We start from the raw sequence: 288358 nt of genomic DNA, 5'->3' as shown, positions 1-288358 counted from the left end.
TTGAATAAAACACAATTAAACTCAGCCAGAGAACTCTCATTGCCAAGCACTCTCCTTTTTGGACAAAACACTACATAACCTGAAGGAATTCAGAAAGAAATTATTTTCTTCTGAATTCCTTCAGGTGCCACAAATAAAATCCAATCATCATGAATCTTGATGATTTGGGGAATGTAGAAAAATGGATTACAGATCGATTGCACATAACCATTCACAGAAAAGATCAACTGTATAAATATTTCATCGAATGTAAAAACAAAATGGGTCATTTATCTTAAAATCAGAAAAATGCTGTGTGGTTATACAGCTTTATATCCGACAACATATGTAACCATCAAAAACGAGTCCAGGACATGATACTACATGGCAAGAAAAAAACTGATGTTACTCTACTTGATGGAGATGTACTAATTAATTTTCTCAATCTGCAAGTTATGTCACTTGTCACTCAGGGGTGAATGTGAGTGGCTCTTCACCGACTCCTTTTCATTTTCATTTCATTTAGCTCGAGGGCAGCAACTTTCCTTTCAACTCCAAGTAATAAAGCCTTTCTCACTCAGGTCCAACTTTGGAGTAATTAAATGGGTTTTCTGGAAGTTTGACAGACAGTTCTCACAATGCAAACCCCGCAGCACCCCAAGCAAAGCCAGTCAGTGGGAAACTTAGTCTCTCATCTCTGTTTAACATCAGTGGCAAAGTTTTCATGTAATATTTGTTGCCATGTACTTTGATAACCCCCGATTGCATGCATTACTGGCCAGAATGAACAAACTCAGCTTGAAATCCATCCCACTATGCACATGAGCTTTCATGATTTCTCATTCTCCAGCTCGCCTCTGCTCTCTCTACGTCTGTGGCTGCTATATGCGTGATGCTGTTGGCCCTATGGGCTTTTATATGGATGGATATTCAGCTCTGTAAGTGGTGCCATCTCCCAGAGAACCAGGAATGACTCTGAATTATGCCGCTGACCTTCCATACAGAACTTCTCCTCCTCTCGTCTCCACGAACTCTAAAAGAAGGGGCCGAGGCCCTAATCAAGTACAAGCACTTTATATTGATTTCCTAAAAGTTCTCTTATTCTTTTATTGCAGAGGAGTTTCAGTTAGAGAGAGTTTGGTTGGTGTCTTGTCATTTGCCTTTATTGGTCTTCCAGCGCAGTCACAGCCGAGGGGTCTGTGATAGAGCGATTGCTCTAGTTAGATTTCATCACACAAAGTTCTATACAGTCTTGTAAATTAAGAAAGTGTCAGACTTTCTCTGCAGGGATGAGAGGGACAAATGAGAGACAAGACAATTTAACACTGTCTTGGCCACATTATTTTTAGTTATGTCGTGGGGTGCCAATACATGACAAGCATATGAGTAAAAGTCATTTTCCACTCACTTCAGAAGGAGACTTAATCAAATCAACAATCAAGACCAATTAGTCTGAGCTATGTGAAGCAAGCTACACATTTGCAAGATTGAAAAACATAAATGCTCTTCAATGAAATTGTTCTATACACAGGAGATGTTGCACTATAGTGTCTGATTAAATCAAGCTTGTGTTAATTTTTCTCTGTGGAAATAGAAATGTTCGAGAAGTGTTCGCAGTTTACTTAATGAAATGTAGATTTCATTTGTTTAGCGCTATTGACAAATGTTTTAAGTGTCTTATGTGCTAATGAGTAATAAATGGTTGGTTGATTAAGGCATTATAACATGATTTAATGAGATGTAGGCATTAGCTTTCAGTTAGAGGGGTACAGACCAGCTAGCAAAGCAACTGATCTAAGCAAAGGAAAAATATTTAATTCATTAGAAAAATTCTTAAAACTTACACCAAATTTGCTTCCACAAATTTTGTTACCGCCTTAACAACATACGCCATTACATTCCCCACCATCTGATATTTAAGTAAGCTAAAACAAGTAGCTTTATTTTTGTTCCAGGTGTGGAGTGGTATCGGACAGCTGAGAACAGAATCTCTCTGCCTGGATAAGTCATAAGGCAGCAAAGCAATTAAAAGAATTTGAGTCCCTCATCACCCAAGGTTACATCAGTCTGTGGTGTGTTTACCATTGAGTAAACACTCAGCATCAGTGTGGTGAATGCTGAACAATTTCAGCCCAGTATAAAATACCTTTTTTTTTCACAAACTAGTTTAGCCACAGTAAAATACCATCATCTATCACCCTAAAAAAGCCAAAAGAAAAACACTTGAAAAAGAGTGGCGTGACTTCAGAATTGGACTGTGCTGTGCCATCACATACTTCTTAATCCGTTCAGTCACACAGGACATATTCTTTGTTGCAGTGACAGATAACGTTCTGTGAAATCTTGGGCCTTGTATTGCATACATCACACAGAAGAAATAGTGTAATTACTATGGAAGTGTATAATTATCATCAATAACGCTATGCTTGTCTTAAAAATCAAATCAAATCAAAATCACTTTCCAATTTCAAGTTTACTTGTGAGGTAGAGATTTAGTTATGTAAATGTATTTGGAGATACACATAATTCTGCAAATAAGAACTATATTTTATATATGTACCCACTTTTGCTAAATTCTAAACTGGCACTTAAAGCACAAAGTGACTCAGGTGAAGCACCAAAGTACCACACTGCTCCAGCTAGCAGTAAAAGCTAAAGTTAACACGTCTTACATCCAAACTTTCACCTGTGTATTTCACCTAGCTAAACCTAATGCTCTCTAATTCAGTTCAGAAAGGATTATTAGACTTCATGGTCATTTTAAAATGTAGTGTTACACTAGGAGGAGATAGGACAAGAGGCTGTTTTATTATATTTTTCCAACTCATTTATATCAATTTGGGTAGACTGAACACTGGAAAATCTCTCATTTTTACACAGTACAATTCAATCGTACCACAAACTACAGCCTCCAAAATGACGATAAGATTTAATCAAGACGTCACTAAAACTGTTGAAGATTGAATTGAAGATGGTAACCTCCATGTTGCATCTTAAGCTTTGTTCTGTGCCAATGTATGTGTTCAAGTGTGAGTCCTGCTGGTCCATCTTGACCCACAGTCATGCAATCATCAAAAGTGGTCCTCAAGCATCTTAGCATGGTTGTCAGGTTTCTAAGGACAGAGCAGGGAGGATGTTGGCTCCTGGTGGCTCTGCAGGATCCCTCTACCCCATTAACATTAGCTGCCTAATCCTCCGACTGGCTGCAACCAGAAGGATCTGGCAGAGGAGTTTTGCCTCTGTCTCCAGTGTCTGAAAGCTGCCCTTTGCTGAAGGTGAGGGTGAGATTTGTCCCCCAGACTTTTTAATCTCAGAAGCCCTGTCAGGGAGGCAGTTTAATTATGACTGATACAGCTGTGTGTGTCTGTGTGAGATTGTGTGTCTACAGAACATCCGTGTCAGTGTGGCAGTGTACATGCTGCTGCCAGTGTGTGTGGGGGGGGGGCAGTGGTGGGGACCCAGCTTTTCAATTAAAAAGCCAGTCTGATGGACATGAACTGAGCCCTGTGCTAGACTACACTCATCTATTCAATATAAAAAATCGTGTTTATCTGTAAGGCTAGACTTAATCTGACTGTAAAACCACTCCATGGGTGATTAGCCAACACATACTTAGTGTCAACAACCAATCGCCTTGTTTCTGCTGATGTTTAATTGCATTTGAGGCTGTGCATGTGTTTGTGTGGATGCATATGAGTAAGTTTTTGGAAACACATGTAACGCTTCCCCTTGACCTTTTGTAAGAGAGGACTGCCAAACTTTCTAAAACCCTGATTTTCCTCCTCTTCTTTGTCTGTACTCTTTCCTTTATCAAGTGCTTTGTCAAACCGTGTTAGACAGCCAAGTTGTCTTTTCTGAAAGACTAAACTCAAAGGCGGGCCAAGAATCTGTCTGTCAAAGATAAGGATTATGAGCAGCAAGTAGTTATAAGTCAGATTGTGGCAGAAAGAAAGAAAGAAAGAAAAAGAAAGAAAACATAGTGGAGCCTGTGATACAACTGCACTGTCCTTGCTGGAGCTTGTGTTGCTGTCATACACAAAGTAATTTATTATTGTTGACTAAATGCTATTGAGTGATACAACAAGTGAACTTCTGGTGGCAAACTCAATATTTCTGCATGTCCTGTGTGTGCAACAGCTGCTTCACAGTGAAAGTCTTTCAGCACATGTTTCAGGAGCTTAACTGTGAAGCAGGTGCAGACGTGCAACATACACAGAAGAAAAGACTTCCTCTCCAAACGCCTGAGGTCTAAGTTGACTCAAGATTCAGTCTAATCGATTAATTTTACCAACAAATGCTTGCTGCAATGCATACTTTTCTACAGGAATTCTTCTTTTTTTCAATCTTTGTAATTAAGTGTGAGAATAAGAACTGATGAACCTGGTTTTAACATACATGTAATTTGGTTACATACGTGTACAAATGGGTCCGAATTAACACAGAAAGAGGAAAACTAAATTCAAATACTCGTATAAAGTGGTTCTTTTTACAGCGTTGTTAGGTTGTGGCAGCAAACTTTCTCATCATCTTTTTTTAAAGGTATATGTCTAGCAGAGAGAAATGAGTGTTACACTTACTGTGACACTGCTGTCAGCATTCATCATCATCATACCATCACATTACTGACAGCAGTATGCTCTTGATAATGTATAAGATGTTGAGGGGTGACGGTTGATGTGTGTAGGATTGGATCTGTGCAGTTACGCAGAATCCCTCCTCTTCCTTTCCCATTTTGCCAAGCTCTGAAAGTTCACTAAGGTGCAAACGTCATTTACTACAAAGTGAATCTACACACAAAACGTAGCAGAAGCTTTGTGAACACAAGTGGTAGACACGAGGACTGGGGCATGAGAGGTTAATGTGAAAATGAGCGTATAGCAACAGCTGCATTTTGTCTGGGGAAATATGGCCAAGGTTCTTTAGGATTAGCCAAAGTGGATTTAACTGGAGAGCAAACAATAAGGGAAGGAGCAATTAAAACTGCTTCATTAGAGAAATGCCTCTCGACGTAAACATATTATTAGCCAGGGAAATGGCAAGCATTTCCTTTTTCTTTTCTTTTTTCTTTCCCCTCATAAGTTGACTGTTAGCAAGTTTCATTGGTCAGGACCTCGAGAGGTCAGACAGCTGTTAAAATTTACACAGCTTTTCTGGTGATACTGCTGCCTTTTTGGTCTTAAATTGACTTTCTTGGTGCTTGCTGAGGTCAGGGCGCCATAATAAGTGGGGAAGAGGTTGATCCCTGTTGCTAATTACACGCCACATGGCATTGTTATTCCTTGCTAATTGCATGCTGCGAGTTGCTGAAGGCGCCTTGCCTTAGAGATTTCTTAATCTATGTATTAAGCCCATGAATTTGGCATCAACACTGGCAGTTCACTGGCAATAAAGTAGGCCCCACCATAACCATATAATAAATCCTCTGATGGGGGTACTTAGTTCACTTTCACTAATCACTGAAACAAAGTCTAGTTCTTGGAAGCAAAAAGCACACATGCACACACACACACGCACACACACATGCACACATGCACACACACGCACGCACGCACACACACACAGGCCTGGAAAACTTACACATAATGTAAGCATACTGTGATGGAATACCTTCATGGATTCAAAGCAGATGCATGTTGTCATTTTTGTGTATACCAGTGTGTTTTTATAGTAACTCCATACATTAGTACGTCGCTAATTTTAATGAGGGTTGCATGGTTAAGTTTGTGGAACAAAAGCAACAATGCTGACCATCAGTTTCACATGTGAAACAAACTTGCGTGGACTCCATTTACTACTTCACCTCACTTCCTTCCTTGTTCCTGTCATAATTACTACAATCAACAGAGGTCGCCTAATGAAAAAGCAGAACTGTCTCCATAAGACAGTGCTCATTATACACATTTATTTTTCTGCTACTGTCTATCATTACTCAACTCAAGGAAAGTCACAGGGAGGTAATGTGTGTTTTGGAGACAAGGGTCTGCAAATGACTTGTTTTTCTCTGCCTCTGAACAAATTGTGATTTAGTCAAGAAAAAAAAAAAGACAGTCAATGAAAAGTACATCAGTGTCAGAAAAGCACTGACAGACATATCTTTGAGAAGCAAGTCCATGAAATCAGCTTTGATAGCTACAATTTGGACTGCCAAAAAAAAAGCACATTTTGTAGCATGTTGACAGCTAAGAGGCTTGTTGTTTTTGAAGGGCAAGTGTTTCCCTCCTGTCAAGTACTTTCTCAACCCAGCTGCTTAACAGAGACTCAAGTTTTGAATTTTCCATAGGAAATACTACTTAATTGTCTACGAGGCTGTTCTAGCATCAGTTGTGGCAGAGCAGTGATTTACAGGCTGCAGTTTCCTGGGCCCAAGGTCTTCTGTGGGGAGAGGGGTGCAAATTACACACACACACACACACACACACACACACACACACACACACACACACACACGTACGCACTTAATAAGATGGAGCTGTGTGTGAGGAAAATGTCTAGATTTATGGGAATATGTCAAACAAGTCAGCAGAATCAGTGGAAGATGAGAAAGGTGTCAACTGTAATACTGTTCATCCCTCAGAGACAGTGTGGATACCACAGCTATGGCAATTAAAAGATCTTCTTGCCATATTTTGAGGTCCTGGACCAAAAATTCAACAAGCTAGAGAATGTACAGACAAGCTAGCGGTTCTGTGAGGTTGCACCACTCGCTGCTGTTCATTAATTTAATTGCGTTGGGAGAACAGTAATAATCTATGGTGACTTAGATGAGTGTATTCAACATTTTTTAGCAACTCAGATTCTTGTCTCGTGTGGATCATGGCAACAGGACAGTAAGAGAGCAATGTTGAGAGAAACTTTCGCAGACTAAGAAAAATCAGCCTCGTGGCATTGGAGGAAAAGTCTGGAGATCACCTGAGTCAGTGGGATTCAGCCTCTGTGGACCATGAATGTCTGTTTAACGTTTCAGTGCAGTACATGTCAAAATATTCTAAATCTAATTAATTCATTAAATCTAAAGTGATTTTCACACTATTGAGAACATATCAAGAACTGGTATCTATATAACTGATACTGATATTACATTCTGTACATTTTAAACATGTATAAGAGCTCACTCCAAATCCTTTGCTCAGCTCAGTCCGTGTTTCATACCAGTGAAGTGCTGCCAACTGGCTCCAGTCTCCAGACACCATCTTCACCTTCAGCATGTTTCTCTCTAACCTGCTTCTGTCTTCCTATGAGGTGACAACTACTGCCTAATGAATTCCCCTTCATTACAAACACACTGTCACAGGACCAACTAGCTGTAGAGCTTGTGGTGTGTGTTCTGTGTTTTTGTGTGTGTCTGTGTCCTTTCGCTGTCACCACTGTTGACTTAGCCGAGAAAAAGCTGGATTTTACCTCAGTACCTCCGATTAATCTGGATGGTGCATGTATGCGTGACTGCATCTATTTCGATATGTGCCATAATGTGTCTCCGCGTACATGTGCAGTCATGTCAAAGAGGGATTTCTTTTGAATGCTGAGATAGGTCAAAGAGATCTGAATGTGTATGTGCGTGCGTGCGTGCAGCGCAAACAAGAATTAAATTTCAAGTCACGTTTCAATACTAACAAGAATGACATTTTTCTGTTCTCATCATGACATTTTATCACAGTCATTTCTTTGACCTGAGGGCCTCTGGAGAGAGGATCCACAGAATGGCCAACAGGGAACAAGCGGAGGAGGCAACGTATTTTGCAAGCCGCAGAAATAAAGCCTATCTAATTGGGATCTTATGTATTGTCTGTCAATGAGTCTTTTTCCAGAGGCAGTTTCTGATACCGGCGTTAATAACATTTTTCTTTTTTCCAGTTCAAGATCATTTCCATGCCGGGAGTGTTCTTGTCAAACTATTTCTGCTATTTCTCATTTTAACAAACAAGTTTCCTGTTGAAAACTCATCTGTTCAGTGTTTTTGAATACGAATACTAATGAGTTCATTACCATGCCCTTTTTGGATTGTTTATATTTTCCAGCTCTACACAAAGTTACTGGATAAATTATTAGCAAATGTACACACAGTAATGATAACTGCAGAGGATAACTGTATCAAGAGGAGACTGATATTGTTTAATTACTGTGATCAATAGTTATTTGGTCGAAACCATTGTTGGGATAAATGCTTCGTGCTAATGATTCAATCGTTAATTCCTCAGTGGCATTCATGATGTAACATAAATAGAAAATTACTTGTGAGATATATAATAATGCTATTGATGCTGTTGCATGGGCAATATTTCAACTTCCACCCACTCAACAGCTTGGATCAGAGCCTATTTAAACAGCTGTTGTTTCAAAATATAACTGACTACAAGGGACAACGTAAGCACAGGAATGTTTTTTTTTTCAGTTGCTGATCCACAATATTCCTAATCCCATTTTCCCCAAAGATCCTCCGTTAAACGATGACTGATCTTAATTTTACAGCTTGAGAAAGGACAGTATGGTTTGTTTGACTTAGAGCTACAAGGAAATTGCTCCCTCTTAGACAGAAACCACCTCCTGACCCTTTCAATCCCCCCTTGGGTCAACACGTGTCATTCAATTTTACCTGAGAAGATTTAGGTTGGCAGAATCCACCAAGCCACTGCTAAAGGCTTTATGCCCTGGACTGTGGTCTTTTAAGCTCTCTTTATCTATTGTTAATTTAACAGATAATTTCATGTTTTTCTCATTGTAATTGCGATGAGATGGGCGAACACTCCAGCAGGTCAGAGTACAGAGAGTCCTTGGTTTATTATTCATTTCATTACTCATTTGTCGTGGTATTCACCCCATTGTGAATCAATTAAAATCAGTTAGAACTGTTTATCACAAAAATGAAAAGAAGTTATGCAGCAGGTTAAATGCTGGTAACAGAGGTGAGAACACCACACGACTCTATATTTGAATTAAGACTTATGAAATTTAATTGTAATGAAAAAAAAAGTACAGTTCTGCATAACATACAGTATTTAGTTCCTGTGTTTGTGCATGTACTGTACAACTGACTCTGCAGAGACGTCACCTTCCAGCTGCAACCCCATAATTTTTGTTACACCTGGCTGGGGACAACTGTTTTCAAATGTGCGACTGTTTTGGCTTTAATGCAGACTATAGCAGTAAAACTTTGGTACCAAAGAATATAAATTCTCAAAATTAGCCCCTTGTGTTTTTATATTGTATGCGAAATAGTCTAATAAAGTTGTTATTTCCTTCTTTTGTTATTTTCCATTTGCTCCTTCATACATGGGTGGTAATTTCCTTCTTGAGAATCCTGAACACTGTTAAATGAGTTCTGAGGAAACACCACAAGCTGTCAGAAAGTGGTTGGGTTCTGCTTGCTTTGAATGGTCTATATCTCAAGTAAGAAACCTGTCTCCAACTCCCATGTCTGTAGTTTCACTAGGAAAAAATTAGGTTTAAATTAGAAAATAAACATAGAGTTGATGGTGTGATGACAAGATAAGCTTTCCATTAATTTCATGCTTGATGTCTTCAAATTTTCTTACTGATCTGAGTTAACCACATCCTAACTTGAGCATCTGAAAACTACTGAACAAACACACCATATGAAAGGTAGACCGATGGAATGGGTTTGATTTTGTACTTAAAAAAAAAAAATTCTAATCACAACATTGGTAAAGACACAATAAAGGTTATTCCTGTTGTGTGAGCCTGCTGTGTGTGTGGCAGGTACATGGGCTCATATATCTTCTTTAGGGGCTTCATAATCATTTGCCAGCAGGACTTTCAATTGTCAGAAATTAAAAAGGTGAGAATCAGTTGTGCCAACTATGCCTTTGTTCTTAGACCCCTTAATACGCTTCCTGTTTAAAGTTTAACAAAACCTTGACAGATTCAAGCAGGGTTGTCGCTTTAATTTTATACCCAAAGAGAGACAGAGCTGAATAAAAAACAGCTTCTCCTTTCAGTTTGGTGGCATTTGTGTTTCTGTTTTCATGTGAACTCTGAGTTACATAACTTGAATCTCCCACTTCCCCATTGTGTGACATTAAAAGAAACCTGTGCTCTTCTGTCTCTCAGGCCAATGCCATTAAAAGCACTGTGGCCACCTGGCAACCAACAGTTGTGAGCAGTGTATACCGAGAGCACCCACACATGCTGCAGTGAGTAATCATTCCCTTCGAGATGCGGTCGTCATTTCTCTGATTACGACAGCAATTGTGCACAGCCTTTAATGCAGCCCGACCCACACTGGCTCATGATTTTCCTGAAGCCACTCTATGAAATGAGCTCAAGTATGATAGGGCTGATGAATCCCTTCAGCGTCTGTTGATATAGCTGGTCATGGTGTTTAGGGGCCCATTTTAGATATTATAATCAAGTCACATCAGATCCCTGAGTTTTCAGCATTGTCTTCAGGCCTGTTCATTTAATGCCGCCATGGGCTTTTAATGAGGGGCACATTGTAGAGAAAGGCAAGTAGTGATGTGATTTTAATAGGCTCACTATGGTCCACTGGCAAGGGAAAACAGTCATTGCATTAGTTCTCTCAGAGCGCATAATTTAAGTAAGCGAGGGAAGCCGGGATGTTGTCTGCTTGTTGGAGTTCAGTCTTATAGAGGGGCTGTGTCGACGAGATGACATGTCGTCTTTCAATGTAGATAAGGTGTTTGGAATACATTAACCTTTTCCTCATTTGTTTTGTGTGTATACCCTTTTTGTTCCACCGTGAAATGAGAAGTCTTTACTGCTACGGGGCAAATCGGAGCTCACATGGGGCTCACGAGGCAGAGGCATGTGGCACCTGAACATTAGCCTTCAATTGAAATGAGAAAAGATGAGGGGAGAGGAGAGAGGGGGGAAAAAAAGACAAGAGGTGGAGGAGAGGAGGGGGGCTGGGGCAGCAGCAGCGGTCTGTTCAGGATTTAGGTAACAGCTATTTCTTGTCTCCCTCGATCATTCTATCTTTCTTTTCATTCTCTCGCTCTCCGTCTCTGGCCGTTAGAGCTCGGTACCTCAGGCACTGCAATTATTGGTACGGTAAAGATGAAAGGTCACAACTGTTAGCGGAGGAGAAGGAAGTGACAAAATGAGGAAGGAGGACATTCCAACTTTCTAAAGCTCTAAGTGGCCAGGCAAAGAGGAGGAAAATAATGTAATAATGGCTGTCAAAAGTCTCGCTTATTGACTATGTAAAGCGATGGTTCCTGACCTTTTTCTTTATTGCTGCCCAAAAATTTCTAACCATTTTGTGAAAGGTGTGTTTTTTTCTCTACTGGAGACTGCTAAAGCAGCAGCGACAAAGATAGTAATGTTGTTTTCTTTCAACCAAACACTCTGAATGAGCCCCTAACCGGTGACAGTGGCCTGTAGCTGACAAACAGCTCACGACTAAACTATCAAGAAGCACAGGTCCATTCATGGCTGTATTAAGAGAGCTGGATTCAGCAGGAACAGCCTTGGTGCCAATTTGCCCCTGTGGTCAACCACAGTACTGTAGAAAAAAAAAAAAAAAAAAAATCCCCTGCAGCCCAAAAACCATTTCCCACAGATCAGCCTATATTGTAAAAGCGACATTTTAAAAGCAGAACATTTTGAACTGCAAAAAAGATGAATTAGTCTATTATGAATTTTTAAACCATGAAGGTTTTATGTTTGCAGAACTTTACCCAGAGTTTACAAAAACAATTTTAAAGTTTGCGACTGAGCAACAGGGCTGGGGAGACAATAAAGTAAAGTATATCTCGTTCTGCTCTATGTTTGCTTAACAAAGCCTAATGTAGATTTCTGTTAGATAAAACCATTGCTCTGGTAAGTTTACAGTGAGCAGACAATAAAGTGTGAGGGTCTTTTGTTCAGTTACCACCTTCATATTTGCTTGTGCTTTTTTTTAAATCAAATCACCATGAGGAGTCAGTGACAGAAGTCAAATTAGCTACTGACACCGTAACACACTCTGGAATTCAAATGACTGATGTTATATTTCATTGAGAAGTTCAGCTGTCTTCTCCAACAACTTGCATGGACATTACAATATTTTTGGACGGAGCCACTAGATGGCATTACAGAAAATGTGTTTTTTGCCACTTTCCCCTTGGCTTCAATATCCAGCTCTTAGCTGCTTTGTGAAGAGGCAACACTGTATACGGCATTGTGATGCAAAGTACTGTAATTATGGCCATTATTATGGTCATTTGCTTTTTTGGCATGAGAATGAGGCTCATTAGCCTTTATGACTGAAATATCTTGTGGAGCTGGTCACTGCACTCCATTGCTGAACAGCTGAAAAAAAGCGTGTGTGTCTGTGTGTGTGTGTCTGTGTGTGTCTGTGTGTGTATGCCTATGCATATCTGTGTGTGTTGGGATAGGCTGGGGCAGGAAATGATTAGTTCTCTGGTATTGATCAATGACGCTATCAAACCCTGAAGATATATTACAGTAACAATTTTGTATTCTTTTAGCTGCTGCTTTATTCCCCACTGAGAGTTATGCAGCATCCCTTGATAATCCTGAGAGTCCCTGTTGAGAGCAAAGACACGGGAGAAGGACAAGGTGAAAGCATGAGTGAATGAGGAGATGGGAGGAGAAAGGGATGGATTTGGGCTGTGACTGCCCAGGCAATTGGGTTGTAAGGGGAAGATGAAAGACAGGAATTACAGGCCAAGAAATAAGCAGAAACACCATCAGTGTATAAGAGACAGCAAATGAGGAAATTGGAGAGAAAGTAAAATTAAACAGAGAGAAGCTGAGAGGGGAAGAAAAAGGCAAAAAGGCAGCCGGGGAGATCTATATGCCAGGGGAAGAGTGCTGTATTTCAGGCCCAGTGCCTTTGTGCCATTTGAATCACTGCAGGTTTCTCATGCCCTAGGCTCTTCTATATAAAGCTCAGACAGCTGCTGGATTTTCCACATTACTGCCATGGAATTGGATTAATACAATGCCCGTCCATGTTTTCACCGTCATCAGCCAGCATCCGGAGGGACCTGCTCTCACAGGTCGCTGGCCACCTGTCTCCTTCTGCTCATTGTTATGGGGGCCATTAGCTGGTATGGGCAATGTATGGCACACTGCATGCAGAACAGCATGTCATTAGGAAACAAGTTTGTCATTCAGTGTTGTGTTCTGCCAAAGGCTGAAGGCCAAATCCATAGTTATCACTGCTGAAACACTGTTACCACACTGCTGTTTTTGTCCACACTGCAAGAGGAATGTAGGTTGCTCTTTTTTTTTTTTTTTGGTGGAATATGTGCTGGTAGTGTAAGCGAGAGCATGGGTTTTGAATTGATGCTTGGGCCGCAGAGCTGGGATTAAACAGATATATCAGTGAACAAAATCTATACACGGCACGGCTAAAAGTATGTAGACACCCAAACAATACACCTTTGTGATTGATGGACCCTTCATTTCAAAACCATGGGCCATATTATGCGGTTTTAACAGCCTCCACTCCTCTGGGAAGACTGAGCACAAAATTTTGGAACCTGGCTGCAGGGATTTGCTCCCATTCAGCCACAAGAGCATTGCTGAGGTGGGCCGCTGATGTTGGACGATAAGGCCTGGCTCACAGTCGGTATTCCAATTTCATCCCCAAGGTGTTGGCTGGGATTGAGGTCAGGGCTCTGTGCAGGCTGGTCAAGTTCTTCCACATTAGACTCGTAAAACTATTTCTTTATGGACCTGCTTCTGTGCATAGGGGCATTGCCATCTTAAAACGGGAAAAGAGCCATCCCCTCACTACTGCCACAAAGCACTGCATGGCAACATTTCAGCAGACCTGGAAAAACAAGACACACATTTGTGGACAGGGTGTCTACTTATTTTTTTTTTTTTTTGTTATAAAATGTATTTTCTTTACACATGAAAAATGCTCAATAATTGTATTTACTGTTTCAAAAGCAGACAGTCTTTAACTTTGTACAGGCCTACGGGAGGTAAAAGCAGTTGAAATCTGGAAATAGATACGTTTCATTTCAACTCGTAATTATTGGTACAGTGAAAATAAATGTATTTTTGTAAATTTTCTTGGGCAGTGTTAACCAGTATTACTGTGAAACTATCCTACCATCCTACCACTATCCTACTATCCTACTATCCTACTACCCATGCAAGATTTGCAAAGGTCTTTTATGAATCAAACGTTATAAAAGAAGTAGTCCATAAAAAGCCCTCTTTTTTTTTTTTTTTTTTTAAACTAATAGTTCAGGCGGTGTGATGTATCAAGCTTTCTGACCAGGGTCACATCATACAGCTCACATCAAGGCAGCCTTGAGCTTCTGCGAAACACTTAAGTTACCACATTTCCATCATATCTTTCCTCGTATGTACTGTCTCGCACCAGCTGGAGTGTCTCCAGTACACTTTTATGAATTGTTAGGTCTTGATGGAAGCACTCCTTATAAAACACTAACAGGGAACTGGCAGAAACTCATAAACATCTAATCAGTGTGGGATATCTTTTATGATGACAGTGTTGATGTGCATACACACTGGTACACACAAGCTTGGTACACAGAAGGCACACAACATAAATCCACATTTGCACTTTTTACAGGATGCATATTCTCCCTTTCCCTTTTTCAACCTCACACGTCTCAGCACGTCTTAAGTTCTACTAAAAATTCTGGACCACAGGCACGACATCTTCTGAACTCCAGAGAGACCACCAATATCATTTTCATGCTTCCTCTCTATCCCTCTTGGGGATCGCAAACCAGGGTAGACAGCAGTATGAGGCAAAGGAAAGCATTATGGCTTTTTTGTCAATCTGGCAATTTCTACTGCTTTCACTGTATCCCTGGGTGTTTGCATAGCTTTCAGACATCTTTCAGCCTTGTGGTTTATCGGGTCCAGGAGGTATTTCTTAAAAAACGGTGGGAAAAAAAAAGAAGAAAAAAAAACCTTGGCACTTCAATTTACCCCATCTACTCCTGGGTGCTAGAGAGTTGTGAGAGCTGATAGGAAAGCATTCTTGACATTCTGTTATGGCTTTCTCAGAAGACCTGGTCATTTCTTTTGGACAAACAAAATCTCAAATAACCTCAGCCCTATCACTGGAAGCCAGATGATCACCACAGAAACCAGTACTCTCAGCTGAGCATAACCGGAAAAGATTCCCCATGTGGGTTCATATCACTGACGAATACAGGGCCGAGTTAAGGCACATTCTCATGTGCATAAAGTTGAGTTTTGGGATTAAAATAATATACATAGTACTACACCATACAAAATGTTCCTAATAAATGTTACTTTCAAATTTTAAAATTACAATGAGACACTGATAACAAGTAATGCAGATAATCTTTTCTGTGTTTTGCTTTATCATAAATGGACCCCTCTGTTTCACCAAAAACAGAAACAGGAGTGACACCAACAGGCTGTGAAGTTCCAGTTAGCTTTAGCTTACTGAAAACATATTGAATAATGTGTAAATATGTGGAAAGAATTCAAAGGATAACGGAGAGGTAAAAAAAAATGAGCAGCAGACTATACCAACAGCCTTGGGCCCACAAGGGGCTCAGGCCTAAATAATGCAAGCTAGGTTGGGCTCGGGACACAATCAGGTCTGTCCTGTTCTCTACTGCCACCTAATACATTCTCAGTCTCTCATTACAAAAAAGCTAGAGCATTTTCCCTCTGTATTCATGAGGCAGTAAATATTGCTGACCTGAAATACTGCTGCTCCAAATTCACAAAAAGTTCATATGAAGGATCAGATGTACCGTGGTGATTGTGCTCAACAGATGTTCGTCGTTTATAACATTATAGATCATATTACTGAATATATTTAAATAGCTAAAAATACCTATAAAAACATTCAAAATCATCAACTCTACTTGGAACCAATTGCCTTAAAGCTGATGAAGTGAAACAGCAGACAATGAGTACAAAATACTTCCTCCTTTTTCCACAAATATAGTTCCCGTTCAAATTGCTTACATGTAAAAGTAAAAGCCTGAGACTTGAACATAACCGGTCTCGGCCCTGACACAGGTTAGGTCTTTGACATCACATTGCTGCTACGGTGGCAGTGTTTCAGCCACAGGTCTGACTACGAGAAAAGGTCAGATAATTATGTGTCCTGGCCAGTGTCATGTCCTGTGCAAATAAAGGTCTCACACAATTAGATGTTCTAACATTCCACGCAGCTTTAGGTTGTGACTGGCTGTCGTGTCATATTACTTCTTAATGTGCATTTGACACAAGCAAACTTTTATTACAAGAGGCACCATTATTTCTACATCTGGGGAAAATTAAGCCTTAAAAGTACTTCGGGGTGTTAAACAAGGTAGTGTGCTGTTACTTGGTTTATTGCTTGCGGTCCACTCAGCTCAATAGTCAGCAAAGGTGTGAAATTAAACAGAATAGGGCACTCCAAGGCATGATGATGGCAAAAAAGAGAGAACAACACAACACCCTCTTAAAATCTATAACACGGGTTTTGGATTATTTCCCTATGAGCTTCTAATTCATTTCTCGCTCACTGTAACACGTCTGTCTTATTATCTCCCATTGATTATACTAGTTCATTTTACACTCTGCCAATACAAAGTTCAACTTCTCTAGCGTATCATTGATTTAGTCATTACACATTTTATCATTACACAAGTGCGGGAGCTCAATACAACGCCATTTTTAAAACCCCATTGAACAAAAGCCTACATGAGTAATTTTAGTCAATGAGAGATTTTATAACTTTAATGTGTTCGTCTGTTGGTCTAAAATCGAATAAGCTCACCTTCAGATTCTAGATTATATTTATTCAACACGTCCAAAGTTGAAAACTCTAGAGTAGATATTTAAACTAATAGGTGATTAAATTGCACAAATACTGTGCGTTCATAATTCCATGTGTGCTGGTAAAAGTCTAAATAATAGAGAAAAAAAATCAGTTTTTGTTTGTCATTTCTGGTTGAGGATTTCCTACCTCAGTGGATCATGGCTGAACCATAGCAGAACCAATAGTGTTTTTGTTTTCTTTAAATATGATGAAAGAGGCATTGCCGGCTGCCAGTGGATCTGTGGGCTGTTTTGGGGATGCTTGCCATGTTCAGAGTCAGTAGGACATTGTGAAAATCCAGTCTACTCAAACTTTCCCTTGTGCCCGCATATGCTCTGTTCACCTACTCATTTCGACTGGGGATGGAAACTATCCCAAAATACTTGGGGTAGAAGTCAAGCACACACCAAGGACAGGGCAGCAGCTCGTCTTTCGGGAGAGAAAGACACGCACATATATAAAGGCAATTCAGTGATTCATCTGACTTACTGGACTTGGTGCTGGTGGGACAAAACCTACACAAACACAGGGCGAATATTAAAGTGTCCACACAGAAACAAGAAGTGAACCTTGTTGCTGTGAAATGACAGTGCTTATCACTGAGCCACCATGCCACCTACATACTGGTGGTAAGGATGTGAGCACTTGGCAAGGAATCTGTCACGTTCAGACTGAAAGGGTAAATGTTTTTCAGGCAAGCAGAGCCATCTGGTGTGTGGTGGAGACACCAGCTGGAGGGAGGTAGGAAGACGGGTTCAATGGGCCTGCGAGAAAATGGCAGGAGGGAGAGGGTGAGTGCTCTGAATCAGGTGATGTTTCACGAACAGGGCTAGAAGCCCGGTGATTCACTGCTGTAGCGGACTGCACTTATTCAGTGCCAATGATCCAGTCTCCTGTTGGGAGGAGAATGACAGCAAACACAAATGTAACTTAACTTGTAAAAATCAGACTTTTTTGTTCTTCAGTACGTCTCTCCACAAGTATCAGGCCCTAGATTTCATTATTATATGATAAAGAGGGATCTGTGGAAACTTTTACTATAGATACTATATCTAATTTATATTTTAAGTTAAATTCGGGAAACGCACAACAATTTAAAGTCAAGGATATCTTTACTTTGAAAAGAAGAAAGAATACATATGAGAGTGAAGCGTTAAGATGACTTAATAAGCAATGAAACTCACCGTTGCTCAATTCAATGCCCTTGTGGTTTTTATTCTGCTACTGCAGCTTAGTCTGGTGTGACCAGTACCTACATAATATTACTGGCCAATGTTGGTTAATGTTAGCTAATTTAAAAAAAATAAATATATTGTAGAATAACTGCCATTACCGCGTGAGCCTGGAGACTCTGAGTATTCTCTATTTGTGTATTGTAACATGCTGAACCTCTAAATACTTCAATGATTTATCAGAGTAGTGCATCATATACCACCAAGAGACATGTTCACTGTCTCCGGTTTCAAGTCTGCCAGGTTACCACATGAAGTCATGCTTAACTGACTCATAGATAAACAAGACAAATCAAATATGCTCTTATCTTGTAATTGCTACTTGCGGCTACTCTTTGGTGACTGTTATATAATCTCGCTTTAAAAGAAAAAAAAAACAACAAGTCATTATTACAGTCCAACTTATTCTTTCAAAGTCCAGCCACAGTTCTGTAAGATCTGTACAGTGTGTCTTTTGAAAACAAAATATTAATTGAATATTAATTTTACAGCTCAGACACCGGAGAGCAGGACCGTACAGTTCACAGACTTAAATTACAACCAATCAGGATTCTAGTTAATTTAGGCTGAATGTGACTAAATGTATTCTATTATTACTTACATAGAGAGGATTGCATGGAGGAGTATAACATAATGAGAACTGCTAATAGCATAATGTAGAATGGAAGTGCACTTACATGCTCTGGCAGAATGTAATGCAATCAAAATATGCTGTGCGGCTCTTTTGAGGAGCAGATTTTTTTGTGACTAAACATTCATTACAAAATGGCAATTACATCAAGAAGTAAATGTTGTTTTACAGTGGTTATCTGATTGTTTCATCGTATTTAATACTCCAATGCTTCATCTTTGCCTTTCCCTCCCTCCTCCTCTGTTCCTCTCTCTGTTTCAGAGCAACAGATCCACAATTATCCTCACAGCAGAGTTCTTGTCAATGTGAAATTGAGATGTGGGGAACTTTTCCTCGCCCGGGGCTATCGACTCATCCAATAAGGAGGCTCCTACATAGACGCATTCAGTGGCTTGTTGCTGAGACCAAGTGTTTTGGCGTAAGCTGCTGGGAGCTGCCACTGAAGATTTATCCAGCCAAAACCCAGAATGCATCCCCACTAGCCCATACCCATGCCCTCCATCACTGCCACCGGTTGACACATGCTCACTGTGACATCTTCACTGATTGCCTCATTGGCAATGAAGCAGAGGGCCATGACTGATGTGCTGCATTCGCTGTCTAGCTGGGTCTCTATGAAACAGATGACATGTTGGAAACACTGCAGATTTATTTTGCTTTACAGTTTATTGAGTTTGTCAGATTGGTAAAAAGAATTAACAATTCGTAGACACATTTCTAAAGACTCAGGAAGGTTATACCTTCATGCAGCTTGCTCCTTCCACCTTACCACCAAAGTCTCAATACAATGCCCACCATACATTGAAGGCAAACTGGAAGGTGGGGTCAAAGGCCACAAGCAACACCAGTCTCGAGGTCGCTACATCAATACACAGCAGAGAACCTAGCCAGAGGCAGCAAAGGATCCTGGGAGGGGGAGGTGAAGTTAGCCGTCATTTATCAGCTTGAGGTAACAGCACCAGTGACTGGGACACCGATGCATCAATAACCAACCGGCACACACGCATACTGAAACCCACATGCACAGTGATACTAATGAGGTACAATAGAAAAGGTCACTCAGCTCAGCTCAAGAGTGTGAAGTAGGTGCACAACCATGTGGTGGATGCCGGATTCCCAGTCGCATGTGATTCACCCCTTGATGATTCCCTCTGTTTTCAATCTGTATGATAAAGAGCTCTAGAGTAAGCACAGTGAATGAGGGATTCTGGCAAGAGATAAAGGGCACCCAGAGTAGAAAACAGCAGGGAAGAAAAGCAGCCAAACTCCTCCAGAAAACCAGCTGAGGGAATTTTCATCCACCCTGCAAATATTGATTTTTGTCTTTGCTGCTCTCTCCATCAATGCGTCAAACTAACCCCCCCCCCCCCCCCCCCCACTCCCCACCAATCCCCAACTACCACCACCACCTCTCCGTGCCCCCCTCTGGCACAGGGCCGACAGTGTCCTGGGTGGTTTTATAAAAGTAGCACACCAAAGTCATGATGTGGTTCACTCACTCTTAACTACAATCTCCAGTGACTTCTGCATTCTACTGTAGCCTCTCATCACTTGAAAAGGTTTTTCTATCAAAGTCAAACTCTGAGGCAGAAGAGGATTGTTTAGCTCTGGGCTGCACAAATTATCCGGAGTGGTGCACATTGTATTGTATTTGATTATTGTGCGTATCAAAGGACTTGTAGAGTCAATTTAAGATCGCTTGTGCAAAACTAAACATCCTTCCCACTGAACATGTGCACTGTGTAGTGGTTTCAGCACTGAAGAGGGGAACATGCATTTTGTCGAACAGGATCTGTGGGTGGATAAATCTATAATACCAGCTTCTATTATAAAAACTATGCTCCTATCTAGGATATTCTTCCAAATGCTAATATCTGTAGGCTATGCTGTGTGCACAGTACAAATATATATCTCTGGAAAAAAGTAGAGATATAACATACTTTTTGTGATACAAGTAGCTCAGGTGTTACTACTACAAATTTACTCATTTGGTTAATTGGTGACAACAACAACAAAACCATCCGCTCTTTCAGGTGTCATGACTAACTGAAAACCATCTCAGGCTTTTTGTACTGCATTTCTATTTTAGCATTGCAGTGTGTAAAATTGTTTTACCAAAAATAATCAAACAATAACTTGACAAGAACAATCTAACCTGTGGCCAAATTATAATTGGTTGATTTAAAAGCAACTCTCGCTTAGATTCTAAAGCTTAAAGATCGCTGACAGGATATCACTTGTGTGTCTGTGGATGAAGACCATGAGATGGAGTCCAAAGTTCCAGGGGGTAAAAGAAAAGCTAGAAAGTGGACCTTAAGTGTATATATACATATATTAAATTAAGAGTAAATATATTTTAAACTGTGTTAAAATTAAGGAAAAGATTAGGTATAAATTAAGGTATGATCTATAGAAGATGTATAATAATCGATATATTCTTAATATCTGTCGCAGCCAGACTGTAAAAGTAGCAGGAGCTATTGACTCAGCCTCTTTCTGCTATCACGACAGAGCAATGGAATTTAGTTTCCTCTCTGTTCTGTCTGTTTTATTCAATCATGTCACACCTCGAGTTTCCTACGTTACTCATTCATCCACACATTCTATGAGACTGCTCCATCTGGCACCCACAGCACCGCCATGATAGCTGCCTCAGTCTCTGTAGACTGAGACTATCCCTTGGTCACGGATTTGGAGCAGAGGCACTGTGGGCTGTGAATGCTGTCTGTCCACCCAGATGTCATAATTCTCCAGCTGAGGACGATTTCTGTTGAACTGTTGTGATGTTGGCCCATATTTGTCAGCCCTGTCACTTCAGTCACCCCATTATGCGGCGCACAACTTCATTACGCCTCTGAGAGGAGTTTTGCATCACAGGTGTTCGGGGGAGGGACACCTCAGCGGGATAGTTCTCAATGTGCAACCCAGAGTGAGTTCTTTGGTGAGAGATTGACTGATCTCACAAAACGTTACTGCTGGATTTTAGAGGACACGACAGGTAGAATATACTTTTCTCCAAAAGCTGAGCTTTAAAGACCCAAAATCCTATAATCCAAATTCATGTTTCATCAAAGTAGTTTTACTTAACGTGATTATATCCTAACATCTTAGCACTCAACACTTTTGCCCAAACAAGACCCTAAAACACATAAATGACAGAGAAAATAAAAGTGATATTGTGGTTACTGTTGAAATGCTGCTATCTGTCCTCTCAGGCTGATGAAGACATCTCAAAGTCACACTACGATCACAGCATTCATAGTTTTAACCTGTGCAATACTCATGGGATCCCACTCGCTGCTGTCATAAATGCACCACAAATACGTGTAAAGTTACACTGGTGCCTGTGGCAATATCACTACACTATAATGCTTTGTGGCATTTAGGTCTGTGTCAGTGCCAATTCTTCTAGACGAGATATTAAAATCTGGAGTTACTTGCCAGCTCTGTCACTGCATGACAAACATTAGAGGCTGAAAACAGAATCTGAACTTTGCTCTTTAAGGTTCTCACTCTCCTACTGTAATTTTTTTTTTTTTACCAACAATATGCTGCAGATTATGGTCAATAGGAAATGCACTGAATTTCTGAGGGAACATAGAAAACACTGCATCTAGTTGCATAAAAACAGGTCATTTTTGGAACACTTTCTTCAGTTTCAAAAAAACAAACATAAGAATATTCATATGCAATAATGACAGCTCTTGTCAGATTGCAGCTCAAGGTGTTCTTGAATGTACAGACAACTCAGAAAATACTGCAGACAAACAGCAGTTAAGAGCAAATTATTGGAAAAGGCACATGTCATATGAATGTGTATTTTTGTACATGGGGCAGCGGGCACAGGACTGAGAGGTGCTCTGGAGTAAATACCAGCACAACTTGAGAAAAGGCCAAAAAGCTGTAAATCAGCAATATCTGCCTGTACATACGGTGTTACAGAACTTATATAAAGAAAACAGCTGTCAGCTGTTAAATGCATGTGGTAAAGAATGACACTGCAAAAACTGAAGGGTGCAGACACTCCCTGAAATATTGCTAACACTTCTAACATGTCAGCTTTTAACAAGGGACTGGACAGACGTACATCTCATCTTTGTTTGCTAAACGTGAGTCTACAACTAGAATTGGTGACTATGGTAATAGTGACAGCTGTTTCTTCTTCTGTGTCATTGAAGCCTTTGTAAATTCTGTTTCTGTGTGGACAAGGGCCGACCGTGCTCCTCCATCTCCATGCATTTGTTTAGCAGTGGAATATTTCCTCCTCCCTCCATCTCTGCCAACTGCTAGGTGTCATGAAACACTTAAAATAGAGGCAGAGTAACAATGAGACAGATGCTGGAGGCTACAGATTTTGTGAAAGCTTCTGCAATCTAAGTTGAAAGCTTGCAAGAGTCAGGCAAACACTGTCGCTGACGCTGCTGCATTATGGATGGAAACAAAATAGGCATGGCTGTCTTATCATTAGCTCCCCTGTGTGAATGTGAGATCAATGCAATCTGTGATCTTACCTGGAGACAGAGCTTTATCACGGACAGTCTGAACTTTCAAACTTCATTAGAGTACAGCGGTTGGTGGCGATGGCTCAGTAGATGGCTTTGTTGCAATATTGATAGCACAAAACGCAGCACTATGTATTACCAGAGTGTTTACATTGACAGAGAGTTTTAGAGAAGTTAGAACTGGCACTGGAAGCAGAGGTTTGCACAACAGAGAACTCTCCATAATGCACTGAATGTTTTTTTGTTTTTTTTCTCCTAGAAAGAGACATAATGTCATTTTGCAGGACGATGACAACATGGCTGAAGAGACCCACAACCACAGCTGGACCACAACCAAATCAGTGGTCAAAGCTGCACAATAAGTGCAAACTGAAACTGTAAAGTCTGACATTTAAAAAGGATTTCTGAAACATAAGTTCATGACACTGAGGATTTGCCTTTTCAAATATATTCAAATTTATTTCTACTTTCATGGTTTAAAAAAAAAGAAGAAGAAGATGATGAAGTAAAAGGAGGCACTAAATGGTTGACATCCAAATCAATTTACAGGAGAGGGGGAGATTCTAAGGTTTGTTGGAGGACAGTCGCTGAAAAAGTTGAGTCATGCTGGTGAAGCCCCAGGGCTTGACGGAGAAGTTAAAACCTCTCCCAAATTTAATGTCCCGTGTGCTGTGGAGAGAACTTTCGCTATTTTCACCCCAAACACGTCTCATGTGGCTTCTTCCTTCACACCACTTACATTTGATTAATTCACAGCTGCATAATAAATAGATTCAATTCCAGCTGAGGCTTCAAAGGCATTAAATTACCTGTAATTAAGCCATTGATTGAATGTTCTGATCTAGGTAATTGATTTTATTGTCCATTAATTTAAACCAAAATCTTCAGTGAGGGGCTGAGATTCAATGGCGGCTGCCATCCTACAGACAGAGCTATTCTTCTTGCAGTATCTGATATGAAACATCTTTATTGTGGGTGCAGTAATGTCAGCTGACTTATCACTTAGTATCTAGATGTCTCAGCATTGGAAATACCACCCTGCATAATGTCCAGGATGAGTAAAAGTTAAAAAAAAAAAAAAAAAAAAGACAATTGCAAAGTGGATGTCTGTCTGTCCATGTGGATATTTCCACAAGTAAAAACCTGATTTTGATAATATTGAAGGTTAAACTGAACAACACAGTAACCATGTTACAAAAGAGGACGACGTAGCCTTTGGCCTGGAACTCCCAGTTTTTATTAGCTGTTTTAATAATTTCAGTTTGAGATTTTTGGTGGTCAAAATAATTCAGATAACCTCCAGATATTATGTTTTCAGTGATTCCACAATTCTCTTTTCTGTTTTTTCTTTTTAACCTTCTACCTCTTACATACAGTTTAGGTCCCATTATGGAAATATTGCTGCTCAGTTATGCATGCAGCCTCCCTGTTTTCAACAAACTACATGACATTCCTTCATGAAAACACTAGAGCTGAATAATTAAAGGGAACTATTTTCTGTTAATGCATTTAATTATAATGTTGTCATGATGAAATAAATAATTCATAATGATTTTTTTTTTTTTGCTTTATCCAAAGTATCTACAATTCAAATGTAGTCCTTTACTTTGTTTTTTGTTTTCAGTTCCTACTTTAGGTTTATGGAGAGTTTTTTGTGACCAAGGGGAAACGGTTCTTTAATGACTTCAGGCACCTGATGCACTTGCAAGATCTTCCTCAAAGTCTCATTAGGTTTTTCCTAGAAGTTACAGTAAAAGCATCCATGTTTATTTGATTGCTTATATGGACTCCTAAGAGTGAAAAGAAAAGGAAGCCCTGGTTCATTTTGAGGCTGTTACATAATGTAGCTTCCTTGTTCCCACACCAACAGCCGGACCCAGAGCATATAAATGTTTTAAGTACGCCATGAAATAACCATTTTTCCTTGCTAATTAGAAAGCCACCTCTGTTCCACTACCCTCGCCTTTTTGTCTTCAGCTGCAAATTTCTATCCCGCAATCCGGTCAGTGATGAGAGAGACAAGTTGTGATTGGTCCACTTTAAAGATCAAAGCCCAATTAATTGGCTGGATATAGAATAATTTGTCAGATTTGTTCCCCTTGGAAAATTCATCATGCATAGACAACTGATAACATTCAGAAGGAACAAATGAACGAATGAGTAAATCAATAAATAAGCATTGGTGGAGCTCTGCAAGTTACATGAGGGCGCAACATGACAGCAACAGACTTCAGCTTATTCACATAACCTACAGCGTGGGTGGCCCATTCTTAGCTGATAATTAATCCACTGACATTTTAGAATTGCGCAGCTAAAATATTTACAGTGTTTGACAGTTGAATTGTAAAATCATGTTGATTTTACTTCGCACTGGTGTGAAAAAACAAAAATTAAAGGACTGTTAAAGTGGACTGAATACCAGTTTGTTTGTTGCACACTCAAGTTGTATTGTAGCTTAATTGTATAACTTTCTTTTTTCTATGTCTTTTCCTGTCTGAAGTCCCCATTTAGGAGCATCTACTGCAAACTAGCTTAGGCTATAAATGCTGTGATGTGTGGCATTGGTCCATGCTCTGTGCTTATCCCTATAAAACTGATTGAAAATATTAATCAAAACATAAATAAATAAGTAAATGAACCATGACATCTAACATATGTTCAGTGTTTAGTAAGTCATTTACAGCCTACCGTTTGTGACATCTGAAAGAAAACGGCATGAGCAAGAGAGGGAGAGGAATGGAATAAGAAAACTTGTGTGCTGGATTTACAAGCTTCAACTGTGAATGGCAAACATAGATTTCCATTTAAATAGCATTCCAGACCTAGTTATTAGAATGCATTGTTTTCTGTAAAACTTTTAGACACAGTGTAAAGTCCTACGTATTGTAGATTAAAGACACAAACAGCAAAATTGACTTCTTAACATAGTAGAGAAACACAAACAGTAAGCTGGTGATTACCAGGCAAGGAAAGTGTTTTGATGGAGGGTAGACTGAAGAAGGATCCTCTGGACACATCTTTGCAATGACCACTAACAAGGTGTCAAGAAAGAGTTCACTACAGCATGTTGTGCAGTACATCAGGGTGATGAAGAATTTTTACAAGTGATAATATATAAAATCAAGTCAACACATAAGCTTGAAAACCCGACCTTACGGTCTTATTTGCAAATTTGCTGCTGAAGCAACTCAGATCATTGAATGCGGTTAAAATAACTCGCTTGCAGAAAAACAAAAGTTTAACTTAAATCCTGCTCCAGCGTGGAATTTGTTACTTCAGATGACAATAACTTGAATGGATATGTCAAGCCGAAGACAAAAGCTGAAGAGTTGTGAAAATTTAATGATACACTTCCTTTGAGAGGCTGCTAATGTAGCAGAGGACTGTGTGTTAGTACTCGGCACAGTGCTGCAGAAGCTACGACTTCTTTTAATAATGTCATGCTTGCCATTTGCTAATCTCCATTGCACCAGCAGCAATGTCATGAAGTCATAGCATGAGGTTTACATGCTCTTGCTGTACCAATGAGCCCTGGAGAACTCTGTTTAGCCAAACCTCAGGAAGTTAAGGACAGCTTAATTGGTCTATGAAATATTCCAAGATGAACCCCACACTAAACTGTTTACTGAAGTGCTTCTAATTGCATGTATCAGCATGGGAATTCTGACTAATGGAACTAACAAAATGTCTAATTGTGCACAAATAATTGCTCTTATTACTATTATTACCACATAAGCATTCATAGTGTGTAGATAGAACACTTAAAAAATGCACACACACACCCCATCGTCTCCGACTCTGACAAAAATATAAATGTTCACATGCACACAGCCACTCTCACACGTTAATGCTTTTGTCCGTTTTCTCTACACAGACTTGAGAGAAACCGATAGGAACTTGCTATATTTCAGGCTTTTCTCTTATATTTCAGCCGACTACTCTCTGCCTGCCTGCCTGCCTGCCTGCCTGCAGTAGCTTAGGTGAGAACTTCGTCTGTACTTCCACCTTCAGCATTTCCTCAAAGACCCAATCCAAATCCCAACCAGGATAATCTCATCCCTCCACTCTGATGTACTTCCATTTATCCCAGCCTTGTACTTCTGCCAGCTCAGTCCCGTGTTAGGGAAAAGGAGAAAGAGGATTTCTTCTGCTTTCCCCTTGCTTGGGCACTTCACTGAGGTTGTAAGTCCGTATCGCCTGTGGAGCTCCACAGAATCTGCTCAATGTCACCCCTGCAGCGCCTCAGGACACAATGGCCACTTGCTCGTTATCATGCCACTTCCAGCCGTGGGTTCATCTGAATGACTTAAAGACCAGAAATAAATTCCTGTACAACATTAGCAACCAGAAAATATGTGCAGTACAATAGTGTTACAATGGTAGCCATCATCAAAGGCCCACTACATATCAGTGCGGAAATGGCAGATTAAAGTGTGAGGAGAAAAACCACATTCAGTTTCCAAGAAGCCAATATTACAAGGAAACAACTATGTGAATGGGTTGCGTGTAAGATTACAGTAATGTTTAAATCCCTGAGGCCAATACACAATATCACACACAACATTACTCTCTACTAGAGACCCACAGGCAACCCTAACACTATCAACACACACACAAAAAAAAAAATGCAACAACCATAAGGGAAATATACAACATTCAAACATAAGTATTCATCCTTCATGTCTACACAAAAGCAACAAAATGCACGTCCAGCAACAACCAAAACAATTCAAACAAGAAAAAAATAAGCTCAACAACATCAAATTGATTCAACATTAAAGCCACTGCACATACCACACAAATATGACAGCAGCAGAAAATAGCACCCGGAGAACAAGCACAAAACAAAGCATTAAAAGCAAGCAAAGCAGTGTAGTCAGAGCTGTTGTCAAGCACACAAACTCAGTAAGGCCAAGACATCGTCTCACAGTATGCATTTTCTTAAAAGCAGCAAATGGGCACTTACCTTGGTGAAGCAGAGCGCTGATACCCAAGTAAACTGTTTAGTAGTAGTTGCTGCACTTCCGAGTAGCAGACATCACACACACTGGTAACACCAGCTGACAGCTAACATTTTAAATGGCTGACAACTCTTATTCCACAAAGCCGTCGTGAAGGAACATTTTCAGACTGCTGGGAGGCGGAATTTTAAAAGAATATGAACATGACAACCCACACTGTGTGCGTGTCAAAAGCCATGGTGAGTTTCCTATGAAGTCAATATTACACCACTACATAAATCAGAAGCATAAACACCTGAGTGAGACAATGGTTAAAATAGTGCCAAAATTAAACAGCACTGCATACAATGCACACTGATGACAGCAGAAGACAGCCGCCAACAGAAAAGCAGAAAGCAGCAAAGCAGGCCCAGTCTGTGAAGCCCAACTGAGCAACGCCAAGGTGAGGATCAGCATTGCTGACACACTGTAAGCTTAGTGATAATGAGAGGAAAAAAAACAAAACACAATACAGCAAGCGATTTTCTTTCAGTTGAATATTTCTAATGCTTAGTTCAGTACGAAGTATGTAGAGAAACCGTGACTGTGACAGACTACCTTATGTGTGTCAAAAGCCACCTTCACTTTCTCATAAAGAACTGTACAGAGGAATAACAATGTGAATGGGAAAACTACATGTTTACAGCCCTAAAGCCAATATAAAATATTATTCTCTACAAGACACCAACAGGCAACCACTGAGCTAACTGACAATATCTTACACCTCCACCTGCCAAAAAATAAAAATAATAAAAATAATAAATACAAAACACACACACACTACATCCACAACAGAAATATGTATTCACACTTCCCCACTACATACATCAATAGCAAACAAGAGAAAAATAAGATGACAGCAGCTGCATAAATTAGCTGCCAGCAGGAAAGCACAAAACAGGCATTCAAAAGCAAAGCAGTGTCAGCAGCCATATTGCCAAGCACACAAACAGTGAACGAACAAAGCCAAGACATCAACTTATGATACGCGTGTTAGCAAAAGCAGTAAATAGGCGCTTACCTTTGGTGAAGAGGGGCATGGATGAACTCTTTGGGAAGAGATGCTGAGGTCTCAAGCTGCAGACGTCACAGGCTGAACATTCGGCTTGAAGCAGAATTTGAGGCCTACGAATGGAGTCAGAAACGGCTGGTTATGATTTCACCATAAAGACATCTTAACTCAACAACTGTCGTGTTACTGTTGGCAATATTAACACTTTCATGCATGAATTATGAAAACCTCAGTCATGATTTTTTGAGTGTTTTTATCCCTTAGGCATGAAAAAAACAATGTAATTGAAATTTTGTTTATGAACCTGTTTTTCATGGAGTTACAAACGTCAATTCTGTGTGAAAAAAAACATGAAAAAAAAACATTTTAAATGCTACTAATCTGTTTTCTCACAACATTGTGTGTGGGTGTACAAATGTTCTTTCTCCTCACTGATTTGATATCGTCCTCTCACAAAATCATGTCCTGCTCATCCCCACTTCCCATCCATCTTGTATGGCGAGTCAGACCACAATGCAAACAGTGGCAAATACTTATGAATGCACATTTTACACATACGCGACATCAACAGATATTAGCCACCAGCAGAGAAGCATAAAACACTAAGGCAGGAGTGGTCGCCAATTTTTTTTCAAATACGCAGAGAGGGACTGACAAGAGAAAAGTTGACCATCACAACACAGATATAGAGTAAGCTTAAGACTGACAATAAAAGAGCATTAAAATAAGCTGTTGCATTAGTCCCAGTGACTTTGTTGTTGTTTTAACATCTATATTGAATGGTGGACTATGAAGTTGTGAGTAAATGTAAATGTGACAACAAAAATCTTCTTGCAATTCCATGAAGAGACTGCATTTCCATTACAAGGAAATAATCATGTCAGTGTGTTGTGTGCAACAATACAGGCATGTTTACTTCCCTGAAGCCAAAATACAATATTACTCTCCAATAAGCCAATAAGCAACCACTCAGCCAAAACAAAACCCTCATCACCATGATACAGAGAAAAAAAAAACAACCACAAGGGAAATAAGTAACATTCAAACATGTGTATTCATGAAAGCAGCTGAATGCAAGTCTAAGTGTAGAAACAACCAAAACAATTCAAACTGCAACCACATTAGCTCAATAACAATAAATTAAGTCACAGTTCATGCTATTGCTGCACATGGATGACAGCAGCTGAAATTAGCAACCAGCAAACAAGCATAAAGTATCAAAGCAGTGTCAGCAGCCATTTTGTGAAACACACAAACATAAACTAAACAAAGCCAAGACATGCATGTTAGTGAAAGGAAGCAAATGAAATGGACACTTACCTTCACCCTAAGCTGCAGATGGCTCACTCTGGAAATTCCAGCTTCCAGCTCAAAGAAGATTTAAAGCCAACAGGTGTCAAATTCTCCTCCTAAAAGCCACATCTTCAGACTGTTGGACGGCTGAATGTGAAATATAAAAAAAAAAAAAATTCACTGACAATCTGCCTCTGCATACCAATGATGGTTACAACCATGCAAATGTAGAAAATAACACTCAGAAACAGAATTATTCATATTTCAATACTACAAAAGTCAGCAGCATAAAAGCATCATAATGCAAGTTGCAACTGTGTGAAAAAGGCTGGACGACCATTAATACATGGATGTAAATGTAAGAGTTACAATGCCAATATCAATACATAAGCAGCTGAATAAATGCATTGCTTTGAGTGAAAAGCAATGCATTTATTCTAAGCTGAATATGAAACGTGTGGACAAAGTATGAAGATGACGATCTATCTTGTATGTGTGTCAAAAGCCACACTGAGACTCCATGAAAGCACTATTACACTGAAGTAATTATGTGAAGGCAAGCCAATAAACTTCTCTACCAGAGCCCAGCAGGCAACAGTACCCCCTCCAAAAACAAACAATGGCAACAACCTTGAGGGAAATATAGTGCAAAACAATTTAGCCAGTACCATCCATACAAATCAAACAGGAGTACTGTTAAATAGACATGCAACTCAGAAAGCAACAGCCAGCAGACAAGCACAAAACAGGCATAAATCAGTGTTCCCGTATTGTTAAGCACACAAACATTGCATGAACAAATCCAAATGCCCATCAGTACATGGATGTGAGCTTAAAAGTGAGATTGCAAGAACAAGCTTAGCCCACTTCTCTATGAGAAATATTTCAAATGTTTGGCTAACTAGCTATGCTGTATGTGTGAAGAACGTGTGCATTATTTTATCACTGCTAAATCAACAGCATGTAAAGTATACAAGTACAATTACCAATAGAAAGAAGCTCACCCACTACAACTGATTGATTCACAATTAATACTTGAAATCACTGCATTTAGATGGCAGAGGCAGACGCTGGTGGCCAGAAGTCAAACACAAACAAGGAGGAAAACACTAAAGCAGCACTGGCAGCCATTTTGTCAAGCACTCAAACATTGCCTAGACCAAGGCCTGGAGTGGACATAACTCACAACATGCAAATAAGCAACAAACAGCAACAAATATGCATTTACCTTCATGGAGAGAAGCACAGCCAGTGACAATTTTGTACTGTTGGCAGGCAGGCAGGCTAGCTTAAAAAAACACACACAAAATGCTACATGAGCAGCAGCAGGTGTTTTCAGCAGTGTCACAGCAGAGGAAGAGTGGGCGGAGCATTGACTCTTTTTGAAAAGACTGTTTAGCAAATGGTACATTTGAAAGGTCATACACTCACCAACCTTCAGTCCTTCGTGCCATGGATTCCACAAGATATTGGAAACGTTCCTTTGAGATTATGCTCCATGTTGACATGGATTGCATAACATCATTTCTGCACATTTGTCACCCCCACATTCATCCCGTGAATCTCCCATTCAACCACATCCCAAAGGTGTTCTATTGGATTCAGATCTGATGACAGGGGAGGGCCATTGAAGTACACTGAAGCCAGTCATACTGGCCATATATGGATGCACAGGGTCAGATAGGCTGTGGTATTCAAATGAGGGTTTTGGCTCATAATTTATTGTTTTGCATAATTCACTCTACTAAGGCAGAACACATAGTCCCAGGACACAGATGAGAAATAAACTATGTACAGTGTCCTTTCACAACCTTGTGTTGCTGATGTACAAGACTTATTAAATCCTGTATTGCCATAGATTTATATGAGGTTGTCTTTGTATACTAACCCAACTAACCCTAACCTGAATATGAGGTCTAGCACAAACATTACACATCTCATATGGTCTAGTTTTGGTATTTTGACACAGTACATAGCAAGATTACAGTACAGTACATGCTGACTTTACTAACATAATATGTGGACGGCTCTGTGCTCTTTACAGCAGACAAATACCTATCTGCTGTTTCTCTCTGAAATTCAATATGTCATATGAGCTAGTTGTCACAGACCAGTAGATTTGTGGTATGTCATGAAATGCTTTGGAAATGCAACAAGTGCCACATACAGTATAAATTCACCTCTAATCAGTCATTTTACTGGTTTCAAGTATATTGCTTTATTCACAAAGAGTTGAAATACATTTAGGATATCTTGACATTGTGACAATGAGCTTTCCACTGCGCACACATCATGAATTGTTAATAAATGGTAAACCCATTTACTGCCTTCAGAGCATGAAGTTTATTTGAAGCGATAGAGAGGACAGGAAAACACTGCTACAGTAAATTCAGAGGCAGTTTTATTTTCTTGTTTTTTTTTTTTTTCAGTTTAAAGAGGTCTGATTCTGACTTTAATGGACTGATTCAAATCAGTCAAACACATTGCTCTGTTCACTAACTTATCTTACAGGCTCCAAATTCAGTCTTTGACATTGATGCAGGCGTCCACTCAGTGTTAGAGTCTGATTTTTGGCTTGATCAAAATGAATTTCTTTTGTGATGTGAAATTAGCCATTTGAAGGCTCCTATAAAGTGTAATCTGAACCCTTTCTCACTTGTCAATGATAAGTAATGAATAAAGAAATAATTTCTGGTATTCAGTAAGCAGTTTTTCATAAACTGAATGAGGAAAATGATGAATAGCTCTGTGGTGCACCGATTGCAGGGTATTAAAGGAAAACTCTACTGTAAATTGCTTTTAAAAAATACATTTTTTTTTCTGTTACATCAAGATATTTCCAGCATGGCAACAGTTAAGTTCCATGGAATGTGTTTAGCAACATAAAAGGTCAATGGTAAACATCAGGTTGTGGTGTGAGCGCTTTAGAATTGAAATGAAAGCAATGATCTCTCATTTTGTACCAACAATCAACATTTGTACAGAAAGAAACCCTTTAAAGAAGATGAATACATTTTCCACTTTGGAAAATATGGTTGTGCTGAAGAAGATGTTTTCAGAGAAGGTTAAAATGGTTAAAATGGCTTCTGGAGTGTTGTCAATGAGTACATTTTCCATAGAGTTAGTGGTGCGTGTGTATTGACATCAGTGACGGCACAAGCTGTCAGTGACTCAACCCACCAATGTCATGCACATACAGCAGCACCAGCTGACACAAGGGGCCCCAGGCCAATGTACTGTATGCCATACAGTGTAGACATGTATGGGCACGATGTTGGTCAAGCTGCATCGTATATGAGGTGGAAAACCCATGTGCAGAAATTTTTTTTGAATATATGTTTTTTATATATTGCATCCTCATTTGACCCTTGCTTGGGTAGGAAAATGATAGTTATGCCAAAAAAGTGCTCTATCAACTGTGGTCATCTTGACCTCTCAAAGCAGACACTAAGAGATAAACAGAGTCCTTAGTTTGTGCATTAAAACAGTGTGTTCTTACTGCATGTTTTCTCTCAATAAAACCTTAAATAAAGGAGTGTATTTTTGGCTCTGGCTCAGTTGCGCTCCAGACCAGCTCGGGTCTTTCTTACTTTTAATAAAGGTCTTCATTCTTCTGATTAATTTCTGCCTCTGAGAGCTTGTTTGCTTCAACATATACATGCACTGTACTGTCATGGAGCCACTGTCGTGTTAATACTGGGTCTGAAAATCTTATGGTAGACACACACAGTGTATTTTGTCAAACAATGATTTAAGCACTCAAAGTGGCTCATTTTCTACTCTCAGTGTCTTTATGTTCAATTTCAGTGTAATTCAAAGCTAAGAAAATTGCCCCCAGTTTTTCTACAATGCACAAACCAATAATCTCAAGAGAGTGAATCCAAAAATAGATTTCCCTGTTTCCTTCTTGATTATTTTATCTCATTTCAAGACATGAGTCAAGGTGATTTTCGGCTTAGCTGCGTTTGGACAAAGTATAAGATAGTTCCCTACTGAACAGACAGCTGTTATGCTGCCATGTCATTTTTCATATCCTGATTTTTAACATTTTTTTCAATTTAACTTTCTTCAGGCTAATGTAATCTGTTCTCACACACTGTACCATGGTAGTTTGGAGCAATGAGGACCCAAGTGCAGAGACACAGGCAGGTGAATGAACAAACAGGCAGGCAGCTAGACAGACAGGCATGTGCAGAAAACAGGCAACTACACACAGGAAGTAGGCATAAAGGAAAACACACGGGACCATAGCCAGATGATCCGAGAAGGAACAAAGGAAGTGATCTGGTATGAGGCAAGATGCTACAGGCAAAAACATTATTTTGTCTTGCACTGGTCAGTTTTGAGATTTTGGACATAACATGTCATCTTTCAGACTTTATTTTACTACACTACACTACACTACACGTCTGTAGATTTCAGCTGCAATACATATCTCAATTTTTTTTTCTCATACATCGGTATTCCCATCTAAATTGTAAATGTTTTTTTGGTTTTTTTTTTTTTTTTTTTTTTAAGGAGGGTTTTGTTGATATATTGTTCATATAGTCCGATTTAACATTTTATTACAAAAAATATGTCAGATTTATTTATTTATTTATTTTTCATGGCTGTTGACAGTATTTTCTGATTTGAGTGATAAAACGCATATATACATATGTCCCCAAGATGGAACAGGAAATTTTATCCAATGTTAAGATTTCTGCTATAGAAATTAAAATTAGCGCATGTCTAATTAGATATAAGATAGATATCTATTAGTTAAGTTTTTAACCTATTCACCTGTAGTCTTGTAGCAAGGCTGATTTGGGAATGAATTGCAGGTGGTGAGAGCTCAGGTGATTACAGGGCTGCTAAGAAGTGGGAACAGGTGCGTGGACGGGTGGGGCAGTCAGGTGATGAGAGTAGGAGGGAAAGTCTGAGTACATGTGGTGGACAGCTGGAGAAAGTCAGGTCTGGGGAGGCGAAGGAAAGAAAATGGCATGGGAGAAGTGAGTAGGTGCTGGAGACAGAGGCCAAGGGGAACTGGGAACCAGACTGTACCATTACCGCTCATAATAGTAAACTCTAATGTCAGCTGCATTGTAAACTGGTATTATTTCTCTTACCTAATTATTGTTGGGGTTTGGGTAAGTTTAAGTGGGTTGTCAAGCCAGTGTTGTATTAAAATGAGGTATGTTTAATGGTTTCAGTGCTAATGGCGCAGAATAAGATCTGTGTACTTGTTTAGGCTAAGTGGCTTTGAAAAGATTATTGTGGGCCTATATCCAGAGGCCATGGAATAAGGAGCAGGCGGGTCCAGAGCATGAAAGCAAATCAGAGCACATAAAATAAAATGCATCTAAAAAAAAAAAAACTTGCTCTTGTTGCTCTAAAAAACATCAGAGGCCACAGAAAAAAATTCACTGTAGACAAACAAAAGAAAATATTGGCATCCTTAGAGGAATTAGTTTATTCGGGCCTGAAGATATACAAAGATATCAGACCAGGGCAAAGTCAGCCAAACCTCATCTGAGTACATTCGACCCTTGGATGAAGATGTAAGCTTGACCACCTAGCACATTTCAGCAGTCCTCCCGGATTTTGTTTTCCCTCCCTGGGTTTGAATATACTGTAGCACTGAAAAGATAAAGAAAAGTTTGCACCAAAATGTGCAGTTCTAAACCCAGAAAACTGTTTTTTTTTCTTTTAAATGCCATGTTAGTCCATAAGATCATAAAATAAAACATAATCTACCCACTTTTACTTTGATTCACCCCCCATTTGCTTCCAGTATTATTAATGTTATGCTTACATCTCAGCAACTTGGTCAAGTTTCAGTTGTTAGGGAAAGTAAACAAACAAAAAAAAGCTTGTTTACAGGAAAGGGTATAATTTTTTATGACATTTTGGTGTCAAAGAGCACAATGTATGTAACTTGGAGCCCTCTGACTATACTTCTGTATCTCTGTCATAGGAATATATCAGCATAAATCCATGTTGTGGGCTCGTTAGTCAAGCACACCCCATATTGTTTTGCTGCTCATTGTCAGTTCGTTTTTTCTATTATTAATTACCTCAGCTTAATATGAGAGGATTTCTCATTTTAGGCGGTCATTAGAAACACATTACTGCACCGCTGATGCAACGTGACTTATTTACTCCACAACAATTTCCTCTCTCGTGTTGCTTCAAAGGCTCTGAAATGAGCCTGGGAAAGAAGGGACAAGCCCAGGTTACACTGGAGAGAAAACACACACACAAGATTTTGTGTCATCGCAAACAAGGCACGTCAGTGCTGTTGTGTGCAGCTTGAGCAGCAAGAAATGGATTTCTGAGTTTGCCTTTGCAGCCCTCAGCAGGGCACTAATGTTATATTATTGGCTGTTAGCAGCTCTCAAGTTTTTCTATTACCTTGGTCCGTGACTTGACATCACTGTTAAATAGCAGCACAACATGTGCCTTCCAGCTTGTTCAATTGTTCTGACCCCCATGAACCCTCAGGACTGAGGGAAATGGAGCTACAGAAAGGAGGGGAAGGTGGAGAGGTCGGTGCCAAGGTGAGTGGCCTTTGAAGAGGAAAGTGTGTCTGTGCCTGTACATGTTTGTACAGTAATGTGTCTGTACAGTGTTGTTTCTATTTAACACACATGAAAGTCTGTACTCCTGCCGTGGATGTTGAGACAATCCAGTCCTCTGTGTTAGTGAAAGTACATTGATAGTTGCTCAGCCTTTTCTGTTTGATGAATGACTGTGAGCTGTGAGGACAGATGAAACAAATTGCTCTCCCTGCTCTAACTATGGTCTGCTGTATGATGGAGCTTCAATAGCGAAGTGCCTTTAGCCCCTTTCAACCCAAACAACAGCAAAGTATTCTGCTCTTTTGGAGGCGCAGCACACAAACTTATCTTGCTTTCCAATTATTCATTTTTCAGAGAGCAGGGAGATTTTAAGAAGAGGTTCACTAAAGTACCAAGGGAACAATGAACAATGTCTAACCCTTAGCAGCACTTGCCCTGTGCCTGGCTGCGACCGAGATCTCTCTGCACTATGTGACGTGTCTCGAGTATGAGATTTTTGCAACATCCTTGATAAAATTGTAACTCTACATTCTGCAGTATTGTTCGTGTTAAATTTATGTAGAACTAATGGGTCTGTAATCTGCAGGCGAGACAGAAGAGATCATCTCTGAACCTCTGTGAGAGAGCACTGAAGCCTTTGGAGTGGTCATGGTTGGGAATAGTAAGAGCACAGATGTGGTTGACTCAAACATTTCAATGCCCTGGACATCTGCTGTACCTGTGAAAATCCCATTCAATGGATTTACAGTCACAGCCTCTTAAATTGCAAGGTACACGACATTTTACTGCATCATGCAGCAACCTGCGTCACGCGATAACACAGGCACCAAACAGGCTGTTTTACTACTGCGACTGTCTCATTGTTCGAATCAATGAAACTTCTGTAATATCCAACACCAAATACAGCTCTGCGTCACACAGTGCCAACCAGCTTACATGGAGTGTCAAGGTGCGGAAATATTTATATGTTTTAGTGTGTAACAGATCAATAAGCTGTAGGCTGTAGATGCAGGTCACCTCTGACTTCACTATTATCAAACTGCCAAAGGTTTGACCTGATGATTCTTTCCAATTTCTAAATCCACACAAATCCACACAAATCCACCTGCCCACACATGCATAAGAACTTCAGTCTGTCTCACCAACTGAGCCACTACACAAACTGTTACATTTACTACACAAAAATAGAAGCAATCCTATAACTTTATATTAAATTATACAAAAAGTTGACAATACTCCTGTAAGCCCAAACACAACCTGCAGCTGAACGAAGGCTGCAGGACATGTAGTATTTAAGTCAACACATGCATTAGTCCTGCAGGTGGAAGCACACCATGAGACAAGGCTCTCAAACTTTTAGATCCATACCTCATAAATATAAAACTTGAATTGTTAACAACTTTTCTCCAACTATATGACAAATATCCTCTCTTACCCTTATGGACATTCATTTTTTGAATTATCCAACTGGTCTCAAAGAGTTTTATCATCTTAAAAGTTTTAAAATGGTCTCATCCCGTATAGAATGACGTGGCCCTTTAACAGGACTTAAAGCATTAGTAGCATCAAGGTCAGTTACTGTGAACAAATTAAGCACCTTCAAAAAAAAGTGAATTTTGACAATTTTGCAATGGGTAACCCCACTCAGTTATCAAATATCATTTTCTGTTCACAAGGGCAAAACAAATCTTGTCAAAATTGTGCTGATTGTGTCCTTTAGATGTTATCTGTTGTCTTGTAATTTGGATGGCATAATGGTTGTCCATGCTTTTTTTGTGTTTTGAATTTAGTGATCCAACAGGCTGAATGCCCTATTATCCACTAATGAAAGGACAGTGAAAATAGGTTCTGGGAGCTCTCACTTTGTTGGTTACATAATCTGTGTGTACAAGAGAAAGAGCGCAGAGGGATGAAAAAAAAAAACATCAGACGCTGTAGAGAAAGTGTGACAGCTGACACAAACGAAGTGATTTAGGACAAAGTAATGGCTGATGTAAGGTGGCTGTTTGTAGGTACATTCAGTACCTGCAGTGTACCACTGGTTTGCCAAAAAGGGAAAAAAAAACATCTTGTGTCATCTTACAAAGGGAGGGTTGATCTCAAATCAGTCTCTTGTCCTTTTTCACATTCTGGGGAATGAGATTACCAGGAACATTCTGCAGTTTCAATCAGCAGTGACAGTTGGTGAGTAGGCGTGTACCATCAGGACAATGGCCAAAGACTGTGGCCGTTTAGTATGTCCTTTTATTTTTATCTGGATATGAGGGACCTCTGTACTCCCTCGGAGCGTGATTACCTTCCAAAGAGGTTCGTGCCATTTTGTCTTCTCAGTGGCCAGGGACGGGAATGGGGAGAGGTAGTTTCATCTGTTTCAGCACACTAAATAACTGCAGGACCTACTACGGAAATCCCACTGAATGGATTTGTATTTCAGATTTTTTTCTGTATTGTGCAGCACCCTGCTTCAAGAGATAACAAAAGAAACCAATAAAACCAACAAATCTGTTGTGCTGCTTGAATGACAAAGGCTCCTCTGAAATCCTAAATATAATGGTTGCCGTACAACGCAATGTAAATTTACTTTGTCTTGAAATGAATTGTCTTAAGTCTGAAATTCCACATGAGCATGAAATCAGAATATGTTACCTCTAAATTAAAAATCCAAACTGTCAGTCACCTTCTGCGACGAGAGCACCGAGGGCTTTCCTTCACAACCTCAGGCAAGGATGCTGCATGTGTACAACCTTAATACATGCGCTCCAAAGTGAGTAGCCCACTCCCTGCTCTGGGATGTAGGTATAATGTCTCGTTCCATTGGTTTGATGCTGCTGAAGGGTGCACTTAAAAAGCCTCCTTTTAGTTCTGTTTGGTGTCCTAACAGCTGACTACAGACGCTGCACTTTACATGTCAGAGCAGCCTGGGTTGATTCCAATCTGTGAGCCACTCATGAGATATTAATAACTTACCTGTGCATGTTTGTGTCTGTGTGTGGCCGTGTGTGTATGTATGTCTGTGTATGTGTGTGTGTGTGTGTGTTTGTGAGTGTCTATGTTTATGTGTTGTCAAAGAGAGAGAGAGAGGAAGTCTGAAGCTGGATATTAAACACCCACAGCTCCCTCTAGCTTCTTCATTGTGAACAACCAACCGGTCCAGATGCAGAGGGGGTGGAGCAGTTTGTGTGTTGTGGACGTCTGTGTGTATTTGTCCATGCATCACGCTTCAACCAGGGTCCCCTTGCAAGCTCATTTGTCATGATTTAAAACAGGGGTGGTGATCTGGACGGGAGTAGGGCCAGAATCAAGGGCCAATTTGCCATACAGGTTAGACTTGTTTTTCAGTGATATCTCTTGAAACAAACTAATAACGATACAAATCACCAAACACCTAACTATCATATTTAGGTGGCAGCAGTGTTCAGACAATTACAACCATGGATCAGCATATTTTCCCTCAGAACCTGCTTTTGTTCAGTCTATAAAGTCTCACTTTCTTTTTTCACACCGCTGGCAGTAAGAGAGCCACTGGTACTGCTGAAGAAATAACAATGTGAAATATTCTGGGAGACAGGCTATCAGAGACTCAGCCAATCAGCTGATAGAAGGAAGCAATGAGACTGAGTCAGAGCCACTAAAGAACAAATGAGACAAGAGTGAAAGAGAAAAGTTTAGACAAGGAGCTTCACTGATGGATTTACTGAGAAGAAAAGTCCAAGAGAGCAAAGAGACAAACTGATAAACACTCCGCAGAGATAGTTGCTCTTGTTGAACAGAACAAACAATTACAATCACAGACAAATACGTTTCATTTAAAGGTCAAATTTTCATCATTACTGCAGGTTCTGCACAAGAAGCTTGTGCAGAACCTGCACTATATCCTCAGACATTTGCTATTTTTGCTATTCAACACAAAAATGCAAAACATTTTTATTTTTTTAACATCATCTCAACAGTGGGGCTAAAATAGAGAGTTATTTACAACAAAAATACAGTAAGAGGCAATGCTTTTGCAGCTTAAAACAGCTGTTTTCTGCCAGCTGTGCATTCAGAAGATTTGTGATGATAATCCCCCAGAAGATTAGTTCTACCAGTTTTTGAGGGTCACATTCATATTGCAAACAAATATGTATGCTGTGGATGCTGGAAAGGGGTGGAGCATCTCAAAGTATCATGTTATGAAACCTACAGAAAAGTATTTTGTCACCGTTCTAACAAAAAAGTCCAAAAAGATATGACACAGCTGGTTATGACTGAATAGAGATGAAAAGGTTATCTTATATTTATGAATCAGGTCTTGAGTCCCAGAACCAGAGCTGCATTATGTCTCGGCTGCTAATGGGGTTCATGATGAGCTGAGAAGAACAGATGAAATTTATTGATCCTAGTGGGGGAGTTGGGTGGAAAATTGATAGTTAGGAAACAGTATAAGCTTGTGTACACAAGGTAATATAATTTTACGGCAGACATATTTTGTTGAACCTCAATTTCACCCCAAACACTGGCCTAAATAATCTGCAAACACCTCCTGGAACACAATGTGTTTACCCAGTGTTTCTCTTATTTTTATTATTAATGTTATTATTATCATTTTTGGGGTTTTTTTTTTTTTTTGGGTAAGTGAATCTGAAAGTTTTTGGAAATTTTTAGTGTCATGTTCATGAACTTTCTTTTCATCAGAGCTTGTAAACACATGCTCCTTCCGCCATTAAAGGACCATGTGTATTTTTAATACCGTGCATGGAGCTATTTTTTCCATCCACTTTTTACTCTGAGAGAATCAGTTATAAGACTCTCAGTTTAAGTGCAGATTAATCTGAAAAGTATGCACTAGATAACCTCACAACAATTATATAACTCTCTCTATAAAAAAAAAAAAAAGAATTTAAAGCATTAGCTGCTTAAAAGGTATAATGGCATAAACACTACATCAGGTTTCACAAAATTGTCCGAATAAATGATTTGTGTTAAACAGGCAACACCATGTTATACCATGTTCTGCATGGTCATTGAACAAAGACTTATAGAGGGCTTCCTGCACTCAAGCAAACATCTGGACTTTAGGAGTAATTACTGATGAAAAATGACTTGCTAATGCCCTACAGTGGCTCTTTAAGCTTTATAATTGATGCCAGTTTAAATCCCGCAAAGACCATTCCTTTTCACAAAAACTACCACCAAAGTGCCCTTGATTGCAATGCAGGTAGTTAACCCGCACTAAAGAAACTAGTAAAAACTTCTGGTGGCGCAGGGCGCCCCAGAATTTGAAATGCATGAATGTGAGCGAGGACACTGTTGAAAAGTGCCTGTGTGAAAACCTGAATAAATTCAACCTGGAATAAGATCTTTTCCTCCAGAGCCACTGACACCGTGACCTGCAAAGCCTGGAGTTTGACTCCAACCTGCGTGTGCATCATCACACTCCACAGCCATATAGAGGGGAATGTGCCTGCCTGCTCGGTGTGTCTAAAGCCTGGTCCTCTGGGATTAGTGTTACTCGATGTTGAGTAATGTCATTTTCACCACCACAATTCCATTATTTTAGTCCAAGCAGAACACTGTTACTTGTGATTATCGCTGGGCATTAAAAACATCAGGTGAATAACCTGATGTCTGGGTTCTGGTTTCTGGTTTCTAAAGCTCTTAAAGTCATAGTTTAAGTTATAACAGTTCTTTTGCCATTTGTGATGGTTCATCAGCAGGAGTAACAATTTGAGCATGCTTTTTGAATTCAGTTATACCAGTCTTTCAGACATGTATGCATACAAGGTCAACTCGTTATATGTAAGTATATGTGTTTACAGATGGTTTGCTTCTGAGTGCCAAACGGGTACAAAGATGCTTGCTTTTAACCTCACACATTGGGCTCGCTGCTGCTTCACAGAAGCTGAGGTGCAAAGCTAGTGAGATGTGTGCCTTCTGGCATTTGGTGGTATTCTGTCAGTGCAGTATAGGAAATAGTCAGGACCATCATACACATTATTAAAGCAAAGCTCAAAAAGTTAATCAGAACATGATCACGTGTCTCTTAAAATGATCAGATGAACATCTTGTCAAAGAAAAATGTCTTACATGTTGTGTTAGCCCAGCTAAATGTATGCATTTATGTAAGTTTCTGCACATGTAGCACTAAAATGTCTCATGGATACAGACTACATTCCAATACACATACTGTATATACAGTACTTATACATACATATGTATGAGTGTGTATTGTATACATTTATATGCACATACATAATGAGGTGTGATTTCATTGATCAAAACCTAATTTAAATTAAATAATGTATATTTCTGGATATATATATCATATGTAGAGTATCTGTAAGTGTATACTGTATATGTACACATGTAACCCAAAGCTGATTCAACAGAGTCAGAATTTAATGAGCATCACAATGATCGAACCTTTGACCCCATCAAAACTCAATGGGCCTCTGACTGCTTGAGCCATCTGAGAGGTGTTTCTTAGACCTTCTGTATCCATCCTTTGGAAGTCGGACATCGAAATTCAATACCTTACCTGAGAATTGAACCCACAACCTCAAAATTTCAAAAACAATCCTCTAACACCCCGTGTTTATGTAGCTGTATATCTTAAAGCCTTTGAGTCTTCAGTCTGGGTGTTGGGCTTCAAAATTCACTGAGCAGAATAAAAACTGAACCTCAGAGCTTCCAAGCAGTCCTCTAACACACTGCACTATTTAGTTAAAGACTGTTTCATTGTTTTCCTCAGAGCTTTTGCCTCTTTCCTGTGGGTGCTGTCCAAAGAAAAAGCTGGGACCACCTTTGGCAGGTCATGGTGGCCAAGTGGAAAGGCACTGAGTAACAGGACCAATCAAAAGTTTTGAGGTTGTGAGTTTAATCCTCAGGCAACTTGTTGTACTTTGGAGTCTCACTACCAGAAGAAAGACTAAAAATCTATGAGAAGTAGAGCATGGCTGGTGTGAGAGCTCAGGGACAGAGAGGACTGGTTGGCATCTTTAGGGTTGTGGGTTTAATCCCTGTGTGCTGAGCTGAAATTTGAACTTCAATATCCAAAGGAAAGAGTCAAAATCTCTGAGAATTAGAGCTCAAATGTCTCTTCTAATAGCAGAAGGGCGCAAAAGTTTTAAGGGCTTGGGTTCGATCCTCAGCAGTGAATTTGTACAGCACACATGGTAAACATTCAAGGGCTTAAGGAAATAAAACTCAATTATCTGACCAAATAGCTCATGATATTAGAGGAGAGCTTGGGGGTGTTTGAGGTTGTGAGTTTGATCCTCACAAGGCTCCAGATCTTTCATAGCAATAGAAGCAGAGGGGTCATGGAAAACTACAGCTGGCATCTATAGATAGATAACCTCAAAGGTGTATCCCTAAAATATAACAATAATATGAAAGTACCAGACCTTCAGATCTTTATTTGACTAAATGTACTTTTCTTGTTTTCTCCATCTGCAGGTAACAAACACATGGCGACTCATGAAAAATATGAATTGATGTAATGCTTTCAAAAGAACATTGTTGTGCTGCAAAGATTTCTAGCCACCTACTGAGCTGAAAATGTCAAGAATGAACAACCTGAGAGTGATGCATAAATCCTGGGCAGCAGCAGCAGCAGCAGCAGTGGAAGCATTATGGTGTCAGTTTTGACAAAATGCAGATCTCCTCGAGGCACGACCTTGTTGTCATTGTGCTGGGCAATAATGGATGCCACAGAGCAACACTGGCTGAACCTTACAAGCCGTTGTGTGCGTGTGAGTGTGTGTGATGGAAGTACAAAAGTACAAACAACGTGTGTTCTTTTGTGTGTGTGTGTGTGTGTGTTGTGTACATATCTCACAAAAAATAAACTAATACATAGGAGCATGTCTGCAGCCATAAAGCATTGTGGGAGCGTGTATATCCCAAAAACAGACTAATACCTAGGAGGCAGGATGCTGTCTCTGAGGACTGTGTGTGTGTGTGTGTGTGTGTGTGTGTGTGTGTGTGTGTGTGTGTGTGTGCGTGTGCGTGTGTGTGTGTGTGTGTGTGTTTTGGTTCTGGAGATGACAGAGCAGCAGCCCCTGGGGAAGACAGACACCAATAGCCATCACTGCAGAGGAATCCTAGGGGACAGCAAGCTTTCACTGGCACTGTCCATGCCAGCATCTCTCTCCCTGACAATCTGGCTGGACACGCACACAAACACACACAAAAACACACACTTCATAAATCTGTCTCACTCTCTGCCACCTTCTCTCCTCCTGTCTCTCTCACCCAAGCAAAATCTTGCAGCAGTCTTTCCACAACACACTCACTCATTTCCAATTACCGGGCAGGTGACTGTCGTTCCAAAACAATGGCTCACCAAACTTGATTACCTGTTCCCATGGAGCCAGTGGGACAACAGATGAAGTCTGAGGTATTGAACATAGAGACGGTGTCGGCTCATGTTGCTCAGACTCTGCCTCATTTATCAAGACAGGCACATGCAAGCTCATGTGGAGAGAATTTTTTAATAACTTACAATTTGAATCATTTCTATTCAAAGTCATTTTGTGAGCATTTTTGGTTTACTGTGGTTTACCGTGAGAGAGACAGAGAAAGCAAGAAATAACATAAACATAAACTATATTATGAAGCTTTGTTGGAGAAATTATGTTTTTCTGGTTCAGCTCTGCATTTGCTTGGACCTAAGCTGCATGCACAGGCTAGCTGAATCCTTTGCACATTAACTCGCTGTTTGCAATCTTCTGAAATTAGATATCACATGATTGCATGTTTTTCCTTGTAGGAAAGCATCTTTATTTTCCTTTCCAACTGCCTCTTTTAATGTCTCTGACCAGGTAAATGGGGTGAAACTGCAGAAAGCACACACAGCTGATTTCAGTTCAAGTTCACCTTTGCTGTAAGAATGTCGCTACCTAGAACCTGCTGTTCTGCCAGAAAATCCCAAACTAGAGGATCACAATGATACACAGAGTCTTGGAAAGGATGCTACACAAAGTTTGGTGCCCTTTCAAAGTTGCAAACATATTCATGTATAGATTAAATGTAACCCAGTGTCAGTAGCCGTGTGGCTGAGGGAAAGTGTTTCTATAGCAACCCTCAGCTCTATGATGGATCGCAAAACCCCTATGTGCAAAAGCATACAGACACAAACACTTGCATGCACACGCACACTTTCACTCATTTTTTTCAACACTCCAACACACCTGTCCACACACTCTTGACTCAGCAGGAAGACCAGACTGCATTTGATGACCTGTGCTTATATTCATCTATCTGTGAAGCGAAGAAGTAGTTTTTAGGTAGAAAAAATAAAAATAAAAACAACAACAACAACAGCAGCAGCAGCAGCAGCAGCAGCAGCAGTGTCTCTGACCATTGGGAGATGTGGGGTACATCCGGTAGAGTGTGTGCTCTTATTCAACAACAGTATAATATTAGCCAACAACTGAGATTTGGACAGAAGAAAAAAAAAACACCATCTGCATCAGAGAAACACATGTTTCCGTCTCGCTTCCTAAAATTAATCCTATCACTGATAAAGAAACATCTTAGTTATGACCAATACACACAGACTATAGATTATTATGATAAAAATACACTTTTGCAGTTGGAGGAGGACCTGCATTAATATTGATGCCAGCAATTCTACACAGGTTCTCTGGGAGCAAGAGCTCAAGGATATCCAGCTTTTACATTCCCTATCAAGTCAATTGCACTTTGCATGCATGTCAAACCATGCACACATGCACACACATATAGACAGACGCAAGCAAAAAAAAAAAAAAAAAACACCCTTATCTCTCAAATATTGCACAAATCCCTTAATTACATTGCTCATCATAGTTTCGCTGTGTTCCTCCCTGTTGATCATATGAATTATAATTGCTTCATGAATATTTTCAGGGGAGAAGGAACCCGTTTCAACCTATTTCAAGGCCAATTGACCTGAACCACGCACCCCCATTTCTCTCCCGCTTCCTGTTCCCTCTCATCCCACCTGCAGCCTGAGCTGAAGGTATCTATGAGATCTGTAACTATGAGAGTAATAATCCCAGTAACAGCAACTTTATCTACTGCAGAGAGAAACAATTCTGAATGGCAGAGGCTGCTTAATGTCACTTTGCATTTTTTTTTTCTTTTTTTGGAGACATTAAAATATCAGAAAAACATGAAACATCAATCGAAAGTAACTGATCAGTCATTCAGCACTATATGTTGAAATTATAACTTCACATGTATGTAATATACAACATGTGATATGCAGTACAGCACACACATACATATATACAGGTTTGTGTATGTATGTTGCTTGTGTATAAACCAACTTTATAAGCATTCAGGGCTGTAATTGTGTTAATTAGTTAATAACAAAGCATTGTTCCACTGCAATAATAATTTATTAATAATTTATACATCAGGAATGAGCAAGAACTTTTGGTGCTGGATCATTAGAAAGTCAGCAAGTCATTAAATGGACACACAGGTCTGCACTTTTAAGTGTTAATTACTTATAAATAAACTTTACTACAATGACAATTTGTTAATGTGATATAGATCAGTTATAAGTCATTAATAAGAATAACTTTGTTAAAGTGAGTCAATTATTAAAGTTTATTAAAGGATCATGAGTTTCTCACTTTGTACTAAGCCATCTGGTCTGCCTTTAGAGGTGTTAATCTGTTTTTAGTAATAGGTTCTTCCCCTACACGATCCATCAAGGCTCCAGTTGTTAATAAATGTTAATATGTAAATATATGGACTTTGGTCCAGATGTGCTGCAGGTCTTTAACAGCAGAGAAGTGGTTGGAAGGGTTTTCCTGATAAATGAATGAATTCTATAACTGAAAATACGTTTGTTCTTAACTAATTACAACTTGACCTGAGAGCTTGATAGTGGATTAACCTTTTATTAAAAACTAATTAACACTCAAAACAGAAGACCTGATGGCTTGTAAAGTGAAGTGCATGATCCCTGTTTGATGATTATTGTTAATGGTTATAAAATATATATAATGTATTAATAAATTATTATTGTAGTAGGAAGAATCCTTAATGATTACAAATAAACACTTATTATTTCAGACGCAGTGACTAATTATAAAGAAGGAAACTCATGATATATTAACCCTAAAATTACTCAAGTAATGTCTTATTGATCCATGTATTATGAAATGAATTATTCAACTTTAATAAAGCAATCAGTTGCAATTTATAAGCCTTTTTAAAATTCTTATGTTGTGCCACATGCTACATATCCCATGAAGAAATATTTAACATGTTGGATATGTCTACCAGAATTCCCATTAAGATGCCCAGTGTAAAGAGCTCAAGACTAAATACTTAACAACTCATCTGCAAGAAAAAAAAAAAAAGGATTTCAGACAAGTGCCATTAACTATCACATTTTCAGTTGTGTACATGAAGAGAAGAGAAAAGAATGACAGCTGGTGAGACCGCTCAGCAGAGGGATTTGGCAACACCAGAGCGTCTTCCTCCTTCCCACAGTGATCCGTCCGGCTGAGTCCCACAAACACAAAGAACTGTGTTTTGGATCAGGGCATCGCTTATTACGGAGGCACAGAGAGCGAGAGGCAGAGGGGGAGAGGGATGGGGCTTAAGAGGAGAGAAGGGAGAGACTGGGGGCAAAGAGAGGGCCAGGAAAGGAAGAGTGCCAGCTCTGCCTCCAGTGTCCATCTCAGATCCCTCCATCCTTCCCTTCATCATCTTCCTACATCCTGCCCCCCCCCCACACACACCCCCACCCCACTCCCAGCAGCTGGCTAGTTTTTACCCCAGCATAGAAAGATCTCTCTGTTGGTGCAGAGGCATCAGTGTGTGTTCAAACTAAGAACAGAGTCTCTCTCTAAACTCTCCATGAATTCACACCCACTGTCTCCTCTCTCCCTCATTCACATTGTCCACTGTGTCCTACCTCTCTCCTTTACTCCTCTCTCCTTGGTCTCCTTTTCTTCCTCCAAATCTTCTCCTCGCCACCTCCTTTTTACCTTGATTCTCCTCATCTCTCCTTCTTATTTTTTTCTCATCCACCTCTTCTTCCCACTCTCCTCACTCCCTCTCTTTCTCCAGCTGTCACTCCTATCTCCCGTCTCCTTGGACCAGCTATCCAGTCCAGTTTTAATTGACTTGGAGTGACATGCAGCTGAGACGATGGGAGCACTCGTCGTGGGGACGTCGATATGTACAGATATGGAGTGCTTCCAACACCAACTGGACACCACAGTCAACAGTGGCTGGCTGCAGGGTGTCAGAAGCAAGGAGTTTTTCAAGGGAGATTTTCTTATATTTTTAAGTCCTGTTGGAGAAATGAGGCCATGAACACCATGTCAGTTTCTTTGATTTGATACATGACACAAATAAAATCCCAAAAAAATATCACACACATTTAGCTCGAGTTCAACCAGATCGTGCATTAATTCTGCTTCAGTATGTTCTCACAGCTGAACTTGACCTGAACTCTACCATGTTAAGGCACTTTATTTCCCCTTTTTAGTGTCAGCCATTAAACCAAAAAGCTGCAATGTGCAAGTATCCAAAGTATATTTTAAGTTTATAAAGTCATTTCTCTCATTTTCCAAAACTTAAGAACTAAAACAGTTTGGGTTTTTTTGTCTTATGGAGATCTTCTAAAATAAATAAAGGGTCAAAGTGAAATATCAATTCAAACATTAATCATTTTAGCTGTTAATTTTGGGCTTCACCTCTCTCACTTCTTGTTTTGAGCGGAATTTTCTGTTTTAATTGATCATACTTTTTTCATCAAGATAAAAGCTAAAGTAAAAGAATATGAAAATAAAATGAAGCCAAACTGTCATTTCCCACTCCTGGTGTCTTCTCTCCATGAGCAGGCAGCTGCTCCCATTTCTATTCTCGTTTGAAACACATAAATAAATATGGCAATATTTTCACGGAAATGACAAAGTTTACTTGAGAGTCAGGACGAAAACACAGAGGCAGCACTACATGTGAAGTCATCAAAATGCTGCCAATAAGCGCACTGTCGCCTGTGAAAAGCAGCAATATTTTTGCCCAGTGGTTAATGAGTTTTGATTATCTGTGTCAGATAGAAGGTCTGCAGGATTTTCACTGGAGTAAACACAGTAGCTGCTCGTTTTCACTGGTGATACATTTTTAATTCTGGAGCTCTCAAACGGAAACTCGCAGTGACCTCAACATACCACGCAGTTAAATAATACATTGGAAGGTGCTTGTATATTGCACGTCTAGAGGGAAGTGCAGGGCAGGAGTAAATGTCCCTCAGTTCTCTGTAATTAAAAATTTAATTTAAAAAAAATGTGGCAAAGTTTCATAAAGAAGCCAAGCAATATGTTTTCAGTGTACAACTGCAAAACCCTGAATGTCAGAACACTAGTAAAGGTCACCTGTGGGCATCATCCTGCTATATCTGCACATCAAGGTTGGTCATTGGTCCTGCCCATTTATGATACAAAATTTAAAAGGTGAAGTTAGTTACAACACTACTCAAATAGTCATGGAAATTCACGTTTAATAGTTCCAATTCTGTCTGATTGTATTTAGCCTAAGTTGTGAATTGCATGTTTGACACATTGAGCTAGAATACTAATAACTTTTATTTGACAAAAGGAGGGTGGGCGTGGGCTGACAAATGCTAGTGTGGTGTTGATTCTTAACACAGACAACGGATGTCAGACGTCTATCACAATTTAGATTATGATAAAATCTCAACAGAGCTTAAATCGTTAACATTAAAAGCAATAACGGACTGAAATGTCTTGCTAAAAGGCACTTTGCTTCAAAGAACCTGTCAACAGGTGGAGGTGAGCAGGTCAGCCAACAATTTGTTGTAACAACACTGGCCTTGAGGTGAGGTAGAATGTCAGTCCTCTAACGGTGCTCAACAGGTGCGAGCTCAAATGGATGACCAGACAAAATGGGGGAAGACTAAAGAAAGGAGGCCATCATGAGGTTACTGACCATGTGACCTCTGCTGTACAGCTCCAAACAGAGTCCTGTGAGAGCAGCCTGTATTTGAAGGTAACAATGCATCTGTGATGGAAAAACATCAGGGGGTGGTGGGCAGCCACAGATAAATTCACAAACACTGGTGCAAAGTTTGGAGGTTTGTCGGGTTCGCTTTTTGTTTGCAGCTGCTGGAAGCTGCTCTTCGTAAATCTGTTGTTGCAGCCAATTGAGTTTCTACTATTTGCTTTGATTCGCTGTAATGAAGAAGTGTTGTTCTCTCAAATTTATTCACTCAGACAAAATGTCTGCCAGTATGTGGCAAATAAATATAATGTGAGTTTGTAGTTATCAAACAATTTACATTAACTGACTGCAGCTGATTGAAAACAAGACCAATAACAAGAACGGCTACTGCAGACAAGACAGGGGAAAAACAACTACTAAAAAACAAAGACAAACTAAACACCACTTTGAACATGACCTCATTCACAAATTCAGAAAATATATCCAAACCCTGACACACAGCATCGTCTGGTCACAAAATTCAGCTAAATTCATGTGTTTATCTTTTTAAGATATGTGGTTCTAAAGGCAGTTTGCTACTGGTCAACATTGTGAATTTTCCAGTCAAAGTTCACTGAGCACGGATTTACTTCATCCCTAGTTAGTAAATCCTCTTATTGTGGCAATTCAGTTGCAATGAAGCAAATTTTTTTTTGTTTTAATACGTCAAGGAAAACCATTTGCTTTCAAGCCCCACAGCAGAAGTGTAACTTGCAAACAAAGATAACAGAATGTGCCCTGGACAGCTATAAGATCAGCACCCTGGACAGAAGTTATGATAATTTTGTTGCTGCAAAAATAAATATCTTTTCTTTTTGGTTTTGTTTTTTTAAATACTTAGTTTCTTCTATCTTTGATGTCTAATTGCTCAACAGTCCAAGTGAATTTACATAAACACTGCAAATACCACTGTTTCAGATATGAACATTTTAAACTAATCCAAGTTTATACCAGTTGCAATAATTTCTAATATCAGCACCCGACAGGAAATAAATGTGGACCCAAGCTGTTTCCTAGTGATGCATTTCAAATGAGGTCTATACACAAATTATATATGTGCTAATGAAAAGCATGAAGACTGTTTGAAGCTTAATTTATTCAAATTTAAAAAAAAAAAAAACATGTACATTTGCAGTATAATTCATTCCCTCAGTCAACTGTTTCTGAAAATAATCCCATGCAGCAGGCAGGCAGAATGCTGCCTGAGGAAGAGCACAGACCTCAAAACGCCTCGCATACTGTATCTGCATGTTAGATTACTGCTACCCTTCTGTTCATCTTCAGCTCTGTATGCACTTCTGTTTATTTATGTACATCTAACATATCAATAACAATTCCTACTCTTTGCAAGCAATGAGATTTCCATCTTTTACTTTGGATTAAATTCTGGCCCTTTTAGAAGTCCCATTGTTTATTATGTGGATGTTCAAACATTAACAGATGAAAATGAACAGTATGTGTGCGTTATGTGTGTGTGTGTTGCAGCTTTAGAGAAATTCATTAGCTGAACTCAACTCATTATCTTCCGAATAGGTTTGCTTATCAAAAGAGCTGCGCTTGTGAGCTTTTCCATATATTGTATCCACATGCAGTGATCTTTATGAAGCAACTCAACTAAAAGAATATCTAATTAAGTAATCAAGTTGCATTTTCTTTCTATATTTGATGCCAAGTCATGCATACACTGCGCTGGAGGAGAGGATTTCCAGCACAGCATTAAAGCAAATGTATGTGCCGTACTCTCTCACTCTCTATTATTTTTAATGAAGCTGTTTGTGTAAATGGAAATTCATTCTAAGAAACGTGGACACTTCACAGAATATCACAGACACACATGTATTCCTATCAGATGTCATTATGCTGGAGAAAATTAATTTCTCTGTCTCTTTGTCGCTGTGGTTTGTGTCACACCAGACGGAAAGCAAGAGGTCCCCTTTAATTTGACCACAAAGAACGGCCCGCTTGTTTTAATTCACCCAAGCTGTAAACATGTCTAAATAACATGATGGCCACTATTAAAACTATTAAACAAACAAAGTTTTCAGGGTTTAAAATGTAGTTATCTGTTTCAGTGTCGAATACCAAAGCTCTCAACAGTAATTCTAATATTTAGATTAAACTGCTTTCTGCTCAGCTTTTCTTCCCTACATACCCAAACAATATATGTTATCTTAGTAAACTTTTGTGAACTGAAAGAAAATGTGAACATTACAAGACGTTTATAAAAGATTTAAATATCATAAGAAGAGGAAGAAAGAGAGAAATTTGCATGTTGTGAAGGAAAAGAACAATCTGATTTTAATGGGAAGGAAGATTTTAATGTCAGGTCCAAAGGTAATCCGGATAAATCATATCCAGACACAATTCAGATAAGAGATGCATGTTAATACCGGGTATAAAGGGAGACACTGGTCTCCCTGACAACCACACCGGATGGTCTGTTGGGATCAACTGTGAGAGTAGCTGAACAACTGTGATTGCTTGATGAGTAAGCCAACCTGAGCGTTGGAAATTTTGTCTCGCGTTCAGTAACCTTCACCTTCATCACTCCCATTCAGTAATATGCCAGTCTGACATTCGAACGCACCCTGTTGCTGCAGGAATCTCATTACCACAGTTGGATTATGTTGCTTTCTGCATAATATTGGATGTCAGTGTGTGGTGTTTTCTCACATTGTCTTGTGCAGCTGAACTCCTTCTGAATCCCATATTCTTATTGTAAGAATATTGAGCCACTCTTGTGCTGTCTGCCATCCAATCGGTTTTTGGAACATTAGAGGGGATAAATTAAATGGTCAGTTCATTAAAATTACAAAAACACATTTTAATATTTACCTCTAGTGGTATCTCACAGAGCAGATAGTTTGGGTTTCATTTGGGCAGACTTTAATATATTAATCTCTGAGATTTCTGCCTCCCTCCAAATACAATGGAGAGGGATGGAATTTTGTTTGCGCTGCTCACAGCATTGAAAAATTGCATTTAAAAATATAGCACCTCTTATTAAAAAGGGCTTCACTCTGGAAAATCCATAAACCTCAGTGTCAACAGCTTTCACTGCAACTATTTTCTACAGAAGAAGTAGTTCCTGGACTACTGCCACCCCCAGTCCCTGGATAGTCTTTGTACATTATTCAGAGTAAAGGAGACACTAATTATGAAAAGAGGTGCTGCTGAAATTCCATTTACCTCCAATGAATTGGGGGCCACACATGGGTCCATTCATGCATCCAAGCAAGGTATCCCGGACGTTTCTAGGCCAGCCCAGATGGGATCTATAATCCCGTTGAGTGTTCTGGGTCTCCACCCATTCGGACCTGCCAAGAGGAACTATAAATGGGACACATTCTAATCAGATGTCCAAACCATCCCAACTGTCTCCTCAGCGCAAAAGAGCAAAGGTTTTACTCTGAGTGTCATGACTAGCCCCTAAGGGGGCTGTTTTCTGAACACTTTTATGTTTTGAACCCTTTTGTGGACTCTTGGACTCTTGTTTAGGTTGTTTAGTTTTGTTTATAATTCCTGTTTTAGTTTGAAACCGTAGCCCTTATGTATCTTGTCTTGTTCTACTTCCTGTCTTTGTCTTGTTTCCCGCCTTTGTGATTGTCTGCCCTGCCATAACTGGTGTCACCTGTTTCCCATTACCTTGTGTCTATATATTGTCTGCGTCTCTCTTTGTTTTTTGTCAGTTAATCTTGTCTCTTGCCCTTGTCTCATGTCTTTCGCCTTGTCTCTTGTCTCATGTCTTTTGCCGTCTCGTATCTCACATCAGGTTGTGTATTGTCATCATTTCTCAAGTCAGGTTGTGTATTATTTGTTACTTTGTTTCTTGATTGTTTTTTTCACTCCTTTGGTTGTTCAGTCTTTCTCCTCGCTACTAGTGATTTTGTGTTCACGTTTTGTATTTTTGTTTTTGCTCCTTTTTCCCTTTATGGGTGATCCTTGTTTGCTACTTTGCTGGAATAAAAGCTATTATTTTTGATTTCGTCTGTGGGGTCGTGCGTTTGGGTCCAAGTCCTTACTCTTGTCGTGACACTGAGGGCCCTCCAGATTTCTTAGATCCATCTGTCTAGAAGGTTGAGCCCAGCCACCCTGTGTAGTAAACTCAATTTGTCTGCTTGTAACTTGTAATCTAATTCTTTAGTATACCACTAGAAGCTCATTAAAAACAGGTTGTAGATCAACATGGTTCAGCTTCTTCTTCACCACAACATTTTCTTGGATGTCTTTAAAGAAAGCTCTGTATTTCCCCGTTGGTGGCATAAGTTCATTTTTCCTCAGCAGTTAGAAAGGCTTTTAAACCAACGTCCAGCTGGAGGTGCGTCAGTGCTCTTCCAGGCATTTGCTATACAACCTGAAATGAGCATAAAAGTCCCACATTTTATTGATCTGTTAACCTTTTGTCGGCCTCCTCCCTCTGTGAAGTTCATGGCTCCATAATAACGTCATCAATAACTTCATCCTATTTCCTCCTTTGCTCCCAAAAGTCAAGAGTCATAATTACAGCCACAAAGGGGCTCTGTCACTTCAGCATAAACAAATGGAACAAATGAATCTGTTGCTTTTCTTGGTAGGACAGTCTCCTAGATATCTCTAGAGGAAAAGTGTTTGATTTGGTTGAACCGAAGCTTTAAGATATGATTTAACATGATTGAGTAGTTAATTTGAGAAAACCTGGTTAATTGCAATTCATATTAACAACATCCTGATGATGAAACACCTAGAAAGCTTTATTACATTTCTAAGTAATCCATTTTTAATCACTTCGGCATAGTGCTGTGTTAAATCTCAGTCTTTGATTTAATACTTACTTCTCTTACATTATTAGTTTGCATTATTGTTATCCCATATTGTATCTTGACATTTTGTCTACGCCTAAGTGGTGTTGGACTCCTTCAGGACCATCTTGATCTCAACATCTGCCTTGGAGGACAGATTTGAAAGTAAGACCACAAACCACAGGGCCATAGCTCCCATCAGGAGCCGAGCTACGTCAACAAACAATGCAGCTCTGGCCAGTACGAGGAACAATCAATTATTAATGTACTCATGGATGAGTGTTATGTATATAGTGGTGGAGGAGAGGGAAAAGCTGATGTAATACTCTATTAAACATAAATAAAAGGGCCTTGGGCAGAAATGATAATAACAACAATGCAAGGCAGGCTGGGGAAGGGTCTGTGTGCAGGGCTCCTCTCATCTGCATAAGAATCTGAAATCTCTTCTCATCATCTTGTGTGGAAAACACGCTCTTGCCGCCGGCCATGCCCAGAGATGAGGTGTAACATTAACACATGAGGAGGCCAATCTCAGTTCCATGTGCTCCTGTTCTCATGCTGGGAGAGAAGACTCAGAGGCGATTTGATTGTTACACGAAGAGCATGAAACAACACCAAGGCCCAGAGGTGCCTTTGAATTTTATGAATGCATATGAACTTGAATTGGAACTGAGTGAAAAGTAGGCTGGTAATTATTTTTCTTTTGTTCATTTTCAAAATAAGTATTCCTTACATTCCAATTTAATGTTCATGACACCCCGTGTCTCATGTATTTTGTATCACATCTGAACATTTATTTTTCCCTGGCAATTTTGAAGGAACTTTGAGGAAACCAAATGTTCTCTGATTCAGATCAAATCAGAAGGTCACTGGTTTAGATTTGACTATATCTGGGTTGGAAAAAAATGTTGGCCGAACTAGTTCTAGAAAAAGTTTGCCTTTGTGAGAATCTGAGTGTAGTTGCTTTTTTTCCCTAATGGAAACAAACTGTTTGAATTTGATTCTTGCCTCTGTGAGTCTGAGTCTGCATGTGGAAATGGTTATAACACAAAGAACTTAAGAGATAAATGCAGAGTAACAGTTTTAATTATTATTAGTAGTAGTAATTATTACATTTTACAGTAAGTTTACCACTGCTAAATAATGTGTGTATAATGTTGAGGGTAGCAAAGAGAAGTGAACTGATCAAATCACTGAATAATAGCATAACACAAAGTGAAGTTTTTGAAGGATCAAAACAGGACGGAATATTGTGTTTACTCTCTACAATTTGAAGCTGGAGTGGAGGTGGGGGTACGTCTGAAAGAAAACAACATGTTCGAAGTCATCTGACCACATCAGGAGCCAAAACTATTAATAGCTGTTCCGAACAGCAACAGTCAAAGGCAAGGCTAAAAGCCTGCCATCATAGAGAGGGGCGAGATGTAATAATTGTACTTTGAGGATAATGTAATGGTGCGCATTTAAGACAATCTCTCCACAAAAGCATTCACGGTGTTGCACTTGTTTTTACACGTGAAAAGTGAAGTGAGAGAGAAGTTCAGCCCACTTTCTCACATTTGTATACCTGACCAGTCACTGCCTGAAGTGGGCAGATTTGTCGGGTTGTCAGCTCCTGACAGATCTGGGGGGGATGCAGTCCCACCCAATGACATTAGAAAGGTGTGAGGGGGTTGTGGTTTGAGACGCCATTAGACCATCGAACAAGCACTTTGTTTGAAGCCTGCTGACACCTTTAGGTTAAGAGTAAGAATGAACTTTAAGATATTTGACATTATGAAATCAACAGGATTTAATCAAATAGCAGCATTCACATTTGTTTGAAATCTTACACAGATTCTTTAATTCTACGACTTTAAGACGTTTAACATAAGAAATTTATGATATATCTATAATATATAATGTTTTCCCTGATTAATCTTCAATTGTTCTCAACCTCAGAGTTTTTCATAGCAGCTCTACTTCAGACTGAACTCAGACTGAATTCATTGTGCACTTCCACACACTTCTAAGTGCTAATATTGAAGTAGCACCAAAATTCAGGCAAAATTCACATGAACATAATTTCCTTTTGTTGATATATAATTTTTAATGCACTTTTAATTCACTTGCGTATTCCGTTTCTTCTTTCGTGTCAATATTCATTTCCTGATGGACCTGGAGCCAATCCACTCCGCACACAGCAGAGTTTCAGCTTGCTATTTGGTTTAAAGTGCGAACTCTGCGAAAAGAATGACGAGAATGAAATTTTGCACTGTGAAGCAATCCCCTTTGTTTGTGACCTGCAACTGCAGCACCTGTTGTTGGTCAAGCAGTGCCATTTTCAAACTGCCAGAAAGCTCCCAAAGAGTCTCCAAAGTTTCATCAGATTCTGGTCAGTGAGGGAGGGAAGTAATGCAACAGGAAGGAGCGAGTGAGTGAGCGAGTGAGTGAGTGAACTGTTAGATGAAGAGCTGCAGGCAACAGGCTGCACCCCTCCAACTTCTCAGCAAGGCAGCCGACTCCTGTTACTGGTACTGAGTTCTGCTTTTGTGTGCAAAACTGCTCATACTGTGCACTGCATGAGATCCGATCACGTTGCAATTATATGGACTCACTTTCTTATTTAAACGACGTGAGTTTGTTTTGTTGTGCAGTCAAAAGACAAACCTGTTGCTCCTCTGTTTTATTTATGACAAAGTACCTGCTCCAGAGGCGTGTTCTGCTTTGTTAAACTGCACTTGCTGTTGCCATGGTAACCACGGGTGTCACCATACTGACCAGCTCTTAAATTTTGAGGATTGCTACTTTAAAGCCGCTATTCTAGGTAGTTATAGCAGCACTTCAGTCATTCTGATGACAGGTTTTGATCAGGAAAAAAAGAAAAAGCGTAAAGTGGTCCAGAGTGACAGGATGTTTTGTTGTCTGTCACAGTGTCTTATTTTATACTTCAACTAAGGAGTCACCAAAGCCAAAAATTCAAATCCTACCCACAGGGGCTTTAAAGAGCAGCATCCAAATGTTGATTGGGTTTTGTTTAGCTTGTGAGTGAAAGGCACTATAATGTTGTGGAATAGCAGAGAGGCTGGAAATTAACTAATGAAGAATGATGACAGAGGTGGAATAGTAGAGGTGAATTGTGAGAGGTTGTTCACAAAGAGGTTGAGCATTAATTAACCTGAAAAGAGGCGATGTAAGAAAATGTTATCTGATGGAAAATGTAGACCTCTAAATCTTGATTTTGACAGAGTTATACAACTTACGTGCAGAATTGAGTGCTCAAGCTTTGTTTTTTTACTGATTGATCTAAAGACGAGTACACTGATGTTGAAAGTATAGTAAGTTACAAAAGCTGTCAGCATGCACCAGTGGTGTGTCAGTGGTACACGGTGTGTTGCTGACATTTCTGGTACATTTTGTACTTTCAGCTGATTTGAGTCTTGGTTCATTCTGTCAGCCATAGCTCTCTGTCTGTTCACCTTCTGTCTCTCTGTTGTCTCTATTTCAGAGACAAGAAATATGTGTGAGGAGGATGAGCCACATGCTTTCCTGAAAAAAAAAAAAATTATAAAGCCAGAACACCTAGATTAACGGCAGTGTCATCCCTGCAAGGTCGGGTTTCAATGTTAGTTTGTAATCTTCTGAACCGACTGTCACAGCCCTTTGCCACAGAGTGCACAAATAATGCATTAAGAGAATGAGACAGGTTGCATCTACAGGGACGGTGGACATGAGTGATATTAATGGAAACCATTAAAGAAATCTTACAGAAAAACACGACCTTTGGATGGCCAGTTGCAACTGGCACAGAGCGGGCCGGGTGTCACATTTCAGCCGGGCACAAGCAGTTTTGTCTGCTGGGGAGCGAGGGGGGCGAATGAGCACAACAAATTCTTGCGCCACATTAAATGTCGCCTCTCGGCTTTGCCAGGGTGACCTCTGTGGCCAATTATAGGGGAGGCTAATGCTTTGGCTGACATATCTATTTGAATGGATGAGATGTTTTTCTCATTCGCTGACACAGGAGATCACACGCCTATTATCATCACAATGGCCGTATACACAAGCTTATGTAAATGCCTCCTCACGCAGTAGTGACTGTCAGGCCCGCCGCATATTAGCTTTATGTTTGAAAGAATGGCGAGTGTGGAGAGAAAAGGAGGAATAAATTCAGGGTTGCTTGGATATCACTGCCTGAGCTGTGAGGGCTATGCACCCAAAGATAACAAAGCCTTTTTTTTTCCGGTGGTGTGTAATAATAATATTTAATTAGTTCATTTGAACTGATTTTGAGGCTGCATTGAGGTGCCAAGGGCATTATAGCTCTAAGGGAGTCTGACAACTAAGAAATCACTGAATGTGACATTTGTGACCAGAGCATCGAGACAAACCCAGACCCTGAACTAATGATGAACTACTGCAGCGCTAATGTAATCAATTTTACCTTGATCAAATCAATTCCCAATGTCCAAAGGGCTAAAGTCAAACATGTTGCCAATGTCATAGGAGACACGAGAGGCTCCCTGTCTGTCCCACTTGTCCTCCAGGCTTGCCCACTTTCACCAGACTGAGAGCACCTTGTGGACTGAAGTAGGGCAAGTACATAGGCCTGAGGCACAAAAAGAAATGGAAAACAGCAGCCTGGCTGCATATCGGACTGGGCAAATAATACAGCTGGTCTAACTGACTCCCCCGGGAAATGACCCTTAATTAGGCCCCTTCATGTTCATCCCTGCCAGCACCTGAAGAAAAGGCAGGGAAGAAAAGGTTCCTGTGGGGTTTCGGAGGCGCTGGCAGAGATTTTATCTGTCGGACCATTCTGTGACTCCATTTGTGTTGGCTGGCGATATCCTCTGCTGCCAGCTTCATTGTTTCTCTGGATGAAGTGGACTTCCTCATCAGGCCCCAATTAGCTGCATGCATGGTGAAGGACTAGATTGTCAGGAATTTATGTGCGTGTGCGAGCTCAAGCCTGGGCAGACGTGTGTGTGTGTGTATGCGACTCAGAAATGTGTGTGTCAGCATGACTGTGTGGTTGTGTTGTGCGTATTTGTATTGAGGCTGTGAGCTGCTGTCAGTAGTCATCCCATCCGGGGAAAAGTCAACTGATTTGCCTCCTGCTCTCCTCTGTTTGATCCCACTGCTTGCTCAGCCGTGAGCTTGTTTGATAACCTTTGACATGCAGATGATAGGACCATATTGATGAGCGCACACGCATGACAGGTGTTTACAGAGTTTGAATGTAAACATAACACCCACACACGCACTCACAAAAACTGATGTGTATCCACATAATTATACACAGAAGCCTACGGTGCTTATTTGTGTATTATTTTTGCCCTGTTTATGGTGAAAGCTGGTGCTGTTCCCACATCTGTGGAGAGCAGAACACAACGTCTTTGTTTCCAATTCGCCCAAATGCTCCTCTTCCGGCCGCTACCTTGATTAGGGCACAGTCCAAGAGCCTGTGGAGAGAGAGAGGTGGGGAGGGGGTGCTGCAGAGGGATGTCAAAAGACTGTTATGCTTGTAAATACAGACTGAGGCATCTGTCTGTTTCTCCCTATCCGCATGCCCCAAAAGAACCCTCAGTATCCAAAGTGCACAAGTCCAGTCCTATTTGCCACCTTTCATTCTGTCAAGTGGCACCCCCTCTTTTTTAATGACCCTCACACTGCGCCTCCACTTCTTTGAAAAGTTCAATCCGGCTCCCCTCACGCACTGTCAGCTAGTCTCTGGCTGTGATAATTGAAGCTCCTCATCTTTGGAGGTGGGCTAATTTGCTGTCTTTGTGCTGTTTTGTTCTCTTCCCTTTTCAGGACATTATTCGCTCCACCTGCCATACTTCAGGATTCCTTGATGTTCCACAGCCTTCGCTGCCCCTCATCTTGACAGCTCTGACAGTTTTCGTGCCACCACTACTGTCACCTACTGCCCTCTGCTGGCCTCATCAAGTATTGCGTCAGTGTGTAACACCACCAGTATGTAGTCTTGCTATGAAAAGGAGATTAAATGTAATGGTTGATTTAGCAGTAATAGGCTTTCATGTGGTTGTAGTCTTTAATGCCACCATCTCGTAAGTTTGTCGGTGTACTTCCTGACTGACTGCCCTGCGAGCGACAAAAAAGCAATAATTTGGCAGAAGATTCTCAAGGGGCCAATAGGCTTGTGATGTACCAGGTGTCATTCTTACACAGCGTGCTGTGGCTTAACATCCCCTATTGGCACGTTCCTCTTCATAGTGTTATACTCAGCAGTTCTGTGAGGTGTAGTGGATGAGTGGGCACACGAGCTTAGTACAGGTTTACTTTTTTACCACAAAAATCTTTTGTGGGGACTTCAAAGAAGAGGCAAGACTGGTGTCTTTCAGAGATCTAACTTCAGAGTACCACACAGTGACAAAAGATACGCTCGTTTGAATTCCACATTGTGGAGATGGTTCACTCCATGTTTGAGAGACCAGGTCCACTGCAATAGTTTCAGAGTTGTGTGTCACCATTTTGAGAATGACTGGCTTAAAATAGCTCCTACCATTCTGGATCTGGCTACGGTCAGTGAAGGGAAGGATGTGCTGCAGCTGGCAAAAAGGTTTCCAACAGTGACTATTGAGCCTCCCTGGATATGTATGTGCACAGATACACTCTTGTGTGCAAACATACACACACACACACACACACACACTTATCCTCACAAGTTGGCAGGCCTGCCCTCAGAGCTGGCCAGAGAATGACTTTGCTTCTCTGTATCAGCAGCGGCCCCCCAGTACATAGGTGGGGGATGAAGGACGGACTCCTACTAGCCTTTGCTTGAGTGCTACTAATAAGAACAGGAAGCCCAGATGAAGGGCTCTCTTTCATGGTGTACCCACAGCCATAATGAGGCCTGGCATCTGATGGATTACCCAGACTTATTTCGCAAAGGCTGCCTCATTTTTCCAGTCGGCCTCCACTACCCTCCATTCTCCCAGTCGGTTGAACAAAGACCAGTCTTTTTAGTGCCTTAATGCTTTCATTGCACAGCCATCACGTGCCTGGACTTTGTATCTCCCACTCATTAATCGTTTGGTGATAAGCCTGACATGATTTCCTTGGAGCAACAGAAGAATCTGCGAAAGCACTTGATGATGACACTGGACATAATGGCCCCCTTTAGTCTAAATCACAATGGCTGGCTATACATTGCCAACAAATGTCATGTTAAGCAAATGCTCTAAATTGGGAGATGTTTAAAATAACTGTCTTTCACAAAGGAGGTGACAGATCTGGAGCCTTGAGGCCTTCATCCAATCACGAATAAAGAATCCAGATGTCACTTCCATACTAGCCACTATTGCTCTAACGTTTGTGACTGAATCCATTCTCTCACTGAGCGCTGCTTTCATCAGTCTATCTGAAGAAAGGAAACCTGTTCCTGGGGATCAGTATCCATACTTTAAGATAAAAATGCAGCTGCTGCAGGATTTATCAGAGGCTGAGACCTTCATGATTTAAAGTTAAAGACGTTTTTACAAATTCCAGTGTGATTTTGAATGAGGTACAGAACCCTATTGCTTTCTTCCAGTCTAGTCCTTGGAGAGTTTGGCTCTTTCATGAGCTGCACAATACATCAATTGTGGGAAAATGATCACTTAAACTTGCAATAACTGATTGTTTTGGCCACTTGGATGCAGATATAACTTGTTAGCAAACAACAGAGAAACAGAGAAACATTATCATTCATTTGAATGTCTGTCAAATATCTGTCTCTTTAGATGCTAAATGTTCCACTGTGTTCACCAGCTATAGCCACTAACTGTCTGTCTGCTGTATAGTGCTGGGCAGATAGTGTACAATGGGTTTATCAGATCTTTTTTTGCTGAAATCAGCTGCCTGCTGCTGCCAAAAGCAGCATTTCGGGGAAACAGATTGGGTTGATAATTCTCTGTAGGTTCATCACTACAACCATTTTCACACTGTGGACTTGTTTTTATATTGTCATTTCATATATTGTTGTAATAAAAATGTTGATTTTAGCTGCTTTAAACAGGTTTGGTGAACAAACTAAGGAATTTTGACTTGGTTCTCAAACCTTTTCTGGCATGGCCCCCTTCAGAAGCCAAAAAAAGTTCATGGCCCCTGATCCCACAATTTTTATCAGTCATTAACAATGATAAGGCAAGCAACAAAAACACTGTGGGGAGTGTTAATATAGTATTCTCAAGCCACATATTCAAAAGAATTTTTTTGTGTAGCTACATAGTAGAAAAAAATTGTACTTTGAGAGTGAATCATCGTCATTAATGATTAATCTGAAAAGAGACTTTCAGAAAGAAACAGTTAAGATCCACTCAGTAGTACCCTCATTGAGTCTATTTGATGCACAAAAAGCTTGTGAAGGACTGCACACCTCTGAAAGACTTCTCTGATCAGCAGGAAGTGAAACACCAAGGACAGACTAGCTGGGATTGCTTCTGTTACCACGTCTGTTCTGTGTGTTTGCGCTCGAACGTGTCCTTTTGCATTTGTGTGTGCGTGTCTGGGTGTGAAAGTAAAATAGCGTGAAACATGAAAGTTTATCATTTATTCACTTTGTTTGTATTTCTGCTACTCTGTGTGCCTCTGTATGCCTCTAAAAACACTGTACGCTTGCCGTTCAGATATCGTCAGCAGATTCCTGAGAAACATCCTCCAGGACTGAGGCCTTGTCCTAGTGACCTGTTGCTTGTGGTCTTTTAAAGTTACCACAAACGATGTCTTGACCTTGACTCTTGCTAAAATCTGGCAGTTTAAGCACCCTGACTTAGGGGTTGGGAGAGTGTGGGAGCCGCCCCCATCTCCCAGCATGCACCACAAGCATGCATGTATAAAAGTAAGCACCCTGACTCAGGAGGGTGGCAGGGTTGGGAGAGTGTGGGAGTCGCCCCCATCTCCCAGCCTGCACCACAAGCATACATGTCATCAATAAGGCCGAGCTCATTCTTTTGAAGTCAGCGTCTTGTTTAACTCTTAACGAGGCTTAGTTTATATTTATATTTGGCAGTCAGTGGTGGCCAGTAACAAAGTGCATTTATTATGTGGTTTCAGAGTTAGAAGGTTCTGTGAATGCATTGTGAAAACAATACAGCAATATATCGATATTAGAAAATGAACTCTGTAATTTGTACTTTTGAATACTTCAGTATGTTTAAAAGCAAGTACTCCACAGTACTTTAACTCAAGTGAAATTATGACCGAGCATTCATATATGATTTAGATATTATTAAAAACTTGTCAAAATTGTTTGTACATGATTTATTCATTATCAACTAATTTTCAATATGATCAACTTTATTGGTGAAATAGTGTAGATGTGGGTTTTTTAACACATCTACACTATTTCACCAGTAATTTACAAATAAGGTTGATCATATTGAAAATTAGTTGATGATGAATAAATCATGTACAAACAATGTTGACACAGCATTATTAATAATGTCTAAATCATATATAAATGTTGTACAACTTTAGTTATAAATGGTTTTATAATCATTTACAAATGTATATAAGTGTTTTGTTCATGATTAGTTAACTATCTACTAATATCTACTAATAGCTTGTAAATGTCTTATAAAGGATCGTTATTCTAAAGTGTTCCCGAACGGTCAAATCTATTTTTCTTTGGCAAAGGCCTGGCCTTCTGATTTCTGACTCCTGTAAGGTATTGTCTCCATATTGTACAATAAATATTTTAATCTTTAACCTGTCAGTGTTTTGTGTGTTATTTCATGTGTGCTGAGTGTTCGCCGGCAATTTTCACCACAGTGGGCTTTTGAAGTCGACTCTGTGTTCTCTCCCTGGTGCTTCCTGGGCCTCAGCCAAAGCCAGAGCTCTGTAACAGGAGATAAAGCTTGTCTGCTACCAAGACAGGAGGAAATGGAGCTTGGCTCTTTGGAGAAGCCCACTCACAACTGTATTTACATCATTTTGGAGGAGTGCATGGCCACGCTAAACTCGTGTGCGCTCATCAGTGAAGTGTCATGTCTGCACAGTGAGAGCTGTGGTTTGTTTAGAAAGCTTTCCCTATAGGCATGAACAAAAAAGAGGGACTGCCTTTTAATTGCGGGGGTAATTTATCGCCTGACTTGCTAATTAAATTGCGTCTTCAACCAGCCGGTCTAACACCATGACTGCACAAAGCCAGCATTCGAGCAAGGCATGGAGTGGAAGACTTTGCCGTAGGCGAGAAGAGACGGGGGAAAAGAAAGTAGAAGGGATGAAGAGAAGAAGGGCTGAGGAAAAGACAAAAGCAAGTCTGGTAGTGAGGTCAAAGGGATGGAGAGGAAAAAGAGAAATAGATGGAAGGTGGACTGAAACACGTGCCCTGTCGCATAACATCATTGATCCCCCCTGTTGTAATCCCACAAGTTATAGAGGTTGAGGGTGTTCACTTGCACATGTAAGCTCCAATTAGTTAAGTGAGGCTGAAGAAAAGCTGCACCAATGGGACAAGCTCCAAGTCATGTTCCTTTAAAAGAAACGGTAGCCCGCTGAAATTCACTTCAGGTCTAATATTTCTCTGTGCATTTACGTGTCTTGAAGGCATACCGATGGCTCCAATAGCTTGTTTTCAGTCAAAATGTATTTAAACCTCTGAACACAATGATTATGTCCCATCTAATAAAATCAGTTGATGCCAGTTTAAAGTTTGTCCATTGAGCAGAAGTCACACATTCACAAGACACAATTAAGTACCTGAAAGATGGAGGGGCAACATGCACAATGTGAAGTAAGATCAGAGCAGACTCTCAACAGGTTTTTACCTTTTTAGTTGTGTTGAAATTGTGTAAAATCAGAAGGACTCAAAGATGATATTTGTATGTGCAAGAATCTCATTTTAACTGCCCAGGTACACATGCAGGCAAGTAGAGGGACAAGTCAGCTTGCGTTACAGCCAGCTGTCTGTTTCTACACGATGGTACAAACCAACAACTGGATTACTGTTTGAGATGTACATTGATGCTGCACTTCATGAACTGAAAATACTATACTATACGCTGCTGTGTAGACATGAGCCCATGTCTTTGTGTTGACTGTACATCAAACACTGTCACATTCACGGCCAGGTCATGTCACATTCTTCCATGTCCATCATGTAAAGGACATTGACGGACATGGTCAACTATTCCCTGAAGTCACAAGTATGTTTGCCTTTGCTGCAGGACTACAAATGCATATAACACTGTGAAGTGCAGATACATGTATGGAAAAAGTACACAGCTGGTGACCTCGCCAATATCCTAACCTGTCCATCACTTTCAGCCAGGGGAGAGGAATGGGTGAGAACATCCTCAGGTTACAACACACTTATTTGCACAACTGCTTATTGCAGCTGTGACAATTCCCCTGATGTGGTTGCATGCCATCATATAGGAAAATACTCTACTGTTACACTTCAGGTTATGTTGCCGGTCAGTGGAAAGCACACACAAACACACACCAAGGCAAAATGCATCACAAATATAATCGTGTCTTTGATCCAACATGATATCCGTGACTGGAATTTGTCACAGCCACAATGAGCAGCTTGCTGCTGCGTACATTTAAAAAAAACACTTCTCTAGGAATGTTTTGAATTTATTAAACTAAAACTGTTTCACGCTAGTCCATTTCCAAGAGATATTGCTTGAATAATTAAGCTGAAACTCAATTATCAAAGGTAACACACTGAATTTTAACAATGGTATTATGTTTTACCCTTGTCCAGCTCATTTTCCTTTTTATTACTGAAACAAATTGCTGAAACAAAAGCACAGTGACAATCCTTTTGTCAGTTCTTCATTTTGTGTACATCCTGTTTTAGATTTAAAAGGAAACACACTGCTGAGCTTTTCTCTTTTCATCTGAATTTCCAACATTCACATCATCTCTTTTTTTCACAGAACACGGCATCACACAAGAAAATGACTGTTCTTTTATAACAATAACAACCCATCAGTTTTGAATGAACAACAAAGTCACAATTAACACCACAGCAACAGTGTTCTTGTCATTAAAAGCTGTAAAATTAACTTTTTTTTTCTTTTTTTCTCTTTTACGCAGTGAGACTGCAAAAATTACCACAAATTTACCTTTCATTGACAACACATCATGACTTGGTGCTTATCAGGGACCACGAGCAGTTTAATCGTGGTAATGGATCACTGAATTATAACTGTGTTATAGTTCTGTGTTCCTCTTGTTTTAAAATGAAATTCAGGCTCAGGCTTCTCACACATTTTTTTCTGTAAATGCATTCAGGTGTTTGAATGTGGAATTGAAACTCACTGTTGTTCTTGAAAAGATAGTGTACGTGCATAAGTAGAGGACATTGTATTCCTTTGTACATTAATTTATTTTTTTCTAAGCCAGTGCAAAGTGTTAAATTAAATGCCCCATAAACCCTGTGAATAAGGCTCATGACCATCCTCCACAGTCAATACAGTATGCGTGAGAATAGAGTGCATTCATCAGTGCTCATTGCTATCACCCCGTGGTTCATTCAGTAAGATTTTCTTACTTATTGATTTTCTTTTGTCCATTATCTGGCAGGTGGTGCAACGAAAATGATAAACGTGACATGGCTGGGGAGAAGCGCTGTCATTGTGTGTGAATTTAGATAAGACATTTAAAGCTTACTGCAGAAGCATCATGCATCAAGTTATTATCCATTGTCAACGCCTTTACCCTCTTTAGCCCTTCACAAAGGGCAGTCTAGTCGCTTTGGAGCCATCACTTTAAATCTGAGTTGACTCACATCAAAGGTCTTAATCAGGTTTATTTAATCTGTATCTATTGTGTGCTTCTGTGGAAATATGTGCTACCAAAAATATGCATGTCCTTAAAAACTCTGTAGTACTGAGCAGGGTGTTTTTCATTACTGAAGATTCAGATTTAAATTTTAAAAACTATTTTCATATCCATGTAGTTTCTAAGAGAGCTGCGAAATATAATAGTACTTCACACAGTGAATAGTATGAAAACTTACATTTCAATCACCGATGCCATCAAAACATTAAAGGTTAAATAACAGCAGGTAGGTGTAGAACTACAGTGAAGGACATAAGTGGTGTGTGAGACTTGTATTTAAGAGGAAAGTGAAGGGTTTGTGTGCAGGGGTTTCTATAGGATTCACAGAGTGTCCTCCAGAAACTTCTGAAAGGCCTTGATGTGGACAACAAAGTGAGAGATCCAGAGGAGAAGCATGAAAAGTCAAAAATAGACACTGACTGACCTGTTATTTAGAATCATCATTTTAAAGACAAAGTTCACAGTTTGGGTAAAATGTTTATTTGTTTTCTGCCAGAGAAGTAAATGAGAAGAATGAGAAGCACTTTCGTGTTTGTGAGTTAAGTACAGAAAAAAAAAATCTGCCAACCAACAACTCTAAAGCTCTCAAATTAACATGAACCTTATTTGTTTGATGCATATATAAACAAAAACAAATTGAGGTTTTAGATAGAGTTATGTGCTTATTTCCCAAATTGCTGAACTATTCCCATAAGAATAACACTTTAAAAAACTAGACTTTGCTTATTGCTCCCTGAGACACTGAGTTCTCATCCCTGTATCTTTTTCATTACATCACAGAATCTTTTGCATCCTTTAAAAACCTTCCAGTCTCAAGTAAATCAATTATCATTCATGTGATGTGACTACATACAGTCAGAAGTGACGAAAATAGCTCCACTGGGCAGAAACCAACTTTTTCTTGCATTTGTTCATGAAGCCCAGACTACAGTAGCTGGAACAGGGCCAAACTGCTCTGATGTGAAGGGATCAGGGGATGATGATAATGACAGTTTTGAGACAATTTAGCTTTACCCATTGTGTTCGTGATTACATATGATACGTTTTTCGGCGTATCTGGGCCTTTTTCCGGGTAGTTTCACTGATTAGCTTCAACGAGAAAGGAGGTGCTAATCACTGAAATCACCTAGTGTAGTGTTTGATCGGTGTGAAATCCTGGACACTTGGCCCTCTGTGGCTCAAGGCTGCCCATCCCTGCTACAGCCACAGCTTTGGGGAAAGATGAGAAAACTCTCCACGTTGTCTTCTCGCGGAGAGGACAACGTGTACCCAAGTCCATCCATCTATCCCATTCTTATTTTCAGCATCATACCCCCTTGATTCTTCGGGTCAGCTACCTAAGACTAATTAGACAGTTGCATAGCAACAAGATGATGCAACAGCCCTTGTGCCCTTTGAGCTCTTGTTCTCTGAGGTATTAGCAAAGCTCACAGCTGTGCTTTGTGTTTGTGCATGAGAAGTAAGAGGCGCTTGAGCAGCCTAATATTCTGCCATATTCTCCATCATACACTGAACCATAACCAGTTATGCTGATGAGGTCATTAACCAAGGTAATGAGTGCATTACTTAGCATATGTTGACATACTTGTTTTCAAACAATGCACGGTGATATTAACATTAACTACCTATCTCAAAGCACGGTGGGCATGAAGGTGCTGCAGTAAATTTATCCTCATTAATATCCAAATGTATGCAGCAAGATGCTGAAAAATTGAAGCCAATTATCTGCTCTATAGGGGATGGCTGTGGTGCAAGTATGACCTTTATTCCATGTGAAAATTTCTGTTTGCGTTAGCGTTCGAACGACAGTGCCATCTGTGTGCCTGCGTGTAGGCACCCCATGACGGCACCATGACAACCACCACACCACAACGTTACATTAATAATGTTATGTATGCAAATATATTTGGATCACAGCCTCACACTGCCTGCCTGTTGAAAAAAGTTAACATTTTACTGTAGATTTTATAGACAACAGATGTTCATCTCTGGTGCTGTATGAGTCTCCAGTTAGGATGAAAATAAAATTTTCTGTCCATTTACAACTTGATTTAATTTACTGTTCTGATCCATGATCAAGAGATAAACAAAAGGAGTTACACATTCTCTCCAGCGTCCATTCTCACAGTCTGAGGGTTTCATACTGTCGTGTCTCAGGGGATAGTGGAGCTTTCCAGCATGTAACAGGAACGTATGGACTTCAGTTTCATGTTATATAAATTGCTGCATTGGTATTGGTGTTGATACACTACACTGATGCAAGGCAAGGCAAGGTTTATCCATGTAGCACCATTTTAACACAGAGGCAATCCAGAGTGCTTTACATAAGGCAAATCAGTTCAAATAGAATAAAATGAGATTTAAAATTAAGATAATATAAAACACACAAAAGTACAAAAAATAATAGACCGTAATAGAGTTACAGTTCAGTTACAATTCTATGACAAGTTATAAGCTGCCTTAAATTCAGTAAAGGAAATAAAAGTGATGTAATGTTCCAACCATTTTCCCACCGCTTCTGCAATTAACCTGTCATTACGAATGTCATTTGACCACAAATGACTTTGTGTGTACACTGTCAATGGAAACATCTAATGCACAGATGATTAGCCTGTTGCAGCCAGAAAAAAAGTGATTTTTGCTATAATGGTAATTCCCAGTGATATGCTGTCAATTCATGCAGTTTTAAGTCACGCTTATTTACTCAGTAGCAACGTTTTTAGACACATGATCCACTCATTCACTCACTTGACTGTCTATTCACACCCTCCCGGCACGTCATGTGACATTATCACTCTTGGTATCCTGAGGCGTGAGGGGGACTTGATGCATGAGTGGGTGTCACAATGTTGTCACTTTCCAGGCCACACAGGCCGACTGGCAAGGACATGCAACCAACCCACAGAGGGCCAGTGGCTGAAAACCTTTCCCCTGCACTAAACTTCTCAGGCTAGGACCAGATGATTCGACGTGGCATGACAGGTGGATAACAGTACAAGGGACAGCTGGACGCTGTGCCTCACAGGTCTGCTGGGACCTGAAGAGTGTCCAGCTCAGAGCTGATTGAACCTGGCTTGCTGTTTCCCAAGCTTTGTTTGCTGTGCCACTGGCCACAATGCAGTGGCCACTGATGCTGAATGGTTAAAATAAATAAAAAAGAAAAAAAATAAATAAATAAAAAATAAAAACAAGCCACACATGCTGCTGCTGTGAGTTAAACAGTTGACCTGTATCATTTCTGTGTTTCAAGTCAGCCAATTAGTGACCATAGACATTACCATATTATTGGCAGATGATTTTTTTTGTTTAGCTTTACAAGAGATTATTGTAGCTAATTTATGTACCTGTTGTTGTAATGTTTAGCAAATCCCCATGAGAAAAAAATACAGCCTCACATACAACCTTAGAAAAACAAAACAGCTTCTAGCAGCTTTCATTTCAGGCCAGGTTGCACTGTGGTGAGATATGCACAAATACAACTGGTAAATAGTCAAACTGTGCTCTTCAATTGAGTTTATATCAGGAATGTTTTCAGCCATGTAAGACGTCAATACCAAATGTCAGGTTTTGGTGTGGGCCCTGTGGACTTACAATTTTGCACTGATTTGTGGAGAATTTCATGGTAGAAAAGCCATAGATGTCAGTTTTTTTTTCCATTGTTCTGAATGCAATGCAGCCACGAGGACATTTGACTAAGGAATGTTATTCTACCACCCTCTTGCTGTTAGCATTATAACACCATTACCCCCAGCACCTACAGGTACAGTATAACCAATGACAAGTTGAGGTGAATTCTCTGAGGGTCATCTAAAAGGCTTTCTTATGAAGGACTTAAAAGAAAAGTACACAAAATAGGCTGTGGTCATGTAAATAAATCATAATATTGAACTGTGAAATTTCTCCACAAAATAAACCACAGATCAATGAATAATAGAGATTTAGATATTAGTATGATATTCTTAAACTCCTTAAACCTTACTGACCGATGGACAGGTCATTACAAATCCATGCTGTGCTGCCAAACATTGTTCAGACCCACAGAACTTTATTTTATATTCTAGTGGAGATTCAAAGGTTCCAAAGATATCAAATGTGTCAGGCTGAATTGTAAATAGTTTCTATAGAGTGAGTCGAAAGATAGTTTAAATATATTCCATTTGAAAGATGAGGCCATAAAAATATCCAACTTTGTATGTGATTCTATCAGAAAATGTGGAATAAGGGAATTTTTCTGTAAACTACTTGAGGGGAAACAGACAGAAAAATTAATGTTATTGGGGCTCGGCATCTTATGTTGATACTCTGAGGCTATTTCTCTGCACTTCTTCGCAGAGAAACTTTGGGATAATCTTTGGAAAAACATTTCTTATATCCCGTGCAATTAATTTGAATATCTACAAGACATGGAAAAGTTAAAAAGCATTCTGAGCTAAATATCTTTATTTTGTTTGGGAGTTTATTTTCTAAACTCCATGCGGCAGCTGGATGTACTGAACCTGTCTGTAATGAGTCTGAGAATTGGGTTGGATTAACTCTGGATAATTGAGATGAGATTGCAATCAAAGTTTCAATTAGACTGCAGCTACAGTTAGGTTGCTCCCACCTGGGTGTTGATTTGCGATCTGTTAATTTGGAATTAGAGTATTAGTCCTCTCACTCTCCATCTCTCAATTTAGGCGACGCGTTGGGAAGCTTTATTTTTAAGCCTGCAGTGTTTTCTGTCCACAAAAGGCCAGTAATGTGTTATGGAATTTTCTGTTTGGACAGACCAAACTAACCCACACTGACAAAACCGTACTGAAAGGCTTGGTTTCAACAAGCAGCAGAGCAGAGTTTGTGTATTTATCTCAGTTGAATAAAATTACTTACGATGCAGTATGATGACCTGATGGTTCACAGAAGTTGCTTGTACCCCAGGGTCACCAGCACTGTAAATATTGCTGATGGTGAGTTGTCTGTAACTCACAGCTACAGAAAGAGGTGCTGCCAATATTACAAGTTGCAGCTGCCATAAAGGTATTAAAGACTGACCTACAAACTACAAAAATCTTTGAAGTTTGCCAGCCCTGCTCCTAACATAATTATGCCAGAATAACCTACAAAAGTCCAAATTAGATGAAAGATTTCCTCATCTCATCCATTTAATACTCCTTACTAGTCCTAATGCGCAGCCTACTTCTATATGTATGACAAATAAAGTTTGAAATTTCTCAAGGGAGTTAACTGAAAATGTTCACAACATAAATTAAAAAATACATATGCATATATACAAGAAATAAAGTAGGGGGAAGCACCGTGCTAAAAGGCACCGGTGTGCGGTGAAATATGAACACGAAGAAAAAGGTCACCAACGAGGGGGAGCGCAGAATTAGGCTATCTAGAGCAGGTCTCTGTAATGAAGATTAAATGAACTCCGTTTTCTTGAGTTCTTTTTCCACTCACATTTGAAAGGGCACCATGTAGACTTTGCTCTTTAATACTGATGGTTCTGGTGTGTAGGGATTATGGGCTGAATTAGAATATATCCAGTAGCAGTCAACTACTGCTTAAGTGCTTAACATTTTTCATTACCATGTAATGTAGACATTTTGTAAGCCGGTGTATTGCCTTAAGATTCTGATGTCTAAGAAAGCACAATCAAAATTTGGTGATATCTTAAAACATACAGGCATAAATAATAGCCTAGTATTTTGGCAAGGCGACGTTTAAGGGTACATGCTTATCTATGTGTTACGATTCTATGGAGAGCCCCAGCATTGTTTTGATTAGGAAAATCATTTGGGCAGGCAGAGCCACGGAGTACCTTATCTAAGGTTAGTTTCAAGTGGGTGATTTTGCCATATGTATTCTTATCATTTAATGATGTTTAAGATCGCATCTTGAAGAGTTAGCACAAAGTACTGTAAGGCATTAGCTTCCCGTCTGCAAGCTAACAGCTTGCTAAAGCTAGCTAGAAGCACAACTAGCTGTTAGCTCAGAGGTCTAAAATGCTAATGATTGACCATTGTTTCTTTAAATGATAAATTCAACGTTAGTCGTCACGAGTATCAGATATTTAACCGCCGTACAGTAATATGTCGTCGTGCTGAAGACCGCATTTCGTGTATTGTTGCTGTTACCGTTGATGTTAGCTCGTGTAGCTAAGTTAATACAGCTGACAATAGCCAATAACGGTGCATTTTGCCAGCTGGCCGTACGGTTTGAATGAATGTTGTCAGGATCTCAGTTTAACGTGGTACATAAGCAGCTAAGTCAAACTCGCTGGCTGGTGTGATGATATGTGAACACACTGACCCAGTGTTTGCTTTCAGTGTTGTAGCTTAACATTATCACTAGCCGACGCTGCTATCACTGTTGACTGGGGCTTCACACAGAAGTGTTACGTGCCGTACATTAAGATTATAAGCAAAAGAAAGACACAAACAGCATGAAATACCACATTTAGCATTCTCTCTTCGTTGTAATATAGGAATAGCACCGTTACAAGCCTTTGCTGGCCTTAGTTCTCTTGTTGCGAGGTTAGCCTATTCAGGGATTCATGCAGTAGAATAAAGTAATTTAAATGCTAGAATATGCAATAGTCCTATACTATTTAAATACACACAGCGGTGTTTTGAAGTTTTAAAAGATAAGCCCAACGTGTACAACTCGTGAAACTATGAGACACCACAGTGCAATGTTGCATTAGCCTGACCAGGTAAATCTCCACGCAATTTATAATTGAGTCATGCATTATGAGCCCTCGTCCAGCAGAGGGCACTACTGCACAGCCAATATTTGAAATTAAAGCGTTATACCACAGAGACTTCAGTCATTTTTATTCTCTTTACTTTTTTGTCGCTTTTGACATATATACATATATTAAAATATTAAGCTTTAGTTTCTTACAGCCCTACCTACACTTTCTAAAAGTGAAGGTTTTTCTCAGGCTTGCTCAAATACATGTTACAGAATAGGTGACACATGGGGGCTCTGGAAGATGCAGGCATAAACAGAAATGTTTGAAACACAACCCTTGACACAACCATTAACTGTTTGCTCTAAGGGGAATTCCCCCCTTCCCAAAAGGACTTTTTGTGGTAGACTGGCTAATTCCTCTGTGATCTATCCCACAACATTTAGTGGCAGGGGGGCAGAAACCACATCCAGGATACAGAGGCTCACTTCCCACACAGTGATTTGGAAGAGTTCAGAGGTTAAAACACGGTGGTATTATTCCTGTTTTCAGAGCTTTAATGACCCTGAGTCAGCATACTTTTTAAATAGGTGCACTTTTAATTAATTTGGTCTTTTTTAACATATATTTGATAATTTAAGGTTTTGTTAGGTGGTTTTAAGAGTGAAAAAATGTTAATATTTTATACTTTTATCTTAAAAACAAATTTTTGTCAAGCTAACTTTTTTTTGCAACTAATAATTGGACTACAAAGATCAAAATAGTCTTTCCATAGAGGTTTGTAGCATGTAGGCGTTCTCTTAACTCAAATTAATGAGGCAGTACCACAACACTACTTCCTCCCGTTGAAAATAGGCCACATTAGCGTCAGAGGAGTGAAGGCGATTGGGGAGGCTGTTTTTTTTTTTATATTTTTTTTATTCACTTTCTCAATAATGATTGATAGCAGCAAGACATTTCTATTAGAGGAAATGTGGCTGGCCAAGAGAAGGTTTTGAGCCAAGGCTAGGAGGAGTTTGGATGAAAAGCTGAAAAGGCGATACGCCTCTAGAAAGAACAGTCTGCTCTCAATTTCCTGGCTGGGGCGTCATCGCTGGTGATAATGTCTCTGTGCCACAATCAAACCATGTCTAAAAATGCCTAACCCAGCTTTGTTACACAGCAGTGTGTTATTGCATTTTGTGCATTTGCTTCTCCCAGATGGTATAGATCTTACTTTAACTAATCACTGGCTTTTCCAGATTATATATTAATACCACATACTACTTTGTAACTGTTACCATACTGGTATGAGATGTTATGTCCTCTAACATCTCCCACTGTTTTCCTTTAGATTGCCCCTGTAGTCATAGAAGTCATGGAGGAGCAGACAGGCTCTCCTGGAGCCAATACTGACAGCAACAACCAGAGAAATGGAGATGAGGTAAGAGCTCAGCACACAGATATCAAATGACATGCACTTTTTCCAAGTCAAACTCCAAGAATGTCCTGTCAGTGTATTTCTTGGGGGGATTGCTACCTGAACCTTCAAAACATATCTGTTTTTGTTATCTTTTCAGAAACCCCGACGTGGCAGCTGGACCAAGGGGAGGAAGAGGAAGAAGCCAATGAAGGACAGCAATGCACCCAAGGCCCCCCTAACGGGCTACGTTCGCTTCATGAACGACAGACGGGAGCAGCTACGGGCAGAGCGTCCAGACGTGCCCTTTCCAGAGATTACGAGGATGCTGGGCAATGAGTGGAGCAAGCTGCCCCCTGAGGAGAAGCAGGTCAGTGAAGGAGTTCCTGACAGGATTACACACTGAGCATATAACTGTGAAGAATAATGCATCAAACTTCTGCATTTCTTTCCTTTCCACTTTCTATGTTACTCTGTGAATGATTACATACAAAGTGCGTAAAATTCTATTTAAGAATTCATATAGATTAGTGCAGCAATATTAAATAATCCGGGTGAATGTTCTTAAGTAGCAATGGGAGAAAATAAACACACACCACACACAGGAGCGGCCAGCAGCGGGACCTGTGTAGGTTTTTGATTAACAAGATGGTGGATTTTTAATTGTCTTTATTTATGGATTTCAGTAATTGCCTCATTCGTTCCCCAGAAGACTGAGCTGAAATATTAACCTGCAACACGCCAACACTTAAGATTATCCCCAGCCAGATTTAACACTCTCTTAAACCAACAGAGTTCATCTAATTTTTCACTGTGCACAAAAAGTGCAGGAACAAAAGCCTGTAGAGTGTGTGGTGTCAGTGGTTTGGAGCTGAGAAAAAACTGACTTAATACATGACTATGTTTGGTAGCTCTTTGACATCTATGTATAGATTGTTATTGCCATAGTTTGATGGCATCTTGTATAATGTCTTAGATGAATCCTAAAGATGCCCTCAACTGTGAATTGTAAAAAAAAAAGTTAACAAAGGATAAAGTTGCTTTCTAATAGTGTAAGAAGTAGTAGTTGAAGAACTGATATAAGAAACATAATTACAGTCACAGGAAAACTTTTCATAAGAATTTGTCCCTCTACTCAAAGATCTCTGACTGATACCACTGCTCCAGTTAGGGAAAACTCAGGTGTGCTTTTCAAAATATGGCAGAATGTCAATCACCAAAATCATAATCAGTTTCCACTATCTTTAAGTTTCGTCAACAGCTCAGAAGTTCATCTGAAAGATGCCATATGCATGTTAGGACATCCCGTGACCACTTTTTTAAACTGCATTTAATGAAATGCCAGCATCAGTTCTTTACATTCAATCAACTAAATTCTTCACCTTTGTCAGTTTTTATATTATTCAAACTATGATCTTTCACTTTCAGTTTTTCTTATCTTTCCAGAGAAGATTGAATAAGTCTGGGCATGATTTGTATTTAAATCCGAAGGTGGTATCGAACCCGGACAGCTTTGCCACTGCTTTGTATCACATTGTTGTTTTACACAGAGTTCACAGCTGAGTGAGTTTCACAGTGTCCTGGGACAAAGTCTTTTCATGTAGATGGGTTTATTAGCTTTTCTCCTAATTCCTAAACTAATTATATTACAAGATGCATTTTTTCGTCGCAAACATTGTGTGAATGTAGGTTATTAATATTGGAAATTGCTGATTTTTGTCTATTGAATGGAACTAATCCTGATTAGGAATAATTACTCCCACTCATAATGCCATCACACCCACAATCCCCCCTCATCGTGTTTCACCAAATCTCATTTTCCTCATTTTTGGCAGAGTCTTCCCAGCTCTTCTCACCTTTCTTTCTTGTCCCTGCAGCGATACTTGGATGAGGCAGAGCGAGATAAGGAGCGCTACATGCGGGAGCTGGAGAAGTACCAGAAGACAGAGGCCTACAAACATTTCACCAGGAAGGTCCAGGAGAAGCAGAAGGGCAAGCGGCACAGGGGAGGTGAGATCTGCTTAGAAAAGCTGCAGGTTGGAAAGTTAGCATCAAACACTAAACCTTGATAGATTGGCAGTTGGCCAACAATCATTTGAGATTGTACCATCTTAGAAGTCACATGGTTCATATGTGATCTTTGGATAGACAAGGTGTTATTTTGGGTGGAAAATTCCTGAAAAAACGAGCATGAATCTGTAAATAACGAGCCATGAATGAGCCATACCCTGCAGCAAGTAGTCAGTATGTTGTAGTTTCTGTTTTTCTTTGGAAGTGGAAATGGAAGTTTGAAATCTCTGTTCTGGCTTGAAAGTTTTGGGGTGATCTTCAGGAGCAAGGCATTAAATAACCATGGGATCAAAGAGAGCTCATGTGCATTATAAAGTAGAACATTTTGGTCTTTAATGGGCAACACTTACAGATTGAAAGTCTTTCAAGTAGACCTTATGTAGTTGCTTAAATCTGAAACAGGATGTCTGCAGAAAAAGAGACATAAGGCAGGACCTGCAGGTAGACCGCGGCACAAACACTGCCATGGCTCCGAAATCTTTTCCTACTTGGACCACTCACCCAAAAGATTTTGAACTTACTTCTTGGTATTTTGAATTACTGCATATTTTGAATATATTCCAGTATTTGGTGTAGGAACTCAGAACTCACTATTTGCTTTGTTCAGTCAATGGAAATATGGCCACGAAAGGGGATACTTTACAAGTTCGTTGTAGTTCAGGTTATAAGTTATAGTTCAGCTTGAGGCCAAGGAGCTGTCACTTTGCTCACACAACACATGGTCTGTATCATCTGTTCTGATTTTGTTACGGTGGATAAATCTCAGTTTAAATATCAAAAATGTTGATGACATAAACAGCTCTGCTTTGACAAAAAGTTATGAGAAATGTGCTCCACTGAAGTAGATGGAGTCCTTTCAGTTGAATCACAGTATGGAGTGTAGTGGTGGGATTTTTTTTTTAAATTACTTTTATTAATTTTAGCAGTTCACAATGTGGTAGAGGCATGCTGCACCAGGGGCCACATGAATCATCTGCTGTCCTCTTTCTTTATTCTTTCCTTCCTCTCCAGATGTTGGGCACCAGGTATCCAACGAGGCCCTGCACGAGGTCAGTGACTCATCCCCGTCCTATCGCACTCACAATCACTTTCTGTCCAGGCAAAGAAAGCACAAGAGCTTATCAGAATGACCTCAGTGCCTGTTCAGAGACACATCAACAATGCAAAAAAAGATAATTATAAGTAAATCATTTTGAGTTTGTGTAATCTTGGTAGGAGTTTGTTCTTGTTATTTTCTCACCCAGGAACCTCTAAATCTGTTTGTGTTTGCCCCCCTCCTGCTCTACACATTAAGTGCTTATTGTTGCATCACTAAAGCTGGGTTAATCCGCTTTGGTGCAGTGTTTGTGATCCAAACACTTGGCTTCTACTAAGTGTGTAATTCATTTTTATTAAGTTCTGCATGTAATTAAGAGGTTTCCTTTGTAAATCTTTCCGGATACTCTGAAGGGCTAGAGCCAAGGTGACTTTATGGGAATTAGCATTCCTGTGGGAATACCAGTGTTTCCCCTCTAGATTTCAAAAGGACGCGGAATTCAGCATAAATTTCATTATGAGAAAAAAGAAATGAGGAAAGATGATGCATCCTTTCAGAGGAGGAGAGTGTACAAGGGAAACCTGCACTATATCTTGTGCTGCTGTTGTGAAATACATTTTATATCAAATTATTGCAAACCATTTCAGAGCCCTTGATATCGTAGGAGCACTGTAGATGAAATTACCTCTACCTCCTCATTTCTTAAACTCTCGCTGTATTTCCCCTGTGGCCAGATGTGAAATCAATTACCCACCCACCTACAGCCCAGTTAGATAAATGACCACCTCTCGCTGTCAGTTTGTGTTGCCAAATGGTTACACTGTTCAGCTTATCTGCTTCCCTCTTACTGTCTCTGGCAATTAACAGAAGGATGCAGAAGGGAAGGACAGAACTGTGTTTGACATACCAATCTTCACAGAGGAGTTTCTCAACCACAGCAAAGGTAAAGAGCCTGAACGCAGCCAGTTGCACTGTTGAGAAATAACTTTGTACTTTGTGTGCTGTGACTTTTTAAAACCTCCATTTGTCTAAGTGTTTCTGAACGCAGTCCTCTACTACCTCAGGAGAACTTTGTTTTATAGTGCTCCATCGTCCCAGAATAGTTCCACATCCCACCGAACTCAGTCATGCCCTAATCTTAAAAAGAACACACCTCTTTGAGCACATAAGAAATTTATGATGACCACAGCTGTTGTATCTTGCTGCATCATCTCTCTAGACTCCTCTTCTAATCGACTGTTGTTTCTGTTTCTCTGTGTTTGTGTGTGTGTGTTTGTGTATTCCTCAACAGCACGTGAAGCTGAGATGCGGCAGCTACGTAAGACCAACATGGAGTATGAGGAGCGTAACGCGGCGCTGCAGAAGCATGTGGAGAGCATGCGCGGGGCAGTGGAGAGGCTGGAAGGCGACGTGATGCAAGAGAGGGGACGCAATGGCCTCCTCCAGCAACACCTGGAGACCCTGCGTCAGGCGCTCACCTCCAGCTTCTCCTCTTTACCTCTGCCAGGTGAGAACAGCCAGCAGCACTGCCCCAGTATCAGTTTATTCAGTGGGACTCCCAGTTACAGATGCACAACAAAAAATCCATAGAATAAGTATTATTTCAATAAAAATAATACAATAATATATTCAGTAAATGACTCAACACCACCCTAGATTACTTCTTATGTTGGGCATTTTTGCAGCCTCCTAGGTTTTTCCGATATTTGCTGACATAGAGTTCTTGTCTCATTCATTATGACAGTACAGACTTGGACCATTAGTTTTGGGAATCTTGTACAAAAATGAATCCTACTCCTTTTTTTAAATCAATATTCTGCTGAGTGTGGAAAAAAACAAAACTGCTTTGCTTTTATCTCTGAAAGTGTACAATGTGGCTCTTGGGCTTATACTGATCAAAGCACATTATAAACCAATATTGATTTTGATACCCATACCTGTAATCCTTAGACACAAATGTCAATAAATTAAAAACTTGTAACATCAGTATCAAAGCTTCTTCCAAGTGTAAGCATGTGTACATCTGAGTGTACAAGGGGCAATCTATGTTTTTTTCTGTAATTGCTGTTATTTCTAAAACTTACTTTTGCACATCATAATTTTGATGGTTTTGATAAATATATTACTTTGACACACCTTTCAACTTTGTAAACTTTTGGAGGGAAAATCCGGAAACATCCTGTCAAGCTGATGATAGGCCTTGGCCTGATGTTGGCCAGACTGACTCTTTGATCCAGTCTCAGGACCTTCTTTGATGGTTCGCGCAGAAAATAACCATCAATAGTGACACGTAGTGGAGGGTGGTGTTGTGCCTGGATCATTTTCATTCTGATCAGTCTTGTCATTAAAGGGTTCCAGTCTCTGGTGTTCAGCTATTTGGGCTGACAGAAAAAGCCAAGATTTTGTTCACACTGTAGCTGACTGCATTTTGCAGTGGGCAGGCAGTGGTTAAAAATAAACAGCACTGCATGAAGCGTAAGAATACTCTGTAAAAACTCAGAGGTTGTAAGATATCCTATTTGGTAGCTTGTAAAATGTAACCTTTGAAGGTTCATTTTATCGCAGCATCTTTCATCTAACATCTTACATCTTTCACTTGAAAATCAAACACGGGACAAGAAAACTTCAAGTTCTGACATCACATACTTGTTGTCCTACAGGTAGTGGAGAGACACCCACCCTTGAAACCATTGACTCCTACATGAAGAAGCTCCACAGCATCATTGTCACTAACCCCCAAGAACACGAGAATCTCATCAACACTGTGAGAGACGTTGTCAACCGTCTGGACAGGTAAGAGGTGCTTTATTTTGATGTCTTGCAACATACGACTTTTCATTATCGTGTAATCTAATGAGCTATTTGTTTGTGTTATCACTGTAATGTAAACAATAATAACAAATACCAATGGCAGGGTAACTTTCCCAGTGTGACCAACATTCTCATATTTCAAATATGAATCAAATTCATTTCAGTTTCACTTCAAGGTCCATATATTAACTGTTTTAGAGCTTGTCTGATTGTTTCAGCAGTGTTTTTTCTTTTATTTCAGCAGTAAATGAATTATAAGCTTGTCTTTTGCTTTGTGTTGCCCCAGATAATTGGACCAAGACCACCTGATTTGATGGATTGAGATTCGCAGCGACATTGAGCAGATGCTGTTTCCAGGTTGATGCTTTGCTCCCTGACAGTGAATCTTCCTGTCAATCTGTCATCTCATCCCAGTTGATTTTAAAACATCTTTTAATACTCTGCTAAGGTGATGTAGGTGAAGGTGATGTAGCGTTTCATATTTATTTATTGGTTGTTCTTTTTTTTTTTTTTTTTACATTTTTTACACATTTTTATCTTTCACACTTTATTAACATAGCTGTAGTTTGTTTTCTAAAATAATCAGATGACAGGACATGAAACTCTTTTCTGTTACTCCTTGCTCCTGTTCTGTCTTCACTGTCCATTTATAGCAAAAGCTTCCACAACAATATCTAAGCCACTACATTTTGTATCAGATCAAAGAAAAGTGTGTCAGTGGGTTTGTATTTACCACATCCAAGAAATATTGTTAAGCAGACTTTCAGTTGAAGAAAAAAAATGTGCCATTTCTTTTTTTTTTCCTTTGTGAAAAGGTGTTTTTGTGTTTTCAATAAATGTATTTACATCATGTGAGCAGTCGGTTTGATTGGACAGGTTCATGCCGGAAATGTGTTTGCACTGACTTGTAAATCAAAGTTAGATACATAAGGTAGCAGTGCCCTACATTTCTCGTTTCATCTTATTCAAAAAGGCTCCTTTGAAGTTACTGTAGTTTATAGAACAGCCAGTGTCAAGCACTGAAATAATCTTTCTATTTGCAATATAAATATTAAAGCTGCTGGTTTAATTATTTGCCAAACTAAATGCTGCATTTCCAGCCTCTGATTTGTTACACTGGGAAGAACTGTTAACGTCCAGCAGCCTAGTTTTGAAGTCAGTCACTGTTTGGAATTGTGCCTGGTCAGCGCCGAAGCTTATTAAAGTAGATGTGGAGTTTGGGTTGGTTAAGTTAATTGAGCAGCTCTGCGGTAATTTACTGGATCTGTAGAGAGACACAAATTACTTTTCGCTCTGTGGCTCATTCACAGACACTGCGCGGCACACAGCTTTAGGAAACAATAACCCACTGTATCATGTTTGAGAATTTTCCCACTCATAGCCATATTAGTGCAGAGGAGAGCAGCTGAATGAGCTACTAAATGACTGTGGAAGAATCTAAATCCTTTTTACCAAATCAAATTGTCAAATCGAATGTTCCCATTGTTTGATCAGGAGCTGGCCAGTTAGCCTGGATATGAACTATCACGTTTCTAACATAGCTCTGTTTTTGTGTTTAACTTGACGCTATGAGCCCTTCCTGTTTCCATTCACTGATGCCCATTTCCTCTTTACCAGCTGAGACTTCCTGTCCACAATGGCCACATGTGTCACGGTGTTATATCCAACAATGTCCCTAACAGATGTTTTGTTCCCACAGGAGAATATGTCGGTTTCGACAGTCAGCTAATAATACACAGTCACTGTAATACTGATTAAATGCTTGGACATTAGGGGGAATCCATGTTTCAGTTTTACATTCACATTGCTGAAGTCCAGTTTCTCAGGGCCAGTCTTTCCTGTGCCATGTGATGCAGTGTGGAGAGGACTTTGGCAATTTCCAGTTACATAATCATGAAAGTTTAAAATTTTACGACCTGGAACCTGATCAAACCTACTTGAAAACTACTTTAACAAGTCAGTAGTCCTAGAGCTGTGCCAGTGGCTCTGTAAGGCTGTCAGCATACTGAAAAGTTGACAGTGATTTTAACCTGCTGATCTTTGTCAGGTGTAAGGTTGACCACGTTCACCATCTTCGTTTAGTGTGTTAGCATGTTAACATTTGCAAAGGAGCACAACACACAAAGTACAGCTGAGGATGATGACGTGTCATTAGTTTTGCAGGTATTTGCATCAGCCAAAGTACAGGATGAATTAAACATTAGACCTAGATGAAAAGTTAAGGGGTCATCAAAGTTGTTAAAATTCATCCTGGGGGCGACATTAATATGTGTACCAAATATCTGGGGAAATCCACTGTTCTTCAGACATTTTACTTAGTGCCAGTTTTATTGATGTTAATATAGATGAAAAGCCAAGAGGGTCACCAAAGTCATTAGAGTTCATCCTGTGGACATCATGAATATCTGTACCACAGTTCATGCAATAGTTGGGAGACATTTCACTAAAAAAACAAAATGTCAACCTCATGATGGAGTTAACGTCAGAGAAACACCAAAGTAATTAGAATTTATCCTCTGAGAACCATGAATGCCATTTCAGTTTCACTCCTTACCCTGAGAGTCATGCTGCAAGCATAGCTTAATTAGCAATATATAAAGATATCTTATAAGTTTTAGATGTAAGATGGGGCACAAACTACTCCCTATGGAGTGATGTGACCAGTGAGACACATTCTACATTATTAGAGTTGTTTACCTTTTAACTTCTGGGACCATCTTTCACACGTGTACCACACAGTGTTTGTAGTAGGCCCCAAAGCTCATTTGTGTAATGAGCTTAGCTACAGTCAGTTTTTGCTTTGATGTTGGCCCAAAGCTGTATAAAAAACAACACAGAAAAGGGAGGAAAAAAGGATGAATGGTAAAGAGTAATGGCTCATACCTTGTTATTACATTTTACCTCGAGTTTAAGTCCAGATGTTGACACGTTTCATGCACCTCCAAGTCCCCAATCTGTCTTCTTTCTTATCTGTTTTAAGACATGACAGAATTGTTGGAACAGAGACCTAGCCTGGCTGTTTTCCAGTCCCTCATCATGTCACTCCTCTTGCCCTCTTCTTGCCAAATCATCATCACACCCAGTCTTTGTCTTCGTAAAGAAACACCCACTGAAATACAAACACCCTCTTCCTCTTTAGTAGGGCCATGTCTGCATCCCTTGGCCAGCTTCCTGCCCGTGGAGTGGGTGGGTTGACATAGGAGAGAGGAGCCAGGTCCAGCAGAGAGCCACAGATCCTGGAGCAGGGGAGGGAGGGAGTGACTCAGAGACGAAAGGATGAGTCAGGCGTCATGTGCTGAATTGGCAATCAACAGTCTCAGTGTCCTGAATGCTTTCTGTTAGCTCAGTTACAACTATTATGGTCAAAATGAGCTACCTTTTATTAGCATATTCAGGCACGTGGGCCAGTAAACATTTGTGGAAATCTTTTTTAATCATCTGCAGTGAGATGCAGCAGTGTTTGATTTTCAAACTGTTTACCCCCATCTTTAAGCAATTAAGTATTCAGTTCAGCGAGTCACAGCTGACGACCACTGTTGACCTCAGTTTCTGGGCTGGGAGATGACTCGTATTGAGTAGCTTTTTCATGTACTTTTTTGGGTACTGCTGTAAATCTGTAACTTAGTCATACTTTTACTTGTTTGGGTTTAATTTCATCTTTGGTGAGAAAGCAACCAGTATTTTATCATTCAGCCCCTGTTCAGTTTATGCCCTATTTAAAAAAAGAAAAAAAATCTAATTGAAGAAGAGAAGTGTGTTCAGTGGAGTTCAGTTTTTGTGACTCTCTTGTTGATTTCCCCAACAGGACATTAAGATCAGATATTACAGTCAGCTGCAGAACAGCTCCTTCACAGCTGGCGTCTTGGTTGTCATCTGTGGCTTGCTTAAAGATACTTAAGCAGGACAACACTTGACTTGCTCCAGCAAATACTTTAACCCCGGTCTTTCATCTCAAGTTTCTCGACATGTCTGGAGGAAATTAGCTCTTATAAAATTAAAGGGATCTGACAAGCAGACAGATTGCACCTTCAATTGGAAAATAAATTATTTTGGATTCACTTGAAACATAATCAGAGCTGCATATGCTGGTACTGCAATGTGCAAAATTCAAGATACTGTAAATGGTGTTTAAACTTACAGAATGATAAGGGATGTGGCATTTTTTTGATTGTCCGTCAGACTGAGACTTTCCTGTAAGGTCTGTCAGCTTCTCTTACTTCCATAATAGGGAAAAGTAACATGGCCTTTCTTTTGTGAAGAATAATTTTTTTTCTTTTATTCCATCATCTGGGAAAATGTCCCTGTTTCCACCTCTGTTGATGATGTGAGTCAGTTTAAACTTCACTGAGTCTGTTCCAGGCGACCCTGACTCATCCCGCCCTGTCTGTCTGCTTCACTCTCTCAGATTTTTGAGACTTAGCTAAAACTATGTTTTAATGTCATGTGTTCTACTGATTGTGTTGTGTATTTCTTATTTAGAAAAAGTCTCTCACACATTTTGTCTATTGTCCACATCATAAAATTGTGTATTTCATCAAAATTGTGCATTGATATTTCTCAAGTGTTTTACCACTTCTTTTGACTTTACTAACAACTTTTATCCTCACAGTCGTAACACACTAAATATTAAGGGAATTTTCAGTTGTTAGTTTTAGTTTAGTTTTTAGGAATGGTTTGTTAATTTTTAATTGAATTGTCCCAGCACATGATGCAAAAATAGACTTTTTAAAATGATTAGTTTTAAAATGGAGCTATTGTAGTCATTGTCTCCTCTCTCTTCATGTCCTGTCAACTCCTTAAATAATATCTGGAAACAAGAATGGTACTGTCCTGCAGGTGAGGGATGCAGGCAGATTATAAAAAACACTGGGAGACATTTCAAAAGTATACAACAATACCCCTATAACTCTTATTTATTCAGCTGGAGAAAGAGAGAGTCACCCTTAAAAAGGCAAAAGAGGAAAATGAGCATCATCCTTCCTCTTCCTTGATCCATCATCCGCTCCATCTCCCCCAGCCCTGGAAAATCCTTGGCCTCAGTGCCCAGGACTGGGGCAGGGAGGAGGAGGAAACAATGCTTGGAATGTGTAAAAAACTTGAGTCATTCCCACATGTCAACCTCCGGCTCAGCTCCTCCTCCTCCTCTTCTCAAATCCATGTTGCCTTCAGGTTCTCCTCATAAACTCTTATATCCAAGTTCAGAAGCTGTAAATGTCACTTATCTAAAAAAACAAGCAAAAAACAAAACAAAAAACAAAATACAGTGTTGCTGCTGCTGAAACATACAATTTATTTCTTGCTTTATTAAACTTTTTTTCTGGGGAAAGATATATTAGAGCAGCAAATGTTACAGCTTTCACAAATGTGTCCTTTTTCGGTTATGTCAATTCTAAAACAGTTAACTATAAATCAATGCATAATTTCAGCTGCGACATCAGCTGTCAGTATATCCTGTCCTACATATTGTCCTTGGGAACTTGGGCACCAAGTAGGCAGAAAGGGAAAAAGGATCATTTTGCACTTACATTTACCGCTTAGTTGTGTTTTCCATGTACACTTGGCTTTTAATTGTGATTAAAATATTTCCAACAGCACCTGAAGGCAGCAGGAAAGCAGGGGATTTCCTCTCCAGTGGTCATTATCTCTTATGAGAGGCATTATGTCAGTAAAAGACACACTGCTACTCTCAACGCTTTGCAATAACTGTAGCATACACACACTCACTGTGGCGTTGTGTTGCACATCTGTTTGCTTCCTCCTGGTGTCAGCTGTCTTTTCCAGACAAACAGGGTTTTGAATAATTAGAAGTTCTTGAAATCAGTTTGTGCTTTGAAGTGTGGTCTCGTAATTTATCATCAGTGAATGTGACTTTTCTTTACAGGCAGTAATGGAAAGAACAATGAGATGAGCAAATGTCCCAGCAGCACGACGTGCTATATATATAATATCTATATAATACGTGCAGTAGTAGGTAGGCTACAATGCCGTTTAATTGAAAAGACTATTGATATTGATCATTAGCAGGTAATACCACTATGTAAAAATATTCCATTACAAGTAAAAGCCCTTCATTCAACATCTGACTTGAGTCAAAACTCCCAAGTATTAGGCGGTCATTACAATGTATTTTCAATATCAAAAGGTCTTCTTATGCAGAATGGCCTCTTTGAGAGTGTTATATTATTTCCAGAATGTTTCAGATTGTTATAATTTTGAGTGAAGTATTAATGTATAAGGCGTATTTTAAAGACTGGCTGGTAAAGGCTGAGCAAGTTTGACTTACAACTGCTGGGTGGCGCAGTCCAACAATGAATCATACAATATAAACTGTTCATATGTTTTATATGTGTAAATCTGAAAAATAACTGTAGCTGTCAAATAAATGTTGCAAAGAAAAAGTAAACTATTTCCCATGAGATGCGGTGGAGCAGAATAATGAATTAACAGTAAATGGAAATACCCAAGTAAAGCACAAGTGCTTCAACATTTCACTTTAGGATACCTAGTTAATTACTTTCTACCACTGGTCATTGACCACACTGACGATAAAAGATGCCATACCATGGCATTTTAACTGGTCAAAGTGGGAAAAACACTGGTGTAATGAATAATATTGATGATGGCTGCCCTCAGCCATGATCCCTGCATATTGCTACACATTTGGTTTATGAGATGCTGTGAAAATATTATGCAAAGACACATTAGCACATAGAAAATATACATTTTCAGCTTTTAATTTTTATTTTGTTTGTTTGCAGATCAAAATGAAATTGAAAAAAAAAAAAACAAAAACAACTCCCATCTGCTGAGGAAGACCATGAGATGCATCTGAAAGAAGATACAACTTTTATACGTATATATTATACATAATTGTTATTTAAATAGCACAGTTTATATTCACTTTCAATTATAATCATTTTTGTGTTTTTAAAAGCGTCAATTAACTAACTCTTTATAATTAACAAATAAAAATAGCAGAATTATCTGGATGGAATTATTCAAATAGTATTTTCAACTTTTTTTTTTAGATCATAACTGCTCCAGACGGCGCAGTTATGATTGTATGGTAATGTATGGTACTGCAAGTTCTTCATCTGAATAGCAGTTTAAAATGAAAAGTTTTTTAGCTGAAATCCAGAAGAAGACAGTCTGAATATGCTGAGTGTCCTTCCACAGTTGTGCACGGACACTTTTGGTGTGCCGTGTAAATTGCGCGTTCACGCGGGTTGTCCTGGCCAGCCCAGTATCCCAGTGCGCTCGCCCCCGCGACAGGCTGGTGGAAAAAACTGCAGCGGCTGTTGCTGAAGCCACGCAGAGAGAGGAGCCGTGTGCGAAAAATCACTGGCACTGGCAAGAGTTGAGCTCTACACGCTCGGATTTTCCTCCTTGTTGCCGAGGACGACGTTGTCAAAACCGGGATTAGCGGTAGAACCGACCGGGCGCAGTTCGGCGTCTGAAAGGTATGGAAAAGTTAGCTAAGGGTTCCCGTTTCCCCCAAATTGAAAGTGTCTCAGCCACAAGTCTCGTCAGTTACCTTCGGCTGCCAAGTTCCAGTTTGTAGTGCAGGGCAATGCCGCGTATTCTGTACGAATAAGCTAACAGCTCTGTGTTGTTATGTTAGCGCTGAATGTCAGATTTATGCAGTCCAGGTCCAGGGGATGCGAGGACAGCTGAGAAGTTTTGCTAGCCGTTGTTTAGGCTCCAGCGAACTGAATGATAGCTCCTGACTTAACGTAACATTACAACTTAGCTGCTTCTCCTGCTGCTGCTGTCATACTTGAGTAAGAGCTGAAGTAGTCGGTAACAACTCAGTTTGTTAAGAAATCCGAGGCTGCTTGTGTTTTGGTTTTGCTCAGAAGTTAGTTTTAGCCTGCACCTGGTTTGGAAAGGAGCCCACGACAAAGCAGAACTTCGCAGTATTTACAAAATGGGATAGGCAGCGGTTCACTTGCCTCGTCTGACCAAACGGGGGTCCAGGGTCCACCAGGGGTCTTTTAGAAGGAACTGTGGGTTTATTTGAGATATATTTCACCACCTATAATGTTAATACAATGAGGCAATAAATAGAGACGAGTGGAAGGAGGGTGTCCACTGTTAGCCTCTTACCTGCAGAACAGATACCAAGTTAGAAGCATTATCAAACTTACTTAACAGGATTTTTGGCACCAAGTGGGGGTCTGTAATCTAACACGTATTTTGTGCTCCTTAGACTGATCTGTCAATAAAATAAATAAATAAATAAATAAATAAAAGTCGTGTTTCCTCGCCTGCAGATTTTAATAATTTGATTGGTATTAATGTACCAGAATCCTTATTTTAAAGGTGTAGTTTATCCTTACCTTACCTGTAAACAGTTGTAGGGTCCTCCTTTTCCATTAAAGACCTGTCTTCAACCTGTCAGGCTGACCCCTGCAAGACCCTTGTACAAAAAAAACAAAAAAACAAAACAAACCCTGCGTTATCCCCGTCATGTCAAGAAATTTACACAGGGCTCCATAGTGGGACGTGCGTTAGTGAGTGTATTACATAAATGCTGCTGTGGTCCACATTGCACTATGAATAATTTTACATGCATCTTAAGGCATGGTTTAAAAAGCTGTTTCTGCCCCATTATAGCCTGCAGCATTAAATAACACACAGAGTGAACCAGAATCAGCGCTGTTTAATTTTCTCATAAAAATCTGCCTCAATAAATTGACACCTAAAAATGGAGATTAAACATGGGGGTCTGACAAGTGTTGACAGGGATTACATTTTTTTTTCATTCAAGCATGTAAATGAAGCTATAAAAGAGATGCGAACATTTTTTAAGGTGATATTTTCACCTGCCAACATCTGTGGTCTCAGGTTTGAACTGAACCATTAGTTCAGGCTAAAGGAATGAAGAATAAATCCTGTTGTGCAGTCAATTTAGTGATACGGCAGTGTATTATCTGAAATGTGGTTCACTGTTGGCTCTGTAGGTAACAGACCGTATGCAAGAAGAACATTTAATAACTGTTTACTTGGTTGGTCCTAACAGGACTGAAAAAAACAAACAAAAACAAAACATATATATGTATTTTTTCCAGGTCAGGTGCATGACAGTGAAAAATGCCCATTGCACGTTTCTGATGATGTCTTTTTTTTTTCAGTCAACATGTTTCATTTACTACCTTGTATCTCAAAGAAAAGCAGCAAATTCTTACACTTGAAATACCTAAACAGGTGAATATTTGACATTTTTGCTTTAAAAATGACTACAGTCAGTGCGATCAATTATGGTAATAGTTGTAGATTAATTTGCTGTCAGTTGACTAATCAATTATTGACTCATCATTTCAGTTCTAGATATAAGAGCTTGAAAATGAGCAGTGGAGAGAGCGACATGTACTGTACAAATTAGCCAGTTAGCCAGTTTCCACAGATATTATACATCAAAGTATGGGTGGGATTTCTGTGATGGTATAATTGCTTATAATGCCTGAAAAATGTACAAAATATGGTTAACTTCAGAAAAAAACAAAAACAAAACATCAGCATCACACCCCAGCTACCCATATTCCCATATTATTCACCACCTAGTTCAGTTTCGGCTGAAATCCACAGTGTCCTTTACTTTTCTGCAATAGCAAATCCTAGACTCTTTTGTTCATGTGAAGAATGTTTGTGAAAGTGAAACATTCTTCAGTTTCAGTGTCACAAGTTCAGGCCAGTGAAAGCTGAAGTACATTACCACTCATGTGCCTCAGTCCATTCAAAACAGACACCAGGTTTTCGAGCACGGAGCTCTCCTTTGTGCGTTCATGTGGGAATGTAGTTGTCAGTTTCTTGTTTTTACTTGCTCCTTGCTCCTGTTTTGATTACCCCTCATGAGTTAACAGTGTCAACAAAGGGAGGCGTCTGACATTGTTACTTCTTCACCTGTTTAAAGCGGATGAGGAGGAAGCGGCGGATTTACCGTGATTTCAGATTTGTCCTCTGATAAGTGCAGATGCCAGTCCCCAAAGAATGTGGGACAAATATTTGCAGGTTTGTTTCCTACATTTCTGAGTTGTGAACATACCTGACATTCTTTGTGGTGAGCAACAGGAAGATAGTGTTTTGTGGTGATGTTGATCTTTTGGTTTTACAGGGCTACAGAAGGTTTTGATTCCCTGTGTCTTTGACTGATAAAGTTTGACAGTTGTAGGATATACGCCTAAATGATCAGAACAGGTTCATGACATTTATTTCAAGGCAGCTGCTCGACAGTCGCGAGTATTTTATCTGCCTTTCACCTTTCAGTTTGCCTATCACAGACATTCAGCCGCAATATTGATCTACGCTATTACAGCAGTGTGTCGGAAGAGATGACATAAATGTGACATAAATTACCTTTTCCATTACAATAGGCTCTTTCTGTGCCGTAAAGGAATGTGATGGGTGACTCACTGGCCTCGAGGCGTATCGTGAAATGGCAGTGCAGTGAGATGTTCAAAATCTGCCCCTTCACATTGTGAACTGGCATGAAAGTTGTTTCTGTTTGGCAGAAAGCTCAGTGACCCAGACCTTCACCTGGACTGAGGCTTATCACCATTTCTTTATCCCGTAGATAGCCATACGTGTTTAGGAAGTGGATGTTGGTGCCAGTTACCGATAAAACAAATTCTAGTCTTTGAATTTCGAACGATAAAGCTGATGTCAGCAGTGCTCTGCTTGTTTCTGTAAAACATGTAATGTGAACATCAAAAGTGCTTAATATTGTTGCAGGAAAACAGCCAGCCTCCAAATCAATATTTCACCACAGCAGAGTCTCCAGGCACAATAAATGTGTTGGTTGTGTTTTACTGTAGTCCATCACGCAGATACATACAGTATTATAGTATTATATATTATATATAGTATTAAAGATTTATTCATAAAAAACCTTATGGGTACCAACTTTAATGTGCGATCTTTTACTGAAGTAAATGTTCCAGTGCACAAATTATTATCACATAGCGACTCTGCCTTTTGAAAGCATTCAACACATTCAGTTATAATTTTGGCACTGAAGTAAAGCATGTTATTGGGTAATTTGAATCTAATAAGCCATTCTAAAACATTTGTATGTATCACACTTTTTATTTTTCCTCAGGCATAATAGTATTTTGGGATAAAATTGTTGAATTATGTGTGAGTGCACGTCTTAGTCTACTTCAAAGACATTAAGTTATGCACAGTCCTCTATATTGAATTGCATAAAACCTTGCCTGAATTCAAAATGTTTTTAATTGTGACTGGTAGAAAAAAAATGGGAGTTTTCACCTTGCGTCTTAACCCTGTCATATGTGATTTCAATATACTGTATTAGCGCTTGCATTTTTCTTATTACACAGTGGAGTTAGTTTAGCTGTTGTCAGATTATTTTTAACCTGGGATTGAAAGCAGTGTGTGATCTCAAACATTTGTTTTGGAGAAAATTCAGTGACATAAATAATGGATAATTTCTTGGTTGACAGAGTGAATGTGTACATGTGGGCCCTGAAACAGATCTGTGAGGGTAGTGTCATGTGACACCCTGACCCTTGACCTCTCCCCCTTGCACTGAACCAGGGCTTGATCTAGGTAACAGGTGTGACCTAGAGGTTAAGGAGTGCATGCACACACACACACACACACACACACACACACACACACACACACACACACACACACACACACACACACACACACACACATACATACGTACATACATATCCTCTCTCTCTCAAAGAGGGGCCAGTTGCAACAGAACAGCAATGGTACCCATACCAGATTAAAATCTCATTATTCTAGTTTTTAAATTGTATTTATTTGTACAGCGAGGTGCGTGTCTGACTCAAGCCTATAATTTTACAATACAAACGTTATTTGTATTAACTAGGGCTGGGAATTGAGAACCAGTTCCATTGAGAACTGGCTCCGAACCATCGGAATCATATACCTGCGAGCTTATTAGTTTCATTTATCAATGCCGGCGTGTCGTTGCGACAGTTGTGCATTGAAAAACATTGTGCTGCTGGAAGCTCGTGGTGAAGAGGAAGAAATGGCCCAAAGTGTGGCATCATTTCATAAAAGAAGATGATGACAGTGCTAGTTGTAATGTCTGTAAAATGGTAATTTCAAATAAGGGTGGAAACACCAGTAATATGCTGGAACATCTTTGTGCGCAGCATGGTCTTAAATTCCAGGAATGCCTCGTGTGTTACGCATCAGTGACACTGCTTCCCAGCCGTGCAGCATGCCTGTAGCATTTCCCATATGTAGGCCTTACTTGGAAAGCCCTCACAGGTGGATGAAGACCCGCCCAGGTAGATAAAATCACACCTTCAGCTTAGTTCCATCTTACATTAGAACACCATATTTCACTCTTTTCAAACTAACACATTTTTGGCCGTACACCTGTTTGAGTTGAATGAAAAGGAAAGCTGTACAAATATTCTCTCATTTCATCCACACTGGAGTCACATGCCTGCCTTTTTTCTGTTTGGTTTCTACACTGTGGTACACAGTGTGTTGATGCTGAAAACCTGTGTAGGCCTTAATTGTTTTACCACACACAAAACTGATGAGGGATCGTTAAGGGAATCGACAAAGATTCGGACTGATAAGCAGAATTGATAATGACATTGATGTCAATAAAACCCTGTCAGTTCCCATCCCTAGTAATAACACTTCTCTGTGTGATACCATCGAAAAAAATGTTTCTCAGTCCAGGTTCATGCTTCTCCTTTTCTGAAGTGTCTTTGAACAAGGCATTGAATTCCACCTCTTTAGCTCTTTATCTAAGCCTGCACTTTGGCCCACCTGTGGTGTGGGACAAGTTGAATAACAATTTATTTATGGAGATCACCGTAGTATCACTTCCATATTTTAGTTTCTGATGTTCTTGTTGCGGTCTGGGTCAGTAAACCGTTCATATCTATTTCAGTATCCTGCTCACAGTTGTCCCTTCACACATGAATAAATTATCAAAATGAACCAAAATTTTTTTTGCTCCTCACAGTCTTGTCAGTCGACTGAAAATTCTGCCCTTGTTAAATGATAGGGTTGCTAAAATTGTGTATTTAGTGAGAGTGGTAATTCGGATCAAGGCCTAAAGGTCAGCATAACACACCAGCAGAACTTTATGTCTCCAAATTGAGGAAATCAGCTCCACACATTTCAATCCCTCCTGAGATTTCCCAAATGTCACACTCTTTGTGATGAACAACATTGTTCCTTTTTTTACACCATTGGGAATTTGGCCATGTAGTTGCCCCTTAAACAAAACACTCCAGGTTTTAGAAGGTCAGTGGAGCCTGATAAAGTGCAGTTTGGGCTGGAAGCCATGTTTAAAAACTTCAGCTCTGTCTGCAATCAAGGCAGAGCCGGAGCCCAGTTGTGTTTTGTTTTGGATCTCTGGCCATGATATAATTTGTGTTGGCAGCTTCAGGTCATGGCTTATACTGAATTTATTTTGCAGCTACTAGGCAATAACACGGCATCTACCAAAAGTCAGTGTAGTGTCATCTGAGTCATTCAGGTGAGAAGATGTCAGGACAAATTAAAGTAACCAGATGAATGGTAAAACATTTTCAGTTCCACAACAACAAAACCAGTAGACAATTAGATTGTTTTTTTTTTAATCAAAACTCCTTTTTTAAAATTATAATCCTTGTTCATTTATTGAAGTGTGAATTGTTTAGTGAGTTGTTTTTATTTTGGGTTTATCAGCTGAGGAATTACACATCATTATCAGGTGAAAGACTTGTTGCACGGGCATCTACCCTTGTTGTATTTGATCTCTAAGTGAGGGACATTCATCAGTGTCTCACCAGCAACATTGTGCGATAAAAGTTTGGCGAAGATTTGTTCCTGTAGTATGCATCTTTCCATAAAACCAGCAAAAATTCCTTTACGGTACTACGTTAAATGTGAAAATGTTACTCCTAAGAGCTCTGTTTTATTGGTGGGATTTACTTGTATGTGATCAAATAAAGTAGAAATTAAAAATCAGCTTAACAGTCAAGAGCTTTCATTCAGAAGATAATGTGACCATATTAATGCCTCTTATCTTTGACTTTGCTTTCCCTGTTGCCCTGTTATTTATTCATTATATGAAGAGAGCTGATGAATTTTAAACTGTTTAAAATGTTTGGGTTTGACCTTTAAAGGAATGTTGACTTTGTAAACATTCGTGATTGTCTGGGTATGTCAAGGCTGTGACTTTGCTGATAAGCTATTAGCTAAGGTGTTGATCTTGAAAATGCAAGTCTAATGAGCTATTAGCTGAGTTGTTATTAATTATCAACGGTGCATGTAAAAACTTATGAAATAATCAAAAGGTGCTTCAGCTTGTAGTGAGGATGCTCATATCTAGCCTTTAGACAAGTTATTTATGATCGATTTTCATTAATAAGTTGGAATACATTCTTCCAACAAGCCCTCTGTACCACAGCCGGGTTGCTATGCATACTAACGAGGGCTATTAACTTAGGTGATGACTCTCACAACTTAACTCCGGCTAAAAGCTGTATGCTGCTGCTCACCCCTTGTCAAACTTTGTCCTTTCACCAAAGTGTGTGATTTAAAAGTGTGTCTCGTCTTCACAGGGCAGGCAGAGTTCAGCTATTCAGCATGTCCCAAGCAGACTTAATGGGCTAAAGCTGTTGGACTCAGTGATTTAGCAGTGCCAGATATTCTCTGTTGGAACTGAATAGTGGGTGTGGGATAGACAACTAGTACCATCACCATCGTCGTCCTGTGAGGTCCTCTATACAAAGACTGAGCCAGGACCAGTGGTAACATAAGGCCTTTTTATTGTTGACGTTTTCCAGACCTCTCACCTGTCTCCCTGCTTGTGAAAAACACTATGATGTCTTGTTAATGTCTGCTTTATAGCTGATTGATGAGGGCCATGTCAGACATTACATTAGCTGCTCTTTGCTTTTGGTGGTCAGTGGAAAGTCTGATGGAAGATAACATGGCAGCATGTAGAATGAATGCTCTATGGTTTTTGATGTTGAATGAACTAATGGTGCACTTTTGTCTCAAACCCCTCTAAGATTTCACCCTGGCTTGGAAACCATCCTCAAACCTGGTTCCAACACCACTTAGATGGGTTCAGTTTGAATATATCTGAAGGAAACTTGTAGGTCTTGGCTATAGGCAATGTCAGCTCACTCATTTTATTCAGACTTCTCGTAACACTGCTAATGACTGGAGATAAACTTGTGTTCTTTGCACGCAGTTGTTCACACATTGTGTATACACTCTGGCCTCAAGTAGACTCTCTGACCCTGAAACCAAAGTTTTATTTGGAGATTCCTTTAAGAGTCCGTTCAGCTGTGTTGCATTCCAAGCTTGATATGTTCTGTTATTTCTCAGGCTCCAACTAACTAACAGAGAAGCAGGCTTGAACTAATAAATGATGTTGTGGTTAACAGCATTCAGGAGAGTCCCAGGGGCTTTTCAGCAAAAAAAAAAAAAGAGTAAACTACGACTAACTAAAATGTAGTTTGTGTTTGGTGAAGGCATTGGTGGAGAAGGTACAAAATACATAAATTATTTGCTGCAGTAGCTGGAGAAACAACCAAGCCAAACACAGTCGTTGTTGGTGGAGCTAAATTTGGTGACAGTAAGAAGCCATGTCAGTCAGACAGATTGGGACATTTTAAGTAAATAGTCATTGTTATAAATCTCTGCTCATGAAGAATGAATTGCATGTAGCCATGGAATATTTACAGTATGTTCATCAACTCATTGTTTACCCGGAGAGATAACTTTGCCATGCATTATTAGCATACATATCCTAATATGGCTTGGCTGTACTGGCTTGCTAAGATCTGCCAAAAGCTACATTAGTGCATATGAGTAGCTGTTGCAATGCTGCTTCTGCTCAACATATCATTTTGTCCCATTATCATGACAAATCTTTAATGAAATGCCGGCTCCTTGTGAACAAAAACTCATGGCAACTTACCTGGCAAAAGTTAGCCAGCCCAGCTTGTCTGTTACCCTCTATTTGACAAAACGATTACACACTAGTTAGGTTTAGCAACAGTCTTCAGTAAGCTGTGTTGATTCCTTAATTATCTGTTTTGATTTGACTAAATGCAGCCTTGATTCTTTACTAATTGACCATAACAAAATGGCCATTTATCTTGACTCTCAGGATAATAACATTTCATTTCATCTATAATACAAACTCAAATTGGCACTGAAACTTACAACAAAATTCTTGTGTCACAGTGCTGTGGCAAATGTATCGAATTAAGGTCTTTATCTTATTGTTTTCATACATTTGTGGATTCTTGACCCCAAAAGTCTGAAACCAACAACAAGGGATGTGTTGTGCAATAATTACCCATTGGAGATAATGTGGCCTAATTTTTCTACGATTTAATGCCACTGTCTTTGAAGGGAACTTTGCTATAAATTCTAAACTCTTAAACACTGAATTAATCCCTTCTTTCTTTGTTACCAATGAAATGCAGAAATAGTGCCTGAGTAAAACATTCTTTCTCAGAGTTTTGCAATCCTAGCTTCTAATACCTCCCTCCGTCTGAGAACTAACACAGTTCCCAGCCTGAGGCTGGAATGGGAGATGGCCAAAGACCTAACAATATGTGGTGGGAGATCAAAATCCCTGGATGAATCTGGTTTCCAATTTCATTTAGAAGCAAAACGCCTTTAGGCTCGGTCCCACAGTTCTGCATTTCTGGTGATTAAATCTAGGTGTGGATGGATATGCGTAAAGCAAATAACTGTGAAATACAAATAAAATGTATTTTCAACACTGCAAATTAAGTGACATGCAGTCACATGCATTGAAGCCCACCCAGCATGTGTGCACACCTGCACGTGCACACTTTACATTTTCAACACTGTCATCATGTATCCGGAGCAGGTGAAATACATCCCCTGCATTACTCGTGTTTCTCCAGTAAGGCTTTTGATCTAGGAGAGTGTTGGCACCGGTCTGGCCCAGTGGCTGCTTTTCTCAGGGATCTGCATTGACTGAGTCTGACTGTCAAAGACCCTCACTGATTTTAAGAATGGAGTGCTACATCTCCAAGCATTACCACTGAGTAGGGAAATGGGAAACTCTCCTGAAAAAAGTTGTGATAGGATCTTGACTACTCTTTCATTGTAAAGCACTATTTGTGCTTCAGTTGTTTCTCTGTTGAATTTTGGATTAGAGCTTCAGAAGTGGTGTTGATGCAAAAAAAAAAAAGTTGCTGTTACACGACCTCCAACTTTTAACTGCCTTGATGCTGTATTGAACGCCATATATGGAAGGATAATTCTCCCTTGCAAGATCTGTGGTGATCTATCTACACAAGTATTTGTTTGAGTAAGAGTAAGGCCTCTGTGATTGGTTGCGGCTATGGTGAGGTCAAAACAATTCTGCCCAACTCAAATGTGTCGAGAGCACAAAGGGGTACTTGCTTTTGGCCAAGTTTTGACCTCACTAACTCTCCTGAACTCACCCTGCATCTTAAAATAACTTGCTACGTGTTGTGCTGAAATCTCTCAGACATACCTTGCTGCTGTCGGACTTGTTTACCATGGTGAAACTGAGCTCTCCCTGCTGTTGGAGATTACAGGCCTGGATGGGGGCTACTTAGATGCATCAGTACTATCTCGTAGATTCATCGGAAGCACCTTTCTTTCAGGATGAAGTGCGGTAGGTTTTCTCAGGTGGGTTGTGTGCGTCTGTATGTTTGTTCAGCCATCAGTTACACAGCTTTACCTTCAGAAGAAAAAGATTGTGCTTTTAGTTGAATGAATGTATTCTGTAAAGTCAAAAATATTCTATACGGTTCTTAATTTGCATCTTGACGAAGCTCAGTGGAATACTGAAGTCTCATAAATTACAGATGAGGTGGATGGAGGCGGTGGGTGTGGTGCGTCTCTGCAAATCCACGCTTAATAATGGCTCCTCCTGACACTGCAAATGTGAAAAACCTTTTTCCACTTCTGAATGCTTAACTAGGTCATCGTGACTCACTTATTTCCATCCAAATGTGAAATTTAGAAATGCTCTGCTTCTTATCTCTTGCTCTTACAATAAGACCCCTTGTCTTGTTTTTTTTTTTTTATGGCAGTTTCTAATCTTGTCCTAATTCAATGATGGACAGGAACGACTTTAATAATGTTGTGCCTTGGCTTTGGCTGATTCAGGCTATTGGGAACATTGTGTTAAGTCCTGACTTGAAATGTAGCGGTGGACAGAAATAAATACTGCCATGGTAGTGTGGCTTCTATCCGATCACAGTTTTACTACCATGTCACACAGCATAGATCATAAAACAAAACATAATGATTTATAAACCCAATAATTAGAATAATAAAATTATATTTATGTAGATGTGAGATGAGAGATGTGAGATTTTAATTTTTAATTAATTTTAATTAGTGTCGAGCTCAGTAGTACAGGTAGAATTTCACGCTTCCTTGATTCTGTATGTATTACGTTTGGACTTAGTATAATTGCAAAGCTGGAACAATAAATTTACTGGCAAAGAGAAGGACAATGATACCTTACAGTATTTGTCAGACATTATGCAACGTTGATGGTGAAAATGCACCCCAGCATTCACCACCTCACCACTTGTAAACAAACATCCGCCGCCTGACCTTGCCTGACACAGCAAGACTCTTTTCCGCAAATAATCCTGTTGGTGCTGCTCAAATTAAATTTGCAGACTCACCCCATTTTCAAGTCACCCAGCTGAGTGAAGGCACATCTCAAATTACCTGTTTAACTCATAGGCCCTCCTTTTAGTCTCACTCTCTCTCACACACACACACGGTCCATCCACGCTGTGATCTCATTAGCAATATCAGTGCATGCCGTATCTCTGCCGTAACACTAACCCCCCCCCCACCCCGGTTGTGTAAGTGGTTGTTATTTGGTGCGTGATAGGATCTGGATCACATGAAGATCGAAATGGCAGGAAAACAAACACTCCCATTCCTTTAGACCCTGGCCCATACCCGGGCCCATACCACAGCTATATCAGGCTGGCAGGCCGACGGGGGCTCCTGGCTGAACGTCTGTAGGGGATGAGACAAGTGTGACATGTGTGTCTGAGAATGGTGTGAAAGAGAGCGTGCAACACCGTGTATAAAGAATAAACGGAAGTCCCTGTTCGGATGAGAGGAGCAAGTTTTTTGGATTTGGTGACTGAACTGACTGCTTGCTTGTGAAACTTCTGTGTGGGTGAGTGTGTGATAGTGATAGCAGGTGGGTGTCCTGCCCAGATATTGGCATTGAGCCATTAGATTTGGGCCACGGAAGGAGGAAGAGGAGGAGGAAGAGTAGGAGGAGTTGGGAGCGCTATGATCCAGAGGACTGTTGACTGACAGGAACAGTGGCTGCGCAGAAACTAGCCAGAGAGCATGAGGCTGGCAAACAAGACCACAGCACAACAAGATCCAGCATTCAGTTAATTTTATATGTCTGGACCCAGTACTGGGACACCATATTGTAAGATCAAAGTGAAAATATGATGTTCAAACATGAGGATTGCTTTCTCCCTTGGTTTTTCTCTGGCACTATTAATGCATACTAAGGAGGAGTTTTAGTCGAAATGTGAAAAGGGTGTTTGTTTTCTTTGCCGGAGAAGAGAAAAAATGTAAATGGAGAATATACGCACATGTGTTTACTCTGGCATGCATATTTCTCCCATGTGCCGGCAAATCTTCTTCCCTCTGTGCGAGCGCGAGAGTAGAACACTTGCACCGACACGTGATGGAGACTCGGCAAAGATCAGAGGAAACTCTTTCAGTGTTTGTTTCTTGTAGCGTCAGAAAAGCAAGGTAGGTCCCTTGGGGTTGAAAGAGCAGGCGGGAGGACTGTGGAGAAGTCCATAATGTTTCTTACGCTGTGATGTGCCCCTGCTTGTGTTATCACTTCTCCCGCTGAAATTGTGAAACAGGTTCAGTTGTTGTGAAGTGTTTTAAAAAAAAAAAAGAAAAAAGAAAAGAAGTGCCCTAAGTTGTTCCAAGTTAAAGAGTTTGTTCATTTAACGCAGGGACTTTGTGTACTTCTGTTTAGACTAGCTACTGTTTATCGAGGGAAAGATGACAGCCCCATTCGGGTGAAATGCATTTATCTAGAGAAGTATTAATTTTAAATATTTTGTAAATAGATGCAGTTTATAAACAAGGACCTTGTTGGTTTAAATGAAACTTTAATTTTTCTGTAATTGTCAGAAGAAAAAATAATGTTTTAGCCTATGTTAGTACACAATTTTTTTGGAAGTTGAAATTTGATAATTCTTTCTCTCTCTTGCTCTCTCTCTTTCTTACTCGTTCACACAGACACACACAAAGACACACACAAAGTATATATAAGTAACCCATACCTGCCCTACATACACAGAGACTCATTTTAATTAAAAGCTATCTCTTTTGCACAGGCCTTCATGAATCCCCTATTACATCTCAGCTAGTTAAGCAAGACGTTTACTGTGTAAGCAAGAATTAGGCTCAGTGTGGAAGCATGACAGAAAAGAGGACATGCATATTAATCAGGCTGACTTTCTTCATAAAGAGCTTTAATTAAATAGGTTTGTCACAGAGTCATTTTATACAACGGCAAAGGACGTAAAGAGTAATCATGAATAGTGCAAATACATCAAACAAAAAATTAGGCCAGCGCTCACAGTGTGTACATGTATGTTGTATGTCAAAAACCTAAATTTGCTTAAAGATATTCAAATTGTTAGTTGTGGTTTTTTTTTGCCTCCCCTTATTTTCTTATCAGAATCTAGTGATTTCTATTTAGCCATAATAAAAGTTGTAGGTAGTTGTCAATGTATGATACTAATAGGGTTAATTGCAAAGCATTGGGCTGCTCTGTGTGGATTCAGCATTTTCCAGGGACTGTGTGCTAGATTTTACTCAACACTTTGGTTTGCTGAAGTTCCTAAATTGACAGCTGGTGCTGTTGTCAAGCATCTATGTGCAACAAGCCTACTTTTGATTTCGAGGTTTTAGCTTTCATAGTGGTCCCATTTGCTGTGTCCTCTCCCATCACTCGTGTCTGTATTATCTACAATTTTCACATATATAGAGACCTCTGGTGTGTGGTTGGCTGTTAACTTGTCAGTCAAAGCTTTGTGGGGAATAGAAATTATACACCCACAGTTGTCAAGATGTTGTATGGATGTTGTAAAACTGTGGGAGCATAAAACCAGTAGCCCACGTTTATAAATTCCTCTACAGTTTTGTCTTTATTCCTCATTCTACGGTGACGTGTGACTCAAGCAACGGGGAAGAGAGGGTAAGAAAGGTGCTTTTGATAAGTCAGCTAACCATGTACCACAGACAGCAAATGTGTTCAGTGAATATCTCATTTTTTAAGAGAAGCCAAAACCCTAAAGCTTGACGATTTGCTGGTCTTTTGTATCAGGTGATGTTGTCAGAATAGATGGAGGTTATGTTAAAGCAGTAATTCGGGAACTAAATAATTCTTACAACATCACACACTACTGTTTCAGTACAGCTTAAAGGAGAAGCTGAGGTGGTAGCTGATTTTATTTCCTTCGGACAGAGCCTGGCTGCATGTTTGTCCGTGTTCACTGTCTTTGTGCTAAGCAAAGCTAACTGACTGCTGGATATATAGCTTCATATTTACATAAGACAGTAGCTCTCGGCAAGAAAGGGAATAAGAGCATTTCCCAAAACATCCTTCTATTCTTTTAAGTTCTTTTAAACAGTTTCAATGTGGCTTGAGTTTATGAATTCCATCACTGATTCACAGTCTCCAGCTTCTCAATTCATAAAGATATTAAATCCAGGTTTCCATAAAACATAAACCTTAATACAACACAAGCTTAATAGTCTTTCTGTAGTGATTGTAAAGTGAGAAATGATGCTTGGCAGAGGGCGATTATCTTTACAATTAGCTTTACAGCTGCCTTTACTTTGAATTCAGTTCTAATACATACAGGCTCCTATGCTGACTACATCATACCTCAGGGCAGCAATAAAACAGCATCATTGTGCCCCTGCACGAGTTAACAAGCTTCCCCAGGGAGTGTGAGCTTGATCCTGGGGGATGTCTTTAAGCCACCCTATTGAGTTTACATCACATGTTTTATCTGGCTTGCTGCAAGTGGAGACACTTTTAATGGTCAATCTGTGTTTTTCTGTCTAAACAAGTTCCGCGTTTTCTTTGTACCAACTGGAGATTCTAGAGCTTGGTTAGTCTGTCGATCTGTAATTAGTGCCAACCATAAACAACCGGAACACCGCTGAGCATTGCCACGGGTGGCTGCCCTCACCACGACAATCTGGAGTTTCCCTTTTGTCCTCGGATGTGTCTGATGTAGAGCCAGCTGCCCGCCTTGGGAGCTGAACAGTGGGTCTACAGTATGGGGAGAGGGGAAGAGAAAGTTGAGGAGCTTAAGGAACGTGGATGTGGACAATGTATAAATACCAGTGAAAGAAGAAATAGAAAAGAGGAACATAACATACCTTGTAAAGACTGTGATAAAAGAGGGTCTTGTTAAGCAACTTGTATCCAGGAGACGTCAGATTCCTTTTCTGTACTTCTGCAGAATCATATTTAAATTTAGAGCCTAATGCCATCTAAATGTGATGCAAGTCCTCAGCTCTTGGATCAGCATGCATGCTTTTTCTGCCCTGGCTCCAAGATGTACAATGATGACATCATGGTTAATGTACTACTGGGTAGCTCTCCATTCCTGTCGTTTGTCTGATCGCTTGGCTAGCGTACTTATTCTTTGCAAATATTATATCCACTCAGTCACTTATCACAGTCTACACAGGCTGCATTTTCCTCAAGATGCTTGAGTCATGACATAATCCCTTTACCATGGAGACAGAGTGACTGGTTTATGTTGGGTTAGGTTGGAGTGCATGTGTATGTCTTCTGTTGATTGTCTTTTTGTGGCTGTATTTTCTCAAATAGTGGTACCCTACATCTGATTATGTATTTAAAACTATGCAGACGATGGATTTGAGCAAGGGCATCGCATCTTGCGGGGGAAAAAAATGAATAATTCTTTCTTTGCGGCCTCAGCACCTCTAAAACCTTTTTCTTTTTATCTTGAATGCCCAACTTTCCAGGCTCTTGTAAAGGTCACGGTGAACTCGTGGTTGTCGTCGTCTCGGGAATAGGCTCTTGGCCTGAAGACATGCTCCATGGACTGTTGCAAGCAGTCGGCTGCCCCTCCTGTGGCCTGGCAGCCCACTTAGACTGCACATGGCTAAGAGGAGGAAACATCTGTGCACTTCATGCAGACAGCAGAATGTTTTGTGAATGTTAAGGATTGCACTGTTTCTTTCCTGTCTGCCAGTGTAATTTGGAGCCTGCAAAGTTACTTGGTTTGTGTAAAGTCTTATGTTGTGTTTGCTATAAAAATAAAACAAACGTTTTAAAAATGAGGATCTTGTCCCAATAATAATATTCACCAAGTGAAATAAATTAAGCAGTTGTTAACAATTGTATTTTGGGAGTTAGGAATTCCAAATAAAAGCAAGGATGTTTTAATTTAGCAGTGCCCAGTAGCATTGCCCTGACAGTCATCTCCTATAGCTTTTCACTGTTTTCTGCCTTGCAAGAAGGATTGTATTAAGCTAGCATGTCAATGCCTTTGAAACTTTCTCTTGCTCTACATGTTTTCAGTCAAGTATGATAATGTCATATGTGGTTTAGGGGCTAGTATCTTTCTCTCATGCTTTGATTCAAGTTCTGTTGAGCTTGGCATGTTTCCTTCTCACAGGGATCTCTTAGTCTTAGCTTGAGTCAAAGATCAAAGGCCCAGTGTATGTGCATATTGTGCAAGGCTCAAGTTGTAGCCTTTCAAATCTTGAGCTCTCAATTTCAGTATCCTGGCAGGTCAACTCACATTTCCTTTTGGTCTCAGAGTGATCATTTTCCAAACCGTGATGAAAGCTGTCCATCATGGCATCATAACCACAGCCTGTAAATCAAGGATTCCTGTGGAGGCATTATAATATAGACACAGCTCAGCGAGTGGGTGCAACCTGCAGTAGTGCTGTTGGGAGGCAATAAAACAGTTTGCATCGCAGTAGCAGGAGCCTGATGTGCTCAGCTCTGCATCTGTGCTGATTACCATTGCTTAACTGCCATTAAGGGACACATGGAGCTGTTTAGCTATCTGCCTATGTGGAAATACTATAGTGCACTGTCAATTAGAGCCAGAGGAAGGAAGTGGCTAAAACCGAGAGGAAGGCGAAGCCCAAGGGAGATTTGGCCTGACTCTACTCATGTTTATTGGATTTTTTTTTCTCTCTCCCTTTTCATTTTTAACATTTTGCGTTTTTACTGTAGTTCACCTGGAAAATGCTCTTACCTTCATTGGGATGTATGGTTTCTTAATGGATGGTCACGTAGCGGATGGTTTTGGATATGTTAGATATCTGTTGTTAATATGATTTGGATATGTTTATGTTTTTACTTTTATGGGTCAGCCCATAGACAGTTTTCCTTCCTCAGCTAGGCAATAAAATGTATTCTAGTCTATTCTATTATATTCCCTCTTATCAAGACAAATCCTCCTCTATCAATACAAGACCATACAAAAATACGACCGAGATATTATACATATACGGTAGGTTTAGTTGTGTGATTTTGGCAGCACAATTGGAAAGTGTACACATTCACAAAATGCATGGGTACTCACCCAAATATGGATATGCACACAACACTTACACCTGCAAGTGTTCACACAAACAGACCCTGTTCACCTCCCCCCGTCCTCTGCCCACTGGCAGCCAATATTAGTGTTGGATTATACATTAAAGCCTGAGTCGTGTTTAGCAAGTGGACCCTCTTAAAACAAAAAACAAAAAAGCTTTCAGTGTAAACAGACTCCTCACATCTAAACCCTTGGCTCTTATAGTTTCGAGCCACTAGCTGTGCTCTACACTAACAATTCCTTATATAGCTTGGTTTCTTGCCTGAGTGGACTACAGTGTAAGAATGCCATGCCTGCAGGGATGAATTTAGGACAGGGGAGTGGTTCAAGTCTAATTTCTGTTGACTCATGCTTTTAATGAGAATTGGGACGTGACAGTGTTGTGGAGAATGGGTTTGGAATGGTTCCTCAGTCTGTTGGTGTTATTAATGCACAGCAGCCTTTTGCCTGGGTGATGTGAATGTTTATGAAGATTATATCGCAGTGTTTCTGTCATCTCTTTCTCAGCTTGGTGCCTTGTTGAGAGTTAGTGCCCACAAAAAAGCAACTAAGCAGGCTAGTTGTTTATTATAGTGAACCCTACCTGCCTGACTGACCCCAGCATGAAGCAAACAGGTGCTAACAGGCGACGCACGTTAGTTTTCTTTTTAATTATGATAATTGTGTTGCTCACTCTCTGGGCACCCCCATACTTTCACCCCACCATTGTTAACCCTGCCAGCCCTCACCCTACTCCTTTTTTTTCCAGGCATGAGATCTGCCGAAATACTTTTACACACTCAAATTTGTATAGACAAGTGTGTAGCAACTCAGTGGCCATTCCCCTGGGCAGGAATTACAGGTCCTTTATGCGCTGTTGGAATAAGAAGTGGAAGCTGTGGGATTTATGTGGATTTATGTTTTTTGTAATTCCAAAATAGACTTCTTGTCGGCTTTTCGTGATCTGCAGTATTTAGAACATATGTGGATTATAATTGTTCTGTGCCTCCCTTGATTTAAACAGTAATACCCCAAAAAGTTGGTGTCAGTTCTGAACAAAAATCCAGTCATTTTAATCATTTTGTATCTGTGATTTCACAGAAGTAGGAGCTTACCAGGAGTGCTTGATGGTGACATTAAGCTGACATCTGCCCTCTCATCTCTTGCTTTCCTTGTCTGCAGGAAAGTTGGCTGCAGCCTTAGAACGCCCTGTGTCTCTGTCTGAACCAGCGAGTTCTCGTCCTATAACACTCAAGACAACAGGGAGCCACATAACCTGGCAGGTAAGCACGGTCCAGATTTCTCTTTGTACATGACAGCTGTTGAATATACGGGGTGATATGTTGCATTAAATCAAGAGCATCTAATTTCACTCTAAGATACTCTACATCCAAAAATGACAAGACTGTTTTACACTATGTTTTTGTGCTTTGTGGGTTTATTCTCTTTCTTCTTCTTTAAGAGCTTGGGCTGGGTTGGGAACCGTTGCTGTTGTGGGCCCGTAAAGGCTATTGAGAAATGAGTAACATTGGGCTGCAGCACCACAGGGCAACATAACAACACAAATACAGTACACAAGTACCTGCAGCATCATCATCACTACAAGGCAGAGATAAGGGCATTCTTGACAGAAAAATCAGCATCTTCAGTCTGCCTCTTTCCAGACAGCCGGATTATGACATTATTCTTTCTGATAGCAGTGACTCCACATAATATTTGGAGTAGACTTAGTCTGTTATACAAAGGGTTAGTCATCCTTACACAGGGAGACTGCAGGGCCGTATTGTGTGTTTTAGTTTCTGCCCTTGCTGCCTCGGCTGATTGTCGGTTTGTCAGTTCTTTGCTTTTGTGCCTTCCCCTCTATAAATCTTCCTTTCTGTAACCAGCACTCTCATGCTTTTGAAAAGAAAAGAAAAGCAACTACAAAGCAGCCAGATTTTCTAAACTGCTCAACAACTTCACCTTGCTAACTTGACTTTTGTGGGTGTGTCTGTAACTTGGTGTAGGTCTATCCAGAACAGAGCTTCCCAGCTCAGCTCATACTGAGAACCGGAAAATGCATCATGTTCTTTAACATGTTTTGTACCCATGATCAAGGGCAGGGGAGAAGCCAATATTCGTAGAACATATTTTAGTACTACAATGATGAACAATGCCATTTTTAGGGTAATATTGCATATTGAAAGCATTTAATGTTATATGTTATATTTTATTTTCTATCTGACTAATTTACCTCTTAAGGTTTACTCCCTTTGAGTTTATTTCAAGTCAAGTTTTTTTTGGATATACTCATCTTCTGTCTCTGGAAAATGATTTCACCCTTTCTGACTTCATGGTCAAGGTATTTCAAAGTTGTAGCTTCACGTCACCTACAAAGCACAGCAGCTATTTCTGGACATGTTTTGTTTTTGTTCTGTTTTGGTAGTTATTACCACCTCTACTTTGATGACTGGGACTGCTATGTTGTGTTGTCTCAGTAAGTCCCTCTGCATTTAATGCCAGCATGGTTGTCACTGCTGTTCTATTATTTCACACTCACAATACATATTTCCTTTTTCTTTTTTCCTCCTCCCCTGACACACTCGATCTGTTCTGTCTGTTGTTGTGTCTTGCAAACATACTGTGTTCTTGTCGCTACAATAAGACAGTTTCAGTGGTAGATGACAGTTGGATTTTCTGTCTTTTGGTTCTTGAAATGTCAAATAAAACGATCATCTGCAGATACATACAGTCTCTTAACTATATGTCTACACCTATATATGATCATATGTTTAATTTTAGATTTTGAGTGTGTGTACTGAATGATGGTACGATTTTAAATATATTAATTTTATATATATTATAAAAATATATAATATATATTATATTTTAAATATAGGTTTCACTGAAATATTTTACATCAAATAATTACTAGCGATAGAATAGTATGCAGAAGTTCTGAGTATCAATGTACTGTTGTGGCAATTTCATGTGCACTGTGAGGTCTCTCATTCTTCCCAGCCCTAATTAGCACCACAGCAAAATCCCACATTTGTCTTTAAATGGACTTTGAAATGGCTTGAGCATAATTGGAATTGGTAGTTGTTTGAGTCCGGGCCAGCCACCAAACACAGCGCTCTGTTCACAGGCTCCCGCCGACAGGCCCTGCACCTTCTAGTCTCATGGAGGATCAGGGGGATCTTTAGGGGGAGATGATTTGAGCGGGTTGTTTTTGACATAATTATCTCCTAAATGCTGATTCACTGATAGTGTGGTCATTAACTTGAATGTGCTCAAGAGGATGTAAGAATGCAGCATCCACATCTCCTCTTGGTTTCCTCTGGGGATCTTAATCAGTGAGTTTGGGGATAGCGGGATGGGGGTGTCTGAGGTAATAATTATCCATGAATTTGTGATAGCAGCAGTGGCACAGTCAAAGCCAACATGTGTGCTGTAGTGTAACAGTATTTACTGCATTGGAAGAAAGAATCCACCAACAAACGATGCATTTGCTAGGAAGACTTACTGATTGTTTTAGGATTTTGCAAAAACGATATCTTTAGTTTAGAACTAGATATTCATATATACAGGAATTCATGGGAAATAGCACCTATACTACAGCTGCTGAATTCCTGCAGTAAAATAGCATCCATCTGATTTTCATTTCATCCTGCTGCCACACTCCTCCATCCTTGATCTCCAACAGCTTTCTGTCTACAAACAAATGAAATCAAAAACAAAAGCTGAACACACAACAAATGAACATTTAAGTCGAGGCCCATGAACTCCCCTTGTGGGATAATCCACTGATCACAATTGTTAGAACAAATGAAGCTTAAACACTTTGTGAACAGTTTTCTCATTTTATGAGTATTTAAACAGATGAAGTCCTTGAGCAGATGAAGGTCAAGGAATCAAGAGCAGCTGATTCCATCAAATAATTAGACCAATAAAGCTTTAATTATTCAATAATAACTTTTTATTTAATATATTTTAAGTAGATTTCCAAGCATTTGATGGCCCTTGCTTCTGTGGCTATGGCAGAGTTAGTCATGTCAAACAGAAACATGATACTAACATAACCCTAGTTTTCTAGATTAAATGTTCTCTACATGCTATCAGACGCACTGTAGGTAAAGTTCATTCCCATTGGGGTTAACAGAGCTGTGAGGGTCAGTGCTTTATACTGGACTTGTGAAACAGGGTCGTTCATTTGATCAAGGACCATTAAAGTTGTTCAACCCCCAAATACTCTCATGCTTCCACAACAAGCCTCTGTGTCTGAACAGCTAATGTCATTTCTCCTAATGCATATTTTGGCAGCAATTTAAACAGGGACTGTTTCACTAAATAGAAATCATTTAGCATGAGGCTGCAACACAGCAAAATGTGGGGAAAAAAACGAAGGGGTCTGAACACTCTCTGAATGCACTGTAGGTATAGATCTATCAAGATTACACACTGTTGACACATGGAAGCTCTTTAAGTTGCTCTACTTATTGATTCTTGCATTTGCCTGCTGTGATTGTCCTTGATAAACAGATTACGATGTGCTCCTGCTTTCTGCCTCTAGAGTTACCACTTCAACAATGCTCACTAAAAGTGCCCTTGCTAGCTAGTTCCAACAGTGAACAATGTAAAGTTTTCCCATTAGGGCCCTATTGATAAGGTTTAAATCAATTAAGCCATATAAAGTGTCTAACCTCCAGGAAATGTAGTGTGAAAGTGGAAAAAGATAGAGCTTGGATACTCTGTCCTTGAAGCCCATCATGTCAATGGAGCCAAGGTCAGTGGAGATCAATAAGAGTAGGTGTCTGGAGCATGTATTCCCATTGCACTCGTATTCTGCCCCCCCTCAATCCCTGGCTTTCCCTGAAGGCCCCACTAAGTGGACTGTGGAAACCAGCAGCTGTTGGAGTTCCCATCAGAGCACCTCAGAGAGGGAAAGTGAATTTCACTGACAGAGTCACAGACGTCTGAAACATCAATATGAAACGATCTGTTCGTCAACTCTCTGCTCCCTTTCTTTAACGTTAGCCAGAGCATACCTCAGAGGAATAACAGATGACTCTAAATACACTCACTGGAGCTGGCAGTAATCATTTATAATTTTTCACTTATCTATACTTGTTTTCAAGTTAATAGATTTAATTTTCATTCATTCACATATTACTGGAACTAAACTGATTTACAGCCATCTCTTTTCACATCTGTACATTTGCTTTACAATCCCCTTAATAAATGAACAGTTTATTAAAATGCCACTTTGTCTACTGGCTGACATCCCAAGCAAATAACCACATGTTCAAATTATTTTTTGCATTCTTTTTCCATCACCTGCTGATCGAACAAAGGTCAAACGGTAAAATGATGTTAGCTTGACTTGTGAACTTGTTAGGCCTGATAGCATTCTCTGTGGATTTAGGTATCCTATTCATAAAGGTTTAAGAGGGTTGGGTGGCCGTCTCCCCTAAATTCCACCAAGCTGTGACTCCCATCCCCTCCACGCTGCCTGCTATAGTTATCTCAGGCTGTTCTCCACTTAGTTATGGCAGGAATGTGCCATTGCATGAGAAGAGGTCATCTCTCCTCATGGGCTGCCATGGTTCTTCCTCAGTTCTTCGTAAGGCTGCCAAGATATGGACATGCTTTCCCACGCGCGTCACCACAGTCCCATTCATCAATGAAGAATGTTGATATTTATTATGCAGATAGCTTAACTTTGCTTTATCCAGGCTATTTAGAGGACACATCAGTGTTATCCTTTTCTTTGAAACCCTGCTTACCCATACAGTCTGGTGTCCAAGTCTATGCTTCAGCTGACTTGTTTCACTTAAAACCAGCCTCAGATTTTCTGTTGCCTCACTGCTGTATTTAATATTCCGATTTCACATTTAACCAAGTCTTGATCTGTGGCTCCCACAGAGCCTTATGCATCCTGCTCCTCCAAAATGCCACAAAATTGTCCCTAATGTTTTGCACTGCAACCACAAGGACGTCATTTAAGGTGCTTTCCCACATGCATCTTAACTCATAAATGGCCTGGTAATTTTCTGTGTCTCCGTCATGTGGGATTAGAAGATGGAGTCGATTTTCTGAGTAAGAAGCCAGTTTCAGACATCGATGTAAATCTTTCATCGTTTCATCGTTTGTCTATGTATGACAGTTTAGCGTTGTACTGAAGACAGGGATATTAGTTGTAGTTGAATAAACTCAATAATCACCTTGGGGTTTTATGGAATGGCTAAGTTATTTTTCCTTGTGCATAAGGAAGCAATTTTGTATTCTCTCTAAAATTATGTTCCCTTGGTTACCATGTGTTTCTGTTTCCAGAGCTGGCTAATGTTAATCATGTTAAACTAAAGTAAATGATGATTAATCACAGTGGTGTTAACAAGCAGCAAAGCCAGAGTGCAGGGTCAGAGCATCAGTTCTGGTTCTCGATTATTGTGGGGGTTTTTTTTTGCACTCCGCAGGAGGGTGAATGTTTGCTGTCATCGGCTGGTTGGACATGGACTCCCTTGTGGAAGGCCGATTTCTCAAACCACTAGACCGATTAGATTTATTCAGATTAGATTTATAGATCATTTTTACAGTTTCTGATAAATTGCAGTCATAAAATAGCATGTAGATTAGCTTGATTAAAATTCTCACAATACCAATCTATCATGGACAATGCTTAAATTTGTTTTACACTATCTGCAAAACCTTAAGCCAGCAGTTAAATGTATTTGTAATGTCGTGGGGGAAGTCGCTGACTTTTGAAAATATATCTGGTTACTTCACATGTTGCCATGTAATCTGTGTTTCAGATTTATTGGCCACTAGTCAGCCCAGAGACTTTCAACTTGATCTGCTCCAAGCCCTACAGTCTGACCACCTATTGTTTCACTGTTTAGTCAACCTTGTCTTGCCTGGCTCTTCAAACAGGCTGAGGTTTCAGCTGTTCGGGCTCTGCCCCCTGTGTGGTTTGGGCTTTGAAGATTGAATGAGAAATTAGATTTCATGCTTTAGCGTTTATATTAAAGTTAAGATGGAAAATTTCTAGAAGAAGTATCACTGTTTTCCAATTGAGTAAGGCCTCTGGCTTTCCTATCAAATATGATCTCTTGCTTTATTTCAGCAGTGTAGTCGCATCTCTGTCTGTACAGTCACATGAACTCTTATATAAAATAAACAGTGATTGTACAGCTGAAATATTTCTTTGTGCGTCTGATAGAAGAACATTTAATTATACTGTAAATGGCATATATATTTAGTTGACTTGAAACTTACTTTAAAAGGCTGTAAGAACATATTTACAATACTTTTTGTAGAGGGTTCAACAGGTTTAATACCGAGGCTTGTGACATGAAGACATTGAAAAAATCATCTTTTAGTGGTCACATACTTGATGTCTGTCTAGTTTACAGCTGTTCAGAAGCATGTCTATATGCCTCTTGCAGGGCTTAATCTATTGAATTCAAGCTAAAATCTCTTTGTTAGCACTCTTGGGTCCTCTGAGACTCATATTTTTGATCGCCTGTGGCAAAGTTTGGAAAGACTGCCAGTAAAAGTGTGTAGAAAATGTGAAGCATGTAAAACTATAAGCGAACTCTAAAAGTTTTGCCATCTACAGTTTGCATTGTGCAGTTTTCAAAGCATTTCTTGCAGCTATTTTTTTTTTAATTGAACAGGTAGGTTGTGTGTGCACAGACATGCACACAGAAACTAATGCATGATTGATGTCACTCAGTATTGCAAGGCCAGATTAAGAAGTGACAGAACATTGCCTGCGAGGGATTTATCATCCTGTCAATTTTGAGGGGATTTAGCTGCTATTAGAATCCCATTATAACACACATTATGGCACACCAGGTTTATTGACAACCCAGGAGCGATCCGGTTGAATGCAGTTGGTGAATTTGTATAATCTTGTTGTACTAAAAGGAGGTTTTCAGGGGCAAGGGGCTCTGTAAAAAGTAGTGTATGATACCATGTAAACATTGGACCCCAGAAGAGAACTCACATGGATTTTCATAGAGGGATGGGTAGGTTTAAGTAAAAACTGCCTCCTGTCTCCACAGACTACAGAGTTACTGTATAATCCCTCTGTCACACTCTTATTAAGCCCTTAGCATATGAAAATACTGGTTCAGACCAGTGTAATTACTGACCATTGTCATCAGCTTAGACGTATGTAATCTTGCCTTGTTGTGACTTTTCTACACCCAGCCAGGCCCTGTTCATCCCACCCTGTTTTGCGTGTTTTTTCAGCTGTGTTTACATGCCAGTTCTCAGAAACTTGAAGGGTGGGGTGAATGCCTTCCTCTGTACTAGACTTCTGACATCTGTCGGGACTTAACATCCATCATGCTTCCCTTTACCCCTCACATGAAGCATAAACGCCAGTTTTAAGCTCACTTACACATTGAAAACTCTTTTTACATTTAAGAAAAATAGATTTTTCTTCTTGTTTATTTGTTGCTTATTTGAAACAAATTTCTGGCTTTCACACCCTGAGAAATATGACATGACTACTTTAGTGAATTATGTAGTCATGTCATATTTTCCGTGACTAAACTTGCCATTAATTTTTCAGAAAGATAGATATATTCAAATTAACTCAAGCATTATCAACTCTTTAAGAGAACAATGGCACATAAAGCTTCAACTAATGTAGAATCAGATAAATTCATTAATGTATTACCTGACTCTGAAAAACGTTTGTGTGTGTGTGTGTGTGTGTGTGTGTGTGTGTGTGTGTGTGTGTGTGTGTGTGTGTGTGTGTGTGTGTGATTGTGTGTGTGTGTGTGTGTGTGTGTGTGTGTGTGTGTGTGTGTGTGTGTGTGTGTGTGTGTGTGGAGTCGATTTTCAGGGGAATACTCTTAATACTGACCTTCCACTTCCCATACATACATATTTCCTTCACGGCAAATAATGCAAACCAGTTGGTCAGTTAGCAGGAAAGTCAAGCATCTATACTACATGCATTATTGATGAGTATGAAAATGGAGCCTCTGAGCTAATAGGTAATCTTTCATCTCTGGTGTACAGCACATTTGGTACCCTCGATCTATGAGAGTCCACTCCTTGGCCCTTACCCCGCACATGTGCTCTGTTATTGATCATTTGCACTCTAAATTGGCCCATTTCATGCAGAATAATGTGCAATCTGTATGCATGTAGCGCAGTCAACCAAGGACCTGAGAATGAGAGATACAAGGGGAGAGAGCAATATGTGATGATAGATCACCTCAAAGGATCAGTCAACCCCTAAGGTAATATCAGCATGGTCACCTGCTGTCTGTACTTTTTGTTAATCCAACAATATCCATTCCCACGTGAAGAATTATACAAAAACTGATAGTCAGGGGCTTAACATCTCCATAAAGCTTCTGGTTGCTGGTATCTGCAGTCCTCTTCAGCAGAGTCAGTCCTGGGATTTTTAAGATTTGAATTAGACTGATTCCAGCTAAAGTTAACCTAAGTGCATGCAATTAAATTTAACGCTACCCAAGTGAGCCAGTTGTGCTCGTGCTATTTAGGCTTTGTTTTTGGTTTTTTTGGGGTTTTTTTTTTCAAACCTTCTAGTTTAACAAAGGCTAACTATGTGGAATTGCAGGGATCAGTCAGCTGCATGCAGCTTGCATGTTATAATGTAAGAAATAAATCATGTATATGTATAATATAATAGTAATCCATCACAGTAATCCATCAGAAGTTTTTTGTTCCGTATGTATGTCTTTTGGGGATTAAAAAAAGTAACAGTGCTACATGTCAGCAGCAGGAAGTTAGTTAGTGGTTTTAGTTGAGAACTTCAGCAAGGTGTTGTATAAAGGAAACTAATGGCTACCTTATTGGCATGACCGCCAAAGAAATAAAGAATCAGGAAAGTTCTGTTCATCAATCAAATTTCAGCTCAAGCCGTCATGACATGACTGGTTATTTTTATAATAGAGATGGACAGTTTTGAAAAATGAGCGTGTCGCTGGCAAGGGCAGAAACCAGATGGGGGACTTGAAGTGGTGATGTCATCAAGATGTTGACACTGATGCTGTGTAACTGGGAAAGAATGAGAGATAATTAAGACACAATGATATCTCAGGGGATTTTTGGAGGAAACATGCACCTTCTTTGGTTCTGTACTCGTTCTGTGAGGATAGCATTATAAAATCAGGCTTGTTAAGGTTGAAAGCTCTGGATGCAAGATATTGTGATTACCGTTGTCTCTCCAAAGAATTTTTTCTGCTGCTAAAGATGTGTTATATAACCTCATCATAGCCCGGACGGCATAAAAATAAACTATTTTTGTTTCCCAGCATGTACAATGTAACTAGTGATCATTTGGGTTGAGATGCAAACTTAGGCATAAAGTAAGAGAAGAGTGGAAAATGGAAGTGTATAATTTTAGCAGAAGTCTGTGACCCTCATTTGATAAGGTACAGTAGCGCTGATGTTATGATAGTTATCATCATCAAAGGGAGATTTGAAATATTCATTCAGGGATGATGGTGGATACAGCAAATGAAACCCTTCAATCCAAACACTTAAAGCTCTTTCATTCTTTCCACAAAGGTAAGTGTCAGTGCTGAGGATCATAACTGCAAGTCACACCAGCAGCTAAATGCCTTATTTAAGTGAATGGCCAGAGGCAGACTAAATAATTAAAACGAATATGAAATATATTTTTGTCAGTTTGTGACTACAAACAATGAAAAGGGATGTAGCACGTAACCACATATCCCCATGGAACCCCGAGAGAAAGCTGACCCCGAAGACTGCTTTTGTTTCTAGAGGAATCAGGACTGATATGTAAAAATGTTACGTAAGCTCCTCTGTGGCATCTCACAAAAGCTAAGATTGTTTCCTTCCCGTATCACAAGGTAATAACTTTCTGTCCATGGACTGATTGCCTGTCCCTTTTCTTTGGAAATGGTGTGTGTTACCTCTTGCCAGGAGGCCCACAGAGCCAAATCTGTCTTCAAATGCCAAATGGCCAAAATGAAATTAGATTTTAGAGAGCTTGGCAGGGAGATGGGGGAAAAAGTGGAAACTATTTTAGGAAAGAAAAGTGGGACAGGGTTAAAAATTGACCAGAAGTATAATACCTCATTTAGCATCTCATGGAGGTGAAAAAGAAACCTGGTGCAAAATAAGGTGAATCCCAGATGAAGTACTGAATGCACTGAAGGAGTTTTATTAAGTGACAATTGTAAATTTAACATTTCTGTATTACACTTGTATAAGTTCTATACTACAGCCTACTTTAAGGGGAATGGCCATTAAAATGTTATTTCAAACCATCCAAGTCTGATTTTAAAACATGATCGCTGCTCACACTCCTGTCTTGTTTACTGAATCATAAAGATCATGTTTTTCTATCTTCAAGAGAAGTTTTAGCCTGCGCCCCTCTTGCATTCCTGAATATCCATTATGAGTTGTGTACTTCATCCACACCTCTGTTTCTCCACCCACTACTGCCTGAATGCTCTAAATTGAACTTGTCAAGAAGTGCATACCTCAAGGATCAAAGGGGAAGAGGAAGGAATGAGGGTGTAGCAAGGAAAAAGTTATGGAAAAACTACAATCTTCAAAAACAGCGGTGCTGTTTTGTTTTGTTTTGTTTTGTTTTGTTTTGTTTTGTTTTGTTTTGTTTTGTTTTGTTTTGTTTTGTTTTGTTTTGTTTTGGGGATGTCATGGATGAGTGTGTGTGTGAAGACCATCCGATGTGCTTTCAGTCTCTGCTTGAGAAACTAAAGGTATTCTGGAAGCAAATAATTTAATATGTCCTCTTATTTACCAGCCTGAGAGTGCGGTTATTTTCCAGATAAATTCCAGAAATTGCAGTTCACATTATCATTGATTGTTTGTATGGGTCTGTTTCATCTTTTCCTCAAGATGCAGGCTACTGCATCTGGCTGCTCAGTTAAAGAATCATTAATTGTGGTTCTATGCTGTAACTTGCAACAGCGGCTTTGTTTCTTCGTCTACAGTGACATTAAATCATAAGATAATGAAACTGCGTGATTCGTGGCTCGCTGAGATGACTGGGTAACGCAGTTTTGCCTTATTCTGCGTTTTTAGTTCTTATCACTTGGTCTATATGCCTGTAACTCAAGATCTAGATCTTAAAACCTGATTAGCCCTGAAGTCACACAAAGAATGTAGTTTATTCCCTGTATTAAAAAGAAATGCCACATGGCAAACTGCTGTTTTGGAAGCTCATCGTGACATTTCAGAGGCAAAAATTCACAGCAGTCCAGAGCTGCATTGTTATGAATCCCCAAACCCTGTCAGGTTGCAATGTGATACAGCTCTTAAAGCCTTCATCGCCTGATCCATGGTTCTGGCAGCGTTGTGGCGTCCTGTTGCTGCATGTCTCTCACAAACTCAGCTGTTGATGGAATGCAAGGCTGGTTAGAGTTAAAATATTTCTCAGCAGACTGGCATACATGGTCGACCATGAGAGTGCACCTCTTCAGGCCAGAGCGAAGCGACCAAGCGTGTATAAAGAGGCTTTCCCAAAACAGAATTTGCGCTGTGTCTGAAGTTAACAGATTACAATGCTTCAGATTTATACAGAGAGTACATGCACACTAATAGCAAACATTTTTTTTCTCAGCTGTTCTGGAGCTAATTACAGTTAAACATTTTCCATAAAGAAGTAGCTATGATTTTAGTGTGGAAATGTTAAGTTACTCATTCTCATACAATTAGCTGATGGCAATTCTTTTAGCATTTAAATTAATGAGAGGATACAGAAAAGCGCTGCATTTGTTTATGCCTTTCCCAGCTAGATTGTCTTCTTTCTTGACAGACCTGAAGCAAAGACATATAATGTCTAAAAATATCTGGCAGCATCTTCCTTTGCAAACTCATCTTTTGCGAGCCCTATCATCAGAGGACCTGTTTTCGTTCTCCACACTGCCCTGTTAGATTGTATGTACAGTGCTGCTCAAATTCTTGATCCTGCTTTCATGGTGATCCACCGCGGAGCTACCAGTGACTTCCCTCATTATTTGGTACCCAGTGAGTATTACGAATTGCACTTCAAAGGGCTAATTTGGACTAACATCCTGTAAATAGAAGTGAGTGACACGAGGCTATAAAACGCAGCAGGGATTGCCTGTGCTCACTCTTCTAATGACTTCATTTCTATGCATTGGGAGCAGTGCTGATGGATTTTGATGCCTTGCTGCGCTTTATGATGAATCAGTCATCACATCTGTAGCACTCAGAAGGGCCGAAGTATTCAGCTTGAAGACAGCCAGGTGACTTTTTAATGGCTATTTAGGAGGCAACATAATGACTCTGACATGCAATCTCACCATTTTTTTCTCAATACCTGTATTTGCCTCTCCCACTTATGGAATATATATTCACTGCTATTTGAATGTCAAAGGCGGATCCAGCTATTTGACACTATTTGACTTATCCTGGATTCATGGTGATGGCATAGATTATTCTGAAATCTATTTCTCTAACTTGAAATTCAGAACTGCAAGCGTGTGTGATGAAATGTCATCCATTTCATCATGCTTGTTTACAGGCCTGGAAATGGTTTTTATTTTCTGGTTTTTAAATGATGTTTGCACCATAGTACTGCACATGAGGGTTTCCCCTCTTCTATCCTTCCTCTTTGTATTCCCCCATTGTCTTTGCATCTCTACGTCTACGCCTTTTTTTTCTCTATCCCTCTTGCTGTGTGTTTGTCTTTCTCTGAGAGTCCTTCACAAGTTCTTATCATCTATTTAGTCTAAGACAGGCCCTCAGAGAGCTGCTGCAATCAGCCCAGAGCAGGAAGCCAACAAGAGTGGTTTATGCAGAGGGCATTATTCTGTACCTAACAATCATGGCGCTCCTGTCTCTTTCCTGCCATCCCTCCCTCTTCGTCTGTTCACCTCTCCCAACTGTTGTTTACAGGAACCCATTGTCTTTGCTTAAGGTATTAATTTCTCTCAAAAATGTGCCCTTGTCATGAAAGTTGATCCAGAGAGAGTGTTCATTTCCAGGGAATGCAGCTATAGAGCTTTTTTTTGAAAATGTTCACGGCTTGCAGAGGAACAGGATGCTCAGCTAGTGTGCAAAAAAAAAAAAGAAATTTTGCAGAAGTCTGATCAAAATCAGAAAATTTTGTCTTCAGGTAACGTGATGCATGTATAAGTTTGTATTGGGGGGGATCTCTCAAAGTGGAGAGAGTGTCTACCAAATGGCACATATTTGTAGTCAGTTGTTTTAAGTTGCACTTTAAATACACACGTCTTCAGGCTTATCAAGAAGGACGGGCAATCGTGCTTACGTTTTCAGATGACAGCAAGTTACTAGTGGCTTATTGTACCCACTGAATCATGGCTATAATGATAGCACTGCTGTTAAAGCTTTTATTATTCCAAATAATGACTCACCTTGTGAACACCCTGTGTTCGTGCCAGTTTAACATTGTACATCTATTCACCCAGTCCTATAAATCATAAAATCATTAGTTAAGGCTGATGCTTATAAAAGTGTCATGTCATCAAATGTCATCGGCCAAATATGTGTTTTTCCTGTATTGTATTCATCTGAAATGGACCATATAAAGGAGGATTATTTGACAAATGGATCATTATATTTGACAGATTAAGTTTCCGATTTTTTAAGTAAATGTTGTATAACTGAGGAGTCAGTAGTACTTTTTGTTGCAGGCTTTTTTCCAGAGGCTAAATTTATTAAACAGTTTCTCTCTAGTCTCTAGCAAGGCAAACAGAATGTTGAATAACAAACATACAGACTTGACCTCACACTTTGGTAAATTTGTGATCACGCAGAAAGTGGAAGGTGAATCACAATCAAACATGTGGATGAAAAACATCACTCTGCATCAAGATGCTCCAAGAAGTTTTGTTAATTTACTTTAAAACAAGATTCTAGATCTCATTGGCGTCCAGTACAGGAATGACAGTGTACATTTTTTTTTTGTTTGCCATGTTTGCTATGGAAAATCACAGATTTCTGCTCCCACCTCTAGTGTTATGTTTAGGTTTATATACTGGACGGGGTTACATCGAGACAGGGGAGGTGTGAAGGAAAGCAGGAGGGTGGCAAGCACACACTAAAATGTAGTAACAGATTTGCCTTTACCCAAAGTTTATTAGAATATGAATACAGTACCACAACGATAATGAGGCTCAGCTGTTTTTCTTCTGAAGTATTACTTTTGTTGACAGGCTACAGGTGTGGTAAGTCTTGTTAATTTAATTAGCGGTGATCCTGTGTCCAAATGAGGCAGGGGTGACACTGTGCATACCACAGTGGTTCCTAAGGTAACCGTTGCTTAGTGCTCTCCCACTGCTGTGGCTATGTGCTTGTATTGCATGCAGCTAGATCTCCTCCTTTAGTTGCGTATGCCTGAAGAAGATGACAGACAAAATAACTTGGCAAAAGCTGAGTGACTTGCTCACGGACATGTCATCATTACTCAACTGTCACAACACTGCTGACTGAATAAATTTGACACAAAGAGAAAGAAAGAAATTAGAACAATCTTAAAAAAACAGAGAAATAAAGACAAAAACGGAAGAAAACAAAAGACCCACACACATTCAGGAACAAACTGTGTACTGTATTTTGTTGGATATTTTGCTGCCCATCTCCAGATATACAGAAGCTGTTCCAAACTGTTTTAAATTAAGAACTCTCTTTTGCTTTTGATGAGATTTTGTTGCAGCGGCCCCCCTCCCAAACTGTTTAATTTTGGATTATTGCAGTGCAGACAGTAGCCGGATCTGTAGGTAATGAGACCAGATAAGGGACAGTAAAGACTGAGTGCACACCAGGCATACTATTGAATATAAACTATTCATACTGATAGTCCTCCTTGACGTCTCTGAACTTGCCCTGGACCCTTTGGTAGCTCCTCATTTTCTTATACAGCGGCCATACATGGTTGCCCTGTTAGATGATGGATTTTTGAGCCTTTCCATGTGTTCATACTTAAACCATGACTCTGTATTTTACGGTCACAGATTGATATTGTACCATTTCATCACTCGCACCACTTTGTGTTCTCAGCTGGGGTTAGACTATCAAATATCCCTCTCTCCTGAATATTTTATGACATGATGCCTTCCTCTGTTTCAGTGAAATGTGCCAAAGCGGATCTGTAGTCGTGGCTTTCTGATGCCGTCCTTTGTCCTTAAAATGGCAGGGATTCTGCAGTTTTTGTCTTTCTAACTATTTAATAGGATCAAATGGCCGCGTGAAATATTCAATTTAAATCATCGCTGTGCTCTTGAGAAGTAAAAGCACTGTAGCTTGTGTTAAATTACCTTGTAAATTATATATAGCGGTGACATACTTGTAATGTAATCTAATGTAATATCTGTCTCAAGTTCAGGAGAGGAAAAATGAATCATACTCCCCCTTAAGAATCTCATCAGAGGATAATTCCATACACTAGACATGAATTGCTTTAGATAACAGGTTTATGGCATTGCTGTTGTTAAAAACAATTGAAGAAAAGATGCAGATGAGACTTTTTAATACCGCTCAACCTGTTATTCCCATAGCCAAGGACAGTTTGGTTAGTATTTATTTATGTGAACACCTCTCTAAACAACAAAGACTCAGATTTAGATTAAGGCTATAAGATCCATAACCTTTAGCTTCTCAAGCATGCCAGCATTACGACTGTTTACCCCCGCTTCTTTTCCCCTGCTCCATATTTTTTTGTTTCAACTTAGAGTTATTTACAGACTTACCAGAAATTCCTAAATTTTTTCTTCCAGTACCTCTCATTTTTGTTCCTTCTGCACATTCATCTCTGAACAAGTGCTAAGTTTTTTTTTTGGCTCAACTTAAAACATTTTTACCTTAGTTGTACATATCTTTCCCTCCGTTTGAACAGCCTAGAGCAGGGGTCGGCAACCTGCGGCTCCAGAGCCGCATGTGGCTCTTTCATCCCTCTGCTGTAGCTCCCTGTGACTTAAATAAATGAGTATTTAATTTAAATGTATTTTTCTTTTAGTTCGTTCGTTTTTAATGTAATTCTAAATTTGAAGATTATGGTGATCTTGTAACATTAAAATAAAACGTTTTTAAATTTTTTGTCGCTCAAAATATGCGCCACAACCGCCGATGTGCGACACCCGGCGGCAACATTTTCAGGTTGACAGCTGACTGAACGCTCCAGTACACACGATAAATTGAAAGCACACGGCATTTTGGGTTCGCTGCAGGTGGATAATTTAAGTTTGGATTTTTATTTCATAAATACGAGGAGCACTCAAATAGACACTGAGTATTTTGTTTGAAAGTAAGCATCAACCAAGCGTCTTTTGTTTGGAGTTCAAAATGTTTTTATTACATACAGAAATAAAATTTCGTGTTCTCTGTAGCAGTTCATTGATTTCATAAATGCAACACACTATAGATTTTTATACATAGCATACAGGTTAAAAAAACGATATATGCAGTGTTATCCTCATTTTAGATGTCAAAAGGGTTTTGTGGCTCCGGGTGTTTTCTCTTCTTGTGGGAGACGGTCCAAATGGCTCTTTGAGTATTTAAGGTTGCCGGCCCCTGGCCTAGAGCAATTCCATTTACATATTTCTATTGACTTTGTTTGCATTTATGTCTATGTTTGGGAAAACTGAGCAATGTTGAGGTGAGATGTCAGATGAAGTAGAATAAAATCCATTAATACTAACGTCAAGTTATACATGGATAATGATGTTTATTGTTATTCCAGAGCTATGACATATTTCCATCAGTTGTATTTCAGGGAGGCCATGTATGAAATGAGTGTAGATCTGAAGGGAAAAGTGATGAGTTTCCACGTAGCCTTAACTTTGTTAAGATGATAAAGTAGAACTATCCTTCAGGTCACGAAAAGATAAAAAAACAGACCATGTAGGCTTGTGTTCTCTCTTTTCTGAGGCTGATGTCAAGTTAGCTAGCATGGATGTGCTTTTACTGAAGGAAGCCTCTGATGTATTGGAGATCAATAAAACTGTCAAAAAAAAAAATGGAGATGGGTTTGGTTCTGTGAATCTGGGGAGAAAGGTAAGCCTTTTAGTTTGTGGTTCCGGGCATGTGTTTTACATGGTTTGCCACAAGAGAATTCAGCATGGCAGTAATGACAAAAACGTGACTGCATTAGAAAACAGCAGCAGTGGTTATGTGTGGGGTGGTGCTCAAATCTCATAATTTTACCTACTGGCAGGTGTTAAAGGCTAAGGGTGTGTACACACTGTCTGCCTTTTTTCAGCTGCCTTTTTTACACAAAAACCTATGGGAAGTGTCTGCTTGGAAAAAAAAAAGAAAATCAGGCAGAAGATTTTTTGCTTCAATCCCTGCACTCTTAACTTACTGATGTTGGTATTAAAAAACAGGCTGTAGGCTGAAATAAAGCACAGGGCATTGCTTTTACTTTTAAAAATAATTACCATTCAATAGCACTAAAACTGATGTTTCTTCAAGGATTTTCTTCTGTGCCATCTCCTATAGGAATCTGAGAGTGTCCAAGTCCATCTCTGAAACACTTCATAAATACTGTTTTTCCCTACTTGACATGCGGATAAAGGCACAGTCTGTGATTAAATCAAGCCTGTCCATGTGTCACTCACACACCGTGCTCTAAAATCTTATCCTGGAATGCATTTCATCATTCTCCCCTAGGTTTTACTAGCGAGCCACCCACTGAGTGAACTGCATCTTGTCAGTTTGTCATGCTGATGTACAGTATGTGGGCACAAGACAGTGGTATTGCATGTCACCAACCTCTTAGCTTGATTGCAAGACCCTTGGCTCTCAAGCACGTAGAGTGCATACTCACCACTTACAGGAAAGAAGCACCAATGTACATTTATTGACTGTCTGAAAGCATCCACATACACTTGTCAAGCACCAAATTGTCCGAGTCCAACTCGGCTGCTGGCACATATTACCAACTAAGCCAAGGGCCCTTTTAACTGTTGTGTACTGTGCTTCCACAGTAGATGTGCACATGTAACTGTTTCAGTGATTCAGTGAGACGTGATGAGCAGCTTACAGATAACAGTTTTTGCTTGAGGAAGGACATTTCCAGCCATTTTCCTGGCTGTTTTCAATCGTTCCATGAATGACATGACTAAATGATTCTTCCTAGTCAGAGACATCAGCTGTCCTAAGAATATAGTCATTGCAAATGTCAAAATCTGGAAAATAACTGATTTCAAAAAATCACCAGCAGAAATTGATTAACCTTAGAATCATTTAGACAGCTTCACACTTCCACCAGTATTAATTGCAGAGCTCAGATACTCCAGTGCAGCACATAGAGGGAAAAACAATTCAGTGCTTTGCCTTTATCGCTTTCAGTCACTCGGCTCCCCAAGCTCAACCTCACTGACGCAGAGGCCCTTTCATATGCTTTGATCCTGTTAGTAATTATTTGCTATGCAGCTGAAGAAGGAGGTCAGATTGAAAAAGCAGCAGAAGGCTTTGCACTGATAGCATTGAAAGACAAGGGGAGAGTAAAACTTGGAACATTTTGTGGCGGAACAACAACCCTGTGTTGTTCTTCCCAGACATTTCCACTGGATATGAAAAAGCAGAAAATGGTCTCAAAGCTTAATCTGGAACTGTCAGTATATGCCAAAGGACAGCATTCCTGTCCTGGATAAAAAATTACTTGAATTTGAGACCTATTTTTCCCTGTTTTTGCCTAAACCTAAAAACAAAATGTGGTGTTATTGACATTAAAATGCTTCATTTTCCGTCACTCTCTGTGCCATTTACTTTCTTCTATTCCTGGTGTCTTCTTGATGAAAGTGGCCCTGCCTTATCTCATCCCTGCCATCCTTTGTCGTTGGAAAACGTTTTCCTCCTGGACCGGCTCCTTATCTGGAATGGCTCTGGATGGGCTCAGAACACAAGTGAACTCGACATCCCTACTGGTCCACTGGCAAGGTCGAAAAAGGAATAGCACTGGCTTGGGGCAAAACCAAGCCAAGGATCTCAACTGTTTCTTCATCCTTTTCCCCTCCACTGGGGTTGGAGATAGATTACTATGACATTCTTCTATTTCTCCATAGATTCTGGAGCTCATACTGGCCTCTTGTTAAATTGTGCCTGCTGGAGTCGTGATCCGAAAGCTAAAACGGCTCCATGTTTCCACTGAGGGTCAGGAAGCTGATTGTTTGATGCAGGAATTTCTCGGAAAAATGTGTACAGTAGTTTTTTTTTTTTTTTTTTTGGTCTCTCATTCCCAGACATTTGAAGCTGTTTTTCTCCACTCTAACAGCCTGCTGTCTTTCATTTCTTACTTAGAATCGAGGGGGATTTGTAGTTGTGTGTCAAGGGGGTACGGCATAGCTTTAGACACACATTACCAAACTATCTGCACTCAATGGCGGGAAATCTGTCAACCCTGTACGTCAAGTATAAACCCAGCTTCACTCCCTGAATGAGTCATGAGTCATTTCAAACACTGATTGATAGCCTTCTCTTGTTTCCACTTTAATAAGGTCATTAAAATAGATTTTTATGATCCCAGAACTCAGTAAGAAAATTGATATATTGAAGTTCTAGGTAAATTGCCATTGAGAAAGAAGAATGGGTCAAGACTCACATCCTTCACTGACTTTATTGCTGCGGAAACAACATGTAGAAAGAAGTCATTATAGTGACAAAACTGCTATTGGCTGAGTCCTCCCACCTGAAGGTAGGGCAGCTGATAGTGAAGGACAGCGGTATGGATGGTCCTGTTATGGTCCCTGTCATTCCAAGTTGGGAAAATAAGAATGCGAGTGAGGAATGGTGTCACTCACTGATGAACAGGGGGATGGATGAGGATGACAAAGCGGGAGATATGCCAACATATGTGTGAGGGCAGTGATGAAAAACAGCTGGTGGTGAGGATTCAGTGGTGTTTGTGTGTGTGAATGCACACATGACAGTGACATTTATGCAAGGAGTAGCGCCTCACATACAAACACATAGCGCACATTAACAGATAAAAGGCAGTAAAACCTTAATGGCATGTTGGCCATACATAATGGCGTCTAACCATAGGCATTTTTTTGTGGAAGTGATCTGACAGTTGACTCATGAGATTCAGAAGTCACTGAAGATACACAACTCACAGGCACACCTGCCCCAGTGAAATGGACGGAAATCATTTGGATTTTTCTGTCATCTTTTCATTTTGTTATTTGGAATTCTGTAACATCTCTAAAATAGACAGTTGATATTTTTCAACCCCTATTAACAGTTCCTGTTATGAACCATTGTAGTTACAGCATTTAAGTCATCCATCTGCAGTTCACCATAACCCATGTGTTTATTTATCTGGAGTATAAAATTTATTCTTGAGCAAAATACAATGTCATCACTGTGTCCCACAGCCACGTGGAGTGAACAGAGCAGTAATATTTTCATGGAGCTATACTTAATCTGATCCCTGAGATAAAGGAGCATCAGCAACCACCAAGGCTACAAATGCTCTCTGTGTTATTTCAATCCATCTCCCAAGAAACTCCAGCTTGTGTCAGCTATCTGTTTTTCACGAGGACGTTCAGATGGCTAATTACTGGCAACCCTCTGGCTCAACTTCATCCCATCCCCCTTCGATTACTTTTATCTTACTGGCTTCTCATCCCCGACTTTATGCTTCTTCCTTTTCCCAGTTCTCCACATGATCCCTCCAGATATCATCCTTAGAAACCAAGGGTCTAAGCAATGGTATGGTAGAGCTTTTCTTGGTTTTCTCCTTTTGCTCTGGATCAGTTTTCAGATTCTTTACTTATGTTTATAGCTTACTCATGACATGATGAAGTACATGCCATAAAGGGCATATTTCATTGACAACTTAAATCTCACGCACATTGTAACCCCCTCATAAAAATGCCCACAGTTAACGCTGCACTCTTTCTGTTTCATAAACTACCAGCCGTGTCCTCTCTTTATAACCAATGCCCTTGTGGGTCCTTGGAATAATTCCACCCCCAGTGCCCTGTTTTTATTCTGAATCTGGACCCTGGACCCGCAGTGTAGAAGACATATGGTCCAGATCTCAACACAGATGATGGGGTCACATAGGCCTCACCACATCATCTGCCAACTGCACTGACATCTGCATGCATAGTACCTTTGTGGTCAATAGGAAATGGCCTCTTTAAGCTAATTTAGTACCGCTGTGCTACAGAGACTAAACACTGGAAAACGCTGCTAGTCATCAGCTGTCCTCATCCTTACAAATGCTGTATAAAAGCTTGGAAGCCTTCAGCCAGAATGCCTCAGATTTGTTTTGATTGTAAAATAGTCACCCATAGCACCCACCTAACAAATGTCTTGCAAGTCTAGCAAGAATGAGTAACTATGGAGGCAACACTGGAAACTAGGCGTATTAGATGTGGAAATTCTGATGTTGTTTAGTTTGGGCTGTTTTAGACAGGCCCATGAGCTGCACACAAGTTGATGACCATACTGAAGACACTGCGTCCTCATGAAGATGTTGGAGTTTGCAGGGAATGCTACAGTAAATACTTCTATCTGCCTTGACATAGGTTTAACTCAGACATCTAAGGAAAGAGGTGCTTGAGGCTTGTTACTAGCAGCAGAATCAACTTGATCTGATGTGACTTGTTTAATTGTCTTGAAGTCCAAACGATTCACATATATCCTTTGATAGAGCAGTTCCTGTTAGGAAGTAGATGCACTGGGAATGTTTTCCTCTCTGTGAAGTGTGGGTGGGGGGGAGAGATCTGCCAATTTGGTAGCCATTTTGTGTAATTACTAGCTTGTAGACTGAATGCATATTTTGCACCAAGTTGTCATACTGTAGCAGTTCTATTTACATCAGAGAAATTAAATTGATAATCATTTTTCTTGACCTAGAAATGAAGTTTCTAATAAAAAACGTGTATTTATAACATTCATACAGCAAGTGGGTCATCAACTTGGACAAGGAAGAAAATAGACGAGGCTGATTATGCTAATGTACTTAAGGCTGTAGCTTTGCAGAGAAATAAGTTCAATTTGACTTTGAATAAGCAAATGCATTGCTGTGTTGAAAAACTGAAAGTTTTCTGTGGGGGAAAGGAGACTGCGTCAATAGAACATTTTAGCTATAAATAGACATTTTGGTATATCATAGCAAGAAAAGCATGTGAGGTTGCTAACATGAATAATACGCTGGCACATTGGCATAGATTACTGAAATTGTTGAGCTGCTTAATGGAACACAGCCGTCGTTAATGAAATTTATTTCACTTGTGCTTTTCCTGCTTTGATGAGTCAAAATGTCTTCTGTGAAAATTTCCTATTGAGATTCTCTGTAAAATAACATTTTCAGAGAATGAAAGTTGTGACTCATACAGTTAGAAATACTATTCAGTTTGATGTAATACACATTTCTTTACAAAATCATATTTCAGTCACATCGACGTTTTTAATAGTTGCCTGAATCCTTGGATATAGTTGTAGCTCAGCCTCTGAGCTATAACCATTAACCACAGAGATATAAACAATAAATCATATAGTTTTCTTTCCATGTTCATGTTTCTTTCCTATTGAACAGCCCTGTTAAGGCATTTTATCTGGTTCTTTAGCCACAGGGTGTAATTGCAGGCCCAAGGAGGGTAACACTTGTTCAAATGCTGTTATTTAGCAAATTCCCAGAAAAACAGAAATCATGCCCGTCTGACTGCTGATTGGCTTCACTGGTTCATGCCTTGTATGTTTAATAGTACTTGTTTTTGAAGGGGAGATCATTTTCTCTGTCTAGACTTGCTCTCTCTACAAACCATTAGGCTACTGAAATGTCTACTAAATTTGTACTCGAGGTTGCCTGTGCTCAGGTCCATGTCTATGGAGGATGACAGCTGCTCTGCTCTGGCTCTGCCTGCAAAATGTGAGGTTAAGAGGCATCGTGAAACTGATAGGTCTCTTTGGGAATTCAGTCCTTCTGGGAGGATTCAGCTCAACCTCATTCTCTCATTTCTTCTCCTTTTCATCGTCTCTCTGAACAACGAGTTCTTAATGTGGACTGAACATGAATTACCACTGCTAAAGAGAGTGGACCATCCGATGCCTCTCCTCTGTCAGTCATCCTCTTACTCTTCTTAATTTTCCCCTCAGGTATTTTTTCTGTTTCTTTCACCCTCTCATTAAATGTGAGAAGCCGAGTTGATCAGATTCTCACCCTCCTGTACTTGTCCCAGCCATTTTTTCTTTCACTCACCTACCCTCTGTCTTTGTTCTGTTATGTTTTGGCTTCCTCATCATCAGTCACTCTCATACTTGCTCCCTCCCTCGTTGCATAGTGCTCAAGCTCTTCCTCCCTCCCTCCCTCCCTGTCTCTCATTCATGCACCGACTTCATCTCGACTACATTTGTCATGTGCCTCTCTCCCCCCGTTCGTCTGCCTGACCACTGATCGGAGACACTCCAGTGCTTTGTAAGTAGTTAGCAACATTTTTTTTGGTTTACTCTTTACATCCCTCCTCTTCCTGCTTTTCAAGGGTCCAACAACTGTTGCTGTCTGCCCAGTATGGCAGGGACTGGCTAGCATACTGACAGGCTCAGAGACACAGATGGACAGGATGATCACAGAGGACTTAAGAGATCCACAGAGAAAAGGTTGTGTATGGGGACAGATTAGATGAAGTGAAGTCAGGGAGAAGCTGAGGAGAGGGAGTCACAAGCCAGGCTGTGTATCATTATTATCATCTCCTGTCTTGTGTGTCAAGTGTTCGGAGAAGGGACTTTCTGCACTGACAGGACACCCTCTAATTAAGCAGGATGCTCGGACAGACTGGCTTACATGTTAATGAGAGCTCTTTATACATTGGGGTAACTTCAGCTTTCTTAATTTAGTGTTTTGGGACAACAGTGACAGTGTGTCATTGTTCAGAAATGCTTGTGTCGGTGCTTCTGTTCATGTCACTTAACCTTTTTGACTCAAAGACTGATGTTTATGTTTTGTCTTCAGTTCTCTTCTTTTGTACAACATCACATGAAGCACGTGTTTCTTATTCTTTTCTTTGTGAATATTGAATTTGTGTTGGAGCTCTCTCAGCTTAAAAACAGAGAAGGTTTATCTGCTTACACAGACACTGTTGTTTGCACACTGACTCCACTGTCTATCCTTTACAGACTGTATAGAAAGTTCAACCATTATAAAAGGATCTTTTACAGTATTTTAACTGACAGTTATAATGGAACATGAGAATAAAAAACAGAGATGAGATGAGGAATGATTGATTTGCTAAACCTTTTCTCATTTGCTCAAATGTGAAGGGAAAAAAAGTACATGCTCAGCAGTGCTTTGAGTACAGTCAGGTTAATACAAATTGATTTGTGGTTTATCTGTGCCTGTTTTTGCTGTATGCATTTTTGATAATCCCACCCTTCCTCCAACACATAGCAGGAAGACACAATATGCACACATCTATATGTGGTAGCTAATGCTTTTAGGCCAGACCATAGACAGTGTGTTTGATGGTCTGTGTTTAGTTGTTGTTTTCACTTAAGTCAGCGTTAATTGTCACTGCACGGTGGTAGTTCTGAGTCAATTCTCCCTTAATTTGCAGCCCATTCATATATTTCACTTAACAGTAGATTTGCATCGAGTGATTCAACCTTAAATCATCCAGTTGATTTGTAGGTGAATTTAGGGTTATGATACTGAACCTAGAAGTGATTTGCAGATGTATAGAACAGGGGAAGAGCTCCTTAAAGGATGATTGCACTTATGTTAATATATCTAGACTTTACGTCATTTGGTGACAGCACCTCACCTGAAGGAGAAAAGAGAGCTGTCTTGTAAAATCCTTGAAACTGTCATAGATGATGTCAAAAACACTGGATCAGTGGGGGGTGGCCTCATGTAACCAGTGCGCCCTTACACCTTGATGCATGTTTTTCTCTGGCTGTCTTTTCTAGTATTGAAATGTTTTAGTGCAGTATATCCTCTAGCCAGACTTTCAAGCTAAGGTGTTGATCAGCATGGTTCCAGACCTTTTCTCATTCCCATATGGGAGCACTGAGGACAGGCCATGACAAAGTGAATCGACTGGGAAACAAACAGTTTTGAGGTGGTGCGGTTCATAGAACTCTTAACCCCAACAACCATGTTTTAAACATGGCTGACAAAATTGTTGTTCTTTTGAGGTCACACTTTCCCATTTTGAAAAAGTGCATACATTTGCATACCAAATACGTGTGATATTTGTGATAAAACTTTCACAACCATGGATGAAGCACTAGTTCTTAATGTTACTTTTGTTGTACAATGTTCTCTGCTGTAATTAGCTTTTAATTTGTGCCATTAGTCATTTTGTCAGGGGCAGTGTAGTATTCATACTGCTGGGGTCTGAAACTCAGATGGAGGGCATCTTGTTTTGGCATAAAGCTTTTCAAATAACCTACCTAAGTGAAGCCTCCCTCAGCTTTCTTTAACACACTAACAGAATCTTAACGTTAAGCTTGCTGAATACCCCACAGGCTTGTTGTGATGAAGGAGTGGTGCCAAAGTTTTAAGTATGGATAATGTGCTGAATCTTTGTCTGAGCCTATGATGAATTATGACGAGTCATGATTTGTATGTACCACAGCTTTAGTGTTAATCGCATAGGTTTTAAAAACCATCATGAGCAGCCAGGGTCCTTGGAGAAGATTTGCAGCACATGCTGTAGAAGCATGGGTGTGGAAGAACTGGTTGGACATAGTCACATTGTTTTCTGGTTCTGGGGTTTCAGAAAAAAAAGTGTGAGGTAACACTGCTGGTTGACCAACCGCAGTGCCAGTTTTTAATATAGGGTTTTTAGACTGAAAACCTGCAGTCACTATGGCCCACACTGAAAGTCCAACCTTTAACCATACGAGAGCTGTGCCTGTGATTCCCCAAGCAGTTTTGACCAAGAAGTATTTAATAGGCTACTTCTATATCAAGTCCTCAAATTGTTAAGATTAGTTTGAAACAAACAAAAACAGGCATAATGAATTTCCCACATGTAGGCTTCAGTTTTCTGATTTTCCCACTCTAGCCCACCTGTCGGTGTTATCTGTCAATTAAATGAAGAGTCACAGTGGTAGTTGTCACTGTGGAGCTCCTCTCACCTCCAGCAGCACCCAGGCTGTCACTGAAAATGCAGAGTAGTTTGGAGGTGGTTGTTATGGAGACAAGGACAAGGTAGAGCAGAATGACAGAAAACATCGACAAAGATGATATAGAGGATCCAGCATAACAACTATTCCGATGCCTGGGATGGACTGAATATGTGCATATTCATGACTCAACCAGTAGGACTGACCTGTGTATTTACTGTAAGTCACATCTGATAGTGGCAATTACCTTGTCTGTGTGGCGTCGACTCTGCCACTAAGCTCAGGGTTTTAAGTGATGATTTGTCTGTGGTCTTCCACTGAGCTCTGTTGTTGTGTAAAAGTTTCCGGTGTGTCTTTGCACTCAACCACAGACTTATAGGGTATCCAACACGCCATATTTAAGAAAAACACAGGTCTTACATTTTAAGACAGGCTTGCATTGCAATACCTTAAATTTAGTGGACGATGATGGTCAAAACTGGAGAGACAAACAAACAAAGCCATTTTATACTTTGAATTTAGTATTGTTTTGAGCTTGTTATGCCCACTGGATAACATAGAGTACTGCTGAAATGCCATTGAGCAAGACATAAAAGCTGAAAGGTGACAGTTGCCATAGTGTTGTGTAGATACCTTATGGGGTAATGTCTAAAGAATACATGCAAGCTTTGACTGGATACTTGGTAAGTGTGTGATTGATGAATGGAGTCGGATTCTAGAGTCATTATACCTTAATCCCGATTTCAAGTAGGTATTAAGCACAACTGAGGTTAAATGACTCGTTCGAAGTATTGTTTGTACCAAACACAAGTACTCATTTTAATTGCTGTGTTTGTATTTCTGGTCTGCTTTTTTTTTTTTTTTTTTGGATTCCACAATCTTCATGTTCTTGTCCCGCTGTAGGAGTTTCAGTGGTTTACCCACAAACTGTTTGCCTCTCTGCAGTCCGTGTTAATGAGCCTGAGTCAGCAAATTATGCTCACAAAGCCTCGTAACAGGCCGAGGAAGGTGAGGTGGTCTGGGTGGTCAGGTGAAAAGTGTCTAGGACAACTGCAAAGGTGCCAGCAAATCAGTGCTAATTAGTATTATTATTATTATTATTCAGACACTGGTCCAAACAAAAACCATTATACAGTGGTGCTCAGCTACACTGTAGATATTGAACATACATTTCAAACACCCGTCACGGCAGAAATCAGTACAGTTATTTTCAAGCCGTTCAGTCATGCTTTAAAAGAAAGCACTCAGACAGTCAATTAAAAGCATGTTTACCGCCGAGTGTTCTCGTCGAAAATTCAGACTGTTATTATAGTGTCAGCTACACACAGTCACAGTGTCCCAGGAAAAACCAATAGTATGCTAGAGCTGTGAGTCATGTGGAAGAGTATTTACAGGTAGCAGATGGGCTACTGGAACCAGCTGTTGTTTACTAGGTATGAGATAGGGATTGCAGGGACATGCGTGCAATGGCACCTGCAAACACCACACTTAAATTTAAGTCAGCAGAAATGTGCAAAACAAACCGTGCTACTCTGATACTGGAGCTGCCTCTGAAGAGAAATACCAGGACACAGAGCAGTGGTAAAATAAAGGTTTAACAATCCTGCTTCTGCTTGCAAGGCTGCCACTTTCAGTGCGTTAAAACTAGGTAGAAAAAAAATGAACAAATAACAGAAAATGCCCTGTTGTCATATGTCTACTGAGCCACTTAATCAGTGACTGATCCAGCTGACCTGCTCAGGTCAACTGGAGGTGGCTTTATCGGTCAGCTCCCAGGTGTGTATATCTCTGAGAGTGTGTGGGAGGGCAGTGCATTGTCATTCTTAAGTAACACTCAAAAACTAACAGAGCATAGGATGTTTAATTCTGCTCTAAACCATCATCAGATTTAGAAATGCTGTTCTTGAACTTCTTCTATTATGGAAATAAGCCCTAACTGTCAGGAGCATGGCTCTTGACCCTTCATCTGTTCTACATAGCACTCATGACACAACTAGTTAGCTATTAGTTGTGTTGCTTATCCAAGACCACAGCTCGTGACATAGAAGAGATATTCTGTCTCCTGACTGAGAGCTTCAGCCCTGCACTGTTTAAAGGAAAATTTCTTTTTCCACCTGTGTCTCTTTTTCTGTTTTAGCTATCATTTCTGTGATCAGATAATCACGTAAAATACAGACAAACCTCCAGTTTTAGTATATTTTCTAAACCATATGTTTGGAAGTAGGTATGGTGGATAAGTGGTGAACCAAGCTGTAATTCTAATGGAATGATTTATTTTCTCTTCTCTTTTGATCATGTTAATAGTTAATTTACAGCCTTTTCTATGATTACTCTGCTCATGTGATGCCACTACTGGTCTTCATTGTAGTAATTGTGCCATATTCTGAGATCTTATCAGTTACATTTGTGAAAAAAAAATAATAATAATCAATTTAAATAATGGTCAGAACTACAAAAATAGAATCCAGGTTGTGGAAAAAGTGATCTATTTCCCTCTAATTAGCAGAGACACTGACAATACAGCAAGCTAGGCTTGTGCCTGAGAGTTGCCCAAAATGTACATTAGGTGTCATCAAAGCTGTGGGTGTTGGGTGATAATGTACTGCATAGCAATGAAGGTTGCATAAGAGGCTAACAGGATCACTACATAAAGTTATTCCAGTGTAACTGCATGCCAGTTGTCAATTACTCACACATGGATGAACTACACATAAAAAGCACACATAAAATATGAAGATTTTAAGCTCATGATGAAAAGCTAAAACCAGGTGTGTTGCTACCAGTTTAGTCAAAAATATCCACAATCAGAGATGTTTTAAAGACCCACAGTAGTACAGATGAAGCTTACACACAAAGGTACAATTTAGAAACCAGACTGCATTTATTCGCTGATGTACACCAACAGTTTTATCACCACAGAACTTCCAAGATTTTCTGTCCACATTCCCACTTTGACAGATCATTTTTCCATTCTGAAATGAATAAATAGGCTCATGAATTCAAGATTCAATTCAAGTTAAAAAAAATTCAAGGCTCCTGAGATGACTGTGGCTATTTTTATACCCCAACAAGATGCTTCGTCCTCGGATAACTTAATGCAGAACGGTTTTGAAGATTGAATCCCTAATAGGGGAGGAGGGCTCTGCGTTATTTTCTTAAGTTTTCCTTGGTTGCATAGCAACGCTTGTGGAGCCACCTATTTTGTCTCCCTTTACAACACCTTGAACAGATCCTGCAAAAGCAGGATCGGATTTGCAAATGGGCTGAGCAATTTCAATACACTGAGAGAAAATGTGGTCCACCATTCACAGCTGTCACTAAATCCACCAACAGGATTAGGAAAACTGTTACTGTCCAGTTTATTTCCAGCATTCAGGATCCCAGGACAAGATAAATGCTTACATATTACTAAACTGATCATTGTGTATATACTCAACAATGTAGAACCTGACACACACTGTACATTGACCAGTGAAATATGCACACAAACAGTGACAATCACAACTGTCTTGACAGCTAAGCCTCAAACCACCCAGGATCACCAAAAGATAAAATAGCAAAAGCATTTCATATGCAATTCATTGTGTCATTGCGTGCTGTGGTTTCTGATGCAACAACAGCTTTTCTGCTCTGAGGATGAAAATGAAGTTCCCTGGGTGCTAAGTGTACCACTAAATCTGATATTTGTGTAATGATGCTACTTCTGTTGAGCTGCTCACTGAAGTGTTATTTTCATCATTCCAGACCACACGCAGTACTGCACCCAGTAAAACACCACTTTAAGAGAACTTGCATCATTAGCAATTAATGTTTATGTGCTCACATTTATACAATATATGCACGTATACACATACATTTACTTGAACTACTACAATTAACAAGATATATTTAATACCAACAGAAAAATATCAGGCACTTGTGACCCTGCTCTACCGTAGGCCTGAGAAGCAGTGATTGTTGCTTAGTACAAGACCTCAGGACCCATGTGAAGCTCAAATGAGTTCATATGCATCAAGTTGTACCCATTTGTGTAATAATGTGTCTGTCTTTTTTTTAGACACGTTTGCCCCTGTGCTAAATGTACCAGTAAATCTGCTATCTGTTCTGTAACGCCACGCCAGAACAATGACTTGCTCTGAAAATGAGCCACGATGTTAAAGAGATCTGCCTCAGGCAAACTAACAAAATGCTCTCTCTTCTTCTTCTCTGTCTCCCTTTTCATCACCCTCCCTCTTCATCCTTTCTCTCACACTCTCATACATTGTGTTTACCTTTTTGTCTCTGTGTTTTTTCTCTTTCTGTCTCTCTGTCCTCTGTAGGTTCCAGCAGTAGCTGCTCTCTGCTTCACCACCTTGGACTCCATGGCTGCCACTGCTGCTGCTTGATACACTGCACTGTGAGTATACTCCTTTTTTGTACATGTGTATGTATTGTTCTGTTTGTCCTTCTGTGTTTCCTCTCATGTCCTTATAGGCTTTTAATGGTTGTTTACTTAGCCCATGCAGCATGCACACTTGAATTAATGACTTACCAAACCCTCAGTTTATCCTCTGCAGTAGATGTCTCTCTGTGGCTTTATTTGCGGTGCTGTTTTGAATTGCGAGGATACATATTTTTGACTCTAAAAGTTGATGCCAAGCGAGTCTGGTAACTCCCCATGGACCAGAGTCGTGCTGTGATTAGTCTCTCATGCTGTGTTCATTATTCTGCTGATTCTACTTTCTGCTCTGCTCCAGCTCACTCTGGCATTAGTATGGCAGTGCTGGCTTTCTCCAAAACAAAAACCGTATGCACAAAGCCAGTGTTCTCAACGTAATGACTGACAGACAGTGATAGTGATTACAACTTCAAGCAATGCAGTTTGTCTAATAGTGTATGATTTTCGAAACTCACTCTAACAATATTTGATACAATATAGAACAAAAGTATAACAGCTGGTATAGTATTTTTGGACTAAATGGAGTCTTACCCTCCACTGAGCGTAGTGTCCTAAAAAAGTGTTAATGTGATGCACTACAGCTGATGCATGTAGTAGAACAATATGTGAATATTAGATTATGATATGTGTGACTGTTGTGCCAGTTCTAAATGGTTCATACAGCATGTCAGAAATTGAGTCTTAATGATTTTCAGTAAAAAAATTGTAGAAAGAGTAAGGATCATTACAAACTAAGGACTCTAAGTGCAACAGATAGCGCAAACCGGTGGGTCTGTGCATGGACTGTGTGGGTGTCTTTGGGCTCACCTGCTATTTTGGTTCATGTGGGTGCAGTTGCGCAAAGCGGGAAATAAATCGGAGGGTGTGGTGATTAATAAGTTCACTCGCAAGTCACATCGCTGCTCTCACTTCTCTGAAACAGCAGTGTCAGTCATGTGATGCGTGACAACAACAGTTCAACAAATGGAAAGAGGCTTCTATAGGAAATGACACTGTTGTGTGGATAGTCAGAACAACACAGTATGAACACATGGCACCTCAAATCAGTGACCTCATCATATGACCACATCAATCTTGAAGCTAGTTCAGTTTTACTTGTACAGTATCTGACATTGTAAATGGTCACGTTGTACCGTAGTATGTGACACAGCAGCATTTGCACCATGATGCATTTCAAGAATAAAACATGAAATGCTACTTTTGCCGGAAAGAAAGTTGTAAAGGAGACAATGACACACACACAGGATCAATGAGCCTTTATAATCCCACATTTTCCACTCAAACAACAGCACACAGTCATAACACGGCAGTCTGATGTGTGCAGTATTATGTGTGATGTAGCAGCATGGTGCCATTTCCATGTGATTTAATAAAGGAAAACACAGCGGCGCTACATCCTGACATGGCCCTTCTCAAACCAGAAGGTGCATATTTATCAACACGTGTCCTGCTGTCTTCAGATGACTGCAGGTATTTAATGAACTGAAAGAGAAACTTTTCACATACAGTATGAAGCAGCTGTGGACAAGAGAATCACTGAGCTCTGCACCTGGCACCAAAATATGCACCATTAGGTATACCAGCTAGTTGCTATCTTTGTCTGCTGGTTGGTGTTGGACAGGTACAGTTGTCTCTTTTCCGAAAACAGCTGTCCAAAGCAGATGAGAGCAGAGGGAAGCAGGAAAGTAAAGTTGTGGGCCATAAAACCAGAATAGTGAATAGAAAAACACTAAAATACTCTGCATGGCTGAGGGGAATTGAAAAGTAAGGAAGAAACCCCTTTCACATCACACATAGCCATTTGATCCATGGTCAGTAACAAATGTAAATTTTTGGACATTCCTTTGTTCAGTGGTAAATGTGATGAAGAGGTGTTAACTTTTGTACCTGTTGTGAGGATTTTGTTGATGACACTGTCATTTACCTATTATCTTGTTAATGATCCCTGTTTCCAAATGCCTCAGTGCCAGCTGGGTAAAAAGCAGCCATCTGTGTTGTTGTGTCTCAACAGGTTTAGGTCCAGCTCTGTTTTGTGTGTGTGTGTGTGTGTGTGTGTGTGTGTGTGTGTGTGTGTGTGTGTGTGTGTGTGTGTGTGTGTGTGTGTGTGTGTGTGTGTGTGTGTGTGTGTGTGTGAGATAACAAAAGATACTTTATGTGCTGTACTCGACCTTTTACAAAGGAACACCAGAGAACTATCTTCTCTTCGGTTTTGTCTGGAACATTTTCTTTTCTGTAGTGCTTTGTATTGAGACCTTGAAGATACACACACATACACACACATACTAGGGCTGAACTGTATTGAGACATTTTTTTTTCTTTTTTGCAATATAAACCAGAGGACTTTATTTGGAACGATGCCTAGCCTGGTGAAGCCAAGTCCTTACCGTAGTTCAAGGGAGTTGTGCTTCTCTGAGTTGGGCCAATTTTTTGCAGACAAATTTGAAAAAAAAAATAATGGCAAGCTCTCATAAGATTAGTTGAATTTATGATCATTCCTGAGACTCCTTGGAGGGACTGATGATTGCACATGTGTGAGTTGTGATATTGATGCTGAAGCTGCATATTTTTCATCTCTCCACCATGCCAATGAAAAAATGTGCATGTAGTAAGCAGCAAACGTTGGCTGGCAGCGAAACTCCCCCTCACAACCAGGAAGTGTATGAAATCTTATTTTTGAACTGTTTCTTTTTTTTAATGAGACTCGTCAGGCTCAATTTCACACACATGCACCAACTCGGATGGTTTGGGGCTGGTTGGAGGAAGCAAAGAGGATGAAATGCTTGTTCAGGCAAAGGCAGGGGTGCTATACCTTGTGTGAGCTGCCATACAAATCACACATAGGCTCTGTATTTCAAAGCTTTTGAGCTACGGGCAGCAGGCCATCTTCGTCCCCTGTGCATTTTGCCTGGAAGCAATGGTGGCGTAGGATGGCATTAACATGCTCCTGCTGCCTCTGTCTTCTCCGTTGTCCATTAGTTTCTGCAGCTGTTGGTTTGTTTTGCAGTGACAGTTAAGAACAGGGAGGTGTTGTGTTCATTGTAATTAGATGGTTTGGTATTGTCTTGCAAGCTCCTGATGCCAACAGTTGTTTCTTGGCCCACACTTCTTATCACCTTCCTCAAAGCCACAAAGAGACATGGCTGCTCACACTGCAAAACTGAAAGCAATGTGTGTGTGTTCAAAACAAAAATACAGTAAACACCGATGGACTTGTTGGTGGTTTGTTGTTGTTGTTGTTGTCGTGGTCGTGATTACTGATATAACATTTTTGCTAACTGCCAGAAAGCTGCCTGGATGGTGGTATCCTCTTGTATTACCCTTCATGACATTTCTTTGATGATTTGCTGGAATAAGAAGCTGTCATAGCTTTCTTTCTGGAGTTGATCATTTTTCAATTTGCACACAAGTGATGCCAACTTATCGAAGTTCATCTTTGACATAAAGCTGAAACTGCTTAAGGAGGACAATGACTTTAATATCTGTTTGACCTTCCTGTTGAGATTTTTTTTTTTTTTTTTTTAAATCAAAGTCTGTCACATTTTGGAATGAACCCCCTGATTTCACATAACACCAGAAGACAGCTGCGAATGTTCTCCAAACTGGAACCAGATTTTTGGATTAGCATGGCCATTCTCCAGAGAGCACAGTTAGCAGGCAGAGAAACAGACAAAGCCGTGGTTAAATCATTAGTGAAATAAGCCTGTCCCCCATTACCATCAGCCTAACACAGTCCAACACCACCATGGGAACAGTGAGGGGAATTTCTACACTCCCAAAAACCACTGTTTCTTTTTATTGGTGGTAATTGCAAACTGTTATCAAATCTGTTCCCCCTTTCTCATTTCTGTCTGAGTTGAGCACTGTAGCTGGAGCAGGCGATTGTTCTTCGAAGAAAGTAGGACGAGCTTCTCCAGCAGCTTTAGTTTTGTCTTGGGGCTGTTTCTGTCTTTTGTAGCTTCCTATATATTCTCCCTATATACTCTGTTTCTCACGCTTGTACTGCAGAAAGACTAATTAAGGCCTGGTTTGGCTGGAGTTGAATGCAGACGTATCAAGCCTAAAGGTTTATCGTACTTCTTCTTCTCGTGATATCTTCTTACCTTGTATATTAGTATTCTGAAATATATCTCCGCACCATTGACACAACAACAAAACTGAGCTTTAAATGATTTTTCCATGTAACAAGACTAGTGACTTACTTTCTTGCAATTCTTAGATCATGAATAGAGCAAAGAGCAAAGTGGTTGACAAAGTTACTGACAGAAGAAAGGGTGAACTAGGAAATGTCAAAGACAAACACAGTAAAAGTATGTTCTTTGACAGGAAGTGAACACTCTGTCCGCCTTGCCTTGAAAGACTGCCTGCACTAGTGCAGGCAACTACTGCAGGCCGTCTTGGCAAGTGTGTGTAAGTGTGATATTACAGTCCTGAAGCCAAAAGAATTTTCTGTGATCCCAACTGGTTGCTGTTCCCTGCACCCTCACTGGCATCCAAGGAATATCCAGCACGATGCTGCCCTCGATGTTTCCTGGTGCCAAACAAGCCCTCTGTTCCTTGGGGGAGAAGGAGTAGAAGCAGGGAGGATGTTAGTCAAGGGGGGGAGAAAACCTTCATGAGCTCTCCATAGTCATCACCAGTCTGCCCCTGGCTAATCACTGTGTCAGTTTTACACCAGTGTGTGGAGAGTGAGCGAGTGAAACAGTGAGAGTGTGAGGGAAAGAGTGTGTGTGTGTGTGTGTGTGTGTGTGTGTGTGTGTGTGTGTGTGTGTGTGTGTGTGTGCGTGAGAAAGCGAGAGTATGTGTGTGCTGGTGTGGCAGTGTGGGTGAGAGACAGAGAAAAGAGAAAACTGTGTGCGAGTGAAAAAAAAAAATTCTCATGATGACATGCTTGTTATTTATAGCCTCACAGCCGGATTGAACATTAATACAGACCTGCTACAGTACTGCAGCTTGTGTGCAAGTAATTCAAGGTTTGGCTTTTTCAGTTTGTATGTATGTACGATAGATGAAATCTTTATTCACTTCCTCCTTTTTTTCTGTCTTGTATTGCATCCAATAAGTTATTAAACATGGTCAAAGAAGGGTGGCTCATGTTTGACCGGGGCACACAAAACGCCTGTGGGTTTCACACTGAGAGGACTGCAGATCTGTTTTGCCAGCCTCCTCCTGACTGTTTTCTTTGTGGTTTATGTTAAAGTCTTCTTTTCTGTGCCCTCTATAGTTTTGACACCACTGGGGATTTCTGGAGTAGTGTTATTAAGGAAAAAAAAATCTTCCTTAATATAGAATTTGCGTATGATTTTGGACATTTAAGATGTTTTTCCTCTACACAAATGGCTCTCCTAAAGCTGAAAAGGACAGAGTCAGTTCTCTAATCTGTGATCATCATGTTGCACGTTTTTACCTGTTCCCAGTGACAAGGAGTTTGTGAACACTGAGGAAGCACACAGTGTGATTTTCCTGGAATACAAGGAACATTTTGTTCCCATTCAGAATTTATGTGATCAGGTAGAAATTATGCACATATAAATTTGTGTAAGAGGTCTGTTAGCTCTGCAAAATCAGCCTTGTATTTATTTTCAGTGGGACACGTTTAATGACATCAGTTACTGCCATTAGTTTAGAAATATCCAGTAATTTAATAATGAATGAGGAATTTTTGGATGTAGTAAGGCTGACAGGTACAAATATCTTTAGGAGGCCATTTAAAATACCATCCGTTTCTCATAGATTGCGTAATCCTTGTATTATCAAGGTTAACAATCATTCTTTTAAGTGTGTTCTTATAGTATGTGTTGCATAGCATAGACACCTGAGAACTTCACTATAATATTACATAATGTGTTTAAGTTTATTTATTTCCTGAAAAAGTCATGAATTAGCATCTTTTTGGAGTGTTTTGTGTCTGGGTACATATATCTGTGTGTTGTTTTTGTATAATGTATTATGGACTCCCACACATCTGGCTGTGTCTGCTCTGCCACTCTGCTGGTGTTTGTGTGGAGGCCAGCGGGTTGGTCTCCCCAGAGACCTGCACTGGCTCTTTCCCAGGCTAGACTGCAACAACTCTCCCAGAGCTTGCACAACACCAAACACTGCACTGGAATGTTGTTGCTTTCTTTTTTTTTCACTTCTTTTTTTTTTTCAGTTTTGCTCTCCCTCATTCACTGTTTGTCATAGAGTTTCTCTTACTGATACTGATCACTTGAATACATGAATATGCTTCTTCTTACCCCAGTAGACCCATTTGATACTACAAGCCACTCTTGCCCACGCAATGTAATTGCAAACCAATAAACTTGCATAGCGACTATAATGCATTAATTCACCTTTTAACTCGTCTTGTTTGCATGATATATTTTGAGAAACTGCATATTCAGCCTCCAGGCTGCAAAGAGGTAGATAACATGATGGTTTAACAAAGTGGGTCTTCTAACAGCCTTCAGCCTGGTGGAGAAGTGTCAGATTTTGATGATCTCTCTCTTAGTTGAAGGGTTAAAAATACATCAGGAGATTGAGACGGTCTGTATTGCACATACACGTTCCTACATGTGCAGGTGTGCTTTTATCACATAACCTTAACTTCTGGGTTCCAAGCGGAGACCAGAGATCTCATCATCTATAGAGTATTTTTGTCTTTGCAGTTTTCAAAGATTTTGACATCATCTGATTAAAAAAAAAAAATGTAATAAACAGCCGAAATAAAATAACTTGTCATCAAACTAAGGCTAAGATCTCCACTGGATATACTGAAACTGAACAGTGTTCTCTCTCTATCTTGTGGAATTGTTAAACTATTGAGACTGACAATTGGAACTGCCAGGGAATACGGACTGAGCCCTGCTACTGCATCGAGGACTTTGTTTTGACACTATCATCTGGCTTTGCATTGCCTCTTCCAAGTCAGATCTGTCAGTGAACCAGGGAGGTGAGCTTATAATAAGGTTGTTTGGTTGTCACATTACTCATCGCTGTCTGTCAGCACTACACCCAAAAGGGCTTCTATAGTCCATGTTTTTAGTTTGTTTACTCTGCTCAGATTGCAAGTGACAGATTCACCCAGTGAAAATAGTGAAACAAAGAAGAGTGTAGATTATGATTTGATTATGGTTAGATAATACATCTGTAGCAGCAAGATAGTTCATCTGTTCGAGAAACAGTAGTTACACCTAGAGCATTTATTTAAAACCCAGACTTAGACCTAAAAGCTCATGTGAAACAGTTGTCTTCACTTCAAACGTAAAGTAGACAAAAGTGTTTCACTGGCAGGAAAGAAACTTCATCACTTAAGCCGTTCTTATACACATTATTATTTTGTCATGTTTTAACAGCAGTGTGACTGTCCTATGAACTTGATTTACCTGCATGTCCCAGAACCCGTGGATGCACACAAAACAGCTACATGACTTTCGTACAAACATACACATAGGGCCAGCTATGGTACACTGACGCACACACAACTCCCTACCCTTTATACACACAGACATGCACACGCACAGAGCCAGCCGTCTAGTCCCTTAGTACATCACAGTGGATTCGGTCCATTACACTCAGTCCATCCTGTGTTTCATCAATATGGATGAGCCCTTGATGCAGCATGAACACTGTAAAGACCAGTCCACAGTAAAAACTAATTCTCAAGAATTAAAGTGGCTTTTATGTATCATTGCATAGTATTAAGTTTTTATACCACCAGTAGTCCCCAAATATTGATTAGTACTCAAGTCTTTACCGTGGACTGTCTAATGGTCTTCTAGGGGATTTGAGGGAGGTGATGTTTGCTACAGCAGCATGAAAACTGCAAATACAAACTTGGTCACAACGATCATTTACTGACAGATGATAAAATTTTGTCCCTTGTGTCTTGTAACATGCTGTGTGGGCTATGATATTTTTACATCCACTACAGTGTGGTTTTCCTGTCTCTCTCTCTCCACATCCCTCTGTCTGTTTGAATTTTGCTGCCTCTCTTTCTGGCTGACGGTTGCATGAAGGGATTGGAAGGTGTTGACATAGGATTTTTATTTTTCAAAGGTGTTGCTGTGTTATTCTTTGTAATATGTAAGATTTATCTTTTTTTTTTTTTTTTCCCTGGGATTTATACACACGATTTCACCACCTGTAGTTACTGTGGTAACATTATTTCCTGACTATCACATTAAAGATTCATCAAGACTTATACACTAGGTTGTACAGTATGCATTAAGTTTGTAATTGGCTTATAAGATCTTGACTTTTCTCAGAACCATCTATGGTTGGTAAAAGGTTGCAGCTGAAGTGATGTGGATAAAGTCCTCTGTGCTCTCTTGGTGGTCTGTGTGTTGTCAGTTTACGGACTTGTTTGGATTGTGAGAGTATCTCTCAGGACGTTCTGTAGATTACATACCATGTCACTCACCACCACTCAATTGTTGGTACATACATCTCATAGTTAAATCTGTGGGTGGAGCTTTGCTTTACTTGGCTGTGTCTGTGTGAGCTGTGCATGTTTTGTTCCAGTCTGTTTTTCTCTGTGCAGGTCACATAAACTTTAAGGGTATGATTTACACGTCATTATGTAACCGAATTTGTGAACCCAACACTCATGAATCTCTGCAGCTAACAAATCTTAATTGGAAATAGTGTTGTCAGGATAGGAAAATTATGGCTTCAATATCATACCTGCCTCAGTATCTTGGTATCTTGATACCAATACTGAAACTATACCACAAGCCTGATCTCATTCATTTTCATTTTTAAATATAATTTGACTAATTAGAAAGCTGACTTTAATTGTTGATGCCACCCTGGAGCTCCTCCATTTACTGTGAGCTAGAGGCTGATATTTGTAGAATGTGTGTTTCTTTCAGTGATTATAGCCAAAAGATGTTCATTGTATAGCTAAATATTAACACTGAAAAGACAGATAAAATGGTACAATATGTGTCCCTTTCAGTTTTCAAACTGTCTCAATTAAAGAAAAGTTTCTGAGCAGAGACAAATTTAACTCAAAAATGAGAGAATCCATTTACTAAATAGTTGGTTTTACTCAGAACACACGTTCAATTGAGGAGCTAATGGGAGTCATACATGCAGAAAAGCTCCTTCAAACTGGAGTGACATACAGTGGAATCATTTTGGCAGCATCTTTCTGTGGATACAAGCTGAAATTTGGTAGAAATTGTGAATTACGTGGAACAAGTCAGCCATGACTCAAGAGTGGGTTTGCTCCTGAAATTGAAAGCTGGTTGTGCCCACACTCCCATACACACACACACATACACACTCAATCATACCCTCACACACGGCTCAGGAAGATTTTGCCAAAATCAGTCATTGTCACACACTGTAGGTAATGTCATTCCACATTACATATCATTGGCATTCTGATTTTTTTTTTTTTTTTTCAACCAGACAGTTTATGCTAAAAGAGACTGGATACACACCTTCAGCAGCCATGGCTAAATGAAGAGATTAGTCAATGGCACCCACTAACTATACTTTGAGGTGGCCTTGCCGGAGTAGCTGGGGGAGATGTTTGAAGGTCATCACTTTAAATCCCTGGATGAGCTGAGAAAATCTGAGGAAAGGAGGCAATAAGTACAGCCAGCACTTCATTTACTGCTGTCAGAGTGCCCTTCACCAGAGTACTGAACTGAACTTCTCAGAGCCGGGAGTTGTACAACCTGTACACTGCTCCCAGCTGTGGCTGTGGATAAAATCCCCTGCAATGACTAGGTTAAATAATTTATAGATAGATAAGATAGGTAAGGGATGGATTGGTGGGCAATTAGTACAGCTCTTGCCAGGCTTATAAATTAACCACACTGATGACCCTATGTTACAGCATAGCAGATATATCAGCATCTCTGTGGATGCTAACTGATAAGTAAGTTCAAAACAGCTTTTAAGTATCATATATATTTATGTTAATGTAGAAAGACAATGTATTACTGTATGTTTCTCCTGAAAGAGAACTGAAAACACAAACTGTTAGAAAAGCATTTATTTGCCTCTTTCAGAATGAAACGGAAATAATAATGTATTGGGATTAGTTTAGCTTATGTATTCTTTTTAAATTAAGCTTGGAAACGGTTTAGTCAATAACAGATGGGTCTGTGCAGACAGCGAGGAAATGATCAAATGGAATGATTTCTAATAACTCACACAAACACCTTCTGGTGTAGAAAAGTACTAAAGTACTTCCACTGAGGTTTGACTAGACATAAACAGCATGAATGCTGTAGCATTAAGTGTAGTAGAAATGACATTGGTTGTACTGTATCACTTAAAGTAATTCAGTGTGTGATGCTGTTTCTATTCCAAGTAACATCTTGAAAGCTTTTGATATAATACTGTAAGAACGAATGATGGTGGATTCTTTGTAAAGAACTTGCGGTGACAGACACTGTATTACTGTCGCCTTAACAAACAACTGAGTACGCACTTTTCTCCCACTGCCCAGCTTCTTGCACTGCAGTTCAGCTCCTATTTCATATCTATTCTGCTCTTGTCTATCCCACTGCCACGGCTGTCTTATCATTCAAGCCCTCTGCCATAAAGCGGCAGAAAATCCCATATCCCATCTCCTCATGGCTTCAGCTTTCAGCCTCAGTTATTCCACTATTATGTACCAGGCTCAGCGAGCTCCCACTCCCTCTGCATGAACGTGTTCTGGGTAGGAAACGAGCCTCTGTCCTCAGCATACTGACTTTTCTCAGGGGAAAAACATTGCCTCTCTGTGGAGAGGTGAGTGTGGTAGAACCTGATTTGAAATTTTCAGCGTGAGCTTTATGTCTCTGGTTTTGATGCCTCACTTCCTTACGTCTCAATCTCTTCATCTCTTTTTCTTTTCAGTTCTCCCTGTTTCCTTTTTTTTTTGGTCTATTCTCTCTCTGTTTCACCTGATCTCCCCCCATTCACTGGCATTGTATGTCTAAGCAACCTCATGTTAAAATATAGTCTTCTCCTCATACTGAATAGCTTGTCCCAGATGAGACCATATTGACCAACCATTCGACCAGTCGACTACAAGACTACAGCACTATTAGCTACATAGTTTGTCTTTCCAAACAAATACTCTGTTGCTTTCTAGGTGCACTGCTGAAATATGGGACTGTGCTGGCACTGAAAAAACTGATAGAGAGTCACTGAGCGACTTTCTTAGTCTGTGAATGTCCATACACTGGACTAAAGACCCTGTCCATGCTTGTGACAATACTTACTGCTGTACAATTGCCGCAGGGGCCGTTGAGGTTTTGTATATCTGAAATCAAACCTTTTTGCCCTTAGAGCTGAACAAACTGGTTCTTATAGTGATTCTCTACATTACAAGAGTAACTTAACAGAAAATTCACCGTTTTGATTTAGTTAATTATACAGTATATACAGTCACTTCATTATACTGTTGTTTGATCCTGGTCTCAGTCTAGTTTTTTTTTTTTTTTTTTTTTTTTCAAAACTAAGTCCATCTGTAAACAAACAAATAAATAAATAAAAACTAGAAAAGGGGAAACTATGATGTTGCCAAGTACTCCATGCCCCAGAATTACAAGGCAACATCACATTCACCCCCACCCCCCCGGTCCCCACATCTAAATTCAAAAGTCACTTGTCAGCAGTGTGAATACTTTGGAGCTGTAATTTGCAAAGACATGGGGGGCTTTGAGCATTTAATTAAAATTGGCAGTAGCAGTTGTAGAACAGCTACTACTGGGTGGTAGTCTGACTCTTAAGTGGGTGTGTTCAAGCGAAAACAGTGTCAAATTGTTCTTTAAAGATACGAAGAAGTTGCTTTTTTTCTCTGCTCACCTATTCATGAGCTCACTTTTAGAAACACACACCTGCAGACACCATAATCGATTCCCCCTTCTTTTTGTCTAGCCAGTCAAACAGCCAGTCACTGGTCTGCCTGAGTCAGGATCAATCTAAGCATGTGGAAACCGGGGTAGAGATGAGATTGGGTGGTGGTACTCTTCTCTGGCTGAAATGTACTGGTTGCTAAATGCACAGTGACATCTTGGCAGTCTGTCTCTGACAGGTCCCCAATGCTTTATCTCCCTCAGAACGACTATTTCTCTGGCATGTCAGTTCACTGAGCTATAACTGATGTGAGAAGTGATGAGGGAAGCCTCAGGTGTATAGGATGAATGAAAGGGATGAAATGATGGTGTAGAGATGGGAGTTAAAAAATGGGCTGTTGATATTCAAATACTTCCCTTTGTGAAACACTTATGTATAACACCAGATATTGAAGCAAAGGCACGTTATTGTATGTTTTCTTTGTTTTAGAAATGTAATATTTGAAATTATGCATTCAGGGAGGAGGTATGATCTCATCAGAGATCAATAACAAATAAATAGAACTATATGAGTCATGTATAAACCATTCTAAAATTCCCACTGAGCACATTCAGCTAAATTGGGTTGGGATACAGTTAAAGGGCCATACTGAAAAAACAAAACAGACAGACAGACAGATTGTCTGTTCTTCTATTGCACTGTGACTGCACTCACCTTACTGCGTAATAAACTGATTTCTTATTTTTTAAAAAGTCTCGCACAAGGGGTAAATATTTTATGCATGAGTCTCACAAGTGTTGCTTTCAGTAAATAAAGTTCTATCCCCACCAGTCTCTCCTCAGAAGTTATTCTTATCCCAGTACAAATCTGGGTCTCACTTGGCAGTCCCATGGGGCTTGTGTCTTGGTGGTAGTGGCACCAAGTAGCAGGTGTTGTGTGATATCTCGCCTGGCACAACACCAGACAGCGTTTGCTGCTATCAGATCAGGAGCAGATGGTCACAGATCGAGGGCTAAAACTGCATCTCGTAATGGCTAACTCTGCAAGTGCAGTTGCAGAAACCAAAACCCGCCCTGGAACTTCCCATCATATTTGACTGTCTTTGTTTTTAACGAGGCATTGCTTTGTTGGTTTGTGGTGTTTGTCATCTCTGTGACTGGTTTGTTGTTTTCAGATTTTTGCCATTGGCAGAAAGCCACAAGTGGCATCAATGGACTTTGAGCATTTCAGTGGGTTTGCAAAATGGAATCATGCATTTAAGCATGGATGTGTGTGTGTACGTGTGTTTTTTTTTTTTGTGTGTGTTGTGCACGCTCAGCATTGCCGTAGCCTCAGCTGTGTTCATACAGCTGTGAGATTTCTTTATATCTTCCTGTGGCCTACCCACATATCAGAATCTCTGACAGCACAGATGCGAACGCTCACTTCCACTTTTATAGAGTGGTCAAAATATTTTAACACTCGAAGGTGTCTACACATGAAGTCATTAATCTGGAGGTGAAATGATCATTGGATTGATCATTAATCTCATTTTTTTTTAGACTGACCAGATGAAACAAGCAGTTTGAATATCACTGTGTGCTCTGACATTGTGATGGGCATTTAACATATTTTCTGACATTTTATAGACAAAACCATCAATCAATCGATTGATTGACAGGCAAATTTGAAGGAACGGTTCCAAAAATGACTATGATTTATAGATGGACTGGACTGCATTTATATAGCGCTGCTATCCAAGACATTTTACAGGTTGCCTCTCATTCACAGACATGCTCACTCAGTGATGGCCACCTAGAAAGGTGCTGGCCTCAGCATCGGGAGCAATGTTAAGTTCAGCATCTCGCTGGCATGTAGACAGGAGGAGGAGCCACAGACAAAAAGTGACAAAACTTATGGACTGAATATGTGGGCAAATTTATGATTTATAGTACGGTATATATTTGTGTTTTATTTGTGCGGTTGTGGTTGATTTCAAACTCTGGACAGATATATGTTAGGAGAATGCCAAGTGATGCTCTGAGATGTGATAGTAGTAGGTGTCTTTGTAGACAACATTTGCTGTTATTATATACTGACAGGTGCAGCGAAGGTAGGTGTGTGTGTGTGTGTGTGTTGGCTGGTCAAAGCTTGGTAATAGGGTTTTATTGATTATTTGTGTGTTCATGTTTTAGTGAGTTTTGGTGTTTTTTTTTTCTTTTTTTTTCTTCAAAATGTAAGTTTAACATTCATTTTTAAAGTAGCGTTTGAAGCAAAGAGGGGACAGAAGGGAGGCAGATTTACATATCTCAGAGGAGAGAGCAAAAGTGAGAAAAAGCCCTGAAGAAAAACAGCCTGAATGGAAAAGTGAGTGGGCATGGACAAGGACATGGAGAAAGGAGAGAGTGGGAAATTGTGAGCCGGAGGGGAAAAGACAAACAACAAAGAAAAACTTTGAAAAAGAGAAAGAATGGAGTAGGAAGAAACAAAGATGAGAAGAGCCTTAGTACAGTAAATTGTGAGGAAAAAGGACCGACTTGGGAGCAGCTGAGGTTTACTGCAGGGATAATGCACGCAGCCTCTGCAATGAGGCCTCTGTAACCTGACCTTTCACCTTTTGCGGCCACTTGCACCAGGAGGAAATGTCTGTGTGTATGTTAATGTCTATTTCCTGTCAGCAGTGGCACACAGGCAGTGGATCTGAGAGTTGTTGAATGCTTTGTGGATCAAACACTTCTACAATGTATTCATATTTTGTCTCTTACAGGAATAATCACAGGCTTTCTCATGCCATCAGAACGTCCACACATACACTCAGCAACAAGCACTCAATTCCCTGTGCAGACCCTGTATGTAGAGCCACACTGTGGATGTGTGCTGAATGTTGAAACTTAATCATTGCTCCTCTCACTCATACTGTATACTGAGTTCCAACATACAGTCAGTTTTTTTCTTTTTCAGGCTTTTCATGAGTTTTTTTTTTTTTTTGAAGTTTCACAGGGCATCGAAGGAGGTGCCTCTTAATTAAGCTTTCCTCTTAACCTCTTCACATTTGTGTGTGACATTAAATACTGTGAAAAAAAACCACAGGTGCTTCCCTCTCTTCTAACCCTAACACGATATGCAACACAGACCTAAACCGATTGGTTTTCCAGAATTATACAAAAATTAATTCTGCATGTGTGTATTTCTGATCTTCATTGGAACTGGCAGGCAATCTAAACTTGTCTGGCCCCCAATAGACAGATTACGGTCGTATGAATAGGGGCTAAAATGCGTGGTGCCAGATGGTTTCGGCCAGTCTAATCTGCAAAGACAAGAACGGTTTGTTGACACATGTAATTGACCATTTACAAAACAAAATAACTGTAGCACAGAGGGACTCAGCGTTGTGCCGAGGGTTGATCCATAGTCTGCGACTTTCCCAGCTCCACTCCCAGCTCCAGTCTCCAGCTTAAGCTGCCAGTTGAAATTCCCTAATATTTGGTTCCGTTTAACAATAATTATCTTGAATTTAAAGTTCTGTTCATTTCCAACTATTTACTTAATGACATAAAGGTCTGGTTCACCTGATTAAATCCATGTAAACGCATCAAAGCATGGCTATAACATAATTATTACACCTACTTGCAGCAGGGCAGTCATGTATTGTCCTCTGCCCCTGTATTCAGGCATATTGAGGACAAATCTGGAACCAAAACTAGAATGTACAACTAAAACTAAATCTTGCCCCAACTTTCCCTCCAACCGGAATGTGCATTTATGGGAATCACAATAGATATCTGCTTTACGTTGATTGTTTCCATTTCATCTTTCTGAGCAGAAATTGATCTCATTTAATAGAATATAATTACATCTTTGATGGAGAGCAGTTATTCCTTTATCCCGAGACAGTCATAAGTCTTTATACATATGGGATAGATTTAAATTATCAACACGAATGCCTCAGCCTCATTGAATATTCATGACAGGCAGGGTGCACTGGTAGCTCACCTGGTTAAGTGCGTACCGTATCAGTCCTTGCTACAGCGGCTCGAGATTTGTATCCAGTGCGAGCCCTTTGCTGCATGTCATCCCCTCTCTCTCCCTCCTTTCCTGTCTCTCTCCCCTGACTGTCAGATAATATGGGCAAAAATGCCATAAAAAGAATATTCATGACAGGTCAGTCAGTGAAGAAAAAAAAAACCCCAAAAAACGAGACTGAGGAGAATAACTAAGTAGATTGCCATAAAATGTTTCAACAAGGAAGACAAATTATGGCTTGCATGTTTTTATATATATCTAAACGTTGAAGAAATAATACGCAATGTAAAATTGATGTTTATGTCCAGGATTAAAGGTGGTCTGCGGTTAATGTCTGCACACAGTTTTCCAATAATTGCCTATGGCTGGTGTCTCAGTGCTGCCTCATATCTTTCTAATCAAAGATGTTGTAGAGTGACACTGTGGACACACACAAAGACTGGATCGCCAAGGAACTGTCAGTGTTATAAAACAATCCCAAACACCTGAGGAGAAAAAAAAAAAATCTCTGTTTATGTTTATGCAGCACATCTGTACAGTAATTCTGAAAATGTTTTGTGTTCTCACAGATTTTGTATTGAAACCAATTTGCTGTATTGTAATTCATCACATTTCAGTTGTGTTGTGTAATATTTGTTATGTAATGAAAGTAACACAAAAATAGCAGTCCGTTATTTGGCTGATGGCCATGAATAGGAACACTTATATTGGAACCACAGATAGAATCATTTTCATGTTCAAACACAAATGACAAAGAAGATTACATAAGCGAGAGGGAGTGCTTGTTTCAAAGAGGTTTTCCCCCTCATTCTGTATGGTGTCTGGAGTTATCATATTTTAATGATATGCTCCTCACTGTGAGCTGTGTGAACTAAAAATATTGGACTGCATGGTTTAGGAAAGGACTGTTAGGCAGATGGGATTGTTGCTGTTCCCATGGCATAACTGTCATCCCAGATTAGATGTTGTGGGGTCTTGTCAGTAACAACATGGAACTACTTTTAGCCTTTGGCTTAATGAGAAACTAAAATGTAAGTTTTGCTGGCTGGTGGACACAGTGTCATATCAGCCCCCACTGTGGAGGAATGGAAAACTGAATTCAAAACAACAACAGAATTTTAATGGTCGCGGAGAGAAAAGTAAAATATGCTGTCACATCCACCACTGGGAGTTTCTGTTGGTGTTAAGTGTATGTGACATATATTGGATATCGGATATTTCTTGATTCTCAGAAGCGTGATCAGAAACACAAAAGCATGAAAAATTGAATTTTCTTATTAGAATGCACCCTGGGAGCTGCTTCTCATAATTCCATCTAGCTGCTTTGAAGAAAGTAAACACAATATGGAGGCTTTATCTTGATTTCAAAAGAAAACTCTGCCATCCTTTTTCGCTTTCTGTCGGGAAAGAAATAATGTAGTTACAAAGAAAGTCTGTGTTATGTAGATCTCATGAAAGCCATTAAGATTTTTTTTTTTTCAATGTGCAAAAAATTACTGAAATATCCATGTTAATACCACTTGTTTTATGCCTTTCTCTGCTGTTCAATTTATAAGTACTTGTGCAACAGCTGCATTACATATGTGGAAAAACAAAGTCTTAAATTCATCGTGTTTTGTTTCAGGGAGGACAGGCGCATGGAGTTGCTGCTGGATTTTGTTGTTGCAAATGATCAGTATATTGCTGTTTTCCTACAAACCTACAATATTTCAACTATTACAGACATTCTACGGACTTTTTCTTGTACTGTGCTTTTAGTAGTCCATGCAGTTTTGAAAGTCTGCCACAGAAATACACAGTGCGTACGTGTCACAGCGCCGACAGGTTTTGAATAATATTGTTTGAATTACAGTCTTTGTTTCCTGTGAGGATGCGGTGTAACAGGATAAATCTTCCCCCGCCCATCACAACTTGGTCAGCAAAGTTTGATTCAGGAGTTCCTGCTTTATTGTGTCTGGCTCTAGGGAGGGGGTTGTCATGGTAACATCCTTCCGTAGAGGATCTGACACCCATGACCTTGTTAGATGGATGAGAAAACTGATTCACCCGTCCCCGTCAATATCAGCCCTTTTGTACGGTGAGTCATAGCCCTAGTTTTATTTGATGAAACACAGGCTTGGGTCACTCATACAAGAACAGAATCACCACACATTATGTTGCTCAAGTTAATATTTATTTTAATAAATGATAGCCTATGTGAAGAGATTGGTGGTATCTTAGGCTCTTCAGGAAGTCATTATGCGGTGTTTGTATTTGTTTATTTTGATTTATTATCATACAGAGTCAAAGAATGAGTAAGAGTTAACTTCCTCTCTCCGAGATATCTCACACAATATGTATGGGTTACCTCCTCTAAAGTACACCCTATCCTATCCAGTATTCAGGCCAAGCATTGTATCATAATCCTTTGGCAGGCTTTACATGTCAAACAGAGCTGAATGAGCTATCTCATCCCAGCCAATAGATAGAATATTGCTTTAGGAAAAATCACTTAATCAGGTTTTGCTTGCTGAGGGAGAGAGCTCTAAACTATTGATAGTTCTCCATGGAAGAAACGCTCATTTCTGACAGCAGCCAGAAGCATAGCCAAGAGCAGATGCAGGCCTTTAACAAAGTATATTTCCAGTTACTTTTTTTAAGGATGATCTGCGTATTTTGACTTCATTTGATGGTTACAATAGATACTTAGAGGGCTGCAACTTGCAATTATTTTCACTCACAATGAATCTACTGATTATTTTGTCTATTTAAGGATTGTTTGTTTTGTATAAAACATCAGAAAATAGTGAAAAATGTGTGTTCATAATATCCCTCACCCCAAAGTGACATCTTCAGATGTCTTGTTTTGTCAAATTGCTACAAGAAAAGAGCAACAACCACACTATTGTGAGACTTGCGTTGTTCCCACCGGTCCTTTTTTTGAAATTTCGTATTGTCTTAACCTCAAAAGTCAGTCAGTCTAATCTTTGTGCATTTGAAGGGAAGAAGGGTGATTAAAAAATACTAAATACTGTATTTTATTCCTATGTAAAGTTTTAGCTGCTAATCTGAATTGAATTGCTTTTTTTATTTGCATATCCTCCACGTGCCACTTAATTCTGAGCTCACTCAAGGTACACACTCAGGGTTTTCAATATTTTATGTTTTACTCTTATAGTCGTGTCTTGCCTGAAAATGTGATACTCTCCTTGAAAGATTTGCCCAGAGCAGGTTTCATTTGTAGAAATTAGGTTATGTAACATGCAGACTTCTGTGTGATATTTAACGGGTGTTCATGAAATGGCTTGATTTTAATTGATTTAATTGATTATTTGAGCAACACACCAGTTACTATCCATGTATAGGATGTTAATATATTCAAGAGCTCGTTATAGCTGTGAGGATGTGCTCTGGTCAATTGGGATTAAGCTCGTTTTAATAATAGATTTTCCTTTGTCTTTACTCCTCTATTATATTCATGATCTGCATTGAAGTGGGGCTTAAACAAATTTAACAAGTGTTTCAAAAAGATTTTTGATCCCATCTTTCCCCCTCTTTGAATATATTTAGGTGAGAGTAGTCACAGCTGCATTGTGCATTTATTGAACAGCAAATAATTGTTCCACCCACAAATTTTGTCCAAGTGGGCATGGGCGTTGTGATAGATTGAAAATGATATAAAACAGGGTACTTTTGCACTGTAAAAAAAAAAACAAAAGGATGTGGCTTCCTGATGCTACATAGGGTGACCTGGCGGGCTGAGAAAACAGGATGTGTCCGATATGTATGCACTGTTGCCGATAACCTGAGACAATGTTTGTGCCCAGGTTTTAAAATGTCAGTCTTTGTTATTTTTACAAAGACTGAATAGAGTAAATTTTCAAACTGATTTCTGTTTTTCACATTGCTGACAGCATTTCCCTTGTATGTGGTGCAGTGGAAGGAGATTTAGAAGGAGGACATTTTTGAAATTTAAATTAAAGAATGATTGAAGAATTAGTTTTAAGTACCAACTTTCAGATTCAAGGTGGTTTACATTCACATTGTGTATAAAGTGAACAAACTGAACTGGAACTGAGTCTTCATATTTAATATTTCATTCTAAATTCTTTTCAGTCACTGCCTGAGGTTAGTGAAACAGAGACATTTTCAGGTGCTCAGTAGTGAGTTCTCCAGGTCTTACTGCAGTTGTCTTCAGTTTTTGGTTTTGAGGGCTTTTTCTTTCAGTATGGTGTTCAGTTAATGAAAAGTCAGGAACATGTCTTGCTGTTTTCTACTTTTGGACTTCACTGTAAATATATAAGCCTGAAAAACTCTGCCTTCATGCCATTTGTCAGACTTCAGCACATGTGAACTTAGCAGAAGCGCTTTTGATTTCCATTTTCCATGTAACTGCTGTAGTTCATAGGATTTAGGACTTTGAGGTTTTGATTCAGGTTCTGATTCAGGTCCAGTTGTGGGGTAGGAAAAGACAGATCACTGGCCCATAGGATAGATTGGCTGCTAAGTAGAGAAAGTTTGCCACCTAATGGAGGCAATGAAGCACTGCCTTTCTAATTTATTCTCTGTCTCAGTTTCCCTCTGTCTGCCCCAATATACCTTCTTTGCTTCAGTTCAGCTATGTGTGTAATAAGTGTAATTGTATGAAGGAATTTCATTTTTCTGATTTAGGTCAGTATTTTGGTCCTGCAGTGACATAACATTGTACGTTTCTGGCTATTCTGTGCAGTTTAGGTGAAGTATTTGTAGCAAATAAATCAAATGAGTGTTTTAAATTAAATTTGCAATAAAAAAAACAATTAAATGTTGCCTTTCTCTCTTCTTTTCTTTTTCAGGTCCAGTATCCCCCACGTTTGAGGCTTGAGCAGTGTTCATCATTGCTATACTACAGCTCCTGTAGCCTGTTGCTTAATGGCGGGGTTTCCTGTTCATTGACCAAGAAGGCTGCCTTACTGGACCAGCAGCCATGTCTGCCTGCAGCACATTCACCGAGCACGTGTGGAAACCGGGCGAGTGCAAGAACTGCTTTAAACCTAAAAGTCTGCACTGTCTGAGTCAAAGTGGTGGAGGGAAGCCTCCCTCTGAGCAGAGGCCTCCAACAACTCAGCAACAGAATCCACCCCCTGCTGGGGCCAGGGCCAACCCTAACCTTACCAACAACTCTCAAAGGGCTGGCAGTGGGTCGGCCCGCTCAGGACACTTCCGCCCACCGGTGGCTAAGAAGCCAACCATTGCTGTTAAGCCTACTATGATGCTGCCCTGCTCCTCTGCAGGACTAGATTTAGATGGCAACTTGCAGCAACCACCGAATGTAGTAGAACAGGGCAAAACATCTGCCTTCACAGTCTGGAATCGCAATGGACTGAACCGTAAGAGGCCTGGTGGGCCAAGCAACAACAACGAAGGAGAGGATGGCAACGAAGAGATTGAGGGTTATGGGCAACTTAGCCCAAGGACCCCTAGCGGAAATAACAACAGTGGGCTGGCAGATGTCCTAAAGGAGATTGCTGGGTTAGGCCCTGGACCTAGCCCCACGCCCATTTCAGGTTCCAAGGACATGTTTTGGGGACGAATCAGTAGTTCATACCAACGATCCTTGGAAAGAGGCCTTCCAGCCTCGAGCTGTCTGGCCATGGGAAGCATCAGCAGCAGTGGCGGTGGTGGCACTGCTCAAAAACGGGTATCCCTTAGTGACAGCACAGAGATTATCAGCACAGAGGGTGGTCGCTTTTGCTACCCAGAGTTTTCCAGTGGAGGTGAAGATGATGAGGAAGAAGAGGATGAGGAGGAAGAGACTGAAAGAGATGATGATGAACACGAGAGCTGGGATGAAAGTGATGAAGAGTTACTAGCCATGGAGATCCGTATGCGAGGCCAACCACGATTTGCTAATTTCCGTGCTGCCACATTGTCTCCAGTGCCCTTTGCTGCCGGGAAAAAGTGGAATACTGTGCCACTTCGCAACCGCTCACTACAGCGGATTTGTGCAGTGGACTATGATGATAGCTATGATGAGATCTTAAATGGATACCCCTCCATGGACTCCAATGGAGGTCTTCTTCCCTATGGCCCCCATGACATGCAAGGCAGTGGTTTCCTATCAAATTCAGAGTCTATTACTTCTCCAGAATCATCATCATCACAACCAGAGGATTCTCGAACAACTTCCAGCAGTGGGAGCTGTGCCCCATCTGCTTTTCGAAATGGCCTGCATTCTCCCAGCTCCCCTAAGGCACTTGCCCCCTGCACTTCTCCAAAAAAGGAGCCTGTCCACAGAGCACTGAGTCCACTCAAGGTGACTGAAACACACAAGGCTGTTCTGGCCATTAGATTAGAAGATCAGGATGGCAGAGAAGGGATGCCAATGCCCCAGGCCCTTCCAGGTCAACCAGTCACTATCAGTTTTAGTCCCACTGAGGAGCAAGCGAAACCATACCGTGTAGTGAATTTGGAAAAATCACTGATCTGTAAGCCTTACACTGTAGTGGATGTATCAGCATCCATGGCCAACAAAGATGAACAAATTGCAGACTCTACTCCAAAACCTAAAAACCTGTCAATGCCTTCTAGCCCTACATCATTCTGTAGCACTCCTTTAGGTCAGCCCCTGTCTCCAGTCTCCCCTACTTCTCCATCTTCTCCAGTGATGCCAACATCACCCTCGTCTGTTGCTCTGCCAGGTACCTCCCGAAAGAAATCAGGGAGTATACGCTACCAAGAAGTGTGGACATCAAGCACAAGTCCTCGCCAAAAGATACCTAAAGTGGATCTGGGTGTTGGGAGTACTCCTGGTCCCTCCATCTCTACACAACAACACTGCAGCCACAAGTCAGCTCCCACTTCTCCCATTGCTGGGCTGTCTTCCTCCCGAACTGTACCTGTGAAATCCCCCAACTTATCAGAGATAAAGTTCAACAGTTTCAATAATGCAGGGATGCCTCCTTTTCCCATTATTATTCGAGATGAGCCAGCCTATGCCCGCAGCTCCAAGAATGCAGTCAAGGTACCTATTGTTATCAATCCAAGTGCATATGACAACTTAGCTGTATACAAGAGCTTCTTGGGACTCAGTGGGGAACTCCCACAGCCGAAAGGGGTAGGTAGTAGGGTAGCAAGCCATACATATGAAGAGATTGGATCCTCTGAGAGTGTCCAGTCCTCCTCAACAGAGAAAACTATCTCTGGTAGAGGCACATCAGAGAGAGCCTCTTTTGAAGAGACAAAAGCTCCGCCTGAAGCAGTGTCAAAAGCACCAAATTTACAACCTAGAACCACTACAGACTCCAGCACTGTGACAAGCACTGTGATGAGCTCCACATTTGGGGCCCTCTCTCCCACTGTACCAGCAAATTCCCCTGCCATTCTTGCCGTTACTGCAAACCTACCTAAATCCAGCCCCAATGCCAGTGCTGTTACACGCACTTGCAAGACAAGTGGAGACACTACTTGCAGTAAAGATGATGACACAGACTTAGCTTTGTCTTCAGGGGCAGTGGTAAGCCACAGGGAGGAGGCCAGTGCTATACTTTCACAGATTGTGGCCTCCATCCAGCCTCCCCAGTCTCCTCCAGAGTCACCCTCTGAACAAGCCAAGACCTTCAGTTCTGAGGAGTTGTATGCCCTTCCACCTGATGCCATGAAGGAGACCCTCACCCGACCCAAGTCTCTGTTTTCCACAACTGATGGTTGTCTTTCCAAGCCCAAGAAGGACACGCCCTCGAAAATTTTGTCTAAATCCCAGAGTGCCTCTGCTGCTGTCCCACTCTCCAGCCCCCGCTCAGAGCCCAATGCCCCCTTCCCCCCTCCTAGATCTACGTCTTCCCCATACCATGCTTCTAACATCCTCCAGAGGCATTTCGGCAACTGGACCAAGAACTCTGCCTCCAGTTCTCCTGTACGACCCAGTGAAGGTGAAGGAAGTCCAAGTGGAGAGGGGAGACGTATTCCAACAGAAAGCTCCAAACCCAAACGCTGGATCTCTTTCAAGAGCTTTTTTCGTCGGCGGAAAGATGAGGATGAGCAGAAAGAGAAGGTGGAGAGAGAGAAGGAGAAGGGCAAGCTGGTCGGGCTTGATGGAACAGTCATTCATATTCTTCCACCACCACCAGTCCAGCATCATCACTGGTTCACTGAGGCCAAACCAGAGGATCCCACCCAGAAACCAACCATCATCTTCACCTACAAACCAGACAGCGGCAGCACCCCTGGTGATGGAGATGGAGAATTACGAGTAGAGGAGTGCAGAGAAACTTCACAACTGACACCTGATGGGAGTAAAGAACCCAGACCATTGAGCCCAGGGCAAACACCACCCACCCACAACCTTGGAGTTGATCTCATCAGCAAGGACATCAGGTACTTTGTTCAAAATTTTCTGTGGTTTTATTTACTTTTTTTATACCATTATATTAAAAGATGCCCTGGTTACCAGAGTAAAGCCTGTAATGGTATCACTTCATAGTTAGGATTCTGTTTAAAACTGGGGTTTACACAAGTGATATTATGAAATAAACATAAATGTTGTTTAGATTTTGGTCAGAATACTAAGATTTCTTTGTATGAAAAAAAGAACACAAAGTAAGAACACAAATTAAACCCTAATTTCCGAGGGCTCCCACATAATCTCAAACATGGACACAGTGGATAGGTCTCTCTGTAATTAGGAAGGGTTAGGATATACTCATGCAGTATAAGACCTGTGGGACTATGGCCCTCAGACAGAATATATTTATGCTGCTGTTGAAGTCTTAGAGAGAGAGATGAACCTTAGAGGATAAGTCCACCAGTTCCACCAGAAAGCAACAGTTTACAACCCAGGCTCAAATTAACAGGAGTTTTGAAGAGGTTAATGATACTTTGAACTGCTATAAGGTGAATATTGCTCTCACGCAAACAGTTGTCTTAAAAGTTTGTAGAGGAATTCTTAGTAATTATCAAATCAGTTCACACATGTTCTGCCTACGTCACCTCCTGCTGGTAAAATAAGTGATCACGTGCAATTGTGCCTTTGTTACCATTGCCCACATGCATTCCATTCCGAGCACTCATCGGGCCTAGCTTAAAATGAAGATGCTCAACCTTTGCCAGCTGTTCCACCAAAGTGCCAGTATGGCTTCTCCTCCTATTATACAGATCCCTCATCACAGATTCTGGAGGTGTTTGATATTATTTTGGCACGCCTGCTCGCCCATTTGCCGAGCCAACTGCATGGTGTGTACAGTCTGTGTGGTCTCTTCCCTAATGTCATCTATTACCTGAACAGCAGGCTCTGTGCTCAGCATTTCTCCCCTCAGGAGTGAACCTCAATGTGTTACAAGTCTCCAACAGCAGCCGATTCAACAACTATGCCATTTATCACTACTTTAGATGGCATATTCTCTTTAGCTTCACACACACTAATCAGTCTACTTGCTGGTGTAGTTTCTGTATTTGTGCATAATGAGTTCATTATTTGTCTTTGACTTCCAGTTGCCCTTTGTGTTTAATTTCTTGGGCTAAATTTCCTGCAGTGTGAGAAATGGTGCCACATGAAGATAGCCTATGTTGGATGTTTTTTTGGTTTTTTTTTGGTTCTAAATCTGAAGCTTGTGCTGAATGTGACTTGCATTTGCTGTAGAAGTGAAGCTAAGTGTTCTTTTTTCCACTGCTATTTCACTCAGAGATGGCAATCAGTGAAATGGATGCTGCAGTGGCCAAAATAAAACTCATTCATCAGGAAAGCTACAGACTGACAGCACTGCTAATAAAGTGAAGTACTAATCATTCAGACAGCAGGCTGGATAATATACTCACAAACATTCTCAACCTTTTTTTGATAATCATTGGTTTAGCGCAATATTTACAAGATTACTGTCTGTTGACAGCAGGAAAATACCACATACATGATTTAATCTAGAATGTATTCGGCCTAGTGGGATTAAAAATAGCTGAATTTGTATTGGCAAATTTAGGAAAACTCAAACTAAACACTACCCCAAGTTCCACCTTAGGTGATTCTATATATATATATATATATATGATATACCTTGTACAATCAGTTGGTTAGAAATAGTAATTCCCTATTAAACATGTTTTATTTTCAGTGTCACATTCTCCAAATGCATTTGTACCCCACCTGATTAAGTGCCAATATTGCGTATAAAATGAAAAGGGCATATTCCCATTTATTTTGTTTGATTGAACATGCAATCATCAACAGAAAACTGACAGAAGAGCTTTGGTGTGTTTTGAGAATGCATTTGGAAATTGTCATTAAGCATCTTTGTCACAAAATGTAACCCATACCCACCAGCATGATTAGTGTGACGCTGGACATCACACCTACACCTTAGCTCATGCACAACTTAGGTTAGGTTCAGATGTTCTTGTTCATCTTCTCACCTGATCCCTTACATTTTGTCACACTATCTACAGAGTCCTTGTCTGTTTCTTCTCTCTTTGTATCTCTTTTTATCTCTTTTTACCTTCTGGTGCTTGGCTTTCGACCATCACTTATCCTCTTCCATGTAAATTTTGCTCCTGTTCCATGCCTTCCTTCCACATTTTCCTCTTTTGAGCCCGAAGCACTGTGAACTCTTAAATATTTCACTCCTCCATCCTGTCAAGAGCTCGGCCCCATTCTGTCTCTTCTCTGGCTTCCCTGCTTTTCTTTCCTGCTCAAGCTTCAGCTCTAGTCATCTTTTTCTTTCTTCCTGAAGTTCTTATCTCCTCTTTCACTTAATAAGAAGTCGTAGAAGTATCAAGTATGTGGCAGTTTTGCTGTTAATATGGAATAGGATATATTAGGGTGGGCTGTATAAATTGGAGAGTACCCAGTACATGTTACCCAAAAGTTTGATGCAAAAACCCACAACTCATTAGAAAGAGCAAATGAGGTCTTACACAGTGCATATTGAGGATGATGGAGTAGTCAAATGAAGAAGAGTAAAATATAAACTAAGCTTATAATGTTTAGTAATATAACTGTATGGCTTTATAATATTGAACTGAATCAAGTTTGGTCTTCAGGGATGGTGCCAGTATTCCTCATACTAAACATTTCTCCTGTTTGTATTGAGCAATGAGCATCGTGGAACATCTGTCACTCTATTAGAGCACTGATCAGCTCTTTGCAATAAAATTGACTCACTTAAATTTGATGCCAAAAATAACAGTAGTTGTATTATATTTCCAACCTTGTTTTCCTGAATCATTTATTAAGCAGTTGCTATTATTAGTTTTTGCTTTATTGTACGAGGCACATTCACATTCTGTCACTACTGCCACAAACGTATAAGCCTATGTGGAATCACACTCAAAGCAAGCCACGTTTAATACATCACTTATAACACTTTAAAACATCTCACCTTTGGTCTAGTCTGCCTTATTTTCTTTCCACTTGTCGTTTACAAACATGCCTTTGTGACCCAGTTGTTGATTGATTGATTGACTGATTTATTCACTTGTGTGTTGGGAGTACTGTAGGTTACATTAGTACTCCACTGTTTATTTGATGTTTATTTCAGGTATTGGCACATACTTTTGAGCTGACCCAAAAACAGAAAATAACTAAGCCTCTCCCTTGGCGCCGGAGCTTCCTTTGGTGGTGTGATGTGGGGGAAAATGTGACATAATCTACAGAAAGGATGTGCTTGTGGAATGTGAATACAGTAAATACCTCACAGTGGTTTGGTAACAGATGTTAAAGGGAAAGTTCTTCAGTAGCTAATCTGATTGCTGTTAACTGTAAGGTCCCTCTAGATCTATAGATATTTTTTCCTTTTTCAAAACAGTGCTTCTGCAAAGTACTGAAGCTTTTAAAGGGGCAATATGTAAGCATTTTAGTTTAAAACTTATCAACAGTATGTGAAAAAATAAGTTTCGATGTTATGTCAAAGACGTCTGTGTTGCAGACTGTGTTGTCCTGAACTGCAGCTCTAGCTGCTCTCCCTCGCATTCCTCGACTCCTGCCACCACTACATCTTCCCTGGCTCTCTGATTGGGCAGACTGGGTTTGTCTGTCTAACAATACCAAAGACAACAGCCTACACAATCAGATAGCCAGGTAAACCTGTGAGGAAAACATTGTTCTCCTGTCCATGCAGCTTTGGCAACACGTGCCCCACTGCACTCTGCTGAGGGTTAGATTTATTCAAGATAACATTAGCTAAACATGAGGGTGAGGGGTGAAACTGGTTGTGACTGGCCAGCGAGTCTAGTCCCAAAACACATGCGCAGCATTCTTTCATGCACACCTTGTATGACAGGTACACAGGGAGGGCCAGAAAAAACTTACTGGATTTTTGACATTTGATTTTTGAATTCGAGACACGTCTTCCTTAAGTCTCTCTGAAAAATTGTATTTTGTGCAGTCAAAGTTTGCTATTTATTAGTTAAATTTTTTTGTTGTTTAAAATATGTCTCCATAACACATTTTTAGTCCCACTTGCTTGCACTAACTACTGTTGCTGACAGATAATAATATTGTATGTTTCCTTATAAAACAACATACCTTGCCTTACCTGCCAGTGTATTTTTAAGTAAGTGAAAGGCCTCTTAAAAACCTGAACCATCCCTGGATAAACATACCAGTAGGTCAGTGATTGCATGTCATGAACTGGTGACACAGGTCATTCTACAGACCCTCTGTTTTGATTGGCAGGGGAAGGGTTAACTCCACTGGAGTTTTATTGACAGTAGGCGTGGTCTTCAGCACTGGCAAACACACATTACCTTAGACAGGTAAGAACATTCAGAAAGGGAGCACAGAGGTGGACAAGGAAAGAACACATGCAGGAAAAGACTTTTTGGTTCTTTACAACTGGCCAGCCTACAATCACTGCTCTACCTGGAATGTAAATTCACCTTTGCCTTGTATTCCGGGTTTCCAGATGGGAAGCTGCGTGAGCCGGTACAGTGGGTAAGCTTGAAATTAAGCCACTTTCTTTCATTTACTTGTAAATGTACTTGTAAATACCTGTGACCACCCAGGCCACATTGACTTATGGAGGATGTAGGGAGGAGAGGTTTCTGAAATGACATGATTTGTGTTTTGGATTGTGATTGTTCATTCCTTGAAGCAGATTTCAGAGAAACAGTTAAGTGTACTGAGGTAGCTTCTTGCTGTCTCAACAAGTCAGGTCCTGACACTGAAACATGTAGCAGGCATAAAGGTATTTTTGAGTCAAGGGCCTCTTAAGGTGTGTGTCTACAGTGGATGTTTTCTTCTTAAAGGATTCATATGCTGGAGATGCTCTTTGTGATTTGGTGCTCTCTTAACCACTTTTATAGCTGACAGTTACCCAGTTATAGTTTGTTTTTTTAGTAGGATTAGTGTTAGTTGTATCCTTGTGTTAGGGAGAGCAAGTGTAGTAATGCATAATAATATTTATGCAGACAGAACAGGGAACAGGGAAGAGTAGAAGAGGAAACTGAACTGACATGTACAAGTCAGGTCACTAACAGATTTTTTGTTTCTAACAAACCCTCTGCACTCCATTATATTACACTGAACTGTTGATATCCTGTTAAGTTTGTAATTACATTCTGTGTTTGATGCCTCCATCTCTTCACAGTTTATTTACTAGTTGTTTTCTAGTTGGCTCACAACACTGTGATGGGGCTTTTATATCAACTGTCTGCTTCTGGCAAGTGCTAAAGTAATGCACTTTGGCAACTTGGAGGCTATTGATCGACTCTCTTTAAAAGAGACACAGAGGGTTTATGGCCTACAAAGACAGATCATAAACATGTCAGATCTGATGCTTTCCTCAGACACAGTGCCCCAGGGTAGAGACAAATACATAAACAGCTGGGTGTTCTCTTCAAGTGCTCGCTTTTCTCCTACGTCATGGTCAAAATATTGCAATAATACTCATGTTGCTTATCTCAAAAATGCCCATGTAAAAGACTGTTTTCAGATTCGCTTCCAGTGTTATGTGAAGGTTATGGTATGGAACCTATGCAGCACAATACAGCACTGGAAAACCCAAAACTGACTATGAAGTACATAAACAACAGCTTCTGTCTGAAAAAAAAAATGTTTGCTTGGAAATATTAGTCATCTTACAGTGAAAAAATCTTGGCTTAAGTTTCCGTTTTTTCATTTTTTGTTCTGTTGATGATACTTACCTCATACAGTGGATTGAATTGCTTCACCAATTTTAACTCTTACCATTCTTTTAGTAAAAACTTCATTATTTGTTCATACAAACTGAAGTGATGATTAACATCTTCAAAGTGCCTAAAACTTTTTTTTTATAATTAGTCTCTGGGCACGCAGGAAGGCCCTAGCACCTAATTTTAGACTCTTTATGACTGTGAATAAGTGAGCAGCTTGTTGGTGACAGAAAAATTTCAGCTCTTTTTATTAGTGCACTAGATGCTGTAAAAAAAAAAAAAAGTGCTACAGGCCCCAAACTTTCAACTGGGAAAATCCCTCTATGAGTTGTCTCTTGAGCCATACTTTTTCTTGGCAGGGACTTTTGTCCACGATCACATACATCATTAGTCATATTAGGAGCACATGTAATCAACATTGCGGTCAAAGGAAATGACACATCTGATTCAGGATAACACAAAGATTACTGCCAAGCAGCTCCACCCATGATGATGTTTGTGGCTATGAAATCAGCCCTTTGAACTTTTTGTGACCTTTTAGCTTTTTTTGTTTTACTTTACTGCTTCTGTTGGTCAGGAAAATTCAGACTCATAACGTCAGTGCCAGAATAGTAAACATTATGCCACCAAAATAGCATCTCACATTTAGAACAGATGGCAGTGCTAGTCACCTGCTTAAATGGTAGGTAGCAGGTATTTTGTCTATTACAATGGGGGTAATATCTACAGTAGTTTGGAATGCCACCCAACCTGGGTGGTCACAGCCCAGGTGGCCTGAGGATGTAATGTCTCACACAGGTCACATTGAAAGACTGTGGCTCAACTGTTATCAGATCAGGGGTCAGTAACCAGGCCTCTTTGAGTATCCTATGTACTGTGATCAAAGTGGCAGACTGATCCCAGATGGCTCTTGATGAAACACCAGCTGTTGAGGTTTATACACCATAGAGCTGAGAGACACAGTTACCCAGGTGACTATGGAAAAAAAAATAGGGTTGTCTCTTGATGCGAGTCCTCGGTGCAGTTAACTTGAATTAAAAGTAAAGGCTTTGTGGATCAAGATGTTTTTCAATCTTTTTGAAGCTTTCTGTTCTGTGTTTTTGTTCAGCTGCAGCCACTCTTCACTCCTTCTTTCAGTCACATTATCTGACTAAACTCACTTTGGTCCATATTTGACATATTTGAAAGTGCCATTACTTTCAATTATTTATTCAAGAATAGGCTGTAGGTGAGAGTCTGCGGTAAGCTAAGGTGTTAAACCTTTATTGTTTTATTTTCAGTCAGTGATAACAACAACCTGTTGAATTTCCCTGTAAACAAACAAAAGGTTTATCAAACATGTTAAGTGCATTTCCTTCTTCATTAAATAATAGCAAAGATTTTAAAGCATTTTAAAACATGCATCGTTTACACCCATGTTAACTTGCTTGCACTCCTCTTCTCCCCTACCTTTCCTGGGGCATTGCTGCATATCTTGGTGCGTTGCCACCATCCATCTGTAGATCAGTGAAAAAAGGTCAAACCATTGGCAGGAAGGTATATTGCATTACCTTTGTGTATTTGCGATTGCATGTGCATTCATGTTTCGCGAGACAAGCAAAATGGCGACTCACTCATAAAAAAATGACTCCATAGCACCAGTAGTGGTCAAAAAACTTCACATGGCACCTTTAAACGCAAACTGGTTTCCAACTGTGTCAGACATTTCAGGAAGAATGTTCTTTTACAGTGCAATAATATGGCGATGCACACAGGCCCCACAGGGAAATTGTGGTGCTGTCACTTCCTTGAGTAGAAACATATGCGGCAGATCGCCTGTGCAAACATGCATCTCTGGCAGTAACGAACTACAGTATACAACAAGTCTCCTCATAGCTTCCCCAGGGCTTTCATGCTGTGGTTGGAGTCACTCTGTGCAATCTCAGCTCTCTCAGTGATAACACACCCCATGTAACTGTAAGACACGACCTAGATTTCTAGTGCCCACATCTCAGATGGGCCACTGTCAGTACACTATGAAGATATGGCCTCCTGTTGTAACAGGGAACTATATATATCTGCTGTAAGTCACTGTGTTGAGTATTACAACAGGAGCATCACATCCAGCAGATCGTTAAGGGCGTTGTTTTTCATAATGCAATGTTGATATAAATTTCTTGAGGGCACACTCCATCAGTGTCGCTGCAGTTTCAAAATGTTAGTCAGCAGACAAGAGGTGATTTTCACTTTGTTTTTATAATTCCTTAGTCTGTCTATTTAAGATTCTAGATTCATTAGGTGATCCCTCAGTACAACCAGAATGCCTCATTACACGCCTACAGCTTTCATAAGTGTCTGATTAAAAAAAAAAAAAAAAAGCATAGTCAGTTAATAATCACATTTAAGTCTGCCACCTTATCATCACACCTTTTCATCAATCTGCTGTGGCAGATTTAGATGAAATTCATCTCACCTCTATAAACACTTCAAATCATATTCACCTAGTGTCACAGAAAATTCTTCAAACATATTATGACACACCATAATGACCTGCTTTGCCTTTTTTTTCTCACCTTCCCTCAGGCAATGTATGTGTAGTTGCATTTGAAACACATGAAGCTTCAGAAGCCCCCCACTTACAGCTGTTCTGTCTCCAATTCAGCACTTCACAGAGAAAGATGAAGTGATGCAGACATTGATTTGAGAAACTGAAAAAACTGACCACATAAAAACATTGTTGGGTTTTGTTCTTATCCTGTGATCTTAGATACAGTTATCTGTCATAGACAAAATGAACAAAGACAGATGGAAGCCCTTATCAAAAGCCGCATGTTTATCATCTATAAACACAACTGTCTTTGCAATAGAACTCACTACTATCATCCTGCTTCTCTTCTGATGTGTTTTGAGGATATTGTCATGCAGAATTAAACAGCATAATGAGCAAAATCAAGTCAGGGGGTACAATTTCAGAGAGGAGAAAGGAAATAAAATGAATTTAATCAGACTGTCAATGGAGCAAGAATTCCACATTTTCATAACTAAACGCACCATGCCTCCCTCTGTTATGTGCAGCCAGGTACCAGTCAGTGCCAGCAATGCCAAGGATCGGGAGCTGCCCGGTGCCACCCTCCTGCCTGCCAAAGTGAATCTGGGGCTGGTGCTTGGGGAGGGCGGGGAGGGCCATGCCAACCAGGTTGCCACACCAGCATCAACCAGCGAGGGCAGCGCCAGTCTCGGAGAGCCAGAGGAGGACGGGAATCATTCCCATCACTCCCACTCTCCCGCCTCCAGCCAGTGCAGTGCCACCTACAGCAACCTGGGTAAGAATGATGTTGCATACAAGATGAAGACGGTTTCTTAAACTTTTGTATGTATGTGTGTATGAATGTGTATTAGCTTTGCACATGAATAACATAAAGCGGTAAAAACGTTGTGTAAGCAAGTGCGGGTACCACAAAGTCTGCAAGGTTTTATTGTCCAAATGAGCATGTTCCTCCTGTGTAGGACTGATTTTCTGATCATCTCACCAAAGAATGATAAAACAGTACAACAGCCACTACTGCATGCATTACTGGGTCTTATGTGGCAATGCAAATTTGTTTGTTTCCGTCTGCAAAAAAAAAGGCACTGTTTGCCGAAATTTACAGTAAACAATTCTTTTGCAGTTCAGAATATGCTTCTCATAAAAAGGTGAAGAGAATAATGAGGGGGAGAATGCAAATAAGTCGCTGATTGTGCACCACAATCCCTCAGAGCAATAAAAACTACACATGCTTAAGCTCCACAGTGTTTGGGCTGCAGATGGTATTTTTGTCTGATTTGCATGTGTTTTCTTTTTTTGTACTGATTTCTATAAAAGTGAATATAGGCCGTATTTATTTTTTATTTTATTATTATTATTTTTTTAAAGGATGCAGTATATGTCTCTGTATGGAGGGTCTGTTTAGTGTTGGTGTAAGGGTAACTGGAGTCTGTGGACGAATATTGCCAGAATATTTCTCTCCTCAGTTTCTGCAGTTCAGCTCAACTCCTGTATGTGGCTGATTTTACTTCTTCTTTCTTCAGCATCAGCACACCTCCACATGTGACAAGTCATAATTTATTCCCTGCTAAAACAGCTGGAGCTCAAAACCGCAACACGTCTTGTCACCCACAGCCTGCAACTTGGAATCTAGATAAACTCGAAATAATTTAATTTTAGCTTGGGGTAAAAATCTTTGTCCTGAGATTAGTGCTTGTGTGTGTGGAGCAGATGGGACTAATTCTCAACATATTAATTGGACACACAGAAATGTACAGAGAGAGGACCACTTACATCAATCCAAAGTTTATGTTCCTGTTCTTCCCTTTCTTTGTGTTCTCTGTTTCATTGCCCTCGTTTCTTTCTCTTGTTGTGTTTATGAAAACCGTATTTGATATGACTGATGGGTTTGGATTAGGGCTACACTAGTAACCACATTATAAGAAGATGTACTGCATGACTGACTTCAGTTGTACTGCAGTTAATGGCATAAAAGCTTTTATCCTCATAGATTGTCTTTGTACTGTGTAAATATTTTGTAGTTTGTAAATATTTTTAATTGTGTAGTCTGACACTTCAAGTCCAAAGCTGAATTATTCACTTATTTTCTCAGCACTCCTGTCTGTAGTAGACAAATCTTTTAAGCCAAATAAAAACAGCTTTGTGTTGGAATAAGACGAGTTGTGTAACCTGAGCTTTTAAATGGACATAGTGTGTGAGGACAGAAGAGCAGACACACAGACAGGCTTATTTTGGAAGTAGAAACAGACAGATCTGTGTTGAAATTCTGAATTTCTGTTTTTGTTATCTTCATTTCCATGACAGTTTCCTTAATGCTGATAAAAGCGAGGTATTCTGCATGGACATGAGGACATTTCAAAGAATGTTCTGGTTGAAAATTTTGGAAGAGGACAGTGTGCATCCAAATGACAAAAGAGACGGATTTGGGAGGATTTTTAATTTTTATTAATGCTTAATTCCTTTTTTTTTTTTGTTGTCTCTGCAGCCCATGACAATTTCAGATATACTTTTGGAAACAAAAGGAGTATGACAAATAGGCTCAAATACCCCTTCTCTGATTTATAGTAGTGCAGACTGCCACATTGCATTCCTCTAATACTGTGATGATGAAGTCGCTATTAAAGTCTCCATTTTGCAGCCTGTCTGTGATTTCTTGACAGTGGCCATTTCATCAGTAGACTTTGTCAGCAGCTCAGTGTTACAGGTTTAGCGGTGGTGGAACGAGGGGAGGAAGAGAGAGGGAGGCACAGCTGTCAAACATAGCTGGCCACTTAAAACATGAAGCTCTCTGTGTGTGGGAAAGGATCTCGCTGTGATCAAGCAGCGTGTGAGAGAGAAAAAGAAACAGGTACACAAGTGACACAAGTGATAGAGAATGTGGGTTTATGGAGCAGATGCACGACTGAGATGCTTCCCTCCCTGCGTGTTTAAACATATGGCTGTGTGATGTTCAAAAGGTGTGTGGGTTTTTGTGTTAAAAGATTCATCAGAGGCAAAGTGTTTGTGTGTCATTGTACTAATTAGGCTTTTTTTTTTTTTTTTTACAAGGGTACGTGCAAAAGGGTATGTTGTGTTTGTGTGTGTGTGTGTGTTTTTGTGATGCTCAGAATACACACGGCCTCTGTGGATGGATATATTGTGAATGTGCTAAAAGCTCCCTGGATGATGCATGATGAGCTGCCTGCAGCCTAATTTTACTCTTCTACATGCGGCTAATGAGGAACAAGGCAGGAGTGAGTCTTTGTGTGTTTGACTGCCTTCAAACATTGTACAATATGTCAGTTTTTTTTTTGGGAGGGTGTGTGTGTGGCCCTCGACATTAACACACTGCCGCTGAGTGTCATGCCTATTTAAGTTTCCACATCTATCTCATCTTTTCTACTTGTCAGGATTTCAGACTTGATTTGCCTTTCCTCTCTCACTCTGCTGTTCTCTTCTGGCTGCATTACGGTAATGTTCCCTGTTCACACATTTTACTGCAGAATCACATTCATTTTTTGTCAAGCATCATTTTAAGTGTTTCTCTCTCTCTCTCTTTCTCTCACACTCGCTACAAATATAGTATACACACACTTGTGTTTTAATCAGAGCATCAGGCAGTAGGAGGCAGAGCACTCTCTGCCTCACTCAGAGAGAAATCTCCAGTATTGGTGGGAGCGTTGAGCTTGCCTGTTGGCACCAGCGGCTCCGTACAGACTCTCAGGGATGGAAACAGAGAGAAGCTTTTCACTCAGCCTCCCTGCGCGGCTGCTGCACTGCATTTACCTAAAAACTTTGAGGCATTAGTGGAATTGAGGTAGGCTTGTTCTTCTTGTTTTTCAGCCTTTTCTCTCGGTATTTGTCTCTTTCATCACCTGTCTGTCTGTCCGTCTCTCTGTCAGGTGTGTCCTGCTCACCCCATCGCCTCTTTGTATTTCTCCTTCTCTGTCACTTTCCTCACTTTTACCACCTCTCGCCACCCACTCCACTGCTCTGGCTTTATTCCTCCCTTCTGTTCCTCTTCGTCCTACCCACCTCCTCCATCGCCTGTGGTGTCAGAGTTAGTTTTATTGCACAGTGGCTGAGCAGTAATCACTCTGCTACGGCAACAAGTTCCTTCATCTCCTTATGAACAAATGTTGAAAAATAACAGTTTCTGTTTACGGAAATTGTGAATAGATGCCTCGATATGGAATTCTTGTCATTTTTACATATTAAATATAGCAGGGTTAACAGCAATTACTGATTTCACTCAGTGTAAAAAGTAAATTCCCTTCCAATTTGAAAGTGTTATAGCTTCATTACAAGTTGAGATGAATAAATGGTAAATTAATTTTCTTTCATTTGTGAGACGTAGTTTTGATTTATAGTCTAAATATACTTAAAGAGAGAGGATATCAGTAACTCAACCCTGCTAAAGAATGTAGCAAGCTGTTTTACTGCAGCTGCCTCAGTACAGTAACTTCTTGTTTGAGTGCTTGTGTGGCCTGTTGGAAATCTTTTCTTTTTTATCTATGATGGTGTGGTAATGTGCAGCAGAGAGAATGTGATGTCCTCTAAATTTAAACCAATCTAAACCAATACATGCGTATTGGTACCCAGAATTGGGTTGAGGAGATTGACAGCAGCAGCAAAATAGTTGTCTCACACACATTTGGTTCTGCGTTCTGCAGAGGAAGAATTAGCTTTTTAAGCCTGAGCAGATTTTTGAGTGTTTGGGACTCTCTGCTATTTTTTCCCCTGGATTATGGACACAAGTCAAAGACGTTGTGAAGTAGTTATAGTTTTCAGTTTCAATTATGTATCACACTTTTTTAAAAAACATCTGTCACAGTTTGTTTAGTTGAGATCAGATCCTGTTCCTTCACAGTAAGATTACAGCATTCATTTCATTTAACTGAAACTGCAGCATTGTGCTTCTCTTACAATTCTAAAAGTAACAGACAAAATAAATCACACTTTAAAATAGAAAGAATGGTACACACGTTATTCTGGTATTGTTCTGGTAATATTTACTCTCTATTTATTCTATTTATTAATTATTATTTTATTTTTTTTATAAAATAATTTATTATTTTACAGAATTGCATTTGACTGCAGTTTAATTGCATTGTTTGTTTGTTTTACTTAACTCATTGTTTTTGTGATTTACGAAGTGGCTGCTGCAACAATGCAGTTTCCCTTTGGGATTAATAAAGTACTCTCTCTCTCTCTCTCTCTCTCTCTCTCTCTCTCTCTCTCTGTCTCTCTCTGTCTCTCTCTGTCTCTCTCTCTCTCTTTCTGTCTCTCTCTCTCTCTCTCTCTGTCTCTCTCTCTCTCTCTTTCTTCTGTCTGTCTAGAGCTGAAACAGTTCGTTGATTATTTGGTTTGTCAATAATTTGCAGCTATTTCGATAATGGAATATCAGCTTCTCAAATATGTACATTTTCTGCTTTCTTCCATTTCGTATGAATGTAAACTGAATATTTTAACACATGAAGATGTTACTTTGGGATCTGAGAAACAATTAATAGATTAAAGAAATAAATAGTCTGCAAATGAAGCAATTTATCACAGTCCTTATTTAATTTATGTTTTGCTATTAATTGTAAGGTGAAATGTTAATATCAGCCTTATGAAGTTTTGTCTTGTTATTGTTAAATTTTTCTCTTTTTTCCATCTCTTTTTATTTCTTCTTTTATGTATTACATACACTCTGTCCTGCAATTAATCCTCCTTCATGAAGGTTTTAGTTTTTTCCAGAACTGTTTTAAAGGTGTTGATTCATCGTTTTGATCATTTTGGAGGATGTAGTTTCTACTGCTGTTGAAGTGTATTGCACTAGACAGAGAGGTCTTTGCAGTATTTAGCCTACTCCTGATGTAAATAATAGAAACACCTGTCCGTTTAGCACAATACAGTTCAACAGCACCACACGTTGCAGCCTCTAAAATGATCATAAACAGTTCACACAACACAAACGGAACACTATAACCTTTATGAAGACAGGATTTATTTCAGGACTGTGGTATAAGATTGAATTAGTTTTACCTAGGTGTACCTAATCAGCTGTCAGCTGAGTTCATATTCTTGTGTTTAAGTGAAGTGACAGTCACAAACTGAGTTAGTCTTATGTAATTAAGTGAAGTCACATCCACGTTACTGCCATAAAGGATCGAAAGAGACGGTTGTTTTCTTGGATGGATTACTGCAGATTGGTGGAGGAACACATTAAATATACTCGTTCCAGGGAGGATTAACAAGACTCATTTACTTTATCCTGACTGCTCTTTCTTAAGGCTTCTACTGCTTACTTAAGATGATGGCAGCGTGACGCACACGTGAGGGGTTATTCATACCGACAAGAATTTCAGTAGCTTTCAGTAGACTGTGCAAAGAGAAATGGTTTGTTCAAACAGATTCCTTTAACGTAGCGATGGCAGCCTCTCATCGTGATCTTCCACGAAATTGGGGTGTTGCTTACTGAGTTAAAAGCTGCGCAGCAGGGTTGTCAATGTCCTTGTACACCCACTCACTTAAAACTATCAAGCTGTTTCATTCCCATCATGCAAGCGGCACGACTCCTTTGTTCTTTCCATCTTATCAGACACTTGTCTGTGACCCATCTGCCTCTGTGGTCCTCAACTTCAGAGAACGTCGAGGGAGTCCAATCAACCCGTCAACCCTCCACCCACCACCGCCCCAGAAAAATAAGGTCACTTCAAGTCACTGATAAATGTGCTCTCCATGCTGCCTCTTTAAGCCTCACTGCAGAACAGGACTGCAGATTGAGTCGGGCAGCTGGATGGTTGGAGGGATGGCTTGTGCCCAGCTGTCCTGCTCTCTAGCTTGGATCCTCCTCAGGGCCACCAGTTACCTCACATGCTGCAGCACATAATCTTGTGTCACCCTCTTGTCTTCATGAGAGGCAGCAAGCCAGTGAGAGGCTGGAAACACTGAGGGGGAGAAACAAGTAGCTCTGGGGAAGTTGGTGGTCAAAGTGTGGAGTGATTTGCATTCCAGGTGTTATGTTACATACTGTTGAGTAGTTTGAGTAGTTTTGATATCAAATATAACTTTTTCTTTTGTATGCAAAAATCTCAATCTGCAATGAGGTACTTATTAACAGCAGCTGGCAAATTAACATAGCAATTAAAAAGCAATATTCCCCTCTGAAATGTAGTAGTGTATACCTCTATGGTACCATAAAATGGAAATACTTAAGTGTTATAAATGCAGTTGTGCACAATGTACTGACATCACATTATCATGCATTTAAAATTCGTTTCAGCTCTCTTTCCTGCTGTTCGAAGCTGCCATGTGTATCACATTATCCTCTCCACCTGGTTTTATATGGTGCAGTGGTTTAAGCACTCTATCAGTTTGAATTACATCGATTCTTACTCACACAATAAACATGCTGTTATCTTCCCTCTCCTCCAGGTCAATCCAGAGCCAACATGATCCCACTGAAACAACCACGGAACATCAAAGCATCCAATGACACCTTGGCCTCCATCGACCTAGACAGCCTCGCTGACCAGCCAGCCCCTAAGGCAACGCCGCCACCTCTACCTAAGAAGGCCGTACCCCGCTCCAGTACCGAACCCAGCCTGGGAGGCAAAGAGCCAGTCCAGGGAGCCATGAGACCTCGGGCTGAGGCCAAACCTGGGGGCACCAACCTCAGCGTGGCCAACCCTCTGTACGACTTGGACTCCACTTGGGAGACAGCTAGTCAGAGCTCCTCTCTCAGTTCTGAGCCTCACCCAGCCCACAACCATGAAAGCGGTGACTCCCTAGAGAGGCAGTCAGCTGCCACAGCCACCAGCAAGAGCCGCCCGACTAACAGCACGTCCTCTCTGGTTCCTCAGGCTGCATCTTCTGCACCCAGCGCCACCACTAGCAGAGAGAGGAGGGCCTACCCAAGTACGGAGTCTCTGGCTGGAAGGGGCCGAACAACAGGTAGAGGTGCTGGTGCTGGGGGAGGAGGATCCAAACCCCAGAGACCTGCTCTTTACAGGGGTTTGGACAGCTGGGATGAGGTGGTGGGGAGGATCCGGGGTCTCCACACGGACACGCTGCGGAAGCTGGCAGCAAAGTGCGAGGACCGTTTCATGGCTGGCCAAAAGGATCACTTGAGGTTTGGCACTGACAGCTGGTCCCACTTCAGACTGACCACTGGGAAACCCTGCTGTGAGGCGGGGGATGCTGTTTACTACACTGCTTCCTACGCCAAGGACCCACTGGTCAATTACGCCATCAAGGTGAGATGTCCGGTTCTGTTAATAGATCAGTTTGTCCTGCTGGATAACCACTACTGTTTTGATGCACAGTATAATGCTGTTTGCTTTTTGCCAGGAGGAGAATACTCAGGTTAAAATGTTGTGCCTTTAATATTGTGGGGCCTGGGAGATTTAATTAAAGTCCATTAAGTTTACTGAAATTTACTGTGTTTAACTTCATTCGTTTTCTTTCTTCAGACTGCCTGTTGAATGCCCCATGCATTGATGTAAAGATGTCTTAACTTAGAGCAGTTTACATGAAGTAATGTCATTCATTAAAAGTAATACTTCCTTAATCCTTAAACACTGTCTGACCCTGAAACACTGACTACACAAACTGAGCTAGTTTGTCCCACTTGTCCTTCAAAGTACATATAGCTACTTGTTATAAGCCTGGCCTCAAAAAAGCTACCATTTATAATGTATGATTTTCCAACAAACATCTTATTTTTAGCATTGCATTAGTTTGAATTTATTATTGTGTGTTTGTATTTTGAAGCTTTTGCAGTCTCCCTGCATTGAGGGGGATTTTAGATACATTTGGAGTCTGGTGATTGCTGTCCTTGAAGTAGACTTATTAAATGCTTGTATTTTGTTTTTCAGTGGCAGAAACGCCTCCCACTTGCTTAGCTGAGGTGGAGGAATGTGTTTGTGCTGAAATATTAGCGTTTAAACTTTAAGCCTTTAGGGCACGACCTTGTGCAATAAAACCTGTGTGCGCAGGAGTTTGGGTTTTTTTTTTCATCTCTATATAATTGTGTGAGGGTAGCAGTTTTGTCTGCATGCGTTAGAGTGTGCAAGAGAAGGCAGGGGGGGTGGTCGAAGGCAGAGCTTGCCGGAAGAGTTTTGAAGCTAAATACAAAGCAGATATGGATGAAGGTTGCATTATTCACAGGATATGAAACTCTCTGTGCTCCACAACACTTCAAAGCTTTGCCTTCATATTAGCAGCAGGCTCAAGAGAAAGTCTTGTGTTTTGCTCATCCATAAAAAAAGGCAACGAGGAGCAGCAGACGCACCAGAACACAAACAGGCCCCAACTTCCCAATTAGGCTTTCCCCCAGCTCTCCATTTTTAATGCAGCCCAGTTGTGCACCTGCCTTTCTTAACCCCCATCAGTGTAGTTGATCCTCCTGCAAATGAGATTTTACATGCTGTGATATTTTTAATGCAGCGCTAATTATTCATAATCCACCTTTAGCATGTCCGTGTGAATTATCAACTCTCAGAGGAATTCAGCAAGTGACTCGATGTGCTTCAAAGCTTTACAGTTTCCCTGAAATGTCAGCAGGAAACAACCTGAAGCTCCGTGTTACAAACAGCAGTACATGCTACTAAATATGGCATCTGAACAGTGATAAGTCTACAAATATGTCTTCAAAGAATGATCAGCAGGCAGCTGTAGTCTGAGTCCAACATGTCTAAACAAACATCCAGTGGACATGTACAGTTTTGTAGAATCCTGTCATGATGATAATATGATTTTGTATTACAGAAATAAGTTGTCCAAATAATAATTGCAAGGAAATTGTGATTAAAAACTAATATTACTGCTTTTGTTTTATACATGTAAAACAGTTAGTCTGATAATAACCCATGAAAGTGCAATGTGGTTCACCACATTAATAATCTGGTTTCAGCTTAGTGTAATTTTTCATTCATATGCCACATCATGATTTAGCTCACTTGAAACAGTGGGTCAGTGGTAGGGTAAGTGGTTAGTGGTTTGATTCATGGCTCTTCCTGTGCACGTGTCGAAGTGTCCCCAAGCAAGACACCGAAGCCCATGTTGTTTCCAATGTGAGGGTTTGTTGGGGGAAAATGTAAGTCAATCGTGCAAAAGCTTGTAAGTTAGTTTGGACAAAAACGTGTGTAATATAGGTGTTAGTTTTTTTTTTATCAAGTAAATTAGCGTAATTTTAGTTTTCCTGAGATATGCAGGTGGTTGTGCAGGAACCCAGTACTTCAAAGTTTCCTGTGTACTCCTGTATGTCAATCAGATGCATTCGACAACACACACATAACAGAAATAATAGAAACATTTAGTTCCTTATTATTATACCTGCTATGTCAGTAAATGAATTTTAAATCTACACACTACTTTCAAGCTTAATTTTGACAGTGAAATGTTTGCTTATTTTGATCGTGTCAGCAAACATTAAAGTAAAGCAGACTAACAGCTGTCTTACGAAAAGACTTTTCCTTCTGTAAGACAATTAATTATAAACTCACCATTAATGTGCAAGACGTTATAAACATTGTTCAACCAAAAATATCTTAGTAATATGTCGTGACTTCTTTCCCTTTGTTGGTGTTTTAGTGAATATTATGAAGTCTGCAGAGACTGATCCTATCCTTGACTTGGCTTCTCCTCTCCGCTGTGATCAAAGTGTAGAAAGACAGAGAACTGCAGAGGCTGTCACTGTGGTTTAGGAGACAGAGACACGCTCTCACTGCTGTCAATGGCAGCCTGGAGTCTTCTATCAGCGTCTCTCAGCTCTATACACTATATCATTAACAGCATGAGCTGAAATGTGCTAAAGAGAGAGAGCGGGACAGAGGGTTTTGAAAGAAACCGAAAACATCTTTGATCTTTGAATCCTCCAGTGCATTCTCTGCTAAATTGGTGTATTTTGCTGCAGAAGTTTGCTGTTTGTTTAGGTCTCTCATGGAAGCCGAGAGGCAATTTCTGTTCTTGCTAGAGTTTATTTTATTTTATTTTAATTATTAGCAGTCTCATGCCAAACAATGAAAATTTTTCTGACTTGCAGAGGTTTTTTTTTACAACTGCTTGGCAGAGAAACAAATAAACAAAGGTACAGACATCATCTTTTATCATTTAAAAGTTATTGTCAAACATAGCCTTAGCAGGTCTCAAACATATGGAATAGCACAGAGAATAACACCCCAAGCTTCACAAACAAGACTTGTCAGTGAGATCAATTCATTGCCTTTTCATGGTATTTCTTGGCAATAACAAAAACAGAGAATATCCCCAGACTTACCCTTTATTGCAGTATTTGTAATTTGGCTGTTAATTCAGCAATAGCTTAATAATCTCAGCTCAAAAGCAAACCTTTCATTAATGTTAATGTTCTCTTCTTTATTTATCTAGATATGTCGGAGCAAGGTGAAGGAGACCCAGCAGCAGTTTTTCCACAGCCTCGCAGTGAGACAGAGCCTGCCCGTGCATTTCAACATCCAGCAGGACTGTGGACACTTCCTGGCTGATGTCCCCACCCGCCTGCTGCCCTGGGAAGAGGAAGAAGGTGAGGAGGAGGAGGAGGAAGAGGACGAAGAGGAAGATGTAAACGGGCTGAAGGAGAAAGAGAAAGAAACTAAGACTGAATCCAAGACGACGGACTCCAAAGCTCCGAATGGTAAATTAGATGAAAGCCCAGCAGCAGCGGGTCACATGAACACCGCCGGTCGCTTGAGGAGCCGAGTGGTGGTCATCACACGTGAGGTGCCCTTCCAGACGGTGGCGGATTTTGTCAGAGAAGGCGTGGCCCGGCACACTCATAACCCGGAGCTGTACGAGCGCCAAGTCTGTCTCCTCCTGCTCCAGCTGTGCTCCGGCCTGGAGCACATGAAACCTTATCACGTGACCCACTGTGACCTGCGACTGGAAAACCTGCTGCTGGTCAACTGCCAACCTGGCAACCCCTGGAATCTTGACTTACTCGAGCCCAACAACAACAGCAACAGCAGCAGCAGCTCTGGTGCAACCTCTGCCAGTGCTGCTGCTACTGCTGCCAACGCCACGTGCCCCGCCCGCCTCATCATCAGTAACTTCTCCCAAGCAAAGCAGAAGAGCACTCTCATGGCATCCGACCCCGGTACACTGCGCGACCAGTCGCGCCTGGCACCTGAAATCGTCACAGCTACTCAGTACCGCAAGTGTGACGAGTTTCAGACTGGGATTCTTATCTATGAGATGCTGCACCGGCCCAACCCGTTTGAGGAGACACCAGAGCTGAAGGAGAGGGAGTACACCTGGGCTGATCTGCCGCCGCTGCCTGTCAGATCGCTCTATTCACAGGGCCTGCAGCAGCTGGCCAGGTTACTGCTCACCGTCAACCCGTCTGAAAGAATCCGGATGTCCGAGGCCCGGGCCTGCCTGCAGTGCCTCCTCTGGGGCCCTCGGGAGGACTTGTTTCAGGCGCTGGGCTGCAGCAGCACAGGCCCCATGTCGGGGGCCACTTCCAGCCAGCGCGAGGCTACCCTCCAGAACTGGCTGGACCTGAAGCGGACACTGATGATGATCAAGTTTGCGGAGCGCTCCCTGGACACGGCTTGTGGTGTGAGCCTGGAGGACTGGCTCTGCTGCCAGTATCTGGCACTGGCCACCACAGACTCCCTGAGCCGGGTGGTGCACATCCTGCAGCAGCCGCAGCTGCATCCTCGGTCCCAGAACCAGAACCAGCCGGCGCACGCGGCACCGAACCAAACTCAAACACATCTAGCACACACCTTCCACCTGACTCAGTCACAGCCACTCTGAGCTCCTCTTCCCAGCTGTTACTATGGCAACAGATCCAACTTCCCCTGTGTGGTCCCTCTGCTGAAGTGTGATGTAAGCTAATAGTCAGCTTTGGTGTTGCAGCAGCCACAGGGCTCACCTAAAACTAATCAGCTGGTTGTGCAATGTCTGTGTTTTCTTCATGGACAAATCAGTCCACACAGTGCGAGGCTGTGTTCCCATCAAACAGCCAGGAGTCATGATCAGGGTTATTCTTAGCGCTCAGATTAACAGCTGCACGATGGTCACAGAGTCCTGCAGATTAAGCGGCTGTCTGACGTCGTTCTCAAATCCAGTCCAAGACAAAATAAAACGTCACCACTTTCAGTTTGATGTCGTTTTGGCTCTAGAGAGTGAACTGGCAGACACATCCAATTAATCTGTTCCTTTAGTTTTTCACTTCTCTCCTGTGTTATAACACTAAACCAGTACAAGGTTGAAAAGGTTTAACAAATGTGTGAGGGATTTTTAGATTTTTCAATTTTTTTTCAGCCAAGTTCTGAAAGATCACAGAGATGAGAGATCTATATATTAGATAGAATTTTCAAGGCAGCTGTCTCTGTGGTTCATTTGAGACAGTGTCAAATGGAATAAATTTGGGATTTTATAGTATTACACATGAATATTTTACAGAACTTTTACCAAACATCTAATGATACACCACAGTTAGATTTTTGTAGAGGAAACCCGAGACAGCATGAGAAGTTTTTATGCCAGTTATTTTGGTTATTGTTACATAATGTTGTTTTCACTCTTGAAAAGACGCAGATTTAAAATCTTTAAGAACTAAAAGAGAAATGAAGGGAGACCAATTGAAATGAAGGCAAGGGGAGGAAAAATGGGAAAGGTCAAAACAAACTTCCTGACGATGGACTTGTCCTTTTCAAAATCTAATCTAATCACGGTGAGATATTTTTTTCAGCTACGTTGATGCAAAAGTGAAATATGTTTTTCCACTGAAGCCAAAGATCTACCACTGATGCTCCACTTGGAGAGTTTAAAGATACTTTTACAAGTTTTTACCAGAGAGGTTTATTTCAGTTTATTACAGTAAAGCAGTAAGACATGATTTAACAGTGACTATATTTATTATTGGTTAGTCCTGAAGTTTGCACAGCTGAGACGCCATGCAGATCAGTTAAATGTCACTCTCTGTGGTTTAAAAATACAAAAGCCAATCTGCAGTGGAATAAAACAAACATGATATGCCCTTACATGCTGTTGCATGGTACCACACTTTACACTTATTAACAGGGCTTCGACTGAGGTAGGTGATGAACACTGAGCTAATTTTGGCTTTGCAGTTTTCAGAGCACGGTTAACAAGTTTCAGACGCTTTGAAGTTAAAATGGGACACAACTGCCCTGGCTGTTGGTTTGGTTTCTCTCGTCCGAGTATGTGCAATTATTGTCTTCGTTTCGTTATTTCCTTTGGAGGTAACAGTGTATGAGCATTTTTTGTGCAGTCTTTTACTAATCCTCTCTTCCATTAATTTTGTGGCACATAAACTGATTCGTTTCAGTTAAATCCTGCAACTTTAGAAACAAAGTGAATCTCAGTGTAAAGAACTTCTCACAGCGGATGGGAGACAGGGATGTTTCAGGGACTGCAAAAAGTTCTTCTTTGTCTATTGCGTTGTTTTTGTCAAGTTGTTTTCGAACGGCTCTGCGTTACAGATGACATTTGCACATTCAGCCTGAACGTTGGTTCTCCTCGATGGAGACTGAACACGATGATGATGATGATGATGCAGGAGAGACTGAGAAAAGTTCCCGTGAATTTGAGGAGCTGGATTTGATTTGTTTTTGCAGCGTGTGGAATGTAAACGTGTTGCCTGGACTGAAACAGACGTTTGGACCTGGTCTCATGCGCTTCTGAGCACTCTCCTCCTCCTACTGAACCACTTTGTTTCACATATAAACTCTTTGTGTAATTATCAACCACAGCCTCGAAGAGAAACAGCTCAACCACTGAGACTTCCATTCCTCCCGCCTTCCTTCCCGTCCTCTTGTAGTTGTCCGGCGGCAGATAGTGCATTGATGCTCCCTTGCCTGTCGCTCAACAGATCTATTCTGCTTTAATTAAAGTCAGCTGCGTGTTATTGATCGGCACCTTCCAGCCTGGACTCAGTGGAAGCAACACATGTACACAAGCCTCAGCTTCCCCACAAAAAAACAATAAGAAACACTTTGAGTTTTATGCACATGGGTTTATTTGTGGTTACGATGAGCAAACACCTTGAAACACATCTTTAACTCAGAACTGTACTCTGTGTACTCCTGTGTAAAATGTTCCCTTGATGTGCATCCAAGTGGACGATGTTTTCAAACTGACACTGCAAAGAAAAAAAACCACGGCTTTGAATCCACCAGTTTACTTCATTTGCTCTGGGTTAAGTTTTTCTTTTCATATCTGAAAACTGCAGCAGTGGAGCTTGTCACTGGGGGTGAACTTTTGGGATCAGGATCCTGTGTTTGTTTTACTGCAGATGTACAATACAAGATTTAATGGTCCATGGAGTGAAAATGAGACAAAGCAGGTGTGAGTTTGTTGCTGCGTTAAAGGGTTTGTGTACTGAGGAATGTGTGTGGACAGCACTGGTGGCTGTCCTTGTATTTAGAGATTTAAGCCTTTATATATTATATATAGTATAAATATATATAACCTTTATGTCTTTTAATCCACACACTATTTTGTCGAGTACGGAGCACCTCTATTTCTGTCTTTAGAGTCAAAATATCATATATTCATTTTTAAAGCTTTACTTGACTTTCTTCAACCTCGCTTGTTTTGGGGGAAGAAATAGGTGAGTAGTTATCACTGTCCTCAACAAAGGATAAATGAAAAAGATCTTATTCTTCAACTGCATTAATATACAAAACAATGTACAGTATTTTTACCCCTCTTGTAAAAAAAAAAACAAAAAAAATTACCTGCTTAGGAGATGAACCACTTTGAAAAGAGGCTGAAGGATGACTTTTGAACACACCATTAAAACCCAACACTCGTCGCTTTTGTTCCCCCCTCTCTTCTCTCTCTCTCTCTCTCTGCTCTGGTTTTCTCTTTGCGTTGTTAATTGCCACTGAAATGGAAAAAACAGAAGCTCTCTGAGGCTTTCTATTAATATGTGTACAGTATGTCTCCTGGCCTGCCGCCATTTATTGTTGATCAAGTTAACCAACAGTAACAGAACAATAAATATATGTTTTTATAGATAAACTTTGTGCCATTGTGTTTTTGGTGCTGTGTCATGCTTGGTTTGAGCCTTCAGAGGAAAATGACTAGAAACTGTAGTAACTAGACAGGCTGTGAAAGGAAGCAGTGGGCCAGTCTGTGATGGCAAAGTTTTATATAGAATTATTGTACTTGAGATTTAGACGGATTTTTATACAATTTTTATTTATTTTTAAAGTCTGTCTCACTGCCACTGAAGCCTATGTGAGTAATATGTTTAGGATTAAGAGTAGACAGAGTGACAACCTTTTTTTCCATTCGTTTTGGACCTGAGCTGATAGTAGTGCGTCACTGATTTCTTCTTCTTCTTCAAAAAAGAACCATCCTCGAGCCTTGGGCTGATAATGAGCCTTTGAATTATTTACAGTGACCATACTAAAACTGGAAACATATTAGTCATTTCAGTGGTTTGGAACATCAACCAAATCTCTGTGGTTTTCTTTTAAGCTCTAGAGAAACCTAAAATCCGAGTGTTTGAGTTAGATTTTGCTTTCATAGTAAATTTTAAGAACTTGCTCATCCCGTTTCTTTGCAGATGTATCTCAGAGGAGCAACGTGTCTTCAACTTATTATAATTAAATCTTCAACTTGATGTTTCTTTCTACATGCATCAATTGATGTTTCCAGAGAGTTAGATTCAGATTTAAAGATAGACTCTCTGATTTAGTCATAGTGCCCAACGCCAAGCTCAAAGCACATTTCTTCCCAGCTCTTTACTGAGCTGGATTGAAATTACTGTTTTTTGGGGAATTTAATTGAGCACCTTAACAAAAATTAGACTGTACTTGTCCTGTCAAGGTAAGTATGATTTAAAAACCTCTAACTAAAGCATGTTCTGAAATGTTTCATCGCTTCTTTTTTTTTATATGAAGTCAAGTGGTTGAAAATGACTGTTTGCACCAAATGAATCACTTTGTGGTTTTTTTTTTGCAACATATGCATGAGTCATACAAAGGCTCGGTGAGGTAGGTGTCCTGGAACATGAAGCATTTCTGCGCCTGCGTCACTACAACAGCTCCACCAGCAGATGGAGACACTGAAAAGGCAAAGAAAACCCAGAGTGCGGCGTTCACCTGCTGTTAAGCCTCTTAACTGTTTACGGCAGTGTTGAACATATTCAGTTCAGCGTGCAGTAAAGGTGGTAAACATGCTGTGTTTTTTTTTTTATCCTGCATTGCAAGATGAGATTATCCTGTCTAGACTGAGATTATACCCTCATCTAACACAATATGTCTTAGCTGTCGCTTTTTTAATTGAAAATGGGCAAAGGAACCAAGATTAAATACTTCCCATCCACAGCACCTGCCTCTGTATCTCACTGTAACAGAAAACTGCTTTAGGATGTTCTGTTCCTGGATGAACCTGGTAAATTTTAGCATATTTTCATGTTACCAATAGAGTTTCAGTTCAAACGTAGAGAGAGGTTTGTTTGATCAGCCTGCGCCTCTGTCTGCAAACAAAGTCATATTTTAATGTCATTTCTCGTTCATAATGTTTGTTTGCTTTTTGTCTTCATCCACATACAGCTGGGTGTCACAGCTGCAGCCGAGGGAAAGCCATGATGTGCTCACAGTGGATTCAGTCAGTGCAACACGGACGACATGAAGCAAGGTAGAAACATAATGAGAAACCAAAACCTCGGCTGAAACTGCATCTGCATCTACGCAAATCGCTGTTCACATTTTCTACCTGATGAATGACAAAAATCAAGATTTATTTATTGACTTAGTTTCCCACTACTTTGTCGTTTACTATTAAATGCTTTGCATCTCTTCCAGGACTCAGTGCTGGTCTTTGCACCTAACAGCTGTTCAAAACTGAGGCTATGGTGAGTGTTTCCTGTCGGCAGTGATCGTGACATTTATCATTCTGGATCCAGAGTGATGCTCCAGTAGGTTTATTACCTGCATTGTGACCTATTACTTAATCAATAATATAGTTCAATGAGGTCAAAGCAGGCTAGACTGGTGGTCAGAGGACCCCCAGGGTGTACCTGTAGGGTATCCTCAGCAGGGGACAGAAGAAGTAAATGTCTGTTATATACTGTAAACAAAAATAAAAGTACCATCGTGATAGATTCCTTGGAAAGGACAGTCTTCAACTTCAGTAAAGTGACAAGAATTAAAGAAAGAAATTGCATAAATAATTTGTTTTGGGTTTTTTGCCAGATTTTAGAGAGGAAATGATCGGGGAAATGTGATGATGACAAAACCGCTTTAAACAGTTTTTTCAATTTTCATTTTAAATCTTGTCAGTGACATGTCGTCCAGGTAATCAGTAGTAAAGGTCTGGGGAGGTGTGTTTCAGATGCGGACTGGCAGAGACGCAGTAATGTGGTGGAAAGTAGAATTGCTCAAGGTACTTCAGGTACTTGTACTTCACTTGAGTAGTTTAATTTTATGCTGCTTAATACTTCTACTCCACTACATGTCAAAGGGACACGTAGCCAGAAAAATAAAATGTTGAAGTAAATGTCTCATAAGTTACACAAGTGAGATAAAGTGATTTCCAAAGTAGTGTAACTAAGCTGTAACTAATGCCTCTTTTAATGTCTAATACATCATTTATTAATGCTTTAAAGGTTAGCAACACCTAATAAGAATGTTTGGATAGCTGAGTTGCAGGATAAATAAATGATTTGTTAATTGTTAAAGCCATTTGTTAAGATTTATTAACCTTACATGTAGGGGTGCCTTGTTAGAAAGTGGCATTTGAAAATGTGACTTACCAACTACACTGTGTTCTGACTGCCTTGCATGGCTGCATGGCTGCAGGGCGAGGAGTCCTTTAATTTACCTTTAATTTGATCCCTGGGAAGCGCCTGCATGACAGGGTGAATAAAGATGAGGGCTTTGCTATCAGAGCTGTCATCACTGCACCCTGCCCACCTCCAGTACAGACAGTTATGTAATTTCACACTGAATCATCCCTAACAGCAAAACATCTCAGAGCAAGGAAGGGAGGAGGAGGAGGAGGAGGAGGAGGAGGAGGAGATTTGTTCTTGGGACAGAATTTGATCCGTTTGGGGGTCAGGAGGTTTTGTGGGCGGTGGTTTGAGGAGGGATACTGAAGAAGACTGGAAAAAAGTTTGGGTGTCCCTGGGATACACTCACACACCTCCCATCCCGTGCACCCGTTGCGTAACACCAGGCTTTGTGTGTGTGTGTGTGTGTGTGTGTGTGTGTGTGTGTGTGTGTGTGTGTGTGTGTGTGTGTGTGTGTGTGTGTGTGTGTGTGTGTGTGTGTGTGTGTGTGCATGCATATGAGTGAGTGTGCGTGCGTGTGCAGCAGCCAGGTCCTCTCCAGTGCTGCTGTTGCTGCTGTGGAGCCCCGGAGGAGGAGGCGGTGGTCGTGTTATTGAGCGGCCCGGCGGTGGAAGTTGCGCTGCAGGGGTGGGACTTTCTTTCTGCAGTCGGTCGGTCGGGGGTGAGCTTCGACTCACACAGAAATGCCTCTGGCAGCAGCTTTCCAGACTCCAGCGAGCAGCAGCAGAATCAGACGGACAACTCGGAGCTGAAAATAAACACTCCTCCTCCTCTTCCTCTCCTTCATCCCTCTGCTCCTCTTCCTCCCCCAGCTGGCCACGTCTTAAAGCTTCTGGATGCGCTGAAACGGGAGGAGTGTGAACGCCGTTTCCCTCCCCCTCCTCCGCCCCCCGCCCGGGATACATAGACCGGACCGGCACCGGTGTCATTGAATGGAGAGAGGCGCCTGAAGAAGGGAGAGCGGTGGAGTTGGTCTACCCCCTTCTCCTCCTCCTCCTCCTCCTTCCTCCCTACTGCACCAAAAGAAAACTCCGGGTAAGAAATGCGTGCACACTCAGGCCATTTGGCTCCATCGAACACCTGCTGTAAGCCGCTGCGCTCCTGCTCTGCTCTGAGCACTAACATGCAACATGCATCATGGCGAGACTCATGGAGGGACTTGCATGCGTCTCTCTTTTCTTTCTCCTCTGGTTCTTTGTTGGCAGTGAAGGGATTAATTTAAAGCGTGTGAGGCATTAGCTGCGCTTGTGAATGCATCTCAGCAGACGGGATGGCAGCCTTTTTTTTTTTTTTGGCACAGCATTTCCGCGACTCCGCTCCTTTCTCTCAGTCGACCCAAATATTGATCCTGCATTGCAAGTGGACCTGAACTAGTAGCAGGTTATTGACTGTGGGGGTGAATTGATGCCCAAAGCAGCTTCCAGTGGGCTGCAGGGGTTAAAGGAGGGATAACAAATGGCACCCCGAGCAGCGGGAGCTGTCCATTCAGCACCACTCTGCTGAACTCCAGCTGAAAACTGTGGCCTGAAAGAAAAAAAAGAAAAAAACAAACTTAGTGCGGGTTTGATGAGCAGCTTTGGTTGCTGTAGTGTAAATTTAAACCAGCTAAAAGTCTGGTTCAGCCAGTATTCTGTCTGCAGAACAAAGTTTAGTCCGTTTTTTCAGGGCTGCTAATCTTCATGCATTGAAAAGGCAAACCATTGTAAGACTGAGTATCCTTCAAATCCAATGTCTGAAGGTAGAGAGCGTAGCGTGCTGTGAATAGCGTGGTGTGAAGGCCTTTGATTAATTCATTTCATTTGATCCTAACATAAACATCAGAGCATAATGAGGACTGTGAGCAGTATAAGCATTTAGTGCCAGTATTTTGTAACTTTTGACAAAGTTTGGTTGGTGCTCAGAAGAAAAATGCATCTTGAAGCTGTCCCCAAGCATGAGGAGAGTGAAGGGGGTCGGGATCCAGCCAAGGTTTAACATCTGAGTCACAAAATGAATAGCAAGACCAGGAAAAACCAACATATTGGTAACTTTTAGAGGGCAAACCATGGCATTTGATGTTCAGCACATAAACCCTCTAAAGTCTACACCACTCAGGAGTCTCTAATTTTGACTTTTTCATCATGACATAGTGGATAGTTTTACCTGTTCAGGCCTGTAAAACTATTATAATGAAGCACCCTTTGGTTAAACGCCTCATAACTCAGACATTACGCAGCCTGGGAAGAGGGGTTGAGAGTAAATATTGCTTCGTGTTAAAGGGTCAAAGGTGAGAGAACTTTGGGAGCCAGTGTTCTACAGGATCTCACTGAGAGGAGAAAGGTGCTTTTTATCCATGGTAACCATATTAAATGGAGCAGATAATGATCCATTAAAGTAGCAGAATGTCTACTGGTAGGTGGTGAAATTCCCGTCCTGCTCTGAGGCTGCCTGATGTTTTTTACGGACATTGTATGGATGCTTTTGGCGCTGGCTGTGGTCCTGTTTACTGGAACTCAGGTTGACTGATTGTCCCTCTAATACGTCTTTGACTCTAGAGGTCTTCTGTTTCCCCCCGATACTGTCTCTTACTTATTTCTCACCTCGCCGTGCTCCATCTTAAGCAGAAATTTTTAAAAAGATGAAGCGTGTTCAGAATCTAAAAGAGGAACGTTGGCTTGAAAAACACCTGACACTTTTCCTGAGACGTTTCAAACTCAGACGCTGAAAAACAGTTCAATCTTATTAACATGATATCACACTCCGAGTTCTCTCCCGCTCTTTGAGTGTGTGTCCCGCAGCTTTCGAATGATGCCTGAGGTCTTTGTGAAGTGGCTTGGCAGTAGAGGTGAAATAGCAGCGCGCATGTGTGTGTGCGTGTGCGTGTGCATGTGTGTCGCTGGGATTCTCGCCTCTTCGCTGAGCTGAAATACGACCTGCTCAGAATTCAATTCCTCCACCAGCACTTGCAATCATCTCAGCCATTCGTTTAACACCTACTCTCTTTCTCACTCTCTGCCATGGACTTCCCCTGCCTCACACACACATACACACACATGGATACACACATGGATACACACACACACGCACACACACACACTCAGAGCCATAACACAACCCCCCCCCCCGTGTCCCCGCTGAACCCCTTGGAAGAAAAGTGTTATTACATTAAGAAAACTGAGAGCACTTAGATGAACAGGGAAGACGTGGCTTTGTGAGTCTACTGTAATGCCCGAAGGCCCACTGTTATTATGGAAATGGTCTTCCCTAACATTGAGCGGTGGCTTACACCTTAATGTATCACAGCTACAGACCATGTAATGGATTACCTTGTTTTTTGGTGAAAGCCTGTGGTCAGAGCAGTTTGCTGTCAAATGTAGATACAGCTGACGTCTCTCAGAGATGCCTCGAATCGCAGCAGGCTGGAGAGAGAACTGTAAAACTTAAGTATTGTTAGATGAATCATATTTATGATACTGAGACTCCAAGAAGTTATCAGGCATTAAACACTGTTGACAACATATAAAACTGATTGCTTTATCGACTGTTCACCATGCCGGCTTGTTGAAAAAGGGGGGAAAAAACCCAGTCTTGTATCAACATTTGTAGGCTACAGGGCAACGACCTGCTGCCGTCAGTAGCACACACCCCACTGAATTCTAAGCAAAAGCGGCCCTCAGATGTCAGTCAGTCGCTGGAAAATGGAAAATTATTCACATTAGCTGCGTGTGTGAGGGGAATTCAAATCTTAGGTCGACACTAAAGCTTGAAAGTCTGCAGGTGAGCTGCTCAAAGTGAGATTTAACCTCTGCAAAGAAACAAGGATGCAGAGCGAAAGCACAAAAACTGTGTCAGTGTCCAAAAAGCTTTGGATCCGACTGCAGTTATTTAATAGTTAATCAATAAAGCTGTGGCTCCGCTTCAAATCACTGCTCTCCCCCACTTTGGAGAATTTAGGCTTCCACCCACTTTCACATTACTGAAAGCGAATGAACCTTTTTCCAAAACATTAAGTCAGGTCTGACAGACATTTCGCAGCACTAAGTGCTTTCCATGTCCCATATTAGCCTAATTGTGAGGTTGTTAATCTAAAAAGCACCAGGTAAAATGAGTGAGTGGGCTGGTAGGGCAATGGTCACACATGATTTAGCTTTTTTTAGTCCCAACATCAGGGATCTGGACTGAGGCTTTAAGATCACAGAAGTAATGAAAAATCAGCAGCATTGAAAACGTCCACCCAGGTGTGGAAATAAGCAGGAAACCCTGAGCACTGGGGTTTTACCGGGCTGCATCCACATGTATGAAAGCTGATTCTGGAAAATAGCACGTGTTGTGTCATCATTTATCAGGGTAAAAAGGCAGTAAAAACAGTATTTTTCAAAATTAGTCTGTAGTTAATTAAACCAAACAAGCTCCTTGTCTCCATTTGTCTGGTTTGATTGTGTTTATACAGTGTTATCCTCTCTGTGTATTGGCCTTCTGGACACTGACGTTTAATGTGGCTCAGAGTGAAGTCAGCAGGCTTTTTCTCACGTAAGCTCATCACAAACTGTGCAGTGAGCTTTTCTCCGTCTCTGGCAAAGAAGGAGAGGAAATATTTAACCTCCAGATTTTTGGAGACAGATCAAATTCCAGTTGTGAGAGTTGTTTAAGTAGCTCTCGACTGAATAATCAAACCAGAGGGAGAGAGAGATAGTGCAAGCAATTTTCTACTTGTTGTTACACTCAAATAATCCTTTTCCTTTTATCCCATTTTGAGTTGAACAATTTGCAGACATGACCGTCTACAAACTCGAGTCAGATCTATTTCTCTGTTAGTTTCTTAGTCGTTGCTACATCAAAAAATCACACTCACTTTGGTGGTCATCAACAATCACCAACAAAATCTGATCTTTGTTTATCTGAAGTCGATTTGATGGAAAATGAATCACAAGTTTCTGAGATGTCCTCCCGACAGGCAGATCAGCTGAGGTGGTGAACCTGATTTTGGATCCCGCTTCCCTTTGTGTTTAGTGATAACAAGTAGCTGTTAGTATGTGTTCGGCTCAAGTACAGTTTCTGGTTGTAGACATGGTTTCAGTACGTTTGCTTTGCAGGTAGCGGCCTTGAGAAGTGAAGTATGCTCGCCAAGAAAGTTTGAGTTCCAGGTTTATTTTTAACCTTTTAGTAATTGAGTTGATTGGCTGCAGCGTTCAGGTTCTTCCTGCCTCAGCTGGCGCCACCGCTGACATTTAAAAACTGGCGCCAGCTGGTGCAATGCTACTTTTACTTAACCATGCACCAAATGCACTGTCTACACCAGAAAGTCAAAGTGTAGCTGACATGGAAATGGGTTGATGTGTGAGGAGATAGGACACAGAGAGAGAGAAAGAGAAAGAGAGACATATTACTTTGCTGCCTGTACCCAGACTGCAGCGCCGTGTTATATCCGGCCGCTCCACAAAACACGGCAGTGAGGCAGTTAATTTGATTATGACTCATTGGGCGAGATTAAAAGCAAAGTTGATTGATCAGTTGTGGGGAGAGAGAAAGAGAAAGAGTCAGAGGAGAGCTCCCCCCGCCCCCACCCTTCTTTTCCCAGATGCTCAGTGTTTCTTATTGCTTTTTCATCAGACACTCATCTCTTCTTTATTTTCCTCCATCACTTCTTCCTATTATCTCATCCTCATCTCGCTTCTCCCCTTATCTGACCTCTGTTTTATTCTTCTCGTTTCCTCTTTATGGCTGTGTGTGTGTGTGTGTGTGTGTGTGTGTGTGTGTGTGTGTGTGTGTGTGTGTGTGTGTGTGTGTGTGTGTGTGTGTGTGTGTGTGTGTGTGTGTGTGTGTGTGTGACATAAATCAGTACGTCTGTTCCTATTGATCAGGCCTGTTTCAATATGCAGATCCAGTACAGGGAAATTCCTCTTCTCTTTCTTCTTCTCTGTTAGCAGCAAACAGCAGCCGCCATGGCTTATTCACATCCAGGCTGCAGAAACCGCTGCTCTCTGAGCAGGTGTGTTGCTGTGTTTTCTGTTTGAGTCTGAGCTGCTTTAGGCTCATCTGGAGAAACAGAGGTTGGTTTGCATGCAGCAGCCACGTCTCTGTTTCCTCCCTAGTCTCATTGTGTTTTTTAGTAAGAGGCCCTGCACCAGAAACCAAAGAGACAGAAACAAAGGAGCTTTCACGCTCAGACACATGGGTCAAGACACTCTCTCTTTGAACTATAATTTATTACTGAGCATTTTTCTCTGCTGTTGGATTTAAGAGTGTCTGTGACAGTGGCTTCATGAATATTTACAATACAAAGGATGTGAAGTAACTTTCTCCTGTGGGACTGAGGACTGTTAGAAGATTTGCAATCAAGAGGAACCACATTTGCTTCTTTCTGAAGGCACAGAACGAATGAGAAATCGCCAAATCCAACACTCCAGCACTTGTAGACCTGCATCAGTTCACCAGCTGGAAGAGATCAGGTGGTGTGTCTTGTCTTGTTAAAGGAGCATCTTTCACTTGGCTCCAGAGGTCATAAGGTAGATCCAAAAATAGAAAATCATGGTTTTCGTGTCACATATTTCTTCAGGTACAAGAGTTAAAAACACCACTTTAAAAACAGAGTGAAACTCTATTCTTTCAGTGAGCCTATAATTTGTGGTAGTTTATTTGAAGTTTTTCGTGTTGAGATGTTTAAAGACACTTACTCATCGCTTCAGTTTTAAGGTACGTAGACACATCCTAAAGAGTTTGGAGTTCATCTCTGTTCCTTGGCAGAATTCACAAAACATTTTGATGTGTCACAGACAGTATAAACACAGACGGTATAAATATGTAGAGAAAGGAAGGGGTGTGATGTGAGAGCAAAGGGTCCCAGTAAGAAATTAACTGGGGATGTTGTAATTATGTGGCATGTGTCTTAGACCCCGGTGCCACAGGGGTGCCCTGGGCTTTTAATTTGAAGACCACGCTTTTGAAGTGAAAACTCAGATTTCAGGTTCCACCATATTTTTTCATTTTATTCATGAAGCAAAATGTTTGACATGAGTAGAGTGACTTGATTTTGTCCTGTATAATCTGATCTGATTGACTGCAGCAGAAAGAATAACTATTAAGCCTGCAAACACAGCCTCCTACTAACAGAGGTAAAGAAAACTGTCCCAGAGCACGCCGCCATCTGCCAACTGTGTGCATGAGTTGTTTTATCTCATTTTTCATCCGTGTGAAGCAAATAAACAGCATCTTCTTTAGCAATCGTTACGCTGATAGTAGTATTCAATGCTATATAAATGCCTGTGACACTGTATCTGTGAAAGGCCAGTGTTGATGGAGGGTAGATTTGATATATCCAGCAAGAATCACGTTTTCCCTGCAACTACAGACAAAAACTCTGAGATATTGATCTGACTTTGCAACCACTAATACAGAAGAAAAACTTTTGTCTTGTTTCATCGTCGAGGAAGCACGCGCCTGTCTTCACTCTGACTTTTATTTGTGTTGATTTTTCCTTTGACACCCTCATTACTGTTCTGGAAAATTGCATTTCACAAATTTCACAAGCTGTGCTCCGTTGCATTATTCACATGCCACTTAATGCTCATCGCAGCCTGTTTTGCAAGCTGACACTGTGACAAGCTATCATTTAATGCGTATCTCAGTAATTAAAACGTCCTTTAGCCAACTTTGCTCCGTGTGCGCTGGAGGAAGACGGTCTTTTTAGGCCTTAGGAGGAGTCAGACACAGAGCCTCTGCAGATCCAGAGAGATCATGTGGACATGAAGATGACACATTATTAGAAAAGCTCTTCTGCATATTTTCACCTTTCCCTTCGCAGCCATGTGGTAATGAGCTGTCAGTCGAAGGAAAGTCTCATATTTAAAGAAGAAAATGGGCGTGATATAAATCATGGACACATGTGATGACTGTTGTTATCATGGAAATGAAACGTCATGGTTTAGATCGAGACAAGCGTTCCTCTTGCTGCTGTTGTATGAGTTTCAGCTTAATTATTGCAGTCGAGTCATCCCCTTGATGCTGGCATTTCCTTCTCTTTCCTTTTTTTTTTACCCCCCCAATCACAACATCTTCCCTGTCACACAAGCTGAGACACTTTGCTTGGGTTTGATTTGGTGGATGGTGGTGGGGGAAAGTGGAGAAACAGAGGGGATAGCAAGCAGCAAAGATCACAGGGCAGATTATATGCTCCTCTGTCGAGGGCAGTGTACAGGGGATACTGCTCTGCTCTGCGATACCAAATATCCGCAAGTATCATTTGCACTGATGATTTGTTTTAGACTTGTGTGGACGTGAACATGTGAGCATATTTGACAAGTAAATCCAAATTACAAATTGACTGCAAAGGACACCTATGAGCCAGCTCTAGTACCTGAACAGTAGTGGCTGAGATTGAGAGAGCATCAGCTCAAATGTGAGCGGAAGCATGAAAAGGGAGGCAAGACCTTCACGCCGACAATTTCAAAATCCCTGCGTCGTGTGAAAAAAATCGACTCTTACAAAATCCACTTTTATATAAGTATTGGCATTAGTATCACTTTTAGAGACTGGTGTTGATGAAGTGATGCTTGAGTTCAGGCGGGGATGTGCCAGACAAAAAAGGCTGGGGGCCACTGTGTTAGAGGATAATTGCACCTTTATGACTTCTACTTCCTTCAATCCACTGACACTGAATTCAAATCAACAGACTTTACAAAGCTGTGGCGGATGTCCGAAAATGCGCGCACCTCCTTGTTTTCGTGTGTATTTCTATTTCAGGCAATTTGGACTTCATTGTTGTTGTTGTTCTGCCGCCTTAAGCCCACTGAGGCACCAGAGTCTCATGCTGCCTCATTATTTACTAAATCTGTCTGAGACACTGTCTTGCTCTCTCTCTCTCTTGTTCTTTCCCTCCATGTCCTAGATCCTCCTTCCTCTTCCTCTTTTAAGTTTCCTATGGACCTCCCCTACACTGAGAGAGCTGAGCTGATGCTGGGCTGAGTTGTGGTGGGGGGTGGGGTAGGGAGGCGCTGCTCAAAGCTTCCCTCACTGCTAGAGATTCCCCATGCTTTGCTAATGGCACATCAGCAGCTGTCAGTGGGCCCTGCACTGCGTCAGCCACTTTAATTGGCCTGCATGGCTGTGGTCTGCAAAGCGCTCAGCAGAATTGAGTGAACAACCCCCCCCCCCCCCCCCCCCCACCCCACCCCCGAGCCTTTTCTATATCATTAGTGTAATGCTCCTGTTTCCCCCAAGTCGCTGAGATATGGGGAGATTCCAACAGGCAGGGAAGGAGGAGGGGAGGAGTGAGTCACACACCAGCGACCATCTTTTTTTTTTTTTTTTTTTCAGTTTGCGGAGGCAGAGAGGGGGGCAGGAATACATTCTTCTCCTTTGTCTATTGAAACTAAGAAAACTGAATTGAATTGATTTTTTTTAAAAATTGTAACCTAAACAAACCTAATAGCTGCACATTAAGCATATGCACAATCATTGAGTTCATCCAGAATCCTTGTATTGTACTGCTGGCAGAGTATAGCACAGTGTGTCTTTATAGTGCATTTGATCTGTGCTCTGTCACTGTAAAAAAAAAAATACAGTGGCCAAGAAGAGGTATATTTATTTACTTGCTGAATTACCTGTAGTTCAAGAGATAATATAATCCGTTACTAAGGCGACCCACACTGATATTAAACTAATGTGCAACAGCAAATACATATGAAGGAAACATAATGTTGTCCGGTATTAACACACTATAATGAGCAACTGTGGTTAGTTTACGTATTTGTCAAGTTCCAAAAATGTTGATACGCAATGTATTAGTAAAATGTTCCCTGACAGTGTCCTTCGTCTGTTTCCCACCAAATTATCCAAGCTTGTTTTTTGTTTGTTTGTTTGTTTTTTTATGGTCCTGTTTAAGCACTCACAGGATTTGGTTAAGGTTAGAAAAAGACTGCATTTAGCTAAAAGCATTATCTCTTCCTAACCTTAACCAAAGTGATTTTTGGCCTAAACCTAAACACAGACAAGACACAGGACACAAAGCACAGACTCTGCTGTTACAGCTGTGACACCAGAGCCCCCCCCACACAACCTTGATATAGTTGATAAATAAAGGGCATCATTTATTAAAAAGAACATTGCATCTTAACATAATCCAGCCAGCTATTGCGCCTGTCGCCACAGCATAATTGGGAAAACAATTTAATAATATATAAATGTCAGACATGGTCTGTTCATTCAGGGAAAAGCAAATGTAAAAGTCAGAGAAACAAACAGGGTCTGGAACACAACATTATGTATTTTTATTTGAGAATTTTATTTCATTGTTTATGCAAGAGGCGCCCTCCATTTAGTCCTTTCCCTTCAGCACAAATCGTGGCTATAGGGGACAATGTCCTCAGCAGAAAAATGATAGCGCTTGTTCAAACGACCAATGCCTACGTTTTCCTGACATGCGACCATCTTGTAGTCTTGAGAATAATGACTTGTCACCAGGAAGCAATGGTGGAACTAGACTTTATTACGCAGGGAGTGTGTCAGAGTGAAAGGCTTAGCGTACAAACAGTAAAGAGTATCTTTACACGAGGCTGAAAAGCAGTGTGTTGCTGGACCTGAGAGGACAAGGGTCACTCTGAGTGAGCAGTTCACCTCAGTAGCTGATTTTATTGATGAGTTTTTCCCACTTCTATCTGAAGCAGTGTGGAGATGAAACCTTGCACGTTGGCTCTCTGTTGGCCACCTGGGCAGAAATGTTAAAATGTGCCATGAGCCCTGACATGCTTTGTTATACATGCATGTTGTTGTGCATGTACCCCATCCTGTTCACATGTAGTATACTGAATGCAGCTGTGGATGTCAGGAGTCATTAGGTTCCCATGGTGCATTTTGGGCCTGTGGCCCAAAGCAGGTTAATCCACCAGTGTTTACTCTAATTCATGTTGAAGGGAAATGATTCAGATTGGGATGTTATTAGGATGCTGTTTTTTTTTCTTTTAAAATGTTGTTGCTAGCATTAATTTCAAAAAGGTTATTTAATTATATACTGCAAAACAGAATACATTGGTCCTTCAGCTGTATATTTAGTATATTTTAGAGGAAAAATAACTCAAATTTTATTGTGAACGATGAACCAAGTTGTCATTTTGAGTGAATTCCCGCTAAGCCAAAGTCTGGCTACAGTTCAGAGAATAAGACTCTTTTCTGTTCTTGTCTTTGACATAAAAAGCCACTTGAGCAGACTATTGTTTGGATGCTTTTTTTTGCAGGCTGGCTGCAGCACCATGTCCTCGGCTCAAAGTGGGGAGATATCAGACTACCATCTGAGTGGTGAGTGGACAGCGCTGTAGGTCACAGACAGTTTCCATCACAGTCCTTTACTGATCTCTGCATGCACCCCGTGTGGATGAATGCTTGACAGCTGTGAATTCATCCACACTGTTGTAAATGTGTGTTTTTATCTGAGTATGTGTGTCAGACTGTGAGAGGTGAGGCTGTTTGTAGATTTTCATTCAGTTGTGTTCCATTATGTGTCTGTCCTCGGGTCTGTTTGACAGCTGTTGTCACCTTTATTCACTAGCTTCACATCACCTCTGGCCTTCATCTGTAGCTGAAGGCTGTCGATGTTACAAAACACGTGAACTTGCCCTATAATTGGCTTATCTCGTCTGTTAGAAAGTAGAGATAAAGCTGTCAAAGTCCTCCCACGGATGCAATTCATCTTGAGAACGGCAGCTCGACTCAGGCTCATAATCCCTCTCTGAAATGCAACATGAGACGCTCAGATGTTAAATTCAGAGCAGCGTTTCAATTTGTCTGTCACATTTTGTCAGATTTCGTCCCAAACTATTACCTGATTCCCATAAACCTTTATGAGTCCTGGCTATCTCACAAAGTCACAACTCACTGCTAAATGAAAAGGCTTGAAACAGTGACTGGCCGTGCTCAGTGACTGAGCTTGTTAAGACCTCCTTCTGGTCTTAAAATAAAAAGCCTTACTAAACTCTCTATTCTGGATTTCTCCCAAACTGCGCACTCCCAACAGTGATCAAAGTAACTTAAATATAAAAATACAGACAGTTATGGGGCCAAACTTTATGCTGCTGCTGATGAAAAGGAATTGCACAAGGACAGCTTGAAGCACCTGCTGTCTTCTGTGTGTGTGTCTCAGTGGTGCGTAACCCACCTGGCTGGGAGGTGGGGATCTACCTGGTAGGCTTCTTCGTGTTGCTGGGTGTGGCCGGGCTCAACATCTGGAAGCTGTGGAAGTCTGGGACCTTTCCCACGCCGTCCCCCTTCCCCAACTTCGACTATCGATACCTGCAAGAAAAATATGGAACCTCCTTCTCAGAAGTCAGACAAAAGGTACAGGTACTTTTGTGCTACTCGGAAATGTTAAATATCAGTTTTGTACACAAGACATATATCCATAAAACTCAACCAACTCCTTCGCCTGGAGAAAGTGATGAGCAATCACGTGGTCGAGGGTCGATCATCTGCAGGTTTTCCCAGCAATTTGACTGATTTCAAAGTTTTATTGTTATTTGAAATTCACTTTAGTTCTACCTTCAGAGTTTTGGGCTTCAATGGTATATAACTGACTATCTCTGCCTTAAAGGATAATTCTGCTTTCTTACAGTTTACTCCTATTTTTGTAGTTGTGGCCATCATATCTATCACTTATGACAACAAGAGCAAGCCAAAGTAGATTCTGAAGTCTAGAAACACAGTGACATTACCACAACAACGTTTGATGGGGCAAGAAACTCAAGCAGGACGGTTTCGTACAGTGTGGATAAAGCAGTTAGTGGGTTAGGATTAGGTTTAGTGATGAACCTACAGAAAATTATCTCCTGATTCTGCAGCCCCTCTCCATTTTATGGAGCTTTGAAGTGAGTTTCAGCTCAGTGGCAAGCAGTCTGGCCCACGAGTGTTTCATTATCTCTCACTGCTCTCATAGTATCGGTTTCAGCCACAGCAGGCAGTTGTTTTCAGTGAAAAAGCTCTAAAAACCGATTGTACAAGCATGCCATAATTCTTGTTATTTGGAGCTATCCAATAAAACTCACTTTAATATGTTTTCTTCTTGTGTAATGAAATGGTCTGAATGATAAAAAGCAAAACAAACAGCCAAAAAAAAAAACTTTTTACAGTCAGTATGTCAGTATGAACAAATTAGAATGAACTCTTTTTGGTTAGCCTGCATTGTACCATGTAACCTAACTTTTAATGGTTTTTGGCCCTCCTTTATTTCCTCCCTGAAAGAGAGTGGCGGCCAACAACCACCGGCGGACCTCCACCACCTCTAGCCGCAAACCCAGCTTGGCCCTCGGCGACACCCCAGATGGCTTCAGGGACCTGGGCCACCTGGAGCTGATGAGCAGGGAGCTGGATCCAAACGGCATGGCCCAGCTCAACCGCTCCATCTCCACCGACTCGCTAAGCTCCATCTCCTCCATCGCCAACAACTTTGGCCATGACTTCACAGTCGGCCAGCTGGAGGTGACGCTCGAGTTTGAGCCATCCAGGCAGCCGGGCCAGGGAACAGGAATACTCCACATCACACTGCACCAAGGCAAAGATCTGCTGGAGAAAGAGGAAGGAGACTTCCCCGGCTGCTTCATCAGAGTCTCCTTGGGGCCAGAGGAGCTAAATGTTGGAGTCACACGGGTGAGGAAGTTGTTGTGTTCTTGTCTTTTGAGGTTATATGAGTATGTCTTCAAAATTATAGAAAGGAACCCAATGAAGAGAGTTGCTTGGACCTGAGCACCAAAACGTGACTTTGGAAATAGTAGCTGGACAAAAAAAATAGAGACCTCCTATGTTTTTATAGAACTTTCAGCCAAATTGCATGGTCTGATCATGACTCAAGCTAGGGATTTTTTTCAAGTCAGCACAGAGTGAGTTGTTTATCTCTTAATGGTAAAGTGACAGGGGTTAGAAGTTAGTTATGCAACATATAGAAAACGGAGAAACAGCTCAATACTCACTTTTGAGAAACAATTGTTCGGCCCTTTTGCTTGACAGATGACTCCAATAATTCCATTGATTGTCAAAATAGATTGACTCATCAATCACCTGGCTAATTATTATTGCAGCACTACAGTGTGTTTTTGTAAGTGTGAATGCATGTGAATGCAAACATTAGTGGACTTATGTTCATGTCAAGTAAAGGCAATCCAAATTTCACAGTGTTTCAAACAGATGATTATTAAAGATGAAGCAGGTCCTCGTTAACTGGCACCACTGTACAAAATGTAGAATTTCAACATAACTGCCACTGGACCAGTAATGGAGCAGAGATTCAAGACGGCGTGTGAAAATGAAAGGAATAGCTACTTAGATGGGTAATTAGCCACGGTGATTGAACTTGGGCAAAGGACTGAAGATAAAAGTGGCTCCTGACGTTGTGGGGGAGCAGCAAGGCTGTAGTGTAGTGTCTGAAGTCTCCTCGCTCAGGGGGCAGCTTTGGCTCCCTTGAACTGTGTTTAAGATTTTAGCCCTGGCTGAATTTTAGACAGAGACAGTGATACGTCCCCCGGGGTGAGAGGCTTGATCCCGCAGCTTGACAAGCCAATCTATTCCTGTCTGACGGAAGAGCCCATTTCATTTGCTTGAGAGGCGAGTCCCCTGGGAGCTGGAGGTAGTGAGGGAGGTTGATTTCACATCCTTTACCTTCATCAGGAGTGGAGGTGATTGATTTTCAGTTCACTCACTTTGAAATGTGCCCTGGAACCTGTGTTTACCTGCAGTTTAGATAATAATAAGGATGATATGTGGCATTATGCACACTTGATGAGGCGTTTGAGTCAGTTGAAAATGCTGCAGATCTCTATGTTTCGTTTGCATTTTCTACTTAAACTATTTCATGAAAAGCTTTTCTCTAATGTGAAGTGGCTGCTCTGACAGGAAAAGAACAGGGCTACATTCCTCCATCTGCCGCACCTGCCACTCGCCTTCTGCTCTTAGCTCGACGTTGCCAGAAAATTCACTGGTCCCTGCCTGGCTGTGAATCACCGGCATGGCGCCTCATGTGACTGTGGTTTTGTACAGTGTGTGCAGGCTGACGGGGACAACACACAGGCTCCCTTTTTACTTGAGCATGTTGTTGTGTTGTATTAATGCATTCAGGCTGGCTGTAATAATAATGGAAGCAGCCACTGATGCGGCGGCTTCAGACTCCCTCTTTAATGTCGAGGACTGGTGAAGACCAAAGGAAATGCTGACATCAGCTCCTCTCGCCCTGTTGGTCAAGCCAGCGTTTCTCTCCCTCTCTGTTTTCTTGCTCTTTCTCTCGCCCATTTCCTTCTCCAGCTTTTCATTGTTGTCACTGTTTTTGTTTAGCCCATCCGCTGTCTATCTCTCCCTCCTTCTCCCTCGCCTCTCCTTTCTCTTGCTCATTTCCCCCTCATCTCTTCTTCTCCCCATTTACTTGCTGTCACTGCTTCTTGCTTTTGTTTTGCCTTTAATAATGTGTATGCAGTCTTCTCCCTCCCTTTTGCTGTCTTCTGTAGCTCACACTCATATATACACACACTCGCACGCACACAAGCGTCTCTCTCTCTTTATTGCCTCATTTTCACCACACACATCGCCATTGTTATCCCCCAAGCGATAAGCCAGCAGCGCAGACAGACAGTCTCATGTTGTGGATGGAGGGCAGGTCTGTGTGCAGGCAGAGAGATACTGCCTGCTCTGGATACTTTATATCTTTATGTACATATTTACACAGCAGCGGCAGCAGGGCCTTTTCTGGATTCTGTTGGTGTTGGGCGTATGATTATGATGCTATTCAGCTGTTTTATATGAGGCACCATCCAGGGTCGGCCTCACAGGCTGATTTGTGGACCCTGTGCTCTGAATTCACAATTATTTTATTAGTTTTTTTTTTCTTCTTTGTTTTCATGTATATTTAGCAGAAATATTGCTCATTGTATTTCACACTTCAAGAACAAACACTGGTGTGAAGAAAAAGCTATTATTAAACCCAGTGTCCTCTGCACAGTTACTAGTTGCCTGGTAACTTCCAACCCCTTTGTAAACCCTCGTTTCAGCACGTGCTGCAGCACCTGATGGCTTGAAATCAGCATTCAGTATCTCACTTTAATCTAAAGTTGTCATGGTGTGCTCTGCTGGCCAGGCCAAACTGCCCTCAGACTGTATTTTTTGCCTGCTAAGAAGCAATCTGAACCAACTTGGTTTTGAGGTTGGTTGATGGAAAATAAAAAACACAATATTTTCATGCCCCGCAATTGATGCAGCCAGTGTTTTTATTCCAAGACGACACCAATAAAAAGCTTCTTGTTGCAGGAGAATGAAGGAATATTTTTGGAAATGTGACATGGTAGGAGAAGTTTCCTCTCTGACCTTAGTGAACTTTATGTTCTCCTTCTCTGCAGTGACTTCACTTTAAAAAAGCAGTAGTGGTGTGTTAATCGTTGTGGTATCAAGCCATGCACATAGTTTTCCTTACTTTTCCCTGGTTATGAGATATTACATAACATTAGATTCAGCTTTAATGCCATTGCACAGAGTAAACCCCCTAACAACCAAAGGCAATTTGGCATCTAACCATAAAGTACAAACAGTAGCAAAGTGCATTAAGGTAAGACGTGCACTGAACAAACAATAAGTCAGAATGTACTGTATGAATGGATGATTTGAATGGTTGTAACTTTGGTATCTGTTGAACAGTTTAACAATATCCTCTAAGATTTCTGCTTCCACCTGACAATAAAGGTGGGTAGAATTTAATTTGTGGTGCTGGTAACACTAAAAATGTTAACCACGACCCTCCAAAGGATAAGAGGTGGATGGAATGGCTTCAGAAATCTCAGAGACAGAGATTTTGATACCTGTACAGATAAAAGCAACTCGATCTGCGTGGCTTCATAGAGCTAGAAGTAAGTGACGGAATACTTTAGTTTTTTTAATTTTGAGTGAGCTGATCCTTTAACAAGTGTAGTTAAAGATGATTCAGTTCAGATGAACTCTTATGGCATCTTCTCCTCTTCTTCTTTTTTTAACATGTTTGCCAGCCCTGCCTATACGCTGTAGACCTCTGAGGACCCCCCCTCTCACCACTTCAATCATTTCTTTTTGATAAATAGTTTTCAGAAAATCTGCTTTCTGTGGGGCCTGTGTGTGATACTTTGGTAATAGCTTTTGGAAACTAAATAATGGAGGGTAAGATAGGCTTGGAACGCACAAGGATTCATTCTGACTCTCTGAACCAGAGGTTTTTCACAGTTGCCTGAATTAACATCTAATAAATAGAAAATGTTTGGTCCTTTTGTGCTTCACAGCCTGGCTCTGAAGTTGAGTGAGTCAGGGACAGGATGAAGAGTGTAACAGCTGTTACATACTGCCCCACATCTTTTCTTAGAAAGCGAGATTCTTGCTTTTATGTGATTTATCTTACAAGCATTGTAAACAAGGCTTTTGTGCAAGTGCTTTTAATACTGCTGTGTTTACTTATACTAAAGTTAGCTGTCTGACAAACCTACTTAATCTAGCTAAGAGAGTCTCTCCAGACAAAACACAAAGCTGGTGTGACCACTGCCATAAATTGAGTTTATAATCCTACATTTGAACTATCTTCTGCTTCCCACAGGTCCAGGCGAATGCGTTCACCGTGATTTTTGATGAGCGCTTCTCCATCCCCATGGACTTGTCCACTTTGGAGGAGTACAGCCTGCGTTTTGCCGCCTTTGGTATCGATGCTGACGAGAGAAACATCAGCGCAGGAGTAGCAGAGCTCAAGCTGTCAGACCTGGACCTGACCATCAGACCGTTCAATGCTTGGCTCTACCTTCAAGATGTCAATAAGGTGAATAACAATGCAGACATGTCCCATAAGGTGCAAATCAATAGGATGCAAGGAAATACAGAAACAATAAATCCTACAGTTTGGGATTTATGTACTAACTCCTACAGTAAATGAAAGGATCTAAATATTGTCTATATTTTAATGTATCAGAAAGCATGGTGGTGTCTGGTGCCCCCTGCTGGGCATTATACCAAACTACATGTCAGATGCACTAAGCATTAACAAAATAAACAAAAACTGGGACCTGAGTACTAATTTCGGGCCATAACATGTAAATGTCCTGGTATGACAATAAAAGTTTCTTGATCCTTGATAAACAACAACAATAACAGGAGTTGAGTGGACTACTTTCAAAATGTAATGCATAACCAGTGTTATGGGTGATGTAGTCGGTTTTAATAAAAACCAATATTTACTTAAACACCTCTGTGATATGGCTTTAGAAAATGTGTTTCTCATTAGCTGGCAGGTGTAAAAATCACATATCAGAAAATACATATCAGATTTCTGGTTGACTGTCAGTCAATGCAGTGCACCAGGTATATAAAATATTGGAGGTTACCGTGGCAACAATATATAAGCCTAACAGGTATAAGAGCTGTTACTAGACAGCTACTAGACAGTATAGTTCTGTACAGACCATTAAAGCTCCTGTCATCCTCATCGGCCTCACAAACAAAATAACTCTTGCACAGTGTTGAGCGTCACAGAACAGAGCAGATCACAGCTCAGAAATATTCATGAGTGTGCAGAATGAAGTGTGACAGTGGAATAATTAGAATAGGCTTTTTCCATGTTTGATTATAGTCAATTAATGGCTTTAGCATTTTTAAAAAGCTATTAAACTTGACTGATTAAATTTTCGTTTAAATGATGCACAATAAAAGATCATTAAATGAACCAGTGATTATTGTGATTGATGAATTAATAATTGAATATTAAAATGGATTCACAAACTGTTGAAAAGGGTTTTAAATTTAACATATTTATTAATATACCTGCCTACCATTTTCCATTTTACAATCTGGGTTCTTTTTTAACATTTAAAGTTTCCACGTTATGATTGCTTTAATTTAAATAAAGCTCAGTTTAATTTAAAGATGTGTAAGCAGTGTACCACCTAAAACTATGGTGCAGTAGTGGAAACTCTAATTGGGCAGACTGGGTGGAAATTTGCTTTAGTATGACAGAAACCATTATGCTGTAAAGTGCTTTCTGTCAAAGCATCACCCAGACTAACAAATGCTATGCTATATATAAAATGTCTACTGAGTTCTGCTTTGACTGACAGGCTGTCGATGCAGTCGGGGAGATCCTGTTGTCTCTCAGCTATTTGCCGACAGCAGAGCGCCTCACTGTGGTTGTAGCAAAGTGCAAGAACCTGGTGTGGACCAACGGCAAGAACACGGCAGGTCAGAGACACTTGCTTGTTTGTTGTAGTGTGTGTTTGTGTTTTACTATTAATGTGAGTAAATGTGATCTACCTCAGTATATGAGTGTCTTTTTCTCTTTGTGTGAAGTGTGCACTGTGTGTATACGTCTGTCTGTCTCTCTCTGCCATTAAATCTGTCTAAATTTTTCAAAATGACTCACATCTTGCCACCAAACCACACACTCGCTGACTCAGTAATAACACACTCATAATGCCAACTCCCAGAAGACACATTTATCTTCATCCAGAAAGGCAGATGCGCTTAAATTTACTTGTTCATCACATTAAGTGTCCACACTGTGCTAATAAAGGTCACTTATGGAAACAATGTCATTATCATCCACTCAGCTAATTGTGTGTACATGATTGTGTTTCTAATTGATCCCTCTTTAATGAGGAGTTTATTACATCAACTACAAACTGTGTGAAGGGGTGTTTATATTTATATATGGGCAGTTTGGATTTTATGCAATCTTACATTCACCCTTTCTCCTTATCAGATCCGTTTGTCAAAGTTTATCTCCTGCAAGACGGCAGGAAAATCAGCAAGAAGAAGACTTCCACCAAAAGGGACGACACAAACCCCATCTTCAATGAAGCCATGATCTTTTCTGTGCCATCCGTCGTCCTGCAGGTGACGCTTAAGGCTGTGAAACAAACTGTTCCTGAATGAGGAAATGATGAGATAAAAATTTGTTTATCCACCGGGGCAATTTAGGTCAAGGAAACAGATAAAAAGATGAAATGTGATACCAAAAACAGAATAACAAACCAGCACTGCCAATAGTAACTGTACCAACAGTACATTTTTAAAGCAACAAAAAGAACATGGACAGTTTTATAATTATATATAAACAGGTTTGCGCATGCTGCTGACAACTGACTTGTTAAGTGGACTGCATGGATTTTACATAACTTTTATAATAATTACTTACAATGCGTTTGCAGTGAACATGGTTTTAAATAGTTGAGCCTCTCTCCTCAGGTCTTATTTTATTGTACACAACATAACACACACACACACACACACACACACACACACACACACACACACACAATAAACATAAATTTATTGTGTGTGTTTTATGTGCCTGTGTATACTACACCTTTGTAAAAGAGATAAGGGCCCTGAAGATATTGTATGGTTATATAATGGTTAATTAAACAATTAATTATATAAAATAAAAAGCCTCAGCAGGACTGCTGAGGCTGTACCTGGAATCAGCAGCGTTTTGAACTAAATGTCAGCATTGTGACAATCAGTGACAATGGTGACGTGCTGATGTTTAGCAGGTATAATGTTTACCATCTTAATTTAGCTAAAATTTTGACCTGATGATAGTGCAACAGGAAAACTAAAGGGATCATTGAAGTTATTACAAATTATCCTTAGGGAGAATGAATGTGTGTACCAAAGGTCATGGCAATCTGTTCAGTATTTATTGAAATATTTCAGTCTAGACAAAAGTGATGGACTGACATGCAGTCCCCTGGAGGGACATTGCCAGTGTGGCCAAAAATCCTAATATAAACACAACCATGACAACATCATTAAAATCTTCCTGCAGTTTAAAATGTGTCTTTTTAAATGCAAGGATCAGTCTATAAAAATGTTTAAATTCCAAAAATGTAGTCGCTCTCACACTTCTGGCTTTTTAGAAAATGAGCCAAGCAGCAATAAAATGCAAATGTGAGTTAAAGGTGATGAGTTTAAAAAGGCAAATGTTGTTATCACACATGCTCATTTAATTGATTCCTTAACCATCTGGATGAGCCATGCTGTAAACAAGATGCTGAGTCATGCTTACATAGCAGGTTGCGTAACCATGTTACACTGTTTGCAGGAGCTCTCCCTGAGGGTGACGGTGGCAGAGGCCACAGACGACGGCCGGGGCGAGAACCTGGGTCACGTGATCATCGGTCCCGAAGCCAGCGGGATGGGGATCACCCACTGGAACCAGATGCTGGCCACTCTGAGGAAGCCTGTGTCCATGTGGCACCCTCTGCGCAGGATTTAGTCCTGTCTGCCCTCATACATACCAGACCTGTTTCAAGTAAAACCCTCGCTTCTTCATGTTACTTTTGTTTAGTGCCACGATCAAATCTGTTACCCTGATTTAGTAAGTGGCCCACAGGAGGATATGTCTGGTCTGTGTCGTTCTGGTGGCATGGTTTTTTTTTTTCTGGTAAGTAACAAATTGGAAGGGAAGGAATCTGAAAGCAAGTGTTTGACCCTGAACTGGGTGCATCTGGGTGTATATGGATCGATTACACATTTAAATCCTGTCTTTGGTATTTGGCTTCATTCTGGCTAGAAAGGAGCCGTCCATGGTCCAAACCGTCCAACTCACTCACAGAAAGTAACTAATGAGGTTTATAATTCTGTGCTCCCTACATTAGCCAGTCATCCTTTTGGTTTGAGAATTGAACTGAATCCTGATTCCTTCTCAAAGGTTTTGATCGGAAATTTCGGTTTGGACTACGAAGTGAGTTTTAATTAAGAAAAAGTGACCAGGACCCCCCCCCTCCCCCAAATCCCTTTGCATGGTGCCTACTCTGGTTGTAGCCTATTATAGCTGTCTAGAGAATGAACGACTGGGTGGAAGGGTGAGATCACTCCTCTTTCAGGAAAACTCTTATTTGTCTTTTTAAACCGGTCATTGATTGCACCTACGTGATTGATTTCGTTCGTAGCGGTTTTAGAGCCGAGTTGAGTTAGGTCTATTGGATTTGCTGGTGTGATTTGTTAACAGTGAGACTGACAAATAATAAAGGTTTCAGTATGTTCAGTATTTATTGTGCTTTTGAAAAAAAAAAAAATCCAGGTACTCTTATCCAGGTGAAATAATTGTAATTTGTAGCAGTTGTTACAGGGTGGCCAAATCAGATGTAATCAGCATATAAATATCATCTTACATTGTTCTATTTTTACCATAATTAATGCAATACTAGTTGCATAAGCATATATAACAGTGTAAATAGTGTACAACAACAGTCTTCTCACTGACACTTTTTCCCTAGATTCTGGGTGCAAATCATGTTTTTCATAGTATCACACTTTAATAAACATCAAACTACAAGTTCATTTCTATAACACTATATTTAACACTGATATCATTGCTAATCAATGAATTATTATTAAAACACCTCTGGGAATTTAACATGTGATGTAGAGTATACTAACCCCTTTAAATGGGTTTTTATGTTCTTTTGTGTTAGAGGAAACACCTTGGTATTCTGAATTAATCTGTACTTCTTTTTCACCAGACCCTTGTCACACTCATTTTAGCTTGCAGCTTGAATTTCAAATGGTAATACTGCTAAAATGTTCTTTGGTTAAAATGAAGATAATGTGACAAGAGTTTTGTAAACGTCAGAATGTCAAGGTGGATTTTTATCTGTCTGAGATATTCTCTAAAACATTGTGCAATAGTGCTGTTTTGTTGTAACTTTTGAATGTGAATTACCATGTGAAATATCTCCTAACTCTAAAAGAATCATCAGCCTTATGCATTGTTGTGATTTTCGTTTTGTTTTGTTTTATATTTTTCCAGCAGAACCTACTCTAATTTTCTGGTAACGTTCTAACCACATTCCTCACCTCACATTGAAAATCAGTCCAAAAATAATAGATAATATTTCCTACTGTGCCAAATAATGAAGCAATATTTTCATTTACAATCAGCATTTGCATTCGATTCAACAAAGCTGTAGCCTACATTCGACCATGCATGAAGTTATTAGCACTTGATGTGAATGTGCCTCAAGAATATAGTGTATTGTGTGAATGCTGTTTGAAATAAAAGCAATTCAACAGTAACAGTCTGACCACCTGTTTATCCTGTGGGGATGACCTGGGAGTTTTGGAATCTAAGAAGAGGAAAAAAGAAATGTGTCTCACTTTTCCCAAAAGTCCTTTTGAAGATTTACAGAGGAAATAATAGATAATTAAATGAATAATTTAATGACAATGGGAAAAAGCTGGTATTCAAAATTGATTGTTGACCTTGGCAATGGCAGTTGACAAGACACTCTCTAGCTGTTCTTGAGCTCTCGATCATACGACCTTCCTCTGTAGATGGAGTTTTCACAGTTGTCATGCCACTGACATACTCAAATAGCATTTTTTTAAAAAGGCAAAATCCCAAAGAGGTTGAGTTTACTTTATAGAAAACTGGGAATACCAGTCAAACTAGTACCATTCGAGAAGCTTGTACCGGTGAATTTCTGCCTTTTCATTTGCCTAAACTGCAGAAAAGATGTGAGCTATACAGGCTGTTTTCCCACAGAGGCTTCAGTTATTTGCATTGATAGTTTTGCACTTTGAAACTTGAGAAATCTGAACCGAGGCAATCGTGAAATACTGCATTATGTAAATAGACGATCTTTGGTTTGGTGCTTTCTCCTCTTGTCTCAAAAGTAGGTCAGTTCCCTCCTTTCAGCCAATCAGAGGAGAGGGGCGCCGGGGGGGCGGGGTCACACCGAGCAAAGTCCAGGAAGAAAATTTCAGGCATCGGGATACAAAGATAACGTTTTTCTGCGCAGCACCTCCTGCACAGTGTGTGGTCCGTACGTCCATTAGCGCTGACCCGTCGAGATGGCAGACAGCAGAGATAAAACCACCGATCAAATGAAGATATGGAAGGAGAACAGGGGCTCTCAGGTCCGTATATGTCATGCTTTGAGCAAGAGTTTTTGCTGCGCAGCGGTGCCTCTCTTGAGATAAATGGGTGAGGGGTCGTTTAGGGTGACCTGCTAGCTTGGTGGGCGAGGGAGTGTTCAACGCCGAAGCCTGAATCTGCAGATATCTTCATAATAAAGTCTCCCTAAGTGGTTCAGTGTTGGTTTTGCAGTTTGTTTGGCGACCGTTTATAATCGTAATTCTTGTAACTTGGCTCCCTTGCAAACATGCTAACTTTACAAGCTAAACTGGCCTCTCAGAGAAATCCCGCAAGTAACCACCAACGGTTTCTCAGTAAAACTAAATAAATAAGTAAAATAAAAACACTCAAACAGCTGAACGCCCTAAAGGTGAGTAAAATTCAGTGTAAAGAAATAAAGTAGGTCATTGTCCAGGGGCATATTTGTGGCTGAACTTCAACCCTGTTTGTTATGTAACCAGAGCACCTCAGAGAAAACAGCTAGTGCCACCTAAAAGGCAACCCTTATTTAAGCCAAGTCCCTCCAACCGCTGCAGTATTCTCAGTATATTCAGTCTTTTTTTTTTTTTTTTTTTTTGCTGTTTGAACATCTGTGCAGCGCATCCAAGGCAGTCTGAATGTTTTAATAAGACACGCGCTAAGCAAAGTGCACCTTCTGATTATTATTGTTATTATTATTTGTACAGCTGTTAAAATAAGGAAGGGGGGACAGTTTTATTTTGGTAGTTCATGTGATCTCAGCCCATTATATTGTTCTGGTTTAATACCATCAGTGTCGTGACACGTTGCAGAAATGTGCTTACAGTTGCTTACTTGTATGACATGCCCTACAAACACACATACACACAATGGTTTTAACAAAATAAAAAAATTAAAAAAACAGATACAACAGCTGTAGTAGTTTGAGATATAATTGTAAATATTTTCTAGTTCTAGCTTCTCAGATGTGAAGATTTGCTGCTTTATTTGTGTTTTATTTTAAATTGAATATCTTTGTGTTTGTTTGGTAATTTTCCACTTTGGGTGACATTTTAAAGACAATAAATTGTGCTTTGTTTGCAGCAGGACCTAAAATGTGGATTGTGATACATGCACACATGAAGCTCCTTGTAATTGGTGTAACATATGCATCCTGTGTAGGAGCACGCTTGTTTGTTTGTTTGTTTGTTTTAAATGCTGTAATCTTTACATCAGAGGCCAGACACGCTGACCACAGGAGCTGGCCATCCTGTTGGAGACAAGCTGAACCTGCAGACTGCAGGACCAAGAGGCCCTCTGCTGGTCCAAGATGTGGTCTTCACAGATGAGATGGCCCACTTTGACAGGGAGCGAATCCCAGAGAGAGTGGTGCACGCCAAAGGTGCAGGTGAGTGTTGGGCACGGATCAGTTTCCTCCTTGTAGCTGGCTGTGTGTCGTCTCTATGGTGGTTGACTTTATACATTAAAGGTGCTACTGTAGCATTTTTGTATTTCTCAATAATCTCAAGAAATTTCATATCTTGATTATTTTCCCATTGGGGAAAAAAGGAAATTGTTTATTCCATTTCCTCCTTCAGTAAACACTGAATATGTACTCCACCAGGATATGGTAATGTAAACAATAATGACCAGTACGAGTAGCCAAACAGGGTCAAAGCTGTGTGTTGCTAGAAGAGTTTTTGATAAAAATGCCAGGCAGAATACCAGAGTTTTTTTTTCCTAAAATAGACACCAAAACAATCAGTCCTATCAACAATATATTCATATGGGTTTCTGTTTGAACTGATACACAAAAATTGGTTGTATTACCACCCATTGCAACCACTGTCATCTGACAAAATTAGCAGATTTTCATTTTCTGCTCATTGTCTGACTTTTGAAACCCAAACCATGTCCATGTAACGGAAGTAGCACCGGTCCTTTTCTCTTTTTTTAGCCAACTCCTCCTCTTCTTTGTTGTGTGTAGTGCTTTCAGCCATTTCTTAGTTTCCAAGCAAAGCAGCATGGGCTGGTGCATGACAACAGAGTCTCAGGGGAATGTTTTCCTTTCCAAGGCACAGTTTAGTGTATTGTCGCCTCCCACTGGTGTAGTTATTTCATTTCCACTTTTGATCTGTGAGGGCTCTGCCGGTCAGCGTGGTACGGTCAAAATCCATACTGTAGGGCAAGTTTTTACCAGTGTACTTTCTATAATGTTTCCACCGTTCACCCTTATTTGATACCTAGCCCTGCAAGACACAAACTTAAGACTCTTTAATAACAAAAAGTTGTTGAGCATGGAAGTTAATGTTTTATCCTTTGTTTTTATTTATTTTTGTACCCCCCTCCACCTGTAATAAAGAAAACATCACTTCAATTTACAATGATTCTTCTGAAGCAAGTTTCACAATCCAAATCACAATAATAATATGTATTTATATGTGTGTATCAATAAACACTCACACAAAAGTAAAATAAAAGGATCAAAGATTTGCAACAAAATATTGTCAACTCAAGGTCCAGTTGAGATAATTTTCTCATGGAGAATTAACTTGTTTTTAACCATTTTCTTCAGCTTAGTGTACTGTAATATCAGACCAGTTCTGAGTAGTAGGCAAAAAGCAAATGAGGGTGATTCTTGTTTATGGATTAGCTCCAGTCAGATGCTAATCTTTGCAAGCTGTTCATATCAGGGTCATAGACGGGGCAGATCTTGAACAAACTATGTTAGTTGGCCTACTATGGAGGGAGCTGTATTCTTTCCAGTGCTTGGTGATATTCAGTATCACCCAACCACTTTGAGCAGTCAGCTACAAATATTTGAACCAGACATGTTTAAGCTGATATAAAAAAGACGACTTATATTTCTTCCTCCATGACTCAGGGGCGTTTGGTTACTTTGAGGTGACTCACGACATCACCCGCTACTGCAAGGCCAAGGTGTTTGAGCATGTCGGCAAGACTACACCTATCGCCATCCGCTTCTCCACTGTGGGTAAGAACAACCTGTTTAACCAGGATTCATACTTTATATTTATTTATTACAAGTAAGATTTTTTTTTCTCCTAACATCAAAAATATCTAGAATTGTTTTCAATTTTATTATGTATTTTAATAGTTTTTCCCACACAACATTTGCATTATGGATTTCTTTATCTTTTAAACTTTTATGTATATATATATATATATATATATATATATATATATATATAAGTACTCCTGTAGTGTAAGTATAGGCTACTTTTATGGTTGTTGGTTGTATGAAAGTGTCGCCACACTGGATATCTCTCCTCAACAGGCAGGCTGTGCCCTCAGTATGTTAGTTTGGCACACGCATTGGCTCAGATGGTTATTATGATTAGTGTGAGTGCTATTGGAAGATGCATGATGCCTCTTGCAAAAATGTTTTGGGAAATTGCACAAATTTTATCAGCCTAGATCACAGCTCCGAACATTAATTTCAATTCAGTTCAAGTTAGTGTAATGTAGGGCAAAGGTTTTCAGAGAGGGAGGCAGGCCTCCTCAGGGCGGCTCTTCACAGCGTCAGGGGAAACTCAGTGAACGGAGGTGAAAAAATATTACATTGCTTTTTTCCCTGATGTAGTGAAAAGAAAAGCTGCATTTGAGATGCTGGGTACCTTCACAAATAAATGATCAACTGACTTTGTCAATTATTTTTTCCTTTGGATCAACTAGTCATTGATTACTTTGAATTAAGAACTGTTACTATCTGAACAACCAATATCCTGTGCATTTCTGACATATTCAATCACTAACATTTGAATAAAATATCTGGTATCTGGTATTTGCATTTTATTCTAGCTGGAGAGTCGGGATCAGCAGACACAGTGCGAGATCCCAGAGGCTTTGCCGTCAAGTTTTACACTGAGGAGGGAAACTGGGACCTGACAGGCAACAACACCCCCATTTTCTTCATCAGGGACGCCCTGCTGGTGAGTGGGCGTAGGGGATGTATGAGCCACAATTTGCTTTGCACTCATGTAACAGATGAAGGGTAGAATGGTATAGCTTAACAGTCTAATTTTCTCTCAAACATGCAAAGAAAAGCAGTTTATAGAAGTAGTTTCATCAGTTTAATGCATCCAAAAACAAACATGTAAACCAAACCAGTAATTCCTATTGTAATATATCACATTGACCTGTGCCTTTTACCCTGTGCAGTTCCCGTCCTTCATCCACTCCCAGAAGCGCAATCCCCAAACCCACATGAAAGACCCTGACATGGTGTGGGACTTCTGGAGCCTGAGGCCTGAGAGTCTGCATCAGGTAGCTGCTGCTGAGCCTGAGGCTGTTCTTGAAGATAGACTCAAGTCAAGTGTACACAGGAATATTTGACAAAAGGAAGATTAATTATTTGATGGCTCCACAAAATAGGCAAAATATTTTGAAGTAAATTAATGTTGCAATTCACTGTTACTCTTACATTATTTGCAAAGATGTGCCTCATTGTAATTATGCTTCCAGTAATAGTTTGATGGTTTACGTCAACATAAGTTGCCACAGAAACATGTCAGTGTGCTGTCTTCTGTCCTGTATCCTCTGTGTAGGTGTCTTTCCTGTTCAGTGATCGAGGTTTGCCTGATGGCTACCGTCACATGAACGGCTATGGCTCTCACACCTTCAAACTGGTCAATGCCAATGGAGAGAGTGTCTACTGCAAGTTCCACTACAAGGTCAGTTTGAGCCCAGGTTAACTTTATAAATCTACCCCATGGGGTTTTGCCAGTGCTTAGTTATGTTTCATGTTTTTTAGACTGATCAAGGAATAAAGAATCTGCCAGTGGAGGAGGCAGACCGTCTGGCAGCCACCAACCCAGATTATTCAATTGGAGACCTGTTTAATGCCATTGCCAATGGCAACTACCCATCCTGGACCTTCTACATCCAGGTCATGACCTTTGAGCAGGCCGAGAAGTTCCAGTTCAACCCCTTCGACCTTACCAAGGTACAGCATCCCTCCACAGCAGAGCAGTCTGGATTATAAAGTTGAGACCTGCGGTTGTAAAAATACACTAAATGCAATCGCATTATAACCTGCTGCTTAAATGTGTTCATTGCATGGAATTGTTCATATTATCACAGGTGTGTCACAGGTTATTGAACTCATAATGACAAAGGCACATTTGTGAAATGTACTGTAATGTAAGTGAATGTCACTATCCATCAGTTACTAAACAAAATAACAAATCGACTATAAAACAAAAGAAAGCTGTGTCGGCTCATTAGTCGACTATGTTACAGTGATATGTGTGTTTGAGAGGGCAGCATTCACATGTCTAGTTTTTAATGTTTATACAAATATTAAATGGGGTGCTGCTGAAAAAGGTTTTACCTGTATGACAGATATTTCCCTGGGTGTCACTTCAGTATGTTTCAGCTAATGGAGTATTCTCTTTCAGGTTTGGTCTCATAAAGAATACCCTTTGATTCCTGTGGGCAAACTGGTCCTCAACAGGAACCCAGTCAACTACTTTGCAGAGGTGGAGCAGCTGGCCTTTGACCCCAGCAACATGCCACCAGGCATCGAGCCGAGCCCCGACAAGATGCTGCAGGTAACATCACGACAGATTTCCCCTGGATATTTTTTTCTAAAGCTGGACTAAATGAATGAGTAAAGTACTCAAAGCTGGCTTTATACTCCGACCGAGCTGCTTTTTTAGATTACTGGATGGACAGCTTGAAGGCTGTGAGTGAGGAAGGAGCCAGGGAGTGAACTTGACAAATGAACTGAACTGTTCATTTGTCACACAACTATTTGTGGCACGTTCCACGTGAAAATGTGCACTGTCATCCAATTTCTTTAATCAATAAATGCTTGATATTGATTTTCCCCCTGTGCCTTTGTCTAGGGTCGTCTCTTCTCCTATCCAGACACACATCGACACCGGCTGGGAGCCAACTACCTGCAGATCCCCGTCAACTGCCCTTTCAGGGCCCGTGTGGCCAACTACCAGCGTGATGGTCCGATGTGCATGTTTGACAACCAAGGTAAGTCATAGTCCATCCTGTGTGTCTGTTTGTGTGTGTGTATTTTTTAGTTTATACAAAATGTGTATCCATATTACTGTATTGCAGTTTCTGGCAGCATCAGGGGTTATGATGATGATGATAGAACAAACACAGGACAATTGTTTTGTCAGAACATTGAACATTGAGACTAGTTATTATAATCACGCTAAAAATTATGTCACCACTACAAATAAGGCCTTGTTATGTCATACTCACGTCTTGTTTTCTAATATGATGTGGGCTTGTCAGTCTGCCCCTGTGTCTAAGACCATAGACCTACCTGTAGGTCAGGTTCCAACCAAGCAGCAGCACACCAGACCTGACTCATTTAATCAACTGATGTCAGTCTTCAGACAGTTGATTGGTCAAACTGTGTGCTCATGATTGGTTGGAACTAAAACCTGCAGCCACACAGCCCTTTGTGGAACAGTTTGGACACCTCTGCTGTAGGTTTTATTTAAAAGGGGTCAGTCTTGGATTTAATCACACCATACAAATGCAATACCAAGGTTTGGCCAGAGGATGTCGCCATTTGGTCTCTCAGTGCGCCTTGGCATTGATTCTACGTGTCTTGGGAACGCCGCTGGAGTAATGGAGCATCATTCTTCCAAAAGATATTCCCTCTTTAATGTTTTGATGAGGATGGTGGTGGAGAGCGCTGTCTTACACTTGAGTCCAAAATCCTCCATAGGCGTTCAGTTGGGTTGTGATCTGGTGACTCTGCAGAGGCCATAGAATATGATGCAAATCATTTTCATACTCATCAAACCGAATCTGTGTGGCTTTTAGGTGGAGCTCCAAACTACTATCCTAACAGCTTCAGTGCCCCAGAGACCCAGCCTCAGTTTATGGAGTCCAAGTTCAAGGTGTCTCCGGATGTGGGTCGTTACAATAGTGCAGATGAAGATAATGTCACACAGGTAACTACAACACCACACTTTTCTGTGGCCAAGTCATTTGTGCCCTTAAGAGCTAAATAAGAGTGTGTTTTTGGTTGGTGTGTTACATATATTTATTCACACACTTTTTAAGAAAGGCCAGCAGTCAGTGGTTGAATACTAAAAACATCTTCTTAAACTTTGAAACTCACTTTTGTGTGATCCACTTTGACCAGTGTTTCAGCCTGTCTTTGTGTTCTGGTGCAGGTTCGTGCCTTCTACACCCAGGTGCTGAATGAAGAGGAGCGCCAGAGACTTTGCCAGAATATGGCAGGGTCCCTGAAGGGAGCCCAGCTCTTCATCCAGAAACGCATGGCGAGTCCACATCACCGTCTAGTATCCACTCAGTGCAAGCACCACAGTCTATCTCACCTTTCAGTCTTTCATGCTGTCGTGCTTTGATAAATCTATAATATAGCTTCCTGAGTACCTGAGGTCTGCTAAAAGTGTCTTAAAACTGTGCTTAAAACGTTTCTTGTTTACTGCTGCTTTCCAACAGATTCAATACTTTTTAATCTTTAACTATTTATTTGGTTGCTGTTGATTTTGTTTCTTTTTTTATTTTCTTTTAAATGCAGTTTTAATGTCTTCGTAATGTCTTATTTATATGCCTCTTTAAAGCACATTGAATTTCATTGTGTGTGAACAGTGCCATATGTATAAACTTTGCCACACAATTAAACCGCAGGCTATAGCTTCTGAAACACCAAATGTTCCAGGAAGCCTGTGGTTATGGAGGTGAAAAACAGTGTTAAGGTTTTTCTAGGGCACCGTTCATACACAAGGAAGTTTCTCTAACAGTAAATATCTATAACTCTGCTAATGCTGAATGTTGGTGTGGTTTGATCAGATTTGGTTAACCGTGATCAAACAGTCCACCAACTCTCATCGCATCGCATGTTGCTAAATCCTGACTGAAGCACAAAGTCTGTGCAGCGTTTTCTAATTTTTCTAACATTTCAAACCAGTGAGAAGAGCACAGAGGAAAAAACTCATTTCAGTAGATAGTAGTTTACATGTATTGAGAAGCTAGTGTGTTTTCACTGCCTTTAAGTTTCACTGCCTGGTTCTTCCTGCAGGTTGAAAACTTGAAGGCTGTCCATCCAGACTACGGAAACAGGGTTCAGACCCTACTCAACAAGTATAATGCAGAGGCCCAGAAGGTAAACGCAGCTAAGTTAACACACAAGTTTTCATTACTATTTTCCAAGTTTTAATAAATTCAGAGCAATATGCCCAGTGCCTATCATGAAATAACATTACAGGGGACCAGTTGAAAAACTGGTTTTCTGTTTCTGTTGTCTGCATCTCATAATTACACCAGTTTATTGCTCATTTTTATGCAGCAGATGTTTGTACATGAAAATAGCTGATCCCGTCTTTCTCTTCCTCAGAGCTCAACTGTGCGTGTATACAGCCGTCCAGGAGCCTCAGCCATCGCTGCGTCCTCCAAGATGTGATGCCTTCAATTTCTGACAGGGGCAGCCCCCCTCATTTCTCTGAGAACAAATGCACTTATGTGATTACCAACTACTACTACCAGTAACAAGATTACATGATAAGATTGAAATACTAACCTTGTAGCGTCAGGATTGGGGTTATTCCATTTGAATTCAATCCAAGCAATTAATTTTCTTCAAACTTCTCAAAGCTGGTGATCTGTGATTAAAAACCTGATGAGGTAAATTTGTCTTGACTGAACAGCAGCTTTATATGCATATTGCTTTGATGGCATTACATGAATTCATTTCAGCCAAGTAGTATAATGAGCAATGATTGTTTCCAATAATTCCTCAGGTTCTTTATATGCTACTGTGTTTTTATGATCCATCTCTTTTCTTTAGCTTAAGTTTAAAGAAAAGTAATCCAGCTGTTAAAAATAATTCCTCCTGTCAACATTGAAATAACATTTGCAAAAAGAAGGAAAAAATTGATGTTATGCCTGGCATGTACCTGACAGCTGCTTTAATATGTCTGAGTTCAACACGGCAAAATACCTGGACTTGTTTGTTAACTTGTGGCTTTGCTAATGGTAGCGTTTTTTTCAGTATGATTTGCCAATGTGTTTTGGCTAGTTTTCTTCATGCTCGACTGAAACACTGATGATATTTAATTATGTGAAAACAGGATATTTAAATTCAGAGTAGCAGAAACAGCAATGAGAAATCTCTGGTGTGTGTCTGTCTTATCACATCACATGCAATTCCTAAAGAGCAAGTTTCTCGATGGGACATTTTCTTACAACTAAAACACTCTTCTGTGCCTTTTTTTGGTTTAAGAACTACAGAATACAGGTGACTTTAACCTTTAATCAGAAATTATCTATGATTTGCTCTGTTTCATTGTGAACAACATAGCCACTCAGAAAGAGACTGTATATTATGTGTGATTGCTAGCAATATGTTTGAAGGTGTAACCTGGCAGTACATCTACATTGACTAATAATTTCTGATTTGAAATAGTATTCATTTTTAAACTGAGTAACCTCCCAAAAATGCTCTCCCATTGTGGTTTCTTTAGGGTGAAATGGCATTTTACAGAGTGTTACAAAGTTTTCAGAGGAATCCAGTTATTTCAAATTCAAGTTTAAATTTATCGGGTGGGTCACTTTGAACCTGTGAAGAGACCACAAAGCTCCTCAGAAGGATGCAAATCAAATTCAAATCAAACATATCACTGTCCATGTAACCTGCTATTGTTATGTATTTGTAAACTCTCAAATGTTCTTGATCTGAATGTAACTGATTTTTTTTTTTTTTTTTTTTAATGTTCAGTCTTTCAGATGAGGTGTACTTTGTGCCTGCATTAATTACTTTGTAAACAAAGCATATCAGCAACAGCTTTCATTTGTCTTCATTTCCTCTGCTCCATGTGCCGTTTTACAGCAGGTTTGCATCCTTATGGTAAGGTTGGACAGTATATATGTATATATGTATATATATGTATATATGTATACAGAGTGCTATATATATATATATATATATATATATATATATATATATATATATATATATATATATATATATATATATATATATATATGCCTTAGGAGTCTTTGCCCAGCACCACTGTCTGTGTGGTTGAAGATGCTTCAAAAGTGATGACACTTTTTTGTAAATAATGTAGTTTCAAATAACTTACATGTTTAAAATAACAATCGAGAAGCATTTATAATCACGCACTACCTGACAGCTTCTCCTACTAACGCAACAATGCATAGCAAAGTATGCAACTGTCCACTGGCCTTGCCATTTGTGACCTCAGTCTTGGAGAAGGACCCACTGTGAAATTCTACTTTTATTTATTTTTTATTTTTTTACATTCTAATTTTGAATGAAATCTGCAAAATATTTAGGTTGCGGAGCAAAAGGTCATGTATTATGCTCTATATGCCAAGTGTGGTCAAATTGCTTTTGTCTCATTTGCCATTGGTTGAAAAAGTAGGTCTGTGGTAACCCCAGAATCTACAAAACAAAACCTCCATGCATACTCTTGTCTGCTCCAAACTACAGTTGAGCTGACAGCAATGATTCCTCAAGGTCACCACGCTCAGGATGTCCCATTGCAGGTGGAGGGGTATGGTGGCCACCCTGGAGGACAAACAGTGGTTCAGTATACTGCTGTGAATGTCACCACTGAGCCCCCCAAAGACCACATCATCTGGTCACTCTTCAATTTTGTCTACTTAAACTCATTCTGCCTCGGACTGGCGGCTCTCATCTTCTCCATCAAGGTAAGTTCTAGGGGGACAGTTCTGAATTTCTTATGAATTACACCACTTGTGTGCCAATTTTCCTTTACTGCTTATTTAAAAAGAAAGGGAAAAGAGTTTCAGCATCACTGTCAGTGGCAAGATAGAGTTAGCAAAAATGTGAAGGCTCTACCATCTTTCTTTGAGGTCCATTAAGATGCAGACCAAACTAAGATAATGACAAGAATAATTTAGAAAGGGCACCGTTCAAATATCAAAATGTATAAACTACTGAAAGAAAATATTTTTTTTAAAAAAAGCATTAAAAAACCATTTACAGATGTGAAGAAAAAAAGACCAGATATTTTGAATGTTTTACAAACTTTGGTGGACAGAATCAGAGACAAAATGATTATGTGGGAAAGGAAGGACAAGGGAAAAAGCAATCGCATTTTGCAGGAGATTAGGAGACTGAGCTTATGCTAAACGCTGGCAGTCTTTGAGGCTGTGAATGACTATGAATCCACTTTTTTTTTTTTTTTTTAAATTTTATTTTAATAAACATAGTACACATAGAACAGACATAAGACAACAAACAGGGTCATCATAGGTCAGCTGAGAAGTTAACGTTCAGGATTCGCCTGTAATACAGTGTAGCAAAATATCATTCAAACCAAAAAATATCATGGGTTACATACAACAGCATCAATATCTTAGACCTTCATAGCTCTGCCGGTGTCCTTCAGCCTCACTGAGGTCCCTCATGGTGCACAACTTATAAACACACAAGGTCTATAAATAAATAATGTTAAATAAAGATTACAGTACAGCTAAACAATTCCAATTATTGAATTGTTTAGAGGGTATTTCAATAGGGAGTGATTGAAAGAGGAAAAAGAAAAGCAACTTTGGTAATATGCTCATTTTCACTGTCTATTCAATTGTGCATGTATGAATCCACTTTTAATATCAGTGTTGTTTGGTCCCTCCAGGCCAGAGACCGGAAGGTGGCTGGAGATCTGAATGGCGCCCGACAGTACAGCTCCACTGCCTGCTGCATCAACGTCTGCGCCACAGTCTTCAATTCCATCTTTCTCCTTATTTGTATTATATTGTTCATCATCATGCAGATAATTTCCAATTCGCATTAAAATTGTGCTAGAGTTGTCTGCTGTTGTGGCTTTGTGATACTTTTTGCTTTGTGAAACTTCAAGCGAACGAGCCACAGTGAAACAGTCAAAATAAGGAAACATTACACTCAACATCATTAACACAACGTCCTGTACCAATAATAATAAACTGAGTTTCCTTCAGTTTATTACTATTGGTACAGGACGTTGTGTTATTAAGGCCCTTTAATGACTTGACAACAGAATACTTGGTGCTGCACAGAAGATGGGGGATTAGAATTTGAGTTTTAGAAATCAAATTTTGCTGCAGCACATCCGTATATATTGCAATGAAAATGCCATCCGTTTTGCAGTGTTACAGCAAGCTGGGAACTACTGGAGACATGTCTAATTTCCAATAAACTGTAATTCTAATTATTTATATAATATTTTCATTTGATTGACTATGAATTAATGGTTGCCAATTGAAACAACATTTCTGATGCAGCCTAAAAATAAGACAAACATTAACTCTTGCAAATACTGTAAAAAGACCAAAATTCTACTCAGATTATCAGAAAGTTTTGATCTCAGTGATGTGCATTAGTGATTACAATGACAAGTTATCAATAACATTTACATGAGTAATGTTCATCTCATCTTTGTATTAGAAAATATTACCCTTTCTTGTAATCTAATTAAGCACAACAATAAAAAAAATTAACTCCAAAAATTATTATGATGTTCTGTATCCTGAAGATGAGGATGTTTTTCCTGTTCTGTATCCTCTGTCACATGGTCCCCTACTGGCTACCAGGATTTCCTTGAGTCTTTATACCATACCACCTAAATGAAAAAAGAGATCACCAGGGTAAACCATTACGGCTGGCCCTCAGTGGCACCAAACTCACCAATCTGTATCCATAAATATAATCCTTTGCAAGAAAATGGCCGTTCAATGTGTTCCCACTATTTTCTGGCCTTTTGTATATAGGGAATATACATGAAAGCCTATGTATTAATTCACCTGTGCTTGGCAGACAAAGTTTGTAATGATTTGTGGAATACTACTGATCACAATGAGCAAGGCAACGAGCCTTTAGTACGCTGAAATTTTGACGTCTGAATGAAATTACATAGAAGAAGAAGTCTGTTTCTACTAGGCTCTGTATTCACAGCTCAGACTGGATTGAGGCTCTTTGACTCTGAAAAGACTTTTCATCTGCTTTTCATTTCCTCTGGACAGGACTGCTCATATTCTTTAACTGTTGTCTCAACCATTTTTGTTTGGAAGCAGCAAAGAAGCAGCACAGACAGCATATGACTCCTCATTTATTAGTGAGTTTCTTTGTGTTTTGGCACTATTTAGTTCTCGATTAATATTATTGACATCTCAATTTCTCAATAACTTTAAAATACAGTTGCATTGAAAATGTCATTACAACACTGTGTTACAACAAGCAGGCAACTACTAGAGGAATATCCTCTGTGAAGTTAATAGCTTTGATTTAATTTGCTACACTTTGGCTGGATTGTTTAAAATTTCGATGTAACAATATGTCTGCATGTAAAGAAGAAACGTCTTGACTATTTTTCATCCAAATTTCAGTCTTGCATTTAGAAGATGAAGCGTGTTTCCTATTTTGCATCCTCTGCCTGGAGTGTTCTATTGGCACCCTTGAGCTTCCAAGACTTCCTGATCCTGTGGGTGACGAAGGAGATACTGGGCGACCTGGAGCTCCTGGAGAACCTGGGCCATGTGGGCCACGTGGGCCACCCGGATTCCCAGGTTCACCAAGCAATATCAATTGCGCCACAACCATCCTTCCACCAATACACTTTCTGAATACTGAACAGATCTGTTGTCTGAATTCTGGCACCTCCCCTTTGAACAGGGAGATGTGTTATCATGAAACACCACCTACAGGCTTTATATGTTCATGCTCACTGGAAGACACACTTTTTTAGATAACATGACATTTCCTCACACTTTCAAGTCAAACCTGTATGTCTCACCAATTATTAGAGAATAGTAGAGCTGCCTCTCTCTTTTTCTTCCATCTAACACTTTTTTTGTTCTGAGCATTTAATCCTCACTGGGCTATTAGGGGGGTTATGGACTTTAAATTGTGTTTAATGTCTCTCTACCTGCTCTACATGGTATGAAGGAATTCCTGGGAACCCTGGATCACCTGGACCACCTGGACCAAGAGGAAACAGTCTAACATGTGGAGAAGGTGATTTAGTAATTACAGAACTTACATTAGCTAAATGCTAAAGTTAGAATGGTAACGTGACAATCCTAACCCACATGGTATGTATAATGTTTACCATGCTGGACAAATTAAAATCTGACCTAAACATAACTCCTGAGTGTGAGTATCATTTTTACCTTTTTTTTGTACATGGTGTAATGATTTGATTTTCACAACGCAGACATTTTATAAATCATACAGCCCTAACTGAACGACTTACAAAAAGCAACCTCTGCATACACATAGCATTTAACGCAGATGTACATGTTTACTGAGAAAAGGTCCAAATGCAAAGATCATTCTTGGGATTTAAAGAATCAATAGTAGGCTTTATGATTTAAAAGAAAAAAAAGATCAGCCTCCTCTAGGGAATATGAATATAAATATGTGTACTAAGTTCCATGGCAATCCAACCTGAGATATTTTAGTTTGGACTAAAGTGGTAGAAGATAAGTCTTTTGTTTGTTCAAAGTGAACATTTATACACATTTATGTACAGAAATGTTAGCACCAGCTTACTGCAATTTTGGTAACTTAATCTATTTGATTCAGCTCTCACTCACTGTTTTTTTAAACCAGCCCACTTAATCTATACTTTGGAAAGCAGAAAGCTAACACTGAAGATCTAAGTGTGACAGACGCACACTACTGAAGCAAAAAAGAGAACTATGACAACGGTACAGATGACAAAGACGCACTTGAAAGACCAGAAATTTGTGTCTTATGTATCTTGTGAGTTGCCTGTTCCCATTGTAGAGACGTGCTCCGCCACTGCTGTGAAACGCAGGTGAGTCTATTATGCGGATGCTGCCAGGCTCATTAACCTATCAGAGTAGGGGGCGAGGATATAAAAAGAGGTTGGTTTCCTTCTTCGTGCTCTCTCTCGTTTCCTGGCTCGAGGTCCGCTCACTTCCGGGGTGCAGCATCTCCGCTCGTGTCCGAGTCTTATGGTCCGAGTGCAGGTAGACGCTGCCTGTCTATGGTCTCGTCGCGGCACCTGTTTATTGCTTCATCCACGGCGGCGGCTAATCCTGGTGGTCCTCACTCCTCCTCCTCCTAGAAGAAGACGTCCGCCGATCTGGAAACACGGCTCGGGGTGCCTGGACAATAAAGTTAAGTACAGGAACACTCCTGCTTCACCGGTGGCTGCTTCACTAGTGTTGTTTGTCTGCTCTGCCGACCCGTTGTTTTCTGCTGCTGGTGGTGTGTGCTGCTACCTCCTGTTGCTACCTGCTAGCCGCTTCATTTCTCTCCGTATCAGTGTTGGTCGCCGTTTTCTTTCCTGTGTGGTTAGGTGCGCGCGGAAAGTCATTTTAACTTTCCCGTTTTGGTGTAGTTTGGTTTTGATAGTGGTTTATTTTGTTTTTTTTCTTTAGTGAAAGAATGTTTCTGTTTATTGTTTAATTTAGTGTCTTTGGCCAGAAGCCGCTAACCGTATTGCAGAGCTACCTGTGTCGTTTGGCTGATATTGTGTATAGAAGAAATTCGATTTAGTTATCTCATAATTAATATTGTTTTCTGAGTTTGTCGTTGTTTTTTCTCTTTTTTGCTTTTGTTGTTTGGGGTTTGGCTTGGTTGGTGACCCTTTTAACTGTGTTTTCTTTGTTCCCCTAGTTCTGGTGGCCGAAGGTGGTGGTGGTGGTGGTGGTGGTGTCCCGGGTGGTGGTGTCTTCGTATGCTGTGTGATTCTGAGGTTTAAGGTTCCTTCGCCTCACCGTTTGCTGTGTGTATGGCACGTACGAATGGGGTGTTCCTTTTTTTTTTTTTTTGTTTTTTTTGTTTTTTTGGACTTCCTGGCCCCCGTTTGAACCCTCCCCACAGCCTGTAAGCCTCAGCACCTTAGTCATTTTAGTTTATTACTTTTTGCTACTGTTCAATTTCACATGAATAAAATGTGTAATCTTTTCTTAATTGTGAACCACGTCTCCTGCACTTCCTTCTTTGAACGAACCTGAGTGCCCTCGTTTTGGGTTTGCTAATGCAGTCTAAATTTATATTAATATTCCTTGGGTGAAATTCTTAAGGTGGCGTTGTTGGGCTCTTACTTTTAATAGATGTACCATACCACCCTTGTCAATTTGCCACGCCATCTACCACATTTACACCTTCAAAAGTTGCAGAAGCCCTATTAAAACGAGAGCACTAACTGAGCATTGTATGTCATTATAATGGTGTTGTAAACAGATGAAGTGTCTGCCAGTGTATGGTGTTTTTGTGACAACAGCAGGGATTGAGATTGACTGACCATGCTTGCCTGTTCACAACTAATTACAGAAACAAAGCACTCCTCAAAGTACTGTACTTTACATTTGATGTCTAGTCAAAACTTTCTGGAAGTTGGGACTTTGGGAAATAAGGACTTCAACATTTGTAAAATGGTTCTCATATGTCCTGGACCAGGACTTGGTGTGTAATGAACCGGAAAAAGAATATATGTACCTGTTCACTAAAAAGCCAACATCACGCACACAGACAAATTCTTAAAAACCTCTGACCAAAAAAACCTGATTAAAACGCACTATAAAAATTTGAACCATCAACAAGCAAGCACGCAGTTTTTACCTGACTATTAACAGTCAGATCTAATTCCGGTCTCTTAAATGGCAGAATTTGGTTGGTTTTAATAACTAAGCTAAAAAGTATCACCAATCACAGAGCTACTGGTCCCCCTTTTTCTTTTTTTAACCTAGCAGCCGGCCAAGTTAAGTTCCTAATAGGAAGGAACTATGTGACATATTTTTTTCTTTTTTGTTTTGTGACTGACTTTTCCAGCACAGACCAAAAATAATGCAGAGTTTGGAAGGTTGATGTGGACGTTTAGATTTTGTTGTGAATTATAAACACCCTCACTCTAGGAAAAGACAGTTCCCTTTCCTTTTTCTAAATAAAAGTCTTGGAGTTAACTATTGAAAGAATCAAGCTAACGCTAACGCTTGATTTTTTCAATAGTCATTGTCGCCATTATCGTAAATAGTCATTATCTACAGTGTAGTTTAAAGCGTTGCTGGTTGCGGGTTAGCTAATTGTCTTTTGTAAATAATTCTTTCCTACACATTATGGAAGTGTTAGAACGCTTTTATTTTGGAAGAAAAAAGGCGGAAGAGTGATTCTTCATACTCTTTTAGGGGATATCGCTGCCTATCTTCAATGTTTGACGAGAAAGACGTTTTCCCACTGTAAGCGAGCGATGTAACAACCACAGACCGTATAAAAAAAAAAACCTCTTTACATAAGCAGGTTGACAGGGGTGGTAGTCATAAATAGGCATGCTTTGACCGCATCTACCGTCAAGCAGAGTGGCGCAGCGGAAGCGTGCTGGGCCCATAACCCAGAGGTCGATGGATCGAAACCATCCTCTGCTAGGCTGTGTTTTCTTATTTCAGACGTGCCCTGCTTGTTCATTTACTGTTGTGAGTACATGTCGTTACTGTGAGAGCTGCTGCTTATTGCTTTCTTCTAAGTGTAAACTATGCACATTTCGTTTCCACTTTGTAAGGTTTTCATTAAATTCACTGTCGCTAATTTGGCCGAAGGCGCCAGCTAAATTAGCGTTAATGTGGTGATAGTATTCTGTGTCACACAGAAAGATGATTTTGTTGTTCATAAATGGAGTAGAGTAAAGCGCAATGTAAAATAACGGAATATAATCCGACAAAGCAAGACTTCTCTAAAATCGTTTCAACGAAAAATGAGAGTTACATTTTAATGACTTAGAATCATTATATACTGTTGTTTAAACGGCATTAGTATAAGTCAGGTCTACCCAATAAAATGGAAACAGTGTACTTTGAGTTTGTATAACAATTTAAGAGATGCAAATCTCTAAGCTTATTATGGATGCTGACAAAACTGACAGCCCTCATTTTTTGTAAGCGGCCAACAGGGGGCGTTGTTGTTCCATATTTTAAGATTTGAACATTTAAAGTGACAAAGTACTAAATCACATTTTAAACTTTACATGATTGTTCAGTTATTGTGTTTTCAAACGTTTGTGTGCTTTCTTTTTTCTTTTTTTTTCTTTTTTGCCACGCCTATGTAATTCACCCCAACTCCTCTGGATATCAAATTCACTCATAAAACGTTAACAAACTAAACTGTAAAAATTCCTCATTTGCCTGAAATTATAAATCCATCACATTGGGGAACTTAATGTTAACAAAAATGTATTTTCTTAATGTCAAATAATGTATTGAGTGTAAAGCTAGAGAAGCAGGGTTTCTATCCACATCTTGCCAAGGTCAATCCCCACAGCACTGACTGGGGAAATCTGTAAGAATATGAGTAATGCAGGCAATAAACGCATCCTTTCTGCAGTGGCCTTCAACAGCAGACTGTGGTTGTACTTGGAAACTCCGATGTGAGTAACTGTATGAATTCTGTGTGTTTAAAAATATAATTCTGAGCTATTCCTTCTCTGTGAAAAGTTAAAATAAAAAAAGATTTTAACCCTACTGTTGAGCATCAGAGCTCAAGATAGTGTCTTCATATTGCTTGTTTTGTCCAAGCAACAGCCCAAAGCCCAAAATATATTCCAATTTATCTACACTTGAAAGTCGACCAAGACATTTAATCAGTTATCAGCAAAGTTAATTTTCTGTTGCTTCCAGCCAGTGTTCAGACTGGATGGTTTCAGAACTTGTGACTTGGTCTTGTACGCGTGGACATTAGAACCTAGTGGAGTTTGTCATATGTTTCCTGAATTTGTTCTAAAGTGTGAACTTTTTGCACCCACTCAGTTCCCTTCGAGACCACATCACAGACTCTTCCCTCAAGGCCTCTGGCAGACAGCATTTCAGACGAACCCTTCCACAACATCTTCAAAGGTTTTCAACAGGACAACCCTGCCTCCACTGTCCTCTGCTGCCACCGCCTAACTCAACCACCTGACCCACACCACTAGGACCTCTAAGAGGACAGTCAATCAATTAGCAGCAAAGCTGAAGGGTACTTTGTTGGAAGAGACTTTGTGTTGCTCCCATTCATCTATTTGCTGTCTCCTTTTCTGTCTTCTCTCTCATACAGCTTTCTGTCTCTGTATCTCTATTTCAGTCTCTCTCAGGCCTGACCACATAATGACAGACCTACTGTATATTAAAGGACCCTGCCCATGCGTCCTCTCCCGGTCACCTCCCTCTTCATGGGCCTTTATAAGACTCTCACACAGGGGGGGCTCTAATTTCCAAAGAGGGACCGTGCACAAGCATCTGGAAAACTAGCTAGTCTGCAAAGCCACCTATTCACCCACAGCTGGGGAGACACCTGACTAACCATAACCATGGACAACCATTCATACAACTTCCCTTCCGACTGCACCCCACTCACCAACTGCAAGTCTGCCCGTAAGCCCGCTGGATCCACCGTGGTGAACATGGGTAATGCTGGCAAGAATCCTCCACGGGACTATCTAGTCTGGTCGCTGTGCAACACCTTGTACGTTAACTTCTGCTGCCTGGGATTCATGGCTCTCATCTACTCCATCAAGGTGAGGTCTTGTGCTCTTGTTTTTTTGGAGGCACTTTTTACATATAAATTCCAGTTTGGATTGTTTTAATTAAGCACTCAACATCCAAGGAATTAACTGATGTGTCAAAATGAAGAAGAGAGGACAAGATTGCACTGTTTTAAGTTTAAGATGAGTTGTCAAAGCAATGATTGGACAATGCTCTTTACGGATGTAATTTACAGAAGGATCCAAACAACGCAAAGACCAAAACATTGTTCATTGCCGTGTGAAAACTGTTTTATTTGACATTGTTATATTAACCTCTTTTTAAAAGTCTTTTAAAATCTGTTTTAAACCTTCATAATTGATTGTAGCTCCAAATTAGTTTTATTAAATGATGTTAATACTGATGACGTTTATTAACCAACAGTAGTAGAATTGCCTTATTAACTGATTTCTAAAGTGATATGTCATTTTGAACACACCACAGGTAGGAATACTGGAGGTGAGAAAAAAAAAACACAATTTGGAAATTAGTTAATATTGTGCAATATAACTTTAGATTTTAATAGTGCCAGTCTGATGCAACTTCATCTGCAACAAGTCTAAAACTTGTGAGCAAAGGCAGATGCCTTATTGGGAAATGAAGAGCAGACGAAGTTCTAAAAGAACAAGCGGGACATAGCAATTATGTCTCTGCCAAAGTCAAGAAAAGTTGGGCATGTCTGGACTTAGAGTGCCAGACTTGTGCAATAGGTAGAGTGATGCCATAAAACAGGTCATGTAGCATTTGTTCCACCGTGTGAATGCTCTCTTAGGAAAACCTTTGTTGTAAAATGAAAAAAAGCAATATATTTCGGACACTGCAGAGACCTGTTATTGTCCCTGGTCAGATGACACACACAATAGAAAGTTTGGTGTGTCCTTTACCACAGGAATGGGGCAGTCCAGAAACAGGAGCGGAAATCTAAGCAAAAGCTTTTCTTACTTAAAAGACAGCCAAAAGATCCTTGAAAATGTCATGTGCAGAGCAGGACTGGACAAAGTGTAGGACTACCTGAATAAAAAGGTTTCTGGAAAAGTCACCACAAAAGGGCGTGTATACCCTTTATTTAGGTCTTTTATTTCTGTCTACATAGGGAGCCGTTCTGAATCACAGACTCTGTATTGGCTCAGCACTCAAATTAAAGACAGGGACTGGCTGCTTCCCTGGGGAGTTAAAAATGGCATAATTGGCATCCTCCTAATGGGCAAGTACTCATGGGAAATTAGAGAGTGCTAGGGAAAGATTCAGCCTGGTCTATTCCAAAATACATGGATACACTTAGAAGCAGCTCAAGGATTTCATATCACTCCAACCGTGCACAGCCTAGGACCTGAGCTCTGTGTGGAAAAACTGGGAATTATGGGACAAGCTGCGATCAGCTGGCTATAAACAAAAACAGAGCTGAACATTATATCATGTCTTTGTTTGCCCTCCTCCTCTCACTATACTACATGCTTAGTGTTTACATGGGCATAAACACATACTACGCATTTCTTCTCTTTGGAAATGTTTAGCTAGGTCATCCAGCACAGACAAAGCTTTCATGTTTTAACTGCAGTGAAATTATTTTAAAACTCTTCTTTTCTGTATTAGTCAAAACTATCTGTGTGTGTGTGTGTGTGTGTGTGTGTGTGTGTGTGTGTATGTGTGTGTATGTGTGCAGGCCAGGGACCAGAAGACTCAGGGGAACCTGCAGCTGGCCCAGGAGTGTTCAGACAAGGCCAAATGGTACAACATCCTGGCAGCCGGCTGGAACCTGCTGATTCCACTTCTGGCCATCGTCCTTCTGGTCCTCCTGCTTGTCCACCTGGGCTCATCCCAGGGCTCCTTCGACTTCCTCGGAGAGGACGGCTTCCAAAACTTCATGAAATTGTTCAGCTGGTAGATGGAGGTGGAGGGAGAGAAATAAGAAAACAAAAAATACAAATCAGTCTCAAAGTCAACTCATTCACACCAACCGTCAGGAGAGGGCATTTGATTAGGTACAGCAGATGAGGGCTGACGTAATAGCTCCTAAGAATTTTGGCCAGGCTAAGCCGAGCGATAAAGGTCTAAGTGCTCCTTTTCTGTGTGTATGTAAGTCAGGGCCTGTCCTAGGCTTTCTAAAATCTGCTCAGCATTCAAATAATCCCAGTTGGTGAAAAGGAAAAGTAGGGTTGCGGATTAAAAGGATATCACCCCAGGGATACACCAATACTAATGCTGATGTCAAATGTTAGGCCAATACAAGAGTAAAATAGGAAATTTGACCAGAATCTGAGAATTACACATCCAAAAAAAAGAAAAAAAAATTAAAAAGAGGTAAGACTGTTGTTCAGTAAAAACAATACAATGGTTTAATACTTGTGTTTTGGTATATTTAGCTTATAACTGCCAGTCTCCCAGAAATGGTCGGTTGAAATGTGAAGTTGATCGAACATTGAAGAGACCTAAAATAGAAAATAAGAGAATAAATGGAGACAAGAAACACTAAGAACTGAATCCAGGCTGAGAGACTGAGCAAGCAGCTACTCTGGGTCATTTTTGTTGTTATTTATTGTATTTATGTTGCATGGAAATTTGGATGACAGCTGAAATTACCTCTAGTCAGCATAGACAGAGGAGAAAGAGCAGAGAGAGAGAGAACAGAGGACTGTGGAGCCAAAGTCTGAATACCGTGATGATGAGAAGCCACTTTACAAAGGACAATCAACACTCACCTCCCACTGATAGTCCTTTATTTTTTGTCTTTCGTCAGTTTTTAAAATTTTATTACTGTTATAACATACATCTATTTTTTGTCACTATTCATGTATTTTTATTAGTATTTTGTTGTAAGTATTTTGACTTTAAATCATCTCATTGCCAACCTCTTGTGAGTGAGCTAAATAAACCAAATACTGTTAACTCAGTATTGCATTGAAAAACAAACCAGCTTTAATTTTCTCCTTCACATAATACTTTCACTTACTTTATCAAAAAGCTGCCCACAGCTTTCAGGTCTTTTTCAAATTTCCTTCTCAGCTAATGAACACAGGGATGTACAGATGGATTCAAATGACCCATGCAGTCCTGCTGTAGCACCCACACCCAACTTCAAAGTGAACATTTTGGGCTTCATAGGTTTGATTCTGGGGCGGGTCTGAGGGATCTGGCAAGGCAGGGTTGTTTTCATCCCAGCTGTGAGCCTGCTGCTGTACCAACTACAGAACATCCCATTTTAGGAAGCTGTGTAAATGTGCCCTCCAGTTGTAAGGCAGGGCCGCCCAGGCAGACCACTACACAGCAATGTAGCAGGCCTGCAGCAGGACAAGATGGCTCATATCCTCTCAATCTGCTCTCAGTCTGAGAAATTATCACAAATTGAGTGTCACACATTTTGGGGAACACTTGCCATTTTTCACTAACTCTTGGCTGGCTGGTAAAAATCTTAAAAGCCTGAGCACAACATACATCACAGATGTATGTTATGCCTCAAAGCCACAGAATAATTTATTAAAATACAATCAAAACCTCACAGTGCATGTTTCCAAAGGGACCAAATATGGCATGCGTGAGACAGAACAAGATTTTTTTTAATTTGTTGTACTTCTGCATTTGACAGAATTGCTTTTATTTTCGTTTAAAAACATGGTTCCTAAAATGTCCATCTCAAAATGTTCTTCTGTGCCAGCAGTGTTGGTCTGCCAACATGTCTGTGTCTTCAAGGACTTAGTCCTTTTAGTCACCACGTATAGACCACAAACATATACGTGTAATGATTTGAACTGCAAGCCTAGTTTGTAGATGTCATCACTAACATCTCATATAGTTTGCTGTGATAAAGACAGATGGGAGTGCCAACATGCAAATCGAGGAAGATGTGATATCAGAGAATGAATCACACTGGTAGATGTTTTGCATGTGGAATGTGAAATACACCCACTGAGATGTTCTTGAGCAATTCAGAAACTAAATCTGAACATCACACAGTAAATCCCTCAGAGGCTTAATTTTTCCCCCTAATCCTTGACCCCTGTCTTTAATAACTTTGGGTGTCCCGCTCCTCCTGACCTCCCACCTTCTACTTCCATCATATTAGCAGCCTCTCCTTTGCTCGCAACTTTATTTATACGCACCCAAATCACAGCCTCTAGCTTCCAACTTTCTATTTTGCTCCTGTGGTCAGAGAGAAATGCTTACAGATGTCTGAGCCATGGAGAATTACAGGCTAGCACTGCAGAGGGAGGGGGCGCTACCTTCTCATTCCTCTTTCTGGGGGCTGTTTGACATGGCGGAGGCCTGAGGAAGCTTTGGAAAGACATGCCAGAAGGATACATACAAAAACCTAATAACAATCCTAATCCAATTTTAAGTGATACAGCTGTGTTTAAGTGAGAATTGCCTTCTATGAGTAATTACCTTTTCGGTTTCTTTAGTTCTACTCTTTCCTTTAACCCTAAAATACCCCCCATCTTGTACAATGACCCCCCAGAATTTTATCCATCTTTCTACCTTTGTGACACATAGCTATTTAAAATATAAAGGGACTAAAAGCTCTTATATGCACCATCAGAAACACCCTGTTGGCAGCCTGAAAACACCTCAAGTCTTGTTTTAAATAGTCCAACAGGGGGGGATTCAACTCCAACATCTAATTTTTAAACCAGAAACAACAGCCAGCCCTGTTTTGACCAGCCTCTGCTCCCACCCGTGAAGGTATCCAAGTCTGAGGGTACGCCTAGAATATCCAGATTTAATTTTAAACACGTTTCATGGCAAGACAGACATGAAACATGTTTATACTCAAATGTCCACTGATGATTACAATTGCAGATTATTTGTGAAACCCTGAATATTTATGTCATTTTTAGCTGACAATCACTACCTTCAATATTATATATAATAGTAAATAACATCAAGCTGCATTTTTGTGTCTAAACTTGTCCTACAATGGCTCTTCGGTACTGTTCATATCCAAAATAAGTTTCCCCTGGGATTTACTGGCACTCCTGACATTTCAGACTTCCTCCCAGCTTAGAAACAAGTTTAATCACTTGGCTGTGATTCAGAATAACACAATGTCTCAACCTGCTTTTTCATTAGATGCATCTTCTACAGCAAGATTTGGAAAATAAAAACACACAGGAGGCAACTACAGCTCTAAAACCATCCATGCTGTACACTGACCATGTGTAACAGAGGACTGAATTTAGTCAAAATGTTGTTACTGTGTTGTAGCCATTGCATTATTTGATTGTGAAGCAGAAGCTCTGGTGGAATTTGATTTAATCTTATCATGGTGAACTGTTCTCCACACCCTTTGTTCTCACTGCATTGTCCCAGTTCCAGGATTATCAAAAACATTCCCAAATCTTGACTCTTTAAAAAAAACACAACACACAGTGAGCTCCACTGCCACATTACAACTACTGTCTTTTCTTGCCCTGGTGGATGGGATGAGTCTTTTCAGAACTTTATTTTGTTGGGTTAAATAAGGCTAAAGTACAAGTACAAGTATTTTTGAAAGTTCTGTACACTGCAGAGAAAATGAGTCTTAAGTATCTCATTACCTCCTTTGTGTCTCGTAAATCCCAGAATTACAAACATGTGAAAGGAAGACATGAACTCATTAAAACAGAACAGAGTTGGTGCCACATGTTTCCTTGCACAGAATTGTCACAGTCTGAGATTCATTATGTTTGTACTAATGTCTTCCCATGGAGTGGACAGAATGTCCACATAGAACAGGTTACATGCAGTTTTCTATGCACATCATCACACACACCTCCTGCAAGAGTCCATACTTCTATATCGAGTGAGTGACTGACCCCTTGTGGCCTGTTGGACTTAAGGCACCAGGACACAAGGGATTTCCTGATTTCCATCTAGCCTTTCTTGTGATGAGCATGTTAAATGGAAAAATATAATAACAGTAATATGAATTGACGAAGGTGTTTCTAAAATATTTTCACCTCATTACATAGCCTAGAAGAAATATTGATATTAATTGATAAGTAAATATTGATAAACTTTACAATATAATCTAATCCAGTACAACACTACCAAAACTTACAATTTAGAGTTGTTTTTTTTTTTTTTTTTGGTTTTGTTTTTTTGAGTTGCACAGGTCCAGTCAGTCTTTGTACATTTGTTGTCGTTTGTAGATGGCATGTAAATAGAGATGAGCACATGCATCTGCTAGCCTCAGGTAAATACCAACCTGTATTTACCTGTCAGACTGGCAAAACTCTCCATTCCAATGTAAACACAATGACTGATGATTTGAGATTTTTTGGTGTCCCAATCACCTTCTTGTTTACTGTATCTTACGCAACTGACAACACCTTAGCCTAAAGCCATCCTGTATGTTTCCATTCCATACAAGCTCTTGTGACTGGCTGCCTCTCAGACAGACTACATGACTGCCTGACAGGGCTCATAAATAAAAAGTTTAATTAGCAATTAACAATTTTCTCACATATTCTGCAGTCTTCTATATTCTGCTTTCTGCATTTATTTGCTTACAAAAAAAGTTCATTGAAAAAAATGAAACATCCCCCAAGAATGTGTTTCACCTCTGAAGGTCTCCCTTTTTGTGAGAAAGCCATTATTATTTTGGTAAACCTAAACCACAAATATTTGAAAATAAACTGACTAGCCTATTGATTATCTGCAGCATATAAGTTGTTTTGTCAGGGGGCATTATTCATTAGTAGAGCGCGCTCCCCAAAGGTAGATTATCGCGGCAGCAAAGTTTGCAAAAACCCTGAAGCCTCTCGATCTTATCAGGAAAGAAGAGGCCGATGCGATGGCGACTCCTGTCTCGAAGCCTCTCGTCCAACACGCCCACAGAGATACAGACAGACAGGATACCTGGAAGACTTGGCAACACTGGGCGTTTCCAAACACTGCTGGGCTTGAAGAGCAAGTTGGTAAAGTCATCGTGGTTCATCGACACCAGCCACTGATCGTCAGCTTCCACAGCCAAGAACGACAAAGCATCGACCCGGAGGAGCACTAAGGACAGTCAACATGAGCAGGTAAGGACTCGGTGTTTGTTTCCAATTAAAGAAAATCAAGGACAACAGAGTCAATTAACGTATGAATGAGCTGCATGGCATGACAGTCTACAGAAACAGAAACATCTTCTCCATGACAGAAGACTCACACTTTACTTTCAGTATATTTACAACTTTGAGGCACTTGTGCTGCTCCTGTTTCTACTGAATGTAGATAGAACATCTTTTTTTGGATTTAAGTTTACTACACTTAAGTCAACTTTGTCTCACTTTTCAGTAAGGGACAGTGTGTAGTTGTGCTACAAATGGGAAGTATAGGAAGGCAGTACTGCCCCCCCCCAAAAGTTTTAACTGAAAATAATGTGCATCTTTGGACTCCTTGGAGCACTGTCTGTTCACTGAATCTGTCACGTTCACATGGTTGTCTGATGTGCTTATTTTAACTTTAAAAAAAAAAGAACTGAAAAGAATTGAAGCTACTTTTGTGCATATTTATGTTTAGCTTCACTGAAGCAGAGTGATGCAGATATTTTCTTTTTATCTCCCAAGTGATAGGCTCCTTCCACCACGCACATAAAATCAAATTTTATCCTGTCATATCTCAGTTCTGCTCAGTTAACTTTATTGTAGCAGGATCACCCACTCAGTATCAACAGCTGCTGCTTTCTAGAGAGTCCTGTGAACATATATTAAAACCAAGAAATCAGTTAAAACATATCAAACAGAGATAAAAATCTGTGCAGTCTGTCAGTGAAATATACCAGATTTCAATTTACAATTTCTGTACGCTTGTTTGTCCCAATGTAAAACTTGTCTAACTGCTTACATATAGTCCAGTAAACACCTGATAAGTTACACACACTTTCTCACCCTCCTGCACACAAATAAAGGGGATCTTCAAAGTAAGTTCCCCCCTTCGTGAGACATGATTTATCATGTAACTTCTCTGTTTTAGGGATAAAAGTTTTGAAGCACTTCATGAAAAAATCAAGACCTGCAGCTGTTAAGTGGATCTGTTCCTGTTGTAGTTTTTATATCTTTGTTCTAAAAGCAAGTGTTAACCCTTTCTTAGACATGCACGTGTATGCCACTACACATGTAACTATGACCAGTGACCCTGTACCACATCCAGCCTCATTGTGACCTCGGGACACGCTGACAGTCGCTGACACAAATTTCTTTGATGCCGACTGGCTGGAAGGCATTATACTTCCATCATGAAGCTGTGGTTAAAGTTTTCCCTTATCTGTGACCCCTTGTCAGACGTTAGTGATCCTACCTCTGTGAATGCAAGCGATGACCCTGTTCCGTTTTTTTGTGTGTCCACATAGTGTCCACAGTAGAATGGCAACTAGGGTAAAGGTCAAAAGCTGTGTTTTGATTTGGTGCTTAAGTGTAGAAAAACTAACATTTGGCCATGAGACACACATTTGTTTGGTGAACATGCGGTGCCAGCCAGCAGCCAGTTAGTTTAGCTTAGCGTAAAGACTGGAAACAGGGGGAAACAGTTAGCCTAGCTATGTCCTGTCTAACTCTCTGCAAAAAAAAAAAAAGCATGTAAGTGTGTTTCCATGCTGTAGGGCATTGTACAAGGGAAATTGTGTTAAACTTCAGCTTGTTTGCTGAAAACCAGCAAGAGGTCTTTAAATTCTTTGAGCCACTTTACAGCACAATGATGTCAGTTTACTGGTTTAAAAGGGATGCTTTTTTTTTTTTTTTGCTTTTTTTTTGCTCACAGTTAAAGACAGGGGCGGTGGGGACTGGGTGTGGAGCTGTAAGCATACAGCTTTCTTTTCGAGATCATGTTTGTGCTTGATTTAATGTAGGTTTCTTCATAACAGCTGAAGAACAAGTTTAACTAATTATCCCCACAACATTTTTTTTGTGAGGGAGGTTGGACCTAAATGTTGGAGTGGTTGATGTCTCAAACAATATCATGGGTCAACAAGGATCAAGGATATAATATGCTGGTAGAAACTACAACCAGATACCATAACAGCAAGTTTGACTGTGTATACAATAGTTTGCACAATGGCCTTAACTACTGTAAACCTGTGGAAAGAGGATGCATCATCTAATAAACACCCAGACACAACCTCAGGTCTGAAGAATCAGTGACTTGCATCAGGAATTGGTTTTGAGTGAAACTGTTGGTGCAGGACACAAAGTTATTTTGGTGAGTAACTGAGAATTGTCCAATCACCGGGCAGAACCAGATCCCCCTCAGCCCATATCTGGACAGAGTTATGGTGCATTCCAGAACATACAACTTTTGCCTTGCCTCCAGTAACCACCAAATACCACAAAGCACAATGGAGGAAGCATGGGGAGGAGTAAAGGAGAATAGAGAAGGAAGAGAGAAAGGAACATCACATATTCAGCGTTACAGACCAGGAACACAGATGTGTTCTGATCTCGGTCATTGTTAATAAAAGGATGACTTTATGGTTAATCTGTCATTACTTGCCCAAACACGTTTTCATCACGGTGAGCCGTTACGTTCGATAAACACAACCTTTTCCAGTTAACTATTTAACATGACAGTGAAGATTTTTGGCAGCCATATGATTTACAGAGAATACAAACAAGGGAAGGAAAAAAAACATTTTCCGAAGAAAAACTACGGATTTTCATGTGACAGAAAGCTTTATGATTGAACTCAAGCCTTTGTTTTCTCATTGTGATCTGTGCTCAAAACTTGTGGTTTGATGGAGTAACAATGTAGTATTTAAATGTCTGCACATCCTTGTTAAACATCTTGTAATTTTCAGCAGTTATTTCTTACACATTTACTTTGACACAGTGGTCATGTAACTATTTGCATTTGGTACTTATTCAGAGAGTATGAGGGGATCATTTTGTCATGCGTTTAGACAAGCATGTGACCGCTTAATTTTTTTTTCTCCCCAGAAAGTTGAATCTCAGGATTTAATTTAACTATTAACATGTTGATCAGTTGCTTAAGCTGTTTCCATGTTGTCAAGCATATTGTGTAATAAAGGCAGGTTTTCTCAAGGATTTAATGCACATAACAAAACTGTGACTATGACACACATACACACATAATATAAGAACATGAGAAACTGGCAGGACATCATGTACCATCTCAGCTTAGCATCACTTTGCAAAGTCAATAGAGAGGCTGCAGTTTTGTTTACTGTGCTCAAACCATCAGAATCTTTCTGCTGAACTCAGTTTTCAGTAACAAGCTAACGTAACACTAGTGGAAGTTTACCGTCTGACCGCGTCATCTATATGTTTACAGGTTGTGCAATCTCTGTTGCAAAGATGGACTTCAAACTTTGAATTAGCATGGGACTGACCATTCTGTTAAACCCTACAAAATGTGGGGCAATAAAAGGGTTCACCCTTGCAGGACTTTGTTGTGGGACGTAATTGAACAGCTTTGCAGTTGGCTTGGTTTACTTTTTAGGCCAAAAGTCAGAGCTCCTGTTCTGTTGACTTAATTGATTTTTTTAGTCTGGGTCTGAGTTGCCTTAATTTAATTAGCAGAAGTTAGCAAATAGTTTATTGTCAAACTCATTAACCAACTAAAACAAAGTTGTTGTTTTTTTTCCATCTTTTGAATTCTTTACTCCACTGCGGCTTAAATACTTTGATGATAATGATGATCTAATTGTATTTCCTCTCTGCAGATGCCTGGTTACTAAGGTGGAGGTGCAAGGCTTCATTGAGAGGTGTATGATGGCTGTAGGCACCAAGCCACACCATGCTCGCAGCCTGGCTGAGGTGCTGGTGGAAGGAGACTACAGAGGCCACTACAGCCATGGACTCAACAGGATGGGTCAGTGGGGCTCTGGAAATTCATCACTTTATCTGCATGTTTAATTTAAAGGTTAAAACGGCTGTTGTTTGTGCTAACTGTCTCTATGCTTTTTGACAGACATGTATGTAAAAGACATCCAGACAGCAATCTGTGCCAAGGACGGTGAGCCAGTGGTGGAGAAGGAGAGTCCAGCCACAGCACTCGTGGATGGGAAGAACCTCCTGGGTCCTGTGGTGGGAAACTTCTGTATGAATCTGGCCATAAAGAAGGCCAAAGAAGTCGGCATTGGCTGGGTGGTGGCACACAGTGAGTCTCTTTTTAAGGGTTATCTTGATGTGATTGTTTTAATTGTAAGTGAAAAAAAAAAAAAAAAACTTCAGGAGGCCATAACTGTTGCACTACAAACTCACATTGTGCGATGCATTTCGACTGAACCAAGGCTCGTCCGTAAAGATATTAACTTGTTTATTGTGAACTGATGTTTCACAACATCTGACATGCTCAGGCATCTGATACAAGCCTGTATTTGATTGGACTGAATGTTCAGGATTCATAAAGGGATTATTTTCCCTGTTTAATGATTAGTAGAGTGTTTGGCTCATATAACAGGCAATTAAGTGTGAGAGTGGAGAAAACCAATTCACTGCAGAGAACATAGCAAGTTGGACCTGAAATACTACATTTCACTGTAGTAATAAAATCTCTCTCAAGTTAAATAAAGGTCAAATTTTATTTTGTGACTTGACTATAGTGGAAAAGCAGTTAGCAAATTTTGATGACAATGAAATACCATTGCTTTTAAACCCTTAAATGTTAATGGCACTTTTCATTCTTAGATTCCAATCATTATGGTATTGCTGGATACTATGCAATGCAAGCGCTGAAGGAAAACATGATTGTGAGTGAAACATTTATGTTGACCCTATTGACCAGTTTTTTATATTTACACTATTGCTGTTGGAAGAAAAACATGTTAAAAATCATCCAAGATTCCCTGTTTTTTTGTTTTTTTTTTCATTTGTTTCAGTTTCACTTCAGCTTTTTTTTGAGAAAGGACAAAGCTGTAATTCAAACAAATATGTCTTATATTTTATATGCTGTTACAAACAACAAATATGAGTAAATTTGCTGTATTCCCAAATGTTATTTTTTCTAATATTGATCTAATATTGATCACAGGGCATGTCATTTACCAACACCTCCCCACTGGTGGTTCCTACTCGTGGTAAAGAGGTACATGTATTATTTATTCAATAGAGTAATTTGCAGTGCATGGCACATCTGAGTTGGAAATTCCAGTACTGTTTAAATTGTTTATGTATTTAATGTTTATGTATGTTTTTAATGTTTATATATCAACATACTGATTGAATCTGTATTTTGCCAAGATGTTTCCAATAGGCTAAATGTAAAAATCTTTCCCTTAACATTGTCAATCTGCTGTTTGTAGTGCACTTTGGGCACCAACCCCATCAGTGTGGCAGCTCCTGCTAAAGATGGAGACAGCTTCGTTCTGGACATGGCCACATCGGCAGTAGCACTTGGAAAGGTAACACCAGGTTTATGCGGATAAGCCCTCATAAGGCTTACATACAGAACATAACCACCTAAGTGCCAAAAGATGTTACCTGCACAGAGTTTGACATGAGTTGTTTTATTTTAAACACCATATTTGTTTGTTTTGTCTGATTCACAAACATCTCAACTTGTTAGAATCATATAATGTCTGAACATATTCATGTAATTGTATCACATTTTGCTTTCCTGTACTATATATGTGAAGATATCTCTTACTCTCTTACTCAATGTCATGTGCACAGGTGGAGCTCCACGAGCGGCGTGGAGACCCCATTCCTGAAGGCTGGGGCTGTGATGCCCAGGGAAAGATGACAACAGACCCAAAGAGAGTCCTGAGTGGAGGAGGACTGGTTCCCATTGGTGGCAGTGAAGCCACAGGTCAGAAGCCAGTTGATTGAACTGTTAGCATTCAACTCAGGGAGAAAGAGATCCTGTCCAAGACATTTCCATTTCTGTGAGCATGCACAGAAATGCAATATTGACTATGCCCTTTTCTGTCCTAAGTTACAAAGACTCTCTGCTCACATTTAGATATCATACTGAAATAATCCTCCTGTCCTACTCATTCCTCACAGGAAATTAGCAAAACAAACAGTTACACAGACAGTTTTTCTAATTGGGACGATGTGTGAACTGGGATGATGGTGATATCTGAGTTCTCTCTACTGTGGGCTAATTATATATCATGTCACATAACATATTTGTTGTTTACCCTTTCGCTATATTAAACAAGTGAAGCACATTTATGTCATGTTATGTCTGTGCTGTTTTCAGGAGGATACAAAGGCTACGGTTTGGGAATGATGGTGGAGGTGTTCTGTGGTATCCTGGCCGGTGCCCAGTACAGCAAACATGTCCGCACGTGGAAAGTAACAGACCGCGTTGCCAACCTGGTACGTTTGTTTTTGTACTTCCTCTTTTGGCCTGTGTTGCTGTGTTTTAAAGAGGACATACTGACCCCATTTTAAAAAGATGATAAGGTAGTTTGTTTTCATAGTAGCTGTTATATGACATGCTAATTGTGAGCCTCCTTGTCTTCTCTTATTTTCTGGGAAATGGAATAAACTGAGAAATAGTTTGGAAGTTACGTATCTTTTTACTCATAGCTGCTAAACTCTGGAACTGGAAATATTGCCTAGTTAACTAAAGTAGCTGGTTACTTTATCATTAATATACAAAGTTTCTATACTTCTAATAAACAATGAGCAAGAGATTGCTTCACAATATGGGGATGATTAGCTGACTAGGGATAAAGTTAGTAAAATGATCAGTTCTCACTCAACAACAGCAAAGACATCAACCATGACAGGAGAAATTCCGTGGACAAGCCATGTTTTACCTGGTGAGGCAGTCTTTGACAGCCACTGTTATCGAAAAGATAAAATCAGAGACTCAGATCAATGAGGCCACATCATGGCATGTCATGGGTCTCTCCACTGTTTGTATTGGGTCAGTTCACAGTGTGGTCATTGTCCCTTTTTATGTTTTTAGGGTCAGTGTTTTGTGGCGATCAACCCAGAGAACTTTGCTCCCGGGTTCAGTGACAGGATGTCAGACCTTCTGTCCATTCAGAGAGGGCTGGATCCTGTGAGTCAAGTGAAAAAAAAAATCTGTAGATGTCTAATCATGGCAATTTCTTAAGACAAAAAAGAAATTTAAAGCAAGTTAATTTCTTTGAGCTTCATTTTGTTGTTGTTGCTGTTTGTCTTAGTCTGATTCTGACGCTCCTGTTTTGGCTGCTGGAGACCCAGAGAGGATGAACATGAAGAAGTGTGAGGAGTTGGGCGGGATTCCCTACCACATCAATGTCGTCAACTACATGGTGAGACCTCAAAAATGACTATGTATTGCTAAATGTCTGCCCTACAATCCCCCGTAAAACTTTCCCTGTGCTTCCACTTTTTATGCTAAGCTAAACTAAGTGGCTTCTGGCCGTAGCTTCATGTTTACAGATATGACAATGGCATCAGTCCTCTCATCTAACTCTCAACAAGAAAACAAATGAATGAATAAATGAATTTCCCAAAATGCCCAAACAATGCTTAAAGGAAAAATCTTTTCAGATGGATCTATCCTGACTCAGTTTTTGTATTTTATATCTGCAGAATGAATGTGCTAAGAAAGTTGGTGCCAGCCCGCTGCTGCCATGTGACAGGCTCATTTCCAATTAATGGGTCCAGTCAAGATTCTCAGCACTGGGAATCTGGCACTTTTGGTGTTTACACTCAGAATATACTGGATGATGACAATCAAACTTTAGTCATTTTAAGCACACTTGTCGGTTATTTTAATTTTTTAAAACTTTTTGATGAGACAATTATTAAAACTTTGTAATTTGTAACATAAAAAGGAAAAACAAGGTTTTTTTTTTTATTTTAAGGGACTCTTAAATTTGTTTTTTATTTTTTGACTTGAGATACTGTATTTGCAGACATGCAAATCTTAATTTAAACAAGTCTTCAAGATGCTCCATGTCTAACAGTGAAATGTGCACATTCTTTGTCAGGTGTAAGACAGATTTGTGAGTGATGCATGGCTGGATGGGAATAAGTTAAGAAAGACTGAGTGGTAATTTTGAAGGTTGAGCTAAAGTCAGTGTGGTTCATTCGGTCATTCCCTGTTAGTGAGCCAGTTTACTTTGCTCCACCTTTAATGCAGTGCAGTTTTATAACTGCAATAAAGGCTACAGTATTATGCTAAAATAATTTTTAAAAGATTACTTTTAATACTGAAAATTATTTAAAATTGACTGTGGGCAATATATTTTGCATATATTTTTTTTACTCTCAGGTCTTCATAAAACATCATTCTTATGTGCCTTATTAAATAAAACAGCAAGTCTGAGAAAGAGCCTTTGTGCTTGAAACGTCACAGCAACAAATAGACTCAGACTTTGGTGTGCAGATCTATTTTCAACTACCTTACTGAATAAAATGTCCTATACATGTAAATGTGTATTTCTATGAATTAATGTGTTTTTTCATGTTTGTCCTATATCAATATCCACTGTCTATCTACAAAACAAGATTCCTTAGGCATGTTTACCCCTTCACAGCACTAAGCTACCCATTTTTAATGCAACTCCACTTGTGACAGCTCATGGTCAGATCGACATCCATTATTCCACAGTATTTTAAGTAGTTCATACTTATAAATTGTATACATTTATGTCACAGGTAAAATGTATTATATTCTTTTAACATGTTTAAAGTCAATCTTTTTTTTCATTGCTTTGCCTGTATCACGTGCCTTGGTTATATAATTATATATATATATATAATTATATACATATAATTAGTAAAAAGTAGTAAAATCTCATACGACTCCAGTTAAACTTTACACAACTATAAGGATGCAGCTGGTGAATTAAAACAACCCATGCAGTTCCATGGAGTTCCAGAGGTGTCAGGGATGTTGAAAGTTTTTTTTTTTACCACTAGATGGAGACAGAGTCTGAGGTTTGGACTGCCACCACTCATGAAAGCCTTTATTAATTTTCCTAGGCATTTCATTTGTTTGGTGATGATGGTTTTGTTATGTAGTTAGCAGTTTGATGTTTACCATCGTATTATTTCATATATGTAAAAAAAATGAAAAAATAAATATTACCAAGTGTTACAGTTGCCATGGAAATGGTAACGTATTGGATGTAAAGCTGATATGTGAGCAGAAGTTAACACATCAAAACAACTTTAGACTTTTTTTATTCCACAGACACTTGTTGCCTAATAAAGGCAAAATCCAATACATCATCATCAAAACTTGGAAATTCATCATAGAAATGCATAATATATAATGTTTCTTCTTTGATAATAGCATATTATTACTACCTCACCTAAATTTAGACAGACTAGTTCTGTGCACAGACTGGATATCATAGTGTTTAATCTGTGTTTAATTCTGTATGAGTGTGTATGTGTGTAAACAGCTATGTGCACATGAATATAATGCATGGATCTGTTTCTTTGTATGTTTCTCCATGTGTCATGTACATTCATGTGCATGTGTCTTTAGTGTATCTCTGTGCTGATGATATGCTTAAAGCCAGTCAGTCAGATCCACCTGCCATTAATGTCAAAATATTTTCAAAATTATGTTTTTAGTTGGAAACTGCCTGTCTGCTTCTGTTGTGTCGAAAGACAACAGCTCATTCTGAAAATCACGGAAGGAAAGGCCTCTAACAGATCCACAAGGGAGAGGCCTTGTGGCTCTTGGAGAAGAGGGACTGGGCAGTGACAGATGCCCAGATCAGGACCTTAATCTCCCATGCCAAAAGTCCTGGCACTGGGCCCCGAACCCTGGATGTCTCGTTAACACTCGGCCGGCTGCAGACAAAAGAAGAGAAATCAACAAATCAATGGGCTTTCAGCCCCGCTGGGGGAGGGGAAAGGAGGTGGAGGAGGGGGGGTAAGTGAGCTCTGGGCTGGGCCAGGTCTGCGAGTGGGTATGAAGGGGATGCATGGAGATTAGGTTTTTGCTGAGGGGGAAGGTGGGTGTGTGCTGGGTGGAGGGCTCCACCGAGTCCAAGGATTAAGGGGCCGATTCAAACACTCGTTATAGGGGGCAGGCTTGGAGGTGTGTGTGCATGGATGGATGGTGGGGGTCTAATCTGCCCTGGCCTTGGCCTGATGCCCTTGTGCAGATTAAATGGGGCCCCAAAGAGCCCCAAGAGCAGGACCGCTGGCTAGGATTAAGCAGATTCTAACAGGTGTTTTCTTTTGTGGTGCTGAGGGGGGATCTGTCCATCACTCACTGAACGAGCAAATCATGAAGTGATCGGCTATTACTGATGGGGCCTGTGATGCCAAAAGGGCATGGCGTGTGTGTGTGTTGCTTAGTGTTTGTTTTTGGATTTGTATGTGCTATCAGACACTACTGGCCGCTTGGTAGAGTGCGTGGTGGTGTATTTTTCAAGAAGCAGGGGAAAAAATAGATGATCGAAGTTAAGCACCAGTTTTTGATTGAACTGGTGCTTAACTGTAAGATTACTCACTCAGACAAACACACTTTGAGAGTGTGACGTCCTGATTCAGTTGTTATGACTGTGAAGCAGCCACTCTGCAGGGATCCACTGTGGAGAGGATTAGTGTAGCTTCTGCTGGAGAGAAGCACTTTCACACTGTAGGAGGATCAGATCAGAAGAGCTTAGAAGTCACAGAGCTTGTCACTAACCACTTTAGCTAAGAATTAGGAATACTCACACACACACACACACACACACACACACACACACACACACACACACACACACACACACACACACACACACTCACACTCACACTCACACACACTGGGAATGGTTTATTAGGCTCTACAATGCAGATAGGACAGGTGTGAGAACAGGTAGATGACATGACATTTGTAATTTCATTAGAGCACTATTTTACTGCTGAAAAGTGTTCACAGAAAAGTCTGTGGATTTAGGTGAACCAATAAAATAGTTAAATAATTATAGTTATTCATGTTTAGATACCACATAGTGCTGTAGTAAAACACAATCTAACTTTATTATCCACTTCAGTGGAAATTTGATGTCATCTTAGCAGTCTGACATATTTTAACATTAAGAGATGTAACATTTAAGACAATGTTATGAAATAAAAATTACAACATCAGGCATAAATGTCACTGAATGTATAGAATTCAACTGATCTACAAACGTCAGTGGAGTGATTAGAGGCCGTTAATAATGAAAATGAGAACAGAAAAGTGAAATCCAAACTTATGTACAAAGTTCTAATTGCAGTGGGAATGGACATATATTTTCAGTTAATGCTACTAATCAACACTGGTGAGGGACGAGGTGTATACGTGTGTGCAATGACAGACAGAAGGGAGGAGCAGAGTGATGGAGAGAGTGGGAGGAGAGCCAGAAAAGCTCTGCTGCTCTCCTGCTGGGTCTTTAATGAAGTGGAGCGACTTCCTGGTTTGCTCCTTCCAGCTGTTGTCCCTACAAAGCCAAGATATTTGGCCTTGGCTCTTTGTCCTGCTCGGGCTACCATACCTCCAAATGACCAAGCGAACATGGAAAAATAAAAGCAAAGCATCTGGTGTCTTGTTCCCTCCAACTGCTCGGGAATGCAGACGTCTCTCCATCTGTTGCCTCCCTATTAGGGTATTGGATTGGTGCTGGTTGTTGGTAGTAGTTAAAATTCAAAGTGCCACGAAGATGCTGGGGACTGAATTTGAGTTAAAATCCCATAAATGTCTCCCTAACATGTTTGCCTCCCCTGCCTTTCATCATCAGCTCTGTGTTATATTTCATAAACCAAGGTTTTTTTCCAAGGTGACATGTGGGCCTACACAATTTTTTAATCTGTCAAAACAGTAGATGTTGTTCAGGATTTTTTTTTGTCCAGGTATACAAAAATCTGCTTGAATTGCATTTGAATTCTTTCTTAATAAGCCTTTGAAAAAGTCTAAGGAACATAGACTTGCCAAATCAGAAGAAAACTGTGAGAAGCTCCTTATTTTCCATCAATAAAACAAGTGACATCTTTTGTTTTCTACTGCAACATCTGGCATTCAGGCTTCTTCTTTCACCTATGTGAAACTGTCATGCAGCTATAAGTGTGAATGAGGGAAACCGCTTGTGCTGCTGAAAAAGTGCCAGTCTCATGGGCTTTATGTGTGAAAGAGTCCTTTTTCTGTCCTCATGTAAACCAGGTGGTTCATGCGTTGCTGTTTTGGCCAAACAGAAATGAGGGAAGAACAAATAAAAATCAGACAGGAAGATGACATCTAACACCCTCTCATTATTTGGATCACTTTGTGGTGGCGAGTGGATTTTAATTTCCTCTGGGTGGTTTGCACACCTCTGGATATCGTGACCACCAACTTCTGTCTCTTACACCCACATGTCAGCAGACAGCTGAGGTGTTGGATCGCCTTTGACTGTCTGTGAGGTCCTAATGACAATTTAACAGCCTCATTGTGTTTTCCACTTGGGCTAATCCTGCGTCCACTTAATTCTGTCACTTTCTCTTTATTTCCTCTTATCACCTTCATGTACTCATACACTTCCCTTTTTTCTTTTCTCATGGTACTTAAATTTAATTTTGAGAAGGACTCTGTGTCTTCATTCTCTCTTGCTTAACTGAATCAAAAAAAAAAAAAAAACAATATTCTGGTGTATCTGTCCTTTACATAACATCTAAATTTCATCAGGACATTAGTTTTAATACATTAGCATATTTTGACAGTGATCACTGTCTTCGGCAGGCTGTAATGTAGAACCTTTCTTTTAACAGTTAGGGTTAGGATTAGTGTAATGTCAGAATAAACATAGCCACAGTAAAAGTGAAAAACACCAGAAAAAAATAATGAAAGCAACATCCCTTTTGCAACAGGAAACATCGGTATGGGTGTGAAAGTTCTCAAGTTCCACAAGCTCAAAATGCAGTAGTCTTGAAACTAACACAACAGTTGTTGATTAAAATTTATCTCAGAATTTCATTCCATGATGTGTAATTTTTACAAGCACATTTATGCAATTCTTAATATTTGTGGTCTGTTTTAACAATCTCAAGCTCAACAACCACAGCTTGTGCTTGCTCAGCTCTCACCTCTCAGACTATAATTTGTGCTCAGACAAGACAATAGCGTTCTATTGCTCAAATTTTCATCTGTGATTACATTCATAAACCACAATATATCTCGGAACCAATCCCATCTGTCAGGCCTTTACAAATATTTACTAGATAAACTGTGAAAGCTAGAGACACATTTTAGTCACACGGCACATCTACACTGAAATGTATGTGCAATGTCACCCATTTGCTCAGATATCATCAAGATGAACTCTGAAGTTATACAATAACACATCCTGCTGTACCAAGAGGATGATCTCTATCAGAAAAGTCTGATGTGCCTAAAAATACTCAATTAGACAGACAAAAGAGTGATTCACTACACTTAATGAATGACAGTGCTGTCATGTGCTGCTGTGGTAAAAAGAAAAACAGGTGGCCAGCTCCTCTTAGCATTCCTGCATTTGCTCAGATTCTGTGTTAATTCTCTCACATCTCTCTCTCTCTCACAGATATCCTCACAATCTGCTGTAATACACTGGCAGAGCTAAACCCTTCAAATAGCTCTACTGACACTCTCCTGTAAGTCGTGAAGATTTTGCCACTTGCCTGTGCCAAAGCCAACTTCAGCCTTATCCCACAGCCATGGGAAGTGACATCTGAGACAGAAGCGTCACAGAACACCATGGTGCTGTGACTTCACGCTACACACCGTCATCGCCTTGATGACAGCCAACAGGATCCTGCTGTGTCCTGTTACGAGGTGAGAGGTGTGACGCGAGGCAACAAACAGTCATAATCTGACTTCTTTGACTTCAATTATTGCTCAGCAAATCTCTCAGCAGAAGCCTTGTCACACCAGAGAAGAGAAGAGAAGAGAAGAGAAGAGAAGAGAAGAGAAGAGAAGAGAAGAGAAGAGAAGAGAAGAGAAGAGAAGAGAATAATCCACCATTTGCTCAACAGCTTCTGATTGATTGTACTTGCCCTGGGCTCTATAGTGACTCAATGGCATCAATACTTTTTGCTTGGATTCAATCAATGAAAACCAATTTAAATAACAGCTGACTGAGAAGCTATACTCAGTTTATGATTCAAATTCAAATCACAAGAATGGAGGATTACATGAGCCCTGTAGAATTTGATAAATCTCAACACTGGCACCCCCCAGTGGCAGTATCTGAAAGCAACAGAAAAAATGTACAAGTTTTGAGTGGGGTTGGGATTGTCTGAGTAAGATTAGGATTTCTCTGCCTGTGAGAAGTACTCCTTAAAAACCTGTATCTTTTCCTATTCTTAGTTGAATTACGTTACATTTAATGTTCTCTGCATTCTCCTTGTTTATATATTGCCTTTTGTGTTTCTTCTATTGTCCCTTTTTCTCTTTGCTTCCTTGTGTAAAGCACTTTGTAATTTACTAGATCATAGATCCATATAATGATTAAATCAGGGCTTTTAATGTGAAGTCTGGACTGCTAACCTCTCTTCATCATGTGATCTTAGCTCAAAAAAGGAGTTCATAAGTCTGGTGTATTGACTATTTCAAGACAAAAAGCGAGGAAACTTAAAGAAAAAAGACTGACTCAAATATAATACTGTTCACATCAGTTGCTATATGGAAGTGGATCAATGGGATGGCTTCAAAGCATGAAAAGCTTTTGATCATTGACACTGGACCACACAAAGGGTCATATTGCCACCCCTTCCTGCTAAATGACAGCCATTTTCCTTTTTTGCTTAGGGGTCTGCAAACCTCTTTTACCTTCAGATAAAGGTGCTGCATGTGCCATTGTGATCTGGTTCATTTCTTCCCTCTGGGCAAAAGAAGCCTTCATCTACAGTAGAGAGGATTAGTGACTGGGTCCAGGCAAGAAACCAACCCTAAACACACTCAGAGAGGCAACCCCCAACACACAGGATGCTCTGCTCGCCATTAGGCCAGCTGCTGAGCAGTTTACGGTTTGTAGCCAGGAGTCAGAGAGCTGCTGATGTGTGACGACAATAACAGGTGACAGGTGAAGGAGGGAGGGATGGGGACAACGGCTCGCCTTTCTCTGTGGTCAGTCACTCAATATTGGTTTAGGGGCTCCCAGGCCAGAGCCCGGGGCCTCTGTGAGGGATGGGTACAGCTGAGACAGTCCTGGTCAGAGGTGACTGATCCAATGACGGTTGGGTGGTAGAGCACACCCTGACCCTGAAGACATCCTGACCTTTGACAGTCTTTTCTGAATTCTCTGTTTATTGTACTCACTCACTACAAAGTACTGTAGTATTAGAGGAATGTGTCTCTTTGCTGGACAGTTTATAGGCTTTTTATTAGATATTAGATGTCAGCTGGCGAGTTTTGACCACTGCTGTTATAACAGAGACCCCTCTCTGCAGCATAAACACTCTAAAGTGTGTGAAATCAGCAAAGAAATTTGATTTTCATACCACACGTTTGCTGTTCATAATTATTTAAATCTTTAGTTATATAAGCTAAATCAGTCCTGTTTACTATACAAGCCAGTGCATCTGAGGAATGATTCCAGACCTCTGAAATGCTATTTACATGGCATTTTAGGGATTAAAATAGAATAAATAATCAACTGAAAATTAAACGACAAGTCAGTCTGATTTTCATGCTGCAGTTCCTCTATCAATGTACTAATTTATCTGAAAGAATTTAACTGGAGCCTTGGCTGGTGTGCAGTGAAGGTTTTTGGGATCCCATAATGGTTCTACTGCTATTTCAGAGTGTGAGTTTTGTTGTTGTTTTGTTTGAAATCGGGTTAAACGTTTTTTTCAAAAAGTTCACCTATCCTGTTCCCTTACCAGAGCTGTGCGCTTGATTTACACCTGTGATGGTGAGATGAGAACTTTCAGGGTGAAATAATGATGTTAAGTTGGAATTTTCCATTCCCAGTCTCCTGGGACTTGGAGGCATTGATGCTGGAGAGAAAATGAAATTACTCCGTAATTTTAATCTATAATTTTATTACATTAAATTAAACTGTAATTTCATTTGGTGTCAGCTGGCGGGATGGCCATGTCAACAGCTCTGACCCAGACTGTCTCCCACCAGTGGCATGTGGCTGTATCCCTGCCCCCCCATTCACACACACACACACGCACATGCACTACTCTCCGAGTGGTCATCTGTCTTTTCATGTGCATGTGTATGTGAGTGGGGAGGAAAACGCATGGAGGGATCGATCAGAGACACAGAATCCTCCAATTACAACATTTCAGCATCGATTGTAATTCAGACAATTTTACATCTTTGTGTCTTCTATTCTTTACTAAAATAGCAAGTAAAATAGTACTTTTATGATATAATGTGGCATTTACATTTTTTTTACAAGAGCTTTGTGTTTTACTTTCTTCAATTGATGCTAAATTTTAGCAACTTTTTTGGGAGAATATTAACTATAAATAACTCTAACTTTCTTAGATGAATAAGATATGACGAATGAATGAAAGTACAGATAAGTATAAACAAGCAGCTGCTAGGTAGAGGTGAATGCAACGGTTTGTGCTTTTCACGGTTAAGATCTGAAAAACAATATAAACGCTGAGCAAACCCACCTTGGGGTGAATAAAAGTCAAAATAAAGCAGGCAGTCACACAGGCATCACATCTGTGCACCCTGATATATTTGTCTTGATATTTTAGGGCTGTTTATCCAGCTGCACTAATGGACTCATTAAGTATAAGTGAAGCCAAGTTCAGGGTGGGGGAACGTGTAACTCCTTTTACAGACATAGTCTACTTTCTCTGTTCAGTGTTCAAATTTTTTTCATTTCCTAAAAAAGAAAACCCAAGCACAGCAAGATAAAGTGTAGTAGAACTCATGTATGCATAAGATAAAGTGGCTTGTTAACTAGTTCCAAATGTTGCGTGCAATTTTGTATTTTTGAAGGTACTGCAGTTACGTAACAGGTGCAGGTTTTCTGACCTAAATGTGTGGTTTAAGAAGTACATAGGAATTCATATGGAACTACTGTATGCTTAAAGCTAACCTGAGCCGTAGCTGAAAACTGACAGCATGAACAAATTTACTTATCTTACTTACACTGGCACAACCTGAGTTGAAACTTGGGGTGGAGGGCCCTGTGTTATGCAAGACTTTGTTGTTTTAAAGTGGGTAAAAACTGAAGGAGGGAGTTTAGTATTTCAGCTCGATTTTACGAAGACGAAGTGAAGAGAGGCTGCATAGGTCAGGCAACTGAATACACATGGAGCAAATTGGAACCTAAATGATGTTTTTTTTAATTATATTAATTCATTAATGATGTTATGCTGTTTAAGACCAATCTTAGTTTTGTGTTTAGACTAGTTTAAATTGCTTTGAAAGCAGATGCAGTGGAGACAAGTTTTATTTTGAGGCTGAAAATGTGGTCACTTCACCCCCTGAAACTAAGACTGACATCAAGGTCTGTTCTGTCATTATTATAAACATAATGGGTACCTGCTCCTAATTTGGAGAGTAAATTTTGCACAACGTCATCACTGTAACCTTTCAAGGCTAACTTTCTGTAACAAACAACTGTGCCCACCTTATGCAGTAAATGGCTACGTGTGTAGAGGTGAGGCAGCTGCCGATGAAAAACAAACATCAGCTCTGTTTCTGAAATTCTTGACACAACTGTGCTCATCACTTTATGAATGAAAATCCAGTGCAATACCATTTAAAAAGATCAGGGAGGCAGGGGATGCAGGAGGAGGCATTGAGAGAATTTCTATTGTGGCCATTCTGAACAAGTTGAAACACCTGTAACATGGTCTGACCATACGTAGCACGACCTAGTCCTTTTGAAGTATACTAAGAGCTTTAATCTAGATTTCTATAGTGATTTATTTCCATTTAAAAGCACTGATCTACTGGTCAATGTCTAATTTGCAACGTATAAGTTTAACCCTTGCGTGTTTGTTTTGTGCGAGCCAGTGGTCAGAGGTCAAAGGGGAGACATTGTGCATTTCCAGGCATGTTTTGTCTGGGATAGTTTTGGTCTGGAGTTGGGTGATGAGGGGGTTGGGGTTATTTAGAGAGTGTCAGCTGGTCCATACAGTGAGAATAAACTGCACCACCTCCACTCCTTGCTCAGCCAACCACCACAGTGAGGAAGTCCGTGATCTGTTTGGTGTGATCATCAGGACAGCTGGTGCCTAGGCAGCTGCACGGCTGCGGGGTGGCTGGGAAAGAGCCCGTCCCCGGCAAACCCAGGAGGGGCTTCTGCATCTGCTCAGCTGTCGACCCACCCACCCCCACCTCTCTTCCTTCATACCCCCCTATGCCCCCATACTCCGTCAGCTGAGAGCAGCAGGGGAGACAGCTGGCCGGTGCTGCCAGGGAGAGCAGAGGGTGGAGGATGCGTTTATGAGTGTGTGTGTGTGCGTATTGCATGGAATGGGGGTAGACCAAGCAGCAATGATGTCACTGCGAAGGTGATGCATTTAAACACATGCACACAAACATACGCTGGTTGATCCTATTCATTGGCTGCAGTGCTGTGGCGTCACAAGTTTTTTTTTGCATCAAATACCTTTACTTTCACTTGCAGGACAAAGCTGTTACAATTAATTTTTAGTCTTAATTTTAACCTTTTGTCTGTTATTTATTAACTGCTGTACATCTGAACCATAAATCTTCTTACAAGTCAAAAAAACTTCCTGCCTGAAGAAAGATAAATATATTTTTTTGACATTTGCATTTATTTAGCCAACAAGTCCTCCAACCTTAACAACCGTATATGTCATTTGTCACCAACCGCTGACATAACCCATGGGAGTGTCTCCTGAAATAATGCCGCTGCGGCAACAGTGATGCCCTCATTGATGCCACACTATTAGGACCTTTGTCGTCATGGCACAAATAACAACTTGGTTTGGGTTAAGATTACATAGATTACATAAGAATAGGAAACCTTTGTTGTCATGGTTACATTAATAAGCTGACAGTTAAGGTTGTGGAACGGTCATGGAAAGAAGAAACAATGATAACTGTTGGTCTCCTCTGTCCTGTGTCCAGGAGATGAATCAACATTAGCTGACTTTAATCAGCAGACATTGTAGTGGATGGACTGTGGTGGGGGTGGGGTAGAGGTTGTGTTGTTGTGTGTGTTTGGGGGATGGGAGAGTCTGAGGAGTTTAAATGAGCAGAAGTCGAGGGGGGAACAGGGGGGAGGTGGTTGTACTAGAAAGCAGAGTTCCTTTGTCCACAAAAGTCTGACCATACAGGGGTCAGGAGCAAACCATGGTTCAAGAGAGAGGCAAAGAAAAGACGAGAGGTCGATGTCACGCTGAGCTCCGTTGTCTTATGCTTATGGTAAAAATAAACAGTAACAAAAAAACTAATACTGACTGAATGTTAGATTTTAAAAAGTAATTTAAAATTAATGATTTTATTTATTTGGAAATTACAAAGCTACTGAAGAGAGTTGGAGTATGTAAATAAATTCATGAATGAGATTCAGTTGCAGAAAGTCTAATGAAACATAAACAGTATATTTTTTTCTGAACCGATGGAAACTGTAAAGTGTTGCCGCATGATGAGCTTTTGTTTACATTTTAAAACCTGTGTGCTTAGATGGTGAAGGATTTGAGCCAGCAAATGAAACACAGATAACGAACCAATATTTTGTTAATCAGAAATTACATCTGAAACAATAAGCTGATTAATCAGTTAACAGAGTGACAGAAAATTAATCAGAAATAATTCTGATCACTGATTAACTGTTTTAGTCACTTTTCATGCAAAAATGCAAAACGCTGACTAGCAGGATATTGTAAAATGATACTAGGACTGGCAATAAGCCTTCACATACAATGAATTAAGCGAAAACTCTTAGCTTAGGCACTCAGACTTAACTTCACTGTGTCCTCGGGGTTAAAAAATAAAACCTCTGCTCTTGGGGGGAGAGTTGAGGATGAAAAGGGAAGAGGGAGGAAGAGGTGGAGGATGGGGGCTATACATATCCATCTGTCTGGGAAATATAGCACAATCAGTTCATCTCCACTGTCATCCAGCTACAGTTTCATCTAAGTGGCCACAGCCCATCTGCTCCGAGCATGAAAGGTCACTGGTGACCATTGATCCCTTATTGATTCCATGAATTGTTTAATGACCACCAAGGTCAATTAATTAACCATTTGCTGGGTGTTTTAATTGCCCGGGGCTAATTTAAGTCTGCTGATTAATTCTGGGTCCCTCATGGTGGAAATGGACCTCACTGTCAATGGTGGGATTAAGAGCACAACAATGGATGACAGATGACTGACAGGGCACTGAGTGGCTTTGGAAAGCTGTGCTGATGTTTGTATTGTAGATTTTAATGAGCACATTGTGTTAATGGACTCCAAAGATGAACTGACCATATTGCTGTAATTTATTCCAGATTGCCACTGGAACATATTGCACAGTTTCTTGTTGTTTTTGTGAGGTCAACCTTGTTAAAGAACAAAGACTGTGAGGCTGTAAATTTAATATTCATATCACAAAGATGTGAGACTAAAACTATTCCTTTAATCCAAACTCTATAAGCAAAGGTTTGAGTGTGTAGGTAAGAAATTCTAGTTTATGTTCACGGCTTTGGCCATTGTTTCTATCGATCATGATAATGTTGTAATCACAACTATATTAATCTGAAACTGTCAGCCAAGGAGGAGTTCAGTTTACTTGTCATAAATTCACATATCCCTGTCATCTCTACAGTGTCTTTCCCTGAAATCCAGCAAATGAGATTTGCGTTTTTTAACCTTACAAAGACAAAATCCTAAAATGGATGTTCATTGTTTCAAATGCAAACACACTCATGAGCTCATCCTCATTCCCACCTCCTCACTGTCCTCCCCCGCTTCACCTCTCCATGTGTCAGGTGTCGGTTCTTTCCTGTCCACCGCTGCTTAATCTCAGTGTTTGGTGACATTGGTGTCACTTTGTGTTTGTTATCAAATACAGACCTCTACTATCAGCCCTCCTGGTTTGCGAGAAAGTCCCGCAGTTTGTGTGAGTGTGTAGGAGATTGCACGAGGATGTGTGTTTTCTCCCACCCATGCCAAGATAAAATCAGTAAGCTGTAAGTGGTGGTCTTAATCACTTTCTATCTTGAAGCAGAGCTGATGGCTTATCAGTGTTTCTCCTGTATAAATTGTTTTTATGTCTAAAAACTGCAAGCAGTATACTGTATCTATTCTGGAAACATTTCATCATGCCTCATTACACTCTAATGAAAACATCCAACTATTATACCCCATTAAGGCAATTTCGTCCCTAATTTTAGCAATACCTTTGTGTTTTTTTTTTGTTTTTAAGATACCTTACTTTAGAAGAAAACGTTGCTCCTGCAGAGATCAGTGTGTAATGTTTTGGATTTCATTGCTTTGTTTGGTTTGACAACTGAATCATTCCTTCACCACGTGAGGAGTGACTCTCTTTTTCTGAGAAACGAGGTGATTAACAGGTTCAAAAGGTTTTCACTCAGCTATAATCTGCTTCTAAACAGACATGACCTTTTAAAAACTGCAGTATCATTAACATAACCTATTAAATAATACAAACTGTAATTTGGTTGCTTTTTGAATTAAAAATTGAGAAACTGATCTACTTATAATTCTACTAGCACACAAAAAATATTAAAATGTTAGTTCATATATCGGAAGGCATAAGACAGTTGCAATTGCTGTATTGTAAGTGGACATTTTTGTATGAATTATACTTATTGTTATGCTAGAGTAGAATTTCTAATGCTGGACCCAAATGCAGAACACAGAAACAGTAGTGTAGCTCTACAGTTTAAAAATCAGACTTTTGACTGAGAGTGATGACAGGCAGACAAGTGCTTTTGCTCTTGGCTGGGTCTGAATAAGGGGGATGACGAGGGGGTGAGTTCAGTTCCTTCCAGTGATTGCAAAGGACAGAGCCGGGGTGCACAGTTCCAGGAAACCAGATGAGCAGACGCTTTAGCTGTCAGGGGAGGTGAATGACTGGAAATCCATGAACAGGGTCAGACAAACTGGCGATGAGTAGATTGAAGCACTGGTCTTAAATAGATCGAGGAAGAGGGTGGAGGAGAGATGACAGGATTCATAACAGGTGTGCAGGTGAGTTGTCGGGAAATGTGACATCTCCACGCTCTGTCCTGACAAACCCAAAAACACCCACCCACCAACAGACAAAACAGACATACAAGGACAAACAACATACACCAGGAAAGGGAACACAACAGAGACAAGAGGGGAAGGAGGGAGATCCTACCTAAACCTAACACATATGTCTCTGTGACTCAACAGATGACATATTTTCTTGAGACAGATTTAACTGTGATATGTCACAGTTGCAATTTCGGGAGTTCAGATTTCTTCATCCTAGATTTTCCTTGGAAAATATTCCAGAGAATCACTTGACCACTGCCAGATGAGTTAGACACAGTGATGGTCATGAATTGACCATTCCCACCAGCAGGAGGCGATGTTTGCCTGCTGGAGACTCTGCTGGAATTAAAGACTGCTGTCTCCCTTCAACACAACATACAGAAGCATAAAGATGTATCAATGTTAACATCTCTGTTGTGTGTTAACCTGTATTTAAACACAAAAGAAGTGATAACAATTAGAGGACGAGGTGACAAAAAACTGCTGGCTAACATGGCTTCTGTGCAGAAACACACAGCCATATATCTGTGATCATTATAACTTTGTTGTTTCTCAGCAAGAAAACAACAGGTTGAAATTTACCAACCTTTTTTTTGGAAAACTTTGTCCAAGTGTTTGCTGATACCCGTTTCTATAAATCATTTTATTATTTAGCCTGTTGTCTCAACAAAACACGTAAATACACACACTCACACAGACCAACCTCAGTCTGGCAGCCCACCACAGGTCAGCCACACCCTTGTTGGAGAGAACTGCCTCTTTGTTTGGGTGTACGTGTGTCTGTGCATGGGTGTGTCTGTGTCTGTGGGTTATGTGTGGAGGGTATCAGTGAAAGGCCACTCTGTGTAAAGTGATGACTGTGCTGTTTTAGTAGCACTTTTCATACTCGATGTAAAGGTAATGGGGTTCGTTTCCTGAAGTATGTGTGCCTGCATACCTATCCAACAGTGGACCTCCTAGTCGTTACACATTCACCAACAGTGGACTGGTGAGCCAGCATGGGAGATTTTGGGTCCACAGTTATTAGCAAGTTGGCAAAAGCTTCCAACTTCTCCCACCAACTCGGGATTCAAACTTGTATCCACCAACCAGTCCTCCAAGCTCCTGAGCTATCTCACCAGTGATCCTTACATTATTTCTCATTGCCCTTGGTCTCTTATCTGGGTGCAGGACTTCAAAGTACAAAAAGCTGCCTGAGGATTAAACCGACAACCTCAAAAACTTTGAATGGTCCTGCTACTCTAATGCGTTTCCTCTAGGCCACCATGACCCACCAAAGGTGGTCCCAACTTTTCCTTTGGACTGGACCCAAAGAAAAGGTTCAAAAGCTCTAAGAAAAAGAGTGAAACAGTCCTTAACGAAATAGCTGAGTGTGTTAGAGGACCGTTTGGAAATTCATTTTTTTTGAAGTTCAGTGAATTTTGAAAAACCCATATCCAAAGTGAATATCTAAGAAACGCTAGTCAAAAGGGTCCTGACTCACTGGCTCAAGCTGTCTGAGGCCCACTGAGAAGTTTTGATGTCAAGTGTCAGGAATTGTGATTCTCACTAACTTCTGAAGGCCAGTGTCTAGAGGAAAGAGTCAAACGCCCCAAGAAATGAAGCGCAACTGTCTCCGATCAATATTTCTGGCTCTTAGAGGTCCACAAAGTTTACAAGTCTGCACCTGGATTTAATTCCCACTGAACAGGTGCAGAAATCATGAGATTGAATCAGGAAATTAAATGGAAATCACATTAACTAATCATTTCAGAGATCTGTAATTTCCTGTATATCTTCCACTAAATTTGTTTGAGGTGTCCTGGTTTTCTGGAAAGTTGGGGACTAATCACAGGGTAAAGAACGGTTCCATATAAACCCAAGAAAATGTTATTTAATTATGCATTTTAAATGACTAAATTCATTACAACCAAAGGAGTTCTATTTTCCGTAAAGCTTTACCAAAATGATTTTCATTTCTTATCCCCAGCTGAGGTATTAAAAGAATGGACATTTTCTGGTGTCTGTGTTACAGACACAGACACCAGACCCCTGGTGTCTGTGTTACAGACACCAGAAGGGGACAGTAGATCTCCATCTTCTTCCCGTCTTGATGAGAGAAGCTTGTGGAGAAATTCTCTCTCTTTCTCTCTCTCTCCCTTTCTATCTCTCTCTCTTTCTCTCACACAAACTTAGTGCCTTTGCCATCACAACTTTATGCCTAACCCTTACCCTAACCCTAAACAAAACCCAAATCTAACACCAAAACCAAATCTTAACCCTCAAAGGACAGTCTCTAGACCTCAATTTCTGTCCCCACAGTGACACAAGTCCCCATGGGTCAGTGTGCAGTCAGGTTTAAGTCCCCACCAGGACATAAAAACAAGCCTGCACACACATACACACACACACACACACACCATACATTAAGGTGAGAGGGAGTCCGGAAATAATTCCCATCACTTCACATAAAGCTGTGTATGTGCATGAGTACAGATGGTTGACAAATTAAAAGAAAAACCAACATGAAAACCTTTTCATCTTGCCATCTTGATGCAAAATCAGAATCAGCTGGGCCTGCTCAGCATTTTTACACATGCCACAGAGCATGACTGGATGTTAAGTGCTTAATTGTATCATGCGGTGCACCTGTGTGAAAGCAGCTGCATATCTCCACTCATTTATTCAGGTTTTTCCTTTAATTTGTCACCCTGTTTGTCTTACTAAAACCAAGGAGGCCACAAGAGGGGTCATCACTTCTTAAGGTAGCAATGAATTAGGGGTACAGTCGTAGGTTGGGGTGGCACTGGTCACTTTTCTTTTAGCCTTCCACCTATTGTTCCCACCTGAGGTAAAACAAACAAAAACAATTCTGACTCGCACAATGGCTCCAAAATGTGAACTGTTGTCAAGGAAATGCCCGAAACAAATGATGCGGTTAATGCGTGTGTGTTCACCAGATGCAGATTCCTGGAGGAGTTGTTGCTTTACAGATCTGTGTACTTTTCTGTTAACGAGCTGAAGGTCAAATGCTTCCTCATTTTGTGTCACAGCTGCACTCATGGCGCTGCAACATGTGCGTGTGTGTGATAGGGGAAGGGAGTGAGGAAAGAATAAGTGAGTCTGGAGAGACAAGAAGAAAGTGAGGGAAAAAAGGCAAATACAGAGAGTGAGTAAAGGTTGAGAGTAAAAATAGCCCTGAGGCTGCCATTACTTAAGGGAATGATAAATATGTTTCAAGATTGCAGGGGGCGTGGCCAGGTGGTGACTGACGTGACCTGAGGCCCATAATGGTAACCTGTAGAGACAAGACTGGAAGGACATTTTACCTGTGGACAACTATCTAAAACATGTCACTTTACTAGAATAAATAACAGGTACACACACACACACACACACGCACACACACACTCACACACACACACACACACACAGATGTCCATATAATGTAACCTCTCTGACCTTACCAAACCACACCAGCAGAACCTTGAGCGTTAAAGATTTTAGCCCAGACACAGATGATGTTCTCACTGTTCTCAGTTTACTGTTGGCATCACAGTAAACTGACATTTAAAACTAAAAGCCTGACTGTCTGAAAAAAAGAGAAGGGATACAAATACTTTTAAAAAATATTCACCAACACATAATGTGCTGACCAGTGCATTTTAGAAGTACTTATTCTCTCTACTACTTTCACTTCCTCTGGAAACTGTGAAAGTAGTCCTTAGTTGCTTATAATAGTACATGACCTTGGTAACAAAGTTGGTGTCAAATTTTGTATCAGGAAGGTAAAAAGCATAAAGCTATTACAGACTGACAGACGAACTACAACAAAAACAAACAAATACATTTTAAGACTTGATTTTGCCATCAGTATCTCAGCTCACGACCAACGAGTGCAGCACATGTAGTGATAAAATAAGGTGTTTGTAATTGTCCTCCTCCAGAACAACCGCTTCCCAAAGCCGTTACACATCTCCGTAGCAAAAACAAAAAGATTCATATTTTCTGACTCTTAATAGAGTCAGAAAATAAAGAGCAAAGAATATATACATACAGAATAAAGAATCTGGTACATCTGGCCTTATTCAAATATGTAAATTCTATGTAACACGACTCCTTAATTATAAATTGTCTCTAAAATAAGCTATAGAATTCTTATTATTGTTTCATCTGTTACCTGTTTTTGTATTTTTCTGCCTCCAACTTTTTACTCTGGTGCCTTCAAAGGAATGGTCAAACCTGAGGCAGTAGAGGCCAAGTTATTCTGACTTTTAGCCATAATGAAACAAAGTAGACTGCCCCTGCCTGGTAAATGTCCATATCTTTCATGTCACAGTATCTTTGATCAAGGCACCAGTCGAGCTGTGGCAGCCAGAAGTAGCAGCCATGTGCCAACGTGTGAATCGAGGCTGTGCTGAAAAAGAAAATGCATACACCCTTCCTTGCATTCTGTATAAAAATACATATTGAAGTGCTGGAGGAAAACCTCCATCGCTCTCGTTAACATTTACCAAACCATCTTGTCTCAACCACAGCACGTCTGGGGAACAGTGGGATCCTGACGTCTTCACATTGGTACAGTGATTGGTTGTTTTCTACATGGGATGTCATATATCTCTGACATAATTTAGCTTTAATTGCAGATTAAGTATTGCAGAAATCCCACATTTACTACATTCAGCAGTGCTAGAGTGAATTACTGCAGTTTCTTGAATGTGCGTGTGTTTGAATGTAGAGCTATTATTGGACTGTTGGGCATTTATTTCCAGTGTCAGATTTTTTTTTTCACACCCACCAAGGGGTGATAAAGTCGACAGTCTCACTCAGTTGCTCTCTGACTTTCGCAATGTATGTTTTTTCCTTGCTGTCATTTTTTTTTTCTGTTCAGGCCTCGTATTTCTTCAATTAGCAACAAATGTGTGTGAGAAAGTTTTGTTGTGACCATTTTGTGGCGAGTAGGCAGCAAATCAGAAACCTGTTTGATATAGAAAATCAAAGAAAATGAACTGGGGCTAAAATGTTTTCTGTTTGAAAGAAGTTATGGCCGGTGTGGTGGATGATCAGTTATTTGTCCTCAGTGCCACAAAGAAAGTTAACCATCCATTTTCCATTATTTATCTGGGTCTGGGTTGCAGTGGCAGCACGATAACCCAGATGTCCCTCCCCATAGCCAAGTCCTCCTGTTCTTCCAGGGGGAACCTGATGAGCTCCCAGGCCAGATGGCATAATCCCACCAAGGTGTTCTGGGTCTCCACAGGAGGTATCTGGCACATCCTAATTAGGTGTACAAAACATCCCAACTGGCTCCTTTGGACAGCAAGAAGCTGTGGTCCTACTCTGAACTCCATACTACAATGGACAAAAAACTAACCAACAGGATGTTGATGTGATGCCCTGGTTATTGCTTACGTTGTTATTACTGCACTGTTTGTCCCTGCGGGCTTTCTGTAGTTCAGACTTTCAGCGTTCATCAAAGTTGTTGTCTCCACTCACGGTTCATTTTCTTCCTGCTGTACCTCAAAGGGACATAAGTCTGTGAGTAATATTGTTGTGTGAATTACCTGTGTGACTTACCTGTTACGGTGTCCCGCTTTGGTTTATCGTTTGTATGTAAAAATTAATAGCGCGACCGATGCTAATGCGCTAGCCCGTCAGTGGGCTTTTCCATATTATGTTAGCATCGAGCTAATCGCTTCTTACCACGTGTGCTGTGTGGCGTAAATAATAATTTCGGTTTATGTTTATGAGTGTTGTATTTATGACTGTACAAGAAACAGACAAAACGAAGTCTGACATACCTTTTCTTTATTATTTTCTGTATCCCAGTTTCACAGATCTTAAGTAAAGCATCAAAACTTACCTGAAGACTCTGCAATGTTTTATTGAGAAACTGTTTAGCTATCTGCCAAGTTTGAAGCCAGCTGCATTCTTAGGGCAGAATAATGTTTTAACCTTTTTTTGAGAGCTGCAGATCAAGTCTTACCTTCTGTCACCAGTTTCATGTGTCACCTTCCCTTAACAGTCAAGTATAGTGCAGAAACACACATTTACTTATACTGAAATACAGAGTGCTTTTTGTATATTCTCTCCTTGTTGCCATGCACATCAATGCTGATACTATATGTACAAGTGTGAAATAGGCAACTGGTCTTTCCATGTCCCTGCGGGCTCCTGCCAAGCTGCTGTCACTGTGTGTAGTAGCTGTGTGTGTGTCTGTGTGTATGTGTGTGCACCCGTGCTGGCATTGGACTACACACTTGATCCATGGCCGCCGCACAGCCTGGCAGGGCCTGCAGAGACCCCGCTGACATCATGCCCTCCTGCCACATCCGTGCGGGCCTAGTGCCACCCTGCCTTTGCCCCGTTTCGCCTGACGGCCCGCTCTATGAGGGCTTTCATGTCTACTGGGCCATGTCATGGGTTTAGCTATGAGTTCATTTCCCAGGCCGGGCTCCAAGGGATGTTTAATTTGGCCCCAGGCTCTAATCATTTCACTGAAGTGCAGGTGACGGCGACGTGTTTATACACTGCTCGTTGCGAGGAAGTGTGCACACTCTAAATGTGCACGTATTTGCTGAGGGAGCTAAGATGCATATGATTAGAGGAGTTTGCACACTCTTAAATACCTGTGGTGAAAGTTGTTATTAGTTCTGCATGTTTTTTGTGTGAAAGAAACAGAGAGGAGAGGTGCTTGTGTTCCTTTAAGTTAGCACAGTAAGTAGTGGGTGTGTGTCCAATTAAGGACTTAAAGAGTGATGTAATGTGCATGTGTAGCAACTGTGTGAATGGCAGGGGACACAGGTTGTGTTTTGTGCTTTGCAACAACACACACAGACACACACACACACAACAAACACACACTGACAAAGAAAATTTCCCTCCAATTTCCCCCTTTCTTCCCGCCCTCTGTCCTGTTTTGTTCTAATGGTTTAGAGAGGATTAATCAGTGATAGGTGACATCAGGCTTGAAATGTGGACCTTGACCCCATGAGTCAACTTAACACATGCACTCCCACACGCATGTATACATACACAAAATGTTGAGTCATGCTTGTGTAGCAATGCCACAAAGGCAAAGACAGATGACATCATCTCAACTGTGGAGGGGGAGGGGAGGGGGGTGGGGGGGGGTGGGGGGGGGTTAGCAGCTAGGGGTGTAGTTATTGTTTGTTCTAAGTGTGTTGGCTGCTAAGGTGTGGGGGGTTTTGTGGCTTGTGTGTGTGTGTGTGTGTGTGTGTGTGTGTGCATGGCTTTGAGCTGTCTGCTTGTGTATGAGCATGTGAGTGTGATTCAGAGGCTGCATGTCGGTTGACAGAGGCAGAAGCAGACTCTGACTCACCGTCTGTCTGTAAGAGGTGATTTTCCAGGTCTGTCTCCGTTTTCCTGCCAAAATCTCCCCCGCTGTTTGTTTCTCCTGCACCCCCACTGATGTCCTGCACTCCTCCTCCTCCTATACCCCACCTCCCTCCCTCCTCTTCTCTCCTTGGGCTTCATTCTATCTATTCTGACCTCTGACCTTGTGCCCCTGTTGACTCAAGAGGCCAAGAAAAGCCACTGAGAGCTCCTCGTGCCTCTGGCCAGAAATAGGGATTGTAGAAAGTGTGTGTTGATGTGTGTGTGTAGATGGCAGTTCTTAAAATGAGGTCTTGGGCTCTGAGACTGTCTCAGAGAGGATCAGATGTTGTTTTTCCCAATTTCTTTTTATTCGTTTTATTCACTTTTTGCCTAATTTTCAATTACCAGAAGCATTTTCTGTGCTCTGCTTATCACACCAGGACCGTGTTTACTATAAACTGTGAGATAAACATGATCTTTTTACAGACTGAAAACAACTTTTGAATGGAGAGCAGTTTAAACTGATCTGATCTCCTGCATAAATAGCATGCAAAAACAATGAGACTGAGATTTAGTAGATGGAAGTTATGTCTCACTCTCCTGTGTCCTCTCCTCTCACTGCTGCCTGTGGTGCAAATCATAGCTTGTCTGTATGCTGTATGACTGTATCCTACTAAAAATAGAGAGGCAAAGGTGAAATGGAGTGAAGATGGGAAGGAGTAGATGGTGAAAGGAAATCAGGAAAGGAGTCTGGGAAAAATTCTGACATGTCCAAAAATTTTACTGGTTAAAAAGTAGTTAGTGTATGTATTTTTTTTCAAGCTGTTAAAATTAACATTTAACCTAGGAGCAGTGTAAGTTGTATAATTAATCATTACATATTTATTTGATGAGATATACCTCAAGCGATTCTTCCTCCTTGGCTGATGAATGGACTCGCTCAAATGGGTGTGAACTGCAGGCGTGGAGAGATTTCTGAGAAATCATTCTTGTGAAGGAGCTTCGACGAGCCACCACAAATAGATGTGTTTGCATACAACATATTTAGTGTAGTTTTCATTTGCATTTGTTTGCCTCAACAAAAACAGCAGTGTTGTGTTTCCAGGTCAGGAGTCATATATCCAGCATATACGTTTCATTTATGCAACACAAACACAGTCAGACAAAAGATGAGATTCTGTAACAGTCTCGGATCATTTTGAAGTCGTGTCGACTCTCAGATTTTTGTGTCAAAACATGTTATGTCATGATGACGGGCAAACAGGAACTCATCTGATGCCGATCAGTGTTTTATTGGGAGGTAAATGTGTAAAGGGTTTGGGTGTGACAGGTTCTGTCTGGTCTTTTTCATTTATCTTTATCTTATTTTATTTTATTTCTCCTTGTTTATTGTAAATGTTATGATGGTTTTCTTTTATGGAGAGCATTTTGTGTTATGTTTAATAGGTTTACAGTGAAGAAGGAGAACTCCTCCAGTTTTACAGAGTTCTGTTTAATGGTCTCTGGTTCTGCTACATTGATTTTGATATTTTTTTAAACTGTGCTTCATGGGCAGGGCTGGACTGGGATGGTAATTCAGACCAGGATTCAAAATGGCAGCCCAGGCCAATCTCCACACATTCAGAACAGGAAAAATACAACCACTGTGTTGGAATATTGTTTCTGTTTATGCTTGTAACATAGCTTAGTTTTAAGAAGCTTCAAACATCGTTTTTCTACTGAGGTGAAGAAAAAGGCAGATCCACAGAACTCTGGCAGCGTAGCACCCAATATATGGCATTGATGCTTTTACTTAACTTAAAACATCCCACATCATTAATGGAATAACTATCAGTTTCATCTTATTACTGTAAAACCAATCAATCAATCCACTATATTTAAAAATAATTCACTGTGCACTATTTGCTGTTTAGCTGGTTGCTCACATTAAAAATCCATTCTTCACTGCGGGTTGGGAAAAAAAACTTGTTACATACATTAAAATCCAGTTCACTCCTGTTGGATGGGGCTTATTCGGGAGAAAAGGCCAGGAATGAGAGGAAAAAGGGCAAAGAGAGCATATGATGGAGTGATGAGAGAAGAAGAACAGCAAGTCGTAAACAGAGTAAGCCGCCTTATCAGATTGTGTCATGGCCGACTGATGTGGCGTCACTCTCTTGTCATTTCAAGTGTCCTGAATAACACGTTCTTGTAACAAGTTGATAGCTTACCAGGGCCATGAAAAATGAAAATGACCTCAGTGACTAACTGGACAGAAAAAAATGGGCTGACAGATGGCTCTTTTTCGTGTTTTTAAGAATTCATTTCGAATGAATCCATGAAAATACACCGTTACAAGACAGATGTTAAATATTCACACACATACGGCAGCACGCATTTCTTCTGCCTTTTTCACACACTCGCTGACTCAAACAATGTCAATGACTTTGACCACACATACACACGGAGAGCGGCTCCTCTCAGCGCAAACACACATAATTGTCCGAGCCCCTCGCTTCTCGACACTTACTCTTTGCTTGTTTGAAAGTCCACTGAATAATCTTGACCTCCTCGGTTCACAAAAGACGCATGAGAGCTAGTCATATGATGTCATCAGGGTCAAAGGGCAGGACTGTGATGCCTACACAGCCAGACTGCCTGTGGCCTTCGAACAAACCTCAGCTTTATTCTGGTAGTCCTGACCTACTGGTCCAGTTACAGGACTGTAGAGAAACAAAGAAGCTGAAGCCAGAAACACAAAATGGATCATTTTCTACTGAACTGTCAAGTAAAGTTTTGAAATTTTGTTGAATTTAATCAACAAATAAATTCATATACACAGTCACTTTTCCAATGCAACAAAGGAAATGAAAGAAAAACAACTTTGCCTTTGACTAATGTCTCAGTTTCTTTTGAATAGCATGCAGTCTTCTCTCAAGTGAAAGTGTTTTTGTGAAAGTGTAGGGGAAATTCAATTAAACTTTCTTTTTCACTTTTATGCAGTGTACTTTCTGTCTAAACATTTGGACAGAAACCTTGGCGGACATGTACTAGCATGTTAAAACAAATTTTACTACTTGTATGTATGTGTGTGTTTTGGACAGTGGGATCTAGGAAATGTCAAACCAGAAAAGAAAAAAAAAAACCCAGTCACACCTACATTTAATTTTGCGGTGCAGTCCATTGTTCTCAGTGGAATTGGTGCCAGTGGATTTGCTTGTGGGCTCAAGGTAGAAGGGAGCAAATCTTTCACTTTGCAAATGGTCATGAGACAGGACTAGATAGTAAAATTATGTCCTTTAAATAAAATGTTTAAACTAAAGGCCTTGTTGCCGACTCTGGAAGTTTTTCCTCCCTTTAAAATCTTGCATAAATATTGCATGAATGATATGTAAAATGAAAATAGAAAACAGAAAAAAGGTTGGAAAACTATTGTCACTGAACAGTGCTGGCATGTTCCCAGGTTGCTAGTGTGTTAGCTGTTACCTCACCAGCTACAGTAGATCACAAGTCCCAATGTAGTACCATCTACTTCACAAGGATGTGGGGATGAACCTCACTGGTCTGACCAGCCTTTACATTTTTTTCTTTTATATTCAACCATATATATGTATATATATTTTTTTAATTTAATGTTCTGTGATGCTAAAACAGAGAAACACACTGAGAAAAATTAAAAGAGAAAATTCAGAATTTCCAAATATGAAAAATCACTTGATGCAAGAAACAAACTGGATTTAAAAAAAAGTCAAAGAGAGACCTGTAGAGAAATCTGACAGTGAAACAGAGAGACAGATAAGAGGTAGAGATAGAGGAGGAGAAGGGTGTGTCCCGGCTCTCTCCTCACACAAAGTGCCTTTGTCCTCTGAGCCCTGCACACGTCAACAATGGGTTTGAGTGACAGACGGCTCCCAAAAAACCTCAGGGTCCGCAATGGTGCCTTTGTTTCCTCAGTTCACATTGTGACGGACAAAGAGTCCGCTGCAATCGGCAGTGTGGGGGGAGGCTACTTTGAAAGTGTAGTTTTACAAGCAGCCACTTCGCACTGGAAGAAGTTTGTCAATAGAGGGGAAAAAAAAACTGCCAATAGTCGCACACACTGAGATTTGAGGAAAACGTTTTGTCTGTACACATTTTTGCACAGACACGAGACTCAAAACTGAGAAATTTTGGGAGAGAGTTTGGACATTTGGGTGAATGTGGCATAGACTGGCAGTATATACAAAATGTAATGCAGAAAGAATTTAGCATTTCAAACTTTAACAAACTACTTTTTCTTTGGAAAAGTTTGACTTCACTGATGTCTCTTTATTTTTTGTTTTTCCTCAAATTTGACCTAAACAACTGTAGAGCCCTCAAATTAGTTGTAGATGGTACTTGATGTGCTTACAGAACGGGACTTGAAGGGAGTGTTGAAGTAAAGCGTGGAAGGAGCGCGGGGAGTGGTGATTTTTTTTTTTTCTTGTGTGATTTCAGTCATTTAGTTAGCATTTAGTTGGTTTGAAGTGTTATCAACTGGTCAGGTAACATGAAAGCGGATATGCTGTTTGCTGAAACAATGAAATTGAACACCACTAACACTGTCAATCAGACAGGTACAACTTGACAAACCTGATCAGAATTTCACAGTATGCAAGGTAAGGGAAGTATGTCCAACCACAGCAAATGTATATAGTGGTACACCACAGTTCAGTTGTATATATTATTATTACCTCACTGATGTATAATCTACTACTGATTCCATCTTTAAAGAGGTGATTTATGAGTCTAATCTCAGCTGCTTTATCTGAAGTGCTTCTGCAGGTTGTTCCACAGAATAGGAGCCTAGATGCTGATTATTTGGCCTTTTGTTATTTTTGCTCATCCTTTATGTTACATTCCAGTGCTACTGAACTATTTGATTGTGATATTTTAAGCTAAAGTGATTTCCTGTGACGTCACTATCACAACAGATGACTTGGGCAAAGTCACGGCAGGAGGATTTAGAATAAAGCAAGTCAGGAACGCCCCTGAGTGTAGTCACCCTCAGAGAGAGGAGTGTCAGGTCTGTGAGGGTACAAATTTGTAGCAACCATCTGCCAAAGAGTGTGGATTTTTTTGTTCACATAGCACAGGAGCGAATCACCCTCACACCCATGCACAGTGACCATTCGTGCATGAGTGAAACCACCAAAAGGTGCATGTGTTTATGTGCGGAGGGGGAAACTTGGTTACTCCAGAGCTCGTCTTTTGATAGCAGTCACTAAACCATGACACAGCTGGCCTACGACATCCACTCCCCCTTCTCCCCACCGTCCTCCCCCCGTCTCAGTCAACTCGCTGATCCTGGTATCCGCCTGGGCAAAGTCCCCCCGTCAGATGTGGCCCAGCCGAGTGTGGCGGAGCTTGCCTGGTTTAACACAGCGGGGACCAGCGGAGGCTATTGTGCATGATCTTGCAGCGCAGCAGGTAGCCGGCAGAAGCCGCATGGCGGGAGTCTTTGAAGAGAAGCCGACAGAGGCCAAGTTTGTGGGGATAGTTGGGATGTACAGAGGAGAAAAGGAAGAAGCAGGGGGCTGGGTGGGGGGGAGCCCCCAAAGCAGCAGTTTAATAAAGATATTTAATACCTCAGAGAGGCCCCGCTTTGACTCTTTAAAGGAACATGAGGATGAAAAAGGGGGCCAGACAGCTGATTGTACACCCCGAACCAAGAGGAGAGGGGAGGGAATAAAAGGGGGGGGCTAAGCGTGAGGAAGAATGAGGGGAAAGAAGACTGTAGTATACCGGGTGGAGGATGGTGGAGGTGAAAAATAAAGCACAAGCTACAGAGTTAAAAAATACAGTGGTTTTACCTACGAGCTGAGTCAGAGACATCAAGTTAGGTTGGAAATCTTACAGTTCCTTTGTGGACATCTGTGCAGCAGCACATTAGTCAGATAAATCCCCTGCCCTCCACTTTATTTTGGAGAACAGCCATTTCTTACAGTGCAACTGTGCCGTAGTTTGACAAACTGTCAAATGTTCAGCTGTGTAAACCATCTCTGTGTTAGTTTCCATTTTAGATGAACTGAATGCAATTACCATGAAAACAGAGATGCACTGATACAAGTAATGACTTCTTCTTTGTTGTCACTTCTCGGCTGTCTCAGCAACGTCTGTCTGTCTTTATCCCTCGTGATTGAACTTCACACAAAAGGAGAGCCAAAAAACAAACAGCGGTCCTGTCACTGTGGATCTTGAGCTTGAGCTCTAAGGAAAACTAATTTCGTGAGTTCCTAAACTGCCCCATCAACTTTGCAGATTCAGTCCTTTTATTGCATTTGGAAAGTAATTCTGGTCGTGATTAAATGACACTTAACCTACTGCCGAGCATTCCCAGGAGAAGTGTACACACAAATACACAAAATTACGCTGCCAGGCAGAGTCTGGGCTGCCCCGCCAGCTGAAAGAGCCTTGTTGTCTCGTGCAGTGGGCAGAATTTTCAATCTATGACCAAGCGTGATGTGCAGTCTCAGACAGGAGCAGGGCATTGTGCCCCCAGCGCCAGCCCTCCTCCATATTCATACACCCAGGGCGGAATCTAATAAACGTAGGCTTAGGGGAATCAATTGTCTCACATGGGAAAAGCAGCTAATTGTTCGGTGTTGCGGGCAAACAATGCTTCAGCTATGAGAACGTGGAAATGGACTGTTGTGATTCTGTATGTGATGTGTTCGCTGTTGAGAACGTAAAGAACGCCAACGAGGGTTGGATATATCCGTGTGAACACATGTGTAGGCTCAGCAGTGCCCGAAGGCATACATTTATACACGGTAAAATATTTCTGCTCTCACATTTCTCTCAACCACATTTTTGCTGTCCTTCTAAATCACACCAACTGTTAAATTTTATCCGCTCTGCCAGAACACGATGAACTTCTCGTTAATCAATGAAGGATGCAGCCGAAAATCTGACCGTTGTGAACATGGTGACATGGATCCCTTACGCTATTAACCAGCTGCTGTACAAGAGAAACATTATAGCAGAACCATATACGTACAACCATAACCCTGACACTAAAACAACACTTGCATAAGTACTGTAGCCCCACAGGCGATCACAGGCCTGTGACTCTGCGAGGAAGAAGTGTGACACTGAATCTGAACAACAGAGGAACGCAGGCACTGATTTTATCTCAGGTTGTCCGGTGCAGAGTTATGTTACTTATATAAGTGTGGCCTTCGAGCACAAGTTTAACTGATTATGTTCTGTGGATCTGTGAAGCTGACATTTTTATGTATGGATGTATGTTGGTCCGTATGGTCCGTTTTCCTTGTTAACTGCCCATGGAATTGAATGCTGTTGAAAGTAAAATGAAAAGTAAATTTGCAAGGTCACTTATAATGAACGTTTTTTCCCCACTTTTATAACTACTACTACTACTATCCTCTACTACAGCAAAATGTTTTACATTTTACTCCTTTACGTGTATTTAATGCCTGATTTTTAACTTTTTGCTTGTTTGTTTTGTTTAAAAAACAAAACAAACGTGAAAACACTTCTTGCATCCTGATGCATCAGCAGTTTCCCTCACTGAAAGGAACCATTCTGAATAATGAGCACTTTTACCTTAGATACATTTAATAGGCACAGATGCACCTCCAAATTGATCATACCAAGCTCTTATTTCTAAACAGGTGGAATGGACTCAAAGGATGAGAAGCACGTAATCATAATCTGAACAGAGCCTAAACAGAAACAAAAGTTTAAAAAAAATGTTTGAGCATATTATTTGTAATGTGCCTGTTTCAAGGAAATCATGTCAGCACTGGCACTGAATACACAATCAGTGCAGCACTGAACATAATACAGTCATGTGACAGTTTTCAGCTTCTCCCTTGCAAGTTTCAGCACACTAAACTCAGCCCTCTGCAGCAGGCATAACCCATTTATCACCTTGAGAATCTAAATGGCCTAGTTAACCGAGGATCCCATTACGGGTGCCGCTGCAACTCTCACTTTCCTCCCCTGTCGATCTTTGATTTGTAACCTGGTAATCTGTCTCCCTGAGGCGAGCATTTCAACCCTGTATCATGTCTCCGGTGGTATCGTGACAATATGTGCTATGTTTACAGTTTTAGTTTGGCAGCACTCTGTGGCAGAACAGAGGGGATGGTAAGAAATCACATGGAAGAAGGTTGGTCTGCAGTCGGTCTTTTGTGAAAAGATCTTTTCAAAAATAAAATACCAATGTTATTGTGTTGTTCTTCCTATTGTTAGTTTAGTCCTTTGGAAACATTTTCAGTAGCAGATATTTTCTGGCAGAACCAAAATGTTGCCTTATGTAGTTAAGTTATATATTTCTCAAAATGCCTAAAACTAATTTCCGTCAGCTCCAAGTCACTGCAGCTGTGGTAAGGTAATTACATTTGAACAATGTGAAATGCGTCTGAATGAGCATTTGAAAATGTAACGGTCAACCAACTCTTGAGGAGTCACGGCCAAAAAGGTTGGGTGTAAATACAAAATTTCAGCGTCAAGATCTCACTGAGCTCAAATACCAACCCTGTCTCCTAAAAGTTATGTTTATATAGAACTAAACTAGCAAATCTATTTCGTAAGAAGCATAATTGTGACCGCATTATGTTTTCTATTAACATTCTGAGGGTATGTCCTTAATTTTTATATTTGGTAAGTCGTAAATATGTTGATACTGAACATATTGGTAAAAAGTTAACAAACAATGCATCTGTTTTCCACCAAAACCTATAATATATTCTTCATTTGTCCATACTATAACATTTTTAGTGACAACAGCATTGTTAAACTTTTTAATGGTTCTGTTTTAGGCACTCATAGCTCTTGGTTAAGATTAGGGAAAGATTGTGGTCTGGTTTTATCCAGAAAACGTTCACAGCAGATTTGTTGACACACGTATACTTGCAGAAAGCCCGGCTTACCAAATGTGCATTTTTCTGTCAAAGCAGCACACAACAAACAGGTAGAGCCTCTTACATAAAATGCCCTGATTATCACCAAAATACCTGTCTCTATTTCGTCAAGATGCAGCAGAGATATCTCAGCCTGAATGGCCCTGTGTGTCCATTGTGATTTTGGCTGCTGAATTCTCTCATTGTGGGACTAATGGAGGAAGAGATAAGATTTTTTTTTTTTTTGGTGCTGTTTAACACCGCAGTCCCCCTGGCTCCAGCACTTGCGGCTGGCCAATGGGCTGTCTGGCTGGAAGCAGGGAGGTGTAGGGTTACGAGACCAGGAGAACAATGGGCCGAGTGCCTGAGTCAGCACTATCTCCCTGCTTCGCTCTTTTTTTCCCTCCAACAAATCTGGCCAGCCAATGGCAGCTTTGTGCTGTGGAGGGAGAATACACGCACTTTACACACACATGTGTGAAGAAAGAGGGAAGTCAGTGGGGGTTGGGAGGACTGTGAGGCAGGAAAAAAAAAAAAGCAGTGCAGGCACTACTGTCTGTACAGATGTGGAATGGCCAAACTTTTTGCTGTATGCTTGAACTACCAGTGGATTTTGCTCTAATCCCAAAAGAGGAGCAGTGTTTGGTGATAAAGTGTTAAAGTTAATACCTGGAAGTAAATCAGCAGCTTTAAATAGTCAACTCTTTGTTTTTATCAGCGTTTTTTGTCCAAAGATAAGACAAAGTGATTTAGTGTGTGGACATTACAGTGTTGAACTGAACAAAATAAAGGTTTTGTTTGCCTCATGTATCAAGCCTAAAATTTCCAGTAGAAATCTGTTGTGTGAAACATGAGTGGAGTAAATGTCCAGATTTTTCCTCACAAAAAGACATTAGTGCTGAAATGGTGTGTTTGGTTGGACTGTGTAGACCTGAACGAAAACTGGTCTGGAGTACAAATTTAAGATAGTTACTTACTTGGTATGGTTTTTCTGCTGTATTCAGTCATTCTGTGGATAAACGCTCATTAACGAATATTGGGGAAAAAAAACAACTAATGAGGGTTTAGGAGTAACCCTCAGTACCCAGAGTAATCCTTTCAGCAGGTATCAAGATGAGATGAACACATCCTAACATGATGTTGGTTACAGACAATAGTTAGAGCGTTCAACTCATAGTCGTTAAACTGGAACAATCTGGCTGTCAGACGTCAAACCTGAAGCACCTGGCAGGAGTCAGGTTGTGTTTCTGAAATGAAGAAATCCACTGTGCGGGGACAATGATGTCTGACCATTTAAAACCGATAAGTGGTGATACTTCAAGGTTAGGTTTAGGATTACATGTTTAAAGGCATCTTCCCAACTCTGGGCATACCATCTGCTACTAAATGTAAACCAAACCTTGATACATATCCAGTGTCCCCTAAAGGTAAGATGAGCCAGCAGAGGTTAACAAAACAAATCTGAGCTATCTCTCAACACAAGCTACAGTGTTTTATCAGTGTATGTTTATGTGTCAGTCTATGCAGACCCCTGTGGACACTGGAAAATGACAAATTTACATCACGCAGTCACTTACACCTATGAAAATGTGGATTTAATAATGTGCGACTTGCATGTACTTTTAAATCAAGGATAGAAGGATAAAATACTAACTGAATGGTGGGCAATGAAGGAAAGAGTAGTGAAATGAAACACAGGAAGCTAAAGACTTGAAGTATCAAGGGCAACACAAACCAGTATTAAAACCACAGATTTTTATGCCCACTGCTGACATCTTTGTTGCATTGCCAGGATATGCTGTATGTCATATGCTCCAACATCAATGCATGTCAACTCTGAAAAGTAATACCGCGTTCAGGCTACTGTACCATCCCTGCTTGTTCTAGCTTGTCAGTATGATGTATGTTACAGGGATCAACTGATGCCATGCAGCTTGTGTGTGTGTGTGTGTGTGTGTGTGTGTGTGTGTGGTGTGCGCCACTTCAGTATAAGCACCATAGAAAGGGATGAAAGTGTCATCTGAATATACACAAGTTTCATTGACATTACTGATATAGACTAATGGAAGGACCTCATGGACAGAATGACTCTTCTGTCACTCCTCTGTGAAGGAACTCTCACTGTTACACACACCCACACACACACACACACACACACACACACACACACAAACAAACAGACAGACAGACAGACAGAGTCTACTGACACCAAAATCATGACATCCTCTGTCCTGCTCTGGTTTTCTGTGGGGGTGACCAGCTCCACTCCCCCACCCACTCATCACTCCAACAGATGTTCCCTGCTGAGTGTGTAACAAATTTACAGCATCTCTTCCTTCCTCTCAGAGAGCACGGGGTGTGGGTGAGTGGGGGGCACCGAAACTTTTACCACTAATTATCAAACACCTCCTCCTTGTTAAAAGATAATACTAGTTTTATTGAAGGCAACAGTTTTAGGTGGTTTTGTCTACCATTAACTCCAAATGAAAAAGCTCTCTAACTCATTACATTACAGAGGAAGTCCAGTATTTATATATAGAAAACATACTGAAATAAGGGAAGCCTTAACCTTATGACATTTTTTGTACATCTTTGTGACTTCCTTTCTCCCCCCAGCCACACAGTTTTCATCCCTTGTCCTCAGAACAAACTTTAACTCCGGCAACTGACTGAAGACAATGATTGAAGGTGCCATATGCTGCATGTGCATCATCATGTTAAAAGAAAGTCCATAGTGAACATCAGGATTTCCTGGTGGTGATAATGGTGGTGTATTAGATACCACAGCACAAAATACCCCACTGTGTCTTTATTTTACCAGTGCACATTTTCTGAGTGCATTTTTAAACATAACACATTACTTCACAGTGCATCAAACACATTTCAGTCATCTGTCCTTCAGGTTTTTGCTCTGCTGCATCCGTCCCTTTGTCTTTCTTTTTAATCTGTCTTGTCTAGTTATCTGCCATCATATATGTCTGTCTGTCTCTCTGTTTATCCATCCGTCTCTGTCTGTCTGTCTGTCTGTCTGTCTGTCTGTCTGTCTGTCTGTCTGTCTGTCTGTCTGTCTGTCTGTCTGTCTCAGGGACTCGTTACTAGTTGATGCTTAGCTCGCTCTGGAGCCAGCTGGATTCCAGCACTGGTCTACACTCATTGCCTCCAGCCCTAAATCATCTCTTACACACTCACACACATGCACGAACACACCATTGTCTCTCTCACACACACACATATACACAATCATCACACACATTACTCTGGTTGCCTGCTGTCCTAAATGAGCGCCATAAAGCAGAGAGGGGGTCAGCTCCAGCCCTCCCTGAGGGCCACTGGTGCCTCCTGATACAGATTGTTGCCTCACCCCGACTAAGAATGCCTTGTTCAAACGCTGGGCGTTTATGGCAGGTGATACCAAGGGGAAAGGTCAGATCCCAGGGCAGAGGGAGAGATTTTCTTGGTCAGTAGGAAGTAAAGGGCTGACGGCGGGTAAATACTGTGAGATGGATGTAGAGGATTGTATGTGCTCAAATAAAGCTCCTGGTATCTGCAGTTGAGTCTGGGTAGAAATGAGACTTAAAGATCTCATTTTGGTTATTAGAGTTAAATTTGCATTTGCAGTTTTTAAAGAAAAGTACATTTGTACTTTTTGTGTTGTTGTTGATCTTGTAAATAAGTGATGCTGTTTCTTTCTTCGCTCCACAATGAGGTTAAAACAGTTGCAAACGAACAAGCTGAAGGTAACAACTGAGCATGCAACTTCATTCTGGACCTTGGAAATAATAATTTGACAAGGATGTTTGGTTTGTTTTGTTTTTTTGTTCCTGTAAAAAACAACAGTGTAAATATAGTTTGAAAAACTGTACTTCTATTAAAAAAGATGTATTGCATTCTAATATATTGAAAAGGATGGTGAAGGAACAATGTTTCACAGCAGAGAGAGGGTTTCTAAGTAAATCGAACAGTTGGCTGCACTTACATCCTGTCAGGAGGTGCATCGCATGTCTAGTCTGTTGAACACTGGTGAGAGAGAGGGAGAGTAATGAATGAGGACGTGTGATGATAAAAGACAGATTATTCAGTTTGGCAGATGGGTATGAATAAAAGAAAAAAGTGCCATCAAAAAGAAAGAAGAAGAAAATTGGGACTAAAGTTACAAAAAGTTATTAAGTTAAAACAAACAAAACAAAATGTCATCAGTTCACCATGTTCAGGTGGTCTGTTTTATCAGTGTCTCAGTTCCTGTTATTTTCTTTTTGTTTAAGAGAAATAAGGACGACAGAGAAATGGTGGGAGTTCTTGTGTAACCTGACCTTGGAGTTGCTGATGGTATGTGCGTTGGAATTCACCACTAGATGATAATGTATAGTCAAACATACTGTACATGGCAGGCAATATCTCATGGTCTGTGCGTAGTGTTCTAGCAAAGGGAACAGTGGTACATTTGTTAGAGCTTTAACTCACTGAGTTACCTTTGCCATGGTTGGGGAATCATTTTCTATGGAAGCTTAAAGCACAGTCAGATTTATTGGCAAAATAAGCTCACCCAGAAATTAATTCAGCTCGGTGTGTTGCTTGTGTCAGCCATGTACTGCATGTTACACTTGGCAAAGAGCAGTACAGTCTGTACGCTACACTGAAAACACTCTTGTGCCTGAAGGGGATTCGGGTAAACAAATCCATGACATATACTGTTTCTGTTTTGATGATAGAAAAACAGCCACATTTTCATCTTTGCAACAATGCAACCTTTAGATAATCCAGTGGGTTTTTATTTGGCCTGTTCAGTAAAAAAAATAAATAAAAAATTACCAATTAAGAAAAACAAAATCACCAAGTTTTGAGCTGTTTCTCAAAGCAACTCAGGTGATTTTTTTTTTTCAACCACAGGGAACAACCACCTGTCTTTCATTCAAAACATATTGCATACAAGCCAAAGATGTTGATCTTCCTTTAATCTGTGTGTGTGTGTCTTGTGTTTGCAAATGGTGTGTCATGTCACCTGTGTGGTGTGGACTGATGTTGGGTCGATGTTGAGTGAGATGTCGACCGTAACACAAGGGTTTTAGTTTAGTTTTTCACGGCTTTGTCGTTCTTCAGACGTTTGCTTAGTGGTGTGTAAACAGTGGAGGTGTGTGTGTGTGTGTGTGTGTGTGTGTGCGTTAAAGATCACCCAGCTCTTTCCTTTACTTTCCAGCTGTCCAGCAGTATGGATATGACATTGTGTATCTAACAGGACTTTAAATCAGCTAATTGTGAGTTTTGCCTCTGTACTCCAGCACATTGGATCAGAAATGAAACATTAAAGCACCAAATTTAAGCTTTGAGGGTATTTTTAAAAGGATGTTTACATGTAGCCTGTTTTACACAAATACAGGACTGTGATTCATACAGAGTATGACCAAACAGTGTCATTGTCTTTATTGGGCAAGTCATCTGACCTCAGTCCAGGTCAACATGTGTTTGACTTGAAGGCAAAAAGTCCCCTAAAGGAACAAGTAATGAAACTGGCTTCAGTACAAGCCTTGGAGAGACAACCCTGTGTCCTTCAAAGTCATTTTTATAGTGTTGATTGTTTGCCAAATATGTTTTGGAGGAAATGACTTGCAATGACTTGTAATGTTTTTTATCAGTCCAAGACGTGTCAGGCCTCGGTCACACTAACATTTACAAGGACAGCATTTTGCGCCAAATCAATTCATTTCAATAAAATCACTGCAGTTAGTGGATTTGCTCACTGGGTTCATGTAAATCCCTGGGAATGTCACAGGAATTCACACAGTTGATCAATAGAAAAAAATCATGATAATGCACCTTTGAGGGAAAGGTAAAGCGGAGAGTCCAGAGCAGGACAACCTGCCACAATTTATTCACTGTGATGCACCACCTACAATTACTGGAACGTTTAAAGACAAGAGTCTGTGATACCGATTTGTGTCTTGACCAAACTGAAGACACATATATAAATTCTGCTGTCAACCTGAATACAAAGCGCAGGACTCTGACACTGAGATCATTGTTCACATCCTGTGTCCCATCTGTTGTCAAGTGTAGGCTACTAAAACATTTGATTACATTTTTGGTTAGATATTGACAATATCAATGTTTCCTGTTTTCTGCTTGAAGTCAGCACTGACTTTTTTAATTTTATTTAACCAAGACCACAAATATGGTCTGCAGACACGTTCGATGTGAAGATTCTGTGTTCCGGATGCGTTCAGCTTAAACATGTGGTTGTTATATTTATAAAAATTTAATCTGGGTGGCATTATGTCTTTGGCACTGTGTGTTTGCCTTTGGGAAATTTGTTGTGTATGAACATAGTTTTTAGGAAATCATATTATGTTTCAAAAGGGCGTAAACATCCTCAAATTAAAGCAGAAGCCCTTTAAACCTCATATTCATTTGATTACTCCTTCAACTATCAATACAAAAAAAACTTCCTAAAACTTCTGACTTCCTAAAACTTTCTGATTTTACTGTGTGTATTAGCATGTCATATTGATGTGTGTGTGTGTGTGTGTGTGTTGTCTGCATGCCAGTCCCAGAGAGCTAAAGCATTACACTTGGGTACACATTGACCAAGTGCCCAGCAGCCAACGCCCTGGAGAACAGACTGGGCAGTGTGTGAGCCCACAGGAAATGTGTGTGTGTGTGTGACTTGGCGAAAGGAAGTCAGATGGAGAGTTTGCACAGGTGTGTGAGGGCTGTGTGTGTGTGTGAGTGCGTTTGAGGTCTTGCAGCCAAGGTTGCCCTTTGAAACTCCCATGTAATGCTCTTTCTCCTTCCATCTTTGAACATATCCCGTGCAGAGGACCAGTGTGTTGAATATAAAGTTACAAAGAAGGGACTCTTTGTATGCTTCAGCAGCTGCAGGAGTCCCGTAGTGCTCTGGTTACTGCTAGACTGTCATGTTAAAGCACAAAATCAAGGTGAGGGTTGGGGAAAATGAATGGGAAATATTTCCTTAGAGCTACAACTAAGATACAAAAAGACTCACTATTAGTAGATAATCTTGCTTTGATGTTTCTTAAAATGTTGCAGTACATTTTCCAGACAAGCTAAAATGACAAGCGATGCTCATTTCATGTATAAATGCTAAAGACAGTTTGTTTTTGAGCAGATCTAAACGTGTTGTTGATAATGGTGCGGCTTTGAATCTGAGGCTACAACGAATCCCAGGTGAGGATTTCCTCTCAAGGTGTTGGCCCTGTATGGTTTTCTGCAACTGCTGTTTCTACATCTCTGAGATACAGACACAGCTGTGATTAGCACACAGTTGAACCAATTGTGAAAAGTCTTATCTCTCCTGTCAGTAAATTGAGCAGGGATAATCTTTAGTTAAGAGGCTTCAAGTACTTCAGTCATACAGTTTTCAAAGGTTTTCCCTTCAGGAGCTCCTACCAAGAGGCAAACACCATGTTTGAGCAGTCACAGCCTTTCATTGTAACTCTAATGAAGTTTAAAGTGTCAGGAATGTTGTGCTTTTTCTTTCTTTCTTTCTTTCTTTCTTTTCTTTTGCCTATTTGTTGTTTGTTCGACCGAATGTAATGTTATTTTGGATTTCAGCATTAATACACAGCATAACAAAATATTTTACTAATGTAAAACTGGGTTGCATTGTGTGTTTAATAGTAATTCAGTCAACATCAGAGTAAACGTCTTTGGTTTGTATAATTGTATACAAACCAAAGATTGTTTGGTGTGATTGCATTTTCTGAGGTTATTTCAGATATTTATTTTGTTTAGACTCTATTATTTACATTTCTTTGTTTTTTTCCTGTTGAATCTGTGGTTTGCTATATTGAGGTGCAGAGTAGCACTTGAACTGACCAGTTGGATGTTCAGGCTAACCAGAAAGGCCAATTTAAGGGGTCTTTGGGCCAACCAGAGGGCATACGGGCCCCTCTAGTGTCATTAGGGTCATTAGGGGAAAAATGAAGCAAGAAAGAGTCACATCAGGGCACAGACATGACCTCAATTCAAATTAAAGTGCAGGGGATGGTTGCCACTGTAATATCCCAGTTTCATATCACCGTAATCTCATTTTATCCTGATAAAATTTGTTTTACCAACTTTATTTCCATCCATTCTGCGTGCTGAATGTTGCCATGGTGATTTAATACACTTCTGTCTTCCACTCACAGAGGGGATTGTTGTCTCAGCAGCATAAATGGACAGACTGGAGTGGATAGATAACACACCACACAATGCCAGTCTACAGGCCACACACACACACACACACCCTTGTTTTACTATAATCATGGGGACCTTTAATTGATATAATGCATTCCCTAGCACCTTACCCTGACCTTAACTATCAAAATTAAATGTCAAATATGAACCTTTACCCAAATCCTACCCTAAAACTAACTCTCTGAACTGTAAACCCACGTCTTAACCCTAAAACAGCAATTTAAACTTGTGTTGTCTGGCATTTTGGTCCCTACAAAGCTGGTGGATCCCACAAGCATCGTGGGTGCCTGGTTTTCTACATTGGGCCCCCACAATGTAGTAAAAGAAGCCCACACACACACACACACACAGCTACACATCTGGGTGGTCTTTCAAGACCTACAAGGGTTAATGACAGTCTTGTTTGGAGGGATTGGCTCCTAATCCTCCAACATATATATATCACACACACACAAACCATGACGAACAACAGTGGTGACATGCAATCATGTGGTCGGTCACCGCCTGTAGACGACCCTCATGACAGTCTGACTTTTTTGTTTCTTTGTTTGTTTGTTTTCAGTACTTGTGTATGATTGGTTCATTTCCTGTATGGGGTCACTTTTGGGGTCAATCAGTGCGTTTGATCACCTGCAGTCATCTGATGTTTACACACACACCTTTGACACAAATATCTCTGTCGTCACTAAACCGGCATTTTCCAATGTTTTCCAATGGGATAAATCTCAGCTTGGTGTTTCAGTGTGTACAGAGGAAACAGACCTTTTGCTAAACAACTGTTGGGGTGTGTATGGCAGTCAAGTTAGGACAACCTTCTGTCATGTCCAATCTTCTCCATGAATACGTTTCCGCAAAGCTGATCACAGCTTTGTCATACTTGCTCCACTGTCTAAAATCAGACACCTAAAAGTATGTACATAGGAACAACTAAGTTATCAGTTCAGTTACATCAAAACACAGCATAAATGGTCAGAGAGAGCAGGAGGGGACAGAATAGAGGTCTAACCATCTGAGCCTCAGCAGAGTAGCCACGTTCTGTGTGTTCCCTTCCTTATAAGATATTGGCTGCAATACACCATTTTGAGGTTTTGTTGAAAACAGGATAATAACCAAGAGATTCAGCTGTTTGGCAATTGATCCTGCCTTTCAGAAGGGAGAGAGATCTTGACTAAACTGACTGGAAATATCTCTGCGGATGCACTCCACTCTACCACTGTTCGCTTGCGTTGCATCAGAGGGCATTTCTGTCAAGTTAACCCTTGCTCAACTTCACCCCATGGTACCACCGGCCACCGTTTAAAACTCTGTAGCTCAGGGAGCGGCAGGGGGCTGCAACACCAGGTCTATTGCTGCCTATTGCTGTTCCAGCTTTTGTGTCCGTGTGTGTGAATGGCCTGTTCGTCTGAAACAGGGGCCCTGTTCATACCTGGCATTAAAATGCATCTCCACGTACGTCTCAAGTGACCACTTGTGATCGGATCTCGCTTCCCCGCTCTATATGCAAATAAGCATGTACATGAATTCTGATTGCAAAGACCAAATGCAGTGTTGTTTTTCCCGGCAGGAGGCAGCAATGCACTTCCCTTTGCATAGTCTGCTGGAAAGTAAAAGACGAAGAAGAAATCAAAACGGACAGTCTATTCCTTGGCGTATCCCAGGCAAACCAAATCGCCCAAGATGTTTGATGTTCTCGTAATATATCGCTATGGGCTTTTTGAAATTTTCAGACATTGTTGAAGAAGCCAGCTAACACAACTTGTATGCCTTGTGTTTGTTTACGAATGGGTAGGTACACGCGCTTACACAGAGGACATCAGTTGAGTAGGCGGTCCTTCAGTGTGGCCTAGGACACATTTGCTTTCACACTCCTAAAAGAA

The 288358-nt window shown here is 40.4% G+C and overlaps 6 protein-coding genes, 1 long non-coding RNA gene and 1 other non-coding gene across 13 annotated transcripts; all 8 read left to right on the top strand.

The window, feature by feature from the left end:
- Nucleotides 1-74268: 74268 nt before the first annotated feature.
- hmg20a (high mobility group 20A) lies at nt 74269-83326 on the top strand. 5 transcript variants are annotated; one of them, XM_041037454.1, is made up of 10 exons: nt 74306-74337; nt 75647-75719; nt 76534-76623; nt 76760-76969; nt 78477-78609; nt 79681-79718; nt 80573-80648; nt 80997-81212; nt 82366-82505; nt 82803-83326. In XM_041037454.1, exons 3-9 carry the CDS (start codon nt 76558-76560, stop codon nt 82500-82502), a joined length of 876 nt encoding a protein of 291 aa, XP_040893388.1. In that variant the 5' UTR covers nt 74306-74337; nt 75647-75719; nt 76534-76557; the 3' UTR covers nt 82503-82505; nt 82803-83326. The 5 variants fall into 5 exon arrangements, with proteins under 5 accessions (XP_040893387.1, XP_040893388.1, XP_040893389.1 ...); XM_041037453.1 differs by lacking the exon at nt 75647-75719 and having other exon boundaries at nt 74269-74337; XM_041037455.1 differs by lacking the exon at nt 75647-75719 and having other exon boundaries at nt 74330-74348.
- A 6476-nt stretch (nt 83327-89802) lies between these two features.
- On the top strand, nt 89803-186678 carry peak1 (pseudopodium-enriched atypical kinase 1). Of its 2 annotated transcripts, none has more exons than XM_041037898.1 (7): nt 89803-89976; nt 108343-108443; nt 138510-138586; nt 159226-162745; nt 171542-171789; nt 178413-179233; nt 182367-186678. In XM_041037898.1, exons 4-7 carry the CDS (start codon nt 159357-159359, stop codon nt 183753-183755), a joined length of 5847 nt encoding a protein of 1948 aa, XP_040893832.1. In that variant the 5' UTR covers nt 89803-89976; nt 108343-108443; nt 138510-138586; nt 159226-159356; the 3' UTR covers nt 183756-186678. The 2 variants fall into 2 exon arrangements, with proteins under 2 accessions (XP_040893832.1, XP_040893833.1); XM_041037899.1 differs by lacking the exon at nt 89803-89976 and adding an exon at nt 100054-100183.
- Nucleotides 186679-190345: 3667 nt separating this feature from the next.
- Nucleotides 190346-212695, top strand: syt12 (synaptotagmin XII). Its single transcript, XM_041038629.1, has 8 exons — nt 190346-190806; nt 200979-201039; nt 201881-202074; nt 202975-203379; nt 207323-207538; nt 208830-208950; nt 209471-209604; nt 210815-212695. Exons 2-8 carry the CDS (start codon nt 200994-200996, stop codon nt 210986-210988), a joined length of 1290 nt encoding a protein of 429 aa, XP_040894563.1. The 5' UTR covers nt 190346-190806; nt 200979-200993; the 3' UTR covers nt 210989-212695.
- A 780-nt stretch (nt 212696-213475) lies between these two features.
- On the top strand, nt 213476-223394 carry cat (catalase). Its single transcript, XM_041038931.1, has 13 exons — nt 213476-213633; nt 214826-214997; nt 216474-216584; nt 217412-217542; nt 217772-217876; nt 218158-218283; nt 218364-218555; nt 219010-219162; nt 219460-219598; nt 220409-220539; nt 220765-220872; nt 221637-221720; nt 221952-223394. Exons 1-13 carry the CDS (start codon nt 213568-213570, stop codon nt 222015-222017), a joined length of 1584 nt encoding a protein of 527 aa, XP_040894865.1. The 5' UTR covers nt 213476-213567; the 3' UTR covers nt 222018-223394.
- A 765-nt stretch (nt 223395-224159) lies between these two features.
- Nucleotides 224160-225417, top strand: LOC121182436. Its single transcript, XR_005894116.1, has 2 exons — nt 224160-224290; nt 225246-225417. It is a non-coding gene; the product is annotated as an uncharacterized LOC121182436 (long non-coding RNA).
- A 5485-nt stretch (nt 225418-230902) lies between these two features.
- trnam-cau lies at nt 230903-230974 on the top strand. The gene has a single exon. It is a non-coding gene; the product is annotated as a tRNA-Met (tRNA).
- Nucleotides 230975-232469: 1495 nt separating this feature from the next.
- Nucleotides 232470-235502, top strand: ifitm5 (interferon induced transmembrane protein 5). The gene is made up of 3 exons (XM_041038933.1): nt 232470-232556; nt 232662-233094; nt 234765-235502. Exons 2-3 carry the CDS (start codon nt 232888-232890, stop codon nt 234984-234986), a joined length of 429 nt encoding a protein of 142 aa, XP_040894867.1. The 5' UTR covers nt 232470-232556; nt 232662-232887; the 3' UTR covers nt 234987-235502.
- A 4444-nt stretch (nt 235503-239946) lies between these two features.
- LOC121182434 (uncharacterized oxidoreductase YjmC-like) lies at nt 239947-248392 on the top strand. Its single transcript, XM_041038932.1, has 11 exons — nt 239947-240102; nt 243738-243886; nt 243986-244174; nt 244705-244766; nt 245048-245101; nt 245319-245417; nt 245689-245824; nt 246221-246339; nt 246938-247033; nt 247158-247268; nt 247552-248392. Exons 1-11 carry the CDS (start codon nt 240095-240097, stop codon nt 247615-247617), a joined length of 1089 nt encoding a protein of 362 aa, XP_040894866.1. The 5' UTR covers nt 239947-240094; the 3' UTR covers nt 247618-248392.
- Nucleotides 248393-288358: the final 39966 nt, after the last annotated feature.

Source organism: Toxotes jaculatrix, chromosome 5 (assembly GCF_017976425.1).
Source record: "Toxotes jaculatrix isolate fToxJac2 chromosome 5, fToxJac2.pri, whole genome shotgun sequence".
NCBI lineage: Eukaryota > Metazoa > Chordata > Actinopteri > Toxotidae > Toxotes > Toxotes jaculatrix.
This window is presented reverse-complemented; position numbering and strand designations above follow the sequence as displayed.

Excerpts from the sequence above, each read along its gene's own strand:
- ifitm5 (XM_041038933.1), top strand. The coding sequence starts at position 232,888 with ATGGACAACCATTCATACAACTTCCCTTCCGACTGCACCCCACTCACC. Across the intron at positions 233,095-234,764 it reads CTCTCATCTACTCCATCAAG|GCCAGGGACCAGAAGACTCA; the intron begins GTGAGGTCTTGT and ends GTATGTGTGCAG.
- hmg20a (XM_041037452.1), top strand. Across the intron at positions 76,624-76,759 it reads ACCAGAGAAATGGAGATGAG|AAACCCCGACGTGGCAGCTG; the intron begins GTAAGAGCTCAG and ends TTATCTTTTCAG. Across the intron at positions 78,610-79,680 it reads GGGCAAGCGGCACAGGGGAG|ATGTTGGGCACCAGGTATCC; the intron begins GTGAGATCTGCT and ends CTTCCTCTCCAG.
- peak1 (XM_041037898.1), top strand. The coding sequence starts at position 159,357 with ATGTCTGCCTGCAGCACATTCACCGAGCACGTGTGGAAACCGGGCGAG. Across the intron at positions 171,790-178,412 it reads TGCCACCTACAGCAACCTGG|GTCAATCCAGAGCCAACATG; the intron begins GTAAGAATGATG and ends CCTCTCCTCCAG. Across the intron at positions 179,234-182,366 it reads TGGTCAATTACGCCATCAAG|ATATGTCGGAGCAAGGTGAA; the intron begins GTGAGATGTCCG and ends TTATTTATCTAG.
- syt12 (XM_041038629.1), top strand. The coding sequence starts at position 200,994 with ATGTCCTCGGCTCAAAGTGGGGAGATATCAGACTACCATCTGAGTG. Across the intron at positions 207,539-208,829 it reads ACCTTCAAGATGTCAATAAG|GCTGTCGATGCAGTCGGGGA; the intron begins GTGAATAACAAT and ends TTTGACTGACAG. Across the intron at positions 208,951-209,470 it reads CAACGGCAAGAACACGGCAG|ATCCGTTTGTCAAAGTTTAT; the intron begins GTCAGAGACACT and ends TCTCCTTATCAG.
- LOC121182434 (XM_041038932.1), top strand. Across the intron at positions 244,175-244,704 it reads TGGCTGGGTGGTGGCACACA|ATTCCAATCATTATGGTATT; the intron begins GTGAGTCTCTTT and ends TTTCATTCTTAG. Across the intron at positions 245,102-245,318 it reads TTCCTACTCGTGGTAAAGAG|TGCACTTTGGGCACCAACCC; the intron begins GTACATGTATTA and ends TGCTGTTTGTAG.
- cat (XM_041038931.1), top strand. The coding sequence starts at position 213,568 with ATGGCAGACAGCAGAGATAAAACCACCGATCAAATGAAGATATGGAAG. Across the intron at positions 217,877-218,157 it reads GGCCTGAGAGTCTGCATCAG|GTGTCTTTCCTGTTCAGTGA; the intron begins GTAGCTGCTGCT and ends TCCTCTGTGTAG. Across the intron at positions 218,556-219,009 it reads ACCCCTTCGACCTTACCAAG|GTTTGGTCTCATAAAGAATA; the intron begins GTACAGCATCCC and ends ATTCTCTTTCAG.